A 282,064-nucleotide genomic window follows, 5' to 3' on the forward strand; every position below is an offset into this window, starting at 1 on the left:
GTAGGTTTTATGGAGGTGCTCGAGGCCAGAGACAAGGTGATGGTGGTCGAAACCGAATTCCATTTTGCCGTAGATGTAATAATCGACATTTCGGCGAGTGCAGACATGGCAGTGGTGCTTGTTTCACGTGTGGACAGATGGGACATAAAGCGGTGAATTGTCCCCAGGGTCAGCAGCGGAAGCCGCAACAGACCTTTATGCCGCCACCTGCACCGATTCGGCAAATCCAAGGTCCGAGTAATTATGGCCAGGCAGGTAGAGGTGGTGCCAATCACTATCAGGGTGATGTTATTCCTTATGCTCCGGGACAGTATCAGTACCCCCAGGACCCGTATTCACAGGGTGGTTATCCCTCGTATCCTGGCAGTTACATGCCGTATCCTCCAGCTCCAACGGGTGGTTCTCAGTGGTACCAAGGAGGACAATATCAGCAGGGTGAGATTGCCACTAGTAGTGCAGGGTCTTCGAGACAGATGGGTCAGCCCAGTCAGGACGTGGAACTCAAGGTCGCGGTGTTCAAGCGAGCAGAGGTCGTGGCGGACGACAGCAGGGCCAGGGGCGTATTCACAATATTTCCCTGCAGGATGCTCAGAACAACCCGGATCTAATTATGGGTACGTTAAACATTCTTGGTTATTTTGCTAGAGTCTTAATTGATTGTGGAGCTACACATTCCGTTATTTCTCATACATTTGCTCAATTGACGCAACCTCGCCCCACACCTCTAGGATACGATTTAGAATTCGCTATGCCTAGAGGAGAGAGATGTGTTGTAGATTGTATGTACCCAGGATGTCCAGTGATAGTAGAGGGTGTTGTTATGCCCGCTGATCTTATCCCGTTAGATATTGTCGATTTTGATGTGATTTTGGGCACAGATTGGTTGCACTTCTATCGTGCCAATATTGATTGTTACGGGAAAGTAGTTACGTTTCACCGTCCTGGATTACCTAAGGTTACTTTTGTGGGTGAGCAGAGTGGGGTAGGACACGGCGTTATTTCGGCTTTGCGAGCAAAGAAGTTGTTGTCTAAAGGTTGTCAGGGGTATCTAGCTCATGTGGTGCTAGAGGAGACCGTTCCTAGCAGAGTTGAGGATGTGAGAGTGGTCAGACACTTTCCTGATGTTTTTCCTGAGGATTTACCTGGTTTACCCCCGGATCGAGATGTGGAGTTCACTATTGAGTTGCTTTCAGGTACTAATCCTATTTCATTAACTCCTTATCGTATGGCTCCCGCTGAGTTAAGGGAATTGAAAGTGCAGTTACAGGAATTAGTGGATAAAGGATTCATTCAGCCTAGTACCTCGCCTTGGGGCGCTCCAGTGTTGTTTGTGAAAAAGAAAGATGGAACTTTGAGGCTGTGTATCGACTACAGACAATTGAATCGGGTGACGATTAAAAACCGTTATCCATTGCCTCGTATCGACGATTTGTTTGATCAGCTGAGAGGTGCTTGTGTATTTTCTAAGATAGACTTGAGGTCTGGGTATTATCAGCTGAAGATTAGTAGGGATGATGTTCCTAAGACAGCGTTCAGGACTCGTTACGGTCATTACGAGTTTCTGGTTATGCCGTTTGGGTTGACGAATGCACCAGCAGCCTTTATGGATTTAATGAACCGGGTATTCCAGCCTTACTTGGATAGATTTGTTATTGTCTTCATTGACGATATTCTGGTGTATTCTAAGTCCAAAGCGGAGCATGTTCGACATCTTACTTTGGTGTTGAAGAGGTTGAGGGAACACCAATTGTATGCTAAGTTTTATAAGTGCCAGTTCTGGTTAGATCAAGTCGTGTTTTTGGGGCACATCATTTCTGCTCAAGGTATTCTGGTTGATCCTCAGAAGGTTGCAGCTGTGGAGAGTTGGGAGCAACCACGAACCATCACTGAGGTGAGAAGTTTCATTGGTTTGGCAGGGTATTATCGGAGATTCGTTAAGGATTTTTCAGTAATTGCCTTGCCATTGACGAGGTTAACGAGGAAGGACGTTAAATTTGAGTGGGATGATAAGTGTGAGCAGAGTTTCCAGCAGTTGAAGCATTGTCTTACTAATGCACCTGTTTTGGCACTCCCGGACGATAGTGGTGATTTCGAGGTTTATAGCGATGCTTCCTTGAATGGTCTGGGATGTGTGTTGATGCAGCATGGTAGGGTGATTGCTTATGCTTCGCGGCAGTTGAAACCCCATGAGATGAATTACCCTACACATGATTTGGAGTTGGCTGCTATCATCTTTGCGTTGAAGTTGTGGAGACACTATCTTTACGGAGAGAAGTGTAGGATCTTCACAGATCACAAGAGTCTTCAGTATCTCTTTACCCAGAAGGAACTTAATCTTCGTCAACGAAGGTGGTTGGAGTTGCTCAGTGATTACGATTGCACGATTGATTATCACCCTGGTCGTGCGAACGTAGTGGCTGATTCACTTAGCAGGAAGTCACATGGCCGTATTAATGCGTTGTACGCTAGTCGTATTCCTCTTTTGGTGGACTTGCGTGCCACGGGAGTAAGGTTAGAAGCAAAAGATCGAGAAGTGGCGTTACTTGCTAATTTTCAAGTTAGGCCAATCTTGGTTGATCGGGTGCTTGAAGTTCAAGTAGCTGATGAGCAGACTCAAGAACTAATCCAAGCTCGAGATCAAGGAAGGAGGAGTGATCTCAGAGTTCGTGATTCTGATGGCATGTTGATGTTAGAGGGTAGAATGTTCGTGCCCGGTAATGCGGATTTGAAGAAGGAAATTCTAGATGAAGCACATGTCTCGGCTTATGCCATGCACCCAGGAGCTACTAAAATGTATCATACCATTCGACCATTTTATTTTTGGCCGGGTATAAAAAGGGAAATAGCCGAGTATGTGAGCAATTGTGCTGTTTGTCAGCAGGTTAAAGCGGAAAGAAAGAAGCCGTTTGGATTGTTACAGCCGCTTCCCGTTCCAGAGTGGAAATGGGAAAATATTACTATGGATTTTGTGTACAAGTTGCCGCGTACACATAATGGCTTTGACGGCATTTGGGTGATCGTTGATCGGCTCACTAAGTCGGCACATTTTATTCCAGTGAGAGAAAAGTACTCTTTGAGCCGGTTAGCAGAGTTGTTTATCTCGAAGGTTGTGAAGTACCATGGTGTCCCTGTGAGTATTGTCTCGGATCGTGACCCACGATTCACATCGAAGTTTTGGGTAGCTTTTCAAGAAACTTTGGGTACGAGACTACTTTACAGTACAACATATCATCCACAGACGGACGGACAGTCAGAGAGAACTATTCAGACATTGGAAGATATGCTGCGAGCATCGGTGTTACAGTTCAGTGATGCTTGGCACCAGCGGTTAGATTTGATGGAATTTGCTTACAACAACAGTTTCCATTCGAGCATTGGCATGGCGCCATTTGAGGCCTTGTATGGTAGATCTTGTCGCACTCCGTTATGTTGGTCAGAGGTTGGAGAAAGAGTCTTAGTAGGTCCGGAGATTGTCGAGGAGACTACTCAAAATGTTCAGGTAATTAGGTCTAACTTGAAAGCAGCTCAGGATAGACAGAAAAGTTTAGCAGATCGGCATGCTACGGACAGAGTGTATGAGGTCGGAGATTGGGTGTTTCTGAAGCTTTCACCGTGGAGAGGTGTCGTGAGGTTTGGAAAGAAGGGGAAGTTGAGTCTCAGGTACATTGGACCATACATGGTCACAGAGCGAGTTGGTGAGGTAGCTTACAGATTGGAGTTGCCTCCGGAGTTGGCTAAAGTGCATAACGTTTTTCACGTGTCTATGCTCCGACATTATGTTGCTGATCCGTTGCATGTGATACCTTCTCAACCGTTAGAGATTAATCCAGATTTGACGTATGACGAGGAACCGTTAACGATCTTAGATTGGAAAGAGAAGGTTCTGAGGAACAAGACGGTGAATCTAGTGAAAGTTCTGTGGAGGAATCATTCAGTCGAAGAAGCTACATGGGAGACAGAAGATCGAATGAGGGATTTGTATCCTAGATTGTTCTTTGACTACTAGGGGTTGTTATTTGGTTATTTTGAATTTCGAGACGAAATTCTATTAAGGTGGGTAGGTTGTAACATCCCGTCCCGAATTTCATTTTAACGTACGTGTGAATTTACGATTTTACCCCTAGTTCGTTCGTGTACGTTTAGTGTCGTGTGGTGTGGTGTGTAGGACCACACACCCTCACACATCACTCTCCCTCTCCCGGGATTCCCTCACTCTTTGTCTTTCCCTGTCTCTCTCTCTCTCTCTCTCTCCCCGAGTTCTTCTTCTTCTTCAACACACACGGACCACACACAAACATACTCAAATCATCACCCATCGAGGAAACCAAGGACACCATTGAACTCGTGAAGCTCGTACGAGTACAACCATACCAGTTTCAGGTGAGAAATCTTACGTTTTCACGTCGATTCGATAACGGCCGATTTGAGCACTGTTCATGCAAATGTAATCTAGCTTGTTTTTGAACATTTGAAGCTTGTAGTTGTGTTTGTGAGGTCCCAAGGAGCCTCGGAGTGCTTCGTTGGACAAATTTGGACGTCGGGAAAGCTTAGTTCAAAGTTGGCCGAACTTTGATTGTTGTTGCAGGTATAATTCCTTGATTTTTAGGCCTTAAAACTAGTCTATCGTGATTCTACTAGTCCTAAGCTTCATTTTGGTATAAAGATCGTGAAAAATGGTTGAAAAACGAGTGAGAAAACACGATTTGAAATTTTCCCAGTTTTCCGGCCACCGGCGCCGGCGACGGCGCCGGAGTCTCGCCGGAGAAGACAGGGGAATATTCCGTTAAGTTTTAACGGAATATTCCTAACGGCAGTGACGACGTCAGTTAGGAATATTCCGTCAGTTTAACGGAATATTCCTGACGGCGTCAGTTGACGCCGTCAGTGTGCCTGGCACGTGGGCCGCGCGTGGGGGCGCGTGGGTCCGTGCCTAGTCAGGCGCGTGGGGGCGCGTGCGTGGTCCAAAAATTATTTAAAAAATATGGGTGTGATCCTAAGGTTGTGTAGAGCACGTTGGTATATTCAATTGTCCATTTTGAGCAATGTATGAGAAGTTATTACGAGAAGTTGGTTATGTGCTTTTAAATTAACGTTTTCGTGGCTTTTTCGCGTATAGGTGATTCGTTTTCCGAGGACGAGCGTACACACCCGAGTCAGGGGGGCTACGACCCTTCCACTTATCAGTGAGTGGGCTTTTGTTTTCCGTATATACCTATATACATATTAATTCCCAGAAATTAAATAGAAAAGGGTATTTGTTCTATGCCATGCATCATATGAATGTTGTTTACGCATCATTGCATGTCTTAGTAGTGACATACATATATATATATATGTGTATTTGGTGCTGTGGACGCACAGGTAAGTGCCAGGTAAGTAGTATTCATGTTGTTATGCAGTAATAGTTTGAGATGATTAGAGAGCTCATATCTGCACCCCCGGTGTTAGTGCTCCCGCCCAGAGTTGGGGCATAGCCTTCACGTGTATGTTCACCCGCACCGCATGCTCGCCTTGGATCCAAGTTAGGTGCATAGGCTTGTCGTACATACCACATTAGGTGGTTCCGACTCGTAGGTGACCCGCGATTTATCGCCCAGCTTCACGTGATCGTAGCACTAGAGCATACATATATGTTACACCAGCCTGTCGTACAGACCATGTTAGGTGGTTCCGACTCGTGTGCAGATTCAGTTATTGAGTTGAGATTGGAGCTCTATATGCAGCGGTACAGGTCACGTTAGGTGACTCCCGGCTGCCAGATTATATGTTATTGATGTGAATTACGCTTGAGCATTTACATTTGATTATGAAATTCTGTTGTGGCATATTCTCGAGCATGAATGGCATATTTTGAAGCATGATTGGCATATCTATACATACGTATATATGTTCATTTTCTGGGAAGTATACAGGTTTTACGGCGAGGGGTTAGAATGTATTTTGCTAAAGAGTTTTCAAAGAACTTTGTTTTTGCCCACTCACGCTTTTGTTTTTGCGCCCCTCCAGGTTCTAGTGGTCTAGCAAGTTCGGTGGTTATTCCCAGAGGGCATCCCAGCATTTCTGACAGACACTCACCATTGTAGGGTCACCTTCGGGTGTATTTATGTCGTATCTTTTCATTTTTGACTGCTGTAGACTTGCTCTGAAAGTGTGTCTCACATACGCTAGCACTTGGTTTAGTACTTCGTATGCTAGTGTTTTTAATTATTCGTACTGTTATATTACTATCTTATTCGCTTCCGCACGCGCACATGGCTACGTCACCTTCGAGTGACGGCCAGCACTCCCTGATCTCGGTCGGGGTGTGTCAGTATACTTGCCATCTATGTTTTTCTACTTTCATTGGCAACAAATTTTTTAAAAAACACATTTTTTTTTTTTACCAAAGACATTTTATGTTCCAAATTTTTTAATAAGTTGCTTTTTTTTCTTCTTTTTCTTTTTAAATCAGCATAATCTCTAACCAACCCTTAATTTGTTGACTATATAAGTATTCAAAACTTTTTTTTTTTTTTTTTTTTTTGTTTTTTTTTTGCCTAGTGTATGAGGTATTCGAATTGTGTGTGTGTGTATATATATATATATATATTATATTCTTGCATTCCTCCTCTAGGGATTAGCTCAATCTCCAACTTGCAAATAAAGTATTTTCATGTAGAAATTTCATAATTGGAACTATTCAATATCTAGTCATCCAACTAAATTAGTTCATCATGCTACATGGTATCTACACGGTTGAGTTATTTGATACATTTAGATGACTAAATATACCTAACAAACTTAATGTAAACAACCACGACAATGACACCGCATTTGTAGAAGGTGGTATCTACACGGTTGAGTTATTTGATACATTTAGATGACTAAATATACCTAACAAACTTAATGTAAACAACCACGACAATGACACCGCATTTGTAGAAGGGATGGGCTATCCAACACTCTTTTTACTTCTCACACATTCTTTTTAATTTTCGACTTTTGGACCAAATAAATTGAAGAAGATCAAAGAACAAAAATTAACAAGCGATGTGTAGGAGGTAAAATGAGTGTATGAATAGCACCACCCTTGTAGAAAGAAATATGAATTGAAAAGAGACGACTACCTTTTCTTGTTAATTTAAAAAAAAAAAAAAAAAAAGCTATTTGCTAGTCGAGGACTGCTAGCAAATCCTCATAATTAAATATTAATCATGCAAAAAAATTAACTATATTGAAAATTTCTTAGTTATTAAATATTTATCTAATAAATAGATGAACCATGTTTTTTACTTAAAACACTAAAATTTTGACAATGTTAATTGAAGGATTGCATAATTTCTGATTTGGTTATTTTTTACAAAATTAATTTTTAAAGTGTAATCTAGAAAGTAGAGAATCTAATCATTAAGAAACATTAAAAATGCAAAGAAGAGCAGAACAATAAGGTTGTTAGCATCCTATTTTGAGATCCATTGCTGCACCATGTAATGACCTCATCTCGTCTCACACCACTCCAATGGTCCACCACTTTCGAGTTTCTCACACACAAGAATTTCTCCAATACATGGCCTTAGTGGTCGACTTCAAATCAGGGGTCGGTGGGTTATGACAAATTTTTTTGAGTCTCAGCCGAATGAGTCAGGTGGTCAATTTCCGGACCTAAGTCTTTCTCCTCTCCTGGACACTGGAATATAATTGTAAATTGCTGCGACTTTTGATGAAAGACAAAATCACAAAATCACAAAAACCCGAATCTTGGTTCTTGGAAACCCAAATTAAAATGCAAAATCCCATGTTCTAGATTTTTAGCTTTGGGAGCATATGGAGCTGATGACAAGCATGCATGTATCTATATTATTAAAATTTGAATTTTCTAACACCTGGTTTACGAATAGCTGTAAAACATCATGGTAGCACTTGGTTAGTGTGATTTCGATCTACCAAACTGCTTTAGAAAAGAGTCAGCTAGTGACCAATTCTCCCATTTAATTCTAGAGCATCTTAAATCATATATACATGTAATTATCTCTTCAATAAAGAACAATATATAGGATACCGATACATCTTTTGACATCCACATGCAAAATGCAGTTCAAATTTCCAGAGGTAAAAACTCATACGGATAGTCAGTCTTATGCCTCTATGGTCTATATGCCTGTCATCATTTATAGTTTTGTAGGGATAAATGGCTTTGAGACTATTGGCTGGCATTATGTATATAATCTTAGTTGGGAATTATACGAGGTCTATCACGATTATTCGTTTGTCTTTCTATTTTGTAGAACTGCATGCAATTTTTTTTTGTCTTCGGGTAATTCTTGACGAGCCAAATATAGATCTAGTTACGAACAAGAATATTGATGTTAAGGAAATTTTATTTGAACCCGTATAATCTTTTTTTACACTCAATTACTTATTTTCTACATTTATATTATTTTAAATTAAAGAATTAATATCTCTTTAAACCCAAATTTACTACCTAAATTACATTCACAAACCCAGTTTATAATAAAATCCCAAATCGGATAATTTGGTAAAGTTTCTACTTCTTTATGGGAATAAAAGCTTTATGGAGTTTGACTTCTAAGGACAAGTTGAATAATTTGGTGAATTTTCTACTTGTTTATGAATCTTCCATGTTATTGGGGTTCACATAACTTGAAACAATGCATACTATGAATTGGATGTGCAATCCTTTTGACTAGCATCTTTTACTACACTAGGAGAAATGCTAGGGACATCAGAAGTGACGAGTATCAGTTAAGACCTTGGATTAGTATTTTATTGACTCCTCATAGCTCTTCTCGCTATGCACCCGAAATTGAGAGCAGCTGGGTAGTTTTACAAAATTAAATATAACATTTTTTTTAAGTGGAAGACTATGTATGCATATTCCTAAATAAATATTAAACAATATCAATACAAGGTTGAAGAATTCTCTAGTTCAGTAGTCTCATCTCTGTTAGGAATATTAAGATCCTACGGCTATGAAATGGACATGTGTCAAGAGATTATAGAGTTGGTTAAGTTGGTTATAGTGTAGCTTAGAGTGCAAGCTACCAAAGCAACTATATACATCTTGTAACAAACAATTGTAACTAACAAGAAAGATAATACAATCCCAAAAAATACTTCTCTTTCTAAACTCTATCAATCTTCGACTTCTCCCTTCTTCTCTCTTCCTGCATAATATTCTTCATCAATATTCTTCAATGGTTTACATGGTATCATCACCGAAACAAGCATAAAAAGTTTGACGTTGTTTCGATCTTGGCTTCTTTGCTTCTGTATATCTAGAATCTTTCTCTGCCATCTTCTCTGGTGATTTGGGTTCTCCGTCTTCACATCTTCTTCTTATCCTCCATTGTCAAAAGCATACACACCAAGTGTTTGTGGTTTGTTCTCTGTCAAGATTTCTTGGGAATTCACCAGAATCTACAACAATGGTGACAGCTAATTAGTTACAGATTCTATAGTCTCCAATTGCTTCCTTGATTTCATCAGTTTCAAGTTCCGTAAACATGAAACTGGATGAGACGAATTATTTGGCCTAGCATTTCCTGATGCAGTTACTTCTTGAAGGTCATAGTATCATTGGTTTTGTTGATAGTTAGATACCTTGTCCTACCCAGTTTTGTCAAGATTCTTCTGATAATTCTGCACTTCTGTCTAGTGATTCTTCTAAACGGGTTCAATCTGATGACTACAGGGTTTGGAAAATGCATGATAAAGAACTAATGCAGTTGATTACTGCAACTTTGTCTCCTTCTGCAATTTCTTGTGCGATTGGCAGTACTAGCTCTAAAGAATTGTGGACCCAACTTAAAGAACAATTTTCTACAGTCACAATAACAAGTATCTTTCAACTTAAATCTGAGCTTCAGACTATAAAGAAGGGTAATGATTCCATCACTGTATATTTGCAGAAAATTAAAAAGCAAGAGATTTATTGTCTGCTGCTGGTGTATTTTTTGATGATGATGATGTGATTCTTACACTAAATGGTCTGCCTCCTGAATTCAATACCATAAGATATGTGATTAGGGGTCGTGGGACTATGATATCATTGAAGGATCTTAAATCTCAATTACTTGCTGAAGAAACATTGCTTGAAAATGTCTTTACGTCACTTGTGGTGTCTGTACTAATGGCACAAAGCAATGGCTTAACCTCTAATAATCAGTCTTTTTCCAACTCTGATGGCAAGCATGTGAGTCCCAATTCAAATGCATATAAGTCCTTTAATCATAATAGTAAAGGCTACAATCAGTTATGTCCCAACTTCAATCCAAAATTTGGTAATAGCAAGAAATTTCATTCTAGTCCTGCCCCTGGAATTCTTGGGACATCACCACAAAGAATATTGAATTATTGCTTTCAAGCTTAAATCTGCCAAATATGTGGGAAAAATAATCATTTGACATCCACTTGTAGATTCAGAAACATAACTTTCTCACAGGGTTGTCAAATCTATGGCAAGCATAACCATCTTGCTAATGCTTGCATATATCAAAATACAAGTGTTCCCTAAGGGTGCTCCATCTATGGAAATCCAGATCACAGTGCAGAAACATGTCTTCAAAATAATGTTACTTCTTAAATGATTGTTATGCATGCTACAACACCTAATGGTATTTACTATCTATTCTCAGTGCCATTTGCACCTTCACAGCCACATGTTTGGATTACTGATTCAGGTGCCAATAATCACATGAAATTAAAGTTAAGTAATCTCTCATTGGCAACTTCATATCCATCAAATGAGACAATCCGACAGCTAATGGTGAAGGTTTAACTATCTCTCACATTGGTTCGACTCTTCTCAAAACTCCAATGCTGCTTATAAGATCTATTAGGATAATAATTGTTGTTTGATTTTCAATGCATTTTCATTTTGTAATCAAGGCAAAGCCATATGGAGGACATTGTATAAAGGGCTGTAACAATGGATTGTACCCTATCAACTTACCAAATTCTTATGCAGCTATCAATAAAGGAAGAATTGCAGCTTTTCTTGGAAAACAAATTGCAGTCAGTCTTGGGCATAATAGACTAGGCCATCCCTTTAATCCAATAGTTTCTCAAGTTTTAACATCTTCACATGTCCCTTGTGTTGCTGATAAAACACCTTCACTGTGTCACACATGTTTAGAGGGTAAATTTAGTAAGCTACCATTTTCTTCTTCAGTAGTCAAGTCTGTAAAACTTTTTGATATTGTACATAGTGATGTGTGGGGTCCTACTCCTTGTGTGTCTCTAGAAGGATTCAAATACTATGTAACCTTCATTGATCATTGTACCAAATATTATTGGATTTTCCCAATGTGCAATAAAAATGAAGTTTCAGGTATATTTGTTTCATTTTACAATTTCATTCTAAACTAGTTTAAGTATCCATTTAAACTCTCCAAGGTGATGGTGGTGGTGAATATATAAGTAAAGCAATTAAAAAATTTCTCTCTGATAAAGGCATAAAGCATCAACTAGCATGCCTTCACATACCATAACAGAATGAGATATCTAAGAGAAAACATAGACACGTTAGTGAAGCATCCATCACTTTGTTACAATCTGCTTCCTTACCATCTTTGTTTTGGTCTTTTGCTTGCCAAACCTCAGTGTACCTAATTAATAGAATGCCATCTTCTTCATTGGAAAATAAGTCTCCATTTCAATTGCTTTATAATTCCATACATGAGATACAACATTTGAAAGTATTTGGTTGTTCTTGTTATCCTTGGTTAAGACCATATAACAGTACCAAATTAGATCCCAGAACAACAAAATGTGTCATTTTGGGGTATGCATCCAAGTATAAAGGCTATCTCTATTATGATGTATCTAGAAACAAAATGTATATCTTTAGACATGTAATATTTGATGAGACAGAGCTTCCTTACCATTCTTTGGTGTCTAAACCTGACTCTATCTCTTCTTCACCACCTCCATCATGCATATAAACACCAACTCTAGTTCCATATCACATAATGTTCTTGTGTTACCAAATTCACACAATCACTCCACCATGAGTTTATCACCAGGTCCCACACCATTAGTTTCAGATCCTACATCTAGTGTCATGCCAAATACTGTCATTAATCAATCTTCAGAAGACTCCACTACAGTTCCAGTTGCAGTTTCAAGTTGCAGTGCCGAAGATTGAACTTTTAGTCAATCCATTGATTCATCAACAACATAGGCCTTTTCTTCTACACTCTTTGTGGTACCTGAATTCCAATCTAAACAACTGCAAGTGTTCTCTCTATTCCTCTAGTTAATTTACATCTTATGCAGACAAGGTCAAAGAGTGGCATTATTAAGAAAATTGCTCTACTTGCTGTTGTTCATGAATATGGAAGAGTTGATTTGTCTCAAGTTGAACCTGCAACATACAAATCTGCATTAAAATCCCCAGTATGGCATGCTGTTATGAAAGATGAGGTTTCAGCTTTACACAGTCAAGGTACAAGGTATATGGTCCTTGGTTCCACTGCTAAAATACAAGAACTTAGTTAGGTGTAAATGGGTGTTTAAGATAAAAAAGAATGCTGATGGTTCCATTGGGAGATATAAAGTACGGTTAGTGGCTAAAAGATTTAATCAAGAAAATGACATTGACTATGGAGAAACCTTTAGTCTAGTTGTTAACCATACAACAGTGAGACTAGTTATAGCATTATCGGCATATTTTGGCTGGACATTGAGACAATTGGATGTGAAAATTGCATTCTTTCATGGCATATTGCAAGAAGAAGTTTATATGGCACAACCACTTGGGTTTGTTGATTATAAACATGAAGACTATGTTTATAGATTTCATTAGTCACTATATGGATTGAAACATGCACCAAGGCTTAGAGTGAAAGGTTCACCAAGTTTTTACCAAGTTGAAGTCCACTTATACAGATTCATCATTGTTTGTGAAAATTGTTGACAGTTCTGTGGTGATCTTGCTTTTATATGTTGATGACATTATTATAACAGGGAGTGCTACATAAGTCATTACTGAGGTTATTCAATCTCTCACTAAGGAGTTTGATATCAAAGACTTGGGACCACTACACTATTTTCTAGGGATTCAAATTATGCAGAAGAAAGATGACTTATTTCTCCCCCAGGATAAATATGTTACAGATCTGTTAACTAAGTCTGAAATGTTATTGTCCAAACCTTGTGCTACTCCATGTTTTTGTTGGAAATGTGCCCTAAAACCAATCATATGATGATACTTTATGGACATTTCACATGTTAAACTAATCTAGTTTAATATTAAGGGCAAACATTATTGTTTGAGCCGTCTCATATAAATGTTATATGCTTAAACGATAAGTCCAAGGAATATGTGATTGGAAGAATGCGATCTAAAGAAGTTAGATTCATGAGACCATTCTTTTGTTGACACATCCTAAACGTTCCTGATCATAGGATTGTCAATTGGGCATTGACAGTCTGTTAAGATTAGTACGTGCTATGTCTTCTCTCAGGGAGAGTGACTAGTCTCGAGTCATTGGTGTGTGTGACATCAAGACAAGTACATAGGTGCTCAATAGAGAATGAGTTCACTGAACACGATCAACGAAGAGTTCTCATATTCATGTCACATGAGAACTCATGGTTGGGATAATGCAAATTAGTCTTTTGACCTGAGGCATCACAGTTGTCTTGTGGTTAGGTCCTTAATCTTTGATTATGTCAAAGTCACTCCATCAGGAGGGTGTCCACGACATCGTTGGGGTTAAGCCACTTAGCCATGGAGGCAAGTGAATGCGCAACAAGGGATCTCTAACCTTCAAACTGTTTGAGGGAGAATATTCTATGATATGATTAAGAATCTTTGGCCAAAGTATGAATGAGATTTAGGAATGTGTTCCAAATCACATTCAAGGTAATCATATAAGCACAAGACTCACATTGGATAGTAGACATGAATAAACTATCAAACCAAACAATGTGGTCAAGAGTATTGTATTAGAGAAAGACCGTATTGCATTTGTAATCCTAAAACTGAATAGGTTCTCCACCTCTTCTGATTAGCTTGGGTAACCATGACATGCTGCTAGGCGTCAACCATGGTTTGTGGAAGCCCTAAAAGTGTATTATCACTAACGGGAGAATTGAAAGTAAGTTTCAATTCACAATCGATTAGAAAAAGTTTTAATCGCCCACTGCCTCGCTAAAAGGAACCTAATGGATCGTTCACCGAGTAAGGTAGAGTTTGAAGAAACAACGGAGATGAGTAAGAATAATTAAATGGTTTAATTATTTATCTAAGGCTAGGATTAATTAATATGTTAATTAATCAAACGAATAAGTTCGTTAAAGACCTCGGGTTAGTTTTGGGCCGCTAGGTGATAGGAGCATATTTACGCACCTTAGTTTAGCTTGTTCTTGTTCATTTATAGTGTTTTTCCTTAGTAAAGTAGTCTTTTAAGCTAGTTTTATGTATTTTCAGGTTTTAAGGGCAAAGTATGCAAAAGGATGCATTTTGGAGCCTTTTGGAGCAAATTAGAGCTTGGAATGGACATCATATGCTTGGAGCCAAGAGGATGGACGAAATTGAAGACTTGAAGATGATGATTCCTACCTGAGCAAGGGTTCCTAGTTGAAGTAGGAAAGTCCCTAATGGAAGATGGTTTCCTAGTTGAATTAGGATTCCTAGTTAAAATGGGTTTCCTAGAAGAACAAAGTTTCCTACTCAAATAAGGTTTCCTACTTGATGAAGGAAAGACAAAATCCATATGGTCTCAAGTGAAGCAACAAGGAAGTTTTCCAAGTCCAAGAAGGAGAAGAATTCCAAGATGAAGAAGGATTAGCTTTCCTAATCCTAATGCACAAGGTTTTCAGCCACAAAGAGGAGTCCTAAACACTTTAGGACACCTTATCCTAATCCTATAGGGATGCCATGCACTTTACCTTATCTTGGAGGGTTTCTAGAAGCCTTAGATGCCCTATCCTATCTTTGCCGTGGGTTTTATCCAAATCCCCTTAGTTTTTAGGCTTTCTAGAAGCCCTAACATTATCCCTACAAAGGTGCCACACCCTTATCTCTTTTTCCCTACAAATTTGGCCCTTAAAACATGATTCTAGGAACCTTATCTTATCTCCTACAAAAGTGGCGCCCCAAATCCTTCTAGAAGTGCCAATTTCTGCCACAAAACACTTTGTTTCTAGAACCCTAAAAATCTGGCGCCTCTATTCCTTTTCCTTTGGGGTTTCCTACCTTCTAGATGGCCTATTTCCTTGTGGATTTAGGTTATTCAAGTCCATATCTGATTACACTAGGGTTTTAAGTGCCTATATATACTCATATTAACCCCTAGATCAGATGACCACCCCTCATACACATTCATTAATTCCATAAATTCGTCCAACCCTCTCCACACCCTTGCCGCAGCCACCAAACACCTTTCTCCTTAGTTTTAAGCCTTGCCGCACCATCCCCTTCCCCTAGACACTACTACATCCCTCCATGACCATGCATCCATGCACCTAAGGCCCTAAAACCTGTCCCTAGACCTTTGCCGCACCAAGGAGGAGGAGAAGGAAACTTGGGAGTTCATGCAATTCGAGTTCGCGTCGCTGGAATTTCTAGGTGTTTCTTTTCCTTTGATTTCAATGTTTAATTTCAATTCTCTTTGTTTTGTGCGTATGAGGAACTAAACCCCCCCTTGGCTAGGGGGGGATTCGAAACACATGTTTATGCTTGCGATATGATTTGATTACTTCTAATTGCGTTTCATAAGTTGTGAATTCAATTTACTTATCTATGTGAATTACATTGATTTGTGTGTGTTGGTTGAGAGTGCACGCTTAATTATCATGCATAAATTGGATGCTAGGATATAAGGAAATTTCACCTAATCGTTATGGAATTATATTCACAAGTAGTAAAGGTTGATGATCTCAATCGCGTTAAGTAAATTCTTGGCATAAGTTTCATGCAATCATAGTAACAAGTGCTTCGTCAATGCTTATGGTTTTCATAGAACTTAATGATTCTTGCTTGTATCTCTATTATGCAATCATGTAGGGGACTTGTGGGGAATGTTTTGGGTTGTCGTATGCAATCATCCAATTCAATAACGTTAGGAAAATCTGAAGGTTAATTTAAGCGAACCTAATTAACTTGGGGCGGTGAGAATTCATGGGTTATTGAAAAGCAATTGGAAATCGTTTTATATGCAAGTATAACATGTGTGGAGATGAACCCCCTAGCTAGCTTCCCATCCATTCAATTCCATCAAATTCGTTTTACAATCTGTTCTAATTTAAAAAGTTTGTTTTGTTTTTAAATTCGTCCAAAACCAATCCCCCTTTACTTTGTTGAGTCATAGTAGTTAGAAATCACTTTAGTTTGTGTTTTTAAGTGTCTTAGGACAAGTTAAAACCAATTTTCGTCCAAAGTTGTGTCTAGTGTTCAAAACTGCCCAGATTGTGTTTTTAAGGCAGTTTTGAGTGTTTTGGTGCTGTTTTGAGTCTTTTGGTTTGTTTTGGTGTTTTAAAGTTTAGTTTTGCATTCTTTGAGTCTAGTATAGTGTTTTAAACTTGTTTTTACGTATTTGAGTCAGTTTCCAAGTGATTAACAATCCCTCCTAATCCCCGGTCCAGAACGATCCCTACTTACATTCTTCACTACAATTGATAAAAAGAGGGTTTAATTTGTGTGCTTATAAATCTCGCATCAAATTTTGGCGCCGTTGCCGGGGATTAGCAACTTTGCTAATCCCTTGGATTGTTTTATTTTCGTTTGTTTTATTTTATTCTAGATTCTTCATCTTGTTTTGTTTCTTGTTTCAGGTACTAGAGAAGCAAGGCATGGCAATTGCTAATCTTCAAGCTCAAATAGCGAATCTTACGTGTCAGTTATCACTGTATGCTAAAGGGTCCACAATGCAAAGTGTCCCTACATTTGGTGCTCCTTATAGGCAAGAATATCAAGCAAATCTATGTCCACAAAGAAGTTGGGAGAATGTCAATACTTGGGGTTATCAAGATCATAATCCATCAGGGAACAATTTGTTTTCCAACATGTACAATTCAGATTGGAGTGATCATTCAAACTCTATGTGGTGGGAATCTCAAAAAGTTAAACAAGAAGGATATTGGCAGCCGTATGAGGAGTTATATTCAAGCCCTATGCAGCCACCACAACCTCATATACAACCTGCCCAAACAAATTCAGGTGCGTCTTTGTATAATGATACGCTTATTAAGTTACTCACCAATTTGTCTCAGGGGCAAGAAAATCAAAAGAAAGCAATGCAAAATCGAGACAAAAGGTTGGATCACTTGGAAAAGCAAATTGGGCAGATAGCGGAGTTTGTAGGACAATTTCAATACCAAGGCAAAGTTTTGATTTATTTCATAAAGTTTTGTTTTGAAATATTTCTTATGTTTAAATATATTAGATATTTATTTTGAAAAATTAAAGAAATTTTAGTGGGTAGGTGTGTAATGATTTATTCCATTTCACACACCCCACTTACAAAAACTTTGAAATTTTTTTTAATACTTTGCTTCAAAACCGGCCACCCTACTCAATTAGGGTCCTTGTGGGGCTTTTATGCAATTACATAAAGTTTTGATACTTTTGTGTATTTGTACTTTGACCCAAAAGTTTACGTTTTTACGTAAAGGTCCAAAATCACTAAAAGGACAAATTGTTTTGCTCCTTTAATGAAGTTTTAGCTTTTGTGGAAATTTTTGGGTTCTAGTTGTAATTACATGAAGTAGTGGACTTTTGTGTTTTTACAAAGTGACCCCAAAAGTTTAAGTTTTTGCAAAATGGCCCAAATTAGGTAGAGAACAAAATTGTTTTGTCTCTTTAAATGAGAATTGGATTTTCATTTCATTTAGCTCCATTTAAATCAATTCTATGGATACAAAAACCAAATGAAAATGTTGCATTCAAGTTTAATTAGTTAAAGCGTTAATTAATTAAAGAAAGGGTGATTATGAACCTAAGCCTACTATAATTGAGCTATGTGAAAGGCCGTTTCAAATTTGTTTGAACCATGGGAATGTGTAGATTAAATTTTGGTTGTAATTTGATATGATCAATTGTTGTAAAAGAGCATAAGTTCTTCTTTACTTTAAAGTAATTTGATTTGATCAATTGTTGTAAAAGAGCATAAGCTTTTATTTACTTTGAAGTACTCCTTTCTTGTTTTATTCGATATGCATGAAATTGGAGTAGTTGGGTCCAACGCCCAATAAGACAACACGCTTTAATGTGATTAAACGCGTAACTAAAATCAATCACTATCCCTAGACCGAGATTCAACACTAGGCTCGTGTTGAATCGAATCAAAGGTTCATAGTCATCCTAAGGCCCTAAGGCAACTATATAGTCCATCAATGAATGCAAATCTTATGTTAGTAGTACCATATAGTCTTGCTTTAAAAACCGTTTTAAAAGCATAGTGGGAGTATTATATACTACTAAATCAATCATATGGACCAATAGTTGTAATAGGACCAAAATGTTTTAATTGGATTAAAATGTATATTTATGTGATGAGACCTAAAACCCTTAACCAAACCATTATTAAGTTGATAAGCGAGAGATGCTTTGAACATTTCTTTGTAGGCCTTCCACCGTGGTGGGCTCCAATCGTTTGTGACTTGTACACCGGCTTCACCCTATAATGGGGAAGTTCAAAGTATGTGCTTACATCCAGGAGGAGTCCATAAACATATGATGAGGTGAGTGTAGACAACGAGTATGACCAACATGATATAATTCTGAGGTTATGCTTGAACCTCTACATAAACTAAGCATGGTGGGAATAACTTAACTAAGTGCAATGGTGCCAACATGATATAATTCTGAGGCATTCATTCTCTAGAGGCCAAACTAGATGGGTAATTACAAGAGTTGTAAATGACTAAAGTGTTATTCTCTCATCATTATTTTTGCTAACCAACATGATATAATTCTGAGGTGGGCTTGGTAATGGTGAGTCTCCCATGCCCCGCTAAGAGTTCAATATAACTCTCGAATTCCGATGAGGGATATGGAATTTGTAAAAAATAGTGGGTGGTGCTATTTGATTTAAAGACCCGAATCAAATGGCTTAAAATCAATCAATTTATATTCGTTATGTATTTGTTTACCAATATATTTGCAAACGCTATCCAAAACTTGACAAAGAAAAGCCGAATGCTTTAATTTCCGGACTTAGTTCTACAATCCCATAGATTGTCTTTAATGGCTTGTAGATGTAACTAAGTAGTCTCATCCTCACAATCTTCCTATTGATAATGTATCATTGGAAGAATATGTTAGATAAGTCTAACATGAGAAGGACAACACTTTTAATGTCATAATTCTTCAAATACAAATTGTTGTATGAAGAAATGAGAGTTGCATTGAACAACTCTTGAAAGTTTGTAATTATGTTTAGAACATAATGGTTGGTTGACAAAAATAGTCCATCAACATGGACTTATGATGATTTTGAATCATTGAGTGTTGAAGTGTTAAACCACTTAACGAGACGGAAATTAGGCAAGGACTTCACTTTTGTGTCCCTATCCTAATGGTTCACAAAGTTTATTGTAAACTATATAGTGAACAATAACCACACACTCTCCAAATTGTTTGATGTGTATAACACAATTGAAATAAGTTTCAAGAGAGATAGTGGGAGTTTAGGGACCATGACTATTGTAGTCAAAGGAGAAGTCAAATGAAGAAGGCAAAATAACTCCAAGGGAACAAACTTTCTTTATGAAAGGATGGACATTGGAAGGGGTATTTGCAAGAAATGTCTTGCAAGTGTCAAGAACACACCTTTCGAAGGTGTTGTAATATGTTCTTGAAATAGTTCAAAACAGTTGGTTCTTCTACTTGAATGCTTGATTCCGTATTAGTAACTATGTTTTACAATTGTTGTAAAAGTGTGCTAATAAAAAGTAGAAGATTAATGAGAGAGGAGAAAGTACTTCACATTCGGAAAGTGAATAAAATATAGATCTCTGCGAAAGCGGATTGTACTTACTTCCTCATATGAACTACCAAAGAAATTGGAAAATACTAAAGATTGTCTTTACATTCCAATTTTAAGGAACTTAAATCCGTCACTATAGTAGAGATGGATAAATGTTTTGTTTGACAAAACATTGTTCTTTATTAATCAATAATTAGATTATTGTAATTTAAATTGGTTGTCTCTATAGTAGAGATGATGTGGTAGTTTAACTGTTTAGAATACGATGATGCTTAAAACCCAAAAGGTTGCAAGGTAGTGACTAATCCCAACTGAGTTGTGATACCTCTAAAACATAAGTTACGAGTTGGTCATAGATGGATGCTTTGGATCGTTAGATCCGGATCCAATACCTTCTTGTTAAAATTGTATAGAGGCGAAATGTTCGAATCTTTATTCTTTTGGAAAGAAGAAAGAATCACAAAGTTGTTGAGGTTAATTCACTTAGATGTTAGTGGCACTTGTCCACAACATAATACTACTCATGTTGTATGACATTCACCAAAGATCACTCTCGGTTGGACTATAGTTTATTTTGAATAAACACAAGTCCGAATACTTTGCAAAAGGTTTCAAAGAATTCAAGAAATGTAAGTAGATGAGTAAGACGTCTAAAGTATTTACCTCCTTAGATTTGATCCAAGGAAAAAGTAACACTTTAGATTAATTTCCTTGAAAAATATCAAGGAAAGTAGCATCGTAAGATAATGAATTTCTCCATTAGGAGAAGAATGAACATGAATAAGATTTAGTTCGTTGGACATTATCAATTACCCATATATATATGATATATACTTCTAAGACAACCTAGTTCCTATACCACAAGCTCCAAGGTAGTCCAGAAGGATTTATAAACCGTCTCAGTTGAATGGTTTGAACTTTATGACTATGTCATAGAGTTGCACCTCTTAATTCGAAAGAAATAAGAATGAAAATCCTTCTGACTACATTGAGTGTATATACGATATATACTCAAAGAAATGGTAAAGTACCATTTGACCCGAAATAATGAAACCTTCACAGCTAATTGGTAGCTTAAGGTGACTACACTCAAAGAGAATGGTTGACTTTGAAGAAACCATCTTTGACGTAGTCTTGGTTTCAATTAATTCGAAGATTGCTAGCTACAACTAAATGGTGATTTAATGTTTGAACATAATATGGGTTTCCGAAACCATTATTAAGATAGTCTTGATAATATATGTCTAAAACTATAAATCACAAGACAGGTTAGTTGTAGAGATCCATCCATCATGGATCTTAGCAAGCTAGTGGGAGCTATAAGCGTCTTATGAGAAAAGATCAATTGTATGATTTCTCATAAAGATGTAAATGAATCTTTTGTATACTAGGTTTACAAAAGATTAGTGAGAGTTAATCGTATTCCTAAATTTATATATATATATATATGATATATTAATTTTTGGAAATGAAAAGAGTACTTCTTCGTTAAAGTTATTCTATAACGATAGAATGTATATGGGAGATATAGTCTATATAATGGAATGGAAATCTATAATGATATATTTCAAGATATAATTGGATTATATCAATCCCTAAAATAGACAAGAGATGCTAGGAAGTTTCTCATTTGATGATAAACTTCAATTAGAATGACAATTCTAGTGAGACTAGGAAGTTGTTCTTCTCAAAGGGAATGTACCCTTTGACTCCCAAAGAAATAATGCGTAAATAGAATCCTTTATGCATAAGCAGAAAGGTGATTTATGTATTTCATACTGTATGAAAAACATTGATATAAGATGTACCTAGAAAGGTACAAGACAATATCAGTGCAAGCCCAGGATCAGAACCATGGCAACTGTCAAGTGAGTCCTTAAGTATTTGAGAAATACTAAAGGATATATTACTCAATAATTGAGAAAGAATTAGAGTAACGTAATGGAAGCGTAAATGTATTAGATTATGAATCTAATCCATCATTGGATATTTCTTCATTATGAATGAAGAGATAAACAGATATCTCTTTATTATGACTAAAAAGATATTTGGATGGAAACATTAAAGTAATGACTTTAGTGTGTTCCATTATGATTGCAAAATATATTGCCATATAGAAGTTTACAACAATGTTGTTTGGGATGGGAAAGTTCATTTATGAACTCTCTATTCGGTTCCAACCAGAAAGTGTATGACACTAATGGGGCGACAGCTCAAGCCAGGGAATCAAGGTCTCATCAAGGTCCGAACTCAAATGAGAGACTGAACCACATGATTGAGAATCATATATAATGGTGACGTCGTTATTCTCAAGGTTGCTTCTATGGATAACATATAGATATCCATTGTCTATGCCTACTACTCAGCCATTTATGAAATGACTACAGAAGAGGTATCATCACTGATGATTAAGCTGATTGGCTCTAGTGCAAGTGGGAGATTGTTGGAAATGTGCCCTAAAACCAATCATATGATGATACTTTATGGACATTTCACATGTTAAACTAATCTAGTTTAATATTAAGGGCAAACATTATTGTTTGAGCCATCTCATATAAATGTTATATGCTTAAACGATAAGTCCAAGGAATATGTGATTGGAAGAATGCGATCTAAAGAAGTTAGATTCATGAGACCATTCTTTCGTTGACACATCCTAAACGTTCCTGATCATAGGATTGTCAATTGGGCATTGACAGTCCGTTAAGATCAGTACGTGCTATGTCTTCTCTCAGGGAGAGTGACTAGTCTCGAGTCATTGGTGTGCGTGACATCAAGACAAGTACGTAGGTGCTCAATAGAGAATGAGTTCACTGAACACGATCAACGAAGAGTTCTCATATTCATGTCACATGAGAACTCATGGTTGGGATAATGCAAATTAGTCTTTTGACCTGAGGCATCACAGTTGTCTTGTGGTTAGGTCCTTAATCTTTGATTATGTCAAAGTCACTCCATCAGGAGGGTGTCCACGACATCGTTGGGGTTAAGCCACTTAGCCATGGAGGCAAGTGAATGCGCAACAAGGGATCTCTAACCTTCAAACTGTTTGAGGGAGAATACTCTATGATATGATTAAGAATCTTTGGCCAAAGTATGAATGAGATTTAGGAATGTGTTCCAAATCACATTCAAGGTAATCATATAAGCACAAGACTCACATTGGATAGTAGACATGAATAAACTATCAAACCAAACAATGTGGTCAAGAGTATTGTATTAGAGAAAGACCGTATTGCATTTGTAATCCTAAAACTGAATAGGTTCTCCACCTCTTCTGATTAGCTTGGGTAACCATGACATGCTGCTAGGCGTCAACCATGGTTTGTGGAAGCCCTAAAAGTGTATTATCACTAACGGGAGAATTGAAAGTAAGTTTCAATTCACAATCGATTAGAAAAAGTTTTAATCACCCACTGCCTCGCTAAAAGGAACCTAATGGATCGTTCACCGAGTAAGGTAGAGTTTGAAGAAACAACGGAGATGAGTAAGAATAATTAAATGGTTTAATTATTTATCTAAGGCTAGGATTAATTAATATGTTAATTAATCAAACGAATAAGTTCGTTAAAGACCTCGGGTTAGTTTTGGGCCGCTAGGCCCAATGGGATTTGAATGTCAAGCCCATTAACTCAAGTTGTATGACAACTTGAATAAACAAAGGGCTTGAAAGCCCAATAAACCCTATAGGCCGGCCATGTTAGAAGAATAGGGCTTTTGGTCCATTAGGTCACTTATTTGAAGGGACTATATAAAGGACTTTATAACCTAAAATTCATTAAGGGTTGTTTTTGGGGAAAGGATGAGAACACAAGCTCTTCTTTCTCTCTAAAATTTCGGCCACCTTGGAGGGATCATCTAGCAATCAAACTCCTCCAAGGTCACTCATTTCTTCTTCATTATACCTTGGTGATGAATCATTAGAGGTTCTCAATTTTGGGAACTTGGAGAAACCTTTTCATCCATCCAAATCCATGGATCTAAGATGCAAGGAATGAAGGCCCTCTCTTTGGGTGATTAGCCTTTGCTTATGCAAAGAGGAATCTACAAAGGTATTGATTTCTCAACTCACTTTGTTTTGAGTTGAGTCTTGGTTCACCTATCTACTAGGCTTTGAAGTTCATGGGTTAAGTTTTGTTTTTGAGTGCATATAAACATGATTCCGCCTTTTAATTGTTAATTGCATGTTGTTGATGTTGCTCAAATGAACTTGTTTTTCACAAATATTCCTTCAGTTTTCCCTACAACGAGCTACTCAAAGATGATGGAAAACCTTACAATAATCTTTCACTTTACAAAAGCTTAGTTGGTGCCTTACAATACTTGACATTCTATAGACCTGACATTGCATTTGCAGTGCATCAGGTCTAATAATTTATGCAAAGCCCTATGTAATCACATTTTATGGTTGTAAAATGGATTCTCAAGTACTTAAAGGCTACTCAAAGCTGTGGTATTCATTATGTCAAAGGCTCACTTGATATTACTGCATATAATGATGCAGATTGGGTTGCGAACCCTAATGATAGAAGGTCAACTACTGGAATTGTGGTGTTCTGGGGCTCTAATCCCATTTCATGGATGTCAAAGAAACAAAACACTGTGTCTAGATCATCAACTGAAGCTGAATATTAAGCTTTATCAAATATAAATGCTGAACTTGATTGGATTAAACAACTGTTGAATTTCCTACGTGTTCCAGTTGTAGAAAAACCACTCCTTTTTGTGACAACTTATCTACTATAACACTGACTTGTAATCCAATTGAACATCAAAGTACGAAGCACATTGAGGTTGATGTACATTTTGTTCGAGAAAGGGTAGCAAAACAGCAATTGCAAGTGCACTTCGTGTCTTTGAATGAGCAGTTTGCTGATATTCTTACCAAGGGACTCTCTGCACCACTTTTTCAAACTCACTATGCAAATCTCAGGCTCAATTTCTCTGCCCCTAAGCTTGAGGGGGGATGTTAGGAATATTAAGATCCTACGGCTATGAAATGGACATGTATCAAGAGATTATAGAGTTAGTTAATTTGGTTATAGTGTAGCTTAGAGTGCAAACAACCAAAACAACTATATATATCTTGTAACAAACAATAGTAACTAACAAGAAAGAAAATACAATTCCAAAGATTACTTCTCCATCTGAACTCTCTCAATCTTTGACTTCTCCTTCCTTCTCTCTTCCTACATAATCTTCTTCATCAACATTCTTCAATGGTTTACAATCTCATCGCCTCGACTTATCATGCTAATGGCATAATTAGTTCCATCCCAAAGGGTTTTACGGTCTGTGTGTTCTGCCCATAAAACAACATATATTGCAAAGTACAACACTTTAAAAGAACCAAATAAGTAAAAACTCAGCATTATACACTACAGTTCTGTTCTCTTACTCAAAAAATGCAGAAAGTTGAAAGAAAAAAAAACAAAACTTTAACCCCAACCTATTTAGCTATCAATTAGGGTTGTGAATGAGATCCATAGCTCTGCAACTAAGAAGAACAAAGAATGGCAAGAGAAGCTCCCTATTGTTGTTCTCAAAGCTGAAGAAATTGTTTACTCCAAAGGCAATTTGGTGCCGAACTATCCGATTAGAGAACAAGCTCTAAAATTATTGGGTGGGGTTTATTAACAAATTTTAGTTTTATTGTTAATTTCGTCTTGTACTTGATGGTAATTATGCAATACGATAAAAGTGACAACTCATATTTAAAGCTTAAGCTAAGTACAGAAAAAAGTTATATAGGTTCAAATAAAATTTCTCTTATTTAATTGTTATGCAGATACTAATAAATATATAAATAAAAAGAGGTTTAGCATCCGAAGAATTGATTCGCAATACGAAAAACAATATTGATCAAAATTTTGCACATAAAACACACGTTTTTGCATGAGCTATGTGATCTGTTTAGAATTTTAAAATACTCTCTTTATTTGCTAATGGGCCATATTTCATGTCTGTTTCTACACACACACACACACATGAACAAACTTTATTAAAAATGAGAGTATAAATGTATAAATGTGTATATATATATACATAGTCTGTTTCTATACACACACACACACACGAACAAACTTTATTAAAAAATGAGAGTATAAATGTATAAATGTATGTATATATATATGACCAATTAGGGTTGAGAGTATGCCACTGTCAGAGGACAGAGCCTTATATTATGGCTGGTTCGGTGTGCATGATTGGATTAGAATGCATATATAATTACCCATTTTCAAGGTATATTGAAAGGAGAGAAGTGAAAGATGTGAAAGATTTTTTATTTAGAAGAGAATAGAAGGGGACTATGAAGTAAATTCATCCTTCTAATCCTGCTGTTTTAAGGAGAATTGGAATAAATAAGTATTTTTTTCATCAGTAATTCATCTTTTATCCTTTATTTGGTCATAATTTTCTTATTTCACTATTTAACCTGCTTTTAATTTACTAAGTTTCTATTACAATGTGTACCAAACGAGCTCAAACGGTTCAACTCACATCAATTTGAAACCAAGTGACTGATTGTATATTGAAAATATTATCACTATCAGTTGATGTGGGATGCCTGTCTTTTTTCAGTGACACTGTGCAGGCTCTAGATGCTGCTAATTTACGTCAACGTACTCCATTCAGCTGTTTTCTATTTAATGCTACTAAGTTTCTTTCGAACCGGAACAACTAAAGATTTGCAAGGCCAATTGTTGGATAGGCCACGGCCTAGTTACGCAAGATTATATCCAGGAAGAGTCCTACTTTTTCATTCTGATTGAGCATATCACGATCATCCACTGTTTATGATTAAGTTTCAATCATATTACATAAAACAAAATTGGCAAGCCTTTGGCTTCGTCCAAGTTTTGAGAGTTGGTTGGGATACATTAAGATTTGATTAGGTCAAGGGTTTCCCTCCCTAGCTACATTGTAACAGAAAAACAAAAGGAAATTGACAAGCTACCATGCATGACATAAAGTAACTAGCTAGCATAGGAATATAATTTTGATTTCTGCTTAGGGAGAGGAATAACAGGCAATACAAATTGGATCACTGGTGTTCTTAGTCAAATTCAGATGGACTCAAAGAAAGATGTCGGTGCACTTTATACAATTTTCCTTTGGATCTGCTCTCATTATTCAACACGTATTTGACAATTAGCAGCTACATATAGATTATAAATTATGTAATTTCCAATCATTATCTGCTGAATATATAAAGTCCTGCCAAATCCGGCAATAGTCCTTAATTCTAAAAACAACGTCATATATGTCGGCAAGAAATCATGACCTAAATTAGAATCTCTAGTTTCAAGAGGTTAGACGAGATTTCCTTGTAATTGATTTGTAATGAGTTTGCTGTTATTTCCTTTCCACAGTTATACTATTGACTAATAGAAAAATTATGAATAAAAGATGGTATAATTCAGTATCAATGAAATCATTCTTGCATAACATATTCAAAACTGTTGTATTGTAGGCATAATTTGACTGAACTGTATAAAGGACATAGTAGGAGAGGGGCTGGTGGCAACAGAGAGAGAAGAGAGATATGTAATTATGGGATGTGTTGTATCACCCGGCCTTTATTTATAGTAGTAGGGAAGGTTAAATCCTTACCCTAATAAGATTACAACTATAATAGGATAATATCTAACCCCAGAAAATATTCCAAGAAATCCCTAGATATGTTATAATTTACACAATTACATTCCTAATCTAATAAGACTGCAACAAGAACTTCAATTTAATCCTCAAAAATATGAGTTTTAAACTTTAACATTTTGTAAGATTAAAATCCAATTTTCGTCCATGATGCATTTAATCACCTAATTTATTAACTATGTTTTGATGTTTTATTTCTCTTTTTCTTTCAAATTTTAATGTATTAATTACATTTAAATTTTCATTTCATTTTATTCATCATAATATATTTTGATGTCTACATTTAAGTAAACTAATTTTGTTATATAATATATTCTGATGCAATTTGTGTCACATCCCAGCCCAGGGCGGATCACTTCTCGGGTCCGCTCCACCACCGTAGCACGATATTGTCCGCTTTGGGCTTACCATTCCCACACGGTTTTGTTTTTTGGGAACTCACGAGCAACTTCCCAGTGGGTTACCCATCATGGGATTGCTCTAGCCCACTTCTCGCATAACTTCGGAGTTCTTACGGAACCCGAAGCCAGTGAGCTCCCAAAAGGTCTCGTGATAGGTAGGGATGAGAATATACATATAAGGATCACTCCCCTGGGCGATGTGGGATGTCACAATCCACCCCCTTAGGGGCCTGACATCCTCGTCGGCACACCACGGCCAAGGTTAGGCTTTGATACCAATTTGTCATGTCCCGGCCCGGGCTCCCACCACATCCTGAGCCTGCTCTACCACCGTAGCACGATATTGTCCGCTTTGGGCTTACCATTCCCTCACGGTTTTGTTTTTGGGAACTCACGAGCAACTTCTCAGTGGGTCACCCATCATAGGATTGCTCTAGCCCTCTTCTCGCTTAACTTCGGAGTTCCTACGGAACCCGAAGCCAGTGAGCTCCCAAAAGGCCTCGCGCTAAGTAGGGATGGGAATATACATATAAGGATCATTCCCCTGGGCGATGTGGGATGTCACAATCCACCCCCCTTAGGGGCCCGACGTCCTTGTCGGCACACCACGACCAGGGATAGGCTCTGATACCAAATGTCACATTCCGGCCCGGGGTGGATCACTTCCTGGGCCCGCTCCACCACCGTAGCACGATATTGTCCGCTTTGGGCTTACCATTCCCTCACGGTTTTTTTTTAGGAACTCACAAGCAACTTCCCAGTGGGTCACCCATCATAGGATTGCTCTAGTCCCCTTCTCGCTTAACTTCGGAGTTCATACGGAATCCGAAGCCAGTGAGCTCCCAAAAAGCCTCATGCTAGGTAGGGATGGGAATATACATATAAGGATCACTTCCTTAGGCGATGTGGGATATCACAACCCACCCCCTCTAGGGGTCTGACGTCCTCGTCGGCACACCACGGCCAGGGTTAGGCTCTGATACCAAATTGTCACATCCCAGCCCAGAACGAATCACTTCCCGAGCCCGCTCCATCACCGTAGCACGATATTGTCCGCTTTGGGCTTACCATTCCCTCACGGTTTTGTTTTTTGGGAACTCACGAGCAACTTCCTAGTGGGTCACCCATCATGGGATTGCTCTAGCCCCCTTCTCTCTTAACTTTGGAGTTCCTACGGAACCCGAAGTCAGTGAGCTCCCAAAAGGCCTCGTGCTAGGTAGGGATGAGAATATACATATAAGGATCACTCCCCTAGGCGATGTGGGATGTCACAATTTGTATGTTCTTCATTTAGGTACATTAACTAATTTGTTATATTTAGGTATATCCATTGATACAAATATATAGGTATATTAATTCAATATAATACATTTTGGTACACACATTTCGGTATTGACATTTAGATACATTAATTTAATATACTACATTATGTACGTACATTTTGGCATCTAAATTTTGGTCTTGACATTTAGGTACCTAATTCAATATAATACATTTCGGTACATATATTTAGGTTCATTATACTATATTTTGGTACAAACATTTCAGTACAAAGAAGTCAATTTTATATATTCTGATATAGTCATTTCTATACACTTATGTATTTACATATTTTTGTCACCAATTTCTTCTAATAACTTCTTATTTATGTTCATTTATAATTGAAAGAATTAATATGTGCATATTAATAAAATTAAAATTTTAATGTGGACACATTAAATCAAAATGCATATTAAATAACAAAAATAGATTATAAATTTTAAAGAAATACACTTCAAATGATTAAATTGAATATGTAATCTAGCACTAGGTTTTTTTTTTTTTTTAATTAATTTTAATCTTTGCGAGGCCCAATGTCAAACTATCTAATTTTACATGGTATCAAAGCTAAAGAACCCTTAGCTTTGCTCTACCTCGCTTCTACCAGATTTCCTTGAGCCTATACAACGCGATTTTTCTCTTTCATATCTTTCCTCGCTTCTGCAAGATTTCCTTGATCCTATATTGTCGATCCAAATTTTCGCTGTCTTCAGTCTTGACGAAAATGCACCTGCAAAACAATCAACACCTTTGATCAAAGACCTAAGCCTTATGCGCCCACGAGATAGGGGGGTTAGGCCAATGGATCTCCAATGCCTAAGTCAATTTCTCAGAAAGAGTAAAGTATTTAGGCTTTTTGGGTAGCAAAAGTTTCTGAAAATTGGTAGAATATGAGGTATTTATAGGGATAGGGCCGGCCATGGTGTTAGGGTTTTGCCCTACACGTGACGGCATCCTATTGGCCAAGGTATTTGGAGAAATATTTTCAAGATATTAAATAGGAAATAATATCTTGAGATAATGGAGTAATTATCCCTAATTGATTTAAATTGAGATTACTTACTTAATTGGAGTCAATCTTCAATTGGAATTGTATTGAAGCCTTATCTTTAATCTTTGACTTTTTCTTCCCAAGGGAAGGTGAGCTGTGGGCAGTCATGTTCAGCTGCTGGGACTTTCAAGGGTGTGAGCTGTCGTGGGAGCATCTGACCAAAAGTCCACGTATCGCCTCTAGAATTTTTGCGATTATTTTAGGCTCCACAAATGCCCCCACACCTACTGGGCGGCATGTAGAAAAATGGCAGTAGGTGTAGAAATCCCAAGCTGCTTGGGTTTGTAAAGTTGTTTCCTAATTTGAACTTGATATTCTTTCTTGATTTGGAGATAGACTTCTTCTAGGAAAAAGAAACCAATTGCCCCTAATACCTATTCAATTTTGCCTTAAGCAAGGGATTAAATAAATTTGGAGAACAATCTTCATTCCAACAAGAAAGAAAAGCCAGAGGAAAATTTTCTTCCTCCCCTAACTTCTTCTCTTGCCCTTACAAAGAGCCATCTCTCGTTGTTGTTGTTCTTCTTCATGCCACACCAAGGTAAGAAAATTTTAAATTTTCTTCTTCTTGAATTTTTTTGGTAGTCTATGGACTTGAAAATTTGGCTTGGCAAAGGCCAAGGTTATGTGAAACACGTGGCAGTGGTGCCACTGTGCTGCTGGTGGTATGGCAAGGGAATCTGCTGTCGTGGGCCAAGAGCTTGGCTAGGCTCGGGCTGAGAAAAAAGGTGCGCTGGGGTACGGGGAGGCCAGCTTAAGCTGGACCTTCAAGTCTGTTGGGCATAAGCCTGTGCAAGTGTTGGGCATGAGCCTGTACACGGGCCGAGTCTCTTGCTGGCTTGTTGAGCCATACGACATTGGTCTTTTTGTGGTCATGTGGCCTTTGGGCCGTACCGTAGAGTGTTGGGCACGAGAAAGTGAGAAAACCATGTTTGGGCTATAGGGCCTGGCCTGCTGCTGGGCTTCTGCGGGTTGGGCTCGTGCTGAAGAAGGGTGTGAGGGCCGTGAACCCGCGAATGAGCGTTGGGCTCACAGTCCTTGTATATATAGATATATATTTATTTTTTTTCGCGAGCTGCCTTCTAAATATTTTTCTTCGTACTTTTTGCAGGGACTTTGAGATGTCTTCTTTCGATCGCAAATGTGACAAGTATCCTCCACCCTTGTATTGTCAAGGTGGTTCTTCCGGCAAAATGGGTTATTTCAAGGTTACGGATGTCAAGATCAATTCCGAGAGCTATTTCAGGATTTCTTGAGGTGTACAAGCATGCGATTCTGTCAAGGGTTTGCGTCAAACGGGTGAAAGATGATAACGGGCCATGAACCATGCTGGCAAGGGCGTCACTGCTAGGAAGAAGGCCATCAACTTCCATCCGTATTACTTCGTGTTGAGATTTACTTTTCTCATGCTGCGTCTTTTCTAAAAGATGATCTACTCCGTGAAATGCGTGCCCGCTCAGTGCTCCCCAAATACAATTCGTGCGATGATGGGATTCTCAAACTTGAGCAGGTTCTTTGATCTTGGCTTGACCATTAATGAGTTTTGGTACTTCTTCGAAATTGGCTACAAAGAAGGTGTGGGGCAGCTGAGTTCTCGCCATGGATTGCTTGATGCTTCTTGCAAAGGTGATCGTAAGTGGGCGAGAAACACCTTGGAGATAGTGGAAAGTAGAAGTCTAACTCTTCTCCTAAGCTGCATGTCCCGATTGTCTTTATCAGTAGTAAGTGAACTGCTTCATTCTTGGCCTACTTGAATTTTTGTTGAGTTGCTCCATGACTTCAGTTTACTGATCGTCCTTCTTGTTTTGTGTAGATTTGGAATTTTGCTCAACTCCAAGAACTTCAGCGAATATGAAGAAAGTGCACATCGTCTTAGGCATTCCTGCTAAGTACGCTGAATAACACTGGCTGCTCAACCCTCTTCGTCGAAAGAAAGACGGGCTGCCTCCGAAGAAAGAGATAAAGTAGATAAAGGATGAGACGCTTGCTCGTTCGATTGCTACCATAGAGCCTGCTGCCAATAAGGGTGAAAGAAGAGATCTTCCTTACTTGCTTGTGAGCCTTTGGTCGAGAAGCAGCCGATGACTTATTTTACTGCTCGCGAGGGCTCGTCTGTTATAGAGAAACTTGTCATCGATCTAACTTTTCCTAAGAGGACAAAAAAGTTTGTTGAACCTCAACCTATAAAACATGTTGCTTCGAAGGTATCCACGTCTATTACTGAGAGACTTGCCCAGTGGAAAGGTTCGGTGGTTCCCTGATGTTTGAGTTTGTATCCAAGCGTCAGTCAGGAGCTAAGTCTGGTTCGACTTCTGAGAGTTTCACCGTTATGAAGAGCAAAAAAATTGATTCTGCTGCTAAGGTGGCGCCTAGGCCTGTTCCTTATTCTTTCGTGATGCATTCGTCTACCGAGAAGAGGAAATCTGCTTACACAGATAGTTGTGAGAGATCCACCAAGTCTAAAGTTAGTGAGTTTCCCAAGGTTTGTGAGTTGTTAAAGGCTGACTGCTTGAGGACGTTGATGCATAAACCAAGTTTGTTGACAACATTGGTAAAGTTATCATCTTTTCAGGCTTTTTTGCGAAACGTCTTGCTTACTTGTTGAGGTTCTCCCTGATTGCCACAACACGTAAGACTTTGATCCTAGAAGCTGAGTCTATGTGCGTTGATCAAGATGTTGTCAAGTGAGCTAAGAAGCTCAAAGTGGCGCTGGTGGCTCAACTTCACTCGGCTGCTGAAAAGATTGAGAAACTCGAATCTGAACTCATGGTTTTAAAAAGGTCTGATGTCTATGCACTCCTTCTATACAGTTGGAAATCGCTCATAAGGAAGTAGCTCATTTGAAGAATCAGCTTAGTGCAACTCAGGTGATGTTGGAAACTGCAGAAAAGGAAGTCAGTCGTGTTTCTCCAATGGTCGAGGACCTTGAGTATGTCAATTCGAAGCTACGATCTGCTTATTCTGCCAAGTGCGAAGAACTTGTCTTCTTGCATGTTGAAGTGTTTCATTTCAAGGAGGTTGTTAGTAAGCTTGAGTCCAAGGAAATGAATCTACAATGTGTGCTGTTTGCTAGCGAAATCCTGAGGAAAGAACTGGACAAGCTACAGGGTGCTCTCAATAGGCTTATTAAGGAGAATGTGCAACTGAAGAATGAAAGAAACAGTCAGAAAGTGGCGTTTGCTTATTGTCAAGCCGATTTCTACAAGCTTGGCTATGTAAACCATCTTCAGGGCCGACCATCATATTATGAGTTTTTTTAGAATAACTTCGAGACTTTCTCCATTTCTTTAGTTGATTTGCTTGATTTCTCGTTTGAGTCTGCCTTTGGTTGAGCAATTAAGGGTCAGGTAATCCAGGCAGAGGCGGCTGAGGATGAGCTGATGGAAGCTTTGGCTGCTAGGAGCAGTGCGGCTGCTGAAGGCGTGCCAATCGAGAAACCAGTGGTTGCACAGGTTGCCAAGGAGTAACCTTTTTGCTTAGACTTAGGAATATTCTTCTTTTCCTTTTTGTTCTGCTTTACTTGAACTTTGTTGGCCTTCGAGCTGGTTTATCAATTGTTAGAAATTAAATAAATAGCTTTCCTCGTTTTTCTTCATCCTTCTATTTCGCCATTATTTTTGCAAAACTTTATCCTAGGACGGTTGGCTGGGTGAGTTGCCCCAATGAAGCAGCCAATCCCACGTCATCACTTAGGTTTTAGTTTCATCTTTGGGGCTTCAAGAGCTTTTACCTGCAAGAAGGAAAAATGCTAGATTTCTAACTTATAGAGCCTACGGCAGAACTCATTGCCTTCGTAGAAAGAAGGCAAGTTCACGTAGCTACTTATAGTTGTGAATATCGACCATGTATGGCTTTACGAGCCTTAGCCCTCCCGAAGCGTATTGCGAAATTTTTAACCTATAGAGCATCTGACCGAACACGTGCTTCTCATATAAAGTAGAGGAGTCCGTAGAGCTATTATGGCTGTATTTCGGCTTTGAGTGGCTTCTAGAACTTTGGTGTGGTTTCTTGAACTTTGGTGGCTTCTTGAGCTTTGGTGGCTTCTTGAGCTATGGTGGCTTCTTAAGCTTTGGCCATTTTGGGTACGTTGCGAAGTTTTTAACTTATAAAGCTGTCGGTCAGACTTATGCTTCTCATATAAAGCAGAGGAAGTCCGCGTAGCTACTATAGTAGTACCTCGTCTTTGTCCCTCCAAAACTTAAACGTGATTCCGTTGACTGGAAGTACTACTTTTAAATAAGTAAATGAGTCCGCATAGTTATAGCAGGTATAAGTCTCGGCTTACGGATTACCTTGGGCTGCCAACCATTTAATAGTTGCCCGGGCGTCTTACTTACAGAAGCAGATGACCTGTGTGACCACTTCAAGTGTCATCTAGGCTCTCGGAGGTTTTTTAGGCGTGAGGTGTAGGTGGAATTACACCTCAGAGGCCACATCTTTTCGAGTTGTAACTTGATTTCGTGGGTCGCTTAACTAATATTGCAATGCTTTAAAACCAAACTATGTTCATGAAGACTTACACGTCAAGGACGGACCATCTAGTCAAACCATCTAGTCTCGCGAACTGTTTCATGGACGAGAATCCTGCACTTAGCATCTCTTCCGATTAGAGACCCTGGATCCCGTAAAATTTGAATTCTTCAATCGACTAAGTCTATTCCAGGGGAATGACTATCTTGGCCAATTATGGGAGTAGTCTGGCTCAGGTGGTCACTGCATTCAGGAGAAACTGAGCAGTCATGCCACCCATCGATGTCTGGATATTCCAGATTAGTTTACTCTCTCCTAATTGGAGAGCACACGCCATATCTGTAAAGGTAAAGGGTGTCTTATACTTGTCACAGTGATGGTCAGTTTGTTTATGCATTTAGCCAGGCTTATAGGCAGTAATAGCATAATAACTGATAGTCATCAGAATGCGAGGTCTTGTTCGTCGAGCTACTTGAGTCTTCGAACATTATTCGTCATGAATAAGGTCTAAGGAACGGTAAGAGGTCACACATAGTACTTTCTCAAGTTATAGCATTCCACTACTTTTCGATTTCTTGATCATTTATGGTGGTGAGGGTGTAGCTACCCCTTCCGCCTACTCGGCTGATTTTGTAGAGACCTTGCCAGATAGGGCTATCTTTTTGGAACCTTCCCATCGGGCGATGATGAAGGTTTTTCTGAGGACTAAGTCTCGTGGTTGGAACTGCCAGATTTTTGCCCTCTTGTTGTAACTGGAGATGAGCTGCTACTGATAGGCCACAATGTGGGTGACAACATTCTCGCGCTCTTCCTGTACTAAGTCTAAGTATGTGGCCATCTTTTTCTTGTTCTGCTCTAAATTTAGCAGCACAGTGTTAATGCTTAGCACCGTGACTTTAGAATGAATGACCGCCTCATAGCCATAAACCAGGGAGAATGGAGTTTCACCAGTTACTCATCTCTTGGTGGTGTGATATGCCCATAGAACACCAGGGAACTCGTCTGGCCACTTACCTTCTTGTCTAAGAGGGACTTTTTGAGGTAGTCAAGAATGGTCTTGTTGGATGCCTCAGCTTACCTTTTCCCTTACAGATACTGGGGTATGGACATATGCTGCTTGATGCCATATTTTTTGAATAACTTTGCCGTCTTTGCCCATAAATTGTAGGTCATTGTCTGTGACAATAAAATGTGAGATACTGAAGCGGCAGAAGAGGTTTTGCCATATGAAGTGTTCTATGTCCGTTTAGGTGGTTATACTCATTGATTCGACTTCGACCTATTTTGTGAAGTAGTCGGCTGCTACAATAATCATACATGTACCCCAAGTAGCAGGCGACATTGGCCCCATAAGGTCAATCACCCACTGCATGAATGGCCAAAGACTCGTCTGCGAGTAAAGTTCGATGGTAGATAGTGCGGGCACAAGCTTAAAGCGCTGGCAGCTATCGCACATTTGTATATACTTATTGGCGTCTTGATGTATGGTTGACTAGTAGTAGCAGACATTAAAAACATAGCGGCATCCAGAGTGGTTTCCACATATGTCTTCGTGGATTGAACTAAGAATTTTTATGTCGCCAGGGCATAGGCAGTGGAGTTATGGTCCTGAAAATGATCTTCAAACGAGCATATCGTTCCACATGTAATAATGTATTGCCTTCATCTGGAGCTTTCAAGACTCTAATTTGTCTGCGATGAGCGTTCCGTTAGCTATGTAGTCGATGATGGGATCCCGCTGGTTCCTCATCTATACTCGACTTTTCCAAATACTCGACTGAGATGTAGCGCCTGAGCTGATGGTTTAAGGCGGAGCCTAGGCCTGTTAGTGCGTTTGTATGGGCATTTTTTGCTTGTGGAACTTGAGTGAGTGTGTACGCTTGGAACATCGCAAGCTGCTCTTGTACCTTCTTGAGGTATTAGACCATTCTTGTTTCCTTTGCTACGTACTCTCCTGAGGTTTGGTTGATGATCAGCTGGGAATCGGAATAAATCGTGAGCTTCTTCACCATTAGGTCTTTTGCCAATTGAAGACCTGCTAGTAGGGCTTCATACTCTACTTCTCTGTTTGACGCCTTGAAGCTTAGAGTGACCGCCTGCTGAAGCATCAAAGCGTGCAGGGTAGTGAGGAATAAGCATGCTCCTAATCATTAGTAGTTGGATGATACATCAACATGCAAGCATTGAAAATCTCTTGCAGGTAAGGCTGGTGTGACTACGGTATGCTCAGCTGCCTCTAGGGCATTTCTGGGTTAACTTGTTATGCTCGTCGAAACGTTGGCCGGTTTTCGTGCCTTTAACGTCATGCATCTGGATTATGTGGAATATCGCATTATGACGATGACTGCATGTGTTGAAGGTACGGCCTGAGCTTCTGGTTTGCAACAATTAGCGCAAAAATCAAAGTTTTGATTTTCAAGTGTTTGGTTTTCACATCAAGGAGAGCTTTTGAACTGTGGAACACAGGTGGTCGTGCCCCAATCTCTTATTGTATAATGATAGAGCTTATTACTCCTTTATATATTGCCATCTAGATGCATAGGTCCTCCGCTGCTTTCGGCTTGGATAGTAGGGGAGGTGATGTCAAGTACTTCTTCAAGTCCTGTAATGTTTTCTCACACTTCGTCTTCCATTTGTCTTGCTACGCGTCTTAATCGCCTTGAAAAGTGCTTGCATTGGTTGGTAGGCCGCGAGGGGAATTAGTTAAGTGCAGTTGCTCGTCAGGTCAAACCTTGGATCTCTTTCAAAGTGGTGGGGGGACTTCATATCCAGGATCGCTTAGATCTTCTTTGGATGTATGTTTTGCATGGTTTGATCGCTGCTTAGGGTCAATGAGATGTGCTTGACATTTTTTTCGAGTTTTCATCTTGATTCATCTGTCAGGGCATTGTCGACCTTGATGCCATCTTTTTGACCTGCTTGTTATAATTGCTATTTGACAAAAGTAGAGTTGTCTTTCTGCACTTTAGCTGCTACTGTTGTGGGTGAAAGGCTTCTTCTTAGACTATTTAAGAACTTGTACAGTGCATCTCCAAGACATGGCTTGGTCGCCTTTAATCTTTCCGACTGCTCCTCCAAGGATGCAAAATCGAATTTTTTTTTATACTTGATCGAGGTCACAGCTCTAATCTTCACTAGCTAGGGTCAGCCCAATATCCCATTATAGGGAGGTGGGTCGCTGATGATCATGAAGGTTTGTGAGAAAACAATCAATGGGCTGGTTACGTTAAGTGTAATGGTGCCAATGACAGTTGAGGTGAGTCCATGAAATCCGATCAAGACCTCTGTTTTGCATTTGATCATGCTTTCCAAGTCCATCTTCTGGATGATTGATAATTAAGGATATTGACTAAGCTGCCATTGTGCACCATAATTCTGTCAACGATGGCGTGTGCCAGTTGAACAGAAATCACCAAGGCGTTGTCATAGGGAAAGTCTAGTCCCTCAGAGTCCCGTTCGATAAAGCCGACAATTGGTCCATGTACAGCATCTATGGCTTGAACCTGAAAAACTGGTCTCGCCTGCTGGATCTTCCTCTTCTTGAAATTATTGGTGGCCCCCAGATGCTTAAACTCGGTAAAGATTCTGTTAATTAATATCATCTTGGTTGGGGGTTCTGCATCGGCATCTACTTCTCGCCTTGGCTGAGCAGCTAGTCTGTCGACATATTGGCCGCACTTTCTTTCTTTCATGAACTTCTCAAGGTACTTCATCCATGTGGTGCAGTCATTGGTTATGTGACCACGACCTCTGTGGAATGCGCAGTACTTTGTCTAGTCCATCTTGGAGGTGCCTCATTTCATAGACGACGACGGCTTGAACAACAGCCTATCCTTAAGGTTGCAAAGGATTTCGTAGGTCGAGACTGAGAACTTGGTACGTCTTGGGCACCATGCCTTCCTTCACCGGGGATCGATCCATATGTCTGCTCTCTGGCTTATTTTTGTCGTTGAGCAATTTATCGCTTGCCTTCTTCTGAGTTGACTCTGTAAAGTCAGGCGGCTTCTAGGAGCTCTTTTCTTCATCCCAGAGGGAATGCTTTTGTGCCAAACCATAAGAGTTTGTCAAGCCCATGATCAATTCTCCAAAAAATGGGTAAGCTGTTGGGAGCCCCTTTCAGAATGCTGAGCATGCGATGCTGTCATCACATCTGATAATCTTCGCCTTCTCCGCCTTGAACGTTTTAACGTATATGTGGAGTGACTCCTTTAGGTCCTTCCTTATGTTGAAGAGGTGGTCAAACTTCTTCTTGATTGAGCGGTATGATGAATATTCCTTAATGAAACCAGGGAAAGTTTGTTGAAGCTTCGAATTGACCATGGCGGCAGGGTGTGGAACCAGTCTTGCGCCTCGCCTTGGAGTGTCGTGGCAAAGATTTTGCACATGAGAGTATCATTGTTGGCATAAAGCGTCATGGCGCTTCGGTAGTGCATCAGGTGCATGCATGTCCGGATCTTCATCTTCTTTGAATATGGTGAAATATGGCTGGCTAAACTTCCACAATGGCTCCGTCTGCACGATCTCTTTTGTGAAGGGTGACTTGCTTAGGTTGGCCACGTCTCTATGAAAGGCATCGTCGATAGCGTTAATACATTGGAATTCGCGCAGTTACTTTACTACGAGCCTTTGTACTTCCTATTGGATTTACACCTAGTGGGGTAGCGGAGCCTCTAGCTGCCCCCTAGTGTTGACTTGACGGTCTATATTGCTCTTATGCATGTCCTGCTCATCTATGCAGTGGTTGCGGTGCACGTGATTTATTCTGTGCTGCTCGCCGTCGAGTTTGGTGAGGGCTGCCAGTGGAACTTAAGCTGGACTTCTCAGGTGCTCTCATCTGTCCATTATGCAACTGCCTACTCTGATGCCTTATGCATGCTAAAAACACTTTGGGAAGCTTTTCCAAGATGTTTCATCGGAACTCAAGAGTTTTGTAAGTTTTTCTACTGTCCCGGATCACAACTTGACCTCGTGATAGTATATTCCTATCCCTCATGTTCTAAGTTTCAATTCCATATATGTTATATGTTGAAAATGGTTGAGATTTGGACCCAAAACAGAGCCTTGTAACCTTGTCCAGAAAATTCTCTTTCGTGTAATCGTTAACCTTGACCGGGTCAATCCGACCCCCAACCCGATAGCTCGAACCCCGACCCATTGATTCAGACCAAACTTGATTCCAACCCATTTGCTTTTTAACTATTAACCGTTAGTTTTTCAAAATTTTCTTGAAAACCCTCATAGGCTAATTTTGATGCCCTTTTTGGCATTCATTTAGTGAAACTCCAAAGTTTTACCATAGTTGACTACCTTGGCGGCTTGTTTGACTTTTTGGTTAACAGTTGACTTTTCTGTTGACTTTTTATAAAATTTGCCTGGGACCTTTCATATTGTATTTTAAAGCCTTGATTCCAAATCCGCACTCTGTTTAGCCAAATTTAATCGTTTTAGTTGAGTTTATTAATGGGTCCCAATATTATGCTTTGGTGCGATTACTATCGGAGACTCCGACTTTCATAATTTGAACTGCCATGACCTTCCAAGTAATTTTTAGTGGGTCTTTTCTTTTATATAGTATTTATACTTATTGAGTTTCCACATCTATAATTATTAATGAATTTTCTATGTGATGACATAGTTAAATTAACGTTTATAAGAAATATCGTATTGTTGGGAAATTATGAAATAATCATACGGAATGCACAAGTATGCGTATTATAAGGGGATTCCTTAATTACGGCTATGAATAGTATTATGTTGACTATAATTATCGAATTACTATGGCATGACCTTTATTTGCTCATCGTGTGCTACACTGGTGTTTGTACTCGCCCCGACCTGGGCCAATCTTCACTTGTATGTTAACATCGCAATGTACGCTCACTTTGGTTCCATTGTAGGTGTCAATCCTATCCTAGATTGCTATAGGCAACTAAGACTCATATATGATGCGCATAGCGCCAGTCTTCATGTGATTGTAGCATTAGAGCGTAAATCGTTTCTTTACACCTACTTATGTTCATGTCAGAATACGTCTGCATGAACTCGTGTATTAGCATATGTCAATGAGCACTCAATATGATATGTTAGTTTATGCGAGATATTGTGATTACCAGATGTTATGTGTTTATTTACGAATTATTATGATGTATTGCATTCTAGAGTTATTATGGTTTACAGTAAGTATTTTTATAATATATGTAGTATACTATTTTTGGAAACTATACTTGTTTTACAGCGAGGGTTATTACTTTTTCGAAAAGGTTCTACAAAATTTTATTTTTAGGCCCACTCACCCTTATTTTTCGCCCTTCCAGGTTTTAATGGTAGAGCTTCTGTGTTGACGAGGACTCTTGGCAAATGTTGGTATAGGAGATTACCTTCGATGATATAATTCTCATTCTACTTTTAATTTACTTTACTTATGTTGTGACATCACGAGTGAAATGGGTTTAATCCCGCTCATATGTGCACTCTTGCATTTTTAGGTTTAAATTTACTCATATTTTCTACATCGCTACACTTTATAGCTTTGTCACCTTCCTAATGTCGACCAACGCAACTCCATTAATATTTCCTAAACGACAATCATTTTCTTCGTCAGGTAAAAGTTTCCCATCTTCGGGCCAAAAGTTTACCCGAAGAATGAGTTTCTGCCCTACAAAATCCTTCTGTCGCATAAATATTTTCAGTCAACCCAATATGTTGATGGTGTTCGCCCTACCAACTAAAATATTTGTCGGGTAAAATTTTTTTCACGGACAAAATGCCATCCTTCGCGTAAACTTTAATTTGTAAGGCAAGCCGTATTTTCTAGTAGTGATGGGTAACGACCAAAGCTCAGTTGAGGACTTTTTTTCACTCATATCCTCATCTCCAGTGGAGACAATATTGCAGATCGCTCTCTGACACCCGATTTAAAATTTAAAAAAAAAAAAAAAATCCATCATGAATAAGAGGACTACCCAATCCACTATTCCTTAAGCCATGTCACAGGTAGTGAACCAATTTTATCAGAATTTTTGATGCACTCTCGTCAATGGTTGATTGATAGTGGAGGCTCCTATCACGTCTACTGGCAATTTATCTTAAAAATTATATATTCCATTGAATTTTTTTTTCAACCATCGATTGCGTTGCAGTGTTCATTTTCTAGTTTCGTGTTTACTATCACTCATACGTCATATATGCTTCATACCTCGCACGACTCCTAATGTTTATATTTAGATTCCAACACTGCAATGCAGTGTCCATTTTTTGGTTATGTTTTTTTCATCACTCACACATCTTCTGCAGTTCATACAATTTTAATATTTCTCCATTCTCATAATTTTCATTAAATTTTCCATCTTTTTTAAGGTTTTTAATTATTAAGAAAGAATAATATATAATAACCTTCGCATATTAACATAGAGGATTTGAACTCGATCGAGTGGTTTGGTTCTTGCGGTGGATACTTGTATTAAAGTTTTTAGGGTTTGAATGGTTGTGTGCTTGGTGCTGATTTGGTTCAGATCAGGTTGTTGTTTGAACTCATAATTTTCAATACATTTTCCATCTTTTTTCGTTTTCGTATATTTTTGTTCAATTATGCTCTAAAATCTCAAAGCTCTTATAATACTCATTTGCAGATGGAGATCTAAATACACAGAGCATATGAGCAACAAATAAAGTCTCATTTTTTATTTGATTCTTATAAATTTTCAATAATTTATATCGTAGTAGCTGCTTTTTTTTCTTTTTTTTTCTTTTTTTTCCTTTTTTTAATTACAAATCTCTGTGGTGGTTTTTGTTTCTATGGATGCGGTTGATGAGATCTCCGGTGGGGCTGTCCCTGCTTCAACGTCATAATCTTTGTTTGAATCCTAATCAGAATTCGATGTGCAGAAGCTGGTCTATCTATTCACCAACCTCAATAGGGCTGGAAAAAAATCCCAAAAATCCCAAACCAAACCGAAAAAATCCCGATCCCAAACCAAAAAAATCCCAAACCAAAATTCCCGAAAATTTCGGTATGTCATCCCGAACCAAACCGAAATTTTCGGTATGGGATTCGGGATTACATCTCCATTTTTTCGGTATTCCCATACCGAATAGAAATAAATATTATATATATATATATTATTTTTTAATTGAGGTGTTTGCAAAGGGTGTGGAGAAAGATCATGTCATTCTTCTAGCTGCAAGGTCATCCAGAACTGAAAACCAGGATGCCATTGATGCTGCTATGGTTGGAATGCTTGCCGACCCAAAGGAGGTATAAATCATTTCCAACTTTTCTTGTATGCCCTATAATTGATTCTTCATTAATTCTGGGACGGAATTTTCAATGGATATGCTCATCTTAATGAATTCATTTATACGCAGGCCCGAGCTGGTATTAGAGAGGTGCACTTCATACTCACAGACTAATGAATTGATTTCTGTAATTAGATTTTGGACCTCTGCCTCTGCAAAGAAGATTTCAAGAAGAAGGCTTTTACCATTATTGACAAATATGCTGAACGTGGGCTTCGGTCATTGGCTGTTGCTAGACAGGTTTTATACTCAACCTTGACGTTTTTAGCATCTCTTGGATTGTTGCCTCTTTTCGACCCTCCAAGACATGATAGTGCAGAAACCATCCGCCAGGCTCTTAACCTTGGTGTAAATGTTAAGATGATTACTGGTAAATCGGTTAATATTCAACCTACTTTAATGGGTAGTGGGTAGATTGAAGCTTAATTTTAGCCCAAAAATATAATATGTCAAATTTTAGCCCAAAAACATAATATGTCAAATTTTAGTCCAAAAGTCCAAAAACATTTCGGGATTCCCGATTTGTCCCGAAATCCCGAAATTATTTCGGGATTCCCGAAAATTGGGATTCCCGAAAATTTGGTTTGGGATTGGTATTGAATTTGGGATTCCCAAAAATTTCGGTTTGGGAATCGGGACAAGGGTTTCGGTATGGGATCCCATACCGAACCACCCCTAAACCTCAATCCTTTAGCCAAAGTATTCTTCCCTTCATCTTATTCTCCCCAACACCCTTCCAATTTTGAAGACTCTTTGACCTGGTTTGGTACTGAGGTGATTCTGAAAAAAACTGCTATCAAAAAAAGCTGGGAGCTGTTTTTGTGTTTGGTAAACACTTAGCTTCAGCTTTTTTTCACAGTTTTGGATGAAAAAAAGCCAAAAACAAGAAGCTGCAAAACCCAGCTTTGAAAAACTGGCTTTTTTTCACATCTGTTTTACATAAAAATTTACCAAACACTCTAATACTGTTTTTTTTTTTTCAAAAGCACTTTTACAAAAAAGTTTACCAAACACTCTGCTGCTTTATTTCACAGCTGCTTATTCTCACAGCACAGCAGAAGCAGCTTTTTTTCAAAGCACAGCAATACCAAACCAGCCCTTTGTCTGTCAATAGCAATAGCCTCTCAGTCAATGATATGCCACGTGGTAGTACTTACTAATCAAATACCGACATGCGGAGGAGCGAGATGTAGATTAATGAGAAATTTTTCATTGTAATAAAAATACAAACGGTATATCATATGTTTTTATGCAAGTAATAGAAAATTTAATTTTTTTAAGTTATTAGCTTTTTAACACACATATTCTACTATTTGTATAATGACACATAGTGTACCACATTGTATGCCGGTCAAACTGAAAAATCTCTCAGTACTATGCTACCTAATAATTTCTTCATTATAATTATCATTCTCATTTGATGTTTTTGTTTTGTTTTGTTTTGTGTAATTTGAGTAAAGGGTTGTTCGGATTTAATTTGCGCATAAAGGTAAAATTAATATGTATTAATATGGGCATGCAACACGTGGTCTATGTATTCACCAACCTCAATCCTCTAGCCAATGTATTCTTCCCTCCATCTTTATTCTCCCCAACACCCTTCCAATTTTGAAGACTCTTTGTCTGTCAATAGCAATAACCTCTCAGCCAGTGATATGCCACGTGCTAGTACTTACTAACCAAATACCGACATGCGGACAAGCGACATGTAGATTAATGAGAAACTTTTTATTGACAAAAATATAAGTGGTACACAATATGTTTTTTTTTTTTTTTTTTTTTTTTTGTAAGTGATGGAAAATTTAATTTTTTAAGTTATTAACTTTTTAACACATATATCCCACCATTTATATATTAACACGTAATGTACCTCCTCGTATGCCGGTCACGTTGAAAAATCTCTCAGTACTGTTTTACCTAATAATTTCTTCATTATACTAATAATTCTCTTTTGATGTTTTTGTTGTTTTGTTTTGTGTAATTTGAATAAGGGGTATTTCGGGTTTAATTTGGGCATAAAGGTAAAATTAATATATATTAATATGGGCATGAAGCACGTGATCTTATTCATTTGATCTAAACTTAATTAGCAAAAATATTGCATAGATAAGGTCCAAAATAAAACTGGAACATTGATATATAGCTCACTGGTAAAGTGTTCATTGATTTATGGCTTAAAAACCTTAACTCTTAATAAGACAACTACAAATTATAAAACAATAATCTGTCTTTTAGTTAAGTTTAATAAGAGAACTTTTTTTTTTTTTTATGGTCGGTACGGAAGTCAAGAATAGGCAGTTAAATAGATGCATGTGGTCCAACATCCTAGTGGATAGGATGTTGGGTTTCCACCCATTCGTCTCGAGTTCAAGCCTCTTCCATTTCCTGATGGGTGTTATGCTACCAGCAAACCAATATGGAAGTTAGGAAAGGGAATTAGATTTTCTATGAATTCGGACACCGACAATTGATATGAATTCCTTTGTGAGGGTAAATACAGGAAAGTAAGGATTTTTATAGAGATTTTATGAATTGAAATGTTTCGAATACTTAACCACGGTAAGTTTTCTAGTGGAAATGCGGTAGATTTTAAGTCAGATTTGGTCCATGGTCTTGGGTTTGAGGCACAAAATTGATAAAAAAGCGGGTGATTCTCTTATTGAAAGCTTTGAGAGGACTGGTGATTCTCTATATTTTTTTTTTAACACTATTTTTTTTTATTTTATAAAAATATTGGATTTTAGTATAATGCTAAAGGAGAAAGAAAGTTGAGCTTGGAGGCATGAAAGAGGAATAATTGCAATCCGATCGCGATGGAATGACATTCTCTTTTATGCAGCCGCTCTAACTTGATATCTCCTTCATGTATTTATTTTTCTACTGTCTTTTCACTAATTTTGTCTTGTAAATGATTTTAAATTTCGAGGACGAAATGTTCTAAAAGGGGGTAGGTTGTTACAGCCCATACTAAATCAAGGTATATATGTTGTCACCGAGCATGTAAAATGACAATAATACCCTTTTGATTTAGTGATGTGGATGGACATATATAGTTTTAAATTAAATGGTGCTCAACGTCACGAGCACGTCGACATGAATTAATAACGAGTATGGGCGTAATTCTATTTTTCGAGTTGGTCATTTCTTCTTTGGACCCATTTTTAGGGCCTTAACTCAATGGCCCAATTAAGGGCCTTATTACTTACTCCCTCCCGTGCCTTTTTCCCTTTTTCCCCCTCATTCCAGAAAATTCCTTTTCTCCCTCACACTCTCCCGCACCTCTCCTCCTCTCGGTGATCTCGTCCCCGACATCACACACACGCACATACATATTTGCACCTACTGCAACTATCAAAATTTCTCCCTTTCTTCCTCACGCCCCATATTCACCCTTTCTCACCCTTTGGAATTGTGTAGTTTTCGTATGGTAACTTCGTCGGAATCTCGAACCCTTCGACCAAGATTTCATCTCGGGGAAGAATTTCCCCAGATTTGTTGAAAGTGAACAGTGGTCGCAGTGGTCGTTTGACCATTTTCAGACCAAATTTCCGACCAACTCCGGTTCTCCGTTGGGTATCTTAAGGGTATGATTCTCTTATCTACATTTCTAACTTCAAAATGGCTTTTGAATCATCAAGTTTGGTTTAGTATCGAACTAGAAACTAGCTAGGAAAGTTAGGAAAAAATTCCAGTTTTCTGGAATTCTTGGACCCGTGACCATTTGGCCATTTTAAGACCACTTTTCCGGCGAATCCTGTCTATTTCACGACCCCAAATGGATGTAGATCTATTCCCTGAATTCCAAAATTTACTTAGGCTTTTTAATCATGGATTTTGGTTGAGAATCGAGCTCGAAATGAGCTCTAGAAGTCTTGCGTTCTAAACGGCAAAAGTGCAGATTTTCTCGAGGAAGAAGAAAAAATAAATAAAAATAAAAATAGAATCTGTTGGGCCAGCCCAACCTTTAAACCATTTCAAATTGGACCTAAGCCATTTAATTGGCTTAGGCCTTATGTTCAAAATGGATTAAGTCCATTTAGTTTTAAGTTGGGTTTTACACTTCAACTAGATTAAGTCCAAAAATTATTCTAAAAATATGAGGATGCTCGTGGGATTGAGTAGGCCACGATGGTATATTCAAACACCCTAATTGAGCGACGTATGAGAAATTGATCCTAGGTTTTGTATATGTGCTATCGAGTAGCCCGTCCTACGTTTCTGAAGGACGAGCGAGAGTGTAGCCAAGCAAGACTCGGGGATTACGACCTAGTTACATACCAGTGAGTGGGCTTTTAGTTTTCTATATATATGTATATATGTTTTACGTTTTCCCAGAAACTGCTTTAAATGGAATTACGTTTTTAAATGCCAAGTCAATTGCATTACATTTTATCCATAATGTTGCATGACGCTGCAGACGCCTAGGTAAGCTTCAAGTGAGTATTAATGATAGAAATTGCAGTGAGTATAGTTGTAATGAGGGTCAGCCGTACAGGTCATGTTAGGTAACTCCGGCTGACACAGTACTATTGATGGATGAGGGTCAACCGTACAGGTCACATTAGGTGACTTCGACTAGTGGATGGATGAGTTATAGGTTCAGCTGTACAGGTCACGTTAGGTGACTCCGGCTGATATATCATTTTACATTGATTTATTTCATCTGGCTTACATGTTTACTTCAGAGATAATTGACAAAGCATATACTTGGATTTCCACCGCTTTGAGCATGATTCTTATATACGTATATACTACTATTTTCTGGGAAATTATACGGGTTTTACAGTGAGAGGTTATTATATTTGAAAAGTGAAATGTGTTTTCAAAACTTTGTTTTTGCCCACTCACGTTTTCTGTTTTGCGCCCCTCTAGGTTGTAACGGCTGAACGATCGTATCGACGAGGATTCTTGGCAAATCTCAATATAAGTGATTACCTCTAAGGGTATGATCCTTACCCACACTACTGTACTTTACTTATGCTCTAACAACACGTGTGAAGTGGGTGAATACCCGCTCACCAGCGCACTCTGGTATTTAGGCACTCTTAGGTTTAAATTTATTCACATTTTCCGCATCATTACACTTTATGGCTTTGTCACCTTCCAGGTGTCGGCCAGCACAACTTGATTCGAAGTCTTAGTGGACATTCCGGGTCGGGGTGTGTCAGTTGTGGCCTACTTGGAATATTCGAAGGACGACTTCTTGGAATATTTGAAGGACGAGGAGGACTACTTGAAATATTTGAAGGAAAATGACTACCCAAAATGTTTGAAGGAAGATTTAAGCATTGTTTCTTATAGTATCGTTCCATTATGTGACTGTAAAATGGAAAGAAAAAATAAATCTTAGACTCTTAATCCTAGAGTAGACTATACTATAGTATGCATAATAACTAATCCAACCATAATTCAATTAATCAATACCAATAAGCATACAAATTATTTGATAAAGAAAAATTCAATTCAACTAATCATATGAATACAACTATTCAATTCAACTAATAATCAAGAATTCAAATTTTTTTTTCACCCTAAAAAATAATTTCATAATTTCATATCAGTAATCATAGAATCATATCAATAATCAATAACTAATAACCATATTAGTGCATTACCATATGATTTTATACCAATTAAATGAAATTCATATTAAATAATTAATTAGGGTTAGGGATTATAAATTTAGGAAATAATAAATTTACCTTTGATTGAAGGCTGCAAGCCGACGACTCAGACTTCAGTAGCTGAAGAGTGGCTGGTGATGGCTACAAAAAGCCAACAGGAACTTCCTAAATTTTCCGTTCCGTTGGGCGTTGGCTGCTGGGATTTTAGGGGCAAAGCTGCTCTCTCTGTCTCTGATTGGCGAATGGGAGAGGTTGAAACAATAAAGGGGGTCACGCCCCGATCCCGACATACTTCCAGGATCGACACGTGACGTCACCAAATACTCGTATATCTCATATACCACATCTCCAAGATATAGCAAATCACAACTCGAGAATCAAATTCCAAAGTAATTCGTTTACTTTATGGTTGCATCTAACCTCCTCGTTAGACTGCCTATGTACCCTCAAATAGGGATCAAGCCATTTGTAGTTCATTTCCACAAAACCAGACGTATATTCTACTAAGTTCAAGCAGAGAAAAATAGCATTCCTTAATAATTTATTATAACCTGACAACATGTAATTCTTGGACTCAAGCTACATAACCAACCCCCATGAAAACATGATTTCTCTCCCATCCAACATATAAATCAATATGTCTCATCATGATATCATAATTCACAACATACATCATATTTAAGAACCAACGAAACACAAAACCATTCTCTAGCCGCATTAATTAATTAATTTGATCAAAGTAATAACAATCATTCCCATATCTTCTAAAATTCATACCTTATGAAATCATAATCAAATTATGAAAAATCCCGAAGGAGTCACTCAGACGTCCAACATCTTTTCTAACTCAATTCACAAGACTCTCGAACCATTGACACAAATATATATATATATATATATATATATATATAATAACTATGGCTAGAGTTACATAGTTAGGCCAAACCTACTTTTCTAAACAATGGAATTTTAGGCCACTCCACGAAATTCAACAACCTCGGGTTCTGGACCACTTAACAGAACCAAACCAAATATGATAGCCTAGAAATGTACCATGTACAACCAATCATCATCACCTTTAGAATGCGTATGGTCCCCCATCACGGATATACCAAGCAAGACCATAGGCATAAACTCGTCATGCAGGCAGTGATCACCTATAGCGAATATACCAAGCATGATCACCCTGAATACATATGGTCCCTCATCACGGATAACCAAGCAGGACCATCCATGTACCACAACTACGTGGTGCAATCTCATCATCACACATTAAACATAATTATACGCATACCTGCTATTGATTCCACATATCAACCAGCATCCAACTATATGGAGCACAACACAAGGAATTCCCTTAATTACTAATTCTACTAAAAATCTAATAAAGTACCCAACTCATCTCTTGACTTCCATCTTCATCTCATGCTAGGTAGTAATGCCAAGTTCACATAGGTATTCAGTTGGCAAGCATATCCAAATAATTATCAAACAATATTTAGATCCCATAATTGTCATAACATTCATCATAATTATCATTCACATTATTAAAAAGTTAATCAAACACATAAATATATCACAACATCAATACACAAGCTAAATCATAGTTAATTAGCATAGGTCTATGGCTAAATATATAAAATTCACATTTCAATAGAAATCATAATTATAATACCAATTCATATTCGCAAATGATACTAATATAAGAAATTAAGATAATAACCATATCACATATGTTAAAGTTTGGTGACGTTCCAACAGTCGGATCATCGATTCACACTTTTACCAATTAACGTATCGTAGAGAATTTAGATTCCAATCATCAACTTATCTCATACAATTACCAAAACTGAGCTCAAGGCATCTATTTTAGCCTAAGAATGACATCGACGACCCCCTGGCCACGGGCCACTGTGGGCGGCGGTCGGCCGTCCCGACTCGTCGGAAAAATCCAACTATTTCCAAAAATTACCAAAATTTATAGAAATGAAGATCTCAATGAGTAGAGTAAACTTTATACTTGCGGACAAGGTCAATTTGACCGGAAAACACCACAAACTGGCCACGAACCGCCGGAACCCTAAGGTGGGTGTGCTTCGAATTCGGCTTCCAATCGACTCCGACGCCTCCAACACCGCTTGGGCTTTGTTCCTGGGGTTGAGGGGAGTCTTTTGGTGGTGGTCATGGACGGTGAAACTTTCCGGAGCCACCGAGAAAAGGGATAAAGCCGCCGGAACACCTGTGGGTTTGTGGCTTCGAACTGGAAAAATGGGAAAGACATTGGGAAATCTAACATTACAAAGATTTATGGCTCATCAAGGGCTTTCCATGGACACCAAGATCACCCAAAACTCGGATGAGGGAGATATGGCTGGGTCAAAATTGAAGTTTCGCGGGTCAAAAATGACCCAACTCGGGTCTCTCTCCCTTCCCCCTCCTTGCCCTCTTCTGATTGGGTTGTTTCCCATCTCTTAAAATCTGATTGGTTCCCTTTTTTTCTTTTTTTTTTAAAACTAACTTAACCTTTAACCCACACGCGGCGATTAAATAATTCCCACAATCTATAGTTCACAATTTCAAACATCCGTAACTATACCGTTAGAATTCGGTTGCAAACGGCTTTCGCCTATGCATTCATGGGTTCGAGATCTATTCGAAAACGTTACTTGTGACTTCAAAAGGTCCACGAATAAATAATAATTTTCCAAACTTCAGTCTTCGTAACTAGTTTAATTGAAATCTAGTTTCACATAAATTAGTATACTTTCTCGAAAAATAATATAAAATCTCAATAATACAAATACGTAGATTATAACAGTATAATCCGGGAACGGGATTTCACATTCTTTTCCCCTTAAAAAAAAAAAAAAAATTTCGTCCTCAAAATTTCAATATCAATTCCATATTCACCAATGCCATATATTTAACAGATAACGAGGCCAGAATGACATTCACACTTTCATTATACTTGAATTTGACTATCATCAAGTTCGTCAACATCGAACCACAACTCATAATTCATTTATCTTCGTTTCAAGACGATCTCAACACCAAATCTTGGTACAAGCACAAAGAGTGTCACATTTAATAAGAATTCATCAATATACTCATGATTCTGGAAACCAACCAACCAAATTTATAATTACAAACTTTCCCCATCATTCCATTTATAGTGAATAAAATCATAACCTCAGTCTACAAGTTTATTCAAGCTCAAAATAAATAAATTAACGGATAGATCATCATGATTCTCACACATATACTTAGATTCCCAGCAACATTTATTGGCAGAATAAATATTAGAAATTCTATCCATACACATTGGCAAAATATGTATCAAACATCAAGCCGCCATCTGAATCGGCTAAATAAATACCAGATTATCGAACCACATCTACCATTGGCTAGAAAAATACTATCATAATGACCACACGCATTGGTAAAACCACTTACCATCATTGACTATACATAGCCTTTACCACGATTCTTCCTCAAAATTTCTAGCCACACCCACTGGTGATACCAATATCAGAAAATTTTCACCATACTCATCATTAGTAAAACAAATATCATAAATTCCAGCCGTAATCCTCATTGGTCAAATAAATATTAGAATTTCAAGCCAAACTATCAGAATTGGCAAATCACATATCAAAATTTCCAGCCAAATTCATTGGAATTCCAAATCACAAATATTCACCACTATATATTAAACCAATCATAGCCTCGGTTTGCGATTTTATTCCCGTTCATAAAATCATCATGACTTCATAAATATTAAAATTTCAACCATAATTATCATGACCAAACACATCACACATATTTATCACTTCGTTAATTTATTCTCACAGCCCACACATAGGGCTTCTCCCCATAAACATTGGGTCTTAGTGCCCACTCATCCAGTTCTCACATTCCACGGCCTTTTCGCCCGATTCAACATTTCTCAATTGCACAGATATAATGCAACATTTCTATTTACTTATCACAATTGCACAATCATCTTAACGTTCAAAATTTTAATATCGCATAACATAATATCAACCAAGAGCAATGTCACATAAGCAACACAAGCCTTCAAACCAACAAGATCAAACGGTTAAGTAGCGTCCCGTCAGAGTTACACATTACCTTACCCCAAAAACCGTTGCAGGCCGATTAATGAATCTCAGGTTTAGTCCAACCCTGTAACTCAATTAAATTCTTTCGTCCTACCAGTACAAGAATATATCAACTTTAAATTTGTTAGTCAAACTAATATCATGTCATCAATCCCCAGAACTCAAAACCACTGGCTATCTAACAAGAAACACATAGTTGCAGAAACACTTCATGGAATTCAACAAGCGTGAATCATTAAATTTCAGGGCTACATAACAAACCACACGACATTCAAGATTTCCACTTCATCAATCAGATAAATCATTATGGTTCAACATAATACCATAATTCATAGCATGTAGCATATTAAAGAACCAACGAAGCATAGTCTTATTCTCAAGCCACATTGCTCCACCAATCTATTCATAATAATAACAATCACAACATCTCATAACCATATTCTCATACAACACAATGAAAAGTAGGGTTAGAGCGACACAGTTCGGCCGAAGCCTACACCTCTGAAGCTGAACTCAAATCAAAAGAACCAACAAGTCAAATGATGCGATTTCGAATAACTTAACGAAATCCATCAACATTAGGCTTCAAACCATTCAATGAAACCAAAACACCAAGTAACAGAGATTCTGAATCATCACTCAACGGAACCCAACCGAAGATACAATTCCAGACCTTCACTCAACGGAATCGTGGAGTGGAATAGGAAGGATTCTCGACCATCACTCAACGGAATCCGAACCAGGACATGATTCCGGACCATCACTCGACGGAATCGCAGAGTAGGAGGGATTCCGGACCATCTCTCAACGGACTCCGAGTGGATACGATTCCGGACCATCACTCAACGGAATCGCGGAAAGGTCAACAACCATAATGTACAACGGCTTAAAGAAATGAGACAAGCACAAGTTACTTAATTTACAAAAGCTCAACCAAGGGAAATAAGGCACAAATACTAAATTTAGAAAGAATCAATGAAGCGGGAAATGAAACAATATCGAAGCAACAAATCTCCATCACAATGGGTTAACGGTCTACCACTAGTCCTCACATTTCATCACATCATGCCAATCAAACAAATCAAACCATATTTCAATATATACACATCAAATCTCATTTTATAAACTTAAATCAATGGCTAAGCATTAAAAATAACAATTCAATAGAAAACATATTTATAAAACCAAGTCATATCCACACAGGGATAACAATTACGAAAACAGGGTAATCACCAATATCACATATATTAACGTCACTCACCGAGACAAGTTTGCAAAGCTTCACTAAGTCTCTAGTAGTACTAATTTTAGTAATTCAAATGGTTCAAAACCCGTTGACCAAAGTAATACCAATGCAAATCATAATTCCCATATATATAAACATATATCACATGAATGCATCTTTATGCATAAAAATTGTGAAATCATGTAACCACATGCATATCATAGTTCACACCAGCGAGACTCAAGAAGGTTGCATATCATAGAGTATGATCATTTGCTCTGATACCACTAAAGGTTGTCACGCTCCGATCCCGACATACGTCCAGGATCGACACGTGACGTCACCAAATACTCGTATATCTCACATACCACGTCTCCGAGATATGGCAAAGCACAACTCGAGAATCAAATTCCAAAGTAATTTGTTTACTTTATGGCTGCATCTAACCTCCTCGTTAGACTGCCTACGTACCCTAGAATAGGGATCAAGCCATTCATAGTTCATTTCCACAAAACCAAACGTTTATTCTACTAAGTTCAAGCAGAGAAGCATAGCATTCCTCAATCATTTATTATAACCTGACAACATGTAATTCCTGGACTCAGGCTACATAACCTTCCCCCATGAAAACATGATTTCTCTACCATCCAACATATAAATCATTATGTCTCATCATGATATCAAAATTCACAACATACATCATATTTAAGAACCGACGAAACACAAAACCATTCTCTAGCCGCATTAATTAATTAATTTGATCAAAGTAATAACAATCATTCCCATATCTTCTAAATTCATACCTTATGAAATGATAATCGAATTATGAAAAATCCTGAAGGAGTCACTCAGACGTCCAACATCTTTTCTAACTCAATTCACAAGACTCTCGAAACTATTGACACAAATATATATATATATATATATATATATATATATATATATATATATATATAACTAAGGCTAGAGTTACATAGTTAGGCCAAGCCTACTTCTCCAAACAATGGAATTTTAGGCCACTCCACGAAATTCAACAACCTTGGGTTCTGGACCACTCAACGGAATGCAACCAAATATGATAGCCTAGAAATGTACCATGTACAACCAATCATCATCACCTCTAGACTGCGTATGGTCCCCCATTGCGGATATACCAAGCAAGACCATAGGCATAAACTCGTCGTGCAGGCAGTGATCACCTATAACTGATATACCAAGCATGATCACCCTGAATACATATGGTCCCCCATCAAGGATATACCAAGCAGGACCATCCATGTACCACAACTACGTGGTGCAATCTCATCATCACACATTAAACATAATTATACGCATACCTACTATTGATTCCACATATCAACCAGCATCCAACTATATGGAGCACAACACAAGGAATTCCCTTAATTACTAATTCTACTAAAAATCTAATAAAGTACCCAACTCATCTCCTGGCTTCCATCTTCATCTCATGCTAGGTAGTAATGCCAAGTTCACATAGGCATTCAGTTGGCAAGCATATCCAAATAATTATTAAACAATATTTAGATCCCATAATTGTCATAAAATTCATCATAATTATCATTCACATTATTAAAAAGTTAATCAAACACATAAATATATCACAACATCACTACACAAGCTAAATCATAGTTAATTAGCATAGGTCTATGGCTAAATATATAAAATTCACATTTTCAAGGCCAATTTGGCTGGAAAACACCCTAAACTGGCCACGAACTGCTGGAATCCTAAGGTGGGTGTGCTTCGAATTCAGCTTCTAATCGACTCCGACGCCTCCAACATTGCTTGGGCTTTGTTCCTGGGGTTGAGGGGAGTCTTTTGGTGGTGGTCATGAACGGTGAAACTTGCCGGAGCCACCGGGAAAAAGGGATGAAGCCGCCGAAACACCCGTGGGTTTGTGGCTTCGAACTGGAAAAATGGGAAAGACATTGGGAAATCTAACACTACAAAGATCTATGGCTCATAAAGGGCTTTCCATGGACACCAAGATCACTCAAAACGGAGTTCGGATGAAGGAGATATGGCCGGGTCAAAATTAGAGTTTTGCGGGTCAAAAATGACCCAACTCGGGTCTCTCTCCCTTCCCCCTCCTTGCCCTCTTCTGATTGGGCTGTTTCCCCTCTCTTAAAAATCTGGTTGGTTCCCTTTTGTTTTTTTAAACTAACTTAACCTTTTAACCCACATGCGGGGATTAAATAATTCCCACAATCTATAGTTCACAATTTCAAACGTCTGTAACTATACCGTTATAATTCGGACTTGAAAACGGCTTTCGCCTATGCGTTCGTGGGTTCGAGATCTATTCGAAAACATTACTTGTGACTTCAAAAGGTCCATGAGTAAATAATAATTTTCCAAACTTCACTCTTCGTAACTAGTTTAATTGAAATCTAGTTTCATATAAATTAGTATACTTTCTCGAAAAATAATATAAAATCTCAATAATACAAATACGTAGATTATAACAGTGTAATCCAGAACGGGATTTCACAGGGGGACACGGGGCTGAATGGACTGAGGGAAGGAGGGACACAACAACACGCAGTACCCCTATATAGATAGATATATATATATATATATATATATATATATATATATAATTTTTTTTATTTCTTTCAAACATCCGAAATGGCACCTTTTTATTTTAAAATTTTTAATTTTTTTTACCAGGACCAAAATGACATCGTTTTGGCTTGGATTTTTTTAAAAAAATAAATAAATAAAAACCCAAATCTACTGTTGCTGTACTCAGCAAAAATAGAAGGGTTGCATTAGTCGATTTTTCGGAGAGGGGAGGGGCTGAATCTAGCTCTCCAGTGGTGTTTTTCGGCGAGGGAAGTGGCAATCGCCACTCCTCGCCCTCAAGTGGCTTCACCACTATGTATATTTGTTTATTATTTCATCCTTATTTATAGAATATTGTTGTACTCTTATTTTCTTTTTAATTATTTACATAATTTTAGTTACACGCAATATTATTATTCTTAGACTCTTAGTTATATTAAGGTGAGGTGAGAGTCTCAACCTAAAACACAATGAACTAAAGAGAAAGAGTTATATAGCATGACAATCTACCACTTGATAATTTACATTTTAATAGACCGTTATTTTATGAGAGTCTTGAGTTCTAATTTAGTCATAAACAGCTTTTGCTTTGTGTGTGTAGAAACATTGATGCATATATATACATGGTTTTAAAAAACGTTAGACGCTAGTCGGGTGGTGGACTGAAGCCTAACACCTAGGTAGACTACATGGATTTGTATTTTTTTAATAAATTTATTATATAATATATAAATAAGTGCATGTTTACGTAAAAAATCATACATGTTAAAAAAAAAATACAAAATATACAAAAATAAATATTTATTATAATATATAAGTATTGTATAAAGCTTAAGAGTTGTTTTAAGATCATAATTTTCAAATTATTATTGGGCCATATTTTCTTTGAAAAAAATGAAGATAGGCCTGCTAAAAATCTTTAAGAACTTGCCACTAAACTTTTAATTTAAAACACTTTATTAACCCAGTAAAGTTAGCCGCACCCACCCATTTTTCTCTTAATTCTCATATGTCGTTTCTCTCTTCTGTCTCCCTCCCTGTACAGACCAACGATCTCTCTCCCTCCTCCGCCATCCCTCTGCAGCAGATTGTTCTTTCTCTCTGCCTTCATATATCTCATAGATCATTCTCTCTCTCTCCCCCCCCCTCTCTCTTTCTCTCTCAGTCTTTCCCTCCCTCTTATTCACTTAGATTTCATCGGGAAATCTAAGGTCGTGACTTGGTGCGACCAAGGCGGAAGGCGACCGAAGAACAGCGGTTAGGAGAGAAGGCTAGAAAAAATGATCGCTTTGACACTGCCTAGGCCACCTGGAGTGCTCCGGCGGGCGCCTAACACTTCCTTGCTTTTGTCCACCAATTGGCACCTAATCAAAGCGGCACTACCGCCTATGTCGATTTTTAGAACAATGCACAAAAACAACACATTGAAACATTTGTGATTAAGCAAACCGATGAAGCTCGCATTAATTATCATACTTTATTAAGTGTCTCACTAGAGTGCACAAGATGGTTGTTGGGACAAGGTTTTCCTTTTTCATGGCCATGATGAATCGTTAAAATCAAGCAATAGGGGTAATTATTTGGAGCTTACTTTCCAAGCATAATGAACAAGTTAGGAAGGTTGTGTTTGAGAATGCTCCCAAGAATCTTAAGTATAATTCTTCTGATATTCAAAAAGATCTTGTCTGTGCTTGTGCCATTGAATTTGTAGATGCAATCACTAAAGATATGGAATGTGCATTTTTTTTCTCTTTTGGTTGTTGGAGCATGTGATTCTTCAACTAAAGAGCAAATGGCAGTGGTATTGCGTTATGTGAACAAAAAAGGAGAAGCAATTGAAAATTTTTTGGGTGTTCAACATGTCTCTTCGACAAACTAGTAGCTCGCTTGAAGAGGCCTTGAGAGATTATTTGCTACAACAAATTTGAGTATGTCCAAGTTACGAGGACAAGGCTATGATGGAGCTAGTAATGTTAGAGGTGAGTTAACTGGTCTTAAAACAAAGATTTTGAACAAATACCCTCAAGCATTTTATATTCATTGTTTTGCACACCAACTCCTACTAGCTCTTGTATTCGCGGCAAAGCAAAATGAGGATGTTGCCCATTTCTTCATCGATGCTAGTAGTTTGGTGAATCTTATTGGATCCTCATGTAAGCGTCGCGATGCATTTAGAGTGAAACAACAAGAACAAATTCAGAAAGCTCTTGATGAAACAACAAGAACAAATTTAGAAAGCTCTTGATCTTGGTCATCTTGAAACTGGGAAAGGGTTAAATCAAGAAAGTAGTCTCATGTGTCCATGTGATACACTGTGGAACTCTCATTATGGTACTATAATTAGTATTATTGTTATGTTTGAAGCCGTGGTGGAGGTGGTTGAATGGATTAAAAGTGATCAAAACCAAGATAATCTTGGTGAAGCAACTAGGTTATTCAAAGACATACAAACTTTTGATTTTGCGTTTTACCTTTTCTTGATAAGACGTATATTGGGAATTACAATTGAGTTATCACAAACAATGCAAAAGAAAGATCAAGATATTATGAATGCGATGGTGTGAGTGGAAGTATGCAAGCAAATACTACAATCCTTGAGAGATGATGACTTTGGGGACTTGTTTCATGATGTAGAAAAATGTTGTAAGGAGCATGATATTATCATTTCTAACATGAAGGATTTGCATTTCGTACCTGGAAAATCAAGACGTAAAGCTCCAAAAATCACAAACTTCCATTACTATCGTGTGGACCTCTATTTTCAAGTCCTTGATATGCAACTAAAGGAATTGAATGAGCGTTTCAATAAGGTAAACACCAGGTTGCTTCTTTATATGGCATGTTTAAGTCCGGTGAATAATTTTGCATCTTTTGACAAAGCAAAATTGTTCGTTTAGCCCAACTTTATCCTTAAGATTTTGATCGTATGGACCTCATGAATCTTCCAATTCAACTTGACAATTACATTCATGATATGAAGATGCATAGTGAGTTTTCATCATTGGGAGGAATTAGTGATCTTGCAAAAAACCGGGAGATGTGAAAGCTATATGTTAGTGTATAAGCTTCTTACATTGGCTTTGGTGTTACCGGTTGCAACCGATTCGGTGGAGAGAGCTTTTTCTGCTATGAAGATTGTGAAAACACCATTGCATGGTTGAGTGATAGCATGGTTGTTTACATTGAGAGATGTATTTGCTTTTATTGATAATGAGCCTATCATGCGACGTTTTCATGACATGAAACCTCACCAGCAACAATTGTAATTTGTTTATATTGATTAATTATGGAAGACATTACTATATAAAAAAATTTAGTTGTTGCTATTTTTCTTTAACCTTGCACTCTTTTAAGTTCGTCCCTCCCCCCAAGAAATCCTGACTTCACCACTGAATATATATATATATATTGATATGCACACAACCATTAGGGGGAGAAACTAGCTAGTGTACACAATACAAAGTCAAAATCTGGAAACCCCTAATAAAACGAGCATGCATTTTATAGATTTCAAGACATCCATATACCTCACTTCGTGTTAACTGAGACTTAGATATGTCTTGCATTGTAATACTAATTCATTGTTGTGAGCCATGAGGTTTATAAAATATTGCAATTCTCGTGCTACTTGTTTCCATCAAGATAGAGAGATACACAGGCGAGCATGAGACAATTTGCATGCTGCTAAAGTGTCACTTAGAATCCAATACCTTCCACATTCTTCATGGATGGCAATACGTACACAACAACAATTGATGGCTGACCACAAAATTATAAATAGTTAATCTTACTCTGATAAGCAGGTTGATATATCACCAAAACCTATAGTTATACATAGGGGAGTCTAAGTAACCCAAGGCTTCTTTACTTTTCGATGGCAAACAAAGCTCTACACGTCTAATATTGAATTAATAATCAATACATTAACCAGAATCAAAATCATGTACAAGTTTGCATTTGTTTTTCTAGGGATACAATTTCTATGATACGAATATCATCGAAAGAAATTAGAGGACTCATATGTATGTACTTATTAAAGGAGATTTGAAAACTGAATTATAGTAGTTGAATTGTGTAAGCTCAACTTGATAATGAGTGAGTGTTCATTCATTCCTTTATATAGAATTACAAATGATGAGGTTGTTACAATTGAAAGATAAAATACAAATATTTGAATTAGATATAAAAGTATTTGAAAGAATTGTGTAGATGATGGACTATGTTGTTACAATAGCAATGAGGAAGTTAAAGATGAGACTGAACTCTTTTGTTGCAAATTGCAGTGGGAAGATTTCATTTGAATTGGTGATGATGACGTGGACTGATCTTTAAGGTTCGTAGAATTATCTAGAATAAGTTTATCACGGCCTCGCAAGCTGACAGGGCGTTGACGAACTGGAAGCTTGGAGATAAGATAATTGAAGCACATAGAGGATAAACCCTTTGTTAAAAAGTCAGCAACTTGATCTGTTGTAGCAACATAACCAACATTGATCTTCTTGAGAATTATCTTCTCCCTGATATAATGATAATCTACTTCAACGTGGCGGATGTGGGCTTAGTAAACTGGGTTAAAAGTAGCAGCAATGGCATTGATACTGTCACACCAGAGACAAGGTGGTGGTAATGGCAGATGTAAGTCATGAAAAATATTGCAAAACCATGATAGATGTGCAGAGGTGTAGGCAAACTGACGATACTCAGCCTCTATGCTGGACCTTGACACACCATGTTGCTTTTTCGAACTCCAGGAAATTGAACTGTCCCTAAGAAATATGCAATGACCTTTAATGGATTGACGGTCATCGGGATCGCCGATGTAGTCAGCGTCAGCAAAAGAAGTGATCATGGATGCCTTTTAACTACCTTAAGATGCGTTTCACTGCAGCCCAATATGTAATAGTTGGAGAGTGCATGAACTCGCACACTTAGTTGACAGCGTACGCAATATCAGGGCGTGTAAATAAGAGGTATTGGAGGGTACTCACGACACTACAAAAAGAAGTTCCATCCGAGAGAGCATCACCTTCGTATAAACTCAAACGTCGACCACTAGAAATTGACGTGGAAATTGTTTTGGCATCAATCATGTTGGTTTTCTTTAAAAGCTCCAAAATATATTTTGATTGAGTGAGATACATAGCAGAAGATGTCCGTGAAACCTCCATGCCCAAGAAATAATGTAAAGGCCAAAGATCTTTCATTGCAAATCGATGTCCAAGCTATTTGATAAACTAAGACAACTGAGCACCGTTGTTCCCGGTGATTAAGATATCATCAAAATAAATTAGTAGATAAATGATTGTTGAGCCATCAAAATATGTGAAAAAGGATGAGTCAGCTTGGGAATATGTGAATCCCAAGTCTTCGAGTTTCTGGGAAAAACATTGGAACCAAGCACGGAGTGCTTGTTTCATACCATATAAAGATCTTCGAAGACGACACATATATGAAGGGAACTGAAGATCGATGAACCCTGTAGGCTGCTGCATGTAAACTTCCTCATTCAAAGTCCCATGAAGGAAGCCATTTTGAACATCAAGTTATCGTATAGGCCACTGGAAGTGAAGAGAAATAGAAAGAATTAGATGAATGGTAGCATGAGTGACTACAAGACCGAAAGTCCCCCCAAAATCTATTCTCTCTTGCTGATGAAAACCATTAGCGACAAGTCTCGCTTTAAAACACTCAACTGAACCATCAAACTTCTTTTTTATGCAATACACCTATTTATTTGGCAACACATTCATGGAAGGCTGATCGGGAACTAAAGTCCAAGTGCCAGTGCGCTGTCAAGCGTTGAATTCCTCTGACATTGCTTAGCGCCACTGGAGACTTATTTGCTTGTGAGAAACAAGTTGGCTCAACCAAAGAATTAGTAACATCACTGATACAAGCATACTTATGATTATGTTTTCGAATGCTCTGTTGACCATGCGTGATCATGCGATGAGTGGACAGAGGATCGTGAGAAGGGACGTTGGCTATTCCAATATTCATGGGATTAGATGTAGTGGTTAATAGGGAATGGGTTCTTGGAGTAAAGGGAGGTAGGGTAAAAGTAGGAGAGGGTGGAGGGTGCAGTGGAGTTGAAATGGTGGCGGAGAAATGCGGTAAAGGTTGTAGTGGGATAGGATTAAGAGTGTTAGGGATAGGTTGAGGTTGACGATATTGAAAAGGACTGTGTCTGGGGCGCTGGTGGATAACAATGGTGGAGTAACAAGTTCTTTATATGGAAAACTCTTTTCATTAAAAACAACACGACGAGACATGAAAAACTTCCATGTGGAAGGATCATAAGATTTGTATCCTTGATAAGTTAATGAATAACCTAAGAAAATACATTGTTTTGAATGAAACTGAAGTTTAGTATCAGTGTATGGACATAAATAGGGAAAACAAGCACAACCAAATACTTTGAGAAAATCATATTGTGGTGATTTGGAAGATAATTTTTGAAAGGGAGATATGTCATTCAAAATCTTGGTGGGAAGACTATTAATCAAATAGTTGGTAACATGAAAAGCATCATCCCAAAAAGTTTGTGGAAGAGAAGCATGAGCAAGTAGGGTTAAACTAATTTCAACGAGATGACGATGCTTTCATTTCACGAGACCGTTTTGCTCAAAGAGCATGATGAACAAAGGTGTGAAAAACTTCAGATTTTAATTTTAAGGGATAGAACCATGCATACCGAGAAAAATCATCCACGAAAACAACATAGTACTTGTAACCATTAATTGAATATGAAGGAGAAATCCATACATCCGAATGTATTAATTCTAAAGGAAAAGACGACGTTGACGAGGACAAATGAAAAGGCAACTTATGGCTTTTGCCCAAAGGGCGTAATGAACAAAAGTCGTAGGTTGCAGTACCATGTAATGGTAATTTATTGTTGGAAATTAAACTACGTAAAACAGAAAATGCAGGGTGACCTAGCCAAGAATGTCAAATAGCATATGATGCTCTAACACCAACAAATGTAGAGACTTCATTGTTGACCATATAACAACTTGAAAATAGATAAAGGCCATTTCTACTCCGGTCTTATAAAAGCATGATCCCCGTTTGAAGGTCCTAGACACGGTAGGAACTGGGAATATAAGGTTGGTGAACAATTATTGTCCTTGGTGAATTGATTTAGGAAGATAACATTAGTTAAGGCATTAGGGCAATGAAAGGTGTTTAGGAGAGTAAAAGAGTGATTTGGTGTGTGAATAAAGGACATGCCAACCTGAGAAATTTAGAAACCTGATCCATCAACCACTCCATTGACATTATCTGTACTAGTGTAAGGGCGTGGATTCAAAACCTGATTCAAGTCACTAGTGATGTGTGCATTTGCACTAGAATCAAAGAGCCAATTTTGAAGACTAGTGGGAGAGGTAGACGCTGAAGTAGGTGCAACAGCAGCATAAGCTTGGAGACAAGGAGCCAAGACACGACCTTCATAGGCCATGTTCAGCATATTGAAACAATTAATGGCGGAATAATTGTGAAGATGATAGATTTGGTACTGGATGCGACCACCATTTTGAGTTGGAGATGGATGAAAGAACACCATCATGAGCACATCTGGGTGGATGAGTAGGCTGGCCTTGACCCAAAGGGCGAGGAACAAATTGACCACGCCACCGTTAAAGTGACCACGTCCACCCCTAGAAGCACCACGACCACGATAAGGGCCTGAGAGACCCCGTCCAGCAGTAAAGGCAGTGGGCCCGTTTTCGAACACAATGTGAAGTTTTTGACGTCTTTCTGCACCTAAAATGAGAGCCTCTAAGGCACTGTAAGTAATGGCCTCATCTCGTGCTTGAGCAGAAGCAATGATACTCTCATAAGCAAGGCCAACATTATTTAAAATAACGGCAACGAGATCAGAATCAGAGATAGGAAAACCAGAGAGGGGGAAAGTATCAGCGAGAAAATGGATACGATCAAGAAACTCAACAATAGTCGAGTCACCACGATGGGTATTCATAAGCTCACTTCACAATTAAAGGACACAGCTAGTAGATTAGGAAGCATAGCATTCATGTAAACAAGTCCATGTAGAATAAAAACTTGTCTTACCAATGAGAGATGCAAAGACAGTGGGATGAACTGAACTGTTGATCTATGAGAGAACCATGGCATCTTGCTGAACCCATGCATCGAATTCAAGGTTGACTTCATCAGTGATTTTTCCTTCATCATCCTTCAAGAAGGCAGGAGGACATTTGTTGGTTCCAATGACAAAATACACCATATTCCTGCTTCGAAGCAAGGGCAACATCTAGGCATGCCATAATGGATAGTTGGTACGATCCAGCTTTATATTTAGAAAGTTAAAAGCATTGGGAAGAGAGGGAGGGCAATGGGATTGGAAGAACTGGAACTTGACGCCATTGGGGAAAACAAAAAATTTAAAGCTTTTGGTCGTTAGACTGTCAGCTTTAAGATACCATAAAGGAGATTTGAAAACTGAATTATAATAGTCGAATTGTGTAAGCTAACTTAAATTTCTGGGTATGCATGTCAATTAATCTTATCGGAGGAGGAAGGAGGCAATATGTATGAAACTCTTCTCTGTGAAAGGGAAGGAATGCCCTTGCTTCATAGTTGATTTATTTCCCAAACCGAACTGATATCCCAAAATTCAGGAATACCAAAATTTTGGGTCGGTTTCAGATTTTAAAATCTCATCCCGAAAGGGATTGGTTCGGGAATCGAGCTTGGGCAGCCCTAGGTATTCCTCTTCACTTATAACTGAGAGGTCTTATCGATTATCGCTAAAGGTGAATTTAAACCACATTATTGTTAACCTATTGTGAGGATAAGTTCAACCCCTCCTTTTAGTTAGATAATATCGTTTATTCGAAAAAAAAAAAAAAAAAAAAAAAAACTCTTGAGACTTTTCATGAACTGCCTCATGTTTTTTGTACAATATTTTTTATAGTGTGGGCGCGAAAATTGACATAAAATTGTGCTAAAGTGTATATGGAAGATCTCACTTTAAGAAATGCTCATTATCATTTCTTCTCCTAAACATATTAAGAGGGTTCCATTCTCTTATTTCCTCAACCACCTTATATTTTCACCCCTAATTAAAAATAGAAAGAGAACATTTTCACACCTATGATTACTCCAACGTAACCTTAAAACTCCAATATTTTTTTTCCTTGAATCCACCCACTGTTCCCTTCATTAAACTCAATATTGACGAATTTATTGGTAAGTTGATCGTTTCTCAATTTCCCAACCTTTTAGATCTGTAAATTAAGCCTTCAAGCATCTAATTAAAACAAACAAATAAAACCAGATACAGTTAATATTTTGCTCTATGAAGACCAACTTTAGTAAGTTTTATTGTGGTTTATTAAACTCTTATCTCTCTGTATTCTTCGTCAATTTTGTCGATCAAATCAGAAAGCCCATCTGAAGAGCACCCAAACTAGTATTCGTCCTACTGCAAACAAACCCAAAGTTTTAAGTTGTTCCACTTTTCCACTATTTACGTTTATACCATGAATCATTACTTAAATTCAAAGAATTGCATAATATCTTTGCAAAATCAAAGTTCTCTTCAATATGAGATATGATATGAGCTGCAAACACCGAAAGGGAGCAACAACTTAAATCATATGCATCTTTCACTTGGTTTTGAGTCCGGTTGTAAGGAGTGGTAGTGAGCTGGAGAGAGACAAGAAGAGGCGGGGCCACCTATGTCACTCTAGTTCTAAAACAAAAACACTTTCTGTTTATTTTGTTTATGTCCTATGTAAGTTTGTAATTGGGTAAACTTGTCATTAAAACCTTCATTAAAAAGTCGGTGAGATAATAAGACAATGGGGTGGATGTGTCACTCTATATTTAAATTGTGTTTAGTTAGCACAAATAGGACTCTTTAGTATTGACAAAATTTTTTGTTAAGAGTTTTAATTTTCAAAGAAGATAATAGAAAACTAACAAATTATTTAAATCCTTCTGTTTTACTTTGGCAAGCAGTAATGGGCGGTTAAGAGTACGTCCACCAGTTGGTGGAAAGTAAGGGAAAGGGATCAAAAGATGTCTTCCAACCCAAAAAGTCATCTCCATCGGCCCAAATTGACAAGGGCAATTGATGGGTCAAGCACTGTCCGTTCAAAAGCCGAAGAAAAATAAGACCGACCTTGCAAAACGGGCAAGCTGACACCGGCCACTATTTTAATTTTTTTTTTTCTCTTAGAAGCGTGTAACACACGCTCGAAAATAGATGCGTGGCTAACAATAGCTGTAGGGGTGGGCCTCGCTGCAGCAAAGCCCCAGCGGCTTTTTGGTGTGGCTTGTTGTGAGCCGTTAGATTTTTAACAGGAAAAAATTAAAATGTCACCGTTGAGACACGTGGTGCGTTCTGGTGTATCCGTTTTCACATCATTTTGAAAATTAATGGTCAAGATTAATCCAACGGAAAAAAAAAAAATTTAAAACAGAAAAAAAAATGATAGAAAAAAAAAATTAGGCCATACGTTGGATGTCCTAGCACCATGCATTGGATGCCCCAAGTTGTGGGCTACTGAGAATAATATTGTTGTGATATTGTACTACCTTGTAGCGTTGTGATTTTGTTTTTTATTTGAAATAAATGATTGAAAATAGACAATCATTTCATTTTCATGGAACAAATTTACAAAGCATAAAAAAACTCTTACCCTTTTCAAACGGGTTAAGTTGCACAGACACAGGTACTATTCAGGGTGAATAGTAAGGACAAGTTAATTGCCCTTGCCTTTACCCTTGCCCTAAGCAGGTATTATTTACTGTAAATGGTAATTACCTTGTTGCAACTTCACCCTTTAGTAATCCACTAACAAGTGGACTTGCTGTTATATGACAGACATCTCAACAACGATGAGTTTCATTTTTTTTATGTAAACAATTTTGACAGATTTGTTAACAGATTTTGACGGTACAAGGGCAAAGAGAGACCCAAGTTGAGGGTTAGGGGTTATATGACAATTTTTCAAAGCACTTTTATTGTCTATGCATTCGTTCTTAATTTAATTTACTTTCTCGCAAGTAGATTAAGTTTCAATTTTTTTTACATTCTCTCTCGATCTTCGCCTTCACCGTTTCACAATATTTGGTTGTTCGTTCAAAGTCTTGTTTTTATGGTAGAGAAAGAACGTAGTTTGAAAAAACGTTCCTTGCTCGGTTGTTCAATCATTTGATTAGAAATCAAATTCAAGACGCAAACACAATAATTTTCACATCGTTTTTACGCTGGTCAATCTTAACAACGTAATAACACGCTCGCTCATCTAAACCAGAGAAAGATCAAAATCTTTCAAGACCGCCCGAACTGGTCCGAATACACTAAAAAATCTCACTCGCTTGCCTAAAGCTCAATACTTCGGTTGTAGCGTTACGAATAAAAAGAGCGGCAAATGGACAGAGAGAAATCATCTCTCTCCTTTGGACTCATAAGAAAGGATATTATCTTAATTCCATCTTTGAATGCCCCACTAATACGGAGAGTGATAAAGGCAAATAGATCAGATTATAGCGGAGCAGCTGCCGTCGCGGACTCCAAACTCCACTGTTACAGTGAGCGAGGCAGAGGCAGAGGCCAAAATCCAAACTCGAAAGAAAGGAAGGAAGGTAGGAAAAATGGCGATAACGCTCAACAATGGGTTCAAAATGCCAGTAGTGGGTCTGGGTGTTTGGCGCATGGAAGGAAAAGAAATCAGAGACCTCGTTATCAATGCCCTCAACCTTGGCTATCGCCATTTCGATTGCGCTGGTATCCAACTATCCATTGTCATTTCTTTCTCTCCTTCATTTTCTCACCTTAATTCTCACCGAACTTTACACTTTGTTCATATGGGTTTGATTTCTTTCCTTTCCTTTCGTTAATTTGTCATCTGGGTTTCGTTGCATCAACTGCTTCTGGTATGCTAGAGCATTGTGTTGTGTGTGCGTGATGTAGGACAGTAGAAATAGATAGTAATATACAAGATATCCGGACTCGCTCCGGCCTTTGGCATCATACCAGTCGAAATTTGGAATCTGATTCCGATTACAGATCATTCTTGTGCCTGCTAAAACATTTGAATCTACGCTCTCAGAATCATTTTTGCCCATATGGCGGTAATTCGTAGCTTGTTGCACAAATTACCTTTGCGGTTGTAACATGCGTTGACGAGTTAATGCTGCTTTCGGCTGATTACAAGAATGAACGAGAAGTTGGGGAGGCACTTGCAGAAGCATTTTCGACTGGGCTTGTTAAGCGAGAGGATCTCTTCATCACCACCAAGGCAAGCGTACTTGCTGCTCCAGCTGACTAGTCCATATCCGTCGTTGTCCAGACTGTGACATCTATTTTTCTTCCTGTTTCTTCATCCTTAATGCAGCTTTGGAATTCGGATCATGGACACGTTGTAGAGGCCTGTAAAGACAGTCTGAAGAAGCTTCGGTTGGATTATCTGGATCTGTACCCTGTTCACTTTCCTGTTGCCACCAAGCATACCGGTATTAATTCTTGGTTTTTGACTACTTTATGCAAAACTTCTCTGTATTATGTGACCTTTGCTCTACTATTTTTGAAATGTGGTTGACAATACTAGTGTGTGATTGAAAACTATAGATTACTCCAATAGGAAAACAGTTTACTTGCTACCAACTGATGTCTCTACAGTTTGGATGGTCAAGGACGTGATTGATGAGTGGAAAGAAAATTCAGAAGGTGTATAACATTTTCTGAATAACCTATTCTAACCAAACTCATTACAGGCTGAATAAGCTCAGTAAGAAACAGAAAGCAATACTAATCCAACTCGCTAATCCAGATCAAACTAGGGTTCCATGGATGATTCTAAAATTCTGAATATTAAAAAAATCAATGACTATGTGAGTAGTTTGGGTTAGGAGATAGAAAGGGCACATTGATTAGGTTGTGTGAGGAGAGTGAAGAGGAAATCAGACTGAGGGGCAAGTGAACCTAGAAAGATCTAGAAGAGGGGTTGATGAAGATAGTATTGGCTTGGGTTTTTCTTTTCTATTAGTAGGAGTGGAACTGAAGCGCGCGGGGGGGGGGGGGGGGGGGGGGGGGGGGGAGAGAAATTAAAGTGGGTGCTCATTCTATTACACTAAAACCTCTCTTGGGGGGGAGAGAAATTAAAGTGGGTGCTCATTCTATTACACTAAAACCTCTCTAAAGTAATACTATACAATGGAATAGCCTCCTTAAAGTAAATTAAAAAAACAATTCTGCTGCCAACTTGGGACCAATTATGCATTAGAATAAACTCTATATTGTAATAAGTTATAATTTTTCTTGGTCCCATCTTAAGGAAACACATCTTCATATGGTTATAATTGTCAATGAGTACAAAAATATGCAAGAAATAAAATACTTTGGCGTCCAAGGAATCCTATTTAAGAAATACAGCATTCCTAAGGATAAATAAGTCAAAAAATAATATTTTTTTCCTACACCTCTATTAAGTAATAACCTCTAAAGTTATAAAATTGGTTTGGTCCCAACTGTATAACTTTAGAGAGGTTTTATTGTATATTGGGGAAATGGGCATTCCCACCCGCAACCAATTCCAGAGTCCCGGATCCAACCTTAGTTTCTTTTTCATGTATGCTGGTTAACAAATGATTGTGAAAATTTATTTTGTTAAAACGGTGCCTTTAGATGATTAAAATATAAAAACGATAAAAAAAATTCATTCTTATCTTGGATTCTCGTACGAACTGTTTTCTTTTAGTTGTCAAATATATTCATTCCTGTATTGATTATTGAATTCATCTGTCTCTTTATTTGCATACATGCAGGAGTTGGTAGGACTGGCAGTGCTTTGGATGAGGATGGGGTGCTAGAAATAGACACAACCATATCTTTGGAAACTACCTGGCATGCTAGGGAAGAGCTGGTCTCTATGGGTTTAGTTCGTAGCATTGGAAATAGGTGATCATACAAACTTTGCACATTTCAAGGATCATTACTTGAATCAATAATGATATTGCGAATTTAGGTTATGTTTTCCTTTTACTTCCTATGCAATATATTACAGTATTAGCCATGCAAACTAGTTCATTTGGGGTATTTATGGGAAACCAACTCACAAAAATATAAGTGAATGTGCTGAAGAAAATTGAAACGTTGCAGTAATGTGTGTGCGTGTTAAAATGGTAATAAATTTTTACAAATACAGCTTCGGTTGGAGATATCATATAGTTTAGTTCAGGAAGGGGTTAACTATTGTGTCTTATTGCTTGTTGATGTATAATACAAACTTACACATGATATGTGCAGTTAGAGAAAGATTATAAATTATGGCGCAATATCACTAGGTTTATTTCAGTAATCTCTGAGTTGTGCCACACAGTATCAACAAGTTTGGGTGCTTCTGAATATGCACAAAATGATATGGGAAGCTCCTTTAAATTTTCCTTATCTCTTTCATGCTTAGTGCAACATATGGCACCAGCCCTAGTGGAAGATTCATAGTATATGTTCTGGCATTTTAATTTCATTCATTTGTCAATTGTTTTGCATATGAATTGTGCTCTGATGAAACAATTATCTGCAGTAACTATGATATCTTTCTGACGAGAGATTGCTTAGCTTATTCCAAAGTGAAGCCCGCCGTGAATCAGACTGAGACTCACCCATACTTCCAACGTGAATCTCTTGTCAAATTCTGTCAGAAGCATGGCATCTGTGTCACTGCCCACACTCCTCTTGGAGGTGCTGTGGCCAACAGCGAGTGGTTTGGTTCAGTTTCATGTCTAGATGATCCAGTTCTTAAGGTAAGCTCCTTTTTTTTATCACTTGAAGTTGAATTACTGGATTTATTTACAAATTACCAGTAAAATATAGTAAGATTGTTTCTTGTCAATCACATTCCTCTTTTGTCAGAATCTGGCTGAGAAATACAAAAAGACTGCTGCCCAAGTTGTTCTAAGGTGGGGCATCGAACGGAACAAAGTTGTCATCCCGAAGATGTCAAAACTTGAGAGATTGAAAGAAAATTTCCCAGTTTTGACTTTGAGCTCACCAAAGAGGACATTGATAAACTCATATTTATATAAATTTTACATCAAATTCACTTGTCTTTTCTTAGTTAGTTCCTTATATTTTTAAGCTATTTACTTTGTTTTTGTGTTTTGTAGGATTTGTCAAGTAAAGAAAAGAAAAATAGCACAAGTGGAATTTTAAGTAACAAATTCGTCAAAACTGCCTGTGCAAATCAGCTGACTTTGGAAGCAAGTTGCAGACAGCTCATAATGAATTAGAGAATGAACCTTATATGCTTGGAAAGCTACGGATGTCTATTTTCTGGAGGATTTTGCGGATTGTTAATATCATATTTGTTATGGCCGTTTTAACACTAAAAGGTTCCTAAGAGGCTGAACAGTTTGTAACTGAAAAGAAAGCATTGAAAGCAATAAATCCAATAAAATTAGCAGCCAAAACTGATGCAGCCAAGAACAAACCAGCTGACACCTATTCAAATATCAGAGGAAATGGAAAATTAAGTGGGAGTAATGGGCATAAAGGCTGCCCAAAGAGTTACAATTGTTTTAGCATTTCCTCTCACTTATTGTCTTCACTAAATGGCTGTTAGTGGGGTGAGTTATGGAGAAAAAACTGTGGCAGCAGAAAAGAAGAAAAGGGTTGCAGGTTGTAGCGGAAAAGAGCGAAAAAGACTGGAAAAAAAGAGTGGAAAAAAAGGTGGAAAAAAAGATAGAAAAAAAGGAAGGAAAGCAAGGAAAAAAGGCAAGGCTGCTGTGTTGGGAAAGGAAGGAAAGGAAGGAGGAAATTTTGGCATTCTCTTCTTTCAGTTTTATCTTCTCAAACTCACGTCTTTCTTTTGGTTTAATTTGAGAATTATGTGTAACTAATTTTTAGTAGTTAGGGGTTGTTTTGAAGCCCCGAATATGATTGCAAGTTTGTTATGACATTTCGTTTGAATTACTTTTATGAATGGATGAAAATTGGTTCACTACTTGTCTCATTGATGAATTCTTTATGTGTTTTCTACGGATGCATACTTAGTAAGCATATTTAGGATTCTAATGCTATGAATATGTGTGTGTCTGCCCTTGTTGAATGAGGACTTACATATGTTCTAGAGTAGTACTTGTTAATTGTGATTAACATGTGAATCAATTTCTAGGATAAGTAAGACAACGCTAGTACTTACGATGCCTTGTGATGACTCAAACTCTTTTCGTTCTTAATGATTTCTACTTTTTAAATCTATGAACACACCATTCTAGATTGCATGTTAGGGACTAAGTTAAGTTGAAAACGCCAATCTCTTAACATACTACGTAAGAAAGAGTAATAGGTTGAGTTCTAACATTGAGCCAACTTGAGCATCTTCATCCGAAAATGAAAGGACTTTGAATGAAACATAAAATGTTTGCATGATTATTTGGTGGTGGATAGCAATTCCCCTAACTCGTTTTTCTTAATTTGCAAACTACTTAAAATCTATTTTTGTCCTGTTTTTGTTTGATTTAATTTAAATAACAAATCAACTCTAAAAATCCCAAAAATTTGTGTGAGTGTAGCTCTATGTGTCTAGTATCTGTATATAAAATTTCGTAGACTTTAGATAAGTGTAAGTCGGTCTAAGAATTAGTTTTCGGTGGCTGGTCAGTAAGGACAACAGCCCAGTTTTTGTGACATTTTAAGTAGTTAGATAAAACAATCTTCTGCGGGAAAGACCCTTATTTTCATATGCTATAATTGACAAATCTTATTGTTAATAAGGAAAATTAATAGGACATTTGTGTGCTACTTTGTGGTGTGATTTCAATCCTATCAGACATGGACCTGATTGCAAAGGTAGACAGGAAACACCGGACAAACCAACCTGCCAAGTTCTGGGGCGTTGATCTGTTTGCATAGATTTGCCTGTAACTGTTCTCTCTACCCATGAGAACAAATGCCTTGTGGTGGCTAACAATAACAGAGTACTAGAGTCATGTTTCTTTCTCCGAGTTGTAAACTTCAAGCTGAATCATTCTTGAAGGTTGAATAGACATGTTAGATAAAACTCGTACACAAACTAAATTTGATCTTTCAATGAACCTACTCTTTTTACTGTGACTGTCTTCCCTTGTATGGCCTCGGTTAACTTATAAATTCTGTAACCAGTTAATTCATAGGGTTGATAGTGACTGTGTCATGTACTTATTAGATTTTATGTTTTTCCTTTGTTTGCAAGAGGTTGCTGAGACCAACTGTGCCTAAAGAAATGTGATACACCATGCTATTAGCGAGCACACTCAAATATTGCAGGATGTAGCTGCAGATCCTACTCTTCCTCGAACTAAATCCGTGCGTTGTGCTGAGTGCAAGCATGGAGAAGCTGTCTTCTTTTAGGTTATATGCCCAATCCTCTATATGTTGTGGTGAATTTTATTGGTAGTTATGCCTTTTCAAACTTTTGGTGTTAAGAGCACAATGCTAAATATTTTAATGTCACATAAATATTCCAAGTCATCAATTTTTTGGATGAAATTCCAACTACTAATCTCTTTATCATTAGATAATTGGACTCACAATGCGTTAGGGCCAGTTTTGCTATTAGTATAGTTAGCTAACTCTAGAAATGCATTAGGGTTAAGATTTTTTCTAGTGTTTGTAAACTTCTAGCGCTTCGTGTATCATTGCGTCTTCCCCTTCACTCTAGATTTCAACTAACTATTAACCAAGTATCTATTAAAATTAGTGACCATGGGTTCTTCTATGAGACGCTTAACTTGTATTGAACCCGAGTTCTTGTATTATTTATTCTAGAGAGATTGTTAGGTCACTTTGTATTGAAACATTCTTCTGTTTTGAGAAAATTTCTACCATTGTATCATTGGGAAGTCGATTTCACTTTGTCTCGGGGGGGGGGGGGGGGGGGGGGGTGTATGTCCACTACCATGCATATGGTGATACCATTTTGAACAGTTAGATAGAAGTCTAAAGTGAAAGGGAGGTTCTAATTGATTGTGATTGTGTGTTAGTGTGTGTAGGTTAGTAATATGTACGTTCAGTTCAGGGAGGAAGAACATGCTCAAGCTGCTCTTCTGAATCTCACTGGGAGGTTCTATGCAGGTTAGTTCCCTTCTTTTTCTTATCTTGATATGTTACGAACAACATGATCGATAGTTGTGATGGTATGGTGGTTTTATCGTCACTGTAATATGTTTCGCCGAAGTCACTTTCCTGTCTTTTGATTGATTCGTGATTGGTAGATGTATTGTGCTACATGACAGTTCAGTAGTAATAGTTGATAGTTGTATGGTTTTTCCATCTGTTAATTGGGGTTCATATTTCACTAAGATCGCTTTGAATTTCATCTAATCTTCTTTTATCCTCCGTTTAGTTCCTGAGAAACTGTATTGTGTTGTTGGATTTACTTCATTTAACAGTTTACATGTTTTCTTATATTTATTTATTTCTTTTCTTTTGCTGCAGCCATGTCTGTCCAAGAAGATGGATTGTGGAACATTGTGAGGGCCAGTTCTTTGGATTTCAATGCCTGGACTACTTAATTGAAGAGACAGGGTTGCAGAGGTGATGTTGACCCTAAAAATTACAAAGCCTACGTGGTGCGCAGGCCGAATAACTAATAAGCTAACTACGTCCTTCGGTTAAATGCGGGGCGTGCCAACTCGTCGGCCGAGGAGTAAAATTTGTTGATGTTGCGTTGAGCGCGTTGCTGACTTCTTTATCTTGCGACTGCGGTCGAGGAAGGAACAAATCTCGGCCTTTGGATTCTCGAGCCTAAAGACAAGGCTGCTAGTTCTACGAAGTTCAATATCAAATTCGGCTTTCAGGGTGCTGAATGTAGTAACCTGGTAACACCTCACTTCGCCGAGAAGGCTAATGAGATGACCTCTGCCAATAAGGATTTGAAAATCCTTCTCGACCGAGACTTGGATAAATAACCAGTCGGCCTTGACGCAGTGCTGTTTATCCAAACTGAAGGTGCTTCGGGAACGGCTGATTCTACGGCAACAGTGCTGTTTATCCAAACTGAACATGTTCGCCGGTTGCCTTCGCAGTGTTGTTTATCCAAACTGAAGATGTGTCAGCGGAAAAAAGAAAAAAAAAATCTCAAGATGTTTGAGAGGTTTTGCGCAGGGCAGTTGTGTGTTGAATTGGAGGTCCCTTCCATGTTGCACGACCTCTTGTATTTATAGTGAAGTCTCTGCTCACAACCTGATGGTATTTGTAGAATTCAATTGCAACTTAAACTCTTAGACGTGTTGTAGAATCCAAGCCGTGAACATCCAACCATCTTTGATTAAATCACAACCATCTTTTATCCCAATCTCAATTACCGCGCCATCAGGTGAAATCACAACGGGATAAAATGGCATATGCCATCTTTTATCCCATATTTCCACGTGCATGTGTTCATAAAATAAACAGCACCTTTATTGGCTAACTATCTAGGCAAGTTACCCCGTGCTGGATGAGTAACCCAATTTCCTCCACCTTGTTGAACAATCAACAATGGTTATCAGATCATCTTTATCTAAGCCAGCTAACTTTGATCAAATTCCAATGATAATACGATCTCATCTTTATCTCCATTGTATTTGTATAAATGCATGGAAGATAGTCTGCCATACTCCTAACTTCATTCATGATAATCATGCCATCTATCCACGAGATTGCACTAGTATTAATTCACACGGCATCGTATCAGATCACCATGACTTTATCACCCAACTGTGCTCTAGATAATTCAATATATTATTAAGAGATAATTATTATGATAAAAATCACAACATTATTCCTTAACAATAACTAAAATTATCCTGACTCAGACACCTAATGGCTTAGAACTTCATTCACTCAATAGCCTCGATCATTCGGGCCGATTGTGTAATTTTGGGTCCAAACAGGTGCGTTAGCTAGATTTTTGAGACATTAGATGAATTGTTTGGGTGAGTGTGAATCATCTAAGGTTTGGTAGAGAAATTGTTTTTATTTAAATGTGAATAATATGAGGTTGCAAAACTGTGAACTTCACTGTACTTTCTACATGTTCTTAGATATTTTTGTGATTGTCAACTGCCTTAGCATACCATGGTTTGCCCATGGTTTCGCATTAGTGATTGCATGCTACATTTTCTAAATAAGATCTCTATTATCATTATTTGTTCGAGAGGCTAGTTTTTGGCAAGAGTTGTAACTATGATTTGTTGTATAGGATATTATCATCACATGGATGCTTGAAGGCACATAATAGTTGCCTTGACCTCTAAGAATATATGTATGGTAAATGACCGTTGCTTAATCAAATTTACTATATGCTTGATATTATTAATACATGAGTACATGCTTTATCATTGAAGAAGTGAAATTCAATTCTGATATAAGTACATACTTTCTTGTTGACAAATTGGTTAAGATTCATGGCTACAATTTGATTATGGATTAAGGATGTTTTTGTTTGTGGAACTAATTTTTATTCTATTCGTAGAATTGGGCGGGTTGTTGTCATCACACAAAAGTTCGTTTTTGAGGTCGCAACTGATGCTCTTCACTAAGCCACTAAATTATTCTCCTCTTTTCCTCTTGCCTCATGGCACACTCCTTTTCTTGTTTTTCTATCACTTACTAGCTAAATATATTGTGGTCTTACAGGTTTGAGAATTAGCACAACACTAAACGAATTGCTTTGTATTTTGTTGGTATGGTGCACTTTTGTGATCAAATTGGTTGCTCTATGGACATGGAGGATGTGCTCGGGAGATTACTTTGTGTTTTTTGGTATGATTTTGTTTTGTAGTCATCATTAGGTACCTCTGTCAACTTTAGGATGTGCATCAATTGTAAAAGCAACAAAACAATTCAAATTTTTTGTTTGTGCCAAAACTTCCAATTGTACTGTAATTGACAATATTTACTAATTAATCTAAGTATTTGGAATGTGTTTATGATGATAATTGTTATATTTCTATTGTATTCATTTCAATATTAATTTAGATGTTATGAAGTGAGGTCTGTCTAAAATGAATTGTTAAAATAAAAATTAAAATAAATGTAAACTAGGGCATGCAAAATCAACATTAACTATTGATGGTAGTATTCTATTACGATGTACGACGTATGTCGTAATTGCCTTTACAGTGTTATAACACTCAATAAACGTTGTATCTAATATAAATTTGGCATATATGTATGCCGTAATTGGTTTTGCAGTATTACAACACTCCATTAATGTCGTATCTAATACCAATTAAGGTGCGCAATGCACGCCTTAAAGATCAATTATGGCGTGTTTTGCTTAAATTATTCACAACTACTAGAGTACGTCGTATTTGACAAAACATCTTTTACGACAGGGGCTTTTACTGCTTGGGGGCTCACATCATGAATAACCGTTTACAGCGGTCTTTGTGCGCCGCAAAAGACCAATTCTGTTATAGTTTTTTTTTTTTTTTTTTTTTGCTCATTTAAGCTTGATTTTTAAGTGAACTGAGTTGAGGTCAAACAAAATAATAGATTCGTTAATAAAATAAGTTGTACCTTATCTCTATTACAAATCCAACAATACTCCTTTTTGAAAAATATTCAAATAATTATTTATACCTTTATCCCCATGATTGATATTATTTCTGTACATTTCTTGAATGGTTGAAGCTTTTTCCTTTGGGCACATAACTTGAGTGGTTCAAGCTCTTTGGTTGAAACTTTGTAGGTGAAGCCTTTTCCTTTGGGCACATAGCTTGAGTGGTTGAAGTTTTGTAGGTGAAGCTTTTTGGTTGAAACTTTGTAGGTGAAACTTTTTGGTTGAAGCTTTGTAGGTGAAGCCTTTTGGTTGAAGCCTTGTAGGTGAAGCTTTTTGGTTGAAGTTTTGTAGGTGAAGCTTTTTGGTTGAGCCTTTGTAGGTGAAAATTTGTAGGTGAAGATTTTTGGTTGAAGCTTTTTTGAACCACATAAATAAATTTTGCTTCCACACTCTTATTCAAGAGTGTGGAAGGCTTTTTGAATTTCTTGTTGAAGCTTTCGGTTGAAGTTTTTTGAACCACATAAATAAATTTTACTTCCAGCCTCTTGAGCAAGAGTGTGGAAGGCTTTTTGAATTTTTTGTTGAAGCTTTCGATTGAAGCTTTTTTGAACCACATAAATAGATTTTTCTTCCACACTCTTAAGTAAGAGTGTGAAAGGCTTTTTGAGTTTTTTGTAGTTAGGCAAAGTGTGAAGCTTCCTCCTTTCAAGGTGTGGGAGGCTTCCTCCCTTAAAGTGTGTGAAGGCTTTTTCCCTTCAACGGTGTGGGAAGCTCTCTCCCTTGGGTGTGGAAGCTCCCTCCCTTCAAGGGTATGGGAAGCTCTACCCTTCAAAGTGTGGGAAGCATTTTACAAGACTTAACAAATTGATTTTGCTTCCACAAGAGTGTGGAAGGCAATCTACATGTTGTAGTTATCTCCTATGTGTAGAAGTTTTGTTGGCCTTCTCCACATGTCATAATTAATTAAATAATTATTAATTAATTAATTTTGGATTTATTTTTGGCATAATTTTTTTTTTTTTTTTGCTAGATTTTTTTTGGTGAACTGTGGACGAGAAAATGTGGGAGAGACCACATATATAGATTTTGCTTCTCTACTCTTGAGCAAGAGTGTGGAAGGCATTCTACATGTTGTAGTTGTTGGAGGTTTGTTAAACCATATAATACGATTTTGCTTCCACACTCTTGAGCAAGAGTGTAGAAGACAATCTACATGTTGTAGCTGTTGAAGGTTTGTTGAACCATATAATACGACTCTGCTTCCATACTCTTGAGCAAGAGTGTAGAAGACAATCTACGTGTTGTTGCTATTGAAGGTTTGTTGAATTATATAATACGATTTTGCTTCCACACTCTTGAGCAAGAGTGTGGAAGGCTTTGTTGAGTTTGTATATGTCTTTTCTGAGTTGTAAGGCTTGAAAAAAAAAATTACAATGATTTCTGACCGCACAATATACGATGAACGAATGTGATTTGATGATTCCCGAGATCATCACAAAGAGGATCCAGCGAGGATCATCACTCCCCAAACCTATTGATTATTTCCTCCTTCGATTAAAAGACATTTTGGCCTGAAATGGGCTTTGTGGGCAAGTTAGGCCAATATTAGAGTGAATCAGGTCCGTCTCATTTGATTTGAACATTGTTGCACACTTAATAAGGGTTACTTATATGCTATCACAATCTAATAGTAAATCTCTTGATTCAGTAAGTGTTAGATTTTATATTCGACTCATGTAAATGGCTAATTCAATACTAAATTATGATATTTGACTCATTGTGCAGCTAATTCAAACCCAACACCTCTTAAAATATAATAGAGACTTACCTAAAATACCTAAAATAGTGGTGATAGATTGGTAGATGTAACCCAAGCCAATTTTATAACAGTTTCCCTATGATATCTCCCATCTCCTCCGATCCCTCAATTATGGCCATATGTCTTTTGTTTGTGGATTTGGAATGAAATTGACCTAGTACCCTTGTTTCTTGTTAATCGTTCTCGCATTCAAAACAAAACACCACAATTTTCATGAAGTGAGCACCACATGTAGGGATTTAATATGCTTGAAACAATTCGAATCAACTTTTTTTTGCTCATCTAAGCTCAATTTTCAATGAAATGAATTGAAATCAAACAAAATAATAGATTCGTTAATGAAATAAGTCGATATAGAGCTTTGCTATGTTTAGCTCATAAAGATAGTGAACTGCTCGTATCTTTTTATTAGATAGCTCGAATTTGGTTCAAACTCAACTTGTTTGTTAAAGCTTGGCTCATAAGTGTACCTTATCTCTATTACAAACGGTCCAGATCACTGACTGTTGGAAATTGAACGACTCACAAATTGCCACGTGATAGAGCCGTTGATGGTGGCTGTTGGATTGTTGCAGCAAACCCCACGATAGTAGAAGTTGTTGACCCACTCGCCAACTTCACGCGTGCATTGCATGCTCCATGCACAAAAAAATAAAACCATGTGGCTAGCGTATGTTGACATTAGCTATGCCAAAAATCGCAAGGTCAAACATAAGTTGCTCAGGCGTTTGGGTAGGCTTCACATGGCCTACCACTTACCATCTTCTTTTAAGCCTGTTGGAGCATTTTTTTTTTGGTTTGGAGGGAAACTTTAAGGCCCTTGGCCTTGCCTTCCATCAATGAGTGGACTGGCTCACATTAGAACTCAAAAAACTTTAGAGCAAGGCCACAGATTGGTTTAAGGTAAGGGCAAGGGCCCTAAAGTTGCCCCGCCAAACCCAAAAAATTACTACATATGGTCTAAAAGAAGAGGGTAAGTGGTGGGACATTTGTGTCGCATGGCATTTTCAGGTGAGTCGGATTTTAGATGAGTATAAAATCAAAGGCCAGGATTAATACAACGACAAAACAATTAAAATTTGAAAAAACCAGGATTTGTTTTTGTTATTCTATAAAAACCCAACCATCTTTTTTCATATCGATATCACAACTCAATAATTATTTTTACTATGACCATCTATATTTGTTTCCACTTTCCAAATCAATTTTTTTTTTAACAAAAACATGATTGAGAAGGCAATTTGGTCGGTTGGCAAAGACGTTTTTTTTGCTTGAGGGTTGGTTGAGATGAGTAGGGAGAATGGAAGAGGTTTGGTGTGAGTATATGTGGTGGTTTGAAGGGTTTTTACAGAGAAATATGAGGAACCAGAAGATTGGATAAAGGATACGTTGCACTATAAAAATGGTCAAGAATCTAATAAAAAAATATGAGCGGATATTAGTATTGGATAATGACACGTAGCATGACGAGAGTTGTTGAAAATCTAATTGGAAATCTAAGGAGAACATGACACGTAACATCTGATTGCATTTTCCAGCTGAAATGGAATATTACTATTGAAATTGCATTATACATCCACAATAGCCCTAAGAAGACATGTTCCCAAGCGGATACTTGGCATGTCCCCCTCTTCCCGGCCCATCACAAGGAAAACGAAAACCAAGATTTGCTTTGTGAATATCAATCACCTTCACATCCCGGGCGAGGCCCCCACCACATCCTAAGCTCAACTCCACCATAACACGATATTGTCCGCTTTGGGCCCCTACCACACCCTCACGGTTTTGTTTCTGGGAACTTACACGAGAACTTCCCAGTGGGTCACCTATCATGGGATTGCTCTCACGCACTACTCGCTTAACTTCGGAGTTCCCATGGAACCCGAAGCCAGTGAGCTCCCAAAAGGCCTCGTGCTAGGTAGAGATGGGAATATACATATAAGGCTTACAGGATCCACTCCCTGGGCGATATGGGATGTTACAATCCACCTCCCTTAGGGGCCCGACGTCCTCGTCGGCACACTTCTGGGCAGGGAATGGCTCTGATACCAAATTGTCACATTCTGGCCCGAGCCCCCACCACATCCCATGCCCGACTCCACCGTAGCACGATATTGTCCGCTTTGGGCCCCTACCACACCCTCACGGTTTTGTTTCTGGGAACTCACACGAGAACTTCCCAGTAGGTCACCCATCATGGGATTGCTCTCGCGCGCTACTCACTTAACTTCGGAGTTTCCATGGAACCCGAAGCCAGTGAGCTTCCAAAAGGCCTCGTGCTAGGTAGAGATGGGAATATACATATAAGGCTTACAGGATCCACTCCCTGGGCGATGTGGGATGTTACACCTTGCCCTCGTCTTTGCCCTTATCCAACAGGTGGAAGTGCACAAAGGCAAGTACTATTCAAAGTGAATAGTAAGCGACGTTAAATGCCTTACCCTTGTCCTCCTAAAACCAGTAGAACTACTCTTAACGAGCCAATTAATAACGTGTGTGGCGAGTCACAACTTTACCACTTTTTTTTTTTGTGAAACTTGTTCGTAAACATTTTTTGGTGATGCTAAAGCGAACATCTTTTGAGACCATATTTGTAAACCACATGATGTGGCAGTTGATGGTTTGATTCTTTTTACTAATCATTAAAAATGGAATCTAACAATCATCTTTCACATCATTTAGTTTATAAAATATGGTCTAAAAAGATGGAACAAATGACCCAGTTAAAGATTTAAATTTTTCTCAGGTAGCAGTTTTTTGTTAGTTCATCGATCGTAATCGATGGCTTTTGTGAGAGCAACTCAAGGAACCTCCTCTGATTTCGACACTTGTTGGTGATTAGTTTACCCTCTCGCACTGGAGAGCATGTAAATCGTTGTGAGTGCAGTTGAGCAAAACAAGATTGCAAAACAATTGAAATAGTCCTTAGCATGTGAGGACTTGTTCGGCGATTTCTTGAGACTTCGAACTGCTCGGATAAGCGTGAATGAGGTTTAGGTGGTGATGACGAAATGTGAGATTCGTATTTAGCAGATGATGTTTTGTTCGTCTGGGTAGTTGTCGCCACGGATTTAGCTTCATCACATTTGGTGAAGTAGTCAATCGCTATGATCATCATGCCTATGTCCCCGTAACAAGCGACATTGGTCCCACCAAGTCGATCTTGTCCTCAAGTTAGTTATTTCTGGAAGAAAAAAAAAATATATTGGAATTGTCCTCAAGTCGATCTTGTCCTCAACTTCTAGACATCCCTCAAGTTAGTTATTTCTGCAACTTCTCAAAAATATTTTTATTAAATAATATATTGGAATTGTCTTATAGAATACTTGATTGGATTTATTGTAATTTTGACTTGATTGAGCTGTCTAGAAGTTGCAATAAGCAGCTTAGGTCTTCTCGATGGTTGAACTGCATGTATAACAAACATGAACCTGGGGCCATTTGATGAGGGCACTCTAGTCTCTTATGAGTAAAAGTTTACTTGTTAGCTCCAAAGTTTTCTTTATTATTTTTTGCTCCACAACTGTATTTGATTTTATTTTTCTTAATATAAATAAATTCGTTCTAATTTACATTTTTTTAGTAAGCAGTGGATAAAAAACAACACAAATAATTAAGTGTATTGGGTCTGTCTTTTGTTTTTTTTTTTTTTTTTGGTCAAAGATAATTAAGTTGTATTGGGTCTCTATCTTCAATTATACAAAAAGGTAAAATCATTTTCAAAGAAGATGTCAAATCCGTAGAATGCTATGTAATCAAATTTAAGGGTAGAAGTAAGCTTCAAACGATATGTCAATCCTATGTGGATTGACATATGAGAAAAAGTGACATCAAATAATTTTTAATTATTTTATTGTGTGAATCCATTAATGCACTAATTGTAGACCTTAAATTTTTATTTTAATTGGTTTCTTTTTAAAATGAGTTATACAAATATCATTTATAACAAAAAAATCATATCGATAGGGGAAAAAAAATGATATTGCTACATCAGCTATCAAATTAACATTTGACGTTTATCTTTTTGACATTTCTATTAGTAATGCTTTAAGACGCGTTTTCATTTGCTTGACTAAAAAGCCCCAATTAATAACAATTGCTTTGACTAAAACGACCCAACTAATTTTGCTTTGACTAAAACGAGTCAATTACAAAAGGATGAGACGAGTTTTCATTTGCAATTTTTCCAGGAAGTGGATTGGAATGAGCCAAGTAATTAGAGCCTCAAATATTTCCCTGGCAAAGACACAGCATTTATTTTGTCAAATCTTAATTCAAATGCTATATAATCAAATTTAAAAGTAGGAACAAGCTTCAAACAATGTCAATCTTATGTAGATAGAAATATGAGTTTTCATATGTCAAATTTGACATATAAGAAAAAGTGATATCAAATCATTTTTAATTATTTTATTGTGTGAATCCATTAATGCATCAATTATAGACCTTAAAAATTTATTTTAATGGGTTTCTTTTTAAAAAGAGTTATACAAATTTCATTTATAACAAAAAAATCACACCGATTGGGGAAAAAAAAAACAGAGAAAATACGACATTATCATATCAGCCATCAAATTAACATTTAACATTTCTCTTTTGACATTTATATTAGAAATGTTTTAAGACGCGTTTTCATTTGCTTGACTAAAAAGCCCCAATTAATAACAATTGCTTTAACTAAAACGACCCAACTAATTTTGCTTTGACTAAAATGAGTCAATTACAAAAAGATGAGACGAGTTTTCACTTGCAATTTTTCCAGGAAGTGGATAGGAATGAGCCAAGTAATTAGAGCCTCGATTATTTCCCTGGCAAAGACACAGCATTTCTTTTGTCAAATCTTAATTCGAATGTTATGTAATCAAATTTAAATATAAAACCAAGCTTTAAACAATATGTCAATCCTATATGGATTGACATATGAGTTTTCATAGGTTAAATTTGATATATAAGAAAAAGTAATGTCAAATAATTTTTAATTATTTTATTGTGTGAATCTATTAATGCACTAATTATAGATATTGAAAATTTATTTTAATGGGTTTCTTTTTAAAAAGAGTTGTACAAAAGTTATTTATAACAAAAAAATCACATCGATTAGAAAAAAAAAAAAAAAAAAGAGAGAGAGAAAATACAACATTACCATATCAGCTATCAAATTAACATTTAACATTTATCTTTTGACATTTCTAATAGAAATGCTTTAAGACGCGTTTTCATTTGCTTTACTAAAAGGCCCCAATTAATAACAATTGCTTTGACTAAAACGACCCAACTAATTTTTCTTTGACTAAAACGAGTCAATTACAAAAAGATGAGATGAGTTTTCACTTGCAATTTTTCCAGGAAGTGGATAGGAATGAGCCAACTAATTAGAGCCTCAAATATTTCCCTGGCAAAGACACAGCATTTATTTTGTTTGCTCATTGATCGTAAACTATGGCGCTTGTGAGAGCAGCTCAAGGATCATCCTCTGATTCCAACACTCATTGGGGTTGCCGTTACGATGTTTTCTTGAGTTTCAGAGGCGAAGACACTCGCAGGACTTTTACCGACCACCTCTACACAGCTTTGAACAACGCAGGATTTCTCACCTTCCGAGATGACGACGAACTTGAGAGAGGAGAAGATATCAAGCCAGGACTACAGAAAGCAATCCGGCAATCACGAACGTCTGTTGTCGTGTTTTCGAAAGATTACGCGTCATCCAGATGGTGCCTTGATGAGCTTGTCATGGTCCTTGAACGCAAGAGGACTACCTCGGACCATGTAGTATTACCAGTCTTCTACCATGTCGATCCATCCCATGCGAGGAAGCAGACAGGAAGCATCGGAAAAGCATTTACAAGACACGAGAAAACTCAGTCGCCGAATAAGGTGCGGCGATGGAGGGAGGCACTTGCAGAGCTTGCTGATCTAGCAGGGATGGTCTTATCAAATCAAGCTGATGGGTAACATTCACTTGCTCTCTTTTATCTTTCCAGTGTCAATATTGGAAGGTTAATTTATTTTTAACCAACAATTTGTTTTGCCTTCTTTTTTCACATGAACAATTTGTTCTTGTCTCTCTAAACCCATGTGTTCTACAGGTGTCGAGTTCGAATCCCCTCTCAGTTTAAAATAGTTTGGTTATCTAGACTTGACCTCTGTGTATACAATAATTCTTTTACCAAAACTGCATATAATAACTTTTAAAATAGTTTCATGTTGTCAACAAAGTTTCATTTTTATTTTTAACTAATTAAGATATGCTGTCAAAATGATGTGTATGTTTAGCATCCTTCCAGTTGTTACCTTTGTAACTTTCTTAGGTAGACAACATGTTTGATTTATATTTCATTTTTTTGCAAATCCGTAGGTACGAGTCAAAGTTTATCACAAAAATTGTCAAGGTGATTGGTGACAAGCTAATTCGCACACCCTTGGCTGTTGAATCCAACTTGGTTGGAATCCAATCTCAAGTCAAAAACATCAATTTGTGGTTACAAGATGGATCCACTGATGTTGGTATAGTTGCTGTGCATGGGATGTCTGGAATAGGGAAGACAACAATTGCTAAATATGTTTACAATTCAAATTTTACAAGTTTTGAAGGGAGCAGCTTTGTTGAAAATATCAGAGAAACGGCAAGTCAACCGAACGGGTTAGTTCAAATGCAAATGCAACTTCTTTATGATATTTTGAAGGGGAAGAAGGAGAAAGTGCACAACGTCAGTGAAGGAATAAGTAAGATTGAAAGAGCCATAAGTTCTAGAAGAGTTCTTCTTGTTCTTGATGATGTAGACCATATGGACCAATTAGATGCAGTACTACGGATGAAAGATCGGTTTTATCCCGGAAGTAAAATAATCATAACAACAAGGCGTGAAAGGTTGCTAAAGGCACATCAAGTTACTAAGGTCCACGGAGTTGAAACTTTGGATTACAATGAATCGTTGGAGCTCTTAAGCTGGCATGCGTTTGGCCAGGACCATCCCCCTGAAGATTACATGGAATATTCAAAAAAGCTAGTGCGGCATACTGGAGGACTTCCATTAGCTCTTCAAGTTTTGGGTTCTTCTCTGTTAGGTGAAAGTATGGGTGTGTGGGAAAGTGCATTGGAGAAGCTAGAAGTTATTCCTAATGGCGAAATCATGAATAAACTAAGAATAAGCTATGACAGTTTACAAGATGATGACCAGAAATTATTCCTCCACATTGCTTGTTTCCTAATAGGAAGGGACAAAAACTACATTGTTAGAATACTAGATGGATGTGATTTCTATACAACTGTTGGCATTCAAAATCTCATTGATGGATGCTTGGTGAAAGTTGATACAGACAACAAGGTGAACATGCACGATCTGATTCGTGATATGGGAAGAGAAATAGTTCGCCTAGAATCAGAAGAGCCTGAGAAACGTAGTAGACTATGGCGTCGTAAGGATTCCTTCCAAGTACTGAGGGAAAAGACTGTACGTAGAAACATGCCTTTTAGATATAGATATATATATATATATATATATGTATGTATGTATGTTTTTCTCATCTTGTGAAAATTATCCATATTAATGTTGTTCCCTTTTTTTCTTAGGGTACACAAACAATCCAAGGTCTTGTCCTGGACATGCATTGGCATCCTGTAAACAGTCCAATAAACACAAATGAGACAGTCTTTGAAACCAATGCATTTGAAAGGATGCACAAATTACAACTACTCCATCTTAGATGTGTACGGCTAGAGGGATGTTACGCAAATTTCCCTACAGGATTAAGATGGTTGTGTTGGCCTGAATTTCCTTTGGATTCTATACCCATTGATTTTCCTTTGGAGTGCCTAATTGTTCTTGAAATGCAATATAGTAGCTTGACACAAGTCTACAAAGGAACAAAAGTATGTTACTCTACGCATCTCAATTCATTTTCCTTCTTTTGCTTTTTTAAGTTTTGATTCGTTGACTAATTGCATATGTTAGAATTAACTCCCACAAATATTATTTCTCTTTTTTTTCTTTATTTTAATTTTTTTTCCTGCAGTTTCTTCCTTCATTGAAGATCCTTGATGTGAGCCATTCTCATGGCCTTAGTCAAACCATGGACTTCTCATACTGCCCCAATCTAGAGGAATTGATTCTTGTAGATTGCGAAAGCCTGCTTGATGTTCATGAATCCATTGGAAACCTAGAGAGACTTGTGTACTTGAATATGGAGGATTGCAAGAATCTTAGGATGCTTCCTAACATGTGCATGCTAAAACTTGAAACACTCAATTTATCTGGTTGCTCAAATCTTGATGAGATGATGAAGAAGATGGAATCTGTGAAAGTTCTCGAAACAGATGGTATTCTAAGTGTATTACGGCCTGGTACAAGTTCGAGTATCTTCACTTATTTGCCATGTTCTTTAGTAACGTTAAACCTTAGTAGGTGCAATCTTTCTGATGATGCCTTTCCTACAGATTTAAGTAATCTATCCTTGTTGCAATATCTATATTTAGATGATAATCCAATTTCTAGCCTACCTGTTTTCATCAAAGGTTTGAGGAGGCTCAATGATCTCTCTTTATCGAGATGTAAGAGGCTCGAATCTCTCTCTTTATCGGGATGTGAGAGGCTCCGTTTTCTCTATTTATCGAGATGTAAGAGGCTCGAATCAGTTGTGGGGTTGCGGAAAATTGAATACATTGACGCAGATGATTGCATATCATTAAAAACTATAACATATCAAGCCAATGAGTTGAGAGCATTGACCTATTCGGGTGAGAACCACAATGGTAACTACAATGTAATTGAGTTGAAGTACTATCACATTGGCAGAGTTGATGCGGAAATGATGAAACTTTTCAGCTTGCACAACTTGGAAATGAGGAAACGTTGCGGCTTGCAAAATTTTGAACATGATGCTTCGATTTGGAGTCCCGTTCAGGTCTCTCTCTCTCTCTCTCTCTCTCTTATCGGAAAGAGTTGCCTAATATAGTTGTTTCCGTGCCATGTACACAGGGACTGCATCAATATGGTATATACAGCACATTTTTGACTGGGAATGAGGTTCCTGGCCGGTTCAGCTATAAAAGTACCAAGTCCTCAATTTCTTTTATTGTGCCTTTTCTTGCAAGTCACAAAATTCTAGGCTTGAACATCTTTGCTACCTATGCAAGCGAGGAGAGTTGGAGTTTTTGTACTTGTCCTAATCCAATTATGAGTATTGAAGTGAGTAACAAGAGCAAGGGTCTGAAGTGGCTCTATGGCCCACCATTCTTCGTTGGTCCAACACAACTCCACTCCAGAGGAGAAGATGTGACATGGTTGAGCCATTGGAAAATGGACAATCAAACAATAATATTAGAATGTGGAGATGAAGTGGTTGTTTCCGTAATGACGACGGTACGTGATGAGTTTATTCGGGTAAAGGAATTTGGTGTGGAGCTTGTGCAAGAGCACCAAGACAAGATGAGTACCCAACACAACACCACTCCAGATCCTAATGATCCATTTGTCATCGGTGGAGATTTGTCACCGCTGGAGAATGTATCAGGACAATATGACTTTTGCTGGTTCAGTGAAGAAGAAATGAAAAATGTTGATTTCTGTAGGCCGAAATGGTTGAATACACTCATCATGGACTCAGGTAAATTATGCTCCATTAAAGCACTTAGGGGTCTGCCCGTATTCATTTCATTCAAGTTTTCTCAAAACTTTCTGTTATTTGTATGTTTTTCAGACAAAGAAGAAGAGCAACGGAACGATGTTGATCACAAAATTGCAGCAGCGAGTGCCAGAGGCAATAACTGCCATCTGGGAGGATGGAGGGGGCTAGTCACTGCTGCCATCTTCCTTCTCACGCTAAATCAAATCGTTCGGCCCTCCATCTCTCAGAAAAAGAAGCGACAGTAGTCAAAAAGCCCTCCATGAGTTATTAATTTTACTAGATAAAGACATCTCTACATTATCACCTTGTCTTCAAGATGTTCTCTGCCTTCAAACACAAGACTTGGGAGTTCATAACTAAGCCATGTTAACCGCTTGGGATATGAAAGACCCTTGCTATCCTATTAGATATCAAGTTCAAATGTCTTCAGCATCATCAAATATTGTGTACATTATGGCATTAGCGTTACCAAATTTTTCTTCCCTGCCACTGATTGCTTACGACCTCATGCAACCGAATACTTCGGCACGGGGGAAAAGACTTTTACACACCTTTTTGGCAAGAATCAATTCTTTGAATTTGGGGGAAAAGACTTCGGCACGGGGGGGAAATCTTTAAGATGTTGCAAATGACAATTGCAGAAATACAATTCCAGAAACAATCAAAATTTCAGAAATCCCAAATTTTCACAAACCTAAAAATCAACCACAGAAGAAAATAATTCGAGTCCTAGAAATTGTCAGCGGCGGCGCCCTAACGACGCCTCTCCATGAACGTGGCGTCTCGTCGTAAGAATTCCAGGCCGAGAGACTTGGTCCAATTTAGACTTGAGAGAGAGAGAGAGAGAGAGAATCAAAGTGTATGGAGGACTGAGGAGGAGGCTAGTCGAGAGAGAGAGATTTGGGTTTGGGCGGAGAAGAGCGAAGAAAAGTGGAGAGAGAATCAGAATGAAGACAAGTGACTCAAGAGAGTTTTAATTATAAATGAATGATTGAGATTAAATCTCAACCAAATCTAACCACCTATAATAATTACAATTGTATATTTAATACTATAATTTGATTATAAATTATTATAATCTAATTTTCGGTTCGGGACGGGGTTATCGAAAGAAAGCATAAATTTTTTGGGATCGGGTACCGAACGGTTCGGTTTGGAAATTTCGGGATTTTATTCCACCCAATAGTAATACCAGCGGACTGTTAAAGTGGCGTGGCATCTCAAGAGTCTTTCTTCTTAGCGTTTCTCATTTGAGTGCATTCCGCGTTGCAAAATGGGGTTCAGATGTATTGAGTTTTAGGGTTTAGTGAATAAAAGTGAGTATTCCATCGGAATACAGAAGGGAGGAGGAAGACAGAAGGGAGGAGGAAGAACTATCCGATCCGAGCATGGAAGAATTTGACAAGAAGGTATCAATCACAGACCCAATGGAAGAAGAAAGCGTGGCATCTAAAACAAAAACCGTCGGTTTGCTCCGCGAGTTCCTCGGAATTCAGCAGCGGAGGGCGGAGGCCTACGCCAAGCTGAAACGAGGGTTTGGGGAGTATATGGAGTCGTCGCCGCCGTCGTCGGGAGTAGATGCGGAGTTGGCGTACCAGCAAGTTTGCAGTGAGGTGACGCTCGAATTCAACGAGTGCTCGAAGCAAGTTCTTCGGATCGAATCGCTGTTCCTCAACGATCCCGATTTCTCCCGGATTGATTTAGCCCATCTCCTCAGAGCTGTTCAGACCCACGAGAAGCAGAAACTGAATTTGGTAATTTAACTCGTCATATCCTTCCAATTTTTTTTAATTTAATTTAATTTTCTGTTTAATTCATATTATCATGTGTAATTGCCGCTCAAATAATTTGGCAAGGCTTTGCTTTGTTGGTAGCAAGTTAATTAGATGCTTATAGCCTTATAGCCTTATAGAACAACTAGATAAAGAACCCCATGATCCACGTAAAGGGCTCGTAGCTCAAGCGGTTAAGAACAATTACTCAAGGTCTTGTGTGCAAATTCCCCTCCTCTAATATTTCTTGTATGGATAGAAATGAAGAAAAAGGAACAATCTTTGGTGCACTTCTGCTACTGTGAGCAATGTGTGTACTTATGTTGTTTGTTGCAAGATTTGGCTCCATTGTTTTCTGACATGAAGTATACTGGTTGTTTGTTTGTTTTAAAGACGGTGACAATTCAGGTGTTGAAGAGGGCTGGAAGACCCTCAGAGCGTCTGGTGAGTCATGAAAATTGCAGATTTAACAGACCAATGGAGCATGAATGCGTGCATCTCCACGAGATAACAGAAGCTGCCGGAACTGAAGAGGCAGAAGCGAATGCCCAGTATGATAATGATCTCAAGGAGGCCATTAGAGGGGTGCAGGATGCTGTAACCGCTATAAATGAGCATTTGGAAGAAGTCAGATACGAAATTGCTGCCCTTGAAACCGAGTAGTAAACTCATATGTTCATCACATAGGTATACTTTTCTCGGTACTGACAACTATAGTCTGAAACTCTGAAAATTAACCAGATATACACTTGGTGCATATAAAATATGATCTAGGAATAGTGGAGGTTAATCTATTATTTGAAAACTTTGTGAAGTAATGATGAATCAGAATAGATTGACGCTTTCTTGATTGTTTTAATAACAGTATGGATGTCTTCGCTCGCTGAAATGTATGTAGTTCCTCGTGTGCAGCACATACGAAGATCAAGCTACAAACTGTGTAATTTTCCGAGTGCCATACATGAATGTTCTGAATCTATGCTTTCTTCTGTTCTTCCAAATGTTGCAGGTAATGGGAAGAAACGTAGCAGTTACTTATGTTCCAAGAATAGAGCTATCATATCACAAAAGACCAACGTTCTTTGCAATTGCATGTATGCAAAACACCACTTTTCTATCGGGAAACAGTGGAAGTTGGTCGTACCATTGCTATTTTGTGTTCAACTTATAAACAATCTAATTTCTCCTTTACTTGGTTCATTGCTTAGCTATTATAGACCTATTTGTCGATTTGTCTACTAAACTTGTTTAGAGCTGCCAATTTCATCTATGAACTTTAATTTTAGCCAATTAATCTCCTAAACTTTTATAAATAGCCAATTTTTTCCATGACATTAGATTGTGAAATTTTTTAATCCAATTTTCCATCCATCATGCGTACAACACATGATAATTGTATGAGGGCAAAAGGTTTTTTGTTTTGGCAAATTGGGCGCAATGCCAATACTTGCAGCTGCTAATTGGAACCCCATGACTAATTCGAACAAAAAGACACAATCTCTCTTCTCGTGCTGCACCCTCTCTCTGCCCTCTATAATTGTTCAGTAAATTATGCCAACAACAGCATGCATATTTTTTGAGGCAAAATTTTCATCAAGATAGGGCAACTGTTGGGTCTTGTTAGATTCGCTTAAAATTCAATCCGATCATGGATCATGTTTCAGCAGGCTGCCTGCAGATTTTAGTTTCCGATCTCCAAATCTGACAAAGGTTGTATTTTGTGTATTCAATCTTGGTGTCGCAATCTAAAAAGAGAATTGATTTTCACTCTTTTTAGTTTCTTCAACACCTCTTTATTTTTGACAATTGAACTGAATTAATCAAATAGAAACAGACAAGATTAAATAGGAGTAGAGCTAAAAAATGCGTGTTTATCATTTCTATATAAATATGAAAATTTTGTGGTTAAACTTGAAAACCCTTAAAACCATGGAGTATCAAATAACCATTTAATTGTACCAACCGCAACCGGTGTGCCAAAACAAAAAAAAAATTGCGCCTTGAGTTTACAAGAAAGGGTGAGCGATGAGTATGTCGACTTTGCAGGCTCTAGTTTATAACTTAGATGGTACGAGTTTCCTACCACACGGCACTCCTCAATAAACATTACCATGTAGAGAAAAGCTCACATATATTAAAACTTTGTTAGACGAAAGCACCAAAATGACAATGAATCCGTTCCAAGTAAGTCATTCTCCAACTTTAGTGTCATATGACGTATTTCTCAAGGTTGGGTTGGTTTCCTTAATCTCATCTCATGTACTTGCTAACCATTTTACCCTAGGGTAATATTGTCATTTACCACTCGGGTAAAATTTGATATCTGAAAATAGTAAAAAGGGTGGGTTAAGCAAGGACGCCCTTACCAACTGACCGATATACATTACCACCGTGGAGAAGCTTTAGGGTTTAGCGCGACTAATCGGTCACCCTTCTCAGTAGAATCCGGTCACCAAATTTGTGGTTTAGCTTACCTGTACATACATATTAGCGCCACAACACTGGCCAACACAAAACGATTGATTAGCGCCACAAAACCGGCCAGAACAGAACGATTGATTAGCGCCACAAAACCGGCCAAAACAGAAACAAGGGTTGCTGCTACAAGTTGATCCTCCTATTGCTAAGAGCTATTCACTTGTTAAGATTAATGGTTAGCCATGTACGGCAGCTTCAACTTCTACCTCCTCAGGCTCCTCGTCCGTTGCTGAGATTAACGAAGCAGACTGAATCTTTCCAGCATGATCAAGCCGCATCAAAATAACTCCCCTGAAAACATGTATATCGATATAAAATATATATGTAATACTAGCACGATTACAACCACGGCCACAATAAGAGAATAAGCATTTGACTTTTTGACACATGCAAATCCTATTGTTCGATTGTACTGGTATTTAAATTGAAATTTCAGAATATAAGGAAAGAAAAAACCAAAGTTGAAGTCTACCTTGCATAGCGGGACTGTATTGAAATATCCCGCACCTTAATTCTGTTGACTGTGCCACTTTGGCTTACTAAAACCACTTGTTCATCGCTTTCTCCATCTTCTGTTAATTTACATTCAAGTTAAAAACGGCTCCAGAGAACACTCGTAGCCATCAGAGTATAGACTAAAAATTAATTTACAAATATCACCTGCCACAGAGAACCCGACCACAAAAACTGCTGCCAAGCGATCCTCTAAGGCAAACTATTACAGAGCAGGGAAAAAGGAATGAGCCCAAAAGCTGAAGACAAAGAACAGATCACAAAGCTTTCAACAAAGAATTTTATATAATCATACGCATACCTTGTACCCTATCAGACCAACCCTATTCAACCGGGAGGAGTGAAATCTGCTTAAGGGAACACGCTTTCCATATCCACTCTCAGACACAAATAACAACCACGGTCCCTTCAGACTTCTAGTACTGTAGAAAAATAAACACAAAACATAAGATTAACATATCAGATAATTCTGGTTACACTGCTCTGGAGAATTATTGATTCCAATAACTAGGGTCAACTCACCTTTAGGTCATGGTAATTATATCATTGGTTACAGCTTTAACCCATGCTATTTTTAACCTCCCTCCAGCCATTTGTTTGCTCAATTTAAACTATTGGTTCTCGGTATTTAGCCCACAAGTAGGTCTATAGTACAAATGACCCACTCATGTCGAATGACTCTACCTCTGATTGTTTGCTAATCAACCCCTACCCTAAATTTGGTTTATTTTATTTCTTAATCTAACTTGCCTTCAATCCCACCATCACTTCCACTTTCTAACTACAGATTGCCCAAAACTGTCAACATTCTCTCCCTTTTCTTGATAAATGAGAAGCCACTCAGATTGGGTGGAACCCAAACATCCAAGAAAATTTTATTACTAGGTTTTGGTCAGTCAAGCTAACCCAGCACCCCTAAAGTCCAGTATCACGCTGATCAACAATTAGTTAATAACAAGCTAGAAACAACTCAATTTTATTTCTAAAGAAAATTACGTGTCTTGGGGAGCTTCAGACACCCTCTCCAAGTCTTTCCACATGGCTGCTGGTATAATGTCCACGCTAGCCATCTTATCCCCCTCTCTAAGTCTCATGGCCACAGCGCCCCTAGTGTTTCTCCCTTGTGCTCGAATCTGGTACAGAACATGAAAGGATGCAAAATGGTAAGTAAAAGTATCCTTCAAGGATTTTTACATCAATGTTAGATAAATTTTGAGATAATTTCTGTTGAATGACCACGGATTGGAGCACAGATAGTACTAGCCATGTACTAGTCACATTAAACACGATGATAAATTCCCCAGATAAAAACTCTCACAACTTCCCTAACCTATATTTGAACTAAGCAACAGTAACGGCACAGCCCTTGGCATTACTTGACATCCAATATAATGAAAAAATAATAAAAAGCTATCCATGAAGGCTATCTAAAAAATTAAAACACTGATAACATAACCGAACTCCAAATTCAACTGTTATACACTACAAAGCACTTTGACATAACAGAAGGATGACTTAGATCAAAGGTAATCATGATGCAGATGCATCTAGAAGACATTGGTTTACTTGCATCTCTTGAAAGTAACATAAGCATGACTCAGGTGAAAAACAGAGTTTTCCAGAAGCAGCATCAGTATGACCCGCATAAATCTTCTTGAAACTATTTACAACATGCTAGCATTGAAATCATTTAGGTAATTTCTTTTTTGGTCAAGAATTTTATTTTCTCACTTTCAAAATATATACAATTTTGTTAAGGACATAAGCTTTCCAAATTGCCTCCACTTCTGCGGTTTTTGTATCAATGCTTTGTGTACATACAAACAAACTACAGGAATTGATTTAACTATATTAATATGTGAACAAGAAAACAAAATCAAACAAGAAAACAAAATCAATCATAGGTAACTTTTGTTTCAGAACTCTATTGGAATCGCATGTATATCCTCTTATTCTTCCTGTAACTTTCTTTCTATATGATTATATGATATGATGAATCTTACTTAACATTACCCTATCATATCCTTACTTAACATTATCCTATCATATCATATCCAAACTTATTTTAAAGTAGTGCAAATTAACCATGTTGTTTGTACCCTTACACCACCTTATACAAAGCAGTTTTGCATAAAAAATAAAATAAAAATTAGCAGTTTTGCAAGCTCCGATTCTTGCTGTTGCAATGTGGCAAATCATGTTTCAGGCAAACACTGATCGGAAATAAGTTCTGGACTTAAATAATAAAATGATCTTCTTTCAGTGGTCATGAATAACTAGAGTGCCTCCTCAGAGAGGTGAAAGAAAATAGTTGTAGTAGTGCTAGTAATTACAAAAATAGTATCAATAGTTTTAGTAATAGTTGTAAAAGTTAAAAAATGTCATAGAGGTTTGAACTGCAAATGAATGTATGAACGAGAAGGAAATTGCTGTATACTTACAATACCAGAGGAACTTAAGATGACCATTCCATTCTGAGAAGCCATTGCTACAAGGTCATCATTTGTGCAGCAACGAACCCATTTCAGTTCATCACCAGGAACCTGTCACATAAATGATGAGCCGTGAGCCAAAAGAAAATTTTATGGATGACCAGTAATCAAGACTAAATCGGCGAAAGAGGACAAACCAATTGGATTGCTATGATTCCTGTTGACCTGATTGACGAAAAAGAACTCAAAGAGACCTTCTTGATGTAGCCATTTACTGTAAGCATAAGTAGAAATTGATCTTCAGCAAATTCACTCACAGGAATAACAGAAGTAATCCTTTCGCCATCCGAGAGTGCTAAGATCTGGCTCCAGTGTAAAAACAATGATAATCATAAGTAACTTTTAATAGAATGTCGAGAAAGGGGTGATTGATTAGTAAAAGCCAAGGACAAAAGGTAAATTACCTGAACCAATGGCGTCCCAGCAGCTGTGCGGGTGCATTCAGGAATTTTATACGCACGACCAGAGTAAACTGTTCCTTTATCACTGCAAAACAATTTTTGTAAGTCATCCATCACCAAAATGAACTACATGGGATGCAAGGAAGTTAGAAGTAAAATCTAGATAAAACCAAACAAACAAATTTGAAATGTATAACAATTCTAATTCTGGAACCAGATGGAAATGTCCACTCAAATTAAAAGTACAACAGAAGATTCCTTGTTAACTTTCAATGGGCAGACCATAGGGCATGACTCCAAGAACTAGGTTTGCAGTCTTTTAGGATTAGGAGCTCCCAAATCAAATGCAACTCTATAAAGAAAAGATTTCAGCCAAGTGACACCCTTACAAGCACCAGTAAAAGCAATTAACATTACAGAATGTCAAATCTACATTTATTCATTGTCCATTGATGATTTATCAATATGTTTTCAACAACTTGATATTTTCTGGGATTCCGCATGAAGTAGGCTATAATTAGTAAATGCATACAGAACAAGTTGGAAGCCTGTGAAAATCATTACTGTTTTTATCTTCCAACATCCTATGTGACGACAGTGAACAAGTAGATGCATAGGGGCACATCATGATGCGCCAGATATAACCATACAAGGAACTAATCCATACATCAAACCAGACGGGGAACTAACTCAAATATAGAGTATTGTGATATGAAGTGCAAGACAATAAAAACTTGGTTAGAGGGAAATAATAAGGAGACGCATGCCAAAAATAGGTTATTAAACGGGACAGAGCCCAAGCTAAAGACAAATGCATGTCTCAAAATCTGGATTCAATCAGCTTTCTCAGTTCGAGCCTTCTAGGTTAACTGAATTGATGTAGGTTGTGATTAATAACCTGTTACATGATTCACATGTTTTATGCAACATATTGTGTGGGCTGTGAGTCAGTGGTTAACTGATACTTTGTACCACATATTGATGAATAATTCATGGGATGAGATCAGTATGCAGTTTAAGTATGTTTCACGTGCATAGTACCTAAGTTCCTATGCGGTGGCAGTGAAGAAAATTCATGCGCATGAAGAAAATTCCACTTGGTGGCAGTGAAGAAAATTCCAGTTGGAACAACAAAGACTATAGGGCCTTACAGTGTCTCATCATGTTGAATGATGTGAACTTACCATTGTGATAATTAACATTGCTAATGATAAGAACAAAAGTATTGGATCTAGTCAATGTTTTAAAAAACTAGTATTGAGAGTAGCCAAGGCCCTTTTTGGGCAGGGCTATCAAGAAAACACCTCTGCCAAGCAGGAGTGGGCTATATGCTCGTCTAGGTGTTGTCGAGGCACCACCTGAGCGTTTGATTCTTTTTAAAAACAAACACTGCCCAAACCCAAAACAACGTCGTTTTGGGCAGGGTTCTTATAAAGCTCAAACTCGTCTCTCTCACAGTCTCTCTCACACCTCAAGGATATTGCCTAGGTGAGGCTATCCATCAAACACCTTGGCTTTGCCTTTGCCTTTTAAAACATTGGATCTAGTTCTACTTCTCCAAATACCACTTTAGCAAAGGAAGTATTATTTTTTCAACATCAGCACGGAAAGCGCAAGAGTGCACCACATTACGATACTAAGTACCACTTTATAAGTCCTCAAGTACATATATAGAGTTCCAAATGTCAATTCTTCAAATAATTAGACAAAGTTAGGGAGAGAAGTACCTGAAGTATAGAACATGATCATGCGCGCGACAAACAATAAAGTCTGACATTGCATCGTTTACCCTCAATTTCCCAACAGATTTACCAATGGTTCCTCTATTTTGAAGATTGAAAGTGTTAGGTTTCATCCGCTTAACATAGCCTTTTTCACTGAAGGCCTGAAAATTATATGCAAAGAAAATTTGAAGAAAGAAACAAGAAGTACAAATGGTTTATTTATTTTATATTTTCTTTGGAAAAACGGCCAAAATGTAATTCCATGAAAAAGATGATGTTAGCATTTACCAAAAGCATTTCTTCATTAGGAATAACATCTATGTCATCAACGTGGCCACCATCACTGTCCTCCAACACTGAACGCCTCAGACTGGAAAACTTGCTTTTTAACTCGTTTGCTTCTTGTTCAATCAACTAATTAAAAGAAAAATAAAAAAGCATTCTAATTCAAACTGAACCATAAATGTCACATAAATGTTTCCCTTTTTCAGTACAGAATGTTTCATAATAATGGGACAAATAAAATACCTTCCCTATAAACTAGGATAGCTTAAGATCATTTAAAACCACTTCTAAACAAGGGTACAGAAAATAATAATATCTAGAAGTGAAAAAGATACGAAGGCAGCCTATGCACCAATTATTTTCACAATAGCTTTAATTAATCCTCAAGATCCCACTCCCAACCCACCAATTAACTGCATTCTACACTTCCCCAAAATAAAATACAAGGGTGGACAAGAAGTCCACAAAAGCATAAACAGAAGCAGGATAAACAGCAAAATCACCCTGCAACATAGAAACTAAACTAAAACTCCACAAAACCAACTGATAGCAGCATTCCACAAAATCAAAAAGCGAAAACAGAAGCAATAGCTTATAGTATTTGCTAATACCTTGATTTTACTGAATGTAATGGATTGAAGTGTGAAGGTCATTAAGCTTTGATAGAAAGACAAGGTAATTGTTTTAAGAATTTCAGTTTACTTTCTATCTTTTGCATAGTATTATACAGAAGAAAAAAGCATACATATTATATGATTGTCTATAATACAGGAGTTTATTTCGTAGAGCTAAAAAGCATGCAAATGGTGTGAACACTTCAATAAAAAAGTATACATGTAATACTTAATAACTATAACACCAAATCCAAGATGAGTCCAACTGGGCTATAACCTTAGCCTAATTAGGCAGAGGTAGGGCTAGCAAATAAGAGGAAAATCTATGCAGTCCCTGTACCATATGACTGGAAAATGCACATGCACCTTTGCAATACACGCAACCAATTGGAATTAGATTTTTACCTGTAACATGGATTTCTTGCTTGACAATAGTTCTTCTAATTTTGAAATTTGCTCCTTTAACGATTCACTTTCATTTACAAACTTTTTCCTCTGCACAATATGAAGAACAGGATAAGAAATTAAGGAGCAATGCCTCTCATTAAGCAATCAAACAATGCATTTGAATGGCAAGACTATTATGCACCTCAAGCTGGGTAATTCTTCTTAGACTAATATCTAATATAGCTTCAGCTTGTTTCTCAGAAAGACTGAACTCTGTAAAAGAGAATACGAGAGAATATTAGTGCTTTGACCCACGCCTACTGCTGAATAACAGCCATTACAATTAAGTAAATGATATGAAAACAAACTGAAAAAATTTTCACAGTTGATGACAATAAGGAAACTCAGGAACCTGCTAAGGTGTAAGCTGACATTGCATCTGGACATATATATGGCTTCACAAAAATTATTTATGCACTTTTAAAACTAGCGCATCCAACCCAAAATCCATTGGCAGATTTTACACACAGTTGATCAAGCTCAGATATCCATTTGAGAAAAAAAGAAAATAACATATCAGGTTATGGACCGAATAAAAAGTTCGAATTCCAGAGATGATAGAACTCCAAATGTCAAAGAAACTAAATGCCAAATCCAGGACATCAAGGAAATGTGAAATAATTGAAAAACATGATTAGATTAACTGTTACTGAATTGGAATTCTAGCCTATTTCATAAAAAGCCTCGCTAAGCGAGGCACTAACGAAACCTTACCCCTAAAAACCAAATTAGACAAAAATAAAAGCTCACTGAATGGTTCTGACTGATTAAACCATCAGTGTCCGTAACTTTTATTGCACTAAACCCCAAATAAGTGCCAAAATAATTATGTTAGCAAAGGGAAGTCCACAAAACCGAAGCAAGAAAACATAAACAACACAAAAAATTAGATATCCAGAAAAACAGAAGTTTAATGACAATGATGGAATACCATGTCTCAGTTCTTTTCAAGCATAATTTATCTACTTAAGTTGAAGATAAGGAAAAACCCAAAAGCATAGGGGAGCTTACCAGTCCTTAAACCAGCTGATGCAACTGCATTGCTTGAAGCTTCCCTTAGTATATGAATTACTGAATCCAAATTATCAAGGCCCACAACAATGCCCTATTTCAACGAAGACATACATATGAACAATGAGTCTGCAGTGTAGTATGGATATATCAAATTGGAGTCATGATAACACAGCAGCGCATAAAGACAAGCTAGAATAATATGAAATGCAATGGGAAAAAGAATGAAGTCTTCTCCAAGTTCCCACCTGTGGTTTAGAGAACAGATCCAACCACATACATGGATGTCCACAAATCTCTATATTATAATTACGACAACTTAAGAATATGTTCATTAGAATTAGGAAAAAGACTAGCATACCTCAACAATATGTCTTCTGTCCTGTGCTTGTGAAAGTTTGAACTTAGCACGTCTCTCGACAACAGAGCATCTGAAGTCTAAGAATGCCTGTCAACATTTAATAAACAAAGTAATATTGATCACAGCCTTAACATATAAGAAATTGAGAACCTTGTATCAAGGCAACTACCAATATCTTAATGCTAGAATATGATAATCTCTATAAGACAATGGTTGAAAATAGATTAATCATCAATACTTAGGAGTGATGAGCCAAATTAGGAGTGATGAACCAAATATCAATCATTAATTGCATGAACCAAATATCAACCATTAGTTGCATGCTTTAGAACCAAAAAGAATAAAATTAAAACAGTAACAAGATAGGTTTGAGTTAAGAAAATTTATCCAAGAAGTCACATAAAATCCCTGCAAAATTATCTATCAAATCAGACATCTAAATTTCCCAATGACTGCTGTGGTGACTAGACTTATAATAGGGGCAGGGGAACTAAATGGCAAATAACATTTAAACCAGGGGCCTCAAGAATCTGAACTACCCAACCGTCCAAGTGAAATATTTCTGAATTTTGAAGAAGTTTGCCATTAATGTAAGTATAGTTTGTCAAAACCAGCCCACCCTACTATGTATTGAAGTCAACTACACTTTAGAAAAAGTTTACTTATAAGGAATAGGAATTTGAACCACTTTGATTCTTGAGTTACCCGCGTTTACCTAAATATGGGTAAGGGAATCATTTTACTCCTTAATTTTCCCGTGTTTACTTACACGTAAGGAATTGGAAAAGTGCAAGTTTTTCCTTAAAATTCATAATCAAATACCTAAAAATAAGGAATTAAATCGAATAGGAAGGGCTAGTTGATTTGATTCTCTTTCCTTACTTCTTCTATTTGTACGCTCTCCTATTCATTCATTTTTCGATTTCCGTTAAGTAAACATGCCCTCAGTGTAAAACCATAAAACCGAAATAAATTCAACTATAAAGTAGCAACTAATGAACCAACATCAGCCCAATTAGCACTAAGTAAGACATGAATTCTTAAGGGGGAAAAGGAATCCGGCAAAAAAAATTCTTAAAAGAATTTACCCACAATAAACCAAAAACAACAGTCAAGTTTTCGAAGAGAATTTGAAGAAAACTTTTGCTTACGCATTCTATCTCCTATGATAATAATATATGCACAAGTGAAAAAAATAGAACAGTTGTTGGGCATCCATACTATAAAGATCAAACATAGGTACCTGCAGCAATTCCTTTAGACCCATCTGCTTAGGTTGCCCATTATGAATACTGTGAATAATAAAAAATACTAAATGAAAATCCAAGTATTGTGATGAATCACGTGAGCAGGAAAAATTCAATGTAATTTTCAGAAAGAGGAAACCAAAGTTCAGGAACACCAGAATCATTTCGAAGGAAGAAATTCAGCCCATGGGATTGTTTATTAAATATATTGTGACATTGCAATAAAGGCTACATTGGACACTTCACCACTTTGGTTCTAAACAACTTCCCAATTATACATGTATAGATGATGTCAAATCTAAAGATAGACCACGATATAAAAATCGAAAATATTTGACAATATTTCTCTGATATTTCTGGTTTACAATGAAGAACTAATGGCAGTTTTCAGCCATCTGATGCAAGCATGGTCAACAAGTATTCCACAAGTTCACAGAATTAATTACCTTGTGTTTGTCCAATTGTATCTACCATTACCATATACAGCGTTTCATACGGAAACAAAACTTAATAACCTAAACTCATTACTTCTCATTGAACCTTTCTCATTTTGCAATAAGACATGTATGTTTAGTTGGTTGTTGCATTTATCACCCCATCCTTGTGGACATTACAACGGCTTTCATCAAATTTGCCCTCAAGATATCCCAAGTCCCAACAACGTTGAAACAAATACAATGAAAACCCATAAGGCCCTGAGCCTTGAAAACCATGGCTCTGTGTTTAATTTGATCAGACAGCCTTGTAAACCACTACCAACAATTGAGATATTTATTTTACTAGCTTTAACTGAAATAACTTAATCCAACAACAATAGACTAATTTCATTTTTGTTACGAAATTAGTATATAAGTAGGAGTTTCAACCATATATCTTGGTTCCTTGAAGTCATAACATTTGAGAAATAATAATCGCTTTCAAGGAAAAATATCAAGTTTCAATTTTAGCTCAAAAAGCCAGCTAGAGCTGTATAGGGAAAAAAATGCATGCACCAGTCAAGAACCAAGAGCCAGAAATCTCAACTCTCTACCTATATTCATGGTTATTGAGAAAGATATCACTCACCCCACCATGTTACAACTAAAACTGCATTGAAGAGAAGTGAGGCGATAGAGATTATTTAAAACAATTGATGGATCGGATCCTCGCTTAAGCTGAAAAGAGGATGGAAACAGATCACAATCAATTGCAGAATAATTTTTTAGTATTTGACAAGAACAGCATACCATTTTACAAACTAAATTTCCCATAGTATGTGAGTTCTTCAGCATGTTTGTATTTAAAAGCTACAAGCTACACAGGGCAGCACACCGCATAAAACAAATTTCATACCTCAATGACTACACGCATTCCTGAACGATCACTTTCGTCCCTAATATCACTTATGCCTTCCAAAATCTGAAGGAAGAAAAAAGAAAAAATAATTAAAGAAAAGGGAAACATGAAAGGAACAAAAAAGCGATGACAATTAACAACAGTGTATGATCTTATTACTTTAAGTGAAGAATGCACTTTTTAATGATCGTTTACTTCTTGCAAGAATGTCACCTTATTTTCCACAAGTTCAGCTATCTTCTCCACAAGAGCTGCTTTGTTGGTTTGGTAAGGGATCTAATTTATTCGCAGAGCAGAAAATCCATAACATAAGAAACTCTTTGATGAAAACTAAGAATATGCATATTTAATGCAAACTATACAATACGACCAAGATAGTTACCTCTTTTATGATAATTGCATTTCTCTTTGTTTTAGAATCAAGCAATTCAACATCAGTTTTCCCTCTTACAACAATACGTCCTTTTCCAGTTCGATATGCGTCCAAGATTCTTGAAGAAATGAGCGTATGTTAAAAAATTAATGAATGCATTAGGAAGCAGTCAGCTAAGAAAAAGGGATAACTATGCCACCATGGCATTCCTATATTTCTCTCAAACTTATTTGATATCTTCAATCACAGTAGGTCCACTATTCTTCTCTGTTGTTCAGACAAATGTAATAAAACTGTCAACTACAAACATAGTAATATAGCCCCATGAAAATAGCAGCAAGTGTGTAATATAAGGCATATCAGTTATCACCACTTTCCATCACCACATTGAATTTTACTGCATCCCTCTAGAAACAAACTATTCAAGCGAAAACGTTGAAAATGATAAAAACTAGTAAAAACCAAGGAAAGAGCTATTAAAAGGAGGATGCTATCCATATCTCATATGCGCATATTAGAATAGACCATGTTTCTAATTGCAAACTATAACTGGTTCCCACTTACCCAAGGTTACCCATAATCAGTCCTCCAGTTGGAAAATCGGGTCCTGGCATGTATTCTAGTAATTCTTGCAACTACCACAGGGAAAACAAAACGTCAAAAATTCAAAAGGCAAAATGAAAGGGAAAATAAAGAAACCACAAAAAGAAAAGACAAATAGAATAAAAGTTCTTTTTAGTTGAATCGAGGGTTCAGAATATGCCCAATGAAGCCTCTTACTTCTATGAAGAAAAGTGATAGGAATGGTAGTCATACTTAAACGTTAACGTGTATGTCACAATAAGTGAGATGCTTTAATATCAAAGTTTCAAATCATCCTAAAGGATGGCTCAACTTCAAGAGCAATCCGAAATATATCAAAACCCATTGTAGCCCATAGTTATATTTGTAATTGCTGCATTTCTACAAATCAATAGATGTAGTTTTGAATGGAAAATGTGTTAAAAGTTTGTTTGACAGAACAAGGGTTCTAGCACAGATATAGGATGAAAGTATATCCATCAACGGTGTCAGTGGAACAAGAGCTGCCACTGTGTGAGAAAAAGATAGAAACAATAATGCGGCTGGAGATAAAAGAAGAGGAGGTCAAGCTCTGTTACATTCAGTTGGGTTTTGTTAACGGACTAAATTTTATTGTTTACAATGAAAGTTTTTTTCCCCAACAATACGTTGTGAAAGTCATTTGAAGGATACAACACATATTTATAGGTATTATCAACATGCACTATTAACCAATTTAAAGTAAAACAGAATTTCTACTTTTCAAAAGAATAACTGTAATATACCTAAACATATATGAAAAAGAAAAGATAAAAAAAAAAGCTTTAACCACTTACCGTAGCTTCTGGATTGTGAAGTAATACGCTAAGAACATCTACCAATTCCCCAAGATTATGCGGAGGAATGTTGGTTGCCATGCCAACCTGAAAATATATATACCCATATGTGAATAATATATATACACACACAATTACTGAAGAAGAACAAGAACCAAACAGAGGCAGCAGCTTTTGATTATGAAGGACAATGAAATCTTAAAAAAATTACCGCAATCCCAGAAGCACCATTCAGTAATAAAGTTGGAAGTCGAGCAGGTAAAACTGATGGCTCTTTTTGTGAATTATCAAAATTTGGAGTAAAATCAACCTGCACCACATTAATCACATTGTGCACAAACATATTAATGATGCAAGTAGATTAGCTGTATGACTAGATAATGAATGGATCTTACCGTATTTTGATCTAAATCTGCCAATAGCATTGCTTCTGTCAGTGCCTGCAAAAACAAAGCATATGAATGAAAAATGGGACTTATTGAACAAGTAATGCACCATAAATATCAGCATGCCTACTACAATATGATGTCATAACTTTAATAGTTATCAAAAACAAATTTTTTAGGGCCTTATAACAACTTTTAATAAAGATTATTACTGATGACAGAAACTATTCATGATGACACATTTACTTGGACAACCAGCTATGTGGCACAGAGAGGTGGTCATAAAAAAAGCAAAAACGAAAAAAAAAATGCTTTTGAATAATGGTTCACAAACTGCTTGAATATGTATCCGGACTCCAGCACAATGCAACATGTTCACACTCTGCCACTATCCAATGGACATAAAGTTAACACTCTGGATCAAGATCTTTTAACTTTTAAAACACTAAAAAATTATCACAGAATCATTATAATTGACATGCATATCAGAGGGAGAGGGGAAGGGGAAGGGAGAGAGAGAGAGAGAGAGAGAGAGAGAGAGAGAGAGAGAGAACAGAGAGAGAGAGAGAGAGAGAGAGAGAGAGAGAGAGAGAGAAGAGAGGTTGACCGATTGCTGGAGTAAACATGTATGATAAAGAATAGCATGTCAGGACCAATACGGTGTTCAACGTAACTACAACATATGAACATACTTCCAATCTGCATTCCGTGTAACGCATAGCAGCTGCAGGGTCAGCATCAATAGAACCAAAATTCCCATGCCCTTGGATTAGTGGGAATCGTAAGGAGAAATCCTGGAAATATTATTAAAGAAATCAGAACACTTGAATTAACTAATTAAAATTCGATCACATCAGAATTCAGCAAAGAAAAGAAAACTAAAGAGCAAATTCAGCAGAATCCAGAAGCTGGAATTACGGGAAACGAGTTTTCCTTAAGTAATGGCATTTTACTGTAATAACATTAAGGGGATATTCCCAAGTGTACTAGGATACAGAAATTAATATACACAAAGAGAGAAAATCAAAAGATGCAGCAAAGGATGGTGTAGCCTTTCTTGTACACTCAAAGAGTTACCAATGATGTTGAGCTTCTGTTCTCCAGATTGATTACTCTACCGTCAAAAGCTCTTTTTCTTTCCAGCCATAAATACCAAAGACGCACAAGTTTGTTGGTAAGGAAAAACCTTTTCATAAAAAATCCACCAAGAGCAGAAAGAAAAATAACCCATAGAGCTACATCTATATGAAGAAACTAAGATCGAACAAGGCACTGCACCCTTCCAATTTAGTGTAAATGGTCAAGAGAGAAGAAAACTATTAAAATTTGAAAAAACAAAATAATGTCTACTGAACAGATAATCCACCAAAACAACACGTCAACAGAACCTGAACATCAAAGGAAACAGTAGACTTTCTCTCATAATCGGATCCCCAAAACTACAAATTGCAAGCCTGCTTTCCAGGCAATTACATAATAAAATGGCATAGAACAAAACTCAATGACACAGAAGCCAAAAGTGAGGACCAAAATCTGACTTTCCCCATAACACCTCCATCCCCACTTCACTATAATTCTCCAAATCATATTTTCCCCAAACGTTGGGCAAAGTGGTTTCTCAATAACTATTGTGATTACACTTTTCAATAAACTTACAATGTCATCCAGAAAGACATCTTTAAAAAACACACGACAGGCACACAAAGAACCCCAAATAAAGAAAGAACCCATTCAAACGTTTCAGAATAGTTCTACAGAAACTAACTCCTAAAGTTGAGAAAACTCAAAATTTGTAATAAATGAGAAAAATGAAACACTACAAGGCTCAAGGAGGCTACCCAAAAAAAAAAAAAGAGCACATAAGTTGCGGTATTTTGTACATCTACAACTAACATTGCCACTTTAACTTTAGAAATGTATTCACTTGTTGGTTAATAGGAAATGCTATAGTTACCTGAGCCATTCGCACCAAGGAATCATACACGGCAGTGTCTCCATGGGGATGAAATTTTCCTAGAACCTGTATTAAAGCGTGATGATACATGTTAAGTGTAAATGTAAAGATACCGGGGCTTCAAATAAAAGAGAAGTGTCAAAGTATTATTAACCTCTCCAACAACCCTAGCACATTTCTTGAACGGTTTCCGCGATACAATCCCCAATTCGTGCATTGCATACCTGTGGTTCGAGAGAAAGGTAGAATATGAAGCATCAATCTGAGTCTCTGACTAATAATTAGTTTAGATGCCTAAAATTATTAGGGTTATTAGTCCTTTCTTTTCCCTACAGCTTCTCTCAGCAACCAAACAATGTATAATCAAACATCACTTACAAAATCCGGCGGTGCACGGGCTTCAAACCATCACGAACATCGGGCAGGGCGCGGCCGAGCAGGACAGACATAGCGTAGGCCATGTAGGCTTCAGTGGCCTCCTTATGGAGCTCAACGCGGACAATTCTTTCGCTATTCTCGCTTGTGTCCTTAACCAGCACGCTCCCGTTCCCATCTTGCCCCTCGCCGGGGTCATCCTTTTGGGGTTCGTCAAGGAGCCTGGCTTTAATTGGGCGGACGCGGGTCCCGGTGCGGGAGGATGATGCTGAAAGGAAGCGGAGCTCCGAGAGGTTTTGGCGGAGCCCGGAGAGTCGGGTCCGGTTGAGCGGGGCGGCGAGGCGGTAGCGGAGGATGGAGGAAGACAAGCGGAGACCGGAAGCTAGGGACATGGTAGGAGGGTGGAGGGAGACTGACGGTTTCATAGAGATAGGGCAGAAGGCGCCATTTGGGGTTTTGGGGTTTTTAGATTAGAAACTACCCTGGCTTTGCCAATTGCTTTGGAATTTCGAGGGTTGTTGCGCGCCGAGATGGATGGGGTTTCGACTGGGAAGCACGCACGCACGTGACTTTCTAGCTGGAAAAGTTTTAGGTTAATACATAGCGTTCCACTATTCCATGTTTAGGTGTTACTCTAACCATCGGTGAGCGAGATCTCAACTCGTTGGCCAATTTAATAAACTCGGATTAGCATGGTTGAAACTCATTTTCACTCAAGAAAATGGACAAACCAACCCAATCACCCAAATCACTCTTGGGCAGATTGAGTTGGGTGAGTTTCACGGGTTGGAATTAATTGTTTTCTATCTAATTCCTAATGTAAGTACGAGTAACAAATAATCGACAATTTATGTCATATTAGGCTTCAATCATGTTGAATTTGGTGTTGTAAAATAACTACATGTTACATAATATTTGAATTTTATAATTAAATAAAGTATAAATAAACTATGCGTTTAATAACTATTTAATTCTATGTATATGTCAATCTAATATAATGTATATTTAAAAAGTGCTGACAATTTAATGGGTCGGTTTCCATCTGGTTAACAATACTTCAATTAAACCCAACTCACCTATTGAATGGGTGATAGAGTTTCTATGTAATAGTAAAATTTTAAGGTTTTTCAGCCAAAATTATTCATGAGATTGGCATAAACTTATTACTCTAGCCCTTGAAACTAAAAATCAATAGAAGTAGTTCATAAGTTTGTCTATTATAAATCATTTTAGTCATTCAGCAAAAACTCTGTAAATATCCTCATCAAGTGGAGGGGTTAGTTTGACAAAAAAACCCATAAAAAGGTGGTCATGATAATTAGGAATTACTATTTAACTCTTCGTGGTTGATTTATAAAATTTTGTGTTTATTATCAAAACCAATCATATTATAAATCACGCAGTAAATATCATTTCTTGAAAAAAAAAATCAATAACATAAGAGATCATTTAGTTCTAGCAAAAATGAATGAGATCGTTTAGTTATCGATTGCATATAAATAGATGGACGGATGGTATAAAAATTTACAAATCGTCTATTTATTTACTATAATTTAATTATGTAAACAATTTTAATTTTAATTAGTTTTTTAAATAAAGATGATCCTGGATATACCGTCGATGTTACCAAACCTCCAACCGACTCCTCAGGTATCAAATCCTTCTGAATTGGACTCCTCCTTGCAAGATTCTGTAAATCGGATAACATTCCTCCCTTGATAAAGACAATAACAGACAGCAAAAGCAGCAGATAGAATTATGGCAGTCTCAGCCTTCAAATCTTCAACCAAAAGAAGCACCGCCACCACCACCACCACCTCCAACTTCTCAGCACCGTCGTCATCTTCGTCATCTGCCGGCAGACAAATCACCGACAAAGATAATCCACCGCCAAAGAAAGCCCCAATCAGACGGTCAAGAAGCGTCAGCGCTTTCTCAAGGACCAGCCTTGACGCCTCTGCTGAAAGTTTCTTGAACAAAAGAGACAACCCTCTTTTCTGGTCTACTGACTCCCAAGCCGTTGACTCTCAGAACCTAGTCAAACCCGCCAAATTCGACTCTGTAACGTCCAAAGATTCGAGACCTGCCACCTCCACTGGAGCTGATACTAGAAGGGGCCGATCTGCTGCGCGGAATGCCGACGCCTTGGGGACCCGGAAGGAGGTGGGTCGGAGCTTGTCGAGGGTCGACCCGGGACGCCGGAACCGCTCCGTTTCGCGTGGTCCGGATTCCAGAGGGAGTTTCGTCAATCCCAAGGTTTTGTATTATCTTGATTTCTATTCAATTTAGAGTAATTCGGAGTTAGGAAACCGAAAAAGATGATGGATTTGCTTTTTTTTTTTTATGTGTGTATAGAGTGAGGATGAACAAGAATGCGGTTCATTGAGTAAATTGGGCAATGATAGGAAAAAGGGTGGTTTAGTTAGAAGTAGTTCTGCTCTGTTGGATCAGGTGAAAGGCCTGCGGACGTGGTCCAGTCAGCATTCGCAGGAATTGGATGCAAATTTGGTAAAAACTAAGCTGACCCCTTTTCTGAATTTGTATGATATGACTTTTAGTGTTATTATTAGCATCTTGATTGATGATTTTGGCTCTTGTTGTTTGTGATTGTCTTTCAGTCTTCGTCACAGTCTCTAAATTGGGAAGATGGAGTTTCGGTTGCAAGTTCTTTGTCTGGAGCTGAAGAGAAGACTGTTAAAGCAGTTTGTGAACAGTTGAATGTGAACTGCGGGCGTCCTTTCAATGATTTGGTTTGTATATTTCTTTTGTTTTTGTGAAATGCTTGTCTGCAAGCTAGTTAAGATATAAGTTGGAATGCTGCCTTTGAATATAGGTAGTTGGTTATGATAATAAGATAAGTTGCCTTTTAATTTCAGTCAGTTCAAGGGAATCATTTGGAAGGGGATACCACTACCAGTAGTATATATGAAACAGTTCGTTCTGAAGTGCGAAGAGCTATATCTGAGATTCAAAACGACCTTGCAAGTGTAAGTGCTTGTGGATTTTATTTAAGGATTCTTATAGGTGTCTAATGTATTATTACGTTGTATGCAAGTTAAACATGATCGTTTTGGTTGAATAGCTTTACCTTTTCGTTTTGGTATCTACTCTTAATTTCTAAACCATTCTAATAGGAATTCTTGCTAGCTAAAGTGAGGGGGCCTTTTCAAATTGAGTAGGATGAATTAAAATCTCACATGAATACCTTAAGAATTAGTTTGTCTCAATTTGCCAAAGATTCAATTTTAGTTATCAAAGTAACAATTAATTTCCCTTATTTGACGAGGAAAATGTTATAGTTGATTATGCATTTTCAATGGAAAAATATGCCCAGCATCTTAAACTTACAATTGGATGTACTAAATTATATAGACAGTCATAAGCAGTGCATATTTAAATAACCTATATCTGTAAACACTATAATATTGGCACCTCTTCAAATGTGAAACTGCAATTTGATATTGTTCTATGTGAATTCAATTCTATGGACTTGGATACGTCAATAGAGATCTCAAGCCATCACAATTTTGGATTAAATTAATTTGATGTGTACGTTTACAATTTGATGAATGTTTTGGAGGTGTTAAGGTGCTCAATCAAGAGATCTTAATGAATCTATTACATCTTGAATGGACAGATAACCTCCAGATTTTAGATTGGTTGATTGAGAATTCATCTTTTGGGTTTTGGCATTTGTGGAATATGGATTGTGGCATTATCAACACGACAAGTGACAACTATGTGACAGCCACTTTCTTCAGTTGACTTGTAATTTAAAGTTTTTTTTTTTGGTCGAGTATACATAATTTAAAGTTTTTTTGGTCGAGTATACCGAGAAGAATGTATCCATACCATATGTACATAGGTTCCCTAGTTTCTGTAACACTTGTTAAATTAGTTTTTGTGCTCTAATGATGGCAAATAGGCAATGCTGAGATGCCGGCATGTGTTTATAATTCTTGCTTATTTGCTTGCAAAATGCTGTCACAGTTATTTGATATTTCTCTTTCCTTCCTATAATCTCAGGCTATGCAAAGGAGTAATACTCCAGCACTTGCAAATACTGACATTTCTGATATCCCTCCTGACCTGGTAAATCCAAGTGCAGTTGAATTAGTTTTGGACATCAGAAGAGAGTATGCCAAAAAGCTGGAGCAGGTAATTTTCCATTTCCGTAAACTGACTAGAATTTTGTCACGCTGAGCAATCTATTATGGCTTAATTGAAAATGCCATTGTTGAAGAACTTACTATATGTTAGCATTTGAGCAGACATCTTCATGCCTTGATTTAACTAATAGGAGTAAGTGCAAACAATTTCTTCAAGGTTTAGAGTTTACTTTAGCCATACAGTAGAGTATGTCTCATTGTGTTACCATTGGCATCTTCTTGTGGGTGTGGTTAATGCAGAATGTCCATTCATTGTTGGCTGGCGTACTGTGTGGAAGTACTTATGTAATCTATTTATTTTATGATGATGTTTATTGATGTGCTTTAACAGAAGTGTTTAAATTACTTTTACACTTTTACAGTCTTATAGTATCTCCATATTGCAAGTGCGTAGGTTGAAATCTTTGAAGTGGTTGCTTCATGAACCTATGTTAAGGGTTTCAACATATTTAGCTTCCCCGTTTGGACAGGTCTTTGGGTGATGGTCTTTTCAGTGAATTGCAGTGACTTCTGTTTATCAGCATGATCTGAAACTTTTTATGTTGACATGTTTTACAAGAGAGGTTTTTCTACTAGGCATGCTACATCAGATGTGACATTAAGGAAACAATATTGTACTAGGCATGCTAAGATTCCATACTCTTTTTTCTTTTCTGTTGTTACCTCTTCTCCTATTTGTTTCTGGGGATTAAAACTCATAAAGGACCCATGCCTTAAGCTTGCAGTCACAGGAACGCGCTAGAAAACTTCAATCAGATCTGGCTGTTGAGGAGCACCGTGCACAAGAGCTCAGCAGAATTCTGAAGGAAGTTCTTCCAGATCCCAAGACCCCTAGTGTGCCAAAGTCTTGCCCAGGAAGAAAAGTAAGATTTTTTTTTTTCCCGTCTTCCCTCTAAATTTTTACGTGAAGTTCTATGCGTATACTTTCATTTATTTTCTTGGGACCATGGTAAGCATGTTTGCTTTTCTTGTGTATATCTTCATTGCATTTGTACCTCTTTACTAAAATTGCACATGGTGCTTCTAGAGTTTAAGTCAACATTTTCTAAAACGAAAATGTATTTGAATGTTCAAGCAATAATTCTCAATGAAAAATAACAGAGTTCACAAAATCTGAGATATAATAAGTGTATTTCTGAATTTATATTCCACGATCTTCATGAAGCTTAAATCTCAATAAGAAAAGATAAACCACACAACTCAACACAAGAATTGTTTGACGTGGAAATCCCAGAAAGGAAAAAACTGTGAGAACTTTGCCAGTTAGAAATCCACTATGAACTCGGTCAATTACATGGTCAATCAGGGGTAATTAAGCTCAATCCTATCTAACCTAGGTAATAGGGCAATTAGCATTACCACTGTACAGCACCAATTCATCAGAGGACTCGTATGCTTCAGATCTTGATCTATGCAGCCTCTTGAGGTCACATGTCTTAATATAAACTCTAGCAGTTTCTTAGTCCAAAGCTGTAAACTAAGCAATGATACAGGATTTTGAATGAGGTCAACTAATTGATGCTTATTATAAGAGAGCTTATTTAAAATTCAGGGAGAAAAATTAAGAGCAAGCTCAGCAAAACAAGGTATCTGGTTTTCTCATTAAAATGAATATCGATAATCGTAAATCTAGAGAGAAGAAAACCTTCAGTTAAGTATGAAGAAACATGTGTCCGCTGCAGGTTTATGATTCACTGGGTAACATGGAAGGTAAGAAAAGAATATTAAGAAAATGATGCAATACATACAACCTTATTGAGCCAACGTTCATATATGAGTTCTTAATATCCCAAGCACTCATGAGTTAAGTTGTGGAATGAGTCAACATAGAGGCTTCAATCTTGATCATCCTAGAAATTTAGTGTTATCCTGAAATCCTAAAGCAAGCTTTAAGTGTTTTGTAAGGTCTAGGAAAATGCCAATCACAAAGGTTCACATTTACAATTTCACTTCAAAGTGTGATTCTTTTGCAAAATGTCATCCGTTTGTACACAAATGCTTTATATAAGTGAAATGTTTTTCACCCCTTGACCTTCATCTCTGTTATATTTGTTCATGGATAAATTGTGGAATGTTTTTTACCCCTTGTTCTGCATCTCTGTTATATTTTGGTTATGGATAAATTTGCATTAGTATAAATAAATTATTGGAGAGCAATTCCTTGCATCCATAAATAGTTGAAGTTCTTACAACTAGCATCTAAGTAAAGAGCTTAACACTGTTGGGTTTTTTAACTTTCCTTTTATTTTATTAAATTGCGAGTACAGGCTAGCATTGAAAGAAGAAAGATGTCCAAACGTCTAACGGATGAAGCCATGGCTTATTTTGATGAGTGTGTATCCCTATCAACTTTTGACAGTTCCGACTTCTCATCCCCAGAGGACCCACCATTCAACTTAACTGGCTTTACTACCCCAGTCAGAAAAGGCTCATCTTTACTCCAAGCAAATTCAGTTGCTTCAGTCACCAATAGCTCGAACTTTTGCCTCAATGATTTAAAGGTCCATCTCATACCTTGGTGCTTATTATTCCATTTCCAGATTTCTTTTTTGTATGCCTTTTTTCCCCAAAATAGCACAGTTATCAACGAAAAATTTGGCTACTTAATATTGGTTACTAACTTGCATGTGTGTCATTATATGGGTACAACTTTTTGCATAATTCTAAAACCATACTGGATATCGATTCAGACAGCTGCTCATTTACATTTTTATGGTCCAACTACTGAAACAAACACCAGTCAAATTGTTTGTTTGTAAATGTAATACAACAACAACAAAGCCTTGTCCCACTAAGTAGTTAAATTTTGAAAAGTAAATTGTTTGTTTGTAAATTTAATAATTTATAAATATTTTAGATTTGAATTATAAGACTATTTAAAAGTAAATGTCAAGTATGTTTTTGTTGCTAGATGTCATATAGTGATAAACGTATATGGTCTTAATGCATGAATTATGTAGGAAATATGTAGGGCTGCAGATAGGGTTTTCTGGGCTTATGGCCCTGGTTTGGAAATCTAAAGTTCCTACTAAAGTGAAGGTTTTTACTTGGTAAGTGGCTCATGGGAAAGTTAACACTTGTGACCTGCTCCATTCATGCCTACAACCTGATTGGTGCATTTTATGCAACAAAAGTTCAGTCTGTTGATCATTTGTTTCTTCACTGTCCGGTGGCTTTAAATCTATGGTTGATTGTTTAGGGTGTTTGGTATGAGTTGGGTTTTACCTAGGGATTGTTATTATGGTAGAGAAGCATAAATTACCAGGAAAGGGGAAGAAAGCCAAGGTCTTATGGGGTTGTTTAGTTTCAGCTATCTTTTGGGCCATTTGGATGGAAAGAAACAGGCTGATTTTTTAGAATTACGCAGTCAATAGAAGGGAGGATCTGTGGGATGGTTCGGTTATGGTCATCTCTGCGGGCATCGGTTACTACAGAATTTAGAGATTTTTCTTTTTCAGAAATTTTGTGTAATTGGAATGCTGCTATTTGTTAGTTTGTGATGTTTTCATAGTTTCTAGTGATGTTGCTACTTATCCTTTTTTGTTTGTGCTTCTGTGCACTTCTTGCCCGCTCTTGTATTTTCATTGTTTCTTGCAATAAAAGTTGTTTTCTTCTTCAAAAAATTATGGTGGCTGAGAATAAGTGGCAAGTTTGATTCTAATTACTGGCATATTAGGAGAAACAGAACTCGTCAAAGTGAAATATTATATTGTCATAAAGTTTCTTCCTACATTGTTCTTTGCCCTCATTCTTACTAAATTATAATGTAACTCCAAAAACTGTCTGTTCCAAGGAAAAAAAGAAGTAAAAACTGGTCATTTCAACGGTTTTTTAAAACTATTTTGTGGTTGTTTGTCCCAGTCTTTCTAGTTCCTTATGAACATTCAATTACAAAGTCATAGTGGTTCAAGTTAATTGTGCACTTCTAGAGTCATTTAGTTATATATGTTTGGCCAAATTGCATTTGTGCTCGATAGTTTGGGTCATTTTATACTTTGGTTTTCATAGTGCAAAGGGTTTAGGTTTAGTTCATGGAGCGCCCAATGGCATGGATGTCCAGGGTGGTATCTCTCTGATCTTGTGCTGCCCCAAAGCAAATACCCATACAAGTGCATAACCAAATACCCTTGAAGTACTTTTGATAAAAATCTAATGTGACCACACTTGCAATCCGTATAATTGAAACGTAAATCAAACAGAGTGGATAAGGACCCCAGTATAAGGACCAATAACCTTTATTTTTCGTTATTAAAGGATTTCTTTACTTTTAGTTTCTCTTGTTCCATAGTAGTTGAATAAGTACCCATGTGGTTTACATATTTGGTTCGAAGCAGAGACTGCGTCTTTTCCTTCAGAATTTCTTCTCCAATTATGAAACTGCACTGTTGTGAGGTAAATAACCAAAGGGCATTATTTCTACCCTGGAAAATCTGATGTTGCCAACTTGTACACAGTTCCATGAAAGGAATATTAACTTTTACATAGAGAGAATGGAGATAAAAAATGGAAGAATTCATGACTTGTTTTGGTGCAAGAAGATTTGGAAGAAATTTGAGTCTACAATATTCATGGCTTGTTTTACTAAAAAGTTGTTTATCCCTTGTTTGATGAGGAATTGTAGAAATAATCTTGATTAGTCATCTTGTTCCCTTGTTTGAAAGACAGAATGTATCTCAATAATCTTGATTAGTCATCTTACCTGTTTGACATTGAAAACCATGAGCTTGCAAAAGCAATTTACTGAAAATAATCTAGTTTCTGAAAACATAATGTCCATTTTTTCAGGAGTTGAACATCGAACGTCAGTTTTCCAATGAACGGCATGCTTCAGGACTGATGGCCAGCGGTGGTCGTAGGGAGCCAGCTCTGAATCAAATTAGTCCTAACAGTGCCAAGAGAGGCCAGGATTGGAAGTTCTCGTTTGCTCATAAGCCAACAGCAGAAACCCTTGATCTTCAACAGGACATTAAGAAGTATGTCCGACATTTTGAGAAAGGAAATGAGAAAGATGACACGGAATTGCAGATTGTACGATCAAACTATTGTGATTTGGGTGACTATAAATTGCAGGCTGCAGCACAAAGCTATATGTTCGACAGGGTCTTGTTTAGAAACAGAATACAGACCGGTGGTATTTTACTCTGCGGTACTGGTATTTTGAACCCCTTTTCCCCTTTTGCTTCATTTGTTTGAGATTGTGGTCTGAGGCAGAGCCATAAATCGAACAATAGGCAGAAATAGAATTTTTATCTTCTTTGTTAAAATTTTGTAAAAAGGTGTAATTTGTTTCAGAGGTGAAGTTGGGTGTACTTAGGTTTTTTTTTTTATCTTCTTTGTTAAAATTTTGTAAAAAGGTGTAATTTGTATTGGAGGCCCGGGAAGGACAAGGGCGATAGTCGAGATCTGGCACGTGTGTGAAGGTAAAAGAGAGTGGTTTGATGTTAAAAACATTTACACACCGGTGTAATTTCCGTCCCTAGTCGCTTTGTGGTGTTGAATGTAAACTTGTACCAAAAATGGTTTAATGAAATGAAGTGTGTGGTTGCATGCTACCGTGGCTTAGAATTTTTATTTGTAATAAACCGTTTGGCTTGCCGGCCCTACGTAGTGGGATAAAATTTTATTGTTGTGATAATAACTGTTGTGCTAGGGCTAGGATGAAGCCTGCCTTGTCCGTCATGTTTCTCTTTAATTGCATCAACTACTCGATTTAAGAAGAAAACCTAGAGAGTTATTCTAACGCTTCCCGTGATAGCATCCATTCTTCAAGCGGATTGAGCACGTAACCAATGAACAAAACCGTCCCAGTCCACCACATGAAAGTCAATTTTGTGTGGATTCTACAGTTTTTTTAGTGAAATTTGATTTAAATATTTTTTTTATTGTTTCCGTTGTTGGATTTAATTTTGATCCTTCAGAATTTTTTTTTTTTTTTTTTTTTTTTTACTATTAGATTTGTTTATATTCAACCGTTGTTGTTTGATTTAATGTAGCCGTCACATTAACCAACGGTCTAATCATGCAGCTGTTAGATAAAAAAAAGTCGTTGGGCTCAGAAAGTGTGACCGACAAAGTTGTCAGGTGCTAACGCTTTGTCGCATGCGGGGCGTTGCGTGCTTCAATGCACTATGGTTAGTGAGAAGTGAAGGGCATTTACGTATAGTGGTTGGACCATCGTATATCCTAAGCTTAAATTCTTGGTGGAATTGCATGGAAAACTACTTTTTCTCCCCATGGCTTATTTTAGCCCAATGCTTGAAAATGTTTTTTTTTTTTTGGTGGGGGTTGGGGGGGGGGGGGGGGGGGGGGGGGGGGGGGGGAGTGGTTGGGTGTTTTAAACCTTAAATTTTAAGCTTTAACTCAACCATTGCATTTGGTATGATAAATGGTACACCCTATTTGTTCTTTGATCTTCTTCAATTTATTTAATTCGACGGTCAAAAATTGAAAGGAATGTTTATAAGGTAAAAAGAGGTGTGTGGATATCACCCTTCAATTAATCACCAGGTAAAGATGTCCAAGAAAGGATCCCAATTTGAAGCACCATCCTTCAATATCAGCCCAACAATTTGGTTGTTGATGTAATTTTTGCACCCCAACGAGGGCAGACTTATTCATCACCAAACAAGGTCCTAAAAATCGCTACACCCTAGTCGGGCAACAGCGGGCATGAGCCTATTACCTAGGGGCCTAGGCAGAGAGTTGATTGAAGAGTGAGTTAAAAATTAGAATAACAATTTTTTGAAGTAGATAAGAGTCTCAAATGAGTTAGCAAATAACACTTAGAGCATCCCCAGCGTGGGGTTTTGCTCGGGGGAAGGGGTCCAAAACAATGGCCCGAGGGCCGGTGGCTTGGCTCCAGCGTGGGGGAGCCGGATGGAAGGGGGAGGCCCGAGGGCCAGGCCCGTGAGGGATTGCCAGGCCTTGAGCCCGAGGTGGGGGTGACGCAATGCTGACGCCAGGGTGGCGTCAGCGCATTATTTAATTTTTTTTGTGTCAGGCGCGTGCACCCCACCCGCGCGTGGGGGCGCGTCGCCGACACAAAAAAAATTAAAAAAATAAAGTGTCAGTTACCGTTGGGAAGCCACGTGGCTTCCCACGGTGCGTTAGATCTTAACGGTCAGTTAATGTGGACCGTTAGATCTCAACGGTAAAAAAAAAAAAAAAAAAGTCAGATTTAATATCCACCGTTCGATCTGAGATCAACGGTGGATATTAAAATGCTTTATAAATTAAAAAATAAATGAAAAAATAGTTTTAAAAATCTGAAAAGTTACCGTTGTGACACGTGGCACAATCTGGAGTGTTGGAATTCAAATTTTTTTATATTCAACGGCAGAGATTAATTAATTGAATAAAAATTTAAAAAAAAATTGTAAAAAATTCAAAAAAATTCAAAAAAATATCTGAAAAATCTGAAAAAAATTGTAAAAAAAATTGTTTTTACTTTTCTATAAATACCTTCTCATTATCATCTACCTTATTTGTTACTTATTTGTTACATTTATTTGTTATGTTGTTTGTATTATTTATTTTTTACTTATTTTCATTAAAATTAATGTATAATATCACTTACATTAAGAAAAAAATTGTGTATATTTAAGGTTAAAATTATTTACTAAACTTGGAACTCTAGCCCCATGTTATGATTAACATGACATATATATATATATATATATATATATATATATATATATATATATATATATATATTTGCTAGGTATACATTTGCATGATAATTATTTATTATAATATTTGCTAGTTACTTATTTTCATTATAATTATTTATTTGTTACTTATTTTCATTATTTACTAAACTTGAAGCCTTCTTACTTATTTTCATTATATTTGTTACTTATATATATATATATATATATATGTATATATTTGCTAGTTACTTATTTTCATTATAATTATTTATTTGTATTATTTTGTATTATTTAATAATACTTCGGATAATGACACGTGGCGCAAAGAGAACGATTAAAAATCTTATCCGATATTACAATTAAAATTATTTTGTATTAATTTTATAAATAAAAAAAATACTAATATTTTATTGCCTATTGCCAGGGCTATTGAAGTGTAACGGTGGAGATGCAAATTCTATTGCCAGGGCTACTTACTGTTCATTAAGGGCAATTACTGTTCATTAGGTGGATTGAATAGTGTATTGCCAGGGGGGAGGGCTCCAACGCTGGAGTTGCTCTTAGAGAAGCTCTTAAACAGAGGGCCTACCCAAACCCAATGAAAGCAACAGACTTACACACGGCAGATCCTTCAAGTTTTTAAAAGTTTTAAGGATACATACATACATACATACACAAGCGATAGTGAGAGGGAGAGAGATTGATATTTCAAAGCCTGGAAGAGCAAGTTCGGATTGGTAGCATGGCTGAGTGCAGATGCCAAGTGTAGGGTGTTTAATTAACTTTGAGTTAATTTAACCCACCCCTAACTTTGACCCCCGGTTAACTTCATCGGTCCTGCTTCTTTGCTTCTTTGCTACTACAGTGGACTGTCTCCTCCCTTCCCCTCTCCCTCCCTTTTTTGGTAAACCACTTTTGGCTACCAAATGCCACTTCTTCTTCTTATGCTTCTCCAAGTACTCCTCCTCCTCCTGCATTCAACTATCTCACCATAAAAACCTCACATGCATTTATTCATTTTTTTCAAGTCCACAGAATATCCAGATCGATGAAGAGGTACTCTAGTTTCTCTTGCTCTTCTTCTTCTTCTTCTTCTTCTTCTTCTTCGTGCTCAGGGCTGGAGATTCCGAAGCACAACGTTCAAGCCGAGATTCAGAAACTGAAACTGAAACCGAAACCGAAACCGAAACGCGTTCGAAAGAAGAGAAAAACCGCAGAAGCAGCAGCAGCAGCAGACAAATGCAAGAATGGCAACACCCCAAAGTCAGGAACGGGAGGCAGAAGAAGCTCCATTTACAGAGGGGTCACCAGGTCACCCATCTTTTTATATTAATTAATTTTACAATTTCTGCACTGAAATTGCATGCCGACTTTCTCGATTTATTTTTTGTTCTTAATTCATTTGCATGTATGAAATTATATTACATTTTTAATTTTGGTGGTTTGCAGGCACAGATGGACCGGGCGGTTTGAAGCTCATCTGTGGGACAAGAGTTCATGGAACAACATCCAGAACAAGAAGGGACGACAAGGTAGTGATTTAATTTCTAAATCCGGATTGGATCAATTTTTCTTGGTTTTATTTTTTATTTTTTATTTTTTATAAATCTAATATAAATATAAATATATATTTTGTATTTTGTATTTTTCCTGTTTCTGACTCTGTTTTTGTTCCTGTAAATCCCTGTCAATGCAACGTTCATCCTCACCACTTTTGCCGCTGCTTAATTAGTTTATTTAGGTAAGTCAGACTCTTCCTTGCTTGTTCTGCTATGTTTCTGACTATGTTTTTATTTACTCTATCTTTCCATTTTTAATTTTAATTCTTAAGAAAGAAAAACAAAGATTCTTCTCTTAAGTAACCCTTAATTATGTGGTCATGGTGGCTGGCAAGTGACCCTCTATTATATTGGTGGAGAGGGGCTGACTTCTTAATTTAACATTTAATCTAACAAATTTATCGTTTGATAAAAAATAAAATAAAAATTAAAAAAAAAAAGGTCATGGTGGCTGCCTGGTGGTTATTAATTAAAGTAATAACACAATTGGTTAAAAATTTGAAAAGAAAAAACAAATCATTATGGCACTTAAACTTAATGTTATGAGCTATATTTTCGGCACAGTCAAATATTTATTATCTGCCTGTCTCTGACGAACCCATATATATATTATTTAAAGTTATATAGGCATTTGGAAATTTATTAATGTAATTGGTGTTGCATACAGGGGCCTATGATAGTGAAGAGGGTGCTGCTCGTACCTACGATCTAGCTGCCCTTAAATATTGGGGGCCTGGTACAATACTCAATTTCCCGGTACATTTATTGTTCCGCCGTCTTTTTCGTTGCCATATTATACCGTGACACTATTTCGTTTACATTATTTGTGTGACAGTTTAGTATTAAAGATTGTACTCACTACTACATGTTAACGTCTACTAACCTTACCGCGCTAATATATGATTGAATGTAAATTTATGTTGCAGCTAGAAACATACACAAAGGAAATTGAAGAAATGGAAAAGGCTACCAGGGAAGAATACCTAGCATCATTGCGCCGGCTGAGCAGTGGATTTTCGAGAGGAGTTTCAAAGTACCGTGGGGTGGCGAGGTAAGTAAATTCGCACTTGCATGCCGAAAATTGGACAAAATGTGGCTACTATTGTTCAATATCACGCTCTTACTTGCTGAAATCAATGTTTTTCATAGGCATCATCACAATGGGAGATGGGAGGCGAGAATCGGAAGAGTTTTCGGAAACAAGTATTTATACCTCGGAACTTATAGTATGTACTTTAACCACCATCTCTTTACTTTTATTATGTTTTCTCCAATTTTAGATGCATATCATGCGTTGTCCAAATGCTTCAAATTTCTTTCACTTTCCATGCCTTGACATTTTTATTTTCTGTACGAATAATAAAATAATTATTAATTAAATTATCTCCTCCTAGCAAAGCCCCGCAAGTAAATTCCACATGTGAGACAGGACAGGACCACCAAAAATGTACCAACTATATTTTGTACGAGTAATGAAAATCATTTTCTCTCTATCAAAATCCCAACAACTATATATGTGTTTAAATTTTCGAAATTAGTAGGGGGATAAAGACGATTTCTTGAGCGGTATTCTAGTTTAATCTATATTATGGTAAGGAAGATTTCAATTTAAAGTATAGAAATGCATGTCACTTTGTAAATAAGAAATTTTAGATTCGATTTTCGCTAAATACATATTCGAACCAAATTATTATGTTTGTGACTTGGCCCAATCACTTATTTGTGTAAAGAAAAATGCTTAGGAGACCATGTTTTTAGGCCATACCATGCGAAGCCGCAGTTAGTCATTGGATTATTATTTTACTGTTGCTTCATATGTGGTTTACAAAATATAATTTTAAGTAGATGATCTAGCTAGCGTTACTAAATAAATATCATTGTATTCAGGAAAATAAAATTACAAAAATGCATGTTGTTTTAGCCAATTTTGCGATCCGCCCCTAAATAGTAGTATTTGGTGGGGTTTTGGGTTGGGTTGTGATTTTCACACCCCGTTAACTACTTTTCTCACACTCCTTTCTATTTTTTAATACTTAATTGGTATTCTACTATTTAATCTTTCATATATACCCTTCCTACTTTTTGATAGTAATTAATGAAAGATTAAATAGTAAGATACAAATTAAGTATTAAAAATATGAATGGGTGTGAGAAAAGTAATTAAGGGTGTGAAAATCACAATCCTTTTGGGTTTAGCACTGGCAAAATCTGGTACATGCGGAAGTACAGTAGCAGGCGACACGCAAGCATTTGACTAGATCTGGGTTTAAAGCAGCAAACAGAGTGTGAGTTTTAATTGCCAGCACTGGGGGCACGTGACTTCCTTTTATGGGAGAGAAAAATAAATAAATAAAAGTAGGCTGTCATTCTTCTTTCAGATTTCAGACTTTTATTTATTTATTATTATTATTTATTTTCATATTTTATTTTTGGTTTTGATCCAAAAAAATGAAAAGGAACCTCTTCGGATTTCTTTCACAAAATTTAGCAAATTAGGAAATTCGGATCCTTAAAATTTGATCAAATAATTTAAATTATTATTATTTTTTAAAGAACCCTTATTTTTAATCGTTAAATCAAATTTCAAAAATCTAAATCTCCTGATTGGATGAATTTGATAGAAGGAATCGAGAGATGATTTCTTTTTCCAAAAAAACCTTTTAAAAAGCTACGGGTACGGGTGCTCACGTGTCTTATTGCCCTGCTTGTGGCTCTCTCTTGGTGTGCCAAGTCATCCTGGCCGTGCTTTCCTGCCAGATCCTAACCGTCCAAATCTTGGCTGTGATGTGTGTCTGCTTCCCAATTCCCATCTTTATTTCTTAGAGAGAGAAAACTAGAAATAAGTAGAAACCTAGTGTCCTTTTCATCTTGTGTGCACGGTTTTCAATCGTTGATAGATGCTTCTATTGTTTTATGGTTATGTCCGCCAACGGTTGGCAATTGTTCACTTGATTTATCAAAATTCAACTAGGAATGGAGATTGAAATGTGTGACTGTATTTTCATATTAATAAAATAAATAAAAAGGGACACGGAATTTGACAAACGAACATGTGGAAACAGTACTAGTTGCCTTCACCTAATTCCTACCTTCTTTTTTGCTTTTTAATGCATCAAAAATTAGGTATTGTTGGGCATAAAAATTCTCATAGATTAACTGCATGTTGCAATTGTACGGACGAATCTTCAGTTGTACGTACTTTTACTTAAACTGCTATCGATAAACAATCATAACGCTACTTGTGTATTACATTGTACATCACATCACTAATAGATATAAGTATGTTGCACAAATATACGAAATTTATGATTCTCGCCTCTATTCAAGTTGCAGTCTATGTAGTTCACATGAATAATCCAAATAGTTTTATTAGTCGTTTATTGATCGTTAACTGTTTGTTTTTTTGAAGATACACAAGAGGAGGCAGCAGCTGCATATGATATGGCGGCAATAGAGTACAGAGGAACAAATGCAGTGACCAATTTTGATATCAGCAACTACGTTGACAGAGTCAAGAAGAAAATCCACCCTCTGGATCATCAAAAATCAGAGGGTCAACAGCCTTCCAATTGCTCGAACACTGGACCACACAAACAAGAAGAAGAAGTCGAATGCAAAGTGCACCAATTGCTACCACAACAGCAGCAGCAACAACAAGAACAAGAACAACGCAAAGTGCACCAATTGCAACCGCAACAACAGCAACAAGAACAAGAACGAATGATTTACCCTCATCTGCTGCATTGCATGGAAAGCAATACAATGGAGCAAGTAATGGATCGTGATCATGCAGAGGAGCACCAGTTTAGTTGGAACTTTTTGGACACCGGAATGATGACTCAGCAGGTTCCGGTTCCCGATGACATCCCTCTTGACAACAAGTCGTTGGAGTTACCGGACTCGTTCGAGGACTTGGGGTTCGAAGAGAATTTTGAATTGATATTTGGTGCAACTGATGATGGCAGTTTGGGTGGCTTGATGGAATCTGCTGGGTGTGGGGTGGATCAGGTGGGTGTGGATGTGGGTGTCCCAGGAAACTTGGAGGATAATGGGTCTTCTTTTTCTCCATCATCAACAACTACCTCTCTTTCTTTGTAACTTATTGTGTTTGAACTTGGAAGGGTGTTGGTCAATGTGGGAGGGTTGGGGGATTGTTGGGGTTGGTCTCAGTTTGTTGTGAATCCATGTGGGTGGGTGGACTGGGAGGATTATAGACCAACAAAAATTATAAAACAAGAGAAAGGTTTTGCCTTTTTCGTACCTTTGGTTTTGGGTGAAAGAAAGAATTTTCCTTTATTTTTTTAGAAGTAGAGAATAGTAAAGGGAACAAAAAGTGGGAATCTTGATAAAGATTTCCTCACTTTTAACCCTTAAAAATTAGATTCGTTTCGAGTTAGGTTATGTTTGGATGGGGAATTTTCGAATCATGAGATTGAAAGTCAAATCATAAAGAAAACGGTAGGGGTGATTAGGAAATGCACCTTTTAAGTATTGCCTTTGGTTATGTTTGGGTGAAGAATTTTCGAGTCATAAGATTGAAAGACAAATCATAAAAAAAAGGGTAGGGGTGATTAGGAAATGCACCTTTTAAGTATTACAAAGGCAATGTAGGAGAGATTTGCATATTACACATTCAATTCAAAGGAGGTTAGCTAATTCCTCTGCCCTTGTACTTGTAGCGCTCAAACGATGCATTTTCTAATCCCTCCTACCCAACATTTTATGATCATTTTCTTCATAATATGACTTTCAGTTCCGTAACTTGGAAATCTCTCACCCAATAGGTTTATATGCATATATTGATTAAAAGGTTTAGTCTTAAAAATATATTTACTAAAAGGTTTAGACTTAAAAAATCTGTGTTATTAGCACTCTACATTTATAATACTTAGTAGTCTCAGCTTAAAAGTTTGACCTGACTTTGAGAGTTTGCTTGTTACTGAAGCCCATTAAGATTTTTAAGGTATGGAAGCAATATCCCAAACAGGTTAGGGTAGAAAGACTTGTATTTCATCATTTAGTTTTTAAATAAAGTTTCTAGCTGTTTGCAAAGTTAACTGGACATTGTCTATCTGAAAAGACCATTGTATACGACATTAAAGTTAGCATGGTCTCGTGCTACGCGTGTTGGACACGTGGTGGATATAGAGGTGTTTGTCTGTTGAACAAGTTTACTGAACACTGACCGCCCAAGAAGCTTAAATGCATAGATTCTTACCACATGTCAAAAGTTACAAAGCTTCTAGTTGTAGAATGCAAATATTCCTCAGACATGAGGCTTCATAGGTGTCTCATAACCTAATGTAAAAACTATTCGGTTTTGTCCCTCAAAGAAAAGAGACAAAAAGTTAAGCCAAAAACACATCAGGTGTTGCCCAAGCACCATTGATCCAAGTGAGGGATATTGCTAGCACATTTAAATCAATCACTCCATCATTTGTTGCTAGATTAATCAATGTAGATACTCTTAGAGGCTCAACACTTTGAGAACTTCACATGACCAATCATGAAGATGAAGATATCCGAGTACGAAGAAGATCCAACAAAGCTGCACGTGAGTGGTTAGGGATTCAAGTGAGTTAATTTCTTAATCCTTATCCTTTGTTGCTATATCAGTTACAACCAATTGAATATATAATTAAGAAAACATATGTATGTTATTTATTTTTCACTGCGTATTTAACTATACAAATTAAATTTATACCAATATACCCAGAGGCCAACATAATGCACTATAGATGCGAGGGAAGGAGTTGCAAACTTGTAGAAGAAACTCTCTCATCTCTTCTCTATGCACTAATCATCCAACGTATATTCTTACAATTACGCTCGACAATTTTTTAGGCTTATAAATTGAGATTTTATGGTAATCTGCGAGTCTAAAATGTTATTTTGGGCAAACACATACGTAGCCAACTGAAAACGTCAAAAGTGTCCATGCACATAAAGTCACGTTTTATTTCTGTCGCCAATTTTAAAAGGCTTAGAGAATCTCCAATGATATAGGCAATTAAAGTAGATAAAATTGTACTATAAAGGCCAACGTGACATGTTACCTACTTAATTGATTAATGAAAAAAGTTTATCACTTCAATGGATTATGCAAATCAAGTAGGCATACTTATATTTTATTATTTTATTTCATTTATAACATTTACTTTTATATTTTAGTTTTGCCATCTTCCTCTATATAAAATATTTTACTACCAAAAAATTGTGTTCCCGAATTGCCTAGTCTTGGTATTGTAGGCAACATTGCCTACTTTGAGGGAGTAGGCAAAATTTGCAAACTCAATTGCATATATCATTGGAGTAGTTTTTGCCTACGCGATTCATTAAAATGCATTTCGACACTCAATTGCTTGTACCATTGAAAATGCTCTTATAATGGTACTAAAATTGCCAAGATAAACAAGTTACGCGGTCACTTGCTTTTTTATTTATTTATTTTTTTGTCAAGAAGGGTCTTAATTTGAAGAGTAATTTATAAGAATAGGTTTACCATTATATGATATTTTGATTCAATAATACATTATCACATATATACAAACTGCACATAATAATGTATTATTAAACAAAAATATTACGTAACCGTGGACCGTTCCATGTAATCATACTTAAATTTGAATTATTTCCTAAATTACGAATTTGATATATATGTAATTATAAAATGTTCTCTTACACGTTATAATTACCAAGTGGAGAGTGAAAATGTCAACCGAAAAGAAAAAAAGAAAAGGGTAGTTTTGATATAGGCAGAGACAGAGAGTGCAGTGACGAGGATGACAAAACCCTCTTTCTTTTTCTGGGTTTTTGGTTTGGGGCTTATGCTTTATGCACTTACACTCGGCTACTCTTTTAACACAAACAATTGGAGCTCTACCCTCTTATACTTTTACAGTTACTTGGCCCCAAATTGGCAAACCCTAATTTCCAACACTTTCAGGAAATTGAAGCGACAATGGCACTTCAATTCCCAGTCCCAAAATTGAGGCTCGAAGAAACCAGGTGAGATTTTCGTTTATTTATTTAATTATTTCACACGTTTTTCTTTGCTTCGTTTGATCCTTTTTTTGTTTTGTTTTGAAATGATATCTGAACTGAATGTTACTTTACTTACTGTTTTGTTTGAACTAGAAAGGTAATGAATTACTGTGAATGATTTGTGTTTTTTTACTGTTAAAGTTATCTTTTCTCTGTAAACACAAGAAATCAGGATTCACTGTGACACCGTTACCCGAGGTATATGAGAAAAAGTGATGTCAAATAATTTTTAATTATTTTATTATGTGAATCTATTAATGCACCAATTATAGATCTTGAAAATTTATTTTTATTGGTTTCTTTTTAAAATGAGTTATAAAAATATCATTTATAACAAAAAATCATATCGATTAAAAAAAATAAAAGGAAAAATATAACATTACCACATCAATCATCCAATTAACATTTGACATTTATTTTTTGATATTTCTATTAGAATTGCTTTAAGACGCGTTGATTGACTAAAACCCCACAATTAATAATAATCGCTTTGACTAACACGACCCAACTAATTTTGCTTTGACGAAAACGAGTCAATTACAAAAAGATCAGACGCGTTTTCATTTGCAATTTTTCCAGGAAGTAGATAGGAATGACCCAACTAATTAGGAGTTGGAATTTTCTGCACCGACAAGCCTCTGTGACCTCCCTGTGGCCATTCTTAGAGTTTGACACCAGTCAGCTACTAACTCTAGTTTAACACTGTTAACTCTGAAAAAGATTAAAAAAAAAAAAAAAATGGATCCATCTCCATCCCGCTCTCAGCTCTCTCAATCTCACCCTCTTCTTCTACCTCTCGACCCACAGAAACCATAGCATTATTTTGTTTTTTGTTTGTTCATCGATCGTAAACTATGGCGCTTGTGAGAGCAGCTCAAGGATCATCGTCTGATTCCAACACTCATTGGGGTTACCGTTACGATGTTTTCTTGAGTTTCAGAGGCGAAGACACTCGCAGGACTTTTACCGACCACCTCTACACAGCCTTGAACAACGCAGGATTTCTCACCTTCCGAGATGACGACGAACTTGAGAGAGGAGAAGATATCAAGCCAGGACTACAGAAAGCAATCCGGCAATCACGGGCGTCTGTTGTCGTGTTTTCGAAAGATTACGCGTCATCCAGATGGTGCCTTGATGAGCTTGTCATGATCCTTGAACGCAAGAGGACTACCTCGGACCATGTAGTATTACCAGTCTTCTACGATGTCGATCCATCCCATGCGAGGAAGCAGACGGGAAGCATCGGAAAAGCATTTGCAAGACACGAGAAAACTCAGTCGCCGAATAAGGTGCGGGGATGGAGGGAGGCACTTGCAGAGCTTGCTGATCTAGCAGGGATGGTCCTATCAAATCAAGCTGATGGGTAACTTTCATTTGCCCTCTTTTATCTTTCTAGCGTCAATATTGGAAGGTTAATTTATTTTTAACCAAAAATTTGCTTTGCCTTCCTTTTTCTGAACAATTTGTTCTTATCTCTCTAAACCCATGTGTTTTACAGGTGTTGAGTTCGAATCCCCTCTTAGTTCTAATCCTCTGTGTATACAATAATTCTTTTACCAAAAGTGCATATAATAACTTTCATAATTTCGTTTTCCCTTGTTTCATGTTGTCAACAAAGTTTCATTTTTATTTTTAGCTAATTAAGTTGTGCTGTCAAAATAATGTGTAAGTTTAGCATCCTTCCGGTTGTTACCTTTGTAACTTTCTTAGGTAGACAACATGTTTGATTTATATTTCATTTTTTTGCAAATTCGTAGGTACGAGTCAAAGTTTATCACAAAAATTGTTAAGGTGATTGGTGACAAGCTAATTCGCACACCCTTGGCTGTTGAATCCAACTTGATTGGAATCCAATCTCGAGTCAAACACATCAATTTATGGTTACAAGATGGATCAACTGATGTCGGTATAGTTGTTGTGCATGGGATGTCTGGAATAGGGAAGACAACAATTGCTAAATATGTTTACAATTCAAATTTTACAAGTTTTGAAGGGAGCAGCTTTGTTGAAAATATCAGAGAAACAGCAAGTCAACCGAATGGGTTAGTTCGAATTCAAATGCAACTTCTTTACGATATTTTGAAGGGGAAGAAGGAGAAAGTGCACAACGTCAGTGAAGGAATAAGTAAGATTGAAAGAGCCATAAGCTCTAGAAGAGTTCTTCTTGTTCTTGATGATGTAGACCATATGGACCAATTAGATGCAGTACTACGGATGAAAGATCGGTTTTATCCCGGAAGTAAAATAATCATAACAACAAGGCGTGAAAGGTTGCTAAAGGCACATCAAGTTACTAAGGTCCACGGAGTTGAAACTTTGGATTACAATGAATCGTTGGAGCTCTTAAGCTGGCATGCGTTTGGCCAGGACCATCCCCCTGAAGGTTACATGGAATATTCAAAAAAGCTAGTGCAACATGCTGGAGGACTTCCATTAGCTCTTCAAGTTTTGGGTTCTTCTCTGTTAGGAGAAAGTATGGGTGTGTGGGAAAGTGCATTGGAGAAGCTAAAAGTTATTCCTAATGGCGAAATCATGAATAAACTAAGAATAAGCTATGACAGTTTACAAGATGACCATGATCGGAAATTATTCCTCCACATTGCTTGTTTCCTAATAGGAAGGGACAAAAACTACATTGTTAGAATACTAGATGGATGTGATTTCTATACAACTGTTGGCATTCAAAATCTCATTGATAGATGCTTGGTGAAAATTGATAAAGACGACAAGGTGAACATGCACAATCTGATTCGTGATATGGGAAGAGAAATAGTTTGCCTAGAATCAGAAGAGCCTGAGAAACGTAGTAGACTATGGTGTCGTAAGGATTCCTTCCAAGTACTGAGGGAAAAGACTGTACGTAGAAACATGCCTTTTAGATATATATATATATATATATATATATATATGTATGTATGTTTTTCTCTTCTTGTGAAAATTATCCATATTAATGTTGTTCCCTTTTTTTCTTTAGGGTACACAAACAATCCAAGGTCTTGTCCTGGACATGCATTGGCATCCTGCAAACAGTCCAATAAACACAAATGAGACAGTCTTTGAAACCAATGCATTTGAAAGGATGCACAAATTACAACTACTCCATCTTAGACGTGTACGGCTAGAGGGATGTTACGCAAATTTCCCTACAGGATTAAGATGTTTGTGTTGGCCTGAATTTCCTTTGGATTCTATACCCATTGATTTTCCTTTGGAGTGCCTAATTGTTCTTGAAATGCAATATAGTAGCTTGACACAAGTCTACAAAGGAACAAAAGTATGTTACTCTACGCATCTCAATTCATTTTCCTTCTTTTGCTTTTTTAAGTTTTGATTCGTTGACTAATTGCATATGTTAGAATTAACTCCCACAAATATTATTTCTCTTTTTTTTTTTTCTTTATTTTAATTTTTTTTCCTGCAGTTTCCTTCATTGAAGATCCTTGATGTGAGCCATTCTCATGGCCTTAGTCAAACCATGGACTTCTCATACTGCCCCAATCTAGAGGAATTGATTCTTGTAGATTGCAAAAGCCTGCTTGATGTTCATGAATCCATTGGAAACCTAGAGAGACTTGTGTACTTGAATATGGAGGATTGCAAGAATCTTAGGATGCTTCCTAACATGTGCATGCTAAAATCACTTGAAATACTCAATTTATCTGGTTGCTCAAATCTTGATGAGATGATGAAGAAGATGGAATCTGTGAAAGTTCTCGAAACAGATGGTATTCTAAGCGATTTACGGCCTGGTACAAGTTCGAGTATCTTGACTTATTTGCCATGTTCTTTAGTAACGTTAAACCTTAGTAGGTGCAATCTTTCTGATGATGCCTTTGCTACGGATTTAAGTAATCTATCCTTGTTGCAAAGACTAAATTTAGATGATAATCCAATTTCTAGCCTACCTGTTTTCATCAAAGGTTTGAGGAGGCTCGATGAGCTCTCTTTATCGAGATGTAAGAGGCTCGAATCACTTGTGGGGTTGCCGAAAATTGGATGGCTTATTGTATGTGATTGCATATCATTAAAAACTATAACATATCAAGCCAATGAGTTGAGAGCATTGATCTGTGTGGGTGAGCAACTCAATGTAATTGACTGGGAGTACTATCACAAGTTAGAACCTATTGGCAGAGTTGATGTGGAAATGATGAAACTTTTCAGCTTGCACAACTTGGAAATGAGGAAACGTTTCGGCTTGCAAAATTTTAATGAAGTTCCTTGGGTTTGGACTCCAGTTCAGGTGCCTCTCTCTCTCTCTCATCGGAAAGAGTTGCCTAATATAGTCGTTTCCATGCCATGTACACAGGGACTGCATCAACATGGTCTATACAGCACATATTTTGCTGGGAATGAGGTTCCTGGCCGGTTCAGCTATAAAAGTACCAAGTCCTCAATTTCTTTTGTTGTGCCTTTTCTTGCAAGTCACAAAATTCTAGGCTTGAACATCTTTGCTACCTATGCAAACGAGGAGAATTACGTTCCGCCTGATCCACTTGTGTGGATTGAAGTGAGCAACAAGAGCAAGGGTATGACGTGGGTCTATGGATCAAAATTCTACGGTCTTGCAAGAGAGGGAGAAGATGTGACATGGTTGAGCCATTGGATAATGGACAATCAAACAATAATATTAGAATGTGGAGATGAAGTGGTTGTTTCCGTAATGACGAAGAGACCTCATGAATATATTCGTGTAAAGGAGTTCGGGGTTGAGCTTGTGCAAGAGCACCAAGACAAGATGAGTACCCAACACAACACCACTCCAGATCCTAATGATCCATTTGTCATCGGTGGGGATTTGTCACCGCGGGAGAATGTATCAGGAATGTACCACTTTTGCTGGTTCAGTGAAGAAGAAACGAAAAATACTGATTTTTGTAGGCCGAAATGGTTGAATACCCTCATCATGGACTCAGGTAAATTATGCTCCATTAAAGCACTTAGGGGTCTGCCCGTATTCATTTCATTCAAGTTTTCTCAAAATTTTCTGTTATTTGTATGTTTTTCAGACAAAGAAGAAGAGCAACGGAACGATCTTGATCACAAAATCGCAGCAGCGAGTGCCAGAGGCAATAACTGCCGTCTGGGAGGATGGAGGGGGCTAGTCACTGCTGCCATCTTCCTTCTCACGCTAACTCAAATCGTTCGGCCCTCCATCTCTCAGAAAAAGAAGCGACAGTAGTCAAAAAGCCCTCCATGAGTTATTAATTTTACTAGATACAGACATCTCTACATTATCACCTTGTCTTCAAGATGTTCTCTGCCTTCAAACACAAGACTTGGAGTTCATAACTAAGCCATGTTAACCGCTTGGGATATGAAAGACCCTTGCTATCCTATTAGATATCAAGTTCAAATGTCTTCAGCATCATCAAATATTGTGTACATTATGGCATTATGGTTGTATGCGAGTTGTAAATAAGGAAAACAAAAAGACTTTCACACACCTTTGACATAGGTATCTTTAGCAACACTGGCAAGAATCAATTCTTTGAATTTGGGGGAAAAGAGTTCGGCACGGGGGAAATCTTTAAGATGTTGCAAATGACAATTGCAGAAATACAATTCCAGAAACAATCAAAATTTCAGAAATCCCAAATTTTCACAAACCTAAAAATCAACCACAGAAGAAAATAATTCGAGTCCTAGAAATTGTCAGCGGCGGCGCCCTAACGACGCCTCTCCATGAACGTGGCGTCTCGTCGTAAGAATTCCAGGCGAGGATCTGCGACGGTGAAACCGAGACCGAGAGACTTGGTCCAATTTAGACTTGAGAGAGAGAGAGAGAGAATCAAAGTGTATGGAGGACTGAGGAGGAGGCTAGTCGAGAGGGAGAGATTTGGGTTTGGCCGGAGAAGAGCGAAGAAAAGTGGAGAGAGAATCAGAATGAAGACAAGTGACTCAAGAGAGTTTTAATTATAAATGAATGATTGAGATTAAATCTCAACCAAATCCAACAGCCTATAATAATTATAATTGTATATTTAATAATATAATTTGATTATAAATTATTATAATCTAATTTTCGGTTCGGGACGGGGTTATCGAAAGAAAGCATAAATTTTTTGGGATCGGGTACCGAACGGTTCGGTTTGGAAATTTCGGGATTTTATTCCACCCAATAGTAATACCAGCGGACTGTATAAAGTGGCGTGGCATCTCAAGAGTCTTGCTTCTTAGCATTTCTCATTTGAGTGCATTCCGCGTTGCAAAATGGGGTTCAGATGTCTTGAGTTTTAGGGGTTAGTGAATAAAGTGAGTATTCCATCGGGCCTGGTGGCGGTCGAAGACAGAAGGGAGGAGGAAGAACTATCCGATCCGAGCATGGAAGAATTTGACAAGAAGGTATCAATCACAGACCCAATGGAAGAAGAAAGTGTGGCATCTAAAACAAAAACCGTCGCTTTGCTGCGCGAGTTCCTCGGAATTCAGCAGCGGAGGGCGGAGGCCTACGCCAAGCTCAAACGAGGGTTTGGGGAGTATATGGAGTCGTCGCCGCCGTCGTCGGGAGTAGATGCGGAGTTGGCGTACCAGCAAGTTTGCAGTGAGGTGACGCTCGAATTCAACGAGTGTTCGAAGCAAGTTCTTCGGATCGAATCGCTGTTCCTCAACGATCCCGATTTCTCCCGGATTGATTTAGCCCATCTCCTCAGAGCTGTTCAGACCCACGAGAAGCAGAAATTGAATTTGGTAATTTAATCCATCATATCCTTCCAATTTTTTTTAATTTAATTTAATTTTCTGTTTAATTCATATTATCATGTGTAATTGCCGCTCAAATAATTTGGCAAGGCTTTGCTTTGTTGGTAGCAAGTTAATTAGATGCTTATAGCCTTATAGCCTTATAGAACAACTAGATAAAGAACCCCATGATCCACGTAAAGGGCTCGTAGCTCAAGCGGTTAAGAACGATTACTCAAGGTCTTGTGTGCAAATTCACCTCCTCTAATATTTCTTGTATAGATAGAAATGAAGAAAAAGGAACAATCTTTGGTGCACTTCTGCTACTGTGAGCAATGTGTGTACTTATGTTGTTTGTTGCAAGATTTGGCTCCATTGTTTTCTGACATGAAGTATACTGGTTGTTTGTTTGTTTTAAAGACGGTGACAATTCAGGTGTTGAAGAGGGCTGGAAGACCCTCAGAGCGTCTGGTGAGTCATGAAAATTGCAGATTTAACAGACCAATGGAGCATGAATGCGTGCATCTCCACGAGATAACAGAAGCTGCCGGAACTGAAGAGGCAGAAGTGAATGCCCAGTATGATAATGATCTCAAGGAGGCCATTAGAGGGGTGCAGGATGCTGTAACCGCTATAAATGAGCATTTGGAAGAAGTCAGATACGAAATTGCCGCCCTTGAAACCGAGTAGTAAACTCACATGTTTCATCACGTAGGTATACTTTTCTCGGTACTGACAACTATAGTCCGAAACTTTGAAAATTAACCAGACATACACTTGGTGCATATAAAATATGATCTAGGAATAGTGGAGGTTAATCTATTATTTGAAAACTTTGTGAAGTAATGATGAATCAGGATAGATTGACGCTTTCTTGATTGTTTTAATAACAGTATGGATGTCTTCGCTCGCTGAAATGTATATAGTTCCTCGTGTGCAGCACATACGAAGATCAAGCTACAAACTGTTTAATTTTCCGAGTGCCATACATGAATGTTCTGAATCTATGCTTTCTTCTGTTCTTCCAAATGTTGCAGGTAATGGGAAGAAACGTAGCAGTTACTTATGTTCCAAGAATAGAGCTATCATAGCACAAAAGACCAACGTTCTTTGCAATTGCATGTATGCAAAACACCACTTTTCTATCGGGAAACAGTGGAAGTTGGTCGTACCATTGCTATTTTGTGTTCAACTTATAAACAATCTAATTTCTCCTTTATATAATAATTAGCTTTAGTTCATATATATATATATATTGTATAATTAATCAGCTTGTTTTATTGTTGCTTCAGCGGGCGTAATCTTGAGGAACTCTTCACAGTCAGAGCTAAAGGAATGATATACTTGTTCATATATTTCAGAAAACTCTCACTGGTGTAAATCATTACCAAGTATCGACCCAATCATGGCCAGAAGGTCTTGTTTGGTTGTGCATTACTTCACAGTCAGAGCTAAAGGAATGATATATTTGTTTTATTGGTGCTGTAATTTTTGATACAATGTATCGACCCAATCATTACCAAGTCCCCTTTGCTTCTTTCACTGGTGTAAATTGTTTGGTTGTGCATTACTTCTAGATGAATCTGAGTCTTCCTTTACATGGCTGTTTTGGACATGGCTTTCTGCCATGAATGATCGGCCTCCTGTCTCTATAACTACAGACCAAGACAGAGCCATAAAAGTAGCAGTTGCTCAGGTATTTCCAGAAATGCGGTATATGCAAGTGGCATATTTTAAGAGAAGGTCATGAAAGAGTGGCTCTTATATATCTTGGTCATCCTTCCTTCTACGGAGAGATATATAGTTGCATTAACTTTTCAGAGACAATTGAGGATTTCGAATCATCATGGGCATCCCTTCTTGATAGGTACGATCTACTGAGAAACGACTGGCTACAGGCTGTGTATAATGCTCGAAAGCAATGGGCCCCGGTCTATTTTCATGGAACTGTCTGTGCTGCAATTTCCTCAAACCAAGGTGTTAGTATTTTTTTCCGATGGCTATGTGAATCAACAGACAAGTATACCTCTGTTATTTAAGCAGTATGAAAGGGCTCTTGAGCATTCATTAGAAAAAGAAATAGAAGCAGATTATGATACAATATGCACTGCTCCTGTACTGAAGACACCTTCACCAATGGAACAGCAGGCAGCTAACTTGTATACCAAAAAAGTTTTTGCAAAGTTTCAAGAGGAATTGGTTGAAACTTTTGTTTATACTGCAAATAAGATTGAGGGTGATGGGATAGTCCGTAAATACAGGGTTGCAAAATATGAACATGATGACAAGGCGTATATAGTCATATTAAATTTATCCGGAATAAAAGCAAGCTGCAGCTGTCAAATGTTTGAATATTCAGGCATCCTGTGTAGACATATTTTAACTGTCTTCACAGTAACAAATGTTCTTACCCTTTCATTACATTACATATTGAAGCGATGGACAAGAAATGCTAAATCCTGTGTTGGACTAGATGAACAGAGTTCAGATCTGCAAGGTATTGAGACATTGACCATGCGCTTTAACAATTTATGTCGGGAAGCCATTAAGTATGCAGAGGAAGGGGCAGTTGCTGTAGAGACTTACAATGCAGCAATGAGTGCTCTACAAGAGGTGGGAAAAAGATTGCTGTCGTAAAGAAAAATGTTTCCTTTATACCTGAGGTCTGGAGTCTTATTTTGGAATATGTTCTCTAAAGATATAGGATTTTGACCCATTTTAGGTGATAACTTTTTCGTTAACCAAATTCTACTTTAGTGCGGAAGTGATTTATCATCTTGTGAAAACCATTTAAATATTCGTGCTATTTGTGTTGAACCCATTTAATTATTCTTTTCACTGTATTTTCAAATAACTTATGCTTGCTGAATTTGGTCACTGACGTAGCCTATTTGTGTTGCTAGTTCCTTGTCATGTACCCTACTTGGCTTGTTGTTCTAATTTCTTTTACTTCAACTGTAGCTACAAGATTATGGGAAGAATCCTGCAGGGGAGAAAGACGTACAATTTAGGCTAACAAGGGTTGCACTAGAGCCTATGTTAAGATTGATGGCCTATGTCAGTCAGCAGCTCTCTGCACCAGCCAACAGAGTTGCTGTCATCAATTTGAAGGTATGAAAACTCAAAGTTTCGGCCCCTCTCCCATCAAATTTTCTGAGGAAGTTCAGTTTGCTGAGATCTTTTAACAGTTTTTTCTTTGTGTTAAGGTAATGACAATTAAATTTCTAGGCTTTCACCCTAGTTTTACAATTGGATTGGCATCACATTTCGACTTGTGACACAGAGTTGTCAAATGTAAGACGGCTCTGATTTCCAGAGAATTGGGCTATCTGCTGTCAGTATAGGTTGTTGAATGGTATAGAACTAAAGATTTCTGGATTAAGCGGCCAATATAGGTTTATGGTGGGAAAGTATAATAGTGAGTAACCTGCAAAATAATTTGTGGGTTTAGTTCAACAAAGTTAAGTTTTAGGAATTGTGCTGTAGCTTGTAGGTAAGATTTTGGGCTTCCAGAATAAGGATTTCCTGTCGGTAAAAGGATCGGGAAAGACAGACTTTTGGGTGTAAAAGGATATGCCAATGGGGTGTCAAGGTAGGAAATGTTAAGCTATTTTCTGGCTGGAAGCAGCAGGAGGCGACAACAGTCATCAGGGATTTGATGGCTGCGCTTTGCTGAAGCTGAAAGGGTCATTTTTTTTGGGTCAAAAGCTGATATGTCCTGGGTGTTATCTCAGATTTTTTATGAGGTTCATAATTCTGTTATATTTAGGGTGGGTCTAGCTGGATTAAGCATAATCCAGTCCACCAAACGGGCCATATGTGGTCAACATTTATGATATCGTTAAGTAATCCGATTTTATACGAAATTATTCTGTTTTCCTTAAATTTGTCTGCCCAAGTGTTCAATGGACATTATTGTGGTTTCTCAGCTTCAAGATACAAAGACAACTTCTGGAGAAACGGAGGTCAAGTTTCAAGTTTCCAGAGATACACTAGGTTCCATGTTGAGATCAATGGCTTAGCAGCTATGACAAATGTAAGCATACTATTTGCTGTACTACTTTGGTCTTAGAATACGAAATTATTGAATGAATTATTTTGATGCGTTGTAGTTTCCATTTCTCTTGAGGTGTTGTTCTGTCCCTTTCCCTTTTTACTATTTTGTTACATGTTGATTGGAGAGTACTTTTTATATCTATTTCTTACATCCGTACTACCAACATATCTAGAAACATTGACATTTAATCCTTTTTTGTATCTATATACCTAAACCCTTCAAATAGGAGAAGCACGCAATATAAGTTAACCTTACAACCGAAACCTAAACATTACAATGTTTCTTTCCAACCTTGCGTGGCCTGTGCAAATCCACAATGTCAAATAGGTTCTTGGTTCACCCAAAACCTTACAACAAACACCTTGTGATAATCGCTTAGATAAATCTCCATTGGTCATGCATGAACTGCAGAAGTAAATAGACAGCACAATACTCTACAAAACTTTATAAAAGTTCCCCGGTGTTTTATACATAGGTTCTTTTGTGAATACCCAAAGATCAAGGAATTCAAAATCAAACTGTCTATAGCTCCCTAGTAACACAGGGATTCCAATCCCGTCTCTCGTATTTGCACTCTCAGGGAACTAGGAAGGTGGAGTATTCTGCTATGACATCTAACTGCTGTAGAAACTATTATCTGCTCTCAAGCTTCCATCTCTCTCTTTGATGCTGAAATTTTCTGAAGGTTGAAGGGTAAAGATTTCCGTTGAAGCTTGAAGTTCAAAAAATAAAAAATAAAAGTAAAATAAAAGGATGTGGTCAACTCTCAGTCTCGAGACCTTGATTGTTGTGGTTCACTTGCCCTTTTGGGCGGTTAACTGGGAAGGCTAAACCAGCACGAATAACTTTATCTGAGAATCCAACTTCCCCACAACTTAATTCTGATTCACAACCCGATAATGTGAGAATCAAGGATGGTGGTTGGTCTTACAACCTACCCAGGCTTAGTCTGGAGTATCATTGCTGGCTAGGTTGGCTGCGGTCATTATTAGTACCTAGGAGCCTCTATGAGCGCTCACCCCTCTACGAGTCTAACCTGAGTGTCTTTGTGCTGCTGCAGCTCCTCAGCGTTTTTGTACCTTTCAGACGATCTTGATATCTTCAAAACCACACTAGGATACTTTAGCAACTTAGCATTTACATAATGTTTTGTACTTAATTGTACTGATTCTGTATGAAGTAAATTTTGGGAGAAATGGATTTGTTCCTTCTTGGTACAAGTGTTATAATTGGTGACTATATCATGATTCTGTGTTGAAAACAGAGAGGTTCATTCAGATGCGAAGTATATAAACGAGAGTCATTTCATCTGCCTTGAAGTCGCCTTCGCCAGAAGCTTCGAAACCAATAACCGTCTCAAAGTTTTCATTGTATGAAAGGTGGCACCAGAGATTGAGGAGCGATGACTTTCGATGAAGAAATTCGGTTTAGTTGTAGTTAGATGTTTTATTCATAGGCCTACATCTTGTTTAGTTTTAGGTAGGGGGTATATAAATTGTTTCCATGTAACCATGTTTTCGGTGTATTTATATGCGCATGGTTAGTTGTGGCTGTCCAGATGCAATTGAGCCACGGCGTATATTTTGTATCTCAAGCTTCAGACTGGTGGTTCGGTTTATAAGAGCAAATTATAGAATTAGTCTCTAGAGTTTAAACTAGTTTGGATTTTGTCCCTAAACTGCAAATTCGTTAATTTAGAGCTCGTTTGTATATGCTTTTAAAATAACTGAAAGTGCTTTTGGTGAAAAAGTTTTTGGAACAAATTTTTAGTAAAAATGCAAGTAAATTCTGAAGAAAAAAAAAAGAACTTAAAGTGCTTCCTGGAATAAGCACATAACTGATGCTTCTTACAGAAAGCATTTCAAGTGCTTTTGGAACCCAAAAACATTTTCTTTAAAAACGTTTTTAATCATTTTAAAGTACATCCAAACGAGTCCTTAGATTCCTGAATTTTATCTAGAGTACAACATCAGTCCGTCTATTAAATTTTTTGTTGAAATCTTTTTTTATTATTATAAGAATTCTCCACATTTGGTGAAATTTAAGAACTTTAATTAACGAATTTTTAATTTAGGGAGAAAAATCTAAACTAATGTTAAAGGTGAGGCACTAATTCTATAATTTAGTCTCTAATTCATTGATTGGACATCTCATTTTATTGTTGTATAAAACTCAATATTTAAGCCATTTGATATTTATCTTCACTTGTAAGTGAGAAGTCTTAAGTTCGATTATCGTCAAATACAAGTTTGAATTACATTATATCTAGCTCATTATAAGGTTAAGCCGATTCCTTCCTTACTAGCGTAAAATATTGTTTGTTTAAAAATAAATAAATAAAAGAATATGTGAGAGATTGTCAGTGACATATGAGTCAATGCGACTCATGTGGCATTTTAAGAAATATTAGATTTAGCCTCATCACTTGCTTTATGGCAAAAAGATTATTGTCTCTTTTTGTAGCCGATCAACCAATCCAATCAAATCAAATCGAATCTGTCAAAATCTAGTTTAAATCATCAAATCAAACAGTTTCAAACTCAGCATCCATTTGTTTGAAGATGTGAACGTGAGCCATCGATCGTTTTGGTCGACGCCGAAAGCCTTTCCGTCCAAAAACATGACACGAATTTCGGCATCGTTTTGGAGTTTTATGGGTCAAACAACGACTAAAGACTGAAAATTGAGGTCAGCGATTTCACACAACGTATCAACTATAACAAGATATTGAACTCCACGTAAACATTGAATTCTGCTTGCATTTTATATAAGTCAAACTTCACCCTTTCCACTTACAAGTGAAATGTCACAGGTTGGAGTTCAATCTCAAATCCAAACCAAAAACCATGAAAATTTGATCGTTGAAAGGGTCGGGGCACCCCGAAACCAAAGCAACATCACAATCATTCATTACCAAATAATGATGCCGAAGCTATTCTAGTTTACCACCAAATAATGATGCCGAAGCTATTTTAGTTTACTTAGACTTTGACAGTGAAGAAAGTTGAGGTTTCACCTTCTCATTAAATGTGGAATTGTTCCATTCCCATTAATGTAGAATTCATTCTCAACATGCACTCTCACGTAAGGGTAATTTGTTTTCAACACGCACCCTCACGTAAGCCTAACACGTGGACAACTTGCTTTGATATCACGTAGAGCACGTGTGGCTGTTTAGCTTTACACGTGGGACAACTTGCTTTGATACCACGAATAAAGTTGAGGTTCCACCATAAAACCAATTGGCAATATAAGGAGTGGTTCAACTTATTTATAAGTTCATGCACGGTCTATCTTCTCATCAATGTGAGATTCATTTTCAATAGACAGAAGAACAATTACATAAACTTCAAAATTCAAATCCCCTGCTGTCTCTAATGTTCTGACTTCTCATTCTGAGTACTGAGAGAGCTTAGCCAGCAACCATTATAACTACAAAGCCAAGTTCCTAGCCCACTATAGCATAGTAAAGGACCATTACTAAAAGAAAGCACAATTCCTAATTAAAACACCGCTTGGAAGAAATCAAGTTACTAGGAAGTATTATATCGAATTTGAACTAGCCACCAGATTACATTAATGGCATTGCATCAATTTTTCATTTTTTTAGGCTTTTTATCTAAAATGATCCATGAGATTTGTAGAACTCATCAATTTGATCGCTGAGATTTGAACTCAATAAAAGTAATCCCTAAGTTTGTTCACTATCAATCATTTGATACCTAAGATATTCCGTTGTACATACATAGCACAATGCTATTGAGGTTGTACATTATTATTAATCAAAAGCTTAGACTCATCCCATTATAACAATTGCCTAAGCCCTCGTCGTATATATGTTCGTGTCATACCATGCACGATTTGTATAGTTTGTACACATGTAAGAATATAGATAAGGTCAGTCAAATTATTGACGAACGTGCCTCCCTTCGTTGATACTTACTGTGGAATTGCGTATTACATGATTATGTAAATTTGGCATAGTTGTGATTCCCTATTTAAGTTCTATTCATATTTACTGTTGGATTGCATTTGGACAAAATATGGTTTCGATGATACTGTTTCTTGCCTTCTTCTGCATGCAAAGTTTGAAATTTGAGATTCATATGGTAAGAATGTCCTACTACCAGTCTTGTTCTCTTAGATTTCATGGTCTAAAGAAATTGTGGTCACTCACTGTTCGATCTTAATGCAACGACAAATGATTATCTAACTTTGTTACTGTACTTTTTTCTTCACCGTTAAATTAAGATCGAACGACGAATAAGGATTGACTTGATGGTGAGCTAATCATCTTATTAGATTAATGTATGGATTCACCAGCTAGTTAAAAAGCTTCTCCTTTCTGGTAAGAGGGAACAGGAATTATGCGAGCAATCATAATGGATATATTCAAGGAAATGCCACTCAACAACAATTATTTTTCAGAAGAACCCACGATACTATAGCCCAAATACTGGCTTAAGCATTTGGGCTTAATAAACATTACAAACCAGACAAAAGAACCCATTCTATGTAACTTTTGTCTTTGTATAATTATTATTACTACTTCGTGTATTTATAAAATGATTTTGAGTTATAGAGAGTTTAATTACTGTGGCAATGGGAGTGCGAGCGAGTTTGAATAGGTCTTGTTTATGAAGCGGCAATGGGATAAGAACAATGGAAATCCAATTCAGATAAAGCACACTTTGAATGAATTGCAGAACAGTGATTTATAGTTTTTGTTTTCTAAATGGGTTTAAAGATAAATTTTCATATTAAATTGGGTTTATGAAGGTAGTTTAAGTATTAAATTTGAGTTTAAAAATATATTGATAATTTAATTAACAATTTATAAACTCAATTGGGCAAGATGTAATTGGAAAAGGATGCGAAACTAAACCCGATCATTTATTGAGTTTGGTTTGGATGGCCACACCTCTAACCAAACCCAATATGAGTTTTAATCTCAAATACCAAACTGACACATCTCGACTTAAAATGTCCACCTAAACATCCGAATTGAGGATATTTTTGTTATTTTAACCTTATTTAACAGAGATTTTTTGTGAAATGATCAACATGATTAATGATGGACAAAATCAATGATTACTTCTATTAATTTTAAATCTTAAAAATTAAAATGAGGAATTATGTGAATAATGGCCAAAAAGACTTTCCTTTATGAGCCGCTCAAACATTATGTCATGGGTCATGGGTCACGTGTCATTGTTCTTTTTTGTTCCTGGTCTCACTATTTGCGTTGTAACAATAGAAGTGGAATCAAATCCTGTCCCCACTAAGCCATGTGTCATTGTTCTAAAGAGACTACACGCAGATCTCGAAAGCCACAGTTGCCTGTCGTCGGGCAGACCCACAATGTTTTAAATATTACACGTCTCAGTTTTTTATCCCATCAACGCCCAACATGTTGATGGAGAAAGATACGTGATTCAGTGGTAAATGACGGATTATAAATTTTTTTTAAAATTAAAAATTGGAGATCTTGGTTAGAAACTCTCTAAGAGCAACTCCAGCGTTGGAGCCCTCCCCCCTGGCAATACACTATTCAATTCACCTAATGAACAGTAACTGCCCTTAATGAACAGTAAGTAGCCCTGGCAATAGAATTTGCATCTCCACCGTTACACTTCAATAGCCCTGGCAATAGGCAATAAAATATTATTATTTTTTTTATTATAAAATAATACAAAATAATTTTAATTGTAATATCGGATAAGATTTTTAATCGTTCTCGTTGCGCCACGTGTCATTATCCGAAGTATTATTAAATAATACAAAATAATACAAAATAATACAATTATTGGTGATGGATTTCTGATAAGATTATTAACCAATCACGTCGCGCCACGTGTCATAATCGGTTCACAATCTGTAAAGATAGATTTCTATCAGATTTTTAACGAATGACGGCATGCCACGTGTCATAATCTGTTTACAATCTTTGAGGATAGATTTCCATCAGATTTGTAACGAATGACGGCATGCCACGTGGCATTATGCAGAACCTAATCCTTTCTGAATCCTCTATATAATCCACCATCCATCCTCACAAATCTCACACCAAAATTCTCAAGATCTCTATCATTATTCATAGTTTCTGCTTCCTTATTCACAAAAATTTGTATCATTATTCATAGTTTCTGTTTCTTTTTTTCAATGTCGTCTTCTTCTTCCTCAAGGATGATGTGGGAATACAATCAGGAAGAGGAAGAATTGTTTAACGAATCTGAAGCAATCTTCAATCACCAGAGGGTAAGAAATGAGAGGGAAGAGGATGAGGAGCGTCAAATGAGAAATGACGAAGTAAGAAGGGGCAGAGCCTCACATTCCCGTCGAGTCATCCAAGCTGCGGCTCAGATCTGCAGGCCCAGCCGTTCCGGAAACCTTGATAGAAGCAGGCAACGACGAGGTATGGAACTCTTGGATGATTATTTTGTTCCTAATAGTGCATTCCCTGATACGTACTTTAGACGTCGTTTTAGAATGGAACGACATTTGTTCAACAAAATCATGAATGCTGTTTGCAACCATGATTCTTATTTTGTGCAAAAAAAAGATGCTTTTGGTGCTATGGGTCTACTGCCTGAGCAAAAAATTACTGCTGCCTTGCGGATGCTTGCATATGGAGCATCTGCAGACCAAGTGGATGAGATAACGAGGATGGGGCAATCAACCATTCTTGAGTCCCTGATGAGGTTTTGCGGAGCAATCGAATCTATCTACACCGCTGAGTACCTCCGCAAACCTACACGCATGGACTTGGAGCGGCTGTTGAAGAAGGCGGAGATGCGTGGCTTTCCTGGGATGATTGGAAGCATTGATTGTATGCACTGGACGTGGAAAAACTGTCCAAGTGCATGGCAAGGCGCTTACGGGGACAGAAAATGAGCAAAAAGTATCATTCTGGAGGCGGTGGCATCTTTTGATACATGGATTTGGCACGCCTTTTTCGGGGTCCCGGGAGCTCAAAATGACATCAACGTCCTTGCCCAATCCCCAGTGTTCAACGATGTCCTGCAAGGAAAGGCACCAAAAGTTACGTATGAGGTCAACGGACGTATGTACGACGGGCCATATTACCTAGCTGACGGCATCTACCCGCGCTGGTCAACCTTTGTCAAAACAGTGCCACGTCCGCGGAGTGCAAAGGAAAAACACTTTGCAAGCTGTCAAGAGGGGTGCAGGAAGGATGTGGAGCGTTGTTTCGGTATCCTCCAAGCTCGCTGGGCGATCGTAAGGGGTGCTGCCAGATTGTTTGATGTAGAGTCGCTTCGATCCATCATGATGACGTGCATTATTCTTCACAACATGATTGTGGAAGATGAGTAATGAAAATAAGTAACTAGCAAATATATACATATATATATAAGTAACAAATATAATGAAAATACGTAAGAAGGCTTCAAGTTTAGTAAATAATGAAAATAAGTAACAAATAAATAATTTGAATGAAAATAAGTAACTAGCAAATATATACATATATATATATATATATATAAGTAACAAATATATATATATATATATAAGTAACAAATAATTATAATGTAAATTTGGGTATCAAATAAATAATATATTGTTACCTGATCCGAGTAATTTTCCCCACTTCGAATATTACTACTAGCTTGTGCCAAAGCGTCTCTCCACGTACTAAACGATTGGCTAAGTAATTTCCAACGACTGGACATCGATTCTTTGGTTCTTTTCCCACCAATTTTCTCAAGAAAATTGGTATGAATAAGACTCCACATTTCTCGCAACTGCATCTCATTACCCGTAAGCGAACTATGAGTAATTTCAACCCAGCTAGTACACAACGCAACATCTTCAATAAGCGACCAATTCGTACCTGCACCAGTGGTCATTTTGTTGAAAAAAAATGGATTCAAACTTTGAGACAAAGAAATGAATGTGATTGAAAGTAGTTGAGAAAATATGAAATTGTTGTGTAAGGTAGATGATAATGAGAAGGTATTTATAGAAAAGTAAAAACAATTTTTTTTACAATTTTTTTCAGATTTTTCAGATATTTTTTTGAATTTTTTTGAATTTTTTACAATTTTTTTTAAATTTTTATTCAATTAATTAATCTCTGCCGTTAGATATAAAAAAATTTGAATTCCAACGCTCCAGATTGTGCCACGTGTCACAACGGTAACTTTTCAAAATTTTAAAACTATTTTTTCATTTATTTTTTAATTTATAAAGCATTTTAATATCCACCGTTGATCTCAGATCGAACGGTGGATATTAAATCTGACTTTTTTTTTTTTTTTTACCGTTGAGATCTAACGGTCCACATTAAATGACCGTTAGGATCTAACGGTCCACATTAAGTTCCCAACGGTAACTGACAATTTATTTTTTAAATTTTTTTTGTGTCGGCGACGCGCCCCCACGCGCGGGTGGGGTGCACGCGCCTGACACAAAAAAAATAAAATAATGCGCTGACGCCACCCTGGCGTCAGCATTGCGTCAGACCCACCTCGGGCTCAAGGCCTGGCAATCCCTCACGGGCCTGGCCCTCGGGCCTCCCCCTGCCTTCGGCCTCCTCCACGCTGGAGCATCACCACCGGCCCTCGGGCCATGCTTTTGGAGCCTGTCCCCCGAGCAAAACCCCACGCTGGGGATGCTCTAATGATGTAGAAGCTAAACTTATAATCAGAAAAAGCTGAAATATTTCTATGAACTTGCCATCAATTATCTTTTCTACAAAAAAAAAAAAAAAAAAAAAAAAAAAGACACGAGAGAACACACCACGATGCGAACAAAAATTAGCAAAAGTCGTCCGCTTTATTTCCAACACGTCTCTGCCTCCCAATATGAGAACTGTTGTTTTGGCGCGATCTACCACCACCACCACAACTCAGACAGTCCTCTGTAGCCATCGGTGTGAACTTCTCTCTCTCTCTCTCTCTCTCTCTCTTACTTTATATGTTGATTTTACTGATTCCAGTTCATTGGTTAATTGGTAGGCTTTCACTCCATTGTGCCTGAATCATGTAATTTATATCTTTTAATATTCATTTCAAATCATCTTAATTTTCATATTTTGCTCACTTCTTCTCTCCCTCTCAGAAAAACCCCGCAACCGCTGTATTGTTTTTTAGTTTGCAAATATTAATTTTTAGGGTTCCAGAAATTCGAAAAAATTGGTGTTGGTTTATTCTATAGCTAACGATATGCAAACTTCGGTTTTTGTGCGAACTTCGGTGTTCTGCACGACACTAGTGTAAGAGTTCAAAACTTATTTTAGATGTGAACATTACAACATGGCATACCGCGCAGTCTTTTCGAGTTCAGTTGAGGCATTTCATTGAACATTTGGTGGGCCTGTCGACATTTTGTTGGTACCTCCAGGTCTTTTTTTTTTTTTATATTTTTTTTTTAAAAGACACCAGCTATCATCTGTACATAGCTCCGTTGAGTCTCGGTATGCCATGTTGGATCTCATAGGATTCTTGTAGGACCATACGAACCATTTTTTCCAGCTTCCGTAGGGATCCCGGACCCAATATGTGCATTAATGGATCCTCCGTTACATATATAGATGATTTTTTTGTATGCAATGATGAACCTTGAATGAGGAACTAAGCGTAGACGGTTTTAATTGTTGAAATTCGTTATTCAGATGGTCTTAGAATTAAGGGCATCCTTAAAGTAGCAAGACCATATATATATGCATAGATGAATCTTTTGCAAAAAGATCAACTTTTTTAACTTTAGAGCGTCTAATTTTCATATTCAAAACGTCTCTAATTAGAAAAATGAGGGACAAGCTAAAGAGGGATGTGTGAGAGGTTAAAATTGGTGTGTGAAAATCAACTCTTTCTTCTAATACACAAAATGCTTATGGTCATTGAATTGTCCAAAAGTAGTAAATCAGGGATGACACAATTCGCATCAAGTGTGGCAGTGTGCTTGTATCTTGTTCTTATAAGGAGAAGTTTCGGTTCCTTCATCTCTTGTTCTCTGGTTATACAGTTTGATATGTTGCATTTACATGCATCCTATGGTTAGTCTATTGGGAGCATTTAGAGGAAATGTTGAATATTCGATATGAAAATTCTATCGAGACATAAAATCGATGCAAAGGAGTTACATGGTAACCTTTCATTTCGGAGGATAGGTTTTGGCTATTGAAATGATGCAGAATAATATTTAGGATATTATTTATGCTCTTATTTATTATGGAATTAAGATTATCTACTGGTGTTGATATTTCCTTACAGCCTATATATCTGTGGTTATTGCAGAAATCTGAGGCATAGAGGGAAATAAAGGGAGAAACGAAAGACTAATCAGGTGGCCACTATGTCAACGACATACATTTTCCCACAACTTTCTTCTCTTTTCGTCACATCAATGTCAGTGATTAGCTTCACAATATTAAGCGTGTATGGGTTCTTGGAGCTAAGAGAAAAGCACTTACACTATTCCAAGTTCTGGAATTCCGGTTCTAAAACCTTCGCTGTAAAGGAAATCAAACTATCTAGTAGAACAGGCATGCTGATAGCTTATACTCCGGCATTTCTTGCAGCTGTAGCATCCTTTGTGATTTATCCTCAAGAGGATATCAGAATGCTGTTGCTGTCTTCGGCTCTGACAATTCACTTTTTGAAAAGGATTTTAGAGGTACTAGTACTACTTCCCCCACTTCCCCTTTATTCTTCTCTTTCCAGATATGGCCAAGAAATGCACAAGCTCATTTGATGATTTTTTGAGTATATAGTCTCCTCTAGCTATATTAGTAAATAAAAAAAAAAAACCCCGAGAACTAGAAGGTTCGTAGAAAAACACTTCAACAGCTCAATTGGAGAAACGAAAACCTTCATAAAAAATCACTTTGTCATGCTCTAATTGATTCTTGGTTATGAAATTCCTTTTGTGTTCCAATGTAAGCTGGATGTAAGTTGGGGTTTGCTCAAAAGTATTGCGTTTGAAGTGTTTTTTTCTTTCTAAAGTGTGATGTTATAAAGGGCTTATGCATGAAAATCCTTACCTAAAACGAGTCTGATATTTTATTGTTGCATGTAAACTAGTAAAACCTGGTGGCTAGGACTATTCAGCTCTATCCTCCAGGGAAGAAGTTTTAGCTTTTAATTATGGTTGGTATCATTAACAATAATTTCAACTATTATTCAAGTCACGGAAAATATGACCTTTCGTGTTTTCTAGGTTCTTTTTATTCACAAGTACAGCGGAGGAATGATCCTTGATAGCGCGGTTATCATCTCTCTTAGTTATGGTGTGTGTACTGCTAGCGTGACTTATGCTCAATCCTTAACGAAAGGGCTTCCAGAGCCATCAATCGATTTGAAGTACCTTGGCTGTCTGCTGTTTATACTGGGGATTTCTGGCAATTTCTACCATCATTGCCTTCTTTCGAGAATGAGGAGGTTAAAGGGTGACAAGGAATATAAGATTCCCAAGGGTGGTTTGTTTGGAATCATTATATGCCCTCACTATCTCTTTGAAATCATAGGATTTGTAGGGGTTGCTCTTATTTCTCAAACTCTGTATGGATTCTCCTTCACCATAGGTTCAGCGTTATACTTGATCGCCAGAAGCTACATGACGAGAAGATGGTATTTGTCCAAGTTTGAAGATTTTCCCAAAAATGTTAAGGCTCTCATTCCTTATGTTCTATAGATCAAATGTTTTGAATTTGATTGTAATCGTTTATGTATAAATGATCTGTTTGGCTACTTAGGCCTCGTTCGGTATTGCTGTGTTTTTAGAAGAACTACTTATGTTTTGTTGTGAGAATAAACAATTGTAAAATGAAGCAATAAGGTGCTTGGTAAACTCTAGTTGTAAACCAATGTGTTAAGTATTTGGTAGATTTTTATATAAAACAGTTGTGAATGTATAAAATGACCAAAATGAGTATGGTGGTGGATGTGATCTTATCATGTTCATCTTTAGTTCTTTTTCTTAATCTTTTTCTTCGTTGCCTCATTTTCTTCTTTCTTCATTGCCTCCACCTTGCTTCTCTCCCATTTTTCTTCGTTGCTTCCCTCCATCCAATCCATGGCTTCGCCCTCACTCAATGTAACACTATCGTTAATAGGCAAATCCAGTATCTGTTTTATGTTAGCAAAGTGAAGTAACTACCAATATAGCAGTAAAAGTAAGACGTAAGGCGGATAGGCGAGTGAAGCGTAAGAACCTGCCCTTGGGTGGAGAGCAACGGCTGCAAATACCTCTTGAGGCTGAGGAGCAAACGGAGGAATCCGCCCGCGGATGCTCTCCCATCCCTCTCCACCAACCCCACCACCACAAATTCCCTTTTTCCAGATCAAACCAATAACACTTGGCTTTGAGAAAGTCAATTGAAGGCACCAAAACACAAGAATTCAATCTGTTGTCATGTCCGCAAAAGTTCAAGACGTTCTGCTTGAGGGATTTTTCCATTACAACAGCAGAATTCATTACCAAATTAGTAATTTAATCAAAAAGCATGGTAACTATTTTATAGTATGAGATGACATATTGTGCTTGAAACTACACTCTGCATCGTCTTCGTCGACCGTAAGTGCGTAGCTGCACGTCACCCTTGGACTCCTTACGATCACGGCAGAGTGGGCTCCCACAGAGACATCGAAACGCATTCATGGGATGATCAAACTCACAAAAGTCAATGCCATAGTCCTGCAGCAACAGAGACATATGAAAGCTGGACCTTGATACCAAACAAACACTAATAACATGTATTGGTGAACCCCTCTTACCCAAGTGAGCTCCTCCATAGCAGCAATGTTTCTTGTTGTGAAAAGGGCAAGCTGCAAGAAGGAAAAACATCAAGTAAGCTTGTGTTTACTGTATCCGTATGCAGAAATGCATTGACAAGTTCTAGTCGTAAAAACAAGATTGAAAGGACGAGGTCATTAATTTTTTAGAAATCATACATGATAATAGTGACGATCCGGGGTCTCCACTTCAACAGGAATCTCAACCAAGGTAGCATCAGAACACCTGAACAATAAATGTACTATTACTATACAATCAAGATACTGAAGAATAAAAACCGTTCAGGTATATATATACTCGACTGACGCTGAGACAGCTTGAATGAGAAACATGGTGTTTCAATAAAGAAATTATAATACATTCTGAGATGAATGATTCTTGTCCATGATCGTATTAATTACCATTCATTTAGTTTATTGAATGCCACACATTCGTCCAATATTTCAGATATTTATATTGCAGGATAAAGTTTGAATTTTTTTTCGTTTGTACAACAGATTAGTGACTGGACGATTAAGTTTGCATGCAATCTACGACAGAAAAAAGAAACTGGGCAGTCCACAGAAAAGATTTCATGTTCATGCCCAAGATATTTGTAGGGGAGTCCTGTTATGTAACCGGTTAACTTTGGCAGAAAAGGGTAACCTGAACTGAGTTGAGGATAAAGAAACTGAAAACCACGTAAAGGAAGAGCAGAGGATAAAGAAACTGGAAACAACGTAAAGGAACAGCAACTGTTATCATCGTTGTTGATCAAGTGCATCAGATTTCTTCCTATAAATGTACATAAATGTGTCTATATTAAGCCAAAATTACTTCGCCCGTAATAGTGCAAGTAGATATATCCAGTAAGAGGCAGAAATATTTTTAACATCAGCAGAAATAGAATATTGTTTCATCCCCTGCGGCGAAAAGCAAACTTGAAAAGCAAGAAAAGAAACACCAAACAATAATTATTATAACAAAAAAGTTCAATGTTGGCGGAAGGGGGAGGAGGAAGTGTCCTGTGTATATAGAGTATGAATGTTCACCTGTGATTGATAAATCTTGCAACATTTCCATAAACAGTAGCGTCCAAGCAAAGTGCCTCTTCATCTTTCAAGACACCCTTCATACCCCAGCCCGCATCTAGTGGCACTGCGTAATATGCATGCTTCTTACCAGTACTTGGCACATTTCGCTCATGTAGTTCTGTGTTGGTTAATATCTCTCCAACATACTCACAAACAAAAGCTCCTCTTGGCAAGTCCTCCAGTGTTCGAAGACCCCATCCTTTCCCTTCGGGTGTCAAAAATACCTGGAACATATAAACAACCACTCAAATGACTCTAGCATTTAAAACTGATTTAGCTCTAGCTATGTTATTAACTAGGGTTACAACTTATAACTGAAACTTACAGAGAATAACCTAACCTGCAACTTCCCCCTGATGCCTTGCTGAACAATACGGTTTCCACAGTTCTTATTGCATCCACATGTATGCCAGCACTCCTTAATAAATTTATGTAACAAATGGCCTTTGCATGCCACAGAACTTTTCTCGTACTTAGACTTTTCGAGAGGGCACTCTCTACAATAGAAGCAGTGGTGTTGTATAGGTTCCCGCTTCAAGGCTATACATTTTTCCAGAAACTTCTCTTTGACCAATCCTCCTGGTGTGTAAGCAAACTGACCCCCAGTTTCAGAAGCACAGACACAAGGCATGGGCGATGTCAGACAATCCCCATAACAACGTGAATAGCAACTGTCATGAGACATACGACCAAGTGAAAATTTCACAGAGGCATTCTTATAAACTAAACTCTGACGGATGTAAAGAAAGTTTGGCAGATCTTCAACATTTTTTCCATCCTCCAAGGAAATTTTCACTCTCTCCTCACCTCTAGTTATGTCTTCAAAATAAACACCGGATTTTATAACTCCAATGGAAGAATGGTAGTCATGAGCAACCTCCTCCAACTTGCGTAACTTTGGAGATTTATGGCCTTGGAAAATCACTAATCTCTTTGCCGATTCACCACAGATGCTCTCAATATCCGTACTTGAAAAACCAATTAAGCGGTGAAGATCATTAAAACAGCCAAAAGCTATATGCTTGGGTATATGGGGAACGACCTTGATAAGATTCTGAAATACAAATAATTCGCTCGGGGAACTTAGAGTATTGCAATCATTGGCTTGATAATGAGATTCAAGAACATCTTGTGCATCAGAATTCTTTAACTCTGCTACATCTCTGGAAATTGTACTTTCATCAAAAGTGGAATCAAATCCTGTCTCCACTAAGCATTCTCTGACCCTGTACGATTTCATGCATGTCTCTTCCAATAATTCTAGAGCTTCATCAGAATGTGGAAGATCGAAATCAGAATGTAGAGAAGGGTGACAAATCAAAGACATTTCGAGCTCTCCCTTTGGAGGAGATGATTCAACATCAAACAGCGACAAATCTAAAACAGCTCCTCTACTCTCCACAGTGGATGATTTCACTTCCAAGAACTTCAAGCCACCGTCATCAAAATCTGAAAAACTATCTTCACACATCATATTGAGACTTTCTTCCAGCTGTGTATTGCGATTACGTACAGGACTGAAGTTATTCCCACTAACCAAAACCTCTCCTTCTTGGAGTCTCCGGCAACTTCTTCTCACTAGTGGTTGAGAGTCTTCAGATTCCTCAGAATCCTCATTCTGATGTGCCATTTTTGATGGAGTTTCTACAAGGCAAGGTGTGGCGCATTTCAAAGGGGACAATGCTTGTTTTGTCTGTTGCCTTGTGCAATATCTCTTGATTGGAAGTTGAACATCTTCAGTTTTACCATGAGATGGAGCTGCTTTGTTCTTACGTTTCACAGCCTGGCACAAAATTATATGAAACACGAAAACACTAGAATATAAGCATGCAAGTGGGAAAAGAAAAAGAACTATAATGTCTATAAATGCCGTCTGCATTGTCAACGAGAGCTCCATGACATGAAACTTCACAACCACGAATCAAAAAGTACTCACCTTTGATTCACATATCGAAACTCCTTTGCCCTTTTGTTCCACTATCTAATGAATGAAGCATGAGGACCAAGCATAAGCATAACGTATACGTAGAAATGAAGCGCGAAAAAAGAAACGATTCAGTTGAAACATTTTCATAGTTCCCTCCTATGACATATATACAAGATGAGAGTAATTAAAGACAAAATCTAATAATAATAACAAGCATTCAACAAGCCAAACATCCCATGACAAAATTCGATAAGGAAAACAATACTACCTCTTCGTCTGCCTCTGCCTCTTCCTCTTCCTCTTCCTTGTTGTTGTCAGTGTCACCTTCCAATAAAAACTCAAGCAGCACTCTGTGATTGTCCTCCACAATAAGCTCCCAGTTGTTCTCATACAATTTCAGAAGTTCCATAACCCCCGCCCTCGTTCGAACTTCCGAAATGCCAAACTCCTTCATTGCACGGCAGGCATCAGCCGCCATCTTTCGATTTTTCTTCGGCATTGGCGGCATGGGTACTGAACTTCTTTAAGCTGTAACTGTCACATCCAAAAGAACCCTAATTAAAATTACTAACCCTCAATGCATTATACTGGAGTGAGTGACTGGCAAATTCAACTAAATCACCATAATTTGATCCAAAAAATGGCAAATATATTTGTGAAAAATGACCTGAATCACACTGTAACGCCAACAAATAGAGAGAAAGCAAAAAGATTCAAACTTTGAACCCCCAAAAGAGAAACAAAACGATGAAGCAGCAACTGGGAATGAAGAAAGAAGCCATTTTACAAATTAACAACCACACAAATGAATAGTACATATACATACATATATATATATATATATATAATGATGAGGGAAAGGAGAGTTTGTATGTATACCTCTGTTATATACGAAATGAAGAACTCGGTGACTCTCACTGTCAGCAGTGCTTGTAAGCTTGTCTCTCTCTCTCCTCTCTCAACTCTGTCTGAGGAAGAAGGAAGAAGTTCAAGGCTCTAGACTTAAGAGAGAAGGAGGTGGTAGATGAAAAGTGAAAATAGAAATTTTTTTGGGGAAATACTTTAACGATAAAAATGAACATGTCCGATAATGTTTCATTAAAATTTCTAATATTTAATCATACTTTGTAATATATAATTTAATGATTAATGATTAATAATTAATTATTACTTTAAACATTAATTAATGTATTTATCTTCTATTGACAAATTACTTCCGTGTTGATTAAGATATTTACAAATAGCTTAAATGTGAATTAATGGACTGATGGTTGGTGTACTTTGTCCTGCGCTGCCAGAGCCAGTTTATATTTTCTATGTGAAATTTTATCATTAAGGTGACAGTGATTTTTTTTCTATATTAACCGTTAGATGTATTTTAATCTGACGATTGAGAAAGAATTTCTGGGGATTTTAACAACAATCCCGATGGATTGTGGGTGTGGTGATTCATGCAAACAAAGAAGCATATAAATAAATTTGTATCGAACTCATTAATTGATAATATTGAAATAGTTCAATTATTTATCTGAGCATGCAAGGTTATTTTTTTCATTGACATGACATTAAGAATCTCTAAGAATATAAAAAACATATCTAATCCCCATATGGATCAGATTATGTGTCTCGTGGAGTAAATATGGTCGATTTCAACAAGGTTTGTAAACATTGCCTATCATTCTGGAGCTTAATAGGATGTGGTGACATTGTTGATCCGTTTAGACGGCTTAGTTCGATTGGAACCGTTGACTCCATAACAGGACTTCTGAAATATTTATTTATCAATCCGCCTTACTCCAACCCAATAAAATTCATCATTCACGCGCCTATTAGTTGTCAACATTTTACACAATCCTAAGACAAACCCCAAGTACACAATAGATAACAAAGAATACTCAAGCTTGAACCAAAAACAAAATATGCAAAATTGTTCTTAGTACTTTGGTTTTTCAATGAAAAAGGTGGAGATGGTATACTTTGTGGGAATCTTCATCTTCGTTTTCTTTGAGAATTCGTCCTCAATTTATAGATGTTTAAGTGTCTCACAAAAGACATGTCTAATCATTTGAATTTAATTTCAAACTCCTTAAACATTGTTCTAAAATCCATGAGTAGCGCCATTTAGGCCTCGTCTAGATGCTAGGTGGCTGGCCACCACTCCAATTAATCTTTAGGTGTCTAAAAATTAAGAATTCATGCATAGAGCTACCTACGCCCTCACTTAGGTCGTGACTCTCACTTAGGCAGAAAATAGATAATTTTCATCATGCATTTTATATTTAAAAAAAAATTGTAAGATACTTGTTGAATATTTGGATGAACAATCATTATATGTTTGTTTCCTATGTTTTCAATATGTTTTAGTACTTTGTAATTTATATATTATTCTATTTTGCAATTTATGTATCCTAATACAATTTTGTATTTTTTTAAGTCTAAATAACCTTTATTTATATGTTACAAATAAATTTAATTTTTTTTTTAACAAACGATATTATCTACATTAGGGGGAGGGGGTCACTTAGCCTCACAATATGCTAGCAATAATGTAGAATTGAACCTACAACCTCTCACTTACAAGTGAAGAAGAATATCACTAGACCATAGTACTAAATGACGTTGCTAATAAATTTAATTAAAATAAAAAAAAACCGCCTAAGCCCCCATTTAGACTTGCCTAGACGCCTAGGCGAGCCCCTGCCTAATGCTCAACTAACACTAAGCGCCTTTAGAACCTTGCTTAAACATGTATTTAAAATGATTTTAACATTACATAGAAGTATCAAAGCTTTAGCCACTTAGTACTACGGTCTGATGATATTCCTCTTCACTTGGAAATGAGAAGTCTTAGGTTCGAATCTCGTGGATGACAAATTCGATACCAAATTAGATTGCCCATTGTGTGGCTTAGCCGAAATCCTCTTCTTTCTAAGGTAAAAATATCGATGTACTAAAAAAAAATATATATATATCTCAAAGCTTTAAACCAAACAGACACGACTCATCCTCCGAAGGGATGCGATCGGTAGCCCAATTTCTCCTACCGGTAAAATCATTCTAAAAACTTTTATTTCGAAAATTTTCTAACAATTTAAGTGACTTAAATTGACGAAAAATTAAATAGAATAGCTTTGAAATTGTAGTCAATTTGGATTTCAAATGATTTTAAAAGACTTTTTTAAGTGACAGATTTCAAATGATTGTAGAAGCTTTACAACTTTGAAATGGATTTTTAAGGATTCTTATGGATTTTGATTAAAGATTTGAAAGGATTCTTACGGACTTTGATTAATGATTTGAATAGATTTTGAGAGACTCTCTTGTCATTTTAAAATTAATTTTAAATAAAAAATAAGATAAACTTTGAAAAAATAATGAAGAGTTGTGCCCAGTTCTCCCAAGTAACCCCAATCCTCCATGATCCTCCACTAGTAGGAAAGTTCAAATACAAATTAAGCTTCCCAAAGTCTACCTTCCACCATAATCATTCATGAAAGTAGGATTCAGAAGGATTCCAAGGGTAGATAAAATGGTTGGGTTGAAGGCTTCCCGTGTATATTCAAGTCAACATAATGAACTCGATATACTTGGAATTAAGACCATGATATATCATATAATAATAGTAGAAAGAAGACAAGAGGACAATTGAGTAGTTAGGAAATTGTATGATTGAATCGAATTCTATAAACCAAAATAATAATTTGATTAAAAAACAAAATAGAAAGCAAACCCAGGTGAGAGATCAGATTCAGCACCTTGTTGGGTGGGTGGCCAAGACGCCAGAAGGAAGGAAGTATGGAAGGATGGGTTTCCGAGAGAAAATGGAGTGTGCGAAAGAAAGTTCGAGTTGCAGAATGGAGAGAAAGAGAGAAAGAAAGTGAGAGGATTGAAAAGAAATCTTAGGGGTGGTGTTAGGATTTTGTTATGCTTACCATCCCTTAACAAATCATACAAAAATCTCTTATTGAATGAAATCCTTCAAAATCTATGAATGTTTGAATAACTATAGATTTGCATGGTCCCTATAAAAACTCTTTAAAATTTTAGTTTACTACACTAGGATTCTAAAGCCTTTTACAATCCCTTAATTGACTACCCATGTATTTGAAGGGACTTTTTTACAATCCTAATTTTCACTCGGGTAATAATTTAGAAACTGTATTAGCAGTTTATATTATTTTAATAAATTAAATATTTTTTTTGAGAAAAATAAATTTAATATTTTAAACAAAGGAATTATTATTAGCACTCCAAAAATTTCATTCTATATTCCAAACTTTCTGTATTAAGAAAGAAAAATATATATAGTGATGAGTGTAGAATAAAATTTTTAAAATACTAATACACTTCGCTTAAACAATACTAAATTATTATGTGTGAAAGTCTATATTTGTATTTGGTTAAACAAAAAAGTCACGTGTGAAAGGTAGCACGTGGGATGCAAAGCGAAACGGCACAACGATTGGATTGTGCCATTCTGTTGCGAATTATTGAAGCCCACACACGAATTTCCATCGTCGCAACCCGAAACACGATTGCCGTCCCGCTTTTCTTTTCGCTCCTTTCTCAACAAACCCACCCGAGTTTCAACTTCCGATCCCGAATTGTACTTTCCGAGTCCGACCCACTTCTATACGTTTAGCTCGTCTTCTTCCCTGCAATTGTCGTTTTCGGGTCTTGGATCTACTTTCTCGGAAGACCAGTCCGATATTTCGGAGTCGGAAAATCTCGGCTTGTTGGAAAGCTTCAAGTAAGTGCTTTGTGTTAATTTTCAAGTGAATATGAGATGAATTGATTCGAATGCCAATAGGGAGTTGGGAATTCTCTGAGTTATAGAAAAGTGAAAACCAAATGTTGCTGTTAATTCATATTACTTGTTTGGTTGCTGAGAAAATGTAGGAAAATTAAAGGAACTTTTTGAGTTAAACAGCGCATTACATTGTATTGTTTACTTTTGGAATCTGGAGATTAGTGTTGTCTGTCACTGAAATGACCTGAATTTTCTTGTGAAACTATTCATTTTACTACATTTTTGTTATGATTTAAAAGCAATGGAAAGGAAAAAATTATGGAATTTTGCAACTTGTATTGCCTGCAACCCTGAGAAAATGACATATGCATTTAGTTATAGTGTTATATATCGAAAACTTGAAATTTTGGATTCAGCTGTAAAAGTTGCTTGTGTAATTTGTTCTCATGGATGCCCATGATGAATTCGGGGAATTTCTTATTGCATTGCCTTCTTTTTATTTGATAATTTCTGGATGCTACCCTAACTGTGTTTTCATTTGTTATCAATTGTTCCAGTGGCTATAAACTCATGCCGTCTTCTTGCTCAAAACAGAGGTGTGCTATGCAGCGGTAAGTTCTGGGGCTTGGGGTCGTGGTGCTTGGTTTGTCTGTGTTGGAACATTTTCTTTTTCTATTTTCTCTACCTTTGCAAACAAAGAAATAATTTTACATCTACTCCCACATTACACGTAGTTGGTACGTATATTAAGTCAAGATTGCATTACCAGTATGATTTCATTTGTTGATTGGGAAGTCTATATGATTAAAAATGATATATTATTTGAAAATAGGCAATAATATAACTTTGGGGAAACTAGTGCGATGGAATAGACTTAATGTTTGTTTCCTTCCAACATGTGACCTGTTCAAATTATGTTTGTTTCCTTCCAACATGTGACCTGTTCAAATAATTTGAAGTCACATGTTGTAACTTTGGCTGGGAGATATTGATAATTTTACCAATATTATGTGAATATTGCTGATAACTTCACATTTGCAAATTGGTTTGATTTCGATAAGTGTGAAACTATTTTTCTTTATGTTCATGAAAGAGACAAAAGAGACTTGGGAGTTTAATTTTGAGGTCATATTTCGGATTAATAATGATTAATGACTAAATCTTTTTCTTGTTTATTTTGATTTGCACATCATTTATGAATGAGGCAGTTCATTAGCTTTTTGTTTTTGTAGGTAATTATATCTAAATAAGTTAATGTCTTTGAGGGTTATCACTAAATGCTAGAGTCATAAGTTAACACTGGTAGTAAAACACAACAGAGGTGAAACATCAATCTTCATCATGTAGATTGACATGAACATGGTTATGCCAAGCCATATCACTTTGGTCAAAGCATGTTTCTGAAACAGTAGTGTGGTTTCTGATAATTCTTTTTTAATTTGTCATTAATAAGTTCCATTTTTCAGAGAGAATTTTAGAGTTTATATGCTTTAATATCAGATGAAGTTTTTAAACCTAGTTTTGGTGTTATTTAATTTATTTTAATTTCTCTAATCATGGTTTTGTGTATTGCGACTTCAATTCAGCGTATTAACAGCTTATTGTGGATTATTCTCAGAAGCTTTTTGACATTTCCCAAAATATGCAGCACAAGGATAATCAAGTGAGCTTTATTTTTCATGTGTTTTTATCTTTTCTGGTTATCATATTACAATATAATATTTGAGGTTGGATAACTTGCCTTTCAACGTAATCTTTGAGCTTGGATACTGTATTAGCCGAGCTTAAATACCTTGAAGTTTAACTTATCATCTCAAACTATGGCCAAGACAACAATCTATTTTTCTTTTATCGTATACAAGTGCCTTTGTGTTCTTTCTTTTGACATTTGTCTACGATGCATTAATCATCAGGGTTCAGTTCCACCTCGTGCTTCTGATCCTGGCTGGGCCCATGGCATTATGGTGAATGGAGGTCGTCAGAAGATTAAGTGCAAATACTGCCACAAAGTAATGCTTGGGGGTGGAATTTCCAGACTAAAACAGCATCTGGCAGGGGAAAGGGGGAATGTAGCTCCATGCGAGGAAGTACCTGAAGAAGTTAAAATGCAGATTCAACACCACCTAGGTTTTAAAGTACTTGAGAAGCTTAAAAAGCAGAAAGGATTAAACACTAGCAGGGATTCTGCATCCTACCAGTATAGGGAAGAAGACAATGAAGATGGAATGAGAACTCAAAAGAAAGTTTCCACACGAGGCACGCGAAGGAGAAAAGGAAAAGAGGCTACAGAAGGAATTTCCAATAAGAAACACAAAAAGCATTCTTTTCCTGCTGCAACAGCTAATATCGCTCAGCCCTTGCATCAGAGTTTTGCTTCTCAAGATATGATAGATCAAGCTGATTTGGCTGTTGCAAGATTTATGTATGAATCTGGTATACCATTCACTGCTGCAAATTCTCATTTTTATCAACAGATGGCTGATGCCATTGCTGCTGTTGGTCCTGGCTATAAGATGCCTTCTTATAATGCTTTGAGGGGAAAATTGTTGAACCACAGTGTTCATGATGCAGAAGAATATGGAGAGGAACTGAGAAGATCTTGGGATGTGACTGGGTGTTCAGTCATGGTTGATAGGTGGGTGGATAAAGGTGGTCATACAGTTATCAACTTCTTTGTATACTGCCCCAAGGGCACTGTGTTCCTCAAATCTGCAGATGCGTCAGACATCTCAGAATGTCCAGAAGCACTTCTTAATTTATTTGACGGTGTTGTTCAAGAAGTTGGGCCTCAGAAGATTGTCAATTTTGTGACAGATGCTTCTCCCAGTTGTAAAGCTGCTAGAAACCTTTTAATGGAGAAATATAAGACCTTTTTCTGCAGTACCTGCGGAGCACATGGTGTTGACTTAATGCTTGAGGAAATTGGGAAAATGAATGAAGTTAAAGAGGTCTTGGCAAAGGCAAAAAAAGTAACTCGATTTGTATACAACAGTGCTTGGATGCTTAATCTGGTAAGGAAGAAAACAGGTGGAAGAGAGATTGTCCAGCTTGCAACCACAAGGTTTGCTTCCGTCTTCCTTACGCTGCAGAATATTGTAGCTCTGAAGCACCAGCTCCAACAAATATTTACCACTGCTGCTTGGATGCAGTCAAATTGCTCTAAGCAAAGGGCTGGACTAGAGGTAGCAGAGATTGTTGCAGACCAACTTTTCTGGTCACTGTGTGATCAAACTCTGAAGGTGACAAAGCAGCTACTCTCGGTTTTTCATCTTATGGATTGTGAGGAGAAACCATCTATTGGTTACTTATACAATGCAATTGAAAAGGCAAAGAAAAGTGTAATTGTGGCATTTGACAATAATGAACCTGATTACTTGCCATATTTGAAGGTTATTGATCACGTTTGGCAAGAGGAGCTCCATAGCCCACTTCATGCGGCTGCATGCTATCTCAACCCGTCTATATTTTATAGCCCTAGCTTTTCTACTAACAAAGTCATCCAGAAGGGATTGCTTGACTGTATTGAAACCATAGAGCCTAACTTAACAGCTCAAGTTGTGATTACAAGCAACATAAATTTCTATGAGGAAGCTGTAGGGGATTTTGGTCGACCCGTGGCTTTACGATGTCGAGAATCATTGGCCCCAGGTTGAAATAATCTTCACTTGTTCCAGATTTCTAGCTTTTTTTATGCATTGCAGTATTAAACTATGTTGTCTTGTTTTGCAGCTACTTGGTGGTCCCTGTATGGAGCTGATTACCCTGATCTCCAACGGTTAGCTGTCAGGATACTAAGTCAAACTTGCAGCATTATCCGGTCTAAGAGGAGTGGGAGCATATTTGAACGTATGTGTTCAAAGAAAGGGAACCGATTGGAGCAACAGAGGTTGAACGACCTTGTATTTGTTCATCATAACTTGCACCTTCAACATATGTAAGTTTCTCCACCCTCGGTATCTTTTCTCATAGTATATCCATAAGATTGCTCATAGCAAGGAAATAAATATAATCTGTACTACCATTTCATTTGCTTTGATTTGTCTATGTATTTTATACTCCAAGGTTGCACGAGACAGTGAGTCTTTGTGGGACTTAGGTATTTACTTTTTAATCTTGTATTTACTGATTAATTCTCCACATAAAAATGGACTCATGTCAATTTTATTTTAAAACAACCACCAGAGTTAATCTTTTTCTGTTGTCCACTTTTCTTCCCTCTCAATTAAAGGTCCTTGTGATGCCCTCAACTTTGGCAAAATTGGAGCATTGGTCCCTGAATTAAAAATTGATCCGAAGTCATCATAATGTGAAATGATGGTCCTTTTGGGTAACATGTTAGAACTTCCGTCCAATTTAAAGGGTTTTAAGGGAAAATAAGAGGTCTAACAGAGTTGCCCAAAAGTACCATTGCTCCACATGACAAGTTCATGGGCTACTACTGACGGATTTTTAGTTCGGGTACTAATGCTCCAATTGGATGAAAGTTCAGGGACCAATGCTTTAATTGGATCAAAGTTCAGGGACCAGTGCTCCTTTTCTCATAAATTAACTCAATTAGGCTGAAACACAATTCAGGAATGGGATATTTGTGAAATCTTTCTTTTAATCTAGTATCACAAATTTAAAACTACCTTGTCTCTTTGGATTATTAAGGAAGAAAATTGAATAGGGCAATGCTTGTTGGTAAAGTTTGTGAGCATTGTACAATTCCAATTCTTTCTTCAGACACAACTCATTTATCTTTTTCCTTTTTCTTCCTTATTTTGGCTTAACGGAAGCAGGTGTTCTGAAGCAAGTAAAGGCGTTTATACAAGAGGTACCCTGGATCCTATATGTTTAGAAGCTATGGATTCCAACATTGAAGATTGGGTGGAAGACCTGGGAGATACTGGCAGCGATGAGTTAAGGTGGATGGATGTAACGGTCCCTGGTGAGTGGAAAGTTATGAATCATAGAGTACAGAGTACCGACGATTGTAATGACAGTACAGATGACAGAGGTAGTGATGATGGGAGAGGTATGGACATAAATGATGATTAATTGTATAGAATATCTCGATGGTTGTAATGACAACGCGGATTAGTCTGGTAGCTGGTGGTTTTAGTTTATTTTCTTATACTCTAGTATGAATTGCTGGATATAAGCGATGTTAATATGAATTAGCTCAATCGTTGAGTTTGATTCAATCATTTGAATGATAAAGCAGTAATAGTGTGTTTTGGAATGGAGAACACTGCATTGAAAGGTGTATCCCAAACACTTAAGAACACTTAAAATTTAAAAACAGGTTTATGGGGGTCGGTTGTGAGTTGACTATCAGTATAGTCTGTTGGATTAACCATACTCAAAAAGTTCGTATAGTTTTGAGTACAGCTTAGCTAGGTCACGAGCTTGAATGAAGTTAAATCTCTTTACTGTTAATATTTTTTAACTCTTAACGCTTATATTGGAACGAAATAATTGAATATTTAGGATCACAATTAACTGCATATTGTCTTCATTACATTCTTGTATATTTAACTGCATATTTAACAGGAACTGTTAATGCTCTTTTAACTCTAAAACTTGTATCGGAATGAAATTTTTGAATATTTAGGATCCGTTTAAGGACATAATGTCTTCATTACATTCGTAAAATTACAGGATATATACTCAGTCAGAACATTAAATCTTGTGTACTCATTACGAATCTGTATTTGGTGACCTTTATCTCATGGTGACTGCAACAGAATATAATTCTGGGGTGAAAAAAGGAGGGAAAGGGGAGTTCTCACTTGGTACAAGACTTGATGGATCAACCTGGCTTACGAATGTAATGAAGGTCTCCAGCCTCTAGGCAGGAAGAGAGCAAAATCTTCATTTTAAAAAGCTTCCCTTTTCCGTCCTGCCAAACAACTCTTCGGTGGTAAGAGATTAAATTTTAAAAGGAAATTTCAATCTTCCTTGTTTGGTGTGCATATGCACTCTTTCTTCTTTGGAAGGAAAACACAGCTTAGATTTTTACAGGTTAGATTTGTTCTTCCAGTTTCACTCAATTCTGGTACATGCTTTGATAACATAAAACACCTGAATGCTAAACAAAAAGTCAGCCCTAAACAGAAAGTCTTCTGGGGCTGAAAGTTACCGTTTTTGGTTTTAAAGTAAAAAGTAACTTCTCAGGCAAAAATGTCGATTCAAAGATAAAACATTATTGCTGCTACTGAAATTTTCCGCAGTTTAGCCAGGCTAAGTAGACTACCTTGGATTTTCTATATTTTCCTTGCTCTGTGAATTAAAGCAGCGAGGCGCTCCTACTTTCCATGGCAGAAGTTAGCATACAGTTAGTTTCAATTTTCATGTTTATGGTCATTGGTCTTCCAAGGACACAGAGAAATTAACTTCCGCAGTTTACTGGAAAAATTGATGGCCATTGACTGGATAAACGGAAAACTATAATGGTCGAGGATGGGAGAGGACTACATCTTGGAGGGGCCTATCTCTCTACACATGGCAGCTTTGAACTCATCAAAGGTAACTTTTCCATCACTGTTTGCATCCATCGGATCAAATATTTCATTCAATTTACCAGGTTCGGGTGATATCAGCTGGAAGGCAGTCATCCGGCAAAAGCCTCTTCAATGTAGTTTTATTTAGTCATAATCTCATTTGAAAACAACCAAACAATTAGGATAAACCATGTGAGATTTAAGGTGATAGGGGAAGATACATTACCCTGAGCATAGATGCTAGTTCTTCTTTGCTGATGCATCCAGACCGATCCGTATCATACATATAGATGTGAAACAAAATAGTGGGACAAATAGAATAGGGATAATGACAGTGAATTAGGCAGAGCAGCAGAGAAGACATTATGGATGGTAAGAGCTATATGACGTTCAATTAGTAGTAGTTTATTTAATTTAGTGAGCAAGGTTTGATTTTCTCAGGAAACTTTATAGTCCAAATTAGTTTGGTTAGACTCTTGGAGTGAGTTTTTGTTATGTACTTGAACTAACTGAAAGTACAGGAGAGTGCACCTGGAAGCACAGGCGGAGAGCATCGTCTCCTTGTCAGTTCTTGAGACTAGAGAATCCAGACAGTATCTCTCACATGTCAATGGTGCCATCGTGATTTTTGTCGAATAGGTCAAAGATTCTGGGTGTTTTAAGGGATTAGAGACGACATTTTCATTGCTTTCAGCACCTCCTTGAATTCTGAAAAAGTAGCATTGTCACCTTTTACGCATTTGCACATTGCCAAATTGGAATTTATAAAACATTGGATTACCAGATAACTTAGCAAAGGGCTCTTGCCAGTGTAATTTTATGATTGCTTAAACAGAATAAGTTTGTCATTAAACTGAAATACGTAGCCATGTGATACATATAACTGCTATATATGCAAGTTTTTACCAGAAACTGGATGCTAAGTACTGATGATTCTCTCTGTCTGACCTACATTTTTACACCACATTCACAGATAATTAGTTGTGCAAAATGTGCTTGACTAGTCTCATTTTCTTAAAATGTAAACTCAGATTCTTGATTTCGTCTGGTTTAAGGTCATGGGATCCTAGCAATGATTTTAGCTTCTTTGTTCTTAAGAACATCGAGCTTGTCCACATGTTTTCTATTGCTGCAGCACAGAGTTTGTGCCGTGCATTAAACCTCTGCAGTCGTGATACAATCTCAGTATCCATTTGATCCTCTCTGGTTGAAGGACCGACAACCCATGGATGGTTCTAAGTTAGTTAGGCTAACAAATCTAGAGGACTGCATTTTGGTGCTACCAAGAACTACTCTATAAGAGTTCATTTAGTTACTATATAGCTCAGACTGATATCAACGTTTTGTCGATATTGTTGATGCTTGATCTCTTCTCTTGCTTACAATTACAAGCCTACCTCTTGAGCACTAGGTCTCTTGTCATGGTCGACTTTGAGGAGGTCCGAAATCAACTGCTTTGCTGACAAAGAAATGCCCTTCCAGGTCATAGAAACTGAATTCTCCCTGCAGGACAAGCATTTTCTCGTTATTTGAACAGAACCTTGGACAAAAGCGAATCATTTTAATTTCTGTGTTCTAGTAGAATGTCAATGCTAATTACTAACAGGCATAATCATCTGTTGCTTTTGCTGATTCGACTGGGAAATAAAAGGTGGGTACCTAAAAAGCAAATCATATCATTTCTGTGTTCTAATATGCTTATACACTACTAATGTTACAGTCTTCCGTTTGGTTTGCCCAGAAAATGAAGAAAAAAATATGAACACACGGAGCCCACATGTCGTTCTTAGAAGTGACCAGTCCCTGAGAAAGAGCCTCTGGTGACAGTCTATGGAACCAAACAGTCCCACAACAGGGTCAGTGAACTCATCCACAGAACTCAGTCCAAAATCCATAATCTTCAGCGGAGAATTGTTGGTGTTGTTCAAGAAGAGGCACGTTCCGGCTTCAACTCCCGGTGAACAGTATTTGAGCTGTGAAGAGCTGCCAAGCCTTGTGCAATCTGCCTCACCACAGCTGCAGCTCCAGCCTCACAATACCTTTGTTGCTTCACAATCCTATTCCTATCAAACAGTTCCTCCTGAACAGAACTCCAGCACAAAGTGGACCCCATTCTCATCCTCGGACACATCGGGCAAGTCAATCACATTCGGGTGTGGCGACACATTCTCAACAATCTTCCTCATCATCATGATTTCATTAGTGAGCAGCACATTTGACATGGACACCTGCTTCCGTGTTTGGAAAGCGGCGGCAGCAAAGCTTTTCTGGTCATTGCCCCGGGTGTGGGGCGGTAGAGAAGGAAGGTTTGTGGGTGCAAACAGCCTTTTGAGTGTTTTGGTTGCCACATTGTTCTTGTCGCTGCTACTGCCTGACTTTCTGCTGATGCCTTTCCTGACCACAGAATCCTCCTCTGCCTAAAATCTCTGATATTTTTCATGCTTATCTGCATGTCTTCTTGTTTCTTGTCCAATGATTAGGACAACGATTACGATGATGACCAAGACAAACCAACCTTTGATGAGATGGAACTGGCAAAGCAAAGACCCAACGAAGAGGGATTAATAGAATTATATGGCTGAATTACTTCTTACTATTCACAAGATTAAGAATATATATACACAATCCTTGTTCCACAAGGAAACATAAAAGGACACAAAATATATCCTTCCTATTAAAGGACTCCTAAAATATTCACATAAACTTTACATCCTTAATTAAAATTCACGTTAACACTCCCCCTCAAGTTGGTGTATAGATATCACACATGCTAACTTGATCAGTGAGTCATCAAACTTCCTACTACACACATCATGAGTAAGAACATTTGCCAATTGCTCTTCAGAATTTACAAATGGTATTGACACAATCTTCTTTTCAAGTTTCTCTTTAATAAAATGCCTATCAACCTCCACATGCTTCGTCCTATTGTGTTGCACTGGATTGTCTACTATATCCTTTGTAGACTTGTTATCACAATATAGTTTCATAGTCTCCTTCGGTTTGAACCCAAGTTCCCAAAGAAGCTTGCGTAACCACAAAATCTCACATATCCCTTGTGCCATACCTTGGTACTCAGCCTTAGCAGACGACTGCGATACCACTTTATGTTTCTTACTACGCCATGTGACTAAATTCCCTCCAACAAAAGTGAAATAGTCAGATGTAGAACGCCTGTCAGTTACATCACCTGCCCAAGCCGTAACGGTAAATCCTTCAATTCTTAGATGTCCATGTCTTTCATACAAAATCCCTTTACCAGGTGCATACTTCAAATATGCTAAAATAAGCATGACAGCCACCATGTGATCTACACTTGGTGAGTGCATATATTGACTCACAACACTTATCGCATAAGCAATATCAGGAAGATTATGAGCCAAATAAATCAGTCTCCCTACAAGTCTCTGATATCGCCCTTTATCAACCGATTTCTAATCCAAATACACGACCAAATGATGTTTTTCCACAATAGGAGTATCCACAAGCTTACACCCTAACATACATGTTTCCTTTAATTTAACAAATCCAAAACATATTTACGCTGAGACAAGAAAATACCTTTGGTTGAACGAGCAACTTCAACCCCAAGGAAATACTTCAAATCACCCAAGTTCTTCATCTCAAATTCTACCGCAAGATGCTCTTGCAAATTCACAATTTCGTCAAAATCATCTCCAGTGATAATCATGTCATCTACATAGGTAACCAGAGCAGTTACTCTATTCAGTCTCCGCTTCCCAAATAACGTGTAATCAGAATGACTTTGATGATATCCATTCTTCTTCATGACTTGAGTGAACCTATCAAATCATGCATGAGGTGACTGTTTAAGCCCATACAGCGATTTTCGTAATTTATGTACTCCTGTTTTTCCACCAACATCATACCGAGGAGGAAAATCCATGTATTCTTCCAGATTTCCATGAAGGAAAGCATTTTTCACATTGAACTGTTTTAGTGGCCAGTCCATATTTGTAGCTAAAGAAATAAGAACATGTACCGTATTCATTTTGACTACGGGAGAAAACATTTCTTGATAATCCACACCATACATCTGAGTATATCCTTTTGCCACCAATCTTGCTTTGTATCTATCAATCGCTCGGTCAGCTTTGTATTTAATTGCGAACACCCAACAACATCCAATAGTCTTCTTCCTATTGGGCAACTTCATTACTTCCCAGGTCTTATTTTTTCTATAATGCTAACATATCCTCATCCATCGCTTTCACCCACTTTGGATCTTTCAAAGCTTCCTCCACTCTGGTAGGGATTTCAATGGACTCCATATTATTCACCAAGGCTTCACGTTCAAGTGCATGATTCATGCATGATACGTAGTTAGCTATTGGGTACTTCACTTTCTCTTCCGGAGAAAACCTGTTAAGAGGCACACCTCAATTTTGTCTTGGTGGCAACTTATTTGTACTTACAATATTATTTAGATTAGTTGCATAATCATCTACAATACTTACCTCAAGTATATTCAGAGAAGATGTATTGGACGACATTGTGGAGCTAGAGAAAGGGTAATACACTACTAGGCTCGCTATCAGAAACTATTCAGGACTAGGCTCAATAGGAACTGTTGAACCAAACTACCACTGTCGGTAATTTCTTGCTGTTGTTGGGCATCATTGCTTTTGGCAGCTGCTTGTCGAGACTCTTCTGTTCTATTCTAGGCAGAAACTTGCTGGAAATCCTTCATGCTGCTCTCGGCAGCAACTCCATTGACTCCTCATGCATCCACAGCTCCCTTATATCCAACCAACAAAGATCATCCATAGTATCACCCTCCCCATGGTGATCTAAAGTCGAGTGGAGTGGAGCATAAATATTCAGATTATGAAAATGTAACATCCATAGTCACGTACATATGGTGAGTGTCAGGATGATAACATTTCCTTTCTGATGAGTGGAAAAGCCAACAAATACACACCGAAGTGCACACGGATCAAGTTTACTTCGATGAATCTTTTGAATATGAACATACATTACACACCACTGAAGCATGTTGGGTGAGTTTCTGAAGAGGTCTGAAAACCGACAACTCGGGATGGCATACGGTTGATTACATAAACTGCATAAGTGACTGCTTCAGGCTAAAAACGCTTAAGAATAAAAGCACAAATGAGCAAGGCATAAGTAGTTTCAAGAATATGGCGATTTTTCCTCTCAACCACCCCATTTCTGGAGTGTGAGGACATGTCATTTCATGAATAGTTCATTGATTATGAAGAAATTCGGACACCTCAAAATTAATATATTCACCTCCATTATCAGAGTGAAGAAATTTAATAACAGAGGAATATTGAGTTCGGATCATCTGAGAAAAAGACCGAACCACCATACTAACATCACTTTTATTTTTCATCACATACAACCAGGTCATACGAGTGCAATCATCAACGAACGTAACAAACTATTTAATTCTAGAAGAAATACTGACAGGGAATGGTCCCCAGACATCAGAATGCACGAGATCAAACGGAAATAATCTTTTATTCATACTTGGAGGAAACGAAGCACGATGGCTTTTAGCAAGAATACATACTTCACATTGTAAGTCTGATTCAATTATTTCACGAAATAAACTAGGCAACATATGCTTTAAATAACCAAAAGACACATGGCCCAATCGACGATACAATAACCAAACTTCTTGTAAATTACTAGCATGAGACGCTCGAACAGCATTAGCTCTTCGAGGAATGACGTCATCCACATAATACAACCCTTCTCTCTTAGTACCACGCCCAATTATCTCCTTGGTCTGAATGTCTTGAAGTAGACAAAAGGATGAATAAATTATATAACACAATCCAACTGCTCAGTAACTTGTGGCATAGATAATAGATGATGAGATAAGGATGGCATGAGTAAACAGTGATGTAACGAAAGAGAGGGTGTAAGACACGATGTTCCCACTCCAACAACCAGAGCAGTAATGCCATTGGCAGTAGCTATGCACTTTCTACGAGATATTGTTATATATTGAAACAAAGTTTTATCGTAAGTCATATGATTCGTTGCACTAGAGTCGAGAATCCAACCTATATGATGATTAGTATCAGAGGCTAAAAGAACACGTCCCACAATACTTGTATTAGACGATGATTCACCAGTACTAGTTAACATAGATTGACTCGAATCACTAAAGGGTAGCTCAGCTTCCTTAGTACTGCTTGGTGTGGCAGCGGCTAAGGATGCACATCTTCCCCTTGTTCCATTATTTGCACGCTCCTTTGCTTGTAAGCATTTCTTCAACTCCGAAAACCATTCGGGTACTCCATGTTTCGCAAAACTTGTATCCTCAGTGTGGTGGGTTTGACCACAGAAAGTACACTTCAAATCATCTTTGTTTTCTCTAGTCAAGGGACGAGAATTCACAGATGAATTTGAAGACCCATTGGAACAAAAAACGCGCAGATAGCCGAGAAACCATAGCCACCGTAGGTACCCCTAATTGGCTAATTGTGTTACTCCCACCCATCATGGTGGCATGGCGTTGTGCATCACGCCTAACCACAGAGAACACTTTTTTGACTGATGGTAAAGGTTGAGTTTGTAGAACATCACTACTGTAAAACCCCTCCCTAAATTTAGTGTTTAATTTTACGTTTCCCCTAAAAGTATTTGAAGTTTTCAATTTGGTCCCCTTATCCTTAAGATATCCAGACCCTCATTTTAGATTATCATATCTCTCTGTTTGCCACGTGGCATCACCCCAACTCATCCCCTATTTCTCTCTCTCTATTGCCCCGAGACTCACTTAGCTCACTCTTCTCTCTCACTCTATCCCTCTCTCCCTCTCTCGTCGATCTAACTCGCACCCACGCATACCCTTAGAAGCACCCCGGTGACGGCGCAACACCACCATCACCCTCATAGACTTCCTCTTCCTCTCCATTGTCTTCATAAAGCTCTAGAGTACCCATAGAACACCAAACCTATGTCTGGCGAACTGTGGGTGTGCGAGTCCAAATCTGGCTATCTTCGGCCGTTTCACGGCAAACCTCAGGTACTAACTTCTCCCTCTCACCTCTACCTTCAATTTCGTAGGTAGAGCGTAAGTTATGGTGACCAAACGACGATGATTGGAGCTCAAGAAGCTCCGGCCTCCTTCTCTAATGAGTAATAGGTCGAATAACCCAAGCTTAGTGAACCCAGACCCTTTAGGCTGTTTAAGAGTCGGGCCTTAGGCCTATTAGCTATTAAGCCTAAACCCAAAATCATTTTACCTATTTATTTTCCTTTTATTTTTATTTAAACCCAAAACCCTTTTGTTGGACTAGGCCTTCAGCCCAAGACCAAAGGCTTTGGCCCGTAAGCTCTTAAGCCCAAAACCAAACCCTTTGCTTTGGGCCAGGCTTTCAAGCCCAGTCCCCTTGAACCAAAACCCATCAAATAAGGCCTTTGGGCCTTGGAACCCAAGCCCACTCCTTTAGGCCTAACCTGGTCCAACCCTAAGCCCAAAACGGTTGACCCAACCTAGTTGACCTGTTGACTTTGACCCGATCTGACAGTTGACTTTGACTTTGACCTAGGTAACGGTCAGTGTTGACTTTAACTTTGACCGGTCAATGGTGAACATTGACTTTTCGGCTGTTTTGCGGGTTTTCATCCGGGACCCCATGCTAGGCTAATTTCAATGTCTTGGACCCGTTTATGACATTTGTTTTCCCAAATTCAATCGTTTGAGTATAGTTTCATTAATTGGACCCTTTTATGTGCTTAGGTGCATTAATTATGGTGAATCCATCTTCGCTAGTTTGCATGGCTCTTCGGCAACAATGTATCTGTGAGTGGACCCCTTCTAAAATGCATGTTTTAATAGTATAAATGGCATACATGAAAAGCATGATTTACTGATTACGTTTTATGAAATGTTTTATGAGATATTATGCTTAGAATATTTTGGAATACCATATTTTCTATCAAACCCATGTTCTATGTAGGGTATCTAATGGATGACGATATACTATTTAGAACATGTTTTTAAACACTGCTTTATAGTATAGATGATGGATGACTTTATACTATGAAATTGTTTTTGAGATATATGTACCTATGTTTGGAAAGACTATGTTCAATAGTTTTGTGCTTATCTAGTGGTCACTATTCCACCACGGACGAGGTTTATGGTGCTGGCATGTGGGCTTGGAGAAATAATCCTTGGCTTCACGTCGACGGACATGGAGTTGGCAAGGGGCCTGGAGAAAAAATCTCTGGCTTTGGGTCAAGAGACAGAGCTGGCAATGGACCGGGAGATATTATTATTTGCACTATTTATCACACTATATATGAGATGTTTTATGCCATGCTAGGGTTTTTGAAAAAACCTACCACTTATTATGCTATTAGTTTTCATAAAGCTTTGTGGGTTAGTATGTTGATAACTGTTTTATTATATATGTATATCAATTTGGTCCACTCATGTTTGTTTTGCGCCCCCTCAGGATTTAGATTCGAGGCATACAATCCTGGTGTCAAGGCACATCCGTATCGGCATCTTCTAATCCTCTCGGTGTAGGACCCATTCTTTTATTCATTCAATTTTATATTATTTCTTTTAGTGTTCTAGTTAGTTGTATGCTCTGAACACGTTCCTCATTTGCATATTAATTATATTTAAATTTCTTTTATCTTATTCATATTTTAGTTCTCATATTTTCAATAAATGGCTTTCTTCACCCTCGGGTGTCGGCTAGCACGTGACCATTCTGATGTCCCATGGACATCGGGATCGAAGCATGTCAACTACGAACCTTATCATCTAGACCTGCTAAAAAAGCATAAACTTGGTGCAGTTAAATCTCTTCTCGAAGTGTCTTCAAAACATGAGCACACTTTATCTTAATTGGTCTGCTTTAATCCAACTCCTGCCACATGAACTTGAGATCAACCACCCCTTCACAATTGCATTCCCTGTCTCCCACATTTCATACTCAGTACTGCCTTCATTCGGTTCCTTGATACTTCCTGTCACGAATCCCTTCTTACTGCGTCCAGCGATATGCATCTCCAACACTCTGGACCAAAAGGGATAGTTCGATCCATTGAGTTTGATAGCACTTGGCATAACAGAAGCATCATTCTAAATTACCACAGAGTTGAGAACAGACTGACTAGTTGAACCAGTAATTCCACCCCTAGGTTTTTGTTCTGAGCCTCCCTCATTGTCGTTCAGCATTGTTGTATCGCAGCACACTCACGGCAGCATAGCAACACACTCACGACAGCACAGCAACACACACACATATCAAGAACAACGAGCACAGTTCTTGCAGACACAGCAGCGGCACGATAAAATTTTTTACAGTTAGGGTTACAGCAAACTAGGCTCGGATGCCAAATAGAATTATATGGCTGAATTACTTACTTTTTATTATTCACAAGATTAAGAATATATATATACAATCCTTGTTCCACAAGGAAACATAAGGGGACACAAAATATACTTCCTAATAAAGAAAATATTTACATAAACTTTACATTCTTAATTAAGACTCACGTTAACAGGATTCATATGGGAAGTGAGGGAATATATTGTCCAAGTTAGTTGCTGAGGAAAAAAAGAGTCAGTCAATTTGATTTTGTAGCAAGTTTTATGTCTCTTGGGAATTCTCCTCTGCATCAATTTTGAAGTTTGCACTTTATAATGCTTATCTCTAGTTGCAGAGGAGGAGTTACGTAGCACTTCGGGCCCAAGTAAAAGAGTCAGAGGCCCAATTCCAATAAAGGAAACAAGCTGCCTAATTAGAAAAATCTTATCATCTCACTAGAGGTTAGAAGTAGGGGTGAGTTTGGTCGGATCAGATTGGAAACAAGCATTCGTATCATATATTTGTTCCAGTTTCGGAAATTTGGATCATCAGAATTTATTGAAAATTTTGGAATTAGTTTTCTCTCAGAATTTTCGGAACTTGATTCAGATCTCTTATATTTTGCAAGACAGAGAAATTTTTTAAACTTGTATGTGTGCACTATTCAATATTCTTTTCTTTTTTATGACATAAGACCATATTAGATAAGATTAAACAGTATGTATGATTATACTCTTTATTTTTAGTATATAATAGTATGATTAAATATACAAAATATGAGATAAAACATACTAAATATAATAACAAACATGATAAAATAAGAATATGCATGATTTATATATATATATATATATATATAGGAACAAGTTTGAGAAATTTCAAATCGGATAGGTACAATCCAATGGCCATCTAATTTTTTTGAAAATTTTGGGAATCAATAATGTTTGGACTCGGAATGGAAATTTTCTGTTCAGATTGGAATCTCTAATCCAACTTGCACCTCCTAGTTAGAAGGAAAGGAAGGAGACAATGAACCTCGTAGATAAGGAAGCAAAAGTTCACACTGCCAAGCCACAATTCTAATGGAGTCATAATGACTCCGAGGCTTGTGTGAATGTCATGAATTGGGATGAGAGTTCTCTCTAATTCAATTGAGTTTAGTAGTAAATTAGAGATTGTAACGTGGGAGCCCAAAATTTTTATTTTCCGCTTGTCCATTTAAAATACAAGAGAAATCAGTAATCAGAATAATTTTAGTACTCGTTTCAGCCCATTCTAAGTTAGCATGCCATAAAGTTGAAATAACGCAATTAGTCCTTTATACTTGACGCGCCACAGTTATCTTATGGAAAGGTTTTTGATCCAATTTGACACTTCGTCTAGTCCAATTTATTCTATGCATACCATCAGGTTGCCTACATGTATGTTGTGATAATGTCAATAAGATTAATAGAAATTTTGTGAGTCTTTTTGGTTCCTGGAATGGGTGGATAACCGTGGTTTCCCACCAGTTATTTCTCTTTTAAAATTTAAAAAAAAAAAAAAAGATTAATAGAAACTTGGCCTCCTAAGACCATCTCCAACCCTTGGTAAAACCTAAAATGTTTAAGCCTGAAAATTTAGGTTTTAAACCCAAACAGTTTTTCTGCTTCAACCTTGCTGGTTAAATTTTTAGCCCGAAATTAGGATAATTTTTTGCTTAAAGTTTTCTTAAAGTAACTTTAAAAAAATTATCGTAATTTATTTTTATGAACATTTTAACCTAAAAATATTTAGATTCTGATAAATATTGAAAAATTACTAAACCGACACCATGAAACTCGTGTAACACTATGAAAGAATACGAAACACATGAATTTTTTTTTTAATTATTTTAGTTGTTGAATTCAAATTTGGACCATAAGATTTTTATTTTTATTTTTTTTACCGTTGGATTTAATCATAATAAATTTTAACCATCAATGAATTTATAAATATAAAACTAAAAAAAATACACATATATGGTGAACTTCAAATTTGTGTTTTACTCAAAAAGTTGGAGTAAGTCTAAGAGCAAAAGGGGTCTTGATGATGAGAAATTCCTGTGTTTTGGAGCTGCTGAATCACATTTATCGTCAACGGAGCGGAACGGTGTTGCGGGCGGATGCCCTGGCTGCTTGGGGGTGACGGATGATGTTTTACAGCAGTAGCAGCAGCAGCGGCAGTAACTGCTTGCCTTCTTTCGTTCCTTCTTGTTTTCTATGCGTACACGATTTGAACTGGACCCAAATAAGAATAGGGAGACCTGGAGTCAATGAGAAGAGAATTCATCTCTCTCCCTTTCCGGTTGTTACTATTTATTTGATCGAGAATCTAATGACTCAATAAATACAAGAAAACTTGCCTAACTTTGACCACAAAACCAACTCTTCTTTCAAACTCTTTGACCCAAAAGAAAAACTTGGACACGCTGATGTGACAAATAAAGAAAATAATACAACCCCTTTGAAAGGAGGATAATGATTCGAAACCAATCACGCGTGACTGTGTGAACAAGTTAAAGCAAATCACGACGAGATGCGTGGGGCTAAAGAGATTATGGTTGCATCTAAATTTCTCCCGTGCATCGTGTATGTGATGTACAACAGTACAAGATTTGAGAATTGAGGAATTTTAGATTAAAGCATGCAAATCCAGCCATCCAGCCATCCAGCATCAACTAAAGCGGGAATCCCATGCATCTATGCACTGTAGAATTTTTTACAATAAAGATTCCTACAGTGTATCGGTGCACGTAATGCAATGTATAGGAAGAACAGTTGATAGCAGGCAAATCTAGCACTTTGAATATTGTTGTTGATAGCACAAAGGAACAAGCAAAAGGTACATAAAAACCACCACATATATAGATGTCTTCTGTGTACACATTACATAACTGCACATGCCAACATCGACTTCAGCAACCGGAAAAATGTTTCCCGCATTTTAACAATAGTACGGAACAACGGATTGGGTTTTCCAGTCCTTTATTGGCTCTACTCAATACTGCAACCAGATAACCTATACTTAGATGAGGAAGTTACCGTTCGAGTTTCGAGGGTTATAAACATCTAACATGTTCGACAGACATACGCAACTAAACGTAAACCACAACACACACACCCCTCCTACCAACACATAGATTGGAGCAGTCATCTAAACACCTAACAAGTCCCGGCAGAAAAAAAGTGCAACTAAACTTAAAAAGAAGCTTCACCTATTCGGTCCGCAACTGTGTAACTCCAACACATTGGAGCAGTCAACATAAGAAAACCCCACTTCAATGGAACCAAGGGGGAGCATCTTGCTTTGGCGGAGTGTCCATAACATTATAATCAGCTGGTGCCAAGTGCAAGGGGGAGTCGAATCTCATGTTGACGTTTTCAATGGGATTGTTACCAAATGGAGAATCAAATGCGATGCACTGATCAAACTGAACTTCCGGGGATGTGAAACCTGGATGAAGCATAGGCATGGGGGCCGGTTCAGACATGTTGATGTTGCATCCTGTATCCACCCCTTGACCAAAAAAGTTATCATTCATTGGAAATTGATATTTCGACTGCTGCTGGTTGCGGTTCTCTACAATATGGAGGTTTCCAGGATTGCAGTTCTGGTTCTGTTGAACATTACTATCATAGAATGACATAAGCTCAGATATCATTTTCTGCCCATCATCAACTCCCGAAGCATTAAACCTACTTGCCTGGTTCACTGATTGTTGAAATGTGGGTGCAGGTGGTTGAGCAATGGGTAGAGAGAAGCCCACAGATTTCTCATTGTGAATCTGAAAGCTTGACATTCCAAACACTTGCGAAGAATTACTGCGGTATTGACAGTTCATCTGGTGATTATTTCTTGCAGTTATGTTGAGAAAGCCTAGGCGATAATCATGACACGGGCACTGCGGATATTCGCAGGTGTAAATCTTCTGATTTAACATCATTTGTGGCTCTTCAGACAGCTGCTTCCTCTTTTGACCAAAATCTGAGTTGATCTCAATCAGCTCTCCCTTAATCTGAGGTACCGGCCTCTCTCTTTGACCAGCAGTTCCAATGTTGAAGTGATTTACAAGAGGTTTGCAATCCTCTGTTTCAACATTTTCGTCATCATCAACACCTTCAACATCATAATCACTGGTACCGCTGATTGCGAGAGACCCACCACCACCAGCCAGTGGAGGTGGACATCTATCAGGATATAACCTTCGGGCCAAAGCTTCCTCCTGGTTTATAATAGCTAGCCAAGTGGCGCTCTCCTTAGCAGTCATTTTGTCTTGCAAACACTTGGACTGACGAACAAGCTTGCGGATCTTGGCAATATCTGGTGACATATGCTTTATCACAGCTGTGAGGACACCAACCTTCCAAGCCTTTTTCAGATCATGAGGCTTCTTGTATGGGGGAGGACCCTGATCCTTGGGCAGATTTAATTGAGGCCACCAATCCTCATTACCGGTAGGCCACCAAGGTGGGGCAACACCTTTCTCCAATGGGAAACGTCTTTGGGGTGGATCGCAGTGCTGCATCAAAGCCGACAAAAGTGAACCAAGCGTGGTGTCTTGCAGCTCCTGTAAAGTGTGAGGAGTGGATGCCACTACACTGCAGTCTTCATTCTTCCCAGGGATTGAATGATCTGCCTGATACTTAGAAATTGCAGCCGGGCCATTACGATCAAATCTTACTTTTTCCTTCCACCATGCTCGCAGATTGTCTGAGGCACCACTCACTGGTTTTCCTTTTTCTGGGATAATTCCATAAACAAAACCCTGAGCTTTGCAAACTTCCATCATTTTCAGCATATATTTCAGGATCCCATCTTGTGCCCGTGACATCTTCTTCCTCCGAGCTTGTTCCTGTGATTGACGCTGTCTCGCATTGTCAACTCTTTCCTTTCCCTTAGTTTGTTCCTTCAGCTTCTTCAATAGCATTCGGTCTCTCCACATCCTCCTCTCCAGCTCATCAACATCCATTTCTTCATCACTATAATCCTCCTCCCCAGTTGCCTCGGGTTCATGCTCTGGAGCTGCTTCGCCTTCCCCAGATGGAGCCGAAAGAAAGTCAAGATTACCACAGAAACCCATTTCTTCAAAGATCCCCATTAGCACCGACACAAAAAACAACCCTGATTATATAAACGGGTAATCAAATGCAAACTACGTCAACTTCTCTGCCCTTCTCTCACTCTTTAAAAGATTTCCAATCTTGCGCACAGTTATTAGCTTTAAAATCTCTGAAAGCCAAGGTCCACCGATAAAGGATACTCAACCCAACGAAATCAAATCTTCTGCAACTACAATAAATTACAATAACTCGGTTAACCACACAATTGTCGTGAATCATAAATCAGGTACATTGAACTAGCAGTAATGATAATTCAATTAAGTATATAATTTTATAAATACAATTAATCACAAACAAGTAACACAATAAACAATTCGGATTCACTTACACAAACATACCATAAATTATATGGGCATCAAACCAAACAAATAATGCAAAACAAGCAAACAAAGGAACGTAACGGATCTCCTTGTTTTCACATTCAAAACGTAAACAAAAAAAGAACCAAAAGATAATCCCAACACATGGCCCTCGTCACTACAAACAACAAAAGAAGTGACTCTCGAATAACCGAGCAAAAAGAGAAAACAAGAAAAAGGAAAATAAAATATCCATCATCATCCCAAAAATCACGAGGTAGTCACAATAAAAACCAAATTTAAGTTACACGGAATACCCTCCAACTTTGAACACCGCTACCATGTAGAGAACCAGGCACCTCCAGATCTACTATCATCCAGATTCATTTTCCTTACAGTTACACGTTATTGATGAGTATTGAGAGGACCAAGTTTTGGGTTTTTAATTTTTGTTTACACAAACTGATATAGCTTATAGCACAGGTTTACAGCAAATTTATCACATATCTAAGCAACATAATTCACTTATTAATCCTTTTTATCATCATTTAATATAAATTCGAAAATTCAGGGTAGCCGACTTTCGGATCAAAATTTCCAGGTGCTCCAAAGTACGGGATACTCCCGGTGTTTTAATCATTAGATCCTGGTTTTTTGTATTTTTAAGCAAAGATCTAGCCGTCAAAACACCCGGAGTATCTCGTGCTCAGATCAAAGGCTGTTCATACGCATCCCTCCATCCAGATTCAAACTACTCACATCCAAATTTTGTGAAAAAACAGATTAAAACAAAACAAAGCAGAAAAAACCCGGCAACTAAAAAGATCAAACAGAAAATACAAAAAAACAATATATATGGTAAACAACAAAAACAAAACCCAGATAAACATGTAGATGCAAGTGAATAAGAGAAGAACCCTAGAGTTTCTACAAATCAGATGCAGTAGGAGCAATCAGATCAACCATTAAAACCCTTGAAAAGTCACAAGATTTAACAACAAATATATCTATTTATTAACTAATATGCAGATAAGAACATGTTATCATAAACCCAATATACACCGAACAATCACAAACAAAACAATCTAAGAAGAAAAGAAAAGCAGAAAATGAAGGTACCTGATTGATGGATATCAAGTGGTGGTATAAGGCATTGAAGCTCCTCAAGCACTCTCTGATTACTCAGAGAGGGAGAGGGGGAGAGAGAGAGAGATAGAGAAAGACACAGAATTTTTTTCCTTTCTGCTCAGAGGAGAGATAGAGCTTAGTGGGTTTTCTTTTCCTTTGTTAATGGCAGAAGAAAATGAGAGAAAAAGATAGAAAGATGGCTGGGTGGGTGGGTGAGTTGGGGAGGGACAAGGATATGAACAAGCAAAGCAACAGTAACTTTTTATTTTTGGAAGGTGAACTATCTAACTAGGGTTAGGTTATCGTTTAACCGTGGTTAAGACTTTGGAAGGAGCCACGTGGGGAGACTTTACCATTGTAGTGGATATTTCCTTGTCGTTCTTTTTGTTTGTACACTTTTCTCTTCCCTCAAGTCACTTGCCAGTTGCCCCCTTAAGAAACGTGCGCAAATAGTATTCAATTCAAATAGTCAAGTCATTGATGTTTATGTTTGGTCAAACCAAATTTTACCCAATGTTCTGTATATCCAATTTTAGCTTGTAATTCCTTGAGATCTTAGAAATTCTGTAATCGTGACCGTTTATCGTCTATCGTGTAATTAAAAATTACTTCAAAATTTAACATTTAAAATTAAATATAAATATTACCCCGAATCCTTTTCCTGTAATTATGTTGGGAAACTCATTGCAAAAGACTGGACTTTAGATTATTTTTAAAGGAGAAGTTAAATACATCAATTGGGACTAAAAGACATTAAGATTTTCTAAAGTGAGATGTCACAATTGGCGGAAAGCTGAGTTATTTTATTTTTTATCAAACGATATTATCTACACTAAAAGGGTGAGAGAATAGGTTAAGCCTCAAAATAAGCGAGCAATAATATGGTTCAACTTCGCCTTTGGTAAGAATTGAACTTAAGACATTTTACTTACAAATGAAAAAGAATATTATTAAACAGTATTGCTAAGTGACGACAATTGAGTTGTTTGATTTCTTACTTTCAAGTTGTCTTTATTGATAACAAACAAAAATAGAATCAAACGCCTTTAATTTATTTTTACATAAATCACATTGATAACCAATATGATTATGATAGCTGAAATCAATTTTAGTTATATTTTAATAGTTAATGTGACCATTGGCCCAATATATTAATAAAAAAGTATTTGACAAAAGGAGATTTAACATATATATTTAAGAGAACTTTAACAAAAAATTCTCAATACTATTTACTTTAATGAAAAATCATATTTTTACACTAAAAAATCAATCATGATGCTATTCACTTTACCCTTTATTTTGTCCTTATTGTAAAACTCGAAGTTACCAAGTTATTTTCATTAGTTTTCCTTATATTTAATTGGCTACATTAATCATTAAATAAAATTTTGACATATTATATTTAATATCAATTTTTTTTAATATAATGATATACTAAATTGTAGTATTGAACAGTAATACATACATTATGAGTAATACTACACTTATCGCATATTTGTATTATCTCTCTAATAGTGATAGGGTTCACAAATACATGTGAGTCTTATCTCTATTAGATAGTACCAATGATTGTATAAATATGTGGTGAGAGTAGCATTTTTAAGATATTATTATTAGACCTACTCCAACCCTTGGAGTAAAACTCAGTTCTAAACCTACCAAACTTGCTCCAACTCTTGGGTCAAATATGAGTTTTAACCCAAAATTCATTTTTTTGGCAAATTTAGATCAAAATTTTCCACGGGTCATCAGTCTGGCCCACCATATGTGACATCCCACATCGCCCAGGGGAGTGATCCTTAAATATATATTCCCATCTCTACCTAGCACAAAGCCTTTTGGGAGCTCACTGGCTTCGGGTTCCGTAGGAACTCCGAAGTTAAGCGAGAAGGGGGCTAGAGCAATCCAATGATGGGTGACCCACTGGGAAGTTGCTCGTGAGTTCCCAAAAACAAAACCGTGAGGGAATGGTAAGCCCAAAGCGGATAATATAGTGCTACGGTGGTGGAGCGGGCCCGGGAAGTGATACACCCCGAGCCGGGATGTGACAATTGGTATTAGAGCCTAACCCTGGCCGCGTGTGTGCCGACGAGGACGTCGAGCCCCTAAGGGGGGTGGATTGTGACATCCCACATCGCCCAGGGGAGTGATCCTTAAATGTATATTCTCATCCCTACTTAACACGAGGCCTTTTGGGAGCTCACTGGCTTCGGGTTCCGTAGGAACTCCGAAGTTAAGCGAGAAGGGGGTTAGAGCAATCCCATGATGGGTGACCTACTGGGAAGTTGCTCGTGAGTTCCCAAAAACAAAATCGTGAGGGAATGGTAAGCCCAAAGCGGACAATATCGTGCCACGGTGGTGGAGCGGGCCGGGGAAGTGATCCGTCCCGAGCTGGGATGTGACACCATATATATGTTTTTAGTTTAATATTTATAAATTCATTGAATTCAATGGCTAAAATCTAGGCCCCATTTCGCCTCCTAACTAGCACCTAGTGTCTTTTAGAACCTTGTGCATAGCATGTGTACAATCACTAGCTATTACTTCAATTATCTATTAATTAGAGTTTTTTTGTGTATCCTTCATCTTTCAAACTGAGAGAGTTTGTTTTTTTTTTTCCACAAGCGACATTAGAAAATATGAAAAATCAAATACAAGACTTGGAGTGCAAAACCAAATATAGATGCGTCAAAATATCGGGCAATAAGCTCACTTGACTCAAATAACTCTATATTACTCATTGTAATTCCTACTAGTGATGCAAATTTGCCACTAAATCATATTTTTAAGAGCAAAAAATTTACCTCCAAAGCTTTATTTAACCTTTCATTTCATGATTGAAAATGGCATTTCAATCATGAAATCAGCTTGAGCTACAAGTCTCTTGCGTTCGAAAGCGTGGGTGATTAGTGGAACTGTAAAAAAAAAATAAAACAAAAAATGCAATGGTGAAGGGACACGTCGAAACGTGCGAGAAAGAGAAATTTTCAAAACATGAAACAACCAATTAGATAGATTACTTTAAATAATAATAAGAGTGCTACTAAGTCCACCACAGTGTCTTATTTCCCCATCTACTTTGAAATAATAATTTTATTCATCTATCCTAATGTTGCTAATTGCTTAATTTGTTTATGACTTTATGTACCAGACTAGGATGAAAAAAATTGATGTATGAAATATTGAAAACCAAAAAAATTTAGGGTAGTAAACTGAGATCAACCCTAAAAAATAATTAAATAGAGAAATATTTCCGCTTAGCACTCTAGTATAGTATTATTCCTCACTAGTAAGTGAGATGTCTTATGTTCGAATCTCTTTAATACCAATTTATCTCCCCACCTCCTTAGTATAAATATAAAATGAGTTATATATAAGTAAATGGAGGTGCATGCTATGATATTAATTAGAGAATTGCTTAGTATGCACCGGTGTATATTATTTATCAAAATCTGTGACCGTTGAATCATTGACTGTGGATCTGTTAGTGCATATTAATGCTTCATTTACCTCATACATACTATACAGCAAAACATAGTAGAATTTCGATTAATTATACTGAAAAGTTTGAAATATCTCATAAAAAAAAATTGAAAAAAAGGAGACAAATAAACGTAAAAAATGACTCATTTTCTTAATCTTTGGACTAAAATAAGACAAACCAGTCATGCACACCATACACATCAAATTTTATTCATCTATCCTAATGTTGCAAATTGCTTAATTTGTTTATTGTAGATACCTCTCGTGTGGAGCTTGGGCTGGAAACATTTTCTGCTTGGTGTCATGGTTGAGGATTTGGGGGTGTTGGTAGTTACAATTATGGGATTTTTTGGGGGAGGGAGCTGCTGCCTGCTGATGATATTTGAAGTTCTTTTTTTGAGTAAATCGATATTTTTAGATTATGGGTAGGGAGAGTTTTTGAGTAATGATGATTTTTTTTTAAATTAAAATAATTTTTCAAAGCAAGGAAAATTTGAAGAAAGAATATGCAAGGTTATTTTGGAAATAATGGTGAGCGGGAAAAGAGTTTATGTATTTTTTAATATTTTATTAAGGATATAAATATAAGATGAGTGAGAAAATAAGACATTAGGATGGGTATAACACTACTCGATAATAATCATAATTAGTGGATTGACTTTACCATAATAGCCTTGATGACTTTTTTAATTCCTAATTTGGATGAATCAATCCCTCCCACCTACCCACCCACGTATACACGAGACAACCAAGCAGTCATCGGCCACGTTAGCACCCATTAAATATTTGAAAACTACAAACCACGTGCTTAACTGTTCATCGCACTACGGTATCAAATTATTATAATTATATTATTGAGAAGAGCTTAGCTCCATAAAGTTGAAAACAAGCCACTTCAGAATATTTTGTGGCCTATTTATATAATTTCATGTTATAATCAGAATTGTTCGTTTTTATAAAAATATAATATAAAATTAAAATAATATTAGGGTGATTAAATTTTTAAACTAAATATACAAACCAAATAATAGGTCATTAATAGAAAATAAACACATTAATCAACATTCAATAATAATCCAATTATCAACATCTACATCATTTGGTTTACAAAATTTAGCTAGAAATTTGGTATCTCTAGCATTACCCTTAAAATTAATATTGTTAGGTCATCAAGCTGTATAAAAATTGCTTGACAAATTCAATAAAAACATTACGAACTATTTATTTGTTTCCTATTGACTAAACAATCTTAGTTTTAAATAACTTTTTGTAAAAAAAATGAACTTTACATAGTGATTTATAAAATAAACAATTTTGATCATACAATTCAAGTTATGTGAAGGGCACGAAACATTTTGAAGAGGAACTCGTCCTCAAACCTTAAAAACTGAACGGCACAAAATTCTGTAAATAAGTCACGGAACATTTTGAAGAGTAACTCTTCCACAACTTAAGAAGCCAGGCTCTCTTCTCTGTATTGTTTAGCTCAGTCGGAATCATTATTCCTTGGTGCAAATTATCATTATATTGTGACATATATGATCATTTGATTTCACGAAACATTTTGAAGAGGATCTTTACCTAACTTTGACCCCTTTTCAGTCTCTGCCTGATTTTTCAGTCCTAAGATTCCTAACACGGAAGACCAAACTGATTCACATGATACCAGTATCATGGCTTCGAGGGGCCGAATTCATTTGTCTCGTAGAATAATACGACTAGATGAGAACCACTTTACAAGGCACAGTGCACTGCCACGGAGCACTACCACAAGGCATCTCATGTCAATAAAATAATACCACACGAACAAAAACTTATACATGCATGTTTTTATTTTATTGACATAAAACTCCATCATGACAGTACGCTTGTATCATGTAAGCCCTCAAAAAACTGTGTGATTGTGTCATATAAGTCCTCAAAAATTGTGTGCTTGTGTCATGTAAGTTCTCAAACGACCAAAAAACTGTCCAAAACATTTCAACATAAGTACTGTATCTGTGTATAAGATTGGAAGTAGGATTCTCTCCTCTCCTATTCCCATCCCCTTCCCTCCCTTCCCCTCCTCTCACATATTGTTTTTTGTCTTATTGTCTCTATGAAAAATCAATATAAGATGTTAACGTGGTTAAACCGTAACCGTTCAAATAGGAGGGGATGGAAAGGGAGAGATTAGGAGGGGAAAGAACCCTCCTCCATAAGATTGGGTTCTTTCCAGGCCTTTATAGGCCCTACTCAATACTGCACTGAGAACAACTATGAAACCTAGACTTGATGACAAAGTTGCAGTACGAGAAACTCCCCAAAATTTGTCAAGGGTTATAAACATCTAAAAAGTCCGACCGATAAAAATAAACCACTAACTTGAGAAGTTTCACCCAATCGGGTCCAATACTGTGTCTAAAAAACCTAAAGAAAACTGAATTATCACGAGACAACCAGAACTGTGTCGAGATAATCTGAACTGTGTCGAGAAAACATCCCTCCCCCGCTCACAAACATATGAACATCCTTATTCATATATTGGAGCGCAATGCAAGCAAACCCGGCTTCAACGACACATCCAGAATGGATCTTGTTCCAGCATCGAGTCAAGACTATAGTCATCTCGCGGCAAGTTGGTGCCAAATCCTAAGTTGTCAGTATTATCGGGAAGATTACCAAATGGAGAATCAAACAAGTTGCACGGATCAAGCTGAAATTCTGTGGACGGGAGAGATGGAGGAGCTGGAGTAGCTGGAGGAAGCATAGGCATAGGCATAGGCATAGGTGACGCTTCAGACATGTTGGGTCCTATAACCAACCTTTGATCAAAGAAGTTATCACCCATTGGAAATTGATAATTCACCTGATGCTGGTTGTGGTTTTCTACAACATCGAGGCTTCCAGGATCCGAGTTCTTGTTCTGCTGAGTATTACCATCACAGAATGACATAAACTCCGATATCATATTCTGCTCATCCCCAGCAGGTTCAAGTCCGGAAGCATTAAAACTACTTGTCTGGTTCACTGGTTGTTGAATAGCTGGATTAGGTTGAGGACTGGGTAAGGACCCCACAAGTTTGTCACCGTTAGGATGAGCGCTTGACATTCCAACTTGTGAAGAATTATTCCTGTAAGAACAAGTCAACTGGTGATTATTCCTTGCAGTTATGTTGCGAAAGCCTAGGTGATAATCATGATACGGGCAATCAAGATATTCGCAGGTGTAACCCTGATGATTTAACATCATTTGTGGCTCTTCAGGCAGCTGCTTCCTCTTTTGACCAGAGTCTGAATCGGTCTCAGTCAGCTCTGCCATAAAATGATGCATCAGTCCATCTCTTTGTCCAGATGTTCCAATATTTAAGCGATTAAAATGAGGTTGGCAGTCCTCTTCTTCATAATTCTCTTCATCATCAACCACTTCAACATCATAATCACTGGTACCACTGATTGCAAAACTAGACCCACTCCCAGAAGATGATGGAGGTGTACATCCATCAGGATATAACCTCTGGGCCAAATTCTCCTCCTGGTTAAGGATGGCTAGCCAAATAGTGGTCTCCTTAGCAGACATTTTGTCCTGCAAATATTTAGACCGATGAACAAGCTTCCGGATCCTGGCAATATCGGGTGACATGTGCTTTATCACAGCCGCGAGAACACTCACCTTCCAAGCCTTCTTCAGATCATGAGGCTTCCTGTATGGGGGAGGACCCTGATCCTTGCGCAGATTCAATTGAGTCCACCATTCCTCATTGCCAGTGGGCCACCAAGGTGGGGCAACACCCTTCTCCAACGGGAAACGTCTTTGGGGTGGATGGCAGCGCTGCATCAAAGCCGACAAAAGTGAACCAAGAGTGGCATCATGGAGCTCCTGTAAGTTGTGAGGAGTGGATGGTACTGCATGGGACTCTTCATTCTTCCCAGGGATTGGATGTTCAGCCAGATACTTAGAAACTGCAGCAGGGCCATTATGGTCAAATCTTACTTTTTCCTTCCACCATTCGCGAAGACTGTCAGACGCACCAGTCACTGGTTTACCATTTTCGGGGATAATCCCATAAACAAAACCCTTGGCTTTACAAACTTCCATCATTTTTAACATATATTTCAGGATTCCATCTTGTGCCCGTGACATCCTCTTCCTCCGAGCTTGTTCCTGTGGCTGACACTGCCTAGCATTGTCAGCTCCTTCTGTTCCCTTATTTTGCTCTTTAAGCCGCTTCAGTCGCATTCTATATTTCCACACCCTCCTCTCAAGCTCATTAACATCCAATTCGTCGTCACTATCATCCTCCTCCACTGTTGCCTCTGGGTCATGCTCTGGGGCTGCCTCACCTTCCTCAGGGAGAACCAAAAGAAAGTCCAGGTCCTCAATGAACTCCAACTCCTCAATGATCGCCATCCACCACCAAAACAAAGAACAATGCTGATTGTATACAAATATATAACAATTTGGTAATGAAATACAGTCCACGCCAACTTCACCACCCTTCTACTCTTTATATGATTAGCAAACCCAAAAACAAATGAAATCTTCTGCAAATGATAATTACGAATAACTCAGTTAAAGCCACAATTGTCGCATACGGGAGATCAGGAACATGGAACTAGTAACAACAACGTTATTTCAATGAAAATAAAAGGGAAAATTACATACTTTCACGAATACGATTAATTGCAAACATAAAAAGTAATACATTAAAGAAGTCAGAACCACTTAGACAAGCAAAGCTATATATATTAATTGATCATGAATCAAACAAGTAATATTAACAAACAAAGAATCGCAACGGATTTCCGCGGTTTTGCATTCAAAACAAAAAAGACGAAAAAAACCAAAGCAAAACCCTAATACAAAAACCTTATGCACAAAAGCAACAAAATCAGTTACAAACCAAAAACAAAATGAAATATGAAAAAGAAAAAAAAAACTAATCAGCAACATGAGGAACATGAGATCATTAGAACAAAAACCAAATGTTACAAGTGCATACCCTGCAACTGCAAAAAACTTCCAAAGGACAAAGAACAGAACTGGGTAACAACAGATTCACAACTAATCAGTTTCATATTTTTTCACAAAACCATGTTACTGATTTTCATGATTTAACTCAAAATGTTATAGCTTAATATAATGCAGGTATGCAGCACATATTCCACCTATCTAAGCAATATAATTCACTTATTAATTTGTTTGTTCATTGTTTAACATAGATACGGAAATTCGGGGTAGCCACCCTTCGGATCATAAGATGTTCGAACTACAAAACTATACTATCAGCAAGCAAGTGGTGGATTGCCCCGGTGGTTAGGGCCTTCCTATTCAACCCATTGCCCTTAGTGTGGTTTACTCTTGTACTAAAAAAACCATGCTATCAAATCCAAAGTTCTAGAAGATTAAAAATCAAAGAAAAACACGAAAAATAAAAAAGATCAAACAGAAACAAAAAGGGTAAATTCTCACACCAGGACCTGCAACTAAAGGAAGTACAATATAAAATACACACCAAGAGAACAACCAGATAGCATTAACACAGAGATCAACCATAAAAATACATGAAAATTCACACGATGAATAAAATAAAAATATTCATTTGACAATTATTATTTTTTTAGTTGACAAGAAGAGTGAGAAATGAAACAAGTAGTTTAAGTAAACAAATAAAAAGCAGAAAATGAAGGTACCTATTTGATGGGTTGGTAAGGGCGGAGGGATGGCGGCTCCTCCCTCCTCAACACCCTCTGGTTCCTCAGAGAGAGGGAGAGAAGTTGTGTCCTGGTCAGGAGAGACAGAAATGGAAGAAGAAAAAGACAGACAAAAGGATTGGAAGCAAAAGTGAAATTTTTGTCGGAGGGCGTGCTATTTAACTAGACTCCGCTACGTTTTAACCGCGGTTTGAGACGTGGGTGGGTAACTTATCCTTTTTCTTTTTTACTTTTGGTAAGCGTAACCTTTTGGTTTTTGGTTTTTTACTATTTAGAATTTTAGAGTAACTTATATAGCACGCATACTACCGTTCCGCGTTAATAATTCAAAAATTCAATTTTTCATTATAGTTGCTTTATCGATATTTAACGTACTATGTACCTTCTTTCCTTTCTTTAAACTAAAACTTGCATTGAAGATCAAACATTAATGCTAATTTACGTTCCATTGTGTGCGACAATATTATTATTATGTCCCTTTTGTCAATTCAACAAAGTGTGACAATTTCATTATATTGCAAACTCAATGTATACATCTCCCATCAAGTGTTCTCGCTCGCCTATTTTAACTCGAACTCAAAAATCCTCTTTGTGGTAGTTTATTAAACTATATTATAAAAAATGAACAAGTAATTTTGACACAAATTCTTGATTTTATGTTACATGGGGTAGAATTTGGGTATAATTACCGCTCTGGGTGTTCCTTTTTTACCATTTACCCATCTCACTATTTTGAAGAAAGAGAAAAATTGGAGGTTTAAGTTAAGGGTATTTTTGTATTTTCATTTTATTTTTAATTAATTTTTTTAAATAAATAATATTATCTACACTAAATAGATAGGAACGTAGGCTAATATAGAAGTTCAAAACGTTGTCCAAAATTCTAAATCGGGCACAAAACACCAAATATAGCGAATAATAATATGGCTGTTATGGATACCTAATTAGCTTATTTCATTAAAGACAATTTATATTCAATTATCCAGATGTATTACTTAATTAGCTATTATATTTTAATCTTATCCAAGCTTTAATCTCAGCCGTTGATACAGATTTAACAGATAGAATTGAATGTTACCCCTACTGTTTTTTCTTTTCCCTTCTCGATAAACATTGGCAAGAATTTTTGGCTATAGTGATCTCTTTTTCTTTTTCTTTTTTTTTTCTAGGAAATAAACTTTATTAAGAAAAGAAGAATTCTCGGGAACACTAGGTTGGCGTGCTTCACTAGGAAGCACTGAAGCACCCTATCTCAAATACAAATGTTGTCAATATTGTTACTAATGAGTGTAATAGCTTCATTTAGGAAGTTTGCTTCTTTATAAACAGCAACTGAATAGAATTAAAAGAGGTCATTAGTTATTTGATGTTCTCGAAAATAGTTCTGAAACTCCAAGAGATCTTGCATTAGTCGAGAATCTCATTTATAACCATCTTGAAATCACCTTCAACCACCACATTCTTGATATTTCTCTATTTTGCAAAAAGAAGTGTATCCCGAAGTGCAAGAGTCTCAGCTACGGTAATAGTATTTGGATCAGATGTGTTGCAATCACAATTTCTCCTCCTTTGTCTGCCTTGCCAATTGAGAAATAAATTTTCTTTATTAAATTTGTACAACATACGTGTTAAGAAATAATGTATTTTAATTTATTTTAAGCTTATGCCATAAATTGGTTTCTGACACATCTTGACCTGAAATGACCACATGTCTATCTGAATCGTGATGTGTTGGTTAACATCTGGAGGATGAAGAAGCCAGAGTATGGTTGACAAAAATGAAATAAATTTGAACTTTAATTAAAGAAATCGAAGTGCACAACGAAATTGGATAGAAATTCGAGCATTCGGAGTTTAATTAGATGTATCAATTTCGTAATATGTTATTATTCACAAGTACACAATATTCAAGTGTATGAAAAGATGTTTAATTAGGCTTTTGTTTTTCATTTCATTGAGATTTTAGCAACATTATTAGTATTACCAGGTGTATGGTCGTTGCAATCAAGATTAGTAAATTGTTTAGAGTGATACAATGATTAGTCCCTAATTAATCAAGGAGGCAAGATCACTATACTTGTATTACATATGTGATTAGTTGTCACGCCCCGATCCCGACATACGTTCAGTATCGACACATGACGTCTCCAAATACCCGTATATCTAATATACCCCGCCTCCTGAATATATACAAAGTATCATTCAAGATCCAAATGCATAATAATTTTTCGTATACTTTATGGCTGCATCTAACCTCTTCGTTAGACTGCTTACGTACCCTCATTAGGGATCAAGCTATTCGTAGTTCAACTTCTCTATAACTTGACATATAACACGATTCGTACAAGCCAAAAAGGCATAACATTCCTCAATCAAACATTTGGACTTGACAAGCATGAATTATTCAATTCAAGCCACATAATAACCCACATGATAATCAAGGTTTCTATTTCCTTCATCATAAACATTATTATGTTTCAACATAATCATGCAGGCGGTGATCACCCAACGCGGATATGCCAAGCAGGACCATCCATGTACCTTTGCTACATGGTGCAATAACTTCAACACACAACTTAACCACATCTCAACCTCTATGAGTTTCAACGTAGTCATCTACACCATCAACTTCTCAAGGCCATCACTAATATGTCACACAAGCATATAGGTGCTACAACATACTTCAAATAGGATTCTAGGATAACCTTATCATAAAAAAAATAATCATACACATCAATCACAGTACTAAAAGATAATTAAACTCAAATATATCTCAACCATCATCAGTACACAAGCCAATTCATGTTTAATAACATAGTCTACGGCTAATATATAAAATCACATTTCAATACAAATCCCATTTATAAGACCAAGACATATTCACATACGATATTAATAAAAGAAAATAAGTTAATATCCATATCTCATATACTCAATCAATCTCTAACCAATGTAAGCCCACTAGACTTCAATTAGTCCCCCGTTGTATTAATTTTAGTATTTAGAACGTTTCAAAACATGTTGACCAAAAGTCAATTCTCGGTCAACAGTAGGATCCACAACGCTACAAAATTTGATCCAGAAGATCCGCACATCATAATCTAGATCCGTAACTTTCTAAGGTCCACATTATTCTCAAAGAACAACATACTAAAATCTCATCGTGATCCGACGGTCGAATCTCCACCAATTACTAAAGTTAAGTGGAGATCAACAATTTATTTTACAAACTTAGAAAACCAATTCGGGAAGATCCGTACGTCGGATTCCTGATCCGTAAGTTCCTAACATCCTCAAATATTACTTATTATAATCTCGTAAAGTTTGGTGACGATCCAACGGTCGGATCATCGGTTTATATTTTGACCTATTCACGTATCGAAAAGAAGCTAAGTCCAGACAATCAATTTACGTCATACGGATATCAAACATGAACTCATGGCATCTAAAAGTGCTTTAAAAGACATCATCGGCCCACAGGCCAATCGCCTCTGCGGGTGGCGGTCGGCCGCCCCGACTCGTCGGAAAAAATCCAACTATTTCCAAAAATTACCAAAATTTACAGGAATGAAGATCTCAATGAGTATAGTAAACTTTATACCTGCACCCAAGGCCAATTTGGCCGGAAAACACCCCAAAATGGCCACGAACCGCCGGAACCCTAAGATAGGTGTGCTTCGAATTCGGCTTCCAATCGAACTCTGATGCCTCCAACACCGCTTGGGCTTTGTTCCTGGGGTTGAGGGGAGTCTTTTGGTGGTGTTCATGGACGGTGAAACTTGCCGGAGACACCAAAAAAAGGGATAAAGCCGCCGGAACACCCGTGGGTTTGTGGCTTCGAACAGGAAAAATGGGAAAGAAATTGGGAAATCTAACACTACAAAGATGTAAGGCTCATCAAGAGCTTTCCATGGACACCAAGATCACTCAAAACGGAGTTCGAATGAAGGAGATACAAGCGGATCAAGTTTGTGGTTAACGGGTCCAATTCAACTCCAAAACGGGTTAGCAGCAGCCCTTTTCCCTTTTTTTTTTTTTTTTTTTTTTTTTTTTTTTTTTTTTTTTCCTCCTTCTTGGTTCTTTTCTCCTCCCCTCAACCGGTTCCCTTAACCCAAATATATATTTGGGCCTTTTACCCTCTAGTGGAAATTAAATAATTTTCACAACCTAAAGTTTCACAATTTCAAATGTCTGTAACTATACTGTTATAACCCGGACTCACAAACGGTTTTCGCCTATGTGCTCATGGCTTCGAGACCTAATCGAAAACGTTACTTGTGAGCTCAAAAGGTCAACGAGTAAATAATAATTTTCCAAACTTCATCCTTCGTACCTAGTTTAATTAAAATCTAATTTCAAATAAATTAATATAATTTCTCAAAAATAATATAAAATTTCAATAATACAAATACGTAGATTATAACAGTGAAATCCGGGAACAGGATTTCACATTAATAGTGAGTTCATGAATAACACTTACATTTATATGTTCTAAACTAAATTTTATAAATCAAATTATATGGACGTTAATGATTGAATTATTACTTAAATGTTAATTAACGTGCTTATTTCCTATTGGCGATACATCATTTGATTTCTAAATTTGATTTAAAATTTTGATTGCATTATCCTGAAGTTAAATACACCATGTTCATATAATAATCTTGGATGTATGTGTTGGGGGGGGGAGGAAATCGGAGTGCACGAATAATACTTTTAACATGTGAAGCACTCCAGTCTCCAGCAGTTGAATGTTACCAAAAGTAGTAAGTGCAAAGCACGTAGTACCGCGTTAGGCTACCAATATGTTTATCCAAACCCTCCATATATATATATAAACACACCCAACCACCATCCCTCATGCAACCCTCGACCACATAGGAAAATCATTTAGCATTATGTCTTCCATCAAATCCTATGGCAAGATTGATGAATCCAAGCAAGCCCGGCTCGACGCTCGTCGGGAAACTCGAAGGAGAGTGGCAATCATAAGCCTATCGTCCATAGTTCTTATCTGTGTCGTTGTTGCTGCTGTGGTTGGAACCACCGTTCATAATAAATCTGATGGGAACTCTAAAGGTTCGGCCATCTCCACTTCTGTCAAGGCTGTTTGTGATGTGACCTTGTACCAGGATTCATGTTACAGCAGTCTTGGTCCTCTGGTTAACTCCAGCAATGTAAAGCCTGAGGAGATTGTCAAGTTGGCGATTCAGGTGGCGATCAATGAATTGTCGAAAGCCACTACTCATTTTTCAGCTGATGGGGTTCTTAATGCGACTGCCAAGGACACACAATCTGTGGCAGCTTTGAAAGATTGTCAAGACCTTTTGAGTCTGGCATTGGATCATCTCAACGACTCATTGTCTGACACTAAGTCGTTGGTTGATGTGTTTGATGATCTCAAGACTTGGCTGAGCTCTTCAGGCACATATCAGCAGACTTGCATTGAAGGTTTTGATGATGTAAAAGGAGAACTCAAGGACAAAGTTGTCGGCTACTTGAAGAACTCCAATGAGTTAACTAGCAACAGCCTCGCCATCGTCTCTTGGATTTCCAAAGTCCTTAACTCAGTAAATCTAAGGCGACTGCTGACACACCCTGATCCCACCGATAAGTACAGCCAGGGTGTGCCAGAGTGGCTGCATCGGAAGGATCGCAAGCTGCTTCAGAGTTCGGATTTGAGGAAGAAGGCAGACATTGTTGTGGCAAGCAATGGCAGTGGCAAATACAAAACAATTCAGGATGCACTCAAGGCTGTTCCGGATAAGAGCAAGAAGAGAACAGTCATCTACGTCAAGAAGGGGGTTTATTATGGGAATGTGAGGGTTGAGAAATCCAAGTGGAATGTTTTGGTGGTCGGTGATGGTTCGAATGCAACTATTGTAACCGCCAAACTCAACGTTGTGGATGGAACTCCCACATTTTCCACTGCCACATTCGGTAAACTTTCATTTGGCATTAACTTATAGTTCGATAAAACTCGGTATAGCTAGCATATTTACTGATCACATTACTGCCACGTCCTTTTGAAAGGGGATTCTTCTCATGCAAATGAGTCTTCTTTCAGTGAGAGATCTGATCAGCAATGTTTGCTGGTAAGTGTTTCATATCATAGTGGTAATAGAAACATTTATTTCTTTGTATGCAGCTGTTTTTGGAAAGGGATTCATTGCCCGGGGCCTTGTTGTCTACTGCTGATCAGTCAGTCTTCTATAGGTGCAACATTGATGCATTCCAGGACACTCTCTATGCTCACTCCAATCGCCAATTCTACCGCGAATGCAACATTTATGGAACAGTGGATTTCATTTTCGGGAATTCAGCAGTTGTGCTCCAAAACTGCAACATAATGCCCAAGGTTCCCATGCCTGGCCAGCAGAACACCATCACAGCTCAAGGGAAGTTTGATCCCAATCAAAATACAGGAATTTCGATTCACAATTGCAGCATATCGCCCTTTGGAGACTTGTCCTCGGTCAAAACTTTCCTCGGGAGGCCATGGAAGAATTACTCCACAACTGTGTACATGCAAACATACATGGGAAACCTCATCAGCACTGACGGATGGTTGCCATGGGTAGGCAATAGCGCTCCCGACACCGTATTTTACTCGGAATTTCAAAATTTTGGACCTGGTGCTTCCACAAAGAATAGGGTTAAATGGAAGGGGTTGAGAACCATCAACCAAAAAGCAGCCAGCAAATTTACAGTGCATTCATTTCTCCAAGGAACTAAGTGGATCTCTGATGCTGGTGTTACCTACACATCAAGCCTCTGACCAATATATTTGATAGTTTCATGAACAAAAATTGTTTTTCTTTTCCCAATTTATTATTTTCCATTTCACACTTTTTGATCATGATTGTTTTGTTTGCCTTCTTATACTTTCTGATTGTTTTTGCACAGAAAATTGTGATATATTTCGCTGGCTTTTATGTAATTGTCGAAAATTAGTATATACAAAGTCCAACATGTCTGACATTTCATAATTCATATTTCCAATTAAATTAATTTTCAGATCATTCATGTGTAATACTGGAAATTCAAATATTACGAATTAAGTTAATTCTATTACCATCTGTTTGTAAATTTACACTGGCTACTTAGAGTACGGAATTATAAACCGAGGATATATATGATGAACATGAATGAAGTTGCCATTAAATTAAGCCAATGAATAATTAAAAAGTTTTTAACAGTACTAAATACAATAATCAGTAGAAATTAGGATCTCATTTGGTACGCCGTATATAGCATTGGATGAGACTATTAATAAGAAGTCAAGTGTTTGGTGATTTGATATATTAAATAGTAATTATCCGGCTCCACCAATGTAGTACGCTTTACGCCCGCTTAATTATACATCCCGAAAGAGCATATTATTAGTCCAACTTCCTCCCTCCCTCCCTTTTCCCGCAGCCTCTTCCTCTTCGATTGTGTCGAAGACTCGAAGGTGCCTGAGCCAGACCCTCCGGGTCACGCTCATGGACCTCGGCAGTTAACCGTCCCCAATCTGATGGTGGTGGGTCAGTTCACTTCGGAGCTCTCTTCGATTTGCAACATCCATGAAGTTCTCCGTCCTGCAAATAGTTTTAACGCACTAGACCCTAAGTTTGAGCAACAGTTCTTGACAGGGATTTTCAATTTGACAGAAACCCAGTTTGCGGACGGTTGATTTTTGTCAACCACGAAGCAAATGGTTTCAGCAGAGCCCAGAACGAATTTTACGACCCCTTTCCCCCTTTTTTGTTTTCTAATAGTAATTAAGTTTCTATGTGGAGAGGTCAGCATTGTTTCTTACAGCTACCGCTTGGTGCTTTTCTGGACCTGCAGTGTTCCTGAATGTAATATCTATGGCCACAAATCGTTCGGCAGAAACAGCTGCAACACAACAGATCATTGAGTTTCAGACTAATTAAGCATGATGAAGTAAAACATAAATAATTAATACTCAATTCACACGTGTTCAAACTAATTTTCACTATGTTACACAAAGTTTGACGATATTTAGTCATCAATGAAGTAGAATTCGACTGGTACTTACTAACTGAAGGCCATAAGGATTATGAAAATTATGAACCATGCATGTAGAGTTGTTCTCGAGTACATTGGCCAAATAATTGAGTTTAAAAATGATGTGTTAAAGAAACAAAACTTATCATCAAATTTGGATACATGTCATGTTTCAATTAAAACTATTTTGTCACTCAGTACTGTCACGTGACAAGACACAATAGTTTTTTTGAGCCCCTACCAGGGTTTTGGTGGGATGAATGTGATTCAAATAATTTTTATACGCACTTTAATTTCAAGGGGGCCAGAAGAGAAAGAGGTAGCTAGCAGAAATGTAATTCTTACCAAAGGTTGAGGAGTTGAAGGTAGTCCAACCATCGACAAAACTATGGTTTCCGGTAATGACAGTGCTATTGATGCCATCTCCGAGCAGCATTATGTTAGTCTTGTGTTTGGCGATGACAATGTACTCATGATAGCATCCTCCTCTAACATAGATCACAAAGTAGCCATCTTCAAGCTTCAACTTCTCGGGAGCAGAAGTAATGGCATCTCCGATCGATGTAAAATTGTCCGTCCCATATGGACTCACAATCACCGTGTCGTTAACCAGAATGCCACTGCTCTTCATTTCTTCAAGAATCCTCTCACCTCTTTCAAAAATCGTCGAGTTTTTGCCGGAACTTTTCCGAAGTGCCTGCAATTTATTTTTTATTCAAATGAATTCTTCCTTAGTTACTCGCGAATCTCTACGTAATCACTTGTTCTTTTATCAACTGTGGTTCATGAAATTTAAGCCCACGAGTCAGGATCTCTCCTCCATTAAAGTGATTAGCCACTAGACTAAATGATCATATACTTAATTATATATATACTGTAGCCGTACTGTACACATTGTAGTCAATGTGATTAAGCTTGTTCTATAGATTGTAGCCGTACAGTAAACATTTGTTAAATTTTAATTTGTGCAAGTATATTGAGTATTTTGATCATATTTACAGATTATTGTTTTAGTACACTGCATTATATATTAGTATTGGCACATGACCTAAATTCAATACGGATTTTCACTCATCAATTTACGTCGAGTTTTGTTTACACCCAACATTCCATCTTTGGACACTAAAATTTTTTAACACCCATCTCAAAATTTTGGACACCAAACATAATTAACTCTAATCAAAACCAGCCTTTGAAATATCTTTGTATTTAAAATTTGGTTGTAAATAGAATCGCTCTTTAATACCGTGTAAGATATACCAAAGTCACTTATTAAGATACTTATTACTTGGTAACATGTTAAGAATCGTTTTATGTCATATGATCAGATGGTGAGTTGACCAGAAAAATATAAGGATGGGTGGTGGTGGTGGCGGCGTGCTGCTTTGATGGGGGAGGCCATTGACGGTGCAAATTCCCCGCGATCGATCCTACTTACAAGTTATTAACGTACAATAATTGACATGGGTAGGTCAAGGCCTCTTATTTTGACTCCATTACTCCAGATCTAGCTACTTCTATCAGACAGAGACCCACTTGACTTGAAGAAACAATTGAACACTAAATTGAGATCTTTGTGTTGACAAACAATTTTTCGTAACTATTTAGAAAGAAAGAAAAAAAGAATTGTACCTCAGTTGGCTTGAAACATTTTGTTCCGCACCTACCTGAGTTTTCTAATTCGACCAAAAAAAAAAAAAATCAGAAAAATGTTGAATGAAAAAAAAGAGTAGAGAAGGTATCTTTATGATGTACTATCTACTTTGTGATTGTCCCTGTCAAATTAAGTCTCTATGAACTACATATCTTATACCAATTTAAGTTTTTATAAAAATAAAACTCACAATTTGAAGGGTAACATTATGAAAAAAATAGATATACAAGTTAATTACAAATAGTGACTCTAATTATGATTCTTTTTATTAAGAAGCTCTAATTTATAGAGTAACCATGTGTTTACAACCTCAATTATCATCAATTAAATGAAAAATTGGAATTTTTTGCATAATAAAATGAGAAGTTGGAAATTTAAGTGAAGCTACTATTACATTTCACGCTATTAAGATGAGATGTTACTCTTACTCTTAAAATGTCATCATGCACTCTTTCTATGTGTATTTCAAATATACAATATTCAATTTTGTGTATAAAATTGCATTATAAAAGTTTTATGTAAAAAATATAAATTGATACTAACATACGATTCAGCAAACCACATAATATAAAAATTCAAGTATTTTTCCCAATTGTAAGTCAAAAACCCTACTTCACTTTATAATTTTTTGGGAAATGATAAACACACTCTTTTTAAATTTTTTTTTTTTTTGAGTAGATCAATATTTTTACACTAAGAGGATGGGAAGTTCGGCTAGGCCACATAATGGGTAGCCTAATTTGGTATTGAATTTGACATCTACGAGATTCGAGCCTAAGATCTCTCACTTTCAAGTGAAAAGAAATATCACCATACTGTAGTACTGAATGACCACTCTTTTTAACTTCTTACACACTATGGTTAATTCCATTTGATTTTTTTCAAACAAATGGTTAAAACAAAAAATAAAAATATATGGAAAACTAAAAAGGTGCGTGAAAATTATTTTTCTAATTCTTTTCCCAACCGCCACAATATTTATTAGACCATCCCTAAATGAGATGTCAAATATGCCAAATGAGACTAAAAATTATTTAAGTGTTCCCCAATGGATATGTCATATATGTTGTGTGACAGCCCGTCCCAAATGTGTATATTATTTTATCCTCGAGAGCATGGAAATTTCTAATTTACCCTTGGATGTTGATGATGTTGTGTGACATGCATTTTGGTTGTGGTCCAATTCATGTTTTCCTTAGTTTTTGGAACCAATTAGAACTTAAGTTTTATTTTTTTTTCTTTTGTTTTGGTTGGTGACCCATCTGGACCACACACACACACACACACACTCCCGTTGACTCTCTCTCCTCCTTCTCGGATTTCTTTCCATTTCCATACAATTGTACGGACAATTTCTCAAACCACTTGATCATTCACGGATCGAGGTTGTGGATGTTGTTTTTGGACTCCTTGCAAGCTCAGGAGTCGATCTATACTCGTAGTTGGACGTGAGAACTTCGAAAGCTCAGGAACCAGGTAACCCTGATGAGGTGCACTGTTCATCCATCGTGATCGAGGAGGTTTTGTCGAGTTTGGAGGTGTTATAGAGCCTTAGAACTTTTTCACAAAGCTTAGGGAAGAATTTTAGAAGGTTTTGGACGTTCAGAAGCTCGGGTTTGACAAGTTGCAGAGGTGCCCAGATTATCGTGATTTTTTCCGGCAAGATCCTGTGAGTTTTAGGACCTTTCATCCTAAGCTTCATTTTGATTTAAATTTCATGAAGTTTGGTTGAAAAATGAAGAAGATATGAAGATTTGAAAATTTTCTAGTTTCCAGCGATGAAGATTTGATAATTGAAATGGTTTTGAAAATCTCTGTTTTTGCCCACTTACACTTTCTGTTTTGCGTCCCTCCAGGTTTTAGGTAGGAGTGATTGTTGGTGACTTACGAGGATTTAGCGGAGGTTCTGACATATTATCACCATTTTAGGATCACCTTTGGGTGTTGTATAATTAGTATTCGTCCTGCTGGATTGCACTTAGGCTACTTATGCTCTGGTTGTGAATTCACACTTATTTTCATCTTTCACTTATTCTTATCTAGTGCTCTAGTTGGTTTGGTTTTTGTTTATTCGCATTTCTTATATTAATATTGCTTCCGCACTGTGCACATAGCTACGTCACCCTCACGTGACAGCCAGCACGCCTCGATCTAGGTCGGGGTGTGTCATATTGTGACAGTTGAGTCTTTGACTTTTTGCTTTCTAGCTATCTTAAAGAAGAAGTCAAATATATTTAATTTAATTTGTTAAAGCATGGGTCCTATTAGTAACCAAAAGAATAAAAAACTAAAATCAATTTTAATTATTTTTAATAGTTAATGTAACTATGAGGCCTAATATAATAATAAAATAAAAATTTGACACATTATTAGAAAAGAAAAAAATTAAACATTTGTATACAATTGGCCATATTAGCCATCAAATAAAATTTTAACTTGACATCTACTGATGCTCTTAGAAATTCCACTTACGAGACCGAAGATAAAATGAAAGTCTTGCTATTTGTTTGTGAACACTATTCGGCTGCTACAAATTAACAGCAACTCTTGTTTCTATCCAACCATAAATAAATACGTGTCCAATCTATAGAATTTTAATTATTTAGATATGTATTTATCTGTAATTAGATACAAGTAGGAGCTGCTGCGCAGCGAAGTAGTGCGCTTTGTTTGTTGGAATCTAGTGTCACATCCCCAGATCCTCTATTGTATCTGCCATTTTGATACCTTTTATAAATAATCTAACGACACTTGTTATGTTTCTTGGGTTCCGAATTACACTAATATAGAGTTTCATTCCATGCATTGTTATTCAACAATATTTTTTAAGAGAAATTAATGAAAAATATTTAAAAATTTTGAATTTTAATGAAAATGATAAAATAAGGGATAAAGTGAATAATATCATGATTGACTTTTTAGTGTAAAAATGTGATTTTTCGTTAAAATGAACAGTACTGAAAGCTTTTCGTTAAAGTTTTCTATTTTTTATTAGGTAATGCTAGGGAGAATTATTTAGATTATATTTTGTAAATTATATGATGTAGTGGTTAATGATTGAATTTATTATTTAAATCATTATATAAAAAAGTTAAATTATCCATCGTTACATCATGTTTTACAAATATAGTCTAAAAAAATATTCTTCCCCATATTTTCCTTTTTTATTACCCAATAGTTCAACAAAGCTATAAGCATGTAGCCTCTGACTATCAGATATACTACAAGATTTTGTCCAATTAAAATCTTAACTAGGGTACTGACATATATATCAAAATTATCACAGAAAAAAAAATGTAAAAAAATGAGTAATACTACATTTACTATCTATTTATATAATTATTTGTATTATTTTTCTAATCAAGATAAGGTCCACCAATACATGGTCCCATCTCTATTAGAAAAATAGTGCAAATGAATGGTAAAATAACATTTTTGTGAAAAAAAAAAAAAAACCAGAAATGTCAAGAAAAATGAACTCAAAAGCTTTACCTTAATAAAAGTTTCAAGTGGTTCCCGGAATTTGTGCACATTTTTTGTGCCGGAGCCCTCACTGCCTCTCTTATGCTTTTTGAGATTACGAGCCAAGGATTGCGTGACCAACCCAAGCGACACACTATAGAGCTGCGTAACATTAGAGAAGGCCACGGCCAAAGCCGTGGTGTTTCCCAAAACGCTGCTCTTAGACACCACAAGCCCATCGTAACAAGTCTGCTGGTTGGTCACAATGCCGCTTAGCAACGTCTGTACCTTGTCCACCAGTTCCTCATTCAGCGTCTCGGCAGACTTGAGCTCTATCGAGATCGCCTCCAAGTGCTCTACGTTCAGCTCCGAGAACTGCTGGCAGTCCTCCAGCGCGTTTGACTCGCTGTCGTTTATGAAAAACGACTTGTGCTTGATTTTTCCGAGGAAGTGGTTGATTGTTGTGGAGGTTTTGCGTGCCTGTTTCAGGCATTGTTTGATGGAGAACTTGCCGTAGTTGTAGGGATCGGACGGTGAGGAGCGAATGGTGGAGAGCATCGAACGGCAGAGCTTTGGGTAGAGGGTGGACTTGCATGCTGAAGAGGCTGATGAGGGGGATGATGCAGCAGCACCAGAGGTTAGCAGAAGTAGTGAAAAGAGGGATAGAGAAAGGAGGAGGAGGAAGAAAGGAGAGGAGGGTAGCCGTGGCATTTTGAGTGTGAAAATGTATTGTTTTTCGGGGGGCTCTAGGTTGAGTTGAGTATGAAAATGTGTGTTGGGGATCTCTTTTATATATATATATATATATATATATAGAGAGAGAGAGAGAGAGAGAGAGAGAGAGAGAGAGATGCAGAGATGCAGAGATGCAGGGATGCGCGTGTACATTATTAGCAGGGGAATGGGGTTGTCGGTTTTGATAATTTAGAGGTCAGCAATTTTAATGCAGAGGTATGTAATGCAGTTGTGTTGGCAACTGAGAACGTGCAAGGAAGGACATACTCCTACTCTGGCTCCATCGTATTTTTTAGGCTAACAACATTTCACACCTCAGAAGTAATTTTTTTTTTATGGCATATTGAAGATAGAAGTGAGTGATTTTTCATTTGGAGTGAATTAGATGAGGTATAGACATACTGTTTTGGAGATCATTGGAAAGGATAAGTTTCTTTCATAAGCAATTCATTTTCTACTCTCTAGTGTAGCATAAATTTTCTCTTTTTCCACTCAACCTACCCTGAAATTAAAGAGTTGTCTAATCATTTCCAATCCTCAATGGTGGCTTTTGGAGAGAGCGAAAGGTGTCATCACATAGGGTTCCAAATTTAAAAGGGTTCTCCTCATAGTCACTTCCCATGATAGCAATATTGGAGTGAGATTGACTCTGCGGTTTATAAAATATACACATGGTAATTTTTTCTCATTTTTATTCTTGCCTATAATAACCATATTTTTCCTATATTTTGTAGTTTAAACTCACTTACTAGGATCCAATTAAACAAATTTGTAGTGCATAAGTAAAAGGTTAAAGTTTCACCATAAATCAATTGACAATACAAAGAGCAACTTAACTTGTTTATACGCGCATACAAGATCTCTTTTTCCATTAATGTGTGATTCATTATCAATAATAAAACTATTGTAAAACTTGAAAGAATTGTGATGACCCACATAGTAAAAGATGGTGGATGAAATAGCAATGTTGGTGAGATATTTGTTATAGTTACTACATGGCTTATTGACTTTTGAGCAATACGATAGTCAAGACTTTTGATTAGGCATGTAATGCTTTGTGTTGAAGCATACTTTGTAAACTTTCATATCTATACAGAGGGACTCTTGTAAACGTTAGAACACACCAATTCATTTTGGTAAAGGCATTCTTACTCTCACTACAATAATATTGAGCAACAGTCGCTATTCTTTGTCACAATTATCACATTGGTTGGGATTGCTTCTTAAAAAAGTTCACGCAATTGTAGAAATATGACTCCTTGAATTAATGATTCATAATGGAACTTACAATATATATATATAAGGTTTGACATAACCCATATGTGAAAGAAATCCTAAAAATAAATACAATTATATAAGTACATTCCTATAATTATGAAGAGGGTTCCGGTTTTTCTATTCTAACATCGCGCCCCCATCCCCCGCAAATTGAATGAGCCTAATCAGACAAGTTTGAGACTAAGAACACCATGTCTTGGTTGATAAAAAGCCTTGGTAAGTAGGTCAACAAGTTGATTAGTGGACGAAATATAACAAACTTGATGAGAGTGACTGTGAACACGAAAAATTCCTGAAATTTCGATGTCTACAGTGACCTTTTCACGAACAAAGTGATAATCGAGTTCAATATAATATGGGCGAGCATGATGAACAGGATCAGAAGCTAGGTCAGTGGCACTAAGATTGTCACAATGCAGAAGGACAAGAAAGGATAGGCAAACACCTAGCCAGTGAAGTAAAAAAATAATCCAAGTGGTTTTGGCACAGGCATGAGAAAGAGCATGGTATTCTGACTTAGCACTGGAACGTAACCTACTTTTTGGAGTACCAAAAGATAAATTTGAGTCAAGATAAACAAGGTAGTCAGTGGTGAAATGAACATCAGAATATGCAGATAGGGTAGCGGAAGCAACCTCAGTCAAGGTGATGCCGAAATCCAAAATACCTTTTATGTAGTTGAGAATCCGTTTGGCAGCAATCATATAAATAGTGCAAGGCGAGCTCATAAATTGGGCAGCATTATTGATGACAAAGAAATATTAGGAATAGTGAGAGTGAGATACTGGAGGGAGCAAACTGACTTACAAGGTGAAGTAAGAGAAGCCAGAAGTAACCCATCAGAAGCGTGAGAGAAATCTTAGCGACAAGAAGCGTGGATGTGGGCTTGCACGTAAGTATATCAATTTTTTTAAGGAGCTCCTGAGCATACTTTAGTTGATTAATATGGAGATAAAAGGGGAGTCAAGAGTAACTTGTATACCCAAAAAATAACTTAGAGGATCCAAATCCTTGATGCTAAACTGTTTATCAAAGAGAGTAGTAAATTGTTAAGAAGATCAGATGAGCTGCCAGTAATAACGATGTCATCCACATTAGTAGCAAGTAAATAGTAGAGGAGGCATGTTGAAAAATAAAAAGTGAAGAATCCGCTTCACGCCATCAAAAACCGAGGCGAAACAAGAAAGAACTGATTTAGTGAAACCATGCACGAGGTGCTTCTTTAAGACTCATATAATGATTTCTGAAGGTGGTAGACAAAATGCGGACAAGCAGGATCCACAAAACCCGGTGGTTGAGCCATGTAAACATCTTCATGAATGCATGAATGCATTTTTCACATTCAGTTGACGAAGTGACCTAGCATGAGAAATAGTAAGACTCAAGACAGTGCGAATAGTAGCTAGTTTGACAACAAGACAGAACTTTTCAAAATAATTAATGCCACAATGCTGATGGAAACCCTTAACCACAAGACGAGCTTTATAGTGCTCAATATAACCATCGAGATTCCACTTTATACGAAAAACTCATTTGCGACCAACAATATTCTGGCCAGGTCGGGGCAGAACAAGAGATCACGTCTGATTGCGAAGCAATGCATTAATTTGCTCAATCATGGTACTGCACCATTCCGAATGCTTAGCGGCATGAGAAAAACAAGTAGGTTCACCACAATTAATAGACGCTAAGAAAGCGTAAGGAAGAGGATACCGAACAGTGCCTCAGTATACGAGTCTTCGGTTTGTAGGTTCCATCACGAAGACAAGTCACCATTGGATGAGTGGACTGCATGGTGGAAGGGGTAGCATAAGGGAGAGTCGGTTGGACCGTGTCAGAGGGCATAGGCAGAGGGACACACGCGCTAGGGCACGTGAAAGGCAACATGCTGGGGCCGGCAAGATCACGTAACGTGGGGTGTCGATGTGTTCAACTGGAGTGCGCTCAATAGGAGGCAGCAAAAAGAATGACTTCTGGAGTTTGCAACGAATGTAACTTAGAAACTAACACCGATAAAGTGGCATTGCTAGTTGCTTCTTGAGTTTATCCAAAAAAGAAGGGGAAACTGTTGAAATCCTTGTATTAATTGTTCATCCACTCCATGATTTGATGCTCCACATGCAGTGCAGAATCCTAGTTGGCAAGCATGGGTGTATGTACCTGCCATCATTACAATCAAAGGAAAGACAGCAGGGAGGACATTAACTTCTGGAAAGGAAGGTTGCATGTGGTTGCTGTGCTGTTGCACCTGGACAGCAGGGAGAACATTTTAATATTACTGCATGTGTGCTGTTGCTGCATGTGGCATCGGTGTAAAGCTTTCTCCTCATGTAGTATAGGTGTAAAGCTTTAATCTTATTGTATATAAGTATGCCTTCCCATAAGGCTTTAATGTATTGAAAATGTATGATAGTTCAAATCAGTAGGAAATCAATTCTTCCTACATACATACACTTCGCCATTTTTACATGGTATCAGAGCACCTTCCTGGTGCCTGAAACACTTCCGCTCGATCTCGTTGTTCATCATGAGTGACGAAGAAACTCCTAAACACAAACCACAACTCACAACAACAATGGACATCACTGATCCATTCTACATCCATCACTCGGATCACCCGAGTCTACACCTTGTTTCCAAACCATTGGATGGTGACAATTATTCCACATGGAGTCGTGTGATGACAATCAGCCTCAGCGCCAAGAACAAGCTCGGTTTTGTGGATGGTTCGATAGAAGCCCCGCCAAATATTCTCTTTGGAAACGGTGCAATGATATGGTCCTCTCATGGGTCGTTAGTTCTGTTGGTAATGATTTGATGAGCAGCGTCCTATACACAGATTCACCCTCTGAGATATGAGAGGATTTGAAGGAACGTTTCTCGCAAGGAAACGTTTCTCGCATTTTTCAAATTAAAAGAGAGATCATTGAACATCGACAGCGTCAACGATCCATATCGGCATACTATACCAAACTCAAAGGACTTTGGGATGAACTAGCGTCCTACAATACCATTCCAGCTTGCACATGTGGAACGATGAAAGCGATCAATGAAAGAGAACAACAGGAACAGGTTATTCAATTTCTCATGGGATTGGATGACTCTTATTCGGCTGTTCGTGGACAAATCCTCTTAATGCAGCCACTACCAAACATTCGTAAGGTATATTCTTTGACTTTACAAGAAGAAAAACAAAGAGAGGTGGCAGAAGGTGGTGAAAGTAACACTACACATGCCATGCACGTATCCAAGACCACCTGGAATAAGCAGCCTCGCAAGCCGAACAATGGTGGCAAGGCAAACACTGGTAAGGATTTTCATTGTACTTACTGCGATGGAACTACTCATACAGTTGATTACTGTTTCTACCTTCACGGATTCCCTCCTGGCCACAAGTTTCACGGGAAGGACGTAAAGCCTCCCAACAAAACCAGGCGCGCAGCAGCCAATAATGCCCACAAAGAAGAGGGCAAGTCGAGCACTACCAAAGAACCTGTTGATTTGAAATTCACAGTGGATGAGATCAACAAAATCAAGGCTATTCTTCGTGGTGATGGTAAAAATCAGATTTTTGCAAATGCAGCAGGTATACCTAATACACAATGCTATTCTTTTTCCACAAACAGTCCAGATTCTTGGATTATTGACAGTGGGGCTACATATCACATTTCTTCTTCTTTCAATTTACACGACAAAAGGAGACCACATTCTTCCTCTGTCAATCTGCCAAATGGGTCACAAGCACCAATTTCTTGTCTTGGTTCAATCAAACTCACTCCAAATTTAAACCTAAAAGATGTCCTTTGTGTCCTTGGTTTTCGAGTTAACCTGATGTCAGTTAGCAAAGTTACTCGGGGATTAAATTGTTTGATCATTTTCTTCCCTACTTTTTGTCTCTTACAGGATTTGGCAACGAAGAAGTTGATTGGATTGGGGAAGGAGCGTGATGGCCTGTATTACCTAGTCCCAATCACAGAAAACTTCGTCTTTCGACAAAATAAGCCTGGGGTCGTTGCTGTTTCTGCATCCGCATCATCCAATGTCTGGCACCAACGCCTTGGACACCTTTCCACTGGTCCAGCCCGTGTCTTATCTAGTTCCATTCCTGATATCTTTTTTAATTTTGATTCTCATTGTGATGTCTGTCCAGTAGCCAAACAAACAAGGTTACCTTTTCCCTTAAGTTCTACTTCTAGTCTGCAACCTTTCGAGTTAATACATTGTGATATTTGGGGTCCGCATCGTTTGCCATCTTCATCAGGTGCTAAATACTTCTTAACCATAGTTGACGATTACTCCCGATTTACTTGGCTCTTTCTCATGAATTTAAAATCTGAAACACAAGAGAAAATCAAACTGTTTTTTGCTTATGTCAACACTCAATTTCAGCGTCAAGTTAAACAAGTACGCACTGATAATGGCGCAGAATTCATATCCATGCGTTCATTTTTTGCCAACTCAGGCACTGTTTTTCAACATACTTGCCCACACACACCTCAACAAAATGGGGTGGTGGAGCGTAAACATCGACACCTCCTTAATGTAGGTCGTGCACTTCGTTTTCAAGCAAACCTTCCCCTCAAATTTTGGGGAGAAAGTCTTCTCACTGCCACTTATCTTATCAATCGCACACCCACCATCGTTTTATCAAAAAAAACACCTTATGAAATGCTCTACACACGCCCCCCACTTATATGCACTTACGGGTTTTTGGGTGCCTTTGCTATGCTACACACACCTCCCCTAAACACAAGTTTGATGCTAGGGCTCACAAGTGTCTCTTTGTTGGTTACCCTTCTGGACAAAAGGGGTATCGTCTCTACAATCTTCACACTCATCAATTTTTTACTAGTCGTGATGTGGTTTTTCATGAGCACATCTTCCCTTTTGCTCATCATCCTCCCGACACCCAACCTGATGAAGTTGTGCCCGTCATTCCTCTTCCCCTCACCGATACCATATCAGAATCTTCCACCTTTCCACAAGAACCCTCATCTCCCATCATCTCTACTCCGCACACTTCTCCTCCTTCACCTGCCGTAACTGTCGTCCCTTTCTCACCATCACCTGTGTCGCCACCATCACCTGTGTCGCCCCCACCACCACCTGCCCTTGGTCGTGGCCTCCGCCCCAGGCAACCTTCTGTCTTATTAAAGGATTATGACTGTTCACAGGTCACCACGGCGCCTTCCACGTCCACTTCTTCTTCGCGGTCAGGTACTCGCTATCCCCTCTCTCATTATCTCTCTCCTTCACATTTATCACCATCTCATCAAGTGTTTATCAATAATATCACTCGTAGCATCGAACCTACTTCTTTTTCCCAGGCCAACCTTGATCCTAATTGGCAAGCTGCCATGCAGTCTGAACTTGCTGCACTTGCACAGAACCATACCTGGACACTCACTTCCCTGCCTCCTGGAAAACGTGCTATCGGCAGCAAGTGGGTTTACAAGATCAAACATCGCTCTGATGGCTCCATCGAGCGCTATAAAGCGCGTTTGGTTGCTTAAGGTTACACGCAAATTGAAGGCCTGGACTATTCTGAAACATTTGCACCCGTGGCCAAACTTACCACTGTTCGTTGTTTATTGGCCGTGGCTGTTCAACGCCACTGGCCTCTCCATCAGCTCGATGTCCAGAATGCTTTTCTCCATGGTGATTTGGACGAAGAAGTTTTCATGTCTCCACCTCCTGGACTTCGTCGACAGGGGGAGAACTTGGTTTGTCGACTCCATAAATCCCTCTATGGCTTGAAGCAGGCTTCCCGTCAATGGTTTTCAAAGTTTTCTCAAGCTATTCAACTCGTGGGGTTCAAACAATCAACTGCAGACTATTCATTGTTCACCTGCACTACTGCGCATTCCATTACAGTGGTTTTTATCTATGTTGATGACATGATCATTACAGGGAACAACCATGAGGCCATTCAACGTTTAAAACAATTTCTTCATCATCAGTTTCGTATTAAGGAACTCGGACCTCTCAAATATTTTCTTGGGATTGAAGTGGCTCGTTCACAGCAAGGCATTTCTATCTCACAAAGGAAATATGTTTTGGACATACTGGACGATGTTGGACTATTAGGGGCATGTCCAGTGGATTTTCCCATGGAACAAGACTTGAAGTTAAGGCCAACGGATGGTGAATTATTAAAGGATCCAACCAGATATAGAAGGATCGTGGGACGACTCATTTACCTCACCATAACAAGGCCAGATATCACATTTTCTGTCCAAAATCTTAGCTAGTTCATGAACCAACCACGCAAGCCTCATCTTGAAGCTGCTATGCGAGTCTTGAAATACCTCAAAGGGACTCCAGGACAAGGTCTATTTTTTCCATCTACAGATGCTTTACAATTGAGTGGTTACTGTGATGCTTCATGGGCATCATGTCTAACGACTAGAAGGTCTGTGACAGGTTATTGTGTGTTTTTGGGGAAATCACTTATCTCCTGGAAGACTAAAAAACAACATACGGTTTCACGATCATCTGCAGAGGCAGAATATAGATCAATGGCTGCAATCACTTGTGAACTTACGTGGCTTCGTTATCTGGTACAAGATTTACAGGTCTCCCATGCAGCTCCAGCTCATGTTTACTGTGACAATAAGGCAGCGCTACACATTGCAGCTAATCCAGTTTTCCACGAGCGAACTAAACATATCGAATTAGATTGTCACTTGGTCCGAGAAAAGTTACATTCAGGAATGATTGCAACAAGGTTCACACCTTCAAAACATCAGTTGGCCGACATATTTACAAAAGCACTAGGAAAGGCATCGTTTCATTCTCTTCTCAGCAAGTTGGGCAGTCAAAACATTCATGCTCCAACTTGAGGGGGAGTGTTGAAATCCTTGTATTAATTGTTCATCCACTCCATGATTTGATGCTCCACATGCAGTGCAGAATCCTAGTTGGCAAGCATGGGTGTATGTACCTGCCATCATTACAATCAAAGGAAAGACAGCAGGGAGGACATTAACTTCTGGAAAGGAAGGTTGCATGTGGTTGCTGTGCTGTTGCACCTGGACAGCAGGGAGAACATTTTAATATTACTGCATGTGTGCTGTTGCTGCATGTGGCATCGGTGTAAAGCTTTCTCCTCATGTAGTATAGGTGTAAAGCTTTAATCTTATTGTATATAAGTATGCCTTCCCATAAGGCTTTAATGTATTGAAAATGTATGATAGTTCAAATCAGTAGGAAATCAATTCTTCCTACATACATACACTTCGCCATTTTTACAGAAACACTTTTACATCTCTTTCACAACAATTCTTTGATTTGAGAGAGTTTGAGAGAGAATTTCTCTCGAGATAGCTAGTTTTAGAGAGAGAGAGAGAGAGAGAAGGCTTAACTCTCTAAACTTCTCTCCTTCCCTACGCTTGTTTTGTACTGCTGGTCGATTTCCATGCCACCCTTCGGGGCGGCTCTTCCTCCCTCGGTCGTGGCAGCTTCTTCACCCTTGGTGGTGAGCTTGTTCTGTGCTTTTCTTTGGAACTTCATGTTTTGTATTTGGGCCAATTGTGTGGGCTGCCTAGTTGGGTCTTGTAATGAATTTAATACTCACTACCGGATAGAAATATTCTTTGACTTTGATTGTATAGGATCCGATACCGTTAATTGTACAAAATCGGATATAAGTTTAGTTGTATAGGATCCGTCGAATTATCGGATCAAAGATAGACGATCCGGCCAATATCCATCCGTTTACAGCTCTAAAGCCAAGGTTAATACTGTAGTTAGAATTGCAGCGATAGTGACACCCTACTATACTGCAAAATATACGACGTGGGTGTCACTGTACTACAAAAGTTTATGACTACGAAGTAGTGTTGTGACAGAAAAATGCATTGACAGAGGAGTTCGACTGCGCAGTGCAAAAATGCGTCTCTGTAGAGAAAAAAACAATTGAAACAGTGACACGGACCACTTGCCCCACTACATTGCAACATACTGACCTCCTTGTCCAAACAATTGTTATTAAAGAACTGTAATGCAGATGACGCTTTATTATAATGGTGAAAAACATCAATTTTATACATTTTAGTGCAAATTCAATCCTCACTGATTCTTTTTCCTCTAATAATTAATTTATAACCTACTAATGCTATCGCTCAACTAAAAAAAATAAAGATAAAAAGAATTGTCATCGTTTGGTTTGAAGTTTATGAGCGGTGGCGAAATAATACGAAGGGAAATAATTGTATGTCTTGTTTGGTTGGAAAGTTCCAAGTTATGTGCACAAAACTTTGCCCTTTTTCTTTTTTTTTTTTTTTTTTTTTTGATCGAAAAACTTTGCCGTTTAAAACTAGGGCTTTAAATCCTTAGATCCATTTTTGTACCTAAGTTTGTTCAGATGCTTCTGCGTCTGCAACTAGACTTGGACTTCTTATTGGTTTAGGGCCGAGTAAAAGTGTTCAGGATTATGGAGCTTTTCAGGATGGACAATGCTTGTGTTCCTTATATGAAAACCTACTTATCCCTGAACTTATAATTAATGTCTTTTCATTATTTGTTTGATGCATATGAATGGTTTAACGATTTTCAAATTGAATGATTTTTTACCGATATGATTTTTAGAAAATGATAAAGAGAATGAACGATTTCAATTATGATCTTCATTGTTTGATGCATATGAATAGCTAAACGATCTCTATATTTAATAAATTTGTTTGCATGTATGATCATTAGATAATGATAAAGAGAATGAATAGTTTCAATTATGATGTTCATACAGTAAGGAGACATTAATTAGTCCACTAAAACCCCAACCACATTAATTAAACATGGAACAAAACCAAAACATCAATTACATTGACCCGAAAGTGGTGAATTAATATGGTGACTAGGGTCAAAATTTTCAACTCATTACGTCTCAGGTTCAAACCCTCTATTCTCTCTATCTAGACAAAAAAAACTTGTAAAATATATTAATTTCCAAATAATGTTCCGAAATTTCTGAGATTACCCTAACTCCAAAGTTTTTGAAAATTCCAAATTTAAAAATTGTGTTCCGATCCAGTCCCAGTCCAAAATTTCGGATTGGATATTGGTAACATGGATTCTGATTCTGAAAAACACCCGTACATTGGCCTTAAATATTTGACACTCAACTTATAACTAAAAGGGTTCGATTACCAATGCAATGCCAATTTGCATACAAAGTTTGAAACTGAATGTGCTGCTTAATACTATATCCTGTACTCAAACTACCATATGGTGTATTCTCACCTTCACCACCACCGACCTAAAAGTTTCGCCTAGTTAAACACGTTGATATCATGCAAAGGGTTGTAGCTTAATTGTTTAGAGCCTTTTTTTGTGTATCTGAAGTTTCGTGATCGATTTCATGCGCTCCTAGTATTTCTCGCATTAAACACAATGAGATCATAGATAAGACCAGATGGCTTGTGAATCAAGCAATTTTATACCATCAGCTCCATTCCCTTTTGACCTAAATTTAGGCAAGAGAAATGGGAATGTCTACAAATAAATATTGTAACTAACACTTTGATAAATGACGAGAACAAAGACAGCAGAAATTCCCACAATAATCTGTCACCTATTAATATCTGCCCTTCAACTTGTTAGGAAATCCGAATATATCCAAAGCCGAGCATCTTTGCTGTGAGAGAACATACTTCATATTGCCCACAGGAGAAGTCAAATATTTCGGTACAGTACATCTATCACTTAATGGAGAATTATTCTGCACCTCAGTGCTGCAAAAAACCTTGCATCATTAAACCTACGTCATCTCATTTGATAAGCAAAACTGGGTATTTCTTCAAACTTTCAGTGGTTACGGTTACTGTTTAGTACCTGACAATACAAAAGGACGATCAGGGAAAGGACTTTTAACAGTAGGCAAAGAACTAACCAAATTTAGCTATAACTTACATGTTTCTCTGGTATCTAGCAGTTGGTAAAAGCTCTTCAAATTCGATTTTCATATTAGAGCTAGGCGATCCCTTCTTATTTTCATTCTCATTAACTACAACATCCACAAAAAATGCTGCACACACTGGCCGATGGTCAGAGAACTGAGACTCTCCACGTATGTAAGAAAGTTGTCTAATCCCATTTCCATGCCATAGTATTCTATCACACCTGCAATTTTAAACGAGTCAAATAAACTTCTTTGTTAAAGTCAATTGGGTTCCGTAAGTACATTCTTTTCTTCCAGTCGACCTACCAAGCTGGTGTTCTTCTTTTCTTTTTTGATGTTTTTATCTCTCCAAAATATGTGTCTGAGTTATAAAAGTATTTGTAAGTAGGTAGAAAGTAGATTTTCCCCTCTTTCCATCCCTTGAATACTCGCCCTGCTTCTCTTTCGATCTTGAGCTATATATGCAACCAAAAACAAAATTATTAGTACACCATGAGAGAATGAAATGTGATCTGCTTGTAACGAAAAACGAATCTTATGTTGTACATGTAGTTCAACTCCAACATGAATTTCTTATTCTTTCGAGGCAAAATCAGTTACCTGATCTTTGTCAAGAAGTGCATCCCAGTCGTTGTCCATCAATAGCTTTTGGGTTTCAGAGTAGCTCAAAGCAATGCGGTAATTCAAGTCCCCTAACCATATGACCACACTAGATCCATTTGCAAAGAGATTAATCAGATAATCAGGGTCAATAAATGTGAGAAAATAGTGTTGGATTATAAAAAGGATTCAGTACTTTAATAACAAGGTTGAAATATGCTTACTCATGTCCTAGAATTTTATCCGGCATCCTACTATGAGCCGTTTTGCAAATCTTCGGAAACTGAGTGCTTTTAAGAATCTCTAATACATCCAGATTTCTCCTAAGCTCATCCCCCTCTTTCTCCCCAGATGCCAAGTGACTGCAGACAAAGCAAAAGCTTGTCTGATGGAATAAGAAGCTCACAGATATACAGCCCTGCAACCAGTATACAAAATAATCAATGTACTGTCAAAGGTTTTTTTTTTTATGTATAACCGACATCCGGTGATTGTAAAAGTTTTAACAAAATACCTTGTTTCCAAGTCCCATTATCCCGCGACTGATGCAAGAGATCCTCAAGTGGCTAACATATTGTATATACTCTTTCCTCGCCCAAATAGTAACAAAAATTCCTACCATTTGCTTACTTGCTATAAGGCCGTACTTCATCTGGTTGGTAGCAGAGGCCATGGAAATTTCTGATATATCAAAGGCATTAGATCCATCCTCATCCGGATCTGAAGAAAGGTCGTCTTCATTTATGTTTGATTGTTGGCACCGAAAGCAAAAATCTTTACTTTGTTTCCTTTCTAGTTCAAAAGGGCAGTTGCAACTCTTCAACCTCCGTTTGCTCTCTGTCCTAAAAGTCTTACTGACCTTTTTAAGGGAAGGCTTCGAGGAAAATCGTGAACCACCTGCTTTGCTTCTTGAACACCCGTCAGGTGATTTGTTTAGTGACTGATTGATTAAAGCGAGCCATTTTGCTGCAGGTTCATTATCTTCTAGAACTAGTACATTTCCAGCATTTAGCGGAACAATTTCCTGGAAACTGATGGAAAAAAGCCTAAAAATTAATAAGATGAACAATCAATATCTTCTACAGAAGCACAAACAATATGGAATTACATTTTCATTTTAAAGGTTGTACCGAACTGATATGACAAAACAAAAAATACACGCAGAAGATAAAAGTCACTAGTTTCTTTCTACAGCGTGTGTGCCTCTCTTTTTGACACATTATCATACACTGTGACTCATATCACAGTCCGATGGTTTCAAAAACGAGTACCCAAATGTACAATTTCATTTGAAAAAATTGTCAAAATAATTTATCCGTTTGAAACTATAAAAATCAAAGGCAAACACAAAGAAAATGAAAAAAAGAATAAATAAAGAGACCATACCCCAAGACATATATGTCTGATTCATTATTAACCTGCAGAAAATCATCCAGACGAAGGCCACTATGAGGAGATTTCCCTCCCGCATTCCATGTCGCTACAAAAACCCTGAAACAAAAAACCGAGAAAACAAAAGCCAAAAATTAGCGCATATGCATTCTTGCCAGGGGATAGAAAGACAGAAACAAGAAATAGTTGTAGAAGATATTCCAATTACCGAAAGGACTGAACATATTGACCGGCAGGCATTTGAGACCCTGTGTCACTTATAGATTGAATGTCAACTGACGGGTTAGACTGCTGTGCTTCTGAAAGAGGATACAATTACGTAAAGACTTCACGGTAAGATGTCAAATATATAAGAATTGTAGGCTAAGCAAGACAGAAATTTTCTTTGGAAGTTAAAAAGGAAGCAGAGAGAGAGAGAGAGAGGTGGGGATGTGAGGGACATTTTCTATGCTTGCTAGTCGCTACCTTTCTTGCAGTAGCTTAGATTTGAAACATGAATATATTCTAAGATTACATTTCCATGGTGCTCTCCCTCTCACTGTAGGCATCGATATCTTTCTTACCAAAAACGCCATTTTTAGACCCCAAATGTCTTATATGGTTGGACCAATGTCCCTATCTTACAAACAGTTAAAGAAAAACAAATCAATTCGAAAAAAGAAAAGTAAATCACATCCTTCAAAAAGCAGATGGGATTCTATTCTGCAGTTCCAAAAAGAAAGATAACATCAACTATAATATAAGTCCCCAGTTGCAAGGAATATCCTCTCTCTCTCTCTCTCTCTCTCTCTCTAGATTTTCTCCAGTGGAAAACAATGGTGATAAGTGATTGAATTGAAACCAGAAAGAAACACATTTACTCACCAGAGAAATCCGAAGAGCCGCTTCCTTCTTTCTCCTTTGTGGTGAAGATTTTGTGAATAAAAGACTGAAACAAAAGGGTAAAATCCAATTAATTAACAAAATCTGATTTAAAAAAAAACACCATTCTGTTTGCCGAAAGAACCATTTTTTTATCTACAAAATTGAAAAGACGAAGAATTTGGAAACAAAAATAAGAAAAAGGAACCTTCTTTTTCACGTCTTGATTGCTGACAGTCATTTCCGAAGGTGCAACTTTTTCATCAACTGTTAGTCACAGACCTTCACAAACCTACAGATAACAGATTAATACTGCAATTAGATCAAAACCTTCCTAAACGGATAATTAAATTGTCAAAAAAAAAAAGGAAATTTCATGAATTGGACAAAATAAATTATAGATTAAAAACAAAGAGGACAGCATGAGAATAATGGTAAAATATTGAGATTGAACAAACGAATACAATTCCCAGAGAATAAGAATATAGTTACCTACATCCAACAAATAGCATCAAACACAAACACCCAAATGCAATTCAGTTTCAGATGACAGAATAAATAGAACATAAATTACCAGAACTTGATGAAGGATTGACAGTCATGGAGGAGGAGGAGGGATGAGATCTCTGTAAACTTATATAAATACAATATATATGATATATGTACATATTATTATAAAGAAAGAGTGGCAATGGCAACAAGAACAACCAACCCATGAAACAAGTTGACAGGCAACATGGGTTTTCTCGAGAAAGTCAACTGGACAAAGCGATTCCCTGTTCCTTGCCTTGATAAAATATTTGGATTTATTTGTTTAATTTATTTTTTACTCCAGAAAAAAAAAAAAAAAAAAAAAAAAAAAAAAGGAGATGGAGAATTGAACGTGATAAGACTGACAAGGAGACCTGCATATTCTATATGGATGGCTTCAAACTTCCACCTCTTGTTCTTCTATAGTTGGTGTTTCAAGAAAAGTCCTCTCCCTTTGTTTTTTGTTGATGGACAATACAAACAAAGACAAATGCAACAAATAACTTCACGAGCGAAACTTATTAGTGTTTTTAATATAGTTTTATTGATTTTAATATATATATATATAGGTTACGATTCGGAGACACATCGCTTTTCACACATTTTAACACTCATTTGATAGGGCTCACTTCCTAATGTATTTCAATGATCCGAAACGTCGGTATTTAGTACATCATTTATAGATCATCTTTACTAAAAATTTAGACAAATCCAAAATAATTATGAAATTCATTTGTAGTGAAAAAATGGTCGAATATGGTTCTACAAAGAAACACTAAATTTAATCCAACCGTATAGTAGTTTAGATTTGAGTGATTTTTAGTGTACATAATTTTTTAGGTAAGATGTAAAAGATAGACAGTTAGGTTGTTGAGATACATTACTGGATGGGTCCCACAAAAACCTGTGTCAAAATGTATATAAAAAACGTGATTTTATATATATTATTTATTATTTTTAATATGTTTCTTTAAAATATTTATATATTTTTTTGACATTTAAAACGTCATTTCTCTTTGCAATTTTTTTTTTTTTTAGAATTTTCTATAAACTTTATTGAAACGAAAAAGAAAATGACAATTCTCAAGTATTACAATTTCTTTTTCAATTAATTTTTGGTGACATTTGATATGTTCTTAAGAAAGCAAATTTTCTATCAGAAAGTGATTTTACACACTTTTTAGCTTTTGACTTCACTCTTTATTTTTGACAATTGAATTGAGTAAATCAAACAGAATCAACGAACATGATTAAACATATGTGTAAGAGGTTTAAAAGAGTATATTTATATTCCCCTTTTTTAGCCGATGCTAGCACTAGTATTGGTCTTCATGTAAAGACACTCGCATTTGAGATATGTCTGTCAAACTAAGGCGAGATTTGTTTTTCTATTTGATTCTGGTTATCCTTGTGGTTGTTTTTATGGAAACTTGCCCTTTTTGATAAAAAAAACAATTTATAACAAAATTAAGTATAACAATCTGAAGAAATAGAAAGGTTCTGCAACTCAACTTAAAAAAAAAATGATAGCAAAAAAATAATAAAAACACGACGTTAAATATATGTAAATCTTATCAGTCACTAATTCCGACATAACTCTCCAAATAAATTTAAACACAAAAATATAATTATATATGTGCAATTAGCAAGTAAAATGCTAAACATTATTGTTTTTTTGTTCATGGGAAAATTTTGAAGACAATGATGAGGGGGGTCAAAAGAAAGAGTGGGGAAGAGAAGAATGTGAAATGTCCCATCAAATAAAGTCCAGACACAATAAGTTGGGAATTGGGATTTAAAACGTTGAGTTTTATGTCAGTTTGTACTTTGTTTTCAGCTCCAGAAGAAAGTTGGTTTTGAAAATGCGGATGTTTTTCTTTTAATCTATTAAATCAAAGAATTGATTCTATTGAAATTTGATCCAACAGTTGAAATTATTATAATTTTTAAAATAGACCTCTATTTTTAGCAATTGAATCAAATTTTAATTACACAAATTCTCTAATATATTGGATTATAAGGCAGATATCTAAAAAAGATCCCTTTTCTTGAAAATCTACATACTACTTGTTTCTTCATCTCTCAAATAATTGAATTGTTATGACGAAATCATTGGCATAATTATTTTTAAATGAGAAAAAATCTATTTGGTACTTTGTCCTTAAGTTTTAGCATTGTGGTGGTGGTTTTCGTGCGTCCCACTTTCTAATGCATTAAATTTTGATGGGAGAGAGAAACAAGAGGGAAGGGTTTATTAAATGTCTTTTTTATTTTTAATTTTGTGTGACAGAGGAAAAAGAGGCCCCACGTGTGTATGTGTGTGTCTCCGTCAAACAGTCAAACTTGGGGAGGCTTTGTTTGTGGGTTATGGTTTCCTGGCAGCACGGCAGGCGTTGCCACCGCTGCCGCCAATATAATAATCTTAATATTCCCCTGGCCGGTCCCCGGTTCGGGCTTTTGGGGCTCATCGTGCACTTTGCCAATTGTCAATCTTTCTTTCTTCACTGTTAAACTACATTTTACATGCCATGGAAAACGTTACTGAGATTTTCATAAAAGTAGGACTCTTTATAGATACTTTGACATCTCATTCTTTACATAATTTTGATGCTGACAATATAAAATTTTATGCTTAAAACATGAGGTGACGGAAAGTTCTACTTTAAAAGAGTCTTGCATTTCTCTTTATCAAAATTTAAGGCCAGTCTCATGATGGACTATGAGATTTTGATTTTCATATAGCACCATGATAATTTTGACTAACGTTAAACCAATTTACACATTTTTGTTAGGTTGACCGTTGGAGGGTGAGTCTCAACTTGGATTCATGAGCAGTTAATGGTTGACCATACAATCAACTTAAATTGATGTAAGTTGGACGAACGTCAAAAGTTTAGGATGTAATGTGAAAAACATGATATTACGTGATCTGATTTGTATTGAAACTCACGCCAAACCTCAGTTTGTTAAGGTGCACTTAGCCCTTTTATGGTTACACTTGCGTACAAAAGGAGGACCGCACTATTGGCATTTTCTAGTGTTGGAGTTTCAAATAAAAAACAGTCTAAAAAGACAAACCAACTAACTAATCTCGATCGATATTGTACTGAAAGCGGTCTAGACAAACGTTGAACAGGTTCTCAAATCATGAATAGTCGGTAAAGTACAACCAATCTTAAACTGTCAGTAAAATCAAACCAACTGACTCAGTTTTAAAATATTCATATTTTGATGTAGAACTGGAACCTTTTGGACTGAAATTGAGCAGAACAAAAACTTCCAATACAACTTTTGCATTCTTATATGGAACCAAACTAATTCTATTTTGCTCCACATTTCTAGTCTTTTGTTTTCCTTCCCTAGTTCTATTGGTCTTGGGTTTGTCAAGGGCAAAGCCTTTGGACCACGTAACACAGCTTACAAGAAATGGTTGTCGACTGTTTAACCATAAAATGCTAAGTATTGGTTTTAGGAAGAAGCTAATTAAGCATTCAACAAATGTGTAAATTTGATGGTACCAAAAACAATGTCGAAAAAAGGAAGATCAATTTCTTCAAGGTTGGCAAAGTGAGGGAGGGGGCTCCCAGTCCCAGACAACATGTTTTGGACTCAACATTTTTGTACTTCAAACTTGAAGCTGCTGGATCCCATTCCCCGCACACACTTCTCAACGGGACACAGTTTTTGTTTTTGTATTTTGAAAATGCAATTCTTTATCTATTTTCCACATTTGTAAGGCATGCACTCATGGGTGGATTTATAGAGGGACCAGGGTGGTTTCGGGACCATCCGTGGTCTAGGAAAAACATGTATGAATGTCTTTTTTTGACCCTCCAACTGTTTTGGGCAGAGAGGAATGTTTTAATCCTAGGGCTACATGTTCTAGGGAGGACCGTTCTATTCATAGAGCTAAATGTTCTACAGTCTAAGCAGTTTATTTGAACCTTTTACATTGGAACCTTCCGGCCTTAAAATTATGGACCCGCTATTGCATGCACTTCTTAATTAACAAGCTTGATAAAATAAGCCTTCCCATTAAAAAGTGAACCCCCTCATATTTTTAAAATTCAATATTTGAATATAATGTTTAATCTGCACTTTTGACTGTGTTGGGATCTAATATCTTGAGTCTAATTGTGCCTTTATATTAAGTTTGTAATGGATTATGGGTGTGACGAGGATTTTCAGTTATATAATTATTTAAAAAGAGGTTATTCAATAAATTCATATTATGTTTCTTGAGTATGCAAATACGATGGTTGTGATGAGACTGAATAGTAATGTTTGGACTCAATTGTTCCACATTATAAATTTGGATCATATCAAGGATATATACTTTTAACACGCTACTCTATAATGTATTTCAACGATTCAAACATTTATTTTTAGGTCTTCTAAAATAATAATATGATTTCTCTTTAAAAGTGGATAAATCGATAACATTAGATAAATGAGCTTGTTGTCTCCATGTTCCAAACTTAGGACCCAATTCCGAAGAACAACATACCTTGAAGTGGTTTGAGAACTCTTAAAGCACCATATTCTCTTACAAGTCGAATTTTAGGGACAAGTTCTACTCATGAACTCTAAATTCTATCCACTCCGCCGGTTCTCTAGTCCACTCTTTGCCGTTTTGTTGCTATCTTAGTCCAAACTTTTTGGACCACAATATTGGCAACAAGAAAAAAGGGTAGTCAAAATATAGTTCAATCAATCATATTGTTAAGACTTGCTTTCTACTTACAGCGGAAAGGTGCAGACTCTTTGAAAAGAACCAGTGAGTGAGAAGACCCTTCTGGTCCCAAAGCATCAATATATACATATATATACATATATATACATATATATATATATATATATATATGTATATATATATATATATATATGTAGAGTGTGTGTGTACAGACACATATAACATATTCGTAACCTGTAACACCAATAATATTCTTACTTTTTGGTTTTAGATTCTAGATTATTAAGCAATACTTGCAAAAAATTTATGTGGCCCTTTGATGCTACCAGAGAACAAAATATCCAAACTTGCCCAGATAGTCGCTGGCACGATGTTCGGCCTGACTATATTCTTATGATTAATATTAGAAGTTTGTGATTCATTTTAAAGATTTAGCCTTGCAGAAGGTATGCGTTATGATTTATTTCTTCATTTGAATTGTCCACAATATTGATAGTGTTGCTAAAAATAAACCTGCACTGTGAGAACCCCATTTTGATTACCATGAAACATTAAGGGCATTGACTCAAATAATTAAGGGCATTGACTCAAATAATTAAGGGCATTGACTCGAGCTCATGTGTTTGAATTCTGTAGTCTGGAAATATCACTTGTATAAACAAAACAAAGAACCCCATTTTGATTACCATGAAACATAGAAAGTAGAAAATGTTGAAATATCTCACATTGGCCTTATAAAGAAAGAATGAAGTGTTTAAATATCCTAACCCCATTCAATCTAACATCAAGACATTTTGTGATAAAACTCCACACTAACGAATTGTACAAGTGATAATTAACAAGTTAGGGATAATATTAATGTTGTTGGAAGTGGGCCTATGACTCGTCTCTCTGATAATTCTATAGAAAAACCCTTCGTTCTTTTTCCCACGTCGAGGAACCATTCTTTCTATTATCTTTAAACATGTTTTTGGGTGCTAGCCTTTTAATTAGTTCAGTCAAACCCAAAACCAAAGCATCAAAGACCAAAATATGCTTAAAGGTTAAAACTTAAAACTAATACTATGTTTCAAGCGGAAAGGTGCGAAGTTTTTTGGAAGGAGCCGAGCCAGTCATCACTCATCAGCTAGTGAGATTTATAGCCTTCAGTTCTGGTCCCAAAGCATCCAAGATATCATTACGTTCCAAATAGTAGGGGTTACTTTAGGCATTTAGGGGGAAGGCTAAGCATACAAAACATATGGGCATTTGATATAAAAGGAAGAGCATGTTTCCTGGGTTGTTACTTTAGGCCTTTAGAGGCAAGGCACGCACCGAAAAAATTATAACTTCTGGAACATAAAAGAAAGAACATTTTCGATTCTTTTGATTACAGTAATAGATGACCCGAAGCATAATAACAAGTAAAATGATGTACACAAGAGGTAGGCTTTCAAAAGCATGATAACATACTCAGCTATTAAAGCCCAAATGAAGCAAAATTATCTGCTAGAAAAATATCGTTCACGATCCAAGACATATAGTTATCCATCAAAGCTATTCATGCATTTAGCGGGTACGTGTAATAAACAAATTAGCAAAACATCTCATGTTTGTTCTTTTGAATTGAAGCATTCAAGGTTTATGATTTAGTTCAAAACTTTATCTACGTAAAAAATTCTCTAAAATATGATATAAAACAGTTATAGACATTAGAGGGATCTAGATATTATACTTCAAAGGTTGGAACCCATTAACGATGAAGGTTTTTCTAAGTCCAATCTGATGAATCTTGATGCAAAACTTGATATTTGGATTTTGTTGGTGGATTACCAAACTCTTTTGGTCATTTACTCGCACCCCTTCTTTTAGAATCTTTAAGGAAAAGAAGAAAAGAGGAAGAAGATGGAATAATTTGACGTTGATGTGTGAAACAAAAGAAAGAGGATCTGTTTTGTTTTGTCCCACATCGACCAGCTGAGCATGGGCAACATTCTTTATATACTTGACACGTGTTGATTAGATCGCCGAGTTCAGTCGCGTGAACTTGTGACCCAAGTGGGGGCATTAAGGATGGTCTGGAAGCGATTGAGTGGTGGACAACCTGGGGTATGTGTGAATACATTTGAGGGGCTTAGTGGGCCCTTGTCGGCGTGCCACTGTGGACCCAGGAGACACAGGTGTTCGCGCGCGTGGTATGTAAGAGAAGCGGTCGCCCTGAAGCGCGTAGGCCGGAGCCGCTGGCCAGAAGCCCAGCAGCAACACAGTTGTTTCCGGCCACTGTCGATAAGCACAGCGGCGGCGATACAGTCCTTCCGCCTTGTAAAAGAGTAGCTGGAAGATTTCTTTACCCCAGTGTTGAGTAAAGCCCGTTGGCTTATCAGAGCAACGGGGGCTCTTACTGCTGAACTCCTCCTCCGCAGTGGATCACACGCCGGCACCCCTCATCTGTCCCACCACCGTAGAACCCGCTCCTCAATTCTGACCTCCATCTTTTTTTTTCTTCTATTTATTTAACGTTTAATTTTGTTTTCTAAATACTTTTTATTATAAAGTGGTCAAAGTAGTGATAATACCTATAGTTCAAGGTCATTAATTACAAAATGGTCTTAATAACATTAAGCGAGTTTGCATTATAAATGGTCCCTAAAAACTGAGCTACCTCTTTAAAGTAATGCATCGATCAAAAATTGACCAATATCGTCTCTGAATATAAATCGGCAAATCAATATCGTTTTTTCTAGAATTTTGTCAAAACTTCTTATTACTAATGTAAAATGAAATACCTACCCATGCTCCACTACACAATTACTAATTAACACTAAAATATCAAAGATGTAGTTTAAGGCTTATTTAGGCGTCTCATTTTTAATGGTCTAAAACAAGCCCACTCATAAAATGTTTAACCACTTTATCCAGTTGCTAAATAAATCAATGTTTTGATATAGTTTGGGATCGGTGCTAAATAGTCCAATCCTAGTCCTAGGACCAAAAGCCGGCCGGAGGGAGCATGGCTGGCTTCTCAGAACCAACATGAAAGGGCGTCGTTTCCTCTTCCTCTGCGCACCGCCGCGGCCTCCCGCTACCTCCATCTTTTTGCATCATCGCCTTCAGCTTCATCTGGCTATAAAGGCTCTCTGGTCCTTACAATGGCTATAAGCATGTTATCCACCAACTCCACACTCCCCTTCAACTTTACAATTGCCATTTGAACTTCAAACCTTGTTCCTCTTTGCCCACCAAACTTTCAATTTTGTCATAAGTTCGAAGGAGCGCCCAACCCTGGAAGTGAAGTACAGGGGGAACCGCCTTCGTGAGGTCCAAGGTCAAGTACTCTTTCACATCAATGGAACAAGAAGCATGCAGAAACAAACACAAAAACGAAAATTGATAAATCACAATAATACTCCGGAATATACAAGAAAAATCTCTGTTTCTATACCTGTAACCCGTGCCTGATTTCATTACTTGGTGCATAGACAGGAAAACACAGACAAAATACCATACACCTACCAATACATTAATACAAACTAAAAATATCAGAGAGACAATACACGATATCGACAACTCTAGAAACATACCACAAATTTCTACCTACCAAGTTATAAATTAAACGAAAAAAATATGAGTTCATATTCAAAGCAGAAGTGGCCTAAGAATGCTGCTGCACGAATATGGTAATGGCATTAACGCTACTGCTCCATGGCCATCATAGACAAAACGTCTGGTTCATGTCCGTGAACTCTCAATCGATATATGCAAGTATGAGAAGGGCTTCCATGGTTGGATGTGAAGTCCAACCTCACTGTGTCAATGAGGCCAGACACTGCCGAGCCCATGATATTGAATGTCTGGGCATTGCTTTTCTCAAGGTCATAAGAAAATTCGGCGAGGCGAAACATCTCTGTATAGACTTCTGGATTATCCCCCCCTTGCAGCCACCCAGAGATCCTGCAGTCCTTGGGAGCACTCGATCTGTCATAAGCGACACTCTGTTCAAATATAAAAACAAACATGTTAGCATATTTTTTAAGGACGCTATCAATGAACACAATAGAAAAGAAAATCAAGGACAAAGAGATCGGCAAAAGAACACAATGGTGGTGAGCTGAAATCAGAATACTTGTGGAGACAAGAAAATGCTTTTACATGTTAGTTGGTTCACATGACATGGTACTCCAACATTGCAATAGATGTTAAAGCTTCCCCATAGCCAAATAATATAGAAATCAACAAAGTAACCAAAACCATAAAAGGAATTCAAACTAATCCTACAGAGTGGCATTGTAAAGGAAGTAATATATAAGCAAGTCCAAAATTTATTGTAAACAAAGTTAATTACAGAGTACAGTTATAGAATCAGTAACTATTCAGTTTCGTTTCTTGCTTAAATGCTTAATCGATGTCTACGCTCAAAGCTTCCAAGTAACCAAATAAGACAGAAATCCCCACATGTTTAACTAAAGATATTTGGAAGGATTAACTACAATATCTGCAACCAATTTTGTTATGCCAAACCATACGACAAAGGGAATATGTAAATTTGTTTATATATCTAATCCGAAAGGTAATTATTTGGTCCAGTAAGGACAGGAAAAATAATTATACAATCAAAATACATCCCAATATGGGTAAAAGAAATAATCAGAAACATGTTCCCACAGACTAACATTATCACGTTTTAATATTAATTTATCGCATATATTTAATATTAATTTCTTGCATACGCAAAGAAAAACATTCTTGCAACTAATTTTGATTCCTAACACCTTATTCTTAATTTAATCCGCAGTTAAACCAAAATATCATGCCCAATAGAATTTGGGTTCAGTTTACGACACGAGCACATAAAATAACTATTCTTATTTGACCATCTTTTATGCACTGGTACATTACAAGTTCCAGTTCATAGTAGGCCTCATGAACCGCATCATTCGAGTGTCTGTAACTAGATGATTATGCTTTTCAATACTTTCCTATTTGCTTGCTGCTTTAGCCTACATTTTACAACCCAAGCCTTCCTACGATAAGCAACAAGAAGCTCATTCCTGAATCCCTGTCACCTACCGAAACTAACATACGATATCCATCCACATATTCACTGGCAAATCAAACATATTTTTCCGACTAAGCATTTCCATATATTATAGGTCAAAGTCAAACTAAACAACATGGTGCATAATAGCAAACAGACAAGAACAAGTACACGTACAACTCTATCGTATGTTTTTGCTACATGAATTCAGAGGCTCCCCGACTATAATAAGACTTTATTTCAATTTTATCAGCCTACCACTCAGAACATAAATAGACTTCTTACATAAAATAAGGAGACTTGGAACTATCTATAAATATTAATATAATTAAGAGGATGTGTTTCTAAAAGATAGTAGGACAAAGGGTTCAATTGTGGACATAATTAAAGCCATTCCATAGCTTCAAAGGGTTTCAATTGTGGAACTAGTAAGGACTAAGGACCCCACAAAAAAATGGTTAGGCTTGATTCGCAAATTTGCCAACCTGGTTAGTGATCCTTAAAAATACAAGTGTGCGCATACACACACACACACAACACCCCCACATAGAGTTTGAGATTACTCTCCATGTATTGATAATTTTATTTTCATGAAAATGCTTTAGAGATTTATATGTTACACAAGCCACTATGTTTTGAGCTTTTATATTGGTATCGATTATACAATATAAAAAAACATGTAAGTCATTACAACACAGCACAAATATCTACATACAAATCAAGCTGTGAGAGAGCATACCACATTGCTTAAAGTAAAGGCAGACGAAACCCGCCCACGAACTAATAGCAGAAATAGCAAAGGATTTCAAATGAGTACAAAAACGCTTTCGACCTACTGAATGCGAGTCTTCAACAAAAAGGGGATAGCTCTACTAAATTGGTAACCATTTTAACTCTCTTGACAAATGGCTCAGAGCCTCAGAGTATTAAGCTTCCATGAAGGCAGGGTCTAGGGAGGGCAAGATATGCGCAGGAAAAGCCTGTTCTAAGTGATATTACCTAAGGTTAAAAAAAATCCAGCCTAAAGATAATCCACCTAGACTACTTCACAACCCCTTACAGAACTTCTGCAAATTTAAAGTTACATGTTGTACGAAATGACAAAAAATCAACTATCACCAACAAATTGACTAAAATACTTCAAAATTAAGAATTCATTGTCTAGTTTGGAATCTTGTAGTTTAACCTTTACTTCAGCATAACTAATAACCGAAACAACTTATTACCAAAAGAGTAAACATGTCAAAGTTCCGAGAACAGTAACTACAATAGATCTATTATTGCGTGAAGGTCTTTGACTATATATCTCAATCCCACAGTTCCTAGCACATTAGAAACTAACACCGAATGTAGGAGCCAAAAGAGTGACTTCTGGAGTTTGCAACGAATGTAACTTAGAAACTAACACCGATAAAGTGGCATTGCTAGTTGCTTCTTGAGTTTATCCAAAAAAGAAAGGGAAACACTTTTTACATCTCTTTTACAACAATTCTTTGATTTGAGAGAGTTTGAGAGAGAATTTCTCTCGAGATAGCTAGTTTTAGAGAGAGAGAGAGAGAGAGAAGGCTTCCCTCTCTAAACTTCTCTCCTTCCCTACGCTTGTTTTGTACTGCTGGTCGATTTCCATGCCACCCTTCGGGGCGGCTCTTCCTCCGTCGGTCGTGGCAGCTTCTTCACCCTTGGTGGTGAGCTTGTTCTGTGCTTTTCTTTGGAACTTCATGTTTTGTATTTGGGCCAATTGTGTGGGCTGCCTAGTTGGGTCTTGTAATGAATTTAACACTCACCACCGGATAGAAATATTCTTTGACTTTGATTGTATAGGATCCGATACCGTTAATTGTACAAAATCGGATATAAGTTTAGTTGTATAGGATCCGTCGAATTATCGGATCAAAGATAAGACGATCCGGCCAATATCCATCCGTTTACAGCTCTAAAGCCAAGGTTAATACTGTAGTTAGAATTGCAGCGATAGTGACACCCTACCATACTGCAAAATATACGACGTGGGTGTCACTGTACTACAAAAGTTTATGACTACGAAGTAGTGTTGTGACAGAAAAATGCATTGACAAAGGAGTTCTACTGCGCAGTGCAAAAATGCGTCTTTGTAGAGAAAAAAACAATTGAAACAGTGACACGTACCACTTGCCCCACTACATTGCAACATACTGACCTCCTTGTCCAAACAATTGTTATTAAAGAATTGTAATGCAGATGACGCTTTATTATAATGATGAAAAACATCAAGTTTATGCACTTTAATGCAAATTCGATCCTCACTGATTCTTTTTTCTCTAATAATTAACTTCTAGCCTACTAATGCTATCGCTCAACTAAAAAAAATAAAGATAAAAAGAATTGTCATCGTTTGGTTTGAAGTTTATGAGCGGTGGCGAAATAATACGAAGGGAAATAATTGTATGTCTTGTTTGGTTGGAAAGTTCCAAGTTATGTGCACAAAACTTTGCCCTTTTTCCCTTTTTTTTTTTTTTTTTTTTTTTGATCGAAAAACTTTGCCGTTTAAAACTAGGGCTTTAAATCCTTAGATCCATTTTTGTACCTAAGTTTGTTCAGATGCTTCTGCGTCTGCAACTATTTATTTGGATCAACTAGACTTGGACTTCTTATTGGTTTAGGGCCGAGTAAAAGTGTACAGGATTATGGAGCTTTTCAGGATGGACAATGCTTGTGTTCCTTATATGAAAACCTACTTATCCCTGAACTTATAATTAATGTCTTTTCATTGTTTGTTTGATACATATGAATGGTTTAATGATTTTCAAATTGAATGATTTTTTACCGATATCATTTTTAGAAAATGATAAAGAGAATGAACGATTTCAATTCTGATCTTCATTGTTTGATACATATGAATAGCTAAACGATCTCTATATTTAATAAATTTGTTTGCATATATGATCATTAGATAATGATAAAGAGAATGACTAGTTTCAATTATGATGTTCATACAGTAAGGAGACATTAATTAGTCCACTAAAACCCCTACCACATTAATTAAACATGGAACAAAACCAAAACATCAATTACATTGACCCGAAAGTGGTGAATTAATATGGTGAATAGGGTCAAAATTTTCAACTCATTACGTCTCAGGTTCAAACCCTCTATTCTCTCTATCTAGACCAAAAAAACTTGTAAAATATACTAATTTCCAAATAATGTTCCGAAATTTCCGAGATTACCCTAACTCCAAAGTTTTTGAAAATTCCAAATTTAAAAATTGTGTTCCGATCCAGTCCCAGTCCAAAATTTCGGATTGGATATTGGTAACATGGATTCTGATTCTGAAAAACACCCGTACATTGGCCTTAAATATTTGACACTCAACTTATAACTAAAAGGGTTCGATTACCAATGCAATGCCAATTTGCATACAAAGTTTGAAACTGAATGTGCTGCTTAATACTATAATCCTGAACTTAAACTACCATATGGTGTATTCTCAGCTTCACCACCACCGACCTAAAATGTTTCGCCCAGTTAAACACGTTGAGATCATAGATGAGACCGGGTGGCTTGTGAATCAAGCAATTTTATACCATCAGCTCCATTCTCTGTTGACCCAAATTTAGGCAAAAGAAATGGGAATGTCTACAAATAAATATTGTAACCAACACTTTAATAAATGACGAGAACAAAGACAGCAGAAATTCACACAATAATCTGTCACCTATTCATATCTGCCCTTCAACTTGTTAGGAAATCCGAATATATCCAAAGCCGAGCATCTTTGCTGTGAGAGAACATACTTCATATTGCCCGCAGGAGAAGTCAACTATTTCGGTGCAGTACTGTTAAAGGAAAGTATCAGACAGCACAGCAAGGGTGTACAGCAGCAGACTAGCACATGGTGTCAGAGCATGTGCTCTGATGTATTACAGTATGGGCAGCTAGGCACGCCACCTTTATGTCTGTAGTTTATTGCATGCGTGTGTGTGTGTAAGATGTATATAAAACCATTGCAGCAGAGAATGAAAGATATAACAAAATATCAAATTGTAGATGGTATCAGAGCACCGATTCCGGTGACTCTTTCATGCTTCCGCCACCACAAACACAATACCCTCCAACATACCTCAACATTCCATCACTTGGTCTGGGCAAAATCTTTCCGCCAAAGCTGCACAGAAGCTTTATTTTCTTCCCAGACACAGAAGCTTTATTTTCTTCCCAGACACAGAATCATCACTTGATTATAACCAATCCTAGCTGCCATATCAATAACCACCGTAACCTTTACCATCACCATCAAGTAGTTTTCTTGCTCCTTCACCTTCGCCTTTCCGTAATCTCTACAGCTCTCCCACAAATACCATTGACCACAACATGACAGAACCAGTCAAACCCAAAAACAATAAATCAGATGAGAATCTCATGGAGTTCTCAGACCCATATATCATTCATCACTCAGATCACACTGGACTTGTCCTGGTTTCCAAAACTCTTGATGGAAACAACTACGGGCAATGGAGCCGTGCCATGCGCATGGGTCTCAGCGCAAAGAACAAGATTGGGTTCATTGATGGAACCATCAAGGCTCCCTCATCACTGGACGCAAATTATGCGGCCTGGAAAAGATGCAATGACATGGTTACATTATGGATTGTGAATTCAGTCCACTCAGACATAGCCGGCATCATCATGTACACCGAAACTGCTGCTGCAGTTTGGAGCGACCTCAGAGACAGATTCTCACAGGGCAGTGACTCGAGGATCTACCAGATTCGACAAGAAATTGTTGAAAATCATCAAGGGCAGCTCTCTGTTTCTGCCTATTACACAAAGATGAAGGCCTTATGGGATGAGTTAGCGTCATATCATGATCCATTAGATTGCACTTGCACAGGTTTGAGAGGACTTGCTGAACGGGAAGAGAAAGAAAGAGTTATGCAGTTTCTGATGGGATTGAACGAATCCTATGCAACTGTACGAGGCTCGATTCTGATGATGAGTCCACTACCTGATACACGCAGAGTCCATGGCCTTATTCTTCAACATGAACGGCAGATGGATGTGGCTAGTCGTCGCGATATGGGGACATCCTCGCATGCAATGCAAGTCCAGCGAACTTATGCATCATCCTCATCCAATAGCAAGACCTCCAACACCTTTTCACGTAAGTCATTCAAATGCACTTACTGTGATGGAGATGGACACTTGGTGGACCATTGCTATTACATCATTGGGTTCCCAGAAGGACACAAATGGCATGGAAAAAATGTGAAGCCCAGGAACAAGAGAGGAGCAGCCAACAATGCCGAGGCTATCACCCCTACCACAACCACCAAGACCAATGCTTCTGATGGTCCTACATTCACTACCGAGCAGTATAATCAAATCATCGCCATGCTTCGTAACGGTAATGGACAGCCACTTGCCAATGCAACAGGTATTTTCTTGCCTAAATGCAATATAGCACAAACAGATCCACATTCGAATCTATGTTGGATTGTTGATAGCGGAGCCACTGATCATATTTCTCATTCGCCACCAACACACAACATCATGGATGCTCAGCATGACTATGTTGGCTTACCAAATGGGGGGCAAGCGGAAATAAAAAGGATTGGTTCAATGAAATTGTCACATGAGTTATCTCTTGATAAAGTTCTTTATGTACCAAAGTTCCGCGTCAATTTATTGTCGGTTAGTAAATTGACAAGAGCTTTGCGATGTATAGTGACATTCTATCCTGATTTTTGTGTTGTGCAGGACATGGATACGAAGAGGATGATTGGCCTGGGCAAGCATTTTGATGGGCTCTACTACCTCACCCCGACACAAAATCCTCACCTTGCCAACCACATTTCCCACACCACAAATCTTTATATGGTCTTAAACAGGCGTCCAGAAGTTGGTTTCGAGAATTTTCTTCGGCTATCAGTGACATCGGTTTCTGCCAATCTAAGGCAGATTACTCTCTGTTCACCCAAGTCAAGGGTACTTCACTCACTATTGTATTGTTGTATGTTGATGATATGGTGATTACAGGCAACGACGAGACAGAAATCAAGAACCTAAAGACTTTCCTTAGCAGTCGATTTCGAATTAAAGACCTTGGACCTCTAAAATATTTCCTTGGAGTCGAGGTTGCACGTTCGAAAGCCGGAGTCACAATTTGTCAACGGAAATATACACGGGACATACTGGAGGAGACTGGGTTACTTGGTGCTAAACCCATGAAAGTTCCAATGGAGGCTGATTTAGTGCTAACACCCACAGGAAGCACTTCACTTCATGAACCTGCGAGGTATAGGCGCTTAATTGGCAAGTTAATTTATTTGACCATCACAAGACCGGAAATAGCATACACTGTCAACACGTTGAGTCAGTTTATGCAAGATCCGCAACGACACCACCTTGATGCAGCATATCGACTCCTTCGATATCTTAAAGGAGCTCCTGGGCAAGGTTTGATGTTTTCTTCCCAAAGTGAATTATCTTTAACTGGTTATTGCGACGCAGATTGGGCTCGTTGTCCCATTTCACGTCGGTCAGTGACTGGTTATTGTATTTTTCTTGGAAAATCACTGGTGTCTTGGAAAAGCAAGAAACAAGTTACAGTAGCTCGTTCATCCGCGGAAGCGGAGTATCGGTCCATGGCTACTGCCACTTGTGAATTAAGTTGGTTGAGGTATTTATTGGAAGATTTACATGTTAACCATCCTCAGCCAGCAAGATTGTTTTGTGACAATCAAGCCGCTTTGCACATAGCTGCAAATCCAGTGTATCACGAACGTACAAAGCATATCGAGATCGATTGCCACACAGTCCGTGAACGAGTTCAAAAAGGAGAAATCAAAACTTCTTATGTCAAGACGGGGGAGCAAGTCGCAGACTTATTTACTAAGCCATTACGTGCACCCATCTTCCATGCACATCTGGGCAAGTTGGGTGTGATTGACATTCACACTCCAACTTGAGGGGGAGTGTTAAAGGAAAGTATCAGACAGCACAGCAAGGGTGTACAGCAGCAGACTAGCACATGGTGTCAGAGCATGTGCTCTGATGTATTACAGTATGGGCAGCTAGGCACGCCACCTTTATGTCTGTAGTTTATTGCATGCGTGTGTGTGTGTAAGATGTATATAAAACCATTGCAGCAGAGAATGAAAGATATAACAAAATATCAAATTGTAGAATCTATCACTTAATGGAGAATTATTCTGCACCTCAGTGCTGCAAAAAACCTTGCATCATTAAACCTACGTCATCTCATTTGATAAGCAATACTGGGTATTTCTTCAAACTTTCAGTGGTTACGGTTACTGTTTAGTACCTGACAATACAAAAGGACGATCAGGGAAAGGACTTTTAACAGTAGGCAAAGAACTAACCAAATTTAGCTATAACTTACATGTTTCTCTGGTATCTAGCAGTTGGTAAAAGCTCTTCAAATTCGATTTTCATATTCGAGCTAGGCGATCCCTTCTTATTTTCATTCTCATTAACTACAACATCCACAAAAAATGCTGCACACACTGGCCGATGGTCAGAGAACTGAGACTCTCCACGTATGTAAGAAAGTTGTCTAATCCCATTTCCATGCCATAGTATTCTATCACACCTGCAATTTTAAACGAGTCAAATAAACTTCTTTGTTAAAGTCAATTGGGTTCCGTAAGTACATTCTTTTCTTCCAGTCGACCTACCAAGCTGGTGTTCTTCTTTTCTTTTTTGATGTTTTTATCTCTCCAAAATATGTGTCTGAGTTATAAAAGTATTTGTAAGTAGGTAGAAAGTAGATTTTCCCCTCTTTCCATCCCTTGAATACTCGCCCTGCTTCTCTTTCGATCTTGAGCTATATATGCAACCCAAAACAAAAATTATTAGTACACCATGAGAGAATGAAATGTGATCTGCTTGTAACGAAAAACGAATCTTATGTTGTACATGTAGTTCAACTCCAACATAAATTTCTTATTCTTTCAAGGCAAAATCAGTTACCTGATCTTTGTCAAAAAGTGCATCCCAGTCGTTGTCCATCAATAGCTTTTGGGTTTCAGAGTAGCTCAAAGCAATGCGGTAATTCAAGTCCCCTAACCATATGACCACACTAGATCCATTTGCAAAGAGATTAATCAGACAATCAGGGTCAATAAATGTGAGAAAATAGTGTTGGATTATAAAAAGGATTCAGTACTTTAATAACAAGGTTGAAATATGCTTACTCATGTCCTAGAATTTTATCCGGCATCCTACTATGAGCCGTTTTGCAAATCTTCGGAAACTGAGTGCTTTTAAGAATCTCTAATACATCCAGATTTCTCCTAAGCTCATCCCCCTCTTTCTCCCCAGATGCCAAGTGACTGCAGACAAAGCAAAAGCTTGTCTGATGGAATAAGAAGCTCACAGATATACAGCCCTGCAACCAGTATACAAAATAATCAATGTACTGTCAAAGGTTTTTTTTTTTATGTATAACCGACATCCGGTGATTGTAAAAGTTTTAACAAAATACCTTGTTTCCAAGTCCCATTATCCCGCGACTGATGCAAGAGATCCTCAAGTGGCTAACATATTGTATATACTCTTTCCTCGCCCAAATAGTAACAAAAATTCCTACCATTTGCTTACTTGCTATAAGGCCGTACTTCATCTGGTTGGTAGCAGAGGCCATGGAAATTTCTGATATATCAAAGGCATTAGATCCATCCTCATCCGGATCTGAAGAAAGGTCGTCTTCATTTATGTTTGATTGTTGGCACCGAAAGCAAAAATCTTTACTTTGTTTCCTTTCTAGTTCAAAAGGGCAGTTGCAACTCTTCAACCTCCGTTTGCTCTCTGTCCTAAAAGTCTTACTGACCTTTTTAAGGGAAGGCTTCGAGGAAAATCGTGAACCACCTGCTTTGCTTCTTGAACACCCGTCAGGTGATTTGTTTAGTGACTGATTGATTAAAGCGAGCCATTTTGCTGCAGGTTCATTATCTTCTAGAACTAGTACATTTCCAGCATTTAGCGGAACAATTTCCTGGAAACTGATGGAAAAAAGCCTAAAAATTAATAAGATGAACAATCAATATCTTCTACAGAAGCACAAACAATATGGAATTACATTTTCATTTTAAAGGTTGTACCGAACTGATATGACAAAACAAAAAATACACGCAGAAGATAAAAGTCACTAGTTTCTTTCTACAGCGTGTGTGCCTCTCTTTTTGACACATTATCATACACTGTGACTCATATCACAGTCCGATGGTTTCAAAAACGAGTACCCAAATGTACAATTTCATTTGAAAAAATTGTCAAAATAATTTATCCGTTTGAAACTATAAAAATCAAAGGCAAACACAAAGAAAATGAAAAAAAGAATAAATAAAGAGACCATACCCCAAGACATATATGTCTGATTCATTATTAACCTGCAGAAAATCATCCAGACGAAGGCCACTATGAGGAGATTTCCCTCCCGCATTCCATGTCGCTACAAAAACCCTGAAACAAAAAACCGAGAAAACAAAAGCCAAAAATTAGCGCATATGCATTCTTGCCAGGGGATAGAAAGACAGAAACAAGAAATAGTTGTAGAAGATATTCCAATTACCGAAAGGACTGAACATATTGACCGGCAGGCATTTGAGACCCTGTGTCACTTATAGATTGAATGTCAACTGACGGGTTAGACTGCTGTGCTTCTGAAAGAGGATACAATTACGTAAAGACTTCACGGTAAGATGTCAAATATATAAGAATTGTAGGCTAAGCAAGACAGAAATTTTCTTTGGAAGTTAAAAAGGAAGCAGAGAGAGAGAGAGAGAGGTGGGGATGTGAGGGACATTTTCTATGCTTGCTAGTCGCTACCTTTCTTGCAGTAGCTTAGATTTGAAACATGAATATATTCTAAGATTACATTTCCATGGTGCTCTCCCTCTCACTGTAGGCATCGATATCTTTCTTACCAAAAACGCCATTTTTAGACCCCAAATGTCTTATATGGTTGGACCAATGTCCCTATCTTACAAACAGTTAAAGAAAAACAAATCAATTCGAAAAAAGAAAAGTAAATCACATCCTTCAAAAAGCAGATGGGATTCTATTCTGCAGTTCCAAAAAGAAAGATAACATCAACTATAATATAAGTCCCCAGTTGCAAGGAATATCCTCTCTCTCTCTCTCTCTCTCTCTCTCTAGATTTTCTCCAGTGGAAAACAATGGTGATAAGTGATTGAATTGAAACCAGAAAGAAACATATTTACTCACCAGAGAAATCCGAAGAGCCGCTTCCTTCTTTCTCCTTTGTGGTGAAGATTTTATGAATAAAAGACTGAAACAAAAGGGTAAAATCCAATTAATTAACAAAATCTGATTTAAAAAAACACCATTCTGTTTGCCGAAAGATCCATTTTTTTATCTACAAAATAGAAAAGACGAAGAATTTGGAAACAAAAATAAGAAAAAGGAACCTTCTTTTTCACGTCTTGATTGCTGATAGTCATTTCCGAAGGTGCAACTTTTTCATCAACTGTTAGTCACAGACCTTCACAAACCTACAGATAACAGATTAATACTGCAATTAGATCAAAACCCTCCTAAACGGATAATTAAATTGTCAAAAAAAAAAAGGAAATTTCACGAATTGGACAAAATAAATTATAGATTAAAAACAAAGAGGACAGCATGAGAATAATGGTAAAATATTGAGATTGAACAAACGAATACAATTCCCAGAGAATAAGAATCTAGTTACCTACATCCAACAAATAGCATCAAACACAAACACCCAAATGCAATTCAGTTTCAGATGACAGAATAAATAGAACATAAATTACCAGAACTTGGTGAAGGATTGACAGTCATGGAGGAGGAGGAGGGATGAGATCTCTGTAAACTTATATAAATACAATATATATGATATATGTACATATTATTATAAAGAAAGAGTGGCAATGGCAACAAGAACAACCAACCCATGAAACAAGTTGACAGGCAACATGGGTTTTCTCGAGAAAGTCAACTGGACAAAGCGATTCCCTGTTCCTTGCCTTGATAAAATATTTGGATTTATTTGTTTAATTTATTTTTTACTCCAGAAAAAAAAAAAAAAAAAAAAAAAAGGAGATGGAGAATTGAACGTGATAAGACTGACAAGGAGACCTGCATATTCTATGTGGATGGCTTCAAACTTCCACCTCTTGTTCTTCTATAGTTGGTGTTTCAAGAAAAGTCCTCTCCCTTTGTTTTTTGTTGATGGACAATACAAACAAAGACAAATGCAATAAATAACTTCACGAGCGAAACTTATTAGTGTTTTTAATATATTTTTATTGATTTTAATATATATATATATATATATAAGTTACGATTCGGAGACACATCGCTTTTCACACATTTTAACACTCATTTGATAGGGCTCACTTCGTAATGTATTTCAATGATCCGAAACGTCGGTATTTAGTACATCATTCATAAATCATCCTTACTAAAAATTTAGACAAATCCAAAATAATTATGAAATTCATTTGTAGTGAAAAAATGGTCGAATATGGTTCTACAAAGAAACACTAAATTTAATCCAACCGTATAGTAGTTTAGATTTGAGTGATTTTTAGTGTACATAATTTTTTAGGTAAGATGTAAAAGATAGACAGTTAGGTTGTTGAGATACATTACTGGATGGGTCCCACAAAAACCTATGTCAAAATGTATATAAAAAACGTGATTTTATATATATTATTTATTATTTTTAATATGTTTCTTTAAAATATTTATATATTTTTTGACATTTAAACGTCATTTCTCTTTGCAATTTTTTTTTTTTAGAATTTTCTATAAACTTTATTGAAACGAAAAAGAAAATGACAATTCAAGTATTACAATTTCTTTTTCAATTAATTTTTTGTGACATGGAATATGTTATTAAGAAAGCAAATTTTCTATCAGAAAGTGATTTTACACACTTTTTAGCTTTTGATTTCACTCTTTATTTTTGACAATTGAATTGAGTAAATCAAACAGAATCAACGAACATGATTAAACATATGTGTGAGAGGTTTGAAAGAGTATATTTATATTCCCCTTTTTTAGCTGATGCTAGCACTAGTATTGGTCTTCATGTAAAGACACTCGCATTTGAGATATGTCTGTCAAACTAAGGCGAGATTTGTTTTTCTATTTGATTCTGATTATCCTTGTGGTTGTTTTTATGGAAACTTGCCCTTTTTGATAAAAAAAAAAACAATTTATAACAAAATTAAGTATAACAATCTGAAGAAATAGAAAGGTTCTGCAACTCAACTTAAAAAAAAAATGATAGCAAAAAAAAAAAAAAAACACGACGTTAAATATATGTAAATCTTATCAGTCACTAATTCCGACATAACTCTCCAAATAAATTTAAACACAAAACTATAATTATATATGTGCAATTAGCAAGTAAAATGCTAAACATTATTGTTTTTTTGTTCATGGGAAAATTTTGAAGACAATGATGAGGGGGGTCAAAAGAAAGAGTGGGGAAGAGAAGAATGTGAAATGTCCCATCAAATAAAGTCCAGACACAATTAGTTGGGAATTGGGATTTAAAACGTTGAGTTTTATGTCAGTTTGTACTTTGTTTTCAGCTCCGGAAGAAAGTTGGTTTTGAAAATGCGGATTTCTTTCTTTTAATTTACCAAATCAGGGAATTGGTTCTATTGAAATTTAGTTCAATAGTTAAAATTATTATAATTTTTAAAGTAGACCTCTATTTTTAGCAATTGAATCAAATTTCAATTGTACAAATTCTCTAATATAATGAATTAGAAGGCAGATATCTGAAAAAATCCCTTTTCTTGAAAATCTACATACTACTTGTTTCTTCATCTCTCGAATAATTGAACTATTATGACGAAATCATCGGCATAATTATTTTTAAATGAGAAAAAAATCAATTTGGTACTTTGTTCTTAAGTTTTAGCAGATTCTGGTGATGGTTTTCGTGCGTCCCACTTTCTAGTGCATTAAAATTTGATGGGAGAGAGAAACAAGAGGGAAGGGTTTATTAAATGTCTTTTTTATTTTTAATTTTGTGTGACAGAGGAAAAAGAGGCCCCACGTGTGTATGTGTGTGTCTCCGTCAAACAGTCAAACTTGGGGAGGCTTTGTTTGTGGGTAATGGTTTCCTGGCAGTACGGCAGGCGCTGCCACCGCTGCCGCCAATATAATAATCTTAATATTCCCCTGGCCGGTCCCCGGTTCGGGCTTTTGGGGCTCATCGTGCACTTTGCCAATTGTCAATCTTTCTTTCTTCACTGTTAAACTACATTTTACATGCCATGGAAAACGTTACAGAGATTTTCATAAAAGTAGGACTCTTTATAGATACTTTGGCATCTCATTTTTTACATAATTTTGGTGCTGACAAAATAAAATTTTATGCTTAAAACATGAGGTGACGGAAAGTTCCATTTTGAAAGAGTCTTGCATTTCTCTTTATCAAAATTTAAGGCCAGTCTCATGATGGACTATGAGATTTTGATTTTCATATAGCACCATGATAATTTTGATTAACGTTAAACCAATTTACACATTTTTGTTAGGTTGACCGTTGGAGGGTGAGTCTCAACTTGGATTCATGAGCAGTTAATGGTTGACCATACAATCAACTTAAATTGATGTAAGTTGGACGAACGTCAAAAGTTTAGGGTGTAATGTGAAAAACATGATATTACGTGATCTGATTTGTATTGAAACTCACGTCAAACCTCAGTTTGTTAAGGTGCACTTAGCCCTTTTATGGTTACACTTGCGTACAAAAGGAGGACCGCACTATTGGCATTTTCTAGTGTTGGAGTTTCAAATAAAAAAGAGTCTAAAAAGACAAACCAACTAACTTGATTTGTCGATAACTAACTAATCTCGATCGATATTGTACTGAAACCGGTCTAGACAAACGTTGAACAAGTTCTCAAATCATGAATAGTCGGTAAAGTACAACCAATCTTAAACTGTCAGTAAAATCAAACCAACTGACTCAGTTTTAAAATATTCATATTTTGATGTAGAACTGGAACCTTTTGGACTGAAATTGAGCAGAACAAAAACTTCCAATACAACTTTTGCATTCTTATATGGAACCAAACTAATTCTATTTTGCTCCACATTTCTAGTCTTTTGTTTTCCTTCCCTAGTTCTATTGGTCTTGGGTTTGTCAAGGGCAAAGCCTTTGGACCACGTAACACAGCTTACAAGAAATGGTTGTCGACTGTTTAACCATAAAATGCTAAGTATTGGTTTTAGGAAGAAGCTAATTAAGCATACAACAAATGTGTAAATTTGATGGTACCAAAAACAATGTCGAAAAAAGGAAGATCAATTTCTTCAAGGCTGGCAAAGGGAGGGAGGGGGCTCCCAGACAACATGTTTTGGACTCAACATTTTTGTACTTCAAACTTGAAGCTGCTGGATCCCATTCCCCACACACACTTCTCAACGGGACACAGTTTTTGTTTTTGTATTTTGAAAATGCAATTCTTTATCTGTTTTCCACATTTGTAAGGCATGCACTCATGGGTGGATTTATAGAGGGACCAGGGTGGTTTCGGGACCATCCGTGGTCTAGGAAAAACATGTATGAATGTCTTTTTTTGACCCTCCAACTGTTTTGGGCAGAGAGGAATGTTTTAATCCTAGGGCTACATGTTCTAGGGAGGACCGTTCTATTCATAGAGCTATATGTTCTACAGTGTGAGCAGTTTATTTGAACCTTTTACATTGGAACGTCCCGGCCTTAAAATTATGGACCCGCTATTGCATGCACTTCTTAATTAACAAGCTTGATAAAATAAGCCTTCCCATTAAAAAGTGAACCCCCTCATATTTTTAAAATTCAATATTTGAATATAATGTTTAATCTGCACTTTTGACTGTGTTGGGATCTAATATCTTGAGTCTAATTGTGCCTTTATATTAAGTTTGTAATGGATTATGGGTGTGACGAGGATTTTCAGTTATATAATTATTTAAAAAGAGGTTATTCCATAAATTCATATAATGTTTCTTGAGTATGCAAATACGATGGTTGTGATGAGACTGAATAGTAATGTTTGGACTCAATTGTTCCACATTATAAATTTGGATCATATCAAGGATATATACTTTTAACACGCCACTCTATAATGTATTTCAACGATTCAAACATTTATTTTTAGGTCTTCTAAAATAATAATATGATTTCTCTTTGAAAGTGGATAAATCGATAACATTAGATGAATGAGCTTGTTGTCTCCATGTTCCAAACTTAGGACCCAATTCCGAAGAACAACATACCTTGAAGTGGTTTGAGAACTCTTAAAGCACCATATTCTCTTGCAAGTCGAATTTTAGGGACAAGTTCTACTCATGAACTCTAAATTCTATCCACTCCGCCGGTTCTCTAGTCCACTCTTTGCCGTTTTGTTGCTATCTTAGTCCAAACTTTTTGGACCACAATATTGGCAACAAGAAAAAAGGGTGGTCAAAATATAGTTCAATCAATCATATTGTTAAGACTTGCTTTCTATTTACAGCGGAAAGGTGCAGATTCTTTGAAAAGAACCAGTGAGTGAGAAGACCCTTCTGGTCCCAAAGCATCAATATATATACATATATATGTATATATGTATATATATGTATATATATATGTAGAGTGTGTGTGTGTGTATGTACAGACACATATAACATATTCGTAACCTGTAACACCAATAATATTCTTACTTTTTGGTTTTAGATTCTAGATTATTAAGCAATACTTGCAAAAAATTTATGTGGCCCTTTGATGCTACCAGAGAACAAAATATCCAAACTTGCCCAGACAGTCGCAGGCACGATGTTCGGCCTGACTATATTCTTATGATTAATATTTGAAGTTTGTGATTCATTTTAAAGATTTAGCCTTGCAGAAGGTATGCGTTATGATTTATTTCTTCATTTGAATTGTCCACAATATTGATAGTGTTGCTAAAAATAAACCTGCACTGTGAGAGGCTCGTCTCATGACTCAAATAACTAAGGGCATTGACTCGAGCTCATGTGTTTGAATTCTGTAGTCTGGAAATATCACTTGTATAAACAAAACAAAGAACCCCATTTTGACTACCATGAAACATAGAAAGTAGAAAATGTTGAAATATCTTACATCGGCCTTATAAAGAAAGAATGAAGTGTTTAAATATCCTAACCCCATTCAATCTAACATCAAGGTATTTTGTGATAAAACTCCACACTAACGAATTGTGCAAGTGGTAATTAACAAGTTAGGGATAATATTAGTGTTGTTGGAAGTGTGCCTATGACTCGTCTCTCTTATAATTCTATAGAAAAACCCTTCGTTCTTTTTCCCACGTCGAGGAACCTTTCTTTCTATTATCTTTAAACATGTTTTTGGGTGCTAGCCTTTTAATTAGTTCAGTCAAACCCAAAACCAAAGCATCAAAGACCAAAATATGCTTAAAGGTTAAAACTTAAAACTAATACTATGTTTCCGTTTCAAGCGGAAAGGTGCGAAGTTTTTTGGAAGGAGCCGAGCCAGTCATCACTCATCAGCTAGTGAGATTTATAGCCTTCAGTTCTGGTCCCAAAGCATCCAAGATATCATTACGTTCCAAATAGTAGGGGTTACTTTAGGCATTTAGGGGGAAGGCTAAGCATACAAAACATATGGGCATTTGATATAAAAGGAAGAGCATGTTTCCTGGGTTGTTACTTTAGGCTTTTAGAGGCAAGGCACGCATCGAGAAAATTATAACTTCTGGAAGATAAAAGAAAGAACATTTTCGATTCTTTTGATTACAGTAATGGATGGCCCGAAGCATAATAACAAGTAAAATGATGTACACAAGAGGTAGGCTTTCAAAAGCATGATAACATACCCAGCTATTAAAGCCCAAATGAAGCAAGATTATCTGCTAGAAAAATCTCGTTCACGATCCAAGACATATAGTTATCCATCAAAGTTATTCATGCATTTAGCGGGTACGTGTAATAAACAAATTAGCAAAACGTCTCATGTTTGTTCTTTTGAATTGAAGCATTCAAGGTTTATGATTTAGTTCAAAACTTTATCTACGTAAAAAATGCTCTAAAATATGATATAAAACAGTTATAGACATTAGAGGGATCTAGATATTATACTTCAAAGGTTGGAACCCATTAACCATGAAGGTTTTTCTAAGTCCAATCTGATGAATCTTGAGGCAAAACTTGATATTTGGATTTTGTTGGTGGATTACCAAACTCTTTTGGTCATTTACTCGCACCCCTTCTTTTAGAATCTTTAAGGAAAAGAAGAAAAGAGGAAGAAGATGCAAGAATTTGACGTTGATGTGTGAAACAAAAGAAAGAGGATCTGTTTTGTTTTGTCCCACATCGACCAGCTGAGGATGGGCAACATTCTTTATATGCTTGACACGTGTTGATTAGATCGCCGAGTTCAGTCGCGTGAACTTGTGACCCAAGTGGGGGCATTAAGGATGGTCTGGAAGCGATTGAGAGGTGGACAACCTGGGGTACGTGTGAATACATTTGAGGGGCTTAGTGGGCCCTTGTCGGCGTGCCACTGTGGCCCAGGAGACACAGGTGTTCGCGCGCGTGGTATGTAAGAGAAGCGGTCGCCCTGAAGCGCGTAGGCCGGAGCCGCTGGCCAGAAGCCCAGCGCGCACACAGTTGTTTCCGGCCACTGTCGATAAGCACAGCGGCGGCAATATAGTCCTTCCGCCTTGTAAAGGAGTAGCTGGAAGATTTCTTTACCCAAGTGTTGAGTAAAGCCCGTTGGCTTATCAGAGCAACGGGGGCTCTTACTGCTGAACTCCTCCTCCGCAGTGGATCACACGCCGGCACCCCTCATCTGTCCCACCACCGTAGAACCCGCTCCTCAATTCTGACCTCCATCTTTTTTTTTCTTCTATTTATTTAACGTTTAATTTTGTTTTCTACATACTTTTTATTATAAAGTGGTCAAAGTAATGATAATACCTATAGTTCAAGGTCATTAATTACAAAATGGTCTTAATAACATTAAGAGAGTTTGCATTATAAATGGTTCCTAAAAACTGAGCTACCTCTTTAAAGTAAAGCATCGATCAAAAATTGATCAATATCGTCTCTGAATATAAATCGGCAAATCAATATCGTTTTTTCTAGAATTTTGTCAAAACTTCTTATTACTAATGTAAAATGAAATACCTACCCATGCTCCACTACACAATTACTAATTAACACTAAAATATCAAAGATGTAGTTGAAGGCTTATTTAGGCGTCTCATTTTTAATGGTCTAAAACAAGCCCACTCATAAAATGTTTAACCACTTTATCCAGTTGCTAAATAAATCAATGTTTTGATATAGTTTGGGATCGGTGCTAAATAGTCCAATCCTAGTCCTAGGGCCAAAAGCCGGCCGGAGGGAGCATGGCTGGCTTCTCAGAACCAACATGAAAGGGTGTCGTTTCCTCTTCCTCTGCGCACCACCGCGGCCTCCCGCTACCTCCCATCTTTTTGCATCATCGCCTTCAGCTTCATCTGGCTATAGAGGCTCTCTGGTCCTTACAATGGCTATAAGCATGTTATCCACCAACTCCACACTCCCCTTCAACTTTACAATTGCCATTTGAACTTCAAGCCTTGTTCCTCTTTGCCCACCAAACTTTCAATTTTGTCATAAGTTCGAAGGAGCGCCCAACCCTGGAAGTGAAGTACAGGGGGAACCGCCTTCGTGAGGTCCAAGGTCAAGTACTCTTTCACATCAATGGAACAAGAAGCAAGCAGAAACAAACACAAAAACGAAAATTGACAAATCACAATAATACTCCGGAATATACAAGAAAAATCTCTGTTTCTATACCTGTAACCCGTGCCTGATTTCATTACTTGGTGCATAGACAGGAAAACACAGACAAAATACCATACACCTACCAATACATTAATAAAAACTAAAAATATCAGAGAGACAATACACGATATCGACAACTCTAGAAACATACCACAAATTTCTACCTACCAAGTTATAAATTAAACGAAAAAAATATAAGTTCATATTCAAAGCAGAAGTGGCCTAAGAATGCTGCTGCACGAATATGGTAATGGCATTAACGCTGCTGCACGAATATGGTAATGGCATTAACGCTACTGCTGCATGGCCATCATAGACAAAACGTCTGGTTCATGTCCGTGAACTCTCAATCGATATATGCAAGTATGAGAAGGGCTTCCATGGTTGGATGTGAAGTCCAACCTCACTGTGTCAATGAGGCCAGACACTGCCGAGTCCATGATAGTGAATGTCTGGGCATTGCTTTTCTCAAGGTCATAAGTAAATTCAGCGAGGCGAAACATCTCTGTATAGACTTCTGGATTATCCCCCCCTTGCAGCCACCCAGAGATCCTGCAGTCCTTGGGAGCACTCGATCTGTCATAAGCGACACTCTGTTCAAATATAAAAACAAATATGTTAGCATATTTTTTAAGGACGCTATCAATGAACACAATAGAAAAGAAAATCAAGGACAAAGAGATCGGCAAAAGAACACAATGGTGGTGAGCTGAAATCAGAATACTTGTGGAGACAAGAAAATGCTTTTACATGTTAGTTGGTTCACATGCCATGGTACTCCAACATTGCAATAGATGTTAAAGCTTCCCCATAGCCAAATAATATAGAAATCAACAAAGTAACCAAAACCATAAAAGGAATTCAAACTAATCCTACAGAGTGGCATTGTAAAGGAAGTAATATATAAGCAGGTCCAAAATTTATTGTAAACAAAGTTAATTACAGAGTACAGTTATAGAATCAGTAACTATTCAGTTTCGTTTCTTGCTTAAATGCTTAATGGATGTCTACGCTCAAAGCTTCCAAGTAACCAAATAAGACAGAAATCCCCACATGTTTAACTAAAGATATTTGGAAGGATTAACTACAATATCTGCAACCAATTTTGTTATGCCAAACCATATGACAAAGGGAATATGTAAATTTGTTTATATATCTAATCCGAAAGGTAATTATTTGGTCCAGTAAGGACAGGAAAAATAATTGTATAATCAAAATACATCCCAATATGGGTAAAAGAAATAATCAGAAACATGTTCCCACAGACTAACATTATCACGTTTTAATATTAATTTATCGCATATATTTAATATTAATTTCTTGCATACGCAAAGAAAAACATTCTTGCAACTAATTTTGATTCCTAACACCTTATTCTTAATTTAATCCGCAGTTAAACCAAAATATCATGCCCAATAGAATTTGGGTTCAGTTTACGACACGAGCACATAAAATAACTATTCTTATTTGACCATCTTTTATGCACTGGTACATTACAAGTTCCAGTTCATAGTAGGCCTCATGAACCGCATCATTCGAGTGTCTGTAACTAGATGATTATGCTTTTCAATACTTTCCTATTTGCTTGCTGCTTTAGCCTACATTTTACAACCCAAGCCTTCCTACGATAAGCAACAAGAAGCTCATTCCTGAATCCCTGTCACCTACCGAAACTAACATACGATATCCATCCACATATTCACTGGCAAATCAAACATATTTTTCCGACTAAGCATTTCCATATATTATAGGTCAAAGTCAAACTAAACAACATGGTGCATAATAGCAAACAGACAAGAACAAGTACACGTACAACTCTATCGTATGTTTTTGCTACATGAATTCAGAGGCTCCCCGACTATAATAAGACTTTATTTCAATTTTATCAGCCTACCACTCAGAACATAAATAGACTTCTTACATAAAATAAGGAGACTTGGAACTATCTATAAATATTAATATAATTAAGAGGATGTGTTTCTAAAAGATAGTAGGACAAGGGGTTCAATTGTGGACATAATTAAAGCCATTCCATAGCTTCAAAGGGTTTCAATTGTGGAACTAGTAAGGACTAAGGACCCCACAAAAAAATGGTTAGGCTTGATTCGCAAATTTGCCAACCTGGTTAGTGATCTTTAAAAATACAAGTGTGCGCATACACACACACACACACAACACCCCACATAGAGTTTGAGATTACTCTCCATGTATTGATAATTTTATTTTCATGAAAATGCTTTAGAGATTTATATGTTACACAAGCCACTATGTTTTGAGCTTTTATATTGGTATCGATTATACAATATAAAAAAACATGTAAGTCATTACAACACAGCACAAATATCTACATACAAATCAAGCTGTGAAAGAGCATACCACATTGCTTAAAGTCAAGGCAGACGAAACCCGCCCACGAACTAATAGCAGAAATAGCAAAGGATTTCAAATGAGTACAAAAACGCTTTCGACCTACTGAATGCGAGTCTTCAACAAAAAGGGGATAGCTCTACTAAATTGGTAACCATTTTAACTCTCTTGACAAATGGCTCAGAGCCTCAGAGTATTAAGCTTCCATGAAGGCAGGGTCTAGGGAGGGCAAGATATGCGCAGGAAAAGCCTGTTCTAAGTGATATTACCTAAGGTTAAAAAAAATCCAGCCTAAAGATAATCCACCTAGACTACTTCACAACCCCTTACAGAACTTCTGCAAATTTAAAGTTACATGTTGTACGAAATGACAAAAAATCAACTATCACCAACAAATTGACTAAAATACTTCAAAATTAAGAATTCATTGTCTAGTTTGGAATCTTGTAGTTTAACCTTTACTTCAGCATAACTAATAACCGAAACAACTTATTACCAAAAGAGTAAACATGTCAAAGTTCCGAGAACAGTAACTACAATAGATCTATTATTGCGTGAAGGTCTTTGACTATATATCTCAATCCCACAGTTCCTAGCACATTATTGCCTGCGAGTTAATTCCAACACACATCTTAAACAATATTCATATTACTGAAACTGTAGAGAATTTAAATTGTATCCAGCATAACCAACACAAAAGATAAAGAAACAACACATGAATAAGCAAAGACTAGATAGTGAACAAGAACATCACCTTTGCAACATGTTCCAGAGTGATAGCCTCGGGAATGATCTTAGTCCGCAGCTTAATCTGGACAAACCCACTAGTCCCTTTCAAGGGAAAACAATGGCCAGGCTCTCCAAAACTGGGTCTCAACATCCTATCAGCATCACCGTGAACCCCATTTTTCGTACTCTTCGAGAACCAATTGCTCCCTTTCCCCACCAAATATGGCTCTGAATGCTTCACAATGGAAGCCCCACCAGTGGCCAAAGCATAATCCACCCTGCCAAGCCCATCCGCCGCGTGCTTCTCTATTTCTTTCTCAACCACATTCCTCGCATAGGCCCTTATGTCATCCAAAGTCGCACCCAATCCGCCATCTTCGCTGCTCTTCACCTTCTTCTTCAAATCCTCATACACCTTTTCAAACTCTTGCTTCGACAACCACTCCACGCTCCTCAAATCGCCCACCGACCTCTCCAACCCTTCACCTTTTGCCTCCAATTTCTTCAACTCACTCTCCAACGCAACCCCTTTATCCTCTATCTTCTTCTCCATTTCTTTCCTCAACCCTCCGACCTCGCTCTCGATCTTCCGGTCCACAACCTCCACCTGAACCTGAACCATCTTTGTAGTGGTCTTCATAAACGCTTCGACCTCCGCTATTCGGCCTTCCAAGTCCGTAAACGCCATGGGAACCCCAACCCCAGACCCCAGAGCGAGTCTCCTGACAATCTGAAACAAACCCAGAATCAGAACAAGCAGAATGAAGTTTTTGGAGAAGATTCGGAGGACGGTGACCCATCGAGGCTTGGGATCAGCGGCTAGGGTTTTGCGAGAGCGGCGACTGGACGGCGGCGAAATGGTGGAATTGGGCCCGGTTTTCTTGGGTTGAGCGGACCGGTCAAGACCCGGTTCGCCTCTGATGGAGTGGTGGCTCAGATCTTTAGAATTGGTAGCGGCGTCGTCGGCTTTGTGGGTTTGGGGTTCGGCGGAGACAAGTTCGATGTTGGAGGACTTCTTATCGACGGCCACGACGGGTCGCCGCCGGGTCGTCGCCGGGTTCGCCGTTATTGAAACGGTCGACGCGGACATTGGATTTGAGATTCGGGTTTTGCTGGATTAGATACAAAAATTTGAATTGAAAGGTTGAGGAATGAAAACGAGGGAAAACGGGGGAAAGCGAAAATCAGAAGATAAAAGGGGAATTTTGGGTTTGATTTGAAAACGATTGAGGAGTGAGGAGATTGGAGGCCAAGCGATCCGAAAGAAAATTAAAAATAAAATAGTGGGGAAGTTGGGCGATCCGGAGCGACGGTTTTGGGCGGCCCAGTTCTTACTTTGGGCCGGCTGTTTCCATGAGTAAATTGAATGGCCTTCCTCATTTGGTTTATGGCAAGTGAACAGTAACGGTAGTGGTAGAACACATAATTGTCGCACATTCTGAAAATTTAATCTTGAGACGTGACTAAATATATGAACTGAATTGCGTAGTACTAATGAATTCTTCTAATTTTATGGTTGCATCTAACTTTTAAAATTAGATTGTTTACGTACTATAAAACTAGACCAAGCCATTCGTAGTTTACCTTTTGTTAAGATCCAAAAACATCTTATATTTACAATGACTTCTAAAATTTATCATGTTCTAAATAGAAGGAAAAAATAGGATTCCAGAATCACTTAATGAAACTCGACAAGTGGGATTTTGAACCAACTCGAAATATAAAGGAATAAAGGATTCTAGACCAATTCAACGGTACCGAATGGGAAGTGACTAACTCAACAAAATGCAGAGGAACATAGGGTTCTGGACCAACTCAACAAAACCAAGTGGGAAGTGAGATTCCTGACCAACTCAACGTAATATAGAGGAATATAAGATTTTAGACTACCTAATTGAATCGAATCAGAAGTGAGCTTCTAGACCAACTCTACGGAATGTAGAGTATATAGAGTTCTGGACCAACTCAACAAAACTAAACCAGAAGTGAGATTCTAGACCAACTCAATGCAATTAAGAGGAATATAGTGTTATGGACAACTCAACGAAACCACCCCCGAATGCGTATAGTCCTCCTAACGAATTAAACAAGTAAGACCATAGACATGCACATGATAGTGTCGTCTCCCAATTCGAATCATAATTAAATTATTAATTTGATCTATATCCTATTACTTAACATCAATTCGTATCAAAATGTTTTCCATTGATACCTCCTCCATCTTCAAGTGGAGTTTTGCAGGCGCACATGCACTGAGACATGATAATTATTTAATTTTGTTGAATTTTGTTTTTCTTATTTAATCTATAAAGCATAAAAAAATAAAAAATAAAAAAGTCTTGAAAAAGTCTAAAAACGTACAAATAGGCAGAAGGAGCATGGAGTGCCACGTGGCCACTGTCTGTTGCATTAGAGTTATTTAATTCGATTTTGTGCCTACAGAGAGGGGCGGAGCAATTTCTTCCACAGCGTTTAATCACCACTGGACAAAACCCTCGTTTGTTGGGTTCGTTCCACGCACTCTTGCTCCCCTGCCTGCCTTCCCACGCTTATATCTGTACCGCAATCATGTCCTCCAATAAACAATTTCAATTATTATATGCTGTTTTCTAAATACAAATAGTTAATTTTTTTAACAACGACATAATTATATTAAAAAAATTAATAAATAAATTAATATTAAAATTGCTATTTATGAAATTCGAGTAGCGCTCTGTGGAAATGATATGTAGCCTTGTTGCATATTCTTATTTATGTCAGAAAATCCAAAACAGTTGATTCAATATGTGTTCCATATAAATTAATTTCTTCTTACTTTCTTTTTTTTTTGGTAATTTGGGGGTTAAAGATTTGAGTTCAACTATGCGACTCAAAAGTGATAAACAATTTGGAGTTTTTGATTTGAGGGTAATCAATTAAAAATTACTATTATTGATGTAATAAATAATTAGAATTTTCAATTGATTTGAACATGTGACGTAAGACATAAATGTTCTATTATGTGTCGTATAACATAACGTTCTGTTATGTGACGTAAAATATAATGGAAGCGTTATGTGAAATATAATGGAAGCGTTATGTGACATAAGACATAACGCTTCGTTACGGTACACAAGACATAACGCTCCATTATGTGACATAAGATCAATGTTTGAAATTTCTTCGATAAAGTCAATATTTCCGTGGAAATATAAAAAAAATTAAAGAAAGATATGGAAAGAGGGGTGAAGTCTAGATTTCACCCTATCTTGGAGAAATTCTTAAGTTTCAGTTAAAATGGACATATTTTGTCAATATTTATGATATATTGGTTAAAAATCGGAGAAACTCTTATATTTCGTTTAAACTAGTGTTTAACATTCCTTAAAATTTCATTTTGAAGTCCTATCATTTCTATTGAAAGTAATTGATATAAATATTGATATATCCATCGATATTTTCACAAATTTTCATATTGGTATTCCATCAATACCAATATTTTAAACACTTCGTAAGACATAATGCTCTGTTATGTTATGTAAGACATAACGCTTGTTGTAAGAGAAATGGAAACAATTTTATCACTCTTAATTTTTTTAACCATTGAATTAAATATATCAAATATGATTCATAAGCTAAGAGTAAGTTGAACAAATTCAGTCGAAAATGTAACTCCTTCTGTCAACCTTAGTCAAACAACCTTATCGAATAATTTTTTGTGATGGTGGCATATATAGCCTTGTTCTACTTGGTCAAACAACCTTATCTAAGTACCTACAGTTGAACTTGATGTCCAAATTTTGAAATTAAAACATTAAAAATATATCTATTTAATCTATACATTTAATATCGAATCTAAAAGCGAGTGATGATATAGACGGACGATTTTGTGGTGGCACGAGTGGACCAAGCAAATTGGCAGTCCATAATTAATTAACTGATGAGGGCGCAGGTAGAGGAGCCTGGCAAGGATAAAAAAAGAACTAAATTTTATAAAATGAAAATTGGGAATTTTTGGTTTTTGCAGAAAGCCAGAAACCTCTCTCTTTCTCTCTCTCTCTCTCTCTTACAACTGCGCTTTTTGAGTTTTGTTTTTCTGCAAATTGGATACATTCAACAATAGATACAGTTGGTATGTGTGAGTACTGCTGCTGATGATTCCAACCTCAACACTCAAGCAAACAACAATCTCTTCAACCCAAAACTCTCCCTGTGATTCAGATCGCTCTCTCTCTCTCTCTATCTCTTTCTAAAGTGAGTGCTCTCTCTCTCTCTCTATATATATATATATATATGTATGTATGTATCCGATGCTCTTTATTCAGGCAGACCTCTCAGTTATTCTTCTTCTTTAAAAGAAAATTGTTTGAACTTTGTTTTATTTTCTGAGGAAAGACATTCATGCATTTGGGAATGAAATTGGGTCAGTGATTTTTTTCTCTTTTAGTTAGAAAAACACTGATTTCTGTTGCATGCAAATCTAATTTCTGGGATTTGGGTTTTTCTGTGTTGAGGTAATGTTGTGAAATTTTGTTCCTTTTTGGAGAATGATGTAATTTCATTTTTCATGCTTCATTGTGTTGCTCTTTGATTTTCTGGGAAAATTGGATTTTGGGGCTTTTCTTTTGTGAGAATTTGATTGTGGGTTTAGCGTTTGAAAGCATTGGGTTAAATGGAGGCTTTGCAACTCCTTCAATCACTTGCATGCAAGAGTTCATTGCTGTTTCTGGCAAATCCCTATGTTAGTTTAGACCCTGATTTTTAAAAATTTTTCTTTTTTAATCTCTATATGTGCTTGATTAGATTTGGGTTTCAATAGCTTATACCCTGATTTATTAGTTTTGTTTTCTCTCTTAACAAATTTTGTTCCTATGGATGTAGAGGTTATGATTTCAAGTTGAATTTGCAAGTTGGTAATCTGTTGGTTTTTGTTTGTATTTTCTAATAAATTGGACTATTCTTATCCATTTAAGGGAATTTAAACTGTAATTTTATGGGCATTAATCTAGCATCTTTCATTTTTTCAAAATTTTCCGTCTTTTTAATAGCAGCTTATGGCTCTACTGATTACATGCCTACATGACCTGATGAGATCCTTCAAACCGTCATTCAAATTTATGTGTGCGTGTGTATTCATTTGCAAATCATGTTGATGTGTACTCACCTTTGTTGTCATTCTTCTTTTAGTTACTTTTGGCATTTGTACCATACACGATGTTGTTAACTACTAGAAAATTCTTAGTCTGAAATATCAATGTTTTCTCGACATAGGTTTCTGATATCAGGTTGATTGCCTCAAGTGGGTTTTAGGCTGAAGCTGCTGAGCTATGGTATCGCTTAGTATATTTAAAAATTTAGACTTGCAGTGTAATTGGCAGTTTCTTATTAAGAATTGGTGAATGGGGATACAGACAATGGGATCTCAAGGTGGGGCTGATGGTAATTGCAAACAGTCACAGTTCCAGCCTTTGCCACGGCAAAACTCAATTTACAGTCTTACCTTGGACGAGGTACAGAATCAGTTAGGTGACTTGGGGAAGCCACTCAGCAGCATGAACCTTGACGAGCTTCTAAAAAATGTATGGAGTGCTGAAGCTAATCAGATCATGGGTATAGACATTGAAGGCACGACACTGGTCAATCAAGCTCAACTGCAGCGTCAGGCAAGCCTGTCATTAACTAGTGCATTGAGCAAGAAGACAGTTGATGAGGTTTGGAAAGATATTCAACAAAGCAAAGATGAAGAAGAACAGAAATCTCAAGAACGACAGCGGACTTTGGGAGAGATGACTTTGGAGGATTTCTTGGTCAAAGCCGGAGTTGTTGCTGAAGCTGAAGCATCTTCAGACAAAAAATATGCTGATCCTCTTGTTGGGGTTGATGCGAATGTGGCAGCACAGTTGTCACAAGGTCAGTGGATGCAGTACCCACAACCACAATATCAGCATCCACAACAAAGTATGATGGGGGTATACATGCCAAGCCAACCTTTACCACCGCCAATGCACGTAGGTGCTGGAGCTATGATGGAAGTGCCGTATCCTGACAACCAAGTTGCGGTGCCTTCACCCTTAATGGGTACGTTATCAGATACGCAGACACCTGGGAGGAAAAGAGGCAACCCTGATGACATTGTTGAGAAGACTGTTGAGCGAAGGCAAAAGAGAATGATAAAGAACCGGGAATCTGCTGCGCGTTCGCGAGCAAGGAAGCAGGTCAATATTTCATATCTTTTGGTTTATAAGTCCACACACAAGGTTTTCTTCTTGCAATTTTAGCTGAAAATTGAAAACTGTTAACAGGCGTATACAAATGAACTGGAGAACAAAGTTTCACGTCTGGAGGAGGAAAATGAAAGGCTAAGGAAACAGAAGGTCAGGTTTCTTTTAGTATGATGTATGTTTGTATTTGTTTCATTTGATTTCTCTAATACATCTTGAATTGGTGATTGATGATTGTAGCTTGCTTTAATTCAACTGCGAAAACTCTTTCTTTTCTCCTCGTTAGAAACGAGAGAATCTTAGTTGGCTTCTTTTCTTTCATTTGGTAGTAGGAAGTTGTTTGTTTTGCATCAGATTTAATTATTTAGATACAAGCCTGTTGCAGGTAATTGAAACATGCACGCACAGGCACCACTAACTAAGTTCATCAATGGATGATTATTATGTTTCTTGATTTTGGATACTGGCATACTGCTGAAATCTGATTTATCGGAGACAGAGTCATTGATTCTGGAGACAGTGATGTAGGAATTAGGATAGATTTGAAAAATATTGTATAAATGCTTTAGCTGGTAATTTTTTTTTTTTGGTTTGTTTTTTTTTCTTTGCTGACCCCAAGTAGTGGGAAAAGGCTTTTTTGTTGTTGTTGTTGTTGTTGTTCGCTGTTTTTTCTTTCTTTCTGAAACTAGTGTGTCCGAATCTTTGACCCAACTAATCACTGGGCCCTCCTGCCTGACCCCACAACATTTGGGGAGCGAGAAACTCTAGCATTTGTTAGGTGGGTACAGTGGGAGAGAGTCGAACCCCAGATCAATTGGTAGGTAGAGTTTGATAAAATTACAGATTGGTAGCTGCATGATTGAAAAACATGATTTTGTTTTCTTAAGAAAATTCTATAGAAGGAATGAAGAATTCTAAGGGGCATTATCCAGTATACAATAAATTAGAAACATCAAAAGCAAAAAAACTCATGAAAGAAATGAAGGAAACAGGGAGAACATTAAATTGTTCATTCATCAATACCATCTTAAGGACTGCACAATTGTCTTCCTTAAGGAGTGTTTTGCCCCTTCAATAGCTGGACTTTTCCTTTTAAGCAAGATGCATGGAGGAGTTCTTGAGATTCGAGAATATTGCGTTTAAGAATGGGAAAAATAGAACAAACTCCGGAAATCCAAAACAAATAACCAAGATAAATAACACCAAGAATTTACGTGGTTCGGCAATATGTGCCTACGTCCACGGGACAGCCACACTATATCAATAATGAGTACAACCAATAATCTTGCCAAATCTCTAGAACTAGGACTTGACGAAAAACCTGAAAGAACAAGAACAAGAACAAGAAATACACTATCTCTTTTCTTTTCTCTCGCACACAGTTTACAATATTCTCTCGCTCTAATCCCTTGAGTGGTATACAATTTATTGTTTTGCTCCCTTCAATTCAAAACTAGTACAATAGCCCCTTTATATAGACATAATAAAGGTCTTCTTCAATAAGGATTATTAATCCTAATTGGAATCTAGTTATGAATCCTACTCCAATTGAGAAACTAACTCCAATTGGGCAAACAACTCCAATTGGGAAAACAATTTAATCCTCTAAGACTATAATTCCTTGTAGACTTAGGACAACTTATCATGGGCTGGAAACACCTAACAGGAGTCACTCTCCAATTCCTTTTTTACATTTTCCGTGAAGTTTCCATGCCATCCTGCAAGTAAACCACTAATTGACCCTCGTAGCATCCATTTAACATTGAGAAAGGACAAATAGCCCTAATTAACCTGGAGACGAAGTGATAAATACGATATGATACAAAATAAAACTTTGGCGGGGGTGAGTTTATAATGGATAAGAATGTAATGTTCTTTCTTTCCTGCTTCCTAGAAAATATTGGAGTCCACTTCCTTTCTAGGGCCTACAGATTGTGAATATGATCCTTTCTATTGAATAGGAAAACAGTAATTGCCTTGTGATATCGTGAATATTACTTCATATCCAGGCAAAATTTGAGCCCGGGTTTAGGACCTAAAGTAGAATCCTTGACATATGGGCGGTTAAGAATCTTTTGTACTTTTTCCTAGTTCCTGGAGAAGATTGGAGTATGTAACAGTCTTTGCCTCAATCTCATGAATGAAACTTCATATCCTGGTGAAATTTAAGCATGGATTTTGGTAGAGCCCTCGACTTATGTTCAAATATAAGGGAATCTTGGTTGTTAGATGCTAAGGCTAAACCAAGTTTTATCCTAAATCAGTGCCTCCACTGGTTGGGGTCTTTCACCCTGAAGTTTGATTTTACATAACCCATTATATCGGAACTGCAATCTTGACTAGTAGATCATAGCAGTCACTGTGTGCCCACCAGATATGTGCACAGTTGTGGCAGAAGATTTCATATATTTTTGAAAGGATGAAGTGTGAAGCTCTAGACTGAGGGTTATGTTGTAAGTTCTTTTGGTACTCCTAGCATCTCAGTGTACCTCATCAGGTTTGATAATTTGAGCACATGTACTCACTTAATTCAGATGTACATGTATAAATTACTCAATCTAAGAGTCTAAATGAATGAGGTTTAAATATAAATGCTAAATGGAATTTGATGATATTCAACCTAAGGATTAAAAAAGAAGCAGCATAAAGGTAATGGTATATATAGCACAATATAACCTTAAAGGGGTTGGGGGCTCATCCCATTTCACCCACTCTTTTACATGTGGCTATTAGTTAGCTAACTTATTACAAAATTTGCAGAGAGTTTGATACAAATGTAACTGCCCAGGAAAAGCCATCTACCAACTAATTTAAACATTTCGAAGATATTGAGTCATCACACACTTGTTTATTGCATGTTTTAAGGCTAGTAATTAGAATAACCAATACAACTTTGTATCGCATTTGTTTGTAGATGATTTGGTTGTCTTAGTGAAGAGGATTTTTCCTCAATAGTGTTAAACTTACGGGGTGATACCTTTTCTTAACGCAGTTATTTTGTGCATGAGTAGGATTTTCCTCAAGGATTTTCATGAGCATTAATTCATGGATAATTATAAACAGCTTTACAAGTGGCATTATTGAGGAGATAGTTTGAATGTCTAGATAAGGTTTTACCTTGCTTAGATACTTGATCATACTTTAATGTCCGGATGGCTTCCGTATATGACTATTTTCCCCATAAATTAGAGTTTTGTTACAGGTAATGTTGGGAAAATCTATAGGTACGCTACAATGCATACTATACCGACCTTCTATTATGTAAACTCCAAAATCACTGTTTACCCTCTAAACAACATTTTTTTTCTTTGAAAGGAAAACAAATACTAAACTGCTTCTGCTTCTGGATTTGGTGCCGGCAGGCCTCCCTGCAACCCTAATGTGTGTTGCTGGGAGACAAGTCCCAGCGGGGGACTCACCTCCGGGCAGGGAAGACTTCTTTTTATTTTTATTAAAGTTTTTTTTTTCTTTTCATTTTTGCTCTTTTAAGCTTATTCAAATGGTAAAGATAGGAAGTTTCGGGAAAATAAGGTGCATGGTTAATACTGAGTAAATTGTTGGGTACCCCCAATTGAATTTTCCAGGATGTTATGATTATGTAATTATCAATGTTTTAACTGACATGCTTTCAAGACTTATGATCCAGAGTTAGTAGTTTAGAGTTTTAGCATTGTAAGTTTAGGTTGTAGTTTGTGTAGTGGCTGATGAATGTTCTTACTATTAGTTCCACCTTGAATATTGGGATTGTTTCTTGCTCTCACAATGCTTTTGTTGACAAGCAGATACTCCTAGTTTCTAATGAATGTTTAAGTTCTAGGGCAAAGTTGGACATGGCATGATTTTTTGGAACGTGGTGATTGTGGATGAGGTGTAGAAGTGTGTCTGGGTTTATTTTTCAACTTTGCCTTAGGTTTGGGGAATGGGTGTGAGTATTTAGCATCCTAATATGTCTAGTCATATCCCTTTGAGGAGCACTTGGTTCTTTGTAAGTTTGGCCATAAGAAAGACTGCTTGTCCAATTATTCTGATGAAAGTGCAAGAGAAAGTGAGAGGGGAAAGTTGGTGTAAGGGGATGTAATTGGGTTTAATGTCTGTCGGGATCTTCTAACAGGATTGGAATGTAGATTCTGAAAGGGATTATTGTTTCAAAATCCTTGTGAGTGGCATACTTTGCAAGGGTTGACATGCCACCAATTTTTTAATTGTAAATATGACTGGATTATCCATATGTTCGGGCCTTCTTGTACCAGTTGTCAGTGATGCAACCCATTTCTACATGTGTTAACTAAAATTAGTTCCTAGGAATAAGTATGGAAGAGAGAGCGGAGAAACTTTAACTTAATTGAGGACTCAAAGTGGGCAGCAAATAGAACAAACTGAATCGTACCTTAAAACGATAGTCTGGAAGCCAATATTACATTTGTTGGACTTTTTATTTAATAAAATGTTTGTTTCTCCTCACAAAAGTAATTAAAAAAATTGGTGCTTCAGATGTCCCGCTTTTTAATTTTCATCTGTAGTTTGGACTTCATTGTCTACTTGTGTTGTTTTGGAGGATCTACTTCCTCCTTTCGTTATCTACACTTTTCATTCAACTTGCATTCTATTTTTCCAAGCTGGTAGAAAACTTGCTGCCTAGTTTGTTCTTGACTTTGCATGACGTTGAGACAACGCCTTGATTAACTGCTCATTTTCTACCTTGTATGGTTTTGATCGAAAAGCTATATGGATTATCAACTAATGAAAGAGGGGAGAGGGAGATGAGACCAAGAAGAGAGATGCAAATTTTGTTCATCTCTCTCATCTTTCTATGTCATTTGTCCTTCCTCCATTCTTCAAATATTGTTGAAAATAAAGAAATTTTTCAGACCAGGCTTGAGAATTTTCTAAATTTTAAATCAAGAACGAAATAAAGTATCAATTTTTTGTATAATAGATATCTTATTCGTTTTACTTTTTGTCCTTGCAGGAGCAAGAGAAGGTGTTGCCGAGTGCTCCGCCTCCGGAGCCAAAGTACCAGCTTCGTAGAACGACATCATCTCCATTCTGAAATTTGTATCTATTTGCATCTGCTGCTTGTGCTTTCCTTTCTTTTCACTTCTTTGTGACATTAGTTGCGTTAGGAATTTTCATCGAACCATTTTACTCAATTGTCTTTAAGACTTGTCCAGAAAATATTAGTGTTGTGTTTTCGAATTTGTTGTGTTCATGGTCTCTTGCTGCCTGCTGCAACCCATGCCATATAGAACTAGTCCACACCCGTTCTTAGCCATGGGGTTCGGGTTTGGGTTCTGTTTCTAGTAAGTCTAATTCGTAGTACAAATATATCTGGTGATGGTAAAGTGATGACTCATTGGCATCAGGGGTTGAGTATTGGCACGAAGCGTCATGTTCAGGTTTTCACTGTACAAATTTGATTGGTACCGCATCATTTGGTGTACCTAGTATTATTTTTTTTATTGGAGCTATAGTGATTCTTGTGGGGATGTTAAGATTTGTCTTACATCGGAAAGTTAAGAAACCGTGTTTGGTTTTATAAGGAATATGAGTCACTATTCTATTGTCAATTCTCCCCAAAAGATGTTTATGAAGAAGTTAGGGCAAAAATAATTCCTGGAAAAATATGACCTCTGAAATCCCATAGGGTATGAAACCAATATTTTTCAACGGAAAACATTGGCCTCATCACATTTTTATCTTGGGTAATTCTGGCACTGCCGCACCGCCACCGTCACCGCCTTGTCTCTGAAATTGCATCTGAGCGGCTGCCAATATGGCCGCAGCGTGTTGGTCCAACTGCGGTAAAGAGAAAACAGCAAGCTCTGAAGAACCTCATAAAACACCATCCAGAAGTGCCATAACAGCAGCTGCATCTCCTTCGAACACCAGTCTAACGTCTGCAGGGAAGTTTCCTTGCAGAAACTGGTGGCTCTCTCCTCGCTGCCAATAATTCAGCAAGCAGCGGAGAGGCCACCCAATCGCTGCTACCAGCCATCCCAGCCACAAAGGAACCCTCCTTATCCCTTGCAACTAACTCCAAAGCCTCTCCTCTTTGAGCTTTCAACCCCACGTTCCGTCGAAATTGCACTTAAGCCAACCATCACTGGGAGCTACCCATCTCTGTCGCATACTGGTAGTGCGAGGGTTTCTCTGACCATGCCAGTGCTTATAAACCTTCAACCATTCCTCGACATTCATAACGAGCTCAACTGGAGTTGCTTTCCTTGCCATAACAGTTCATTCCGCGTCTCCCATAGGTTCCATAAAATCATTAGTAGTTCAAACTTCGCCACAGGAAAAGAGGGAGCACTTTGTATCAACCAAGCCTTTATACTTAGGTGACCAAAGACATTAATCCTCAAGCCTAACCCTGCCAACCAACGGCAGCAGCAAAGGAGCAATCTCGAAGAACATGCTCTATTGTTTCAACCCGTCGTCCACACGCTAAACACAACTCGTCAACATCGACCTTCCGATGCCTTAGTTTAGCTTTTGTTGGTAACGCATCCAAGCAACTCCGCCAAGCAGCAATCTTCACTTTCCCCAGTGTTTTGGTGTTTGGGTGGATATTTAAAGTTGGGCTCAATACATTTAAAGGCCCAACATGCAAAAATCAGAAAGGAATTAGGTTGGGACATGTGTCAGCTCAAGAAGAATTTAAAACCATTTCTAGCGGCTAATAGGCAACATGCCAATGTAAGAAGTGACAAGTAGTAGAGGGCAACTCACCCTCAGCAAAATATACTTTTCCATGGCATGGGTATGTAATTAGCAAAGGTTGATGATGACTCACAGTGCTCTGGAAGGCATCACCAAAAGGGAAGGCTTGGACAATCGGGCTAAAGAAGTCTATAAAAGCTATGATGGGCACAAGCATATGTCTCTCTCTCAACCAATCAATCAAGCAACTCTTAATACACTCAACAGTGAAATCAGAAAAAGCTTTAGTTTGTTCATCCCTTGTCCCTTTCAAGTCACAGGTCTACCATAGAAAGCTCTCTTTTGTCCAGTTTTAGAAGCTCTACTACCATTCTTTTTGTTGTAGTATCAATCCGTTGAGTAAACCTTGTTTATATTTCATTTTCCAAGATTTCAATCATTGTCAAATACAAGGAGAGGTGTCTATAAGAGGATGAACCTTGCCCGACAAGGTTGTAATCTTGCCCAAATCTCCTTTATTTGTATTTACGTAGAATAGATCTGTTATTTCTATATCTTGAATTAAACCTTATATCATTTTTAACTAATTCCATTCAAGTGTTAGTTATGATTAACCTTGTTAAACTAATTACTCTTGTTTCCTTGCCATCCGCTTAAGCTAATAATTAAGGAATTAACTTGAATGACCTTGAACTCTTTTGTGAACGAACGTATGATGCTATAAATGAAAGTCCTTGATCAAAAGGCAAGAAAAGAACTTAATACAGACTTAACCCATCTATGAACAATCCTAATAATCCAAGAAGTTAAAGTGACTTGTGGTGCAAGAAATCGATTAACTGAACAACCAAGTAAACAATCTGTTAGACAAAAAGAACAGTGGCACACTCAGATTCATGTTAGTTTTGATTGTGAGCCTCAAGGCCTAATAAAGGCCCCACAAAGGCACCATTCAAACTACCAATAAACGTACATCGCAAAAGACGCAGCAACAAACCTTGCTCGATAGGCAAGATAAGGGGAGTTATGTGAGGGACAAGTCTAGCCCGAACATGCGGCACTGTCACATTCCACAGTTTTTTCCACAGCCACTTTTCACCTTCCTCTGAGACTGAAGGTCCCGCCGCACTACCACCAACTTCCACAGCTAGGCGAAGGAATAAACACTCTTAGTGAAGGTAATAAACACAAATTAACAAAAAGGATTACAAGAGTTACAAAATGTGAAAGACTAAAAGACTCCATCTTAATTTTCCATTAACAACAAATAATGACAACAAATTTAATTTTCCACTAATATCAAATAATGAGAACCGTCTTAATTTTCCACTAATGACAACCATAATTATCTTATTTAATATTAAAAATGCACCAACATAAATCACCAACTTGATCAAACTCCAGTAACTTAATGTTACCAATTTCCTTTCCTATATATATGCACCAACCATTAACATATTCTCGTTTCTGCTATTCACCATTCTCATACACCAACCCTTAATCATGGCACCTTACCGAGCCTTGACAATCCGTGCTTCCAACGCCGTTGTGTGGGACTACTGCACAGGGCGGCCACTGGATGAGCCCCCAAGTCCGCAGCCGCCACCACGAGATTTGATACGTTATGCTATGCCAAATGGGATAGAGGCTATAGCTTCACTAATCAACAGAAACATAAATGGTCACCATCAACTCCTACATCGAGACACAATTGCAGCTTGTTATGCCTTTCGCAAAAGGGCCAAAGAAAGGATGGGGACGAGAAGAATTTCGGGCTACTACAATTGATTCTCTGCTGGCCATGAGTGGCTTTTGGATGGCTGGGTGGCCGAAATCAGGACCACGCAGTCGGGCCAACATTGGGTAACAATCTCTAGCATCTAAACTATTTTCATATTAAGTGATTCTATATATTTTTTGCCCATTTATATTCAAGGTTCTAAAAAACGTTAGCCCTCCAATTGGACGGCGAACAGGGCTTAGCACCTAGGCAGTTAGGTGGATTTATGTAAATTTATTATATACCTTGTAAATAAGTGTTTATTTACATCTAAAAAAACTATACTTGTATGGATAATAAAATAATGATAAAATGCAAAAATAAAAGCAGAAGAATATACAAAGTATATACATCCAAAAAGTTCATTATCTAAAAAACAGTAAACATATAATCATAATGAAGAGGATTTGGATGATAGACTAAATTCTTCTTGTTTATGATCCTTGCATTGGATTGGACATAGACTAAATTATATAACCTTGTTGTATCAAGTTTATTTCTTTTCTTTGTATGTATCCCTTCAAAAGTGCTCCAATTCGTTTCACTATTGGATCCTCTTAAGAAGGGCTTTCATATATATATATATATATATATAATGTTTCATTTAAAGAAAAGTACCGATCTTTTTGCATATTTTTCTACTTTGCATGTATGTGCAGCTTTACTACGATCCTCTGGGGAAACAATATAACTCCAAACAGAAAGTTCTGAAATTCTGGGAAGACCAGCGACGCTATGAAAGATGAAAAGGCAAGTTGAAGACTAGCTATCTGCATGAATAATGGCATTCTTTCATGCCAAAGTGGGAGTAGGATTCTCTCATCTTCAGTCCAGTTCCCTCCTTTCTCACTTTCTTTTTTATCTTTTTGTTTTTATTTTACTCTGTATAAAGAAATCAACATTAAATATTGACGTGGCTTAATCGTGACCGTTTAAATAGGAAAAAAATATGTTTAAAGTGTTTTTGATCATTTAAGCACTTTTGCGGAAGCGTGCACCAGTCAAATGCTTTCCCAATTAAATAATATTTCAAGAAGAACTTAAATTGTTAATAAACTTTTCAGCTTGTTTCTAGTAAAAGCACTTGTAAAAAAGACGCAAATGAATATAAATACTTCCTACATAAATAGTCACAAATAAGGCTTTAGAGTCCATAATAGTAGGAGTGGTTTCACAATCTCTAAAATTACAATGCCAACTTTTCTTGTTTCCAACCCAACTCTTCTATCTCCTCCTCCTTAGCCATACAATTTTCTAATGGCTTCCACAGTATCCAAGCTAGTATAACTAGTGGGGCTCCTCCAAGAGCAACAAGAACCTTTGGTCAACCTCTCAAATTGTGAAATCCATATATATATATATATATATTTTTTTTTTTTTTTAATTATATGATTTTAGATTGAATTAGATAATTTACTAAACTCATTATATATATATATATATATATTTTTTTTTTTTTTTTGAGGAAGAAATGGATGCATTTTTTTATGGGGATAAGAAAGAACAAGTCGTTTCTTTGAGAACCAATCCCTCTTTCCCTTCAACTTCGGCAAAATTTTAACCTTCACATTAGTTATCAAATTCAATCCAGTTACAGACACGAAAGAGACCTTAATTCCTTGGAATTGTATGGGTTTGTTTGATCATTTGTGATTAGCCATTCATTTCCCACGTTTCTGAAGAAAAAAAATATTTTAGAAATAATGGATCACATAATGCACGAGGAAACATTAGGATATTGTTCAATGACAACATTCATCTACAAGGCCCGGTCCACTTGATTCAGGTAAAAGAGGCTTCCAACATGTAAAATAACGAAAAGGGCAGTCAAACATAAATTATATTTTTTTTTACCACAATTAAAAAATATAGGGGAAATTAAGAGTTAGTTTGGGATTACTGTGCTTTTAAAAAAAACTGCTTCTGTTGTGCTTAAAGAATAATTAGATGTAAAATAAAGTAGTTGAGCATTTGATAAACTATATTTCTATAAGTGTTGTGACTATGAAAATTAGTGTAAAAGCATTTGGTAAATTTTAATGTTGAAATTGTATAATTTTGTACAATAACAAAAATAGACATGGTAGGCGGTGGTGGCGACAACATCAGTGGTGGGGGCATTAGTGGTAATAGCGGTGTGTGGTGGTGATGACTAGCGACAATGGTGAGGGTATCTTGGTGATGCCAATAGGGGTGTGGTGGTTAGGGTACAGAGGTAACAATGGTGGTAGAGGCGGTGGTGGTTGTGGTGGCGGTAGCAACGGTTGTGGTTGTGCTAGCAGTGGCAGTAACAACACAATGGTGAAGGCAATGGCAATGGTAGCGGTTGTGGTGGGGTTCTGATTGTGGCAGTGGTGGCGGCGGCGGTGACGATTGTTGTGGTGGTAGAAGGTTAGTGTTAGTAGTAGTTGGTGGTGGCGGTCACTTTGTTGTCCAAATGAGAAATGTGTGTTGAATAATAAATAATGTTATTTTTTTGAAAGAGAAATTTTGGATACGGTTCCTAACGACCAATGTTCCTTGACTAAAATTTTGGTGGTTTTCAATCTTTGGCTAAGGTCCCTGGCATTAATGTAAATGTGTTTCTATGTAGGTTGTATAAAATCAATAAAAAGTTACAATATATCAACAATATTTATGTTAATTAAAAATAGCTCAATCATATATTGTGATATTTAAATGCATTTAAAATAAATAAAAATTACAAAATCTGCCACTACAACTAGCACTCACTTCAACTAACACCCTATTTCTCATTGTATTTTGGAATAGGTCAATATGGATTCAGACACTACAGTACAATATCCAATTCTTGATTATGTTTTTTTATGTTACTTTGACATTTAGATTCAGACACTGCATTTCCTGGTTCTGTTTTTGACATTTGGCTTCAAATACTACAGTGAAGTGTCCGATTCCTGGTTACGTTATTTTGACATTTGGATTCGAACGTTGCAATGTAGTGTTTGTTTCCTGGTTCTGTTTTTTTTTTTTTTTTTTTTACATTTTGATTCAGACACAGTGTCTATTTTCTAGTTTCGTTTTTTACATTTTGAATTAGACACTACGTTGTAGTGTCTATTTCATGGTTCTATTTTTTTCATCATTCACACGCTTCCTATGCTTCACACCTTATGTGATTTTTACATTTGAATTCAAATGCTGCAATACAGTGTCATTTTTCTAGTTCTGAATTGATGATCGTAAAATTGCAAACGCACCTGCAATTCAGATGGATTTTGATGGACACTACCCTAGAAAAGAATCTCCACGACTAAAACCCTTGTAAGTTGTTGGAATTTGTAACATCCTTCTTCTGCTTGCTCTTAGGTTTTTCCTTCTTTTTTTTTTTTTTTTTTGGCTGAGCAAATCACGATGGTTTGTTTTAGACGTAAACAAGGGAAGTGTTTGGGCGCCATTGCCCATGACAGCACGTGAGTTTTACTCAACTTGGAAAGCAAAATTACTAATTACACCGGAGAAAAGAGAGAATGAATAAAGTTAGAGAGGGGAGACCATAAGAAAAGAAATGAAGTTAACAGAGAAGAGTATAAGGGTATAATAATTATTTTCTAACTAGCTTAAACCCATGTGACATGCTTTATTGATTTATGAATAATTATTATAAATTGATTATGTTCTAAAAGAAAATTGAGCACTGATATATGGCTAATTAGTAAATATTTTATTAACCTTTAGCTAAATAACCTATTTTGGGAGTAACAGGGTCTTAAGAAATTTTTAGATTATCTAGAAATATCTTTAGATTATCTACTAAATATTTGTTAACTTTTTTTTTTAGTTTGAGTAATCTTAAGTAAGTTGAAGTTTGATGACACCAACAATTATTTCTTAAGAAGCAATCAACTATATATTAAGATGCAGTCTGTTACAGAGAAATAACTATGCCCAAACTTCAACTTACAATATTGCCGTGAAATTTTAACTTATTTATTATATTGTTATCGTCTCTAAATTTCAACTTATTCACGATACCATAACTACCTCTTGATTTGTCATTGTTATTAATAAAAGTTTGTTAAATATTTTTCATTAGAAAATTCATGAAAACTCTCTTAATTTAATAATTTTGAGGGAAAAAAAGAAGGAAAAAAAACCATGATAATGCGAAACGTCAAAAGTAATTCCACATGATACAATAACAAGAAGATGCGCAATTAAAAGGGGCAACCGACATCAACTTTAATAAGTAAAACGAATAAAGAGACCACCATGTCCATGTGATGCGACTCGATCACATGAATTGTGATTAACAAAGAACATATCTTTATTATGGGATCCACTCTTGATTGAACTTCACTTATCCAAATTGTTTACGTTGTAAATCTCGATTTATACATTATTCTTACCAAAATTTAATTCAATCCAAAATCATTTTTTCATTTAAATGAAATTTCATTGTTTCTTAGATCATATTGTTGGTCAATGTCGTTGAACTCAATTAGATGTGTCAAATATTTCTGATTTGGCTAATATTTTGCAATATGATATATGAGGTGCAACTTGAAAAATTAATGGTTCATATCATTGAAGTTTGATGTCGTTTGAACCAACAACTAATCCCCATTTAAAAAAAAAAAAATGTGATCCCTTCTCTTAAAGGCTCTGTGTATGTTATGTAAAAAATAACTTAAATATTTTTTTCACTAGAAGTTTGATTGTATTTGTGAGGACTTACGTGAAACAAATTTATCATCACGCAACTTTTCAATTCAATAAGGTATTAACTAGTATATGCCCACACACACTAAAAGAGCGTGTGAAATGTTTTATTTTTGTTTTTAAAATTGAAAGAGGGGAAAAGAGTGTGAGAGAACAAGAGAGTGGAGAGAGAAGGAGAGACGTTTTTTTTTTTTTTTAAAAAAAATTTTAATTTTAAAAATGAGGAATGTTAAAATCACCGTAGGTGATGCTTAAACAAAAAACAGAAAAATTTTGTTTTGTGTAATTACGTTACTACCCTTAACTTTTTTGTTGTGATAGAAGACTAAATAGTCTTTTCACCATTTTTTTATTAACAAAAATATTTTATTAATATATAATCTCTATTAATTGATGAAACTCTCTTTGTCAACCAAAAGAGGATGAAAATACCACTTAATCTTCTATCACATACAAAAAATGATGGGTAATAATGTAATTTCACATATCCAAATTTTACTGTTTTTTATTTAAGCCTCACCACTCCCCCCACGTTCAATATTAAAAAAAAAAATCCAAAAACAAAAGTCTCCCACTCCCCCACATTCTCTCTCTCTCTCTCTCATCATGTCCTCCTCATTTTCTAAAAAAATAAGTTCCTACATACAAAGTGTGTAGACAAATGCTAATTTAGATAAAAATAATTTTTTTATATATAACAAAGCATTATTAGATCAAGACACTACGATAATAATAAAAAGTAAATTCATTTCATAAAAATGGTTCTCATGTCTGTGGCTCGTGGCACATGCTTTATGGCTCGTGGCATGATGTTGTGGACCAAAACAATAAAACGATTTGAGAAACAAACAACACGCGAGTGAAAGGCTCCTGTTTACTCCAAATGGTGATCCTTCAATTATTTGGTGACCCAGATCCCTGTTTTTGCTGTCAATTGGCATTATTTATGTGCAGACAAATTGCTCTACCATTTCAGACTTTAGCTGGCTGGAGCCTACCATACACACTCAAACAAATTATGACCATGTCAATTAACATGTCGGTTGTTTTATTTGCTAATATATTGTAAAGGTCCGCTTGAATAAATCGTCGTCGTAATGATATAGTAGTTAAAAGATAGTTTTTACTATAAAAAAATTGAATATAAATCTTTGTAGTGAAATATGTTAGAATTTAAGACTGAAAAACAGATGCTAATGGCTAAAGAGAAACACGAGAAAAAATAATTCATCACTTTGTACATCTTTACCATATTTTTGCTCTGAAATTTTAAGTTTTATTCATGAAAAAAGCAGAAAAATAAATTCACATGGATAGAGCAAACATGGAGCTACGAGACAGAGACTGGGTAGGAAATGAATGGAAAATTCGATGACTCAAGCCTTTCAATTTCACTAGCAACCAAACTTGGTGTAAATTATTGTACTATACTTTTTGTTGCCGCTGTGAATTTTCACGTGCCATTTAATTAGAATCTTTAAAAATAATATGTGCCCATGGTCACTCGATATGATGACAGTAGCTACCACTTTGTTGTAATTGCTTTTAGAAATCAAATATCATAAACTGTACTAATTGTGACTCCAAAGTTGTTGCTTGTTCTACATCGAAAAAGAAAATTTTGTATGAGAGATTTAAATAATGTTGGATCTTTTTTGTTGTCAATTGATTTTAGATCGGATATTCATTTTTTAATATTTTTATACACATTATTTAGGAAAGGAGTACGTAACAAATATTTTAATCACTTGAGTTACAAATTTTTTTATTTTTAATGCTAATGAAATACTTTCAGTCACGTACATAAATGCTAGGTAAACTATATTTTAGTAAACTACATTGTACAATATTTCTATTGGAGGCGGAACTATTAGACCCATCGACAGAAGCAGGTCCTACCATTGTTGGAGAATATAATATATTTATTAAAATATAGTCTACTTAGTATTTTTCTATCACATTAGTAGAGCCTACGAGTACAAGTAGTGTCCTTTTTTTTAGAACAACTTATATGATACGAGTTCACAGTCATGTGGTGTCACATATTTATATAAAGACACAAGTTTTTATTTCATTCCCGCAAGACACAGTAATGACAGTGTACCTGTTTCATATAAATCATTTTCTTATTAAAGACAACATGGTATATCTAGTATTTTTATGTCACAGTTGACATATTGCTAGGCTACGTATTCCATCCCATATGTCTTATATTAATTAAAGCGAACTTGAATCATTATAAAAGATGAAATGAACGGCTAAGAAGCAACATGAGGTGATCTATGGTTGAAGAAAAGTAAGAAGACGTTGCTGTGTCAGGTGACGTTTCTTCTTGCAGGACCACTCTCCTTTGAGCGGCATTTCCTCTTCTTTTTTTCGTTTCGGCGGAACTTCCACTCTCCTTATAAGTTCTTTCTTATAGCCTTACTCTAATTTTGAATTCCTCTTCAAATATGTTAATCCACATAAATTTAAAACAATTCAGCTGGACTGAATGTTGGTATTTATTTTAAACGTTTATAACTGCTACATAAGAATTAACATCTTTTTTGAAAATATGTTTTCGTTTTTTTTTCTTTTTTTCTTTCACATATTAGAGGAAAAATCGAATTTGTCCAGTACATAACAAGTGAGTTTGGCGTTTTAGTAGTGAATGATTGACGACGTAAACGAGCCAATTGTCAAGCAAATATTTGGGAAGAGGTTGAATTTCGCCACTTCATCAATGAAAGCTCAGTCCAGCAATCAAATATTTGGGAAGACGTCCCTACTCCGCTAATTACAATCCTAATTGTCTTTTGCTTTCTTTCCTTAACACAAATATTATTATTTTATTCTGATATATCTACACCTTATATTTTATTTCTTGGACTGGAAAATTTTGCAGGTTCATGGATCTTGATTCCATCTCATTATTAATAATACTATTTTGTTCGTATTTATATTGTCACATTTTCCATGCTGGTCATCGTCCAACGCCTTTAATGATTATGATTTTTTGCAAGGACGAGAATTTTTATAGTACAGATGAACCATGTTCGTGTCATATATTATTAACATTTTAACTGATTGTGTTGTGTCAAACTCATTATATTAACAAGCTTTTAACACTTGATTCGATAACGGCCCAATTTGTCAAAGGGTTGTGTCGTTTCGTTATCGGGTTAACAAGTGGTCATGCAAAAATTGTTGTGCATAATGTCTGAGATCTGACAAACAATATTTTAACAGTTTCTTAACAGGTGATCCGATAGCAGCATCAATTAATGTGTTACACGATAACAGTCTAACTTGTTAAAAGAGTTAATTCAAAATCTATTATTTTTCGTATTAAATTAACCGGTTGTGCAAAAACTGGTTAAGCTTACCGTCATGAGGCTTGCCGTAACAATGAACTCGCGAGCATATATGTCCGTCTCCAGTTGACGCATGCAATGATGTCAATCGCAAGGCAAGTAGCCAACTGCGACTCAAAACATGATTAACAATCGGTGCTATTAATTAACTTTTTATCTTAAATATTAATACTGACGCGTACAAAACCCAAAAGTTTTACATCTCCTCCTCCTCCTGCTCCTCAGTCAGCTTCTGACAGAATCAAACAGATTCAGAGAGCCATTTTTCGGGTTTAGGGTTCGAAGCGATTGATCGTTCGAACCATGGCTGAGGAGTGCAGAGAGACGCTGCTGAAGAAGGTTTACTATGACGAGTGTCCCGGCTGTGTAGTGGAACAGCGTAAAGAGCTGCAGAGAGGTCTTCCTATTAAAATGCTTGTTTCTGTATGGCTTATTGTTCTTTCAGCTGGTAAGAAAAGCACTTCAGTTTTTTCTTTTTGATTTTCTTTATCGTTTTTCTTGAACCGATTTCGAAAAGGGATTTCAAGTTCATCCTCATTGTGTTGCACTACAGTCTACAGTTCAATTTTCTTGTGAATGATGTGACGTGTATGTATGAATATATAACTCTGCAATTCATGTTGAGACTAAAAACTTGGAACAGAAATTCAGAAATATGATGTTAGAGGTTTAAGCGGTTATAAGTGCTTTTAGAATAAGCTATACCAGGAAATTATGAGATTAAAGAAAGACTTGTTGCTGCATGTAAATTGGGTTGCTGATCCTATAGTTTGATTGCTTTGTTACACTCCAAATGATTAAACAATTTTGTTAAGTAATGTTTATATCTGCACTGTCTTCATACTTTTTTTTTTAAATGTTTAAACCCTGATCTATTGTTTGGTGATCGTTTGCAGCGCTGCCAATATCATCTCTCTTTCCATTCCTTTATTTTATGGTGTGTGCATACTTATTAATTCTGTTGTTTCTTGTAATTTTTAAATTTTTGCAACCTTTAAAACCCTTTGAAGTCTACTTTTTATCTCAAGATTCCAAATTATTGCTTGCAGATTAGGGATTTCCATATTGCTAAAAGAGAGGAGGACATTGGCTACTATGCTGGATATGTAGGTGAGTTGATGATTGTCACTACTATTACCTTTCGTTTCCTTCACCATTTCGTTCCTTAACAACTGTCTTTACGAACTTTGTTACATTGTGAAGGGTCTTCATATATGCTTGGCAGAGTTCTGACGTCAATTCTTTGGGGAATGGTGGCCGATCGCTATGGTCGGAAGCCTGTCATAATTATAGGGACTGTTGCAGTGTTAGTAACTTCTGTTCTGCAATTGGGTTTCACCCTGATAATTTGGCAATAAGCACTGGCTCTTTTCTTCAACACTCTTCTCTGCGTATTTACAAATTATTTTTTACTTTTTACTGGCTCAGGGTTATTTTCAACACTCTATTTGGACTCAGTGTAAATTTTTGGATGGCTATTTCTACACGATTTCTTCTTGGAAGTTTGAATGGTTTACTTGGGCCGATTAAGGTACTATATTGTGTCATATATTAATGATGTCATTGCAAGTGTACGACCACATATGTAATGCCCGGGTTACTTGGAATATATGATTTAACTGCATGACCAGGCATACGCAAGTGAAGCCTTCCGAGAAGAACACCAAGCTTTAGGCATGTCAACAGTAAGCCACATTGACCTTTTGATTCTGCAACTTCTTATAATAAATGTTCTACGTCATCAACATTGAGAGTTATCATCTTTTTTTTTCAGGTTAGTGTAGCCTGGGGTATCGGATTGATCATTGGCCCGGCCTTGGGAGGTTTCTTGGCCCAGGTAATTCTACTTCTTGTACTTTCATGCTAGAAACCACAATTCAGAAAATCCCTCAGATGCGTGTATTTGTTGTCCAAATTGTTTAGTAAGACCATTCGATGGTACTTTTGTGACTCTGTACATGTTAAATGATGGAAGAGATGTTTCGTTCATGTGTCTTTACCTAGACAATTTAATTTCTGTAAGCCTCTAAAAGGAACGATAACAGCAGATTGTGTTTTGGTAGATCCCATTCCAAATATGATACTTCGGAAAAGTCAGAGAATGTTTCAATGTATGTTCTTTTGTGGGGTTTTCAAGCCTCAAGAACTAGATATGTTTAAGACTAAATGATCAACCGTCATCATAGCACTAGAGCAACCTCACATGAATAATTATACAACCATTTTTTCACATACATGAATAATCTACATGGTTACGAAAGCTGTGCAACTTGCTGCAGTGAAAATCGTGGGGAGCAGATCATTTTAAGCGCATATGGTATCACTAACACTTGGGAATTAATTTTAAGGCTTAAAGCAAGCCTGAGGTGTCACAGTGGTTCTGAATTAGTACAGGGGTTAGAGTGTGAGAAGGTTGGTTTTTGAAGGAATAGGCTAAATAGAGCAAATAATGGCTCACTGTCGGGTACACTCAGTGAAAATCATGGGTTAGCAGATGATTTTAGTATTTTTCAAGGCTGTTTCCTGCGAGTGTAAGGTTTTGGGATACCGAAATGGTCTTATCCTGCGCCAGCATGTCTATAATATGACGACCGTTCAGAGCTATTGGACACTAAATGAGAATTTATTCTGTTTCTTTGTTATCTTTTCCTGGTTGATCTCTCTCTCTCTCTCTCTCTCGATCGCTTGGCTTTTTGTCTTTTAGATTATTAATGGGATGTTCCTAACAAATTTTATGCAGCCAGCAGACAAATATCCAAGTATATTTTCCAAAAGCTCTATATTTGGGAGGTAAGTTTGGCTACTTATTTAAGTATACTGCAGTGGGATTGTCAAGTTTCAGCAGTTTTCTTATTATTTATTTGTTCCACAATGATATTCCAAAACGTGAAATTCTTCTGCAGGTTTCCGTATTTCTTGCCTTGCCTATGTATATCGGCTTTGGCATTTGGAGTAACCATTACTTCTTTCTGGCTTCCGGTACAGATCTTAGTATATATTCCCTTATGTTGACGAATCTCTTTTATTTTTTCCTCATTGCTGTTTTTGGCCACTTATATTTTTTAGCTTATCACAGACATAACTTGCTTTTTGGACCCAAAACAAAAAAAACATAACTTGCTTATTTTCTCATTTTTATTTTTGTACCTGTTAGCCTAAATTTCTCATCACGTAGCCTCCATGAAATCTTGAATGCAGGCCTCCCTTACTGTCCTGCATTACATATAGACGTAGATCCTAAATGAAAAGTACCTGTTCATACCAAGTTCCGTTCTCATATTATCTAATCATGTACTCCATGCGTTCGACACTCATTCATCCTAGCATGCCTCAACTTATTTTTACGTGAAGGAGAAGATTTCAGATATCTTGTCCTTTATATTTCGTACTTGTTTTTCGTACCCTTTCACTCTTTATTTGAATTTAACTTGAGGATCCCCCCAAGAAAAGAGAAACTAGTAATGCTTGGTTCATTTTTAGCACACGTTTACATTAAGTACTCTTTGAAACTACACGTATTAACAGAAAACTTCCGTATCTTGATGGTTGCAGGAAACTTTACACAAGCACAACGGAAAAGCTAGATTACATGATGATTCTTATGAAGCTTTGGAAGCTGCCAATGGTGGGTCTGATGCAAATGAAAAGCAAAAAACTGAAGAACAAACACCTAAAGAAAACCTTTTCAAGAATTGGCCCTTAATGTCTTCAATCATTGTTTACTGCGTTTTCTCACTTCATGACATGGCTTATACAGAGGTAACTTCCGTTAACACAGTATAATCTTCCCCTTTCCTTTTGCTCTATCTTACTCGAAGTTTTATACTATGTGTTTCTTATGATTTGTTCAAAACAGATATTCTCATTATGGGCCGTTAGTCCTCGGAAGCTTGGGGGTTTGAGCTTTACAACCGAGGACGTTGGTGAAGTTCTTGCAATTTCTGGTAATACTTGATATTTCCACATAACTTGCTTGCTTTATATGCAGTCTCTGTTTGTTTCGATTTGTACCCAACTACATATGCAGAATAATGGCTGATAACTTAATCAACTTGTAGGTTTTGGTCTTTTTGTCTTCCAAATTACTCTATATCCATATATTGAAAGGCTGCTTGGTCCTATTATGATTGCTCGCGTTGGAGGGGTAAGTTTTCCGCTCCTTCTCCTTGTGCATTATAGTACCTTCTGGATTTTAGTTCTTTTTGCAAATAATTGTCCTTTGACCTAATTCCTGGTGACCGATATTAATTTTAATCTTCGTGTTTTTTTTTTCACTCATGATTCGCGTGCAGATTATATCCATACCTCTGTTGTCAAGTTACCCGTTTATAGCAATGTTAACCGGGCTCTCCCTTTCCGTGCTGTTAAACTGTGCATCAGTGGTGAAGAATGTCTTATCTGTATGTGCATCCATGACTCTAAAGCTCATTGTAACTAACACACTGTATGCACCATTGCACTACTGACGTATCATTAATTATGAGAAGCTGATATGAAATGCTTTACAAGAAACGTAATCATAATACAAGCTACGAAAGCAGAACTCTACTTTTATCTACTCCATCGAAATTGATAGTTTGTCAACTTTTATTTCCTTTTCTTTCGAGGGAATACTCTCTGGTACCGACAAAAGATATCGAGAGGCTTCTCAATTGCTTACCATGCATTATCTTCTCTTACACGTTTTGTGCTCTAACTTTTAAATTTTTTGTGTACAATTAGATCACGATTGTAACGGGCCTGTTCATCCTTCAAAACAGAGCTGTGGTAATTTTATTCTCCAATTAACTGGTTTAAAATTTTCCCCTTCTCTGAGTCATGAGATTATTGATCTTCAAAAAAGAATGTGTCGTAACTTAACTGTGATTGAACAACAGGACCAAAAACAAAGAGGCGCAGCGAATGGACTTGCTATGACAGCAATGTCTCTGTTCAAGGCAATTGGTCCAGCTGCTGGTGGTGCATTGTAAGTTTAGCTTTCCTTTACTCATAGGTGATGCTTGAATCCATATATTCGTTCTAGTAAGTACGCCAACTGGGAGTGGAAGTGATTTTTGTTATACGATGTTTCTTGTTCATACTGTTCAATTGCATAAGTTTGTGTACATCTTTTACGTACGGTTTTTTCTGCATAAGGTGTGTAGATTGCTAGTAGTATTGCACATTGTAAATCGGAGAAGGCGAGTTTACAAGCCTTACACATAGTGTACTTTTTTCGGTGCACTTGTATTGCATGATCTCATAGTAAAGAATTCAAAATTCTTTCTTTCCTATGCTAATCATGATTTCGTCTCTAACAGGTTTTCTTGGGCACAAAAACGTCGGGATGCTGCTATCCTACCTGGTATCATACTTGACCAACTTTTCATCCCGGATTTACTGACAGCTCGCACGGTTTAGAAACATAACCGTTTCAATTTTCGATTGCAGGAAGCCAGATGATCTTCTTCATCTTGAATGTGGTTGAGGCAATCGCCGTTCTGATGACATTTAAGCCATTTCTTACTCTACCTGAATAGATCGAGATCAATGAAAACGGAGATGGAATTTCATGCCAAACCTAAGGAAATAAGGAAACTCCCTCAACATAATTACGGGGAGATCATTGTATGCATTATGGTTGTTCACACACTGTTGCAAGGATATAGCTTATTAGGAATATTAGATATGATCTTCATTATTCCAAGGGTAAAGATTCTTGGCATTGGTGTTATCAATTTCGAGAGTGTATTTACATATTTTGGCTTTCTATCGAGATTGAAGATTAAGATGATCAACATTCTTATGGTATGCAAAAAAAGACTTGAATTGCCACACAAGGAACCATTCCTGCACATGTAAACAGAAAGCAATCAAGAAGACCCGAATCGGCGTGGCACTTTGTATGACTAAATTCCCCAACATTGTATTTGGTTCTTGTTTTGAACAGAAACCGAAAACAGCTCGTCGTTTCGGTTTCGGGGTCTGAAATGTCCTGGCAATTGTGTATGATGTATGCAGCACGAAACCTGGAGAATAAGATGAAAGAGTGGATGCATGAGTGTATGAATCAAAAGAGCGAGGTTTGAGGGAAGAGGGAAGTAGTGGGAACGTTGGAAAACATGGAAATTGGATAAAATCGTGAAAGCTAGATGGGAAATGTTTTTAAAATAATTGAAAATGTTTTCTTAAAAAAATAATTGTGGGTTCTAAAAGTACTTAAATGCTTCTTACAAAAAGTACTATTTATGTGCTTCTTGCATGAAGCACTTTAATGCTCTTCAAAGATTCACTTGAATTTAACTAAGGATTGGTTTCAAAAATATTTTCACAAAAAACTCGTTCAACCATTATAATAAGGTTATCCAGACATATTTTCAATGCCACTTGTCGTCTTCGGATTCTTTATCTTAATATAATCTCGATAATTTTTCGGATAAGATTTTGAGTGATAAGTGTTGTAACATCCCACATCGCCCAGGGGTGTGATCCTTAAATGTATATTCACATCCTTACCTAGCACGAGACCTTTTGGAAGCTCACTGGCTTCGGGTTCCATGGGAACTCCGAAGTTAAGCGTGTAGTGTGCGAGAGCACTCCCAGGATGGATGACCCATTGGGAAGTTCTCGTGTGAGTTCCCAGAAACAAAACCGTGAGGGCGTGGTCGGGGCCCAAAGCGGACAATATCGTGCTACGGTGGTAGAGGGGCCCCGGGAAGTGATCCGCCCCGGGCCGGGATGTGCCAATTATATTCCCATTCTTACCTAGCACGAGGCATTTTAGGAGCTCACTGGCTTTGGGTTCCATGGGAACTCCGAAGTTAAGCGAGTAGCGCATGAGAGAACTCCCAGGATGGGTGACCCATCGGGAAGTTCTCGTGTGAGTTCTCAGAAACAAAACTGTGAGGGCGTGGTTTGGGCCCAAAGCGGACAATATCGTGCTACGGTGGTGGAGCGGGCCCAGGAAGTGATCCGCCCTGGGCCGAGATGTGACAATTTGGTATCAGAGCCTAACCCTGGTCGCGTGTGTGCCGACGAGGACGTCGGGCCCCTAAGGGGAGTGGATTGTAACATCCCACATCGCTCAGGGGAATGATCCTTAAATGTATATTCTCATCCTTACCTAGTACGAGGTCTTTTGGGAGCTCATTGGCTTCGGGTTCCATGGGAACTCCGAAGTTAAGCGAGTAGCGCACGAGAGCACTCCCAGGATGGGTGACCCATCGGGAAGTTCTCGTGTGAGTTCCCAGAAACAAAACCGTGAGGGCGTGGTCGGGACCCAAAGCGGATAATATCGTGCTACGGTGGTGGAGGGGGCCCGGGAAGTGATCCGCCCCGG

The 282,064-nt window shown here is 37.2% G+C and overlaps 19 protein-coding genes, 1 long non-coding RNA gene and 3 pseudogenes across 38 annotated transcripts; 14 read left to right on the forward strand and 9 right to left on the reverse strand.

Annotated features, from left to right (window-relative positions):
• The first annotated feature begins 67,987 nt into the window (after positions 1–67,987).
• On the forward strand, positions 67,988–72,063 carry LOC137748018 (NADP-dependent D-sorbitol-6-phosphate dehydrogenase-like). The gene is made up of 5 exons (XM_068488125.1): positions 67,988–69,178; positions 70,490–70,622; positions 71,248–71,467; positions 71,577–71,696; positions 71,935–72,063. Exons 1-5 carry the CDS (start codon positions 69,055–69,057, stop codon positions 72,061–72,063), a joined length of 726 nt encoding a protein of 241 aa, XP_068344226.1. The 5' UTR covers positions 67,988–69,054.
• A 1,436-nt stretch (positions 72,064–73,499) lies between these two features.
• On the forward strand, positions 73,500–76,749 carry LOC137748506 (uncharacterized). Its single transcript, XR_011070071.1, has 4 exons — positions 73,500–74,054; positions 74,696–74,777; positions 75,141–75,239; positions 76,580–76,749. It is a non-coding gene; the product is annotated as an uncharacterized lncRNA (long non-coding RNA).
• Positions 76,750–85,352: 8,603 nt separating this feature from the next.
• LOC137747170 (disease resistance protein RUN1-like) lies at positions 85,353–90,150 on the forward strand. The gene is made up of 7 exons (XM_068487212.1): positions 85,353–85,962; positions 86,370–87,465; positions 87,585–87,884; positions 88,028–88,569; positions 88,636–88,915; positions 88,990–89,617; positions 89,711–90,150. Exons 1-7 carry the CDS (start codon positions 85,451–85,453, stop codon positions 89,881–89,883), a joined length of 3,531 nt encoding a protein of 1,176 aa, XP_068343313.1. The 5' UTR covers positions 85,353–85,450; the 3' UTR covers positions 89,884–90,150.
• An 835-nt stretch (positions 90,151–90,985) lies between these two features.
• On the forward strand, positions 90,986–92,704 carry LOC137748659 (uncharacterized). Of its 2 annotated transcripts, none has more exons than XM_068488826.1 (3): positions 90,986–91,392; positions 91,804–92,097; positions 92,420–92,704. In XM_068488826.1, exons 1-2 carry the CDS (start codon positions 91,027–91,029, stop codon positions 92,071–92,073), a joined length of 636 nt encoding a protein of 211 aa, XP_068344927.1. In that variant the 5' UTR covers positions 90,986–91,026; the 3' UTR covers positions 92,074–92,097; positions 92,420–92,704. The 2 variants fall into 2 exon arrangements, with proteins under 2 accessions (XP_068344927.1, XP_068344928.1); XM_068488827.1 differs by lacking the exon at positions 92,420–92,704 and adding an exon at positions 92,276–92,349.
• Positions 92,705–93,740: 1,036 nt separating this feature from the next.
• LOC137747638 (DNA gyrase subunit A, chloroplastic/mitochondrial-like) lies at positions 93,741–109,310 on the reverse strand. The gene is made up of 27 exons (XM_068487782.1): positions 108,807–109,310; positions 108,583–108,652; positions 108,429–108,494; positions 107,167–107,268; positions 106,484–106,528; positions 106,300–106,398; positions 106,089–106,175; positions 105,256–105,326; positions 104,701–104,809; positions 104,532–104,594; positions 104,316–104,381; positions 104,049–104,137; positions 102,980–103,028; positions 101,737–101,823; positions 101,376–101,469; positions 100,507–100,577; positions 100,323–100,412; positions 99,307–99,432; positions 99,022–99,179; positions 97,298–97,379; positions 97,031–97,195; positions 96,843–96,944; positions 95,398–95,534; positions 94,703–94,823; positions 94,549–94,603; positions 94,361–94,460; positions 93,741–94,179 (listed from the first exon to the last, which is right to left on the reverse strand). Exons 1-27 carry the CDS (start codon positions 109,226–109,228, stop codon positions 94,065–94,067), a joined length of 2,841 nt encoding a protein of 946 aa, XP_068343883.1. The 5' UTR covers positions 109,229–109,310; the 3' UTR covers positions 93,741–94,064.
• A 1,072-nt stretch (positions 109,311–110,382) lies between these two features.
• On the forward strand, positions 110,383–118,520 carry LOC137747578 (uncharacterized). The gene is made up of 8 exons (XM_068487708.1): positions 110,383–111,059; positions 111,159–111,311; positions 111,422–111,553; positions 111,680–111,790; positions 112,830–112,961; positions 113,698–113,835; positions 115,240–115,473; positions 117,758–118,520. The coding sequence occupies exons 1-8, from the start codon at positions 110,562–110,564 to the stop codon at positions 118,163–118,165; spliced, it is 1,806 nt and encodes a 601-aa protein (XP_068343809.1). The 5' UTR covers positions 110,383–110,561; the 3' UTR covers positions 118,166–118,520.
• Positions 118,521–121,331: 2,811 nt separating this feature from the next.
• Positions 121,332–126,466, forward strand: LOC137748708 (ethylene-responsive transcription factor WRI1-like). The gene is made up of 7 exons (XM_068488885.1): positions 121,332–121,932; positions 122,071–122,153; positions 122,354–122,362; positions 122,848–122,936; positions 123,107–123,231; positions 123,330–123,406; positions 125,590–126,466. The coding sequence occupies exons 1-7, from the start codon at positions 121,670–121,672 to the stop codon at positions 126,276–126,278; spliced, it is 1,335 nt and encodes a 444-aa protein (XP_068344986.1). The 5' UTR covers positions 121,332–121,669; the 3' UTR covers positions 126,279–126,466.
• Positions 126,467–129,936: 3,470 nt separating this feature from the next.
• Positions 129,937–134,651, forward strand: LOC137747167 (disease resistance protein RUN1-like). Of its 2 annotated transcripts, XM_068487201.1 has the most exons (6): positions 129,937–130,590; positions 130,985–132,083; positions 132,202–132,501; positions 132,649–133,470; positions 133,537–134,143; positions 134,237–134,651. In XM_068487201.1, the coding sequence occupies exons 1-6, from the start codon at positions 130,079–130,081 to the stop codon at positions 134,407–134,409; spliced, it is 3,513 nt and encodes a 1,170-aa protein (XP_068343302.1). In that variant the 5' UTR covers positions 129,937–130,078; the 3' UTR covers positions 134,410–134,651. The 2 variants fall into 2 exon arrangements, with proteins under 2 accessions (XP_068343302.1, XP_068343301.1); XM_068487200.1 differs by having other exon boundaries at positions 132,649–134,143.
• Positions 134,652–135,405: 754 nt separating this feature from the next.
• On the forward strand, positions 135,406–137,469 carry LOC137747169 (uncharacterized). Of its 11 annotated transcripts, none has more exons than XR_011069924.1 (4): positions 135,406–135,917; positions 136,329–136,623; positions 136,946–137,030; positions 137,201–137,469. XR_011069924.1 is itself a non-coding variant. In XM_068487210.1 (3 exons), exons 1-2 carry the CDS (start codon positions 135,552–135,554, stop codon positions 136,596–136,598), a joined length of 636 nt encoding a protein of 211 aa, XP_068343311.1. In that variant the 5' UTR covers positions 135,406–135,551; the 3' UTR covers positions 136,599–136,623; positions 137,201–137,469. The 11 variants fall into 11 exon arrangements, 9 of the variants coding, with proteins under 9 accessions (XP_068343311.1, XP_068343312.1, XP_068343308.1 ...); XR_011069925.1 differs by having other exon boundaries at positions 136,329–136,619; XM_068487210.1 differs by lacking the exon at positions 136,946–137,030.
• LOC137748019 (protein FAR1-RELATED SEQUENCE 3-like) lies at positions 137,384–141,606 on the forward strand (annotated as a pseudogene).
• A 7,092-nt stretch (positions 141,607–148,698) lies between these two features.
• Positions 148,699–151,909, forward strand: LOC137748194 (uncharacterized). 4 transcript variants are annotated; one of them, XM_068488300.1, is made up of 3 exons: positions 148,699–148,858; positions 150,225–150,603; positions 151,147–151,909. In XM_068488300.1, the coding sequence occupies exons 2-3, from the start codon at positions 150,283–150,285 to the stop codon at positions 151,618–151,620; spliced, it is 795 nt and encodes a 264-aa protein (XP_068344401.1). In that variant the 5' UTR covers positions 148,699–148,858; positions 150,225–150,282; the 3' UTR covers positions 151,621–151,909. The 4 variants fall into 4 exon arrangements, with proteins under 4 accessions (XP_068344401.1, XP_068344404.1, XP_068344402.1 ...); XM_068488303.1 differs by lacking the exon at positions 148,699–148,858 and adding an exon at positions 148,876–148,939; XM_068488301.1 differs by lacking the exon at positions 148,699–148,858 and adding an exon at positions 148,972–149,200.
• Positions 151,910–152,239: 330 nt separating this feature from the next.
• On the reverse strand, positions 152,240–156,245 carry LOC137748876 (probable inactive histone-lysine N-methyltransferase SUVR2). The gene is made up of 7 exons (XM_068489065.1): positions 155,990–156,245; positions 155,731–155,775; positions 154,135–155,577; positions 153,753–154,018; positions 152,880–152,946; positions 152,703–152,753; positions 152,240–152,622 (listed from the first exon to the last, which is right to left on the reverse strand). The coding sequence occupies exons 1-7, from the start codon at positions 156,227–156,229 to the stop codon at positions 152,476–152,478; spliced, it is 2,259 nt and encodes a 752-aa protein (XP_068345166.1). The 5' UTR covers positions 156,230–156,245; the 3' UTR covers positions 152,240–152,475.
• A 3,944-nt stretch (positions 156,246–160,189) lies between these two features.
• LOC137748277 (uncharacterized) lies at positions 160,190–165,690 on the forward strand. Of its 2 annotated transcripts, none has more exons than XM_068488403.1 (6): positions 160,190–160,471; positions 161,029–161,082; positions 162,058–162,134; positions 162,385–164,119; positions 164,201–164,405; positions 165,253–165,690. In XM_068488403.1, the coding sequence occupies exons 3-6, from the start codon at positions 162,114–162,116 to the stop codon at positions 165,509–165,511; spliced, it is 2,220 nt and encodes a 739-aa protein (XP_068344504.1). In that variant the 5' UTR covers positions 160,190–160,471; positions 161,029–161,082; positions 162,058–162,113; the 3' UTR covers positions 165,512–165,690. The 2 variants fall into 2 exon arrangements, with proteins under 2 accessions (XP_068344504.1, XP_068344507.1); XM_068488406.1 differs by having other exon boundaries at positions 162,090–162,134.
• A 99-nt stretch (positions 165,691–165,789) lies between these two features.
• Positions 165,790–170,261, reverse strand: LOC137748020 (calcium/calmodulin-dependent serine/threonine-protein kinase-like; annotated as a pseudogene).
• An 8,887-nt stretch (positions 170,262–179,148) lies between these two features.
• On the reverse strand, positions 179,149–183,070 carry LOC137749029 (ETHYLENE INSENSITIVE 3-like 1 protein). Its single transcript, XM_068489212.1, has 2 exons — positions 182,845–183,070; positions 179,149–181,595 (listed from the first exon to the last, which is right to left on the reverse strand). The coding sequence occupies exon 2, from the start codon at positions 181,402–181,404 to the stop codon at positions 179,584–179,586; it is 1,821 nt and encodes a 606-aa protein (XP_068345313.1). The 5' UTR covers positions 181,405–181,595; positions 182,845–183,070; the 3' UTR covers positions 179,149–179,583.
• Positions 183,071–188,573: 5,503 nt separating this feature from the next.
• LOC137748819 (protein ETHYLENE INSENSITIVE 3-like) lies at positions 188,574–192,135 on the reverse strand. The gene is made up of 2 exons (XM_068489009.1): positions 192,010–192,135; positions 188,574–190,860 (listed from the first exon to the last, which is right to left on the reverse strand). The coding sequence occupies exon 2, from the start codon at positions 190,724–190,726 to the stop codon at positions 188,888–188,890; it is 1,839 nt and encodes a 612-aa protein (XP_068345110.1). The 5' UTR covers positions 190,727–190,860; positions 192,010–192,135; the 3' UTR covers positions 188,574–188,887.
• Positions 192,136–196,928: 4,793 nt separating this feature from the next.
• Positions 196,929–198,808, forward strand: LOC137746648 (putative pectinesterase/pectinesterase inhibitor 24; annotated as a pseudogene).
• A 993-nt stretch (positions 198,809–199,801) lies between these two features.
• On the reverse strand, positions 199,802–205,870 carry LOC137746784 (probable pectinesterase/pectinesterase inhibitor 47). Its single transcript, XM_068486790.1, has 3 exons — positions 205,190–205,870; positions 200,389–200,740; positions 199,802–199,911 (listed from the first exon to the last, which is right to left on the reverse strand). Exons 1-3 carry the CDS (start codon positions 205,868–205,870, stop codon positions 199,802–199,804), a joined length of 1,143 nt encoding a protein of 380 aa, XP_068342891.1.
• A 10,726-nt stretch (positions 205,871–216,596) lies between these two features.
• Positions 216,597–220,884, reverse strand: LOC137747427 (type I inositol polyphosphate 5-phosphatase 10-like). The gene is made up of 11 exons (XM_068487532.1): positions 220,498–220,884; positions 220,132–220,215; positions 219,927–219,990; positions 219,271–219,361; positions 219,057–219,161; positions 218,185–218,701; positions 217,895–218,088; positions 217,671–217,779; positions 217,377–217,525; positions 217,082–217,291; positions 216,597–217,003 (listed from the first exon to the last, which is right to left on the reverse strand). Exons 2-11 carry the CDS (start codon positions 220,162–220,164, stop codon positions 216,997–216,999), a joined length of 1,479 nt encoding a protein of 492 aa, XP_068343633.1. The 5' UTR covers positions 220,165–220,215; positions 220,498–220,884; the 3' UTR covers positions 216,597–216,996.
• A 16,435-nt stretch (positions 220,885–237,319) lies between these two features.
• On the reverse strand, positions 237,320–241,223 carry LOC137747428 (type I inositol polyphosphate 5-phosphatase 10-like). 2 transcript variants are annotated; one of them, XM_068487534.1, is made up of 11 exons: positions 240,958–241,223; positions 240,592–240,665; positions 240,389–240,452; positions 239,733–239,823; positions 239,519–239,623; positions 238,647–239,163; positions 238,357–238,550; positions 238,133–238,241; positions 237,838–237,986; positions 237,543–237,752; positions 237,320–237,464 (listed from the first exon to the last, which is right to left on the reverse strand). In XM_068487534.1, the coding sequence occupies exons 2-11, from the start codon at positions 240,622–240,624 to the stop codon at positions 237,458–237,460; spliced, it is 1,479 nt and encodes a 492-aa protein (XP_068343635.1). In that variant the 5' UTR covers positions 240,625–240,665; positions 240,958–241,223; the 3' UTR covers positions 237,320–237,457. The 2 variants fall into 2 exon arrangements, with proteins under 2 accessions (XP_068343635.1, XP_068343634.1); XM_068487533.1 differs by having other exon boundaries at positions 240,592–240,675.
• A 7,752-nt stretch (positions 241,224–248,975) lies between these two features.
• On the reverse strand, positions 248,976–253,282 carry LOC137748480 (SUN domain-containing protein 1-like). The gene is made up of 2 exons (XM_068488638.1): positions 252,093–253,282; positions 248,976–249,564 (listed from the first exon to the last, which is right to left on the reverse strand). Exons 1-2 carry the CDS (start codon positions 253,155–253,157, stop codon positions 249,265–249,267), a joined length of 1,365 nt encoding a protein of 454 aa, XP_068344739.1. The 5' UTR covers positions 253,158–253,282; the 3' UTR covers positions 248,976–249,264.
• Positions 253,283–257,303: 4,021 nt separating this feature from the next.
• LOC137747560 (ABSCISIC ACID-INSENSITIVE 5-like protein 2) lies at positions 257,304–263,745 on the forward strand. 2 transcript variants are annotated; one of them, XM_068487691.1, is made up of 4 exons: positions 257,327–257,376; positions 257,458–258,261; positions 258,349–258,420; positions 263,237–263,745. In XM_068487691.1, the coding sequence occupies exons 1-4, from the start codon at positions 257,374–257,376 to the stop codon at positions 263,315–263,317; spliced, it is 960 nt and encodes a 319-aa protein (XP_068343792.1). In that variant the 5' UTR covers positions 257,327–257,373; the 3' UTR covers positions 263,318–263,745. The 2 variants fall into 2 exon arrangements, with proteins under 2 accessions (XP_068343791.1, XP_068343792.1); XM_068487690.1 differs by having other exon boundaries at positions 257,304–258,261.
• An 11,081-nt stretch (positions 263,746–274,826) lies between these two features.
• LOC137747383 (protein ZINC INDUCED FACILITATOR-LIKE 1-like) lies at positions 274,827–280,565 on the forward strand. Its single transcript, XM_068487486.1, has 17 exons — positions 274,827–275,194; positions 275,643–275,683; positions 275,796–275,856; positions 275,950–276,052; positions 276,175–276,277; positions 276,378–276,431; positions 276,521–276,583; positions 277,487–277,536; positions 277,650–277,725; positions 278,299–278,505; positions 278,603–278,690; positions 278,805–278,890; positions 279,039–279,146; positions 279,469–279,513; positions 279,624–279,712; positions 280,047–280,090; positions 280,177–280,565. Exons 1-17 carry the CDS (start codon positions 275,050–275,052, stop codon positions 280,263–280,265), a joined length of 1,452 nt encoding a protein of 483 aa, XP_068343587.1. The 5' UTR covers positions 274,827–275,049; the 3' UTR covers positions 280,266–280,565.
• The last annotated feature ends 1,499 nt before the right edge of the window (positions 280,566–282,064 follow it).

The sequence above is a fragment of the Pyrus communis genome, chromosome 10 (genome assembly GCF_963583255.1).
Source record: "Pyrus communis chromosome 10, drPyrComm1.1, whole genome shotgun sequence".
NCBI classification, from domain to species: Eukaryota; Viridiplantae; Streptophyta; class Magnoliopsida; order Rosales; family Rosaceae; genus Pyrus; species Pyrus communis.

Bases quoted from the DNA above. Each gene is read 5' to 3' on its own strand.
- LOC137747428 (XM_068487534.1), bottom strand. From the start codon at position 240,624: ATGACTATCAGCAATCAAGACGTGAAAAAGAAG. The intron at 238,551-238,646 runs GTATTTTGTTAA...TACTGGTTGCAG, and splicing joins TAATGGGACTTGGAAACAAG to GGCTGTATATCTGTGAGCTT. The intron at 237,753-237,837 runs GTAGGTCGACTG...TTAAAATTGCAG, and splicing joins AAAAGAAGAACACCAGCTTG to GTGTGATAGAATACTATGGC.
- LOC137748480 (XM_068488638.1), bottom strand. From the start codon at position 253,157: ATGTCCGCGTCGACCGTTTCAATAACGGCGAACCCGGCGACGACCCGG. The intron at 249,565-252,092 runs GTGATGTTCTTG...ATATTTGAACAG, and splicing joins CTCTGGAACATGTTGCAAAG to AGTGTCGCTTATGACAGATC.
- LOC137747169 (XM_068487210.1), top strand. From the start codon at position 135,552: ATGGAAGAATTTGACAAGAAGGTATCAATCACAGACCCAATGGAAGAA. The intron at 135,918-136,328 runs GTAATTTAATCC...TTTGTTTTAAAG, and splicing joins AGAAGCAGAAATTGAATTTG to ACGGTGACAATTCAGGTGTT.
- LOC137747170 (XM_068487212.1), top strand. From the start codon at position 85,451: ATGGCGCTTGTGAGAGCAGCTCAAGGATCATCCTCTGATTCCAACACT. The intron at 87,466-87,584 runs GTACGTAGAAAC...TTTTTTTCTTAG, and splicing joins AAGTACTGAGGGAAAAGACT to GGTACACAAACAATCCAAGG. The intron at 88,916-88,989 runs GTCTCTCTCTCT...CCATGTACACAG, and splicing joins CGATTTGGAGTCCCGTTCAG to GGACTGCATCAATATGGTAT.
- LOC137748708 (XM_068488885.1), top strand. From the start codon at position 121,670: ATGAAGAGGTACTCTAGTTTCTCTTGCTCTTCTTCTTCTTCTTCTTCT. The intron at 122,937-123,106 runs GTACATTTATTG...TTTATGTTGCAG, and splicing joins GTACAATACTCAATTTCCCG to CTAGAAACATACACAAAGGA. The intron at 123,232-123,329 runs GTAAGTAAATTC...TGTTTTTCATAG, and splicing joins AAGTACCGTGGGGTGGCGAG to GCATCATCACAATGGGAGAT.
- LOC137748819 (XM_068489009.1), bottom strand. From the start codon at position 190,726: ATGGCGATCATTGAGGAGTTGGAGTTCATTGAGGACCTGGACTTTCTT.
- LOC137748018 (XM_068488125.1), top strand. From the start codon at position 69,055: ATGCAGCTTTGGAATTCGGATCATGGACACGTTGTAGAGGCCTGTAAA. The intron at 70,623-71,247 runs GTGATCATACAA...AATTATCTGCAG, and splicing joins GTTCGTAGCATTGGAAATAG to TAACTATGATATCTTTCTGA. The intron at 71,468-71,576 runs GTAAGCTCCTTT...CTCTTTTGTCAG, and splicing joins TAGATGATCCAGTTCTTAAG to AATCTGGCTGAGAAATACAA.
- LOC137747578 (XM_068487708.1), top strand. From the start codon at position 110,562: ATGGCAGTCTCAGCCTTCAAATCTTCAACCAAAAGAAGCACCGCCACC. The intron at 111,791-112,829 runs GTAAGTGCTTGT...CTATAATCTCAG, and splicing joins TTCAAAACGACCTTGCAAGT to GCTATGCAAAGGAGTAATAC. The intron at 113,836-115,239 runs GTAAGATTTTTT...TTGCGAGTACAG, and splicing joins AGTCTTGCCCAGGAAGAAAA to GCTAGCATTGAAAGAAGAAA.
- LOC137749029 (XM_068489212.1), bottom strand. From the start codon at position 181,404: ATGGGGATCTTTGAAGAAATGGGTTTCTGTGGTAATCTTGACTTTCTT.
- LOC137748194 (XM_068488300.1), top strand. From the start codon at position 150,283: ATGTCAACGACATACATTTTCCCACAACTTTCTTCTCTTTTCGTCACA. The intron at 150,604-151,146 runs GTACTAGTACTA...CGTGTTTTCTAG, and splicing joins TTTTGAAAAGGATTTTAGAG to GTTCTTTTTATTCACAAGTA.
- LOC137747427 (XM_068487532.1), bottom strand. From the start codon at position 220,164: ATGACTGTCAGCAATCAAGACGTGAAAAAGAAG. The intron at 218,089-218,184 runs GTATTTTGTTAA...TACTGGTTGCAG, and splicing joins TAATGGGACTTGGAAACAAG to GGCTGTATATCTGTGAGCTT. The intron at 217,780-217,894 runs GTAAGCATATTT...AAATGGATCTAG, and splicing joins GATAAAATTCTAGGACATGA to TGTGGTCATATGGTTAGGGG.
- LOC137748277 (XM_068488403.1), top strand. From the start codon at position 162,114: ATGCAGCACAAGGATAATCAA. The intron at 164,120-164,200 runs GTTGAAATAATC...CTTGTTTTGCAG, and splicing joins TCGAGAATCATTGGCCCCAG to CTACTTGGTGGTCCCTGTAT. The intron at 164,406-165,252 runs GTAAGTTTCTCC...TAACGGAAGCAG, and splicing joins AACTTGCACCTTCAACATAT to GTGTTCTGAAGCAAGTAAAG.
- LOC137747638 (XM_068487782.1), bottom strand. From the start codon at position 109,228: ATGAAACCGTCAGTCTCCCTCCACCCTCCTACCATGTCCCTAGCTTCC. The intron at 105,327-106,088 runs GTAAGTGGTTAA...TCCCTGTGGTAG, and splicing joins TTCACAATCCAGAAGCTACG to TTGCAAGAATTACTAGAATA. The intron at 103,029-104,048 runs GTGAGTGATATC...TATTATTCACAG, and splicing joins TTTAGTTGTAACATGGTGGG to TATTCATAATGGGCAACCTA.
- LOC137746784 (XM_068486790.1), bottom strand. From the start codon at position 205,870: ATGCCACGGCTACCCTCCTCTCCTTTCTTCCTCCTCCTCCTTTCTCTA. The intron at 200,741-205,189 runs GTAAAGCTTTTG...AATAAATTGCAG, and splicing joins CACTTGAAACTTTTATTAAG to GCACTTCGGAAAAGTTCCGG. The intron at 199,912-200,388 runs GTAAGAATTACA...GTTGTGTTGCAG, and splicing joins CTTCAACTCCTCAACCTTTG to CTGTTTCTGCCGAACGATTT.
- LOC137748876 (XM_068489065.1), bottom strand. From the start codon at position 156,229: ATGCCGCCAATGCCGAAGAAAAATCGAAAGATGGCGGCTGATGCCTGC. The intron at 154,019-154,134 runs GTTAGGTTATTC...TATATGTTCCAG, and splicing joins GCATCAGGGGGAAGTTGCAG to GTATTTTTGACACCCGAAGG. The intron at 152,754-152,879 runs GTATGATTTCTA...TCCTTCTTGCAG, and splicing joins CGGATCGTCACTATTATCAT to CTTGCCCTTTTCACAACAAG.
- LOC137747560 (XM_068487690.1), top strand. From the start codon at position 257,446: ATGGGGATACAGACAATGGGATCTCAAGGTGGGGCTGATGGTAATTGC. The intron at 258,262-258,348 runs GTCAATATTTCA...AACTGTTAACAG, and splicing joins GTTCGCGAGCAAGGAAGCAG to GCGTATACAAATGAACTGGA. The intron at 258,421-263,236 runs GTCAGGTTTCTT...TTGTCCTTGCAG, and splicing joins AAAGGCTAAGGAAACAGAAG to GAGCAAGAGAAGGTGTTGCC.
- LOC137747383 (XM_068487486.1), top strand. From the start codon at position 275,050: ATGGCTGAGGAGTGCAGAGAGACGCTGCTGAAGAAGGTTTACTATGAC. The intron at 276,584-277,486 runs GTAATTCTACTT...AATTTTATGCAG, and splicing joins TGGGAGGTTTCTTGGCCCAG to CCAGCAGACAAATATCCAAG. The intron at 278,891-279,038 runs GTAAGTTTTCCG...ATTCGCGTGCAG, and splicing joins TGATTGCTCGCGTTGGAGGG to ATTATATCCATACCTCTGTT.
- LOC137748659 (XM_068488826.1), top strand. From the start codon at position 91,027: ATGGAAGAATTTGACAAGAAGGTATCAATCACAGACCCAATGGAAGAA. The intron at 91,393-91,803 runs GTAATTTAACTC...TTTGTTTTAAAG, and splicing joins AGAAGCAGAAACTGAATTTG to ACGGTGACAATTCAGGTGTT.
- LOC137747167 (XM_068487200.1), top strand. From the start codon at position 130,079: ATGGCGCTTGTGAGAGCAGCTCAAGGATCATCGTCTGATTCCAACACT. The intron at 130,591-130,984 runs GTAACTTTCATT...GCAAATTCGTAG, and splicing joins CTATCAAATCAAGCTGATGG to GTACGAGTCAAAGTTTATCA. The intron at 134,144-134,236 runs GTAAATTATGCT...TATGTTTTTCAG, and splicing joins TACCCTCATCATGGACTCAG to ACAAAGAAGAAGAGCAACGG.